Below are 288,358 nucleotides of genomic sequence, written 5' to 3'. Positions count from 1 at the left end.
CAGCAGATCCTGAAACAATGCAGTGACCTCTGGATGGTGCATTTTCACCACCGGTGTCAGCACTTCTGCTTGGGCAGCAATCGTCTTCCTGTCACCCTCACATTACTAAACCAGGCATAAAAGCAGTGTGGTTGTGGAGGGGTGCAACATGGCTCAGAGAGAACGGTGGGCAAGGGAAGGCGCTGCTTCAGTTAAACTCACATTCCCTTCGGAAGGTCAACGTAACAATAAAATCTTCAGGCTTCGCTACGTTTAACACCGTGCCCCACTCCTCATAAATGGAACATTTTGTCACTGTAATTACTGTTTAAATCTGGATTGCTTCTGAAAGGGTGGCAATTATTCAGGGAATGTTTGCTTAAGATTATTAGACAGAAAACAACAAGGAGCTAAAAGATAATGTAACACAGGACTGGAGCATTTTAATAATCCATTTTAAGAGTTTAAAGGCAGTCTAGTAGTGATCAAATCTGCAGTACAAGATTGCATTTTTAAGGTGGAATTGATTTTACCTACATATCTTTCACATTTGTGTCTTTGGGGTAAACCTCCTTCAGCAATACAATATACTTTGCTTTGTATATACAAATATAGTTCCTTTCATGTCGGGAGGAAGTCTCAAAGCACATCCACAGTGCTAGATGTGGGAAATGGGAAAGATGATGGAAAGTATGGTCAAAGAGGTATGTTTTGAGACTCTAAAGGGACTAGGTAACATGGACCATGACAAGCAGTTTCAACTTGTCCAGAACAGTAGAACCAGAGGACATAGTCTGCGCTTGAAGGGAGATAAATTGAAAACAAATCTGCGGAAACACTGTATCAGTGTACGAGTTCTATGGAACAGCCTCCCTAGCAAGACGTTGGAAGCAAAACGTGTTCATTTATTTAAATGCAAATTTGATAGATTTCTTTCAGAAAATAATATTTTTGGATATAGGATATGAGCAATTTGAGTCATGATATATGGCAGGTTTCGTATACTTGGGACAAACAGACAACTTTGGACCTATCGCCTGAAAGAGTGGTGGAAGCCGATTCGATAACAACTTTTAAGAGAGAAATAGATAATTATTTGGGGAGGACAAGTTTGCAAGAATATGGGGAGGGCTTGAGAGAGTGGGATTGATTTGGATAGCTCTTTTCCAAGAGCCAGAACAGACACGATAATAATAATAATAATCCTTGCATTTGATATAGCGCTTTTCATGTCTTCTAGATGTCTCAAAGCACTACACAGAATAGACTGTAAAGTAAATTGACTGTATATTTGTGGGCGAAATGCGGCAGCCAATTGAGCACAGCAGTGTCCCACAAATAGTCGTGGATTGAAATGAGCAATTTATTACTGTTTTTTTTGAGGGATTATTATCAAGCGTGTGGATTAAGGAAACTTGCCCAAGGTTTCGCCCCCTGCCGGGAATCAAACCCAGGTCTCTCACTTGCAAAGTGAGTGTTCTAACCACTGAGCTACAGGACTCCACGATGAGCTGAATGGCTTCCCTCTGTGCTGTATAATTCTATGATTCCCAAAGCTTTCCACTGCTGGTAGGTTTTCTGTTTGTAGATTTAATCGATAGAGATTGATTGCCTTGATTCATCAATATCGCCATTAATATATATGTGACGACCAGGATGATAGAGGGTGAACTAGATGGACCTTGGCCTTTCTTTTTTCTAGCAATTCCCATGCTCCTATGAGAGGGGAATAGAAGGGGTATGGGAGAGATCCAAAAATTGGTGGAGAATCATGTGGAGCATAAACATCAAAATTGATTGGTTGGGCCAAAAGCCATGCTATACATTCTATATAAATCTACATTAAAAAAAATTTCATATGGACAGAGGGGAGGGAATGAGTTTGCGCCAATCACCGTTAAGTCTTGAGTTGCAGATTCCTTAAGTAATCTCTCTGGCTTTATTTGCATCATCACAATGTTAATGTGATTAACACTTAATAAATCAGACTGCCCACTGTATCCAATGAAGTATAGACCTAATCATGTTAAGAGCTGACCTGTTTCCCTCTGGTTAGCACTTCATTATTTAAATAAGTCGGTTGTACTGAACACATGGAAGTGTTCTTAACATATCATAAGTGGGTAACAGCATCATTTCCATCTGAATATAACACACTAATTGTGCTCAGAGATTCTTATGCTGAATGGTGAACATTAGAAAGAGTCCTAATCCTGCAATGTCAATATTACACAGCCCTTTTAATCTCACCTTTACATTGACAGATGGATAGCATGAATGGATTGGCGGTGTTGGGGTGAGTGGGGTGGGAGTGAGGAAAGTAAGAGTATATCATTTCATTTAGATGTTAACATCTCAGATCAGAAGATGTTGGGACTTCAAAGTTCATAGGAAAAATCAGACAGTTTAGGCTGACACTACTGTGGCACAACATTATAGTTGAAACTCTGAGCCGCACAGATCTCAAATTCCCAAGAGGTGAGGAACAGATAGTTTCTGCTTCCTGGGAAGGTTGATTCCCAAGTTAGCTGATCTCAGCCAGGCTGACAGTCATGGGTATTGGATGAGAATAGTGCTTGGTTGTAGTAGCATGTACAGTGGAATAGTGTGTTAATATTCACTCTTCAGGCAAAAGCATTAACATTGGATAAAGTACCACAGGATACCTGGCACCTGTATAAATCATCCGGAAGAGTCAGTGCCTCCCTTAAGAGGCAAGTGAACTGCCAAAGGCATGGGGCCAGACCCCCAGCAAAGGCTTTGGAGCTGTCCAAGGTGATCATAAATGAATCACCAACATGTTCAACAATGCCATAGGCCAAAAAAAATCACAGTGGCAAAACCCCCAGCTCATGGAATAGGCCAGAACTTTCAAGGTAATTAAGTAGGTTCAAAGTTGGTGTATGTATGGATAATGATGAACAGAAGTAGTTTGGAGTGTAGATATTTTGATGAACTGGATAATATCAGCAATCTTAGGACCCGGATTCATAGGAGGAAATGTGTTGCTCTATCACACAAAGTGCACGCAGACTGTGTGTTTGTTGTGCTTGACATTAAGTGGTGTAACAAGATGTTGAATCCACGGCACAGTGAAGAGCGAGTGATAAGTTGAACAAAGGCCATTGGAGCCAGCAGGCTGTGGGTTCCAATGATCATGTAACATCTGCTCTGCCTGGATTCTACCCAAGCTAATTAAACTCCTCAGAAAAAGCTCTGCAAAAGTTCCTTTCAGCTCTCTCCCAAAGGTAATCACAGCGAAACTTCAGGGTTTAATCGTACATCACATCATCTACTTCTGGCTGTTTGCCTTTCTCTGTGTGATGTTTCCACAGTCCCATTAGCTCAGCAACAATCACTTTTCCACACAGCATTGATCCCCTTCATCTCTACCTCCCAATACAGTACAAACCCCATTACTGTTGCTAACCAGGCATTCATCAAGCTCTTTATCCAAGGTACTAATCAATATAGCCTTAACTGCTTTAGTTGGGACTCTGCTCCAGTTCTACATGACTCTGAAAATACTTTCTTCTAATTTCGAGTTTTGCTGCAGGTTAGTTAATTTTATACTTGTGTCCTACAGTCTTCTGCTCACATTCAAAGTCGAAGGATTGGGGTCCAGCTGCAAAAATGCATTCCTCAGCGTCTTAAAAATCCAGATCATATTTCTGCCCAAGAGCAAGTCTAATGTGTGAGTCGCCAACTCAAACACCTGCTTCCTCCATTAATATCATGCCATAAACAGCAAAGTACATTTATATATTGCCTTTTCACGTAGCTTGAAAGTCTCAAAGGCTCTTCACAAATCAATGCTGGGGATCAAAAAGCAGATCAGAAATGTCTTGCTTTGTGGCAGAAGGAGGTAGGAAATGCCTATATTGTCCGGTTCATTGCAATATTTTAGGTGGATGGTAAAGATCCCATGGCACGATTGAAAAATAGAAAACAGTTTCGCCTATTGCCGCAAATGCAATAATTATTACATACACAGTCACTGTACACTTTACAGTATATCCTGTGAGCGCTTTGAGGCGTTTTGACACAATAAAATGCACATATGGAGTCCTGTACCTCAGTGGTTATAGCACTTGCCTTGCTAGCAAGAGACCTGAGTTCAATTCCTGGCTGGTTGAAACCTTGGGCAAGTTTCCTTACTCCACACGCCTGATAATAATCCCTCAAGAAAAAAAACAAAGATAAATTGATCACTTCAATCCATGACTGTTTGTGGGACACTGCTGTGTGCAATTGGCTGCCGCATTTCCCCCACAAATACACAGTCAATTCACTTCACAGTATATACTGTGAAGCGCTTTGAGACGTCAAGAAAACATGAAAAGCACTATATCAAATGCAAGGATTATTATTATATTATTATATTATTATATATTGTTAATTTTCTCAGTCAATCCATGTTAAGTCCGTGGACTGAGTTGGCTACAATTATTGTCAAAGTTATTTAAAATAACAAGTTCGTTCTCAAATTATAGAATCATAGAATTATACAGCACAAAAGGAGGCCATTTGGCCCATCATGTCTGTGTCAGCTCTTTGAAAAGAGCTATCCAATTCAATCCCACACCAACTGCGCTCTCCCCATAGCCCTGCAAACTTGTCCTCCCCAAATAATTATCTACTTCTTTCTTAAAAGCTGTTATTGAATCGGCTTCCACCACCCTTACAGGCAATGCATTCCAGATCCGAACAACTTGCTGGGCAAAAAAAAATTCTCCTCACCTCCCTTCTGTTTCTTTTAACAACTATTTTAATTTGGTGTCCTTGGGTAACCGACCCACCCTCCAGTGGAAATAGTTTCTCCTTGTTGACCCTATCGAATCCCCTCATAATTTATTCTATTAAGTCTCCTCTTAACCTTCTCTGCTCCAAGGAGAATAATCCCAGCTTCCCTAGCCCCTCCGGATAACTGAAGTCCCTCATTTCTGGTACCATTCTAATAAACCTCCTTTGCACCCTTTCCAATGCCTTGACATCCTTCCTAAAGTGTGGTGCCCAGAAGTGAACACAGTCTCTCGCTGAGGCCTAACCAGTCTTACAAAGGTTTATCATAACTTCCTGACTTTTGTATTCTATGCCCCTACTTACAAAGCCTAGTAACCTGTATGTCTTTTTAACAGCTTTATCTCCCTGTCCTGCCACCTTTAAAGATTTACATATATGAACCCCCAGGTCCCTCTGTTCTTTAACCCCCTTTAAGATTGTACCATCAGCTTATATTGCCTCTCCTCATTCCTCCTCAAAATGTATCACTTTGCATTTCTCCGCATTAAACATAATCTGCCACGTGTCTGTCCATTTTACCAGTCTGTCTATGTCCTCTTGCAGTCTGCTACTATCCTCCTCACTGTTTACTACTTTTCCTAGCTTAGTATCATCTGCAAACTTGGAAATTGTACTCCCTATACCCAAGTCCACTATCTACTGTAGGATTGCAGATGCAATCATTATCTCTGTAGACTCTTGCAGCACCAACAGTTGAAATCAACAGTAATGTTCAATCACTGTTCACATCTCCACTGTCTTTCCCAGGAGAAAATCTCACTAAATCAACCTCCCAGTGAAGAGGTTCCTTTGCTGCATTCATTCCCCAAAGCCTTGAATCCTGCCGTTCGAACCCACCTGTGCAGCTGCCAAGATTGTGCATGCTTACTGAAAGAGGAAAGGCTTTCATTCTAACGTACAGGATGCCAGGAATGTCAGCCCAGATGCTTGTGTTCATTTAATAATAATAATAATCCTTGCATTTGATATAGCGCTTTTCACATCTTCTTGACGTCTCAAAGCGCTTCACAGAATAGACTGTAAAGTGAATTGACTGTATGTTTGTGGGCGAAATGCGGCAGCCAATTGCGCACAGCAGTGTCCCACAAAGTCGTGGATTGAAAATGACCAATTTATTATTGTTTTGGAGGGATTATGATTAGTCGTGTGGAGTAAGGAAACTTGCCCAAGGTTTCGCCCTGCCTGGAACTAAACCCAGGTGTCTCACGTGAAAGACGAGTGCTCTCACCACTGAGCTACAGGACTCTGGCAGGTCCCACTCATTTCCCCGTGCAGATGCAGGGGTAAGCAGGTGATTCATGGAAAGAGAATTGGCTGATGGATCTACAGATGTTAGTGTGTGTTGGGCATCTCTGTTGTTTATAAATTATGCCGTTCAACTTTTCATGGGCGACAGAGGCAATGGCCAGTGTTGAAGCCAACAAGCAGCACAGAATAAAGGATCAATGTGGCAGTACAAGAGTGAAAGAGCTTGCATTAGTCACTTCTTAACATGAAGTTTAGATCTCAAAGGAGAAACCAATGTCATCAATGGAAGCTCTGAGACTCTTTGTGGCCTCTGGTGCTCAGTGTAACAATGGCAGCACTGTGTTGCAGTGAAGTTCACCTGCAGAGAGCAAGTGTGACATTTCTGTCCTCCAGTCAACCTAACGTCTTGCCTGGTCCTTTTGCACAATTTTCTGCTGAACGAGCTGGTGATTGAGGTTGTTATCTGAGGAATCTCTGCAAGGATGCTAAAAGAATTGATGCTTTACTCTCTCTCTCTCTGCTTCTGGCCAATGCCTGTGCCCTTGTTTCATTGCAAAATGAACAAACGTAAAGGAAGCTTTGTTCAAGCACTGTCTGTAAGTAAATGTTTAAATAATCAGCACAGTTTGTGAGATTTGCACCTGTTTCAAAAATACTTCAAGAATAAGCTTATGCCGTCACTATCCTTTCCACGCAATCGTGGGTTAAACAGTGCGGTCTCTGGGAGAGACTGACCAACTTAAGTTTCTGGAATTCAAAGAATGTAGTGTCGATATTTTAATCACCGCTGAGGTGAGGTTGAGATTTGCTTATCTATCACATGGCACTTGACTGCACCTGACTGCAATGTTTCTGCATGTGGCAAGAGCCAAGGTTTGCAGATCCCAGAGTGAGCATTAACTGCTGGAGTGTTACCAGCTAAAACCTTGCCATTGAGAACACTGTCTGGCAAGCTTTCCTGCTGTTTGTCCAGTTAGGATCACCCTACAATTAGCACTTTGGTTTGCAAGATTAACAGTCGCTCAAAGCCCAAGCATCTTCCTACAGAGGGCATGGGTCTTGAGTCACTTTGATACAGTTGGGAGGCTTGAGTTACAGCTGCTGGAAGGCATTGGCTGCCAGAATGTGCCAACCCTGCCACAATCCAGATGTCAGACTGGCTCAGCTGGTAGCACTCTTTCCTCTGAGTCACAAGATTGTAGGTTCAGGCACCATGTCCAGACAACTGCTGGGGGTGGCCAGTATTGTTGGAGGTGCTGCCTTTCAGATGGGTCATAAAACCATGGCTTCATCTGTCAGATGGAAGTTATTCAAAAAGAGAAGGCAGTTCTCTTTTTGGTCCAGTGTCTCAGTCAACAATCCCCAGATAAAATCGGGAGTTCACTTCATGGCTGTTTGTGGGGCCATCGCCACTTGCAAGACTGTACTGTAGGTACATACTGTAGAGAGGAAGCTCAGTCAAAAACAGTGTGACTAAGAAGTGAGGCCGCACAACATGACAGCATGAGTAAGTCAGATTTATGTCTGAATCACAGCAAATCTTTGTTCATTCCAAACTTGCATTTGAAACAAATATAGACTAAGAGCTTGTTGCAATTACAACCTTTGAAGCAAAGCATTTTTCGCAAATTATTTACAAGGGAACGGGCGGTTTTGAATTGAGTTTTTGGAAAAGTATTATGATCCGTCTCTTTGTTAATTTGAGAACAGTGTTAGCTAATCCTCTATTTTGAAAGCTCAATTAGTTTGTTACCAGTGCAATTGCCTAACTGTAACAATGACCAACAGCTCTATTTGTGCCAGAGTCGTTTTGCTTCTGAGAGTGAAAGTTGCTGTAATGATGCCCAAGCTCCATTGCTCACGCTGCCGATGACAATTGATCCCCCCAGCACAGCACCGGAGTGTCAACCAGGACTGGGAGCAAAATGTTCCTACGTGGAGCCTGAACCCACAGTCTTCTGCCTTGGAGGCGGGTGAGAGTGCTACCAACTCAGCTAGGCTGACACCTGTAGTAATCATATGGCAAAGGCAATGATGCATTATGAGTGACCAGGAACAGTGCTGGAGCCACTCACTAAATGTTTGATTTGTGATGTTTGTCCTAGTTGAGTCCTGTAGCGCACAGGTTAGCGCTCTTGCCTCTCGCAAGCGAGAGGACCCGGGTCGAGGGAGGCTATAACACGACAATTCAAACAGGATTCCTGCGATACACTGACGAGGGAGAAACTCCGCTCTGTTGGACTTTCGGACTTCCCACCAGTCACATGACATGCTTCCCGTTACTGGGAGTCCCCGCTTGGGTTCCTCTCAATAAATGAATAAATCAATAAACAAACAAACTTTTGTACAGGAAATATTTTCTGCGTTGCAGCACGAGAAGGTCTATTATTCTGTGAGGGTTTTATAGGAACATAGGAATTAGGAGCAGGAGTAGGTCATTCGGCCCCTCGAGCCTGCCCTGCCGTTCAGTAAGATCATGGCTGACCTTCTAACCTAACTCCATTTGCCCACTTTATCCCCATATCCCTTAATCCCTCTATCCTTTAGAAACCTATCAATCTCAGTCTTGATCATGTTCAAGGACTGAGCATCCACAGCCTTCTGGGGTAGAGAATTTCATAAATTCATTATCCTCTGAGTGAAGCTCTTCAGGATTGCTGCATTCTTTATGAGGAATCTTCCTTCGAAGCAGTTAAACATCCAGATTTTGTTTTCTCAGATATCTCGCACGAAAATAAAATCTGCTTCCTAGTTATCTCATTAGTGCCGCCAACAATGCTTGTTCAGATGAAGAGTGTCTGAAACGCTCTTAACAAGAGAATAATACAGCATCGAGGTGGGGAACGGACAGCAAATTGCTTTTCAGCTCTTGGAGACTACCGCATATTGAATTCGGAATTTATGAACGTTCGTTTGTTCAAAGGCTGCATTTAAAGATGCATTTCTGTTGCCAACTGTCGTATTGCATGTGCCATCTGTATTTAAATTATAATTTGGGGCTATATTGTAGCGATATACAAATATCATGCACACTTATGCCAAGCTAATTCTTAAATTGGTGCTTTTCTTAAATGCCACTTCACAAAGCCGTTAACTGAAGGAATATAAGAACAAGCTTTGACTTCACAGTCTGACTCTAGGCTAATATTCCAATGCAGAGCTCAGGGTACACTGCATTGTCAGTGGTGCTGTACCTTCAGATGAGATGTTAAATTGAGTTCCCTTCTGCCTGTTCAGGTGGACGTTAAAAATCCTGGGGCACTATTCAAAAAGAGAAGGGAGTTTCTCCCAGTGTCCTGTCCAACAATTCCACAGATAAAATTAGTCACTCATTTAATGTCTGTTCGTGGGACATTGGTGTGGGCAATGGCTGTCATGTTCATTCACAAAGTACACAGCACTGCACTTGGCAGCACTGTGAAGTGAGATCGCCTTGAGATGACTGGCGAAATGATAACACAATACTATATCAAATACAAGGTTATTAGTATTCAGCTCCTCGAGCCTGCTCCATCAGATTATTAGGCAGATTTTTTAAAATTCTATTTCTGTGACTTTTCTCACCACCTTTGCTTCAAAAGTAACTGCAGAATTTATTTCCCTTTTAAACAATCCAACTGATAACGGTGTCTGCTGCCTTCTGGGGCAGAGCATTCTGTTTTCTCACAGCTTCTGTGCGAAGGGATGTGATGTTGAATTAATCCTATCAGTTAAAGAACTGTGTGTGTAGATATCTGTACGGCACAAGACGGCATCACTGAGCCTGAAACACCTATAAGTTGATCTGATGTATCCATTGGAGAAACAACAACGACCTACATTTATACAGGGCCCTTCGTGCAGGATAGCGCCTCGGAGCGCTGTGCAGTGGTGGGGGCTGGGCACTGAGCAAGGGAAAAGGGGGATGGGGAGATGACCATTGGCTCGACTGAAGGGGTCCATATTAGGCAAACGGCTTTTACTCCCGCTCTCACCCGGTTACCTGCGGGATACCCCAAGGATCCATCCTTGGCCCCCTCTTCTTCCTAATCTATATGCTCCCTCTTGGGGATGTCCTCCGCAGACATTGGGTACACTTCCACATATATGCAGACGACACCCAACTCTTTGCGACCCCAGTTCCCTAATGTTCTGTCAGCCTCCTTGTCAGACATCAGGAGCTGGATGAGCGCGAATTTCCTTCAGCTAAATGTTGACCAGACGGAAGCCATACTCTTTCGCTCTCATCAACGTCTAAAATCACATGGTTCTCACCTACCTGACCTCCCCCTAAAACTCTCCGAACCCATACGCAACCTAGGCATCAGGTTCAACCCCCAATTATCCTTCCTACCCCACATCCAGTACCTCACCAGCACTGCTTTCTTCCACCTCCGACACATCGCCCATCTCCGCCAATACCTCACTCCAAAAGCCGCTGAAACCCTCACGTCTCGGCTGGACTATTCAAATACCCTCCTCGCCGGTCTCCTCTCCACTACCATTCATAAAATCCAGAACTCTGCTGCCAGCATTCTCACCCACACCAAACTCCCCTCCCCGATTACCCCAGTCCTTACCAGACTGTACTGGCTGCCTGTCTTCATCATCCTTACTCTTGTCTTCAAATCTCTGCACCTCCCTACCTCTGACATCTTCTCTACTCACAACAGTGCCTGTTGCCTTCGCTCCACCGGATCTGGCATCCTCCTTGTCCCCCAAATCCTCCGCTCCTCCATCGGCGGCCGTGCCTTCAACCACTATGCCCCGAGGCTCTGGAACTCCCTTCCTCACTCCCTTTGCCTAGCCTCCTCTCTTCCTATTTTCAGGTCTCGGCTGCAGACCTTTCTTTTCGACTGCGCCTTTGGCCTCCTTCCTCCCCCTCCCCCAGCTCGGCCCCAGGATCCGTTACTGTGAAGCGCTCTGAGACGCCGTCCAGCGTGGAGGGCGCTATATAAATCCAAGTTGTTGTTGTTATTATTACACTTGGATAAACAATCTGCCAATTGACTAACAGCCGGGTTCCTACTTACTGCTCGGTAAACAGAGGTGTGTGGAGTAAGGAAACTTGCCTAACATTTCGTCCCGACAAGGAATCAAAACCAGGAACGTGAGTAGGCCATTCAGCCCCTCAAGCCTGTTCCAGAGATTCCAGAGATAGATTGTTGGAATGAAATGTGCACTCTCTCCCTGTAGGATGCCTTCTGCGTACCTAACTGCTGGCGGTTCGTGAGTTAGGACTCGAACCAGGCAAGTGCGGTCCCACTGAGGTGGCTGACGGAGGAAAGGCGGTGGAGGAGGACGACGTAATTGACTGTGTTGAGAGCGGCGGAGAGGTCCAGGAGGACAGGGAGGCAGATAGACAGGATGTCGTTTGAGATTTTCACAAGCGCAGTCTCTGTACTGTGGGCAGGGCGGACACCGGACTGGAGGGGTTCGAAGCGGGAGAGGGAGCACTGGTGTGCGCGGAGTTGATTGGCAACAATGCATTCTAGGACTTTGGCGAGGAAGGGTAAGTTTGAAATAGGGCACTAGTGGCTGGAGTTTGAGGGATCTAGGGAAGGATTTTTGAGGAGGGGGATGATGACAGCAGTTTTAAGAGGGCAGGGACTGATCCAGAGGAGAGGAACTAGTTGATGACATCAGCCAGTAGTGGGTAGAGGAGGGGGAGCTGGGTGACCAGCAAGTTGGTGGGGAGGGGCTCGCCTTTAAAAAAAAACCTTAAAAAGAAGATTTTTTTAAAAAAAATCACTCAATCGATTGGTCACTCAATCCATGACTGTTTGTGGGACACTGCTGTGCCCAATTAGCTGCCGCGTTTCACCCACAAAATATCCAGACACTTTATAGTGCATTCCGTGAAGTGCTTTGAGACGCCTTGAAGATGTAATAAGGCGCTATATCAAATGCAAGGATTATTATGTTCCTATGTTCCAATAATGCTCACAAAAAGGGCTCCAATAGCAAGCGCCATGTTATGATAATCCATTAATCCAGTTTGCTGCACATAACATGGTTTTAACATCAACTCAATGCCTGAATAACTGCGTTAATCAGTCATTGCAGTGCACACAGGGTTGCAAGACGAGCAGAGCTCGTCTTTTTCAGCATATAACAGAGAGAAATATGTTGAGCATTGATGTCTGCATTCCTGCTATAACCTTCATCAAAAAAACACCTTTCTAAGTTACAACCATCCAGAATCTATTGCCATTCTTTCACTGAAAACCAATGAAAACCAAAAAGATCCAAAAGTTCCTTTCAATTCCACCTCCTTTTTCAGGATTCTCCATCCTCTTTTTTTGTGATGATTTGAACAAAACCCTGCAAAACCCTGTTTTAATTGTTCCAGCAGCTCGGCGGACTTGTCAGTAACTAAACAACAGTGAGATTCAGTAACCGTGGCTTTGTCCTCACCAGACTCGCAATCAGAACTGCCACAAGTAAAACCTTCCCCAACCTACGCTTCCAACCTGACAACCTGCTACAAAAGCATTCCAACCTGACAAAAGATGTAGCCTTTGTGTAAAAGATAATTAATGTAAGAGTCGTTGCTTTCACTAAGCCATTGTAACGCCACTGAATTCTATCTGTGCATTGCTGAGAATTCGTACCTGCCCGTGCTAACATTGGTGTCTAGTATCATAGTGGTTAGTGTGCTCGCCTCGCAAGCAAGAGGACCCGACTTCGATTCCCCAGCTTGGTGAGACCTTAGGCAAGTTTTCTTACTCCATATGCCTCTATTTACATAGCAGTAAGTAGGAACTTGGTTGTTGGTGAATCGCTTGGTGGATCCAAGGTAATACTCCCTCAAAAAAAAATTGCTGACTCGATCCACTACTGTCTGTGGGACACTGCTGTACACAATTGGCTGGCACATTTCGCCCACAAAATATAAAGTCAATCCATTTTAGAATATGTTCTATGAAGCGCTTTCAGACGTCTCAATGGCGTGATAAGGATTATTATTGTTAAATTCCAGCTGTACCTGTTGCTGGAATAATGCACTTCATATTAACATACATGGAACTTTTTTTTTAATGAGTTTTTCTTTTTGGGTCCAGTATTAAGCACTCGATCCAACTCTCTACTGAGCTCCCCAACAGGCTAGACCTTAACCTCAGCCCCAGAAGACAAATCCTCATTGAATTATTGCTAGGAGCTCTGTTTCGCTCACAGTTGACATGCTTTGGCCTTAGCTGTTTAGTAGAGCGGTTTCCTGTCTACTAGGAACTGGGTTAAGATTGATTCAAAACTAGAGGCCTTTACAATCCAGAGAGAGAGGAGACTTTCATCCCATCGGTCAGGCAGGATTTGAACCCAAATCGAGAGGTGAAAGGTTTATATTTACTGCCAAGCTGGCAAACACAGGTACCTCAAGTTTCAGTTCCTGCACAGAATATAAAGAACAAACTTGACTTTTTGTAGCACCGTATCACATTGAAACACCTCAAAGCATTTCACAAACATTTACTGCCTAGATGTTTTGTAGACAAACTGCAGCTGCCTCTGGGTCCAAGACTCCATTTGCACCAGTAAAGTCCATAAATGGTCATGAGGTGAATGGCCAATTCATCTGGAGGACTGCTCACCAGGACGCTAGGACAAACTCACTTTTCTTTTCCAACACTCACTCCACGACTGACAAGTTTGTGGACATAGCAATGTGCAAACTGGCTCACAAAATACACAGTCACTGCACTTTATCCTGTGAAGTGCTTTGAGAGTCTCGGAGATGTGATAAGACGCTATATCAAATGCAAGGATTATTATTATTCCACACCATTATTCTATTCGTTTTACTGGGTGTGAGGCTTCATTTAAAAAAAGGCCAGGGTTGGAGTTCAGCTTATCCGTCGCAGACTAATGAAAGGCATTAACCCATTTCCTTGCATTTCCCTCTTCTCAGCTTTGTGTGCACCTACATGGAATAAATGAATATTTGTGTAGCAAGGGGAATTGAACAAAACAAACCACTTTACATCTGCACTACAAGTACTTTGTTCTCTCCAGTTCCACAAATACTTTAAGCAAGCATGTTCCTCTTAGAATCATTATCCACTATTCAGGATATGTTTTGCCACGATTGCAGCCGCAGTTACTAACATTCTCCATTATCTCCTACCTTTTTCAGAATTGGAGTTTTGGCTGCCAGCCATAAACCAGTGTTTAATGGATCCTTCAGACCTTTAGCAAGTTGCATCTTTCTGGTGAAGCAGTGACTGGGCTCCATTGTGCTGCTAGTGAGGATATCCAGGAGGGCGACATGGTTGGTTATGCCTTGCCAATATTTGCACAAGTTACGGCAAACATTAAACATCTCCAGGATGGGATTTCCAGGCACCGTCAGATGACGTACGTAACATGGGGTCTGCAGTACTCCAGGGTACTGTTGATGACATTATAGCCATCCTGGATTATTGGCAGGATTTGGGAGGGTAAACCAGTTATTTGGGGCAGGGAATCATCCCACTCAGCTCCTAGTAAACCTGCAAGCCAAAGCCCTGAAGGGTAGGGTGATGATCAAGTAGCGGGAAAGCATTCATAATATTTACACCATAATCAATAATGTCTCCTCTCTTCCATCTCAAAGATGCAGTCACTGGGAATGGCAGTGCAGTGGTGATGTTACTCAACCCAACAGTCATAAATCGGGTGATCTGAGCGAGCACCAGAAAAAAATACCACAAAAAGTTGCCGCACCTTGTGAAAACCTCACTGAAATTCACATTTTCTGGGAAAAGACATTTTCTGCCCTTAACCTGCCTGGTCTCGGCTTTACTCTTCGCAGCCTCTGAAATTGGCCTGGTAGGCCACACAGTTATAAAACAAATGCAGAAAAGTTAGGATGGCTGGAGGTGTCTCAGAAATAACCTCTCTGTTCATTGCACAGAGAGAGTAAATTATGTTAGTTAGACATCAGGCCCCATCAGGTGAATACACTCATAACACGAATCATATTTCAAGGCGTGGTGATCATCCTTTTAATCGGAATCAATGCTTCTCTTCTTGTCTGCAACATTTATTCGAAAGGAATTTTCCTAAATAAGATATGAGAAGTGGATACACTGAAATTTAACTTTTTTTTTCCTGTTTGTCTGATTTACCATTTTTCTGGCTACTTTAGGTTTGATAACTTGACTGTTTTTATTTCGATGAAAGAAATATCACTGTATGGTTTAGTCTCTTATGTCGTTGAAGCAAAGCGTGGGATCCAAATTAACCTGGCAACAATATAGTTCTGTCGCAATGCAGCACTTCCCACCAAATGTCTAGTCACACGCTTGCTGTGTCTGAATTTCCAAAATGCTCTAACACAACACAATCTCTTTGTGCTTCCAGGGTCAAATTCTTCAACTCTGTCTGTGTTTGCGCGATTCTATTTGGTAGAGGTGTGCAAGTTTATGAAAGCATTCAATAAAGTGGCAAGGTCTCAGAGCGAAGCATGGGCAAGAGGGGAGAGGGAGATGGTCGAAGTGTAATCTGAAGTGCGGCAAGGCAGAGGGATTGAGGCAGAGAGTCAGCAGATCTAATAATAATAAATTAATAATCCTTGCTTTTGGTATAGCACCTTATCACGTCTTTGAAACATCTTAAAGCGCTTTACAGAACATACTGTGAAGTGAGTTAACTGTATATTTTGTAGGCGAAACGCGGCAGCCATTTTTGCAGCGTCCCACAAACAATCGTGGATTGAGTGAACAATTTATTATTTTTTTAAAGGAATTATTGGCCAACATTTCGCCCTGCCGGGAATTGAACCCAGGTCTCTTGCTTGTGAGGAGAGTACTCTAACTGAGCTACAGGATAGGGAGTTTGGGAGGATCTTCTTCACACAGAGGATGGTGAGACTATGGAGTTCCCTGACGGAAGCTGAGATTGAGGCAAGGAAACATTAGATTTTAACAGAAAACATGATGCCTACATGAGGGAGAGGAATTTAGAGCCTGAGAAGAATAGGAGGGCTGGAGTTGGTGTGGCGTGTGTATGTGTGTGTGTGTATATATATATATATATAACCAGCATGAACTAGTGGGACGAATGGCCTGTTTTTATGCTGTATAGTTTGATGTAATTCTATTCACTTTCCAGTTCTGTTGCAAGCTGATCTGTGTTGTAACATTCATAGAATTATACAGCACAGAAGGAAGCCATTAGACCCATCGTGTCTATGCTGGCTCTTTGAAAAGAGCTATCCAAATCAATCCCACTCCCAGAAAAAAATTCTCCTCACCTCTGTTTCTTTTAACAACTATTTTAAATTGGTGCCCTCGGGTTACCGACCCACCCGCCAGTGGAAATAGTTTCTCCTTGCTCACCTTATCGAATCCCCTCATAATTTTGAAAATTTGTATGAATTCTCCTCTTAACCTTCTCTGCTCCAAGGAGAATAATCCCGGCTTCTCTCGCCTCTCCTAATAACTGAAGTCCCTCATTCCTGGTACCATCCTGGTCAATCTCCTTTGCACCCTCTCCAATGCCTTGACATCCTTCCTAAAGTGTGGTGCCCAGAACTGAACACAGTCTTTAGCTGAGACCTAACCAGTGTTTTATAAAGGTTCATCATAACTTCCTGACTTTTGTACTGTATGCCCTTATTTATAAAGCCTAGTATCCCGTATGCTTTTTTAACAGCTTTATCTACCGGTCTTGCCACCTTCAAAGATTTACTTATATGAATCCCCAGGTCTCTTTGTTCCTTCATCCCCTTTCACATTGTACCATCAGCTTATATTGCCTCTCCTCATTCTTCCTCACAAAGTGCATAATTTCGCATTTCTCCACATTAAACCATTCACCACCACTCTCTGCTTTCTGCCTCCCAGCCAGTTCTTATCCATGCTACCACTGTCCCTTTTCTCTGCATTTGCTGCACGTGGATTTCACGTAGTCCAAGCAAACCGCTTTAGACTATAAACTCCACGTTAAAGCTCATTCATTCCCTTTGAGTGCACAAAATACCAAAATGTCATCACTTCAGCGAGGATTTTAACCTCCAAGTTTGCTTTTAAACTTTAAAACTCTTGAGTGATTGTGTAACGAATGACCAATGGGGCTGCAGTCGCTCAGAAATTAAATGGGGAATCGAGAGGCAATCCAACGCATGAGCTATAGTTAAATGTTGAAGGAAGCTGTAAAACTCAGGTAATTCATTTGCAAAACGCTAATTGTTTCACTTCTACACACAATCTGGTAGCGCTTTTTGCCTCTGAGTCAAAAGGTTGTGGGTTCCAGCTCACAGTCTGTCCTGGTTCTCCAGTCCCATGCTGGAGGGTGGGTGGGGGCCAGGATGCACTGCATTGTCAGTGGTGACGTCCTTTGGATGAAACATTAAACTGCGTTCATGCTGCCTGTTCAGATGGACATTAAAGATTATTTATTATTATTTGTGGAGTCCTGTAGCTCAGTGTTTAGAGCATTCACCTTCAAGCGAGAGATCGAGGTTCAATTCCCGGCAGCGCGAAATGTTGGGCAAGTTTCCTTTCTCCACACGCCTCTGTTTACCTAGCAGTAAGTAGGAACTTGGTTGTTAGTCGATTGGTGGATCACTTTTCCGGGGGTAATGATGCCTTCAAAAAATAATAATAAATTGGTCTCTTCATTCCATGACTGTTTGTGGGACACTGCTGTGTGCAATTGGCTGCCGCGTTTCACCCAGAACAACAAAAACAAAATGACATTTGTGTAGCGTCTTTCACGTCAGTAGGACGTCCAAAGCCGCAGAAAATATACAGCCATAAAATATACAGTCAGTTCACTTTACAGTATATTCTGAGAAGTGCTTTGAGATGTCTCAAAGACTTGACAAGGCGCTATATCAAATGCAAGGATTATTATTATTATTATTGCACCCTTCCTGGTGTTCTGGCCAACAATTCCCCAGCTAAAATTATTTGGAAGCTCCAACAATGTAATAGTAGTAATAATTGTTGCGTTTTATATACTCAATTATCACGTCGTCGAGATGTCTCAAAATGCTTCATAGGATACACTACATAGATTGACTGTGTGTATTTTATAGCTCAAACACGCAGCCAGTTTATGCACAACAATGTCCCACAAACAGCCATGGAGTGCGTGAGCAGCACTCACAACCCCAGCACTGCACGATAGTGTCAACCCCTAGACTATGGGTTCAAAGTCCGATCCACAAGGACTTGAACTCACAATCTTCTCACTCAGAGACCCAAGTGCTGCCAAGTAGAGTCCTGTAGCTCAGTGGTTAGACCACTCGCTTTGCAAGCGAGAGACCTGAGTTCAATTCCAGGCAGAGGGCGAAACCTTGGGCAAGTTTCCTTACGCCACACAGAGCCTAATAATAATCCCTCCAAAAAAACAAAACAATAATAAATTGGTCATTTTCAATCTACGACTGTTTGTGGGACATTGCTGTGCGCAATTGGCTGCCGCGTTCGCCCACAAATGTACAGTCAATTCACTTTACAGTGTGTTCTGTGAAGCGCTTTGGGACGTCCTCCCAACGTGAAAAGCGCTATATCAAATGCAAGGATTATTATTATTATTAAGTGAGTCAGGCTGACAAAATACACACTAAAGACAAATCGGTCTCATGGACTTAAACTCGGTGAATGTTTGAACCTCACTGATTGAGGTAAGGGCTATCTACTGAAGAGAATAAAAGTGAGCATACCACCGAAACATAACAAGCCTTTCCGGACTGAGAAGCTTGAGTAAGGTTGGGGAGGACTTGTTTCCATTGTGAAATGGGGTCTATGATGCATCCTTTGGAGAGTGTTACAATCATCTGTCAGTGGTGTCTGAGCTGGAAGGATTCGTTCTTCACACAAGTGAGCACAAACAAAATGCTGCAGGAATGGCTACAATTCATCAGAGGATTGCACTTCCATGTGTCTTGTGTACAGGTGTTCAAATCAAATGATAGAAACAGCAGTTCAATCTTATGATTTTTTTATAACCAAGGCAACTGCAGTGAGCGTTAACAGAGCATCAACGCAACAACAAAATGACACTTGTATAGCACCTTTCACATCTGAGAGTTCAATGGGTGTTACCTTATTGAGCAAAGTATAGCTCCCGACTGGTTTTACTCTTTTTGAAGTTCATCAGTTGCAGTTAAAAAGACTGAGGACAGCGCACTAAACTCAACTACCCATTTCAGGGAGCTTGGACTCTAGCTTCCATTAGGAAACTGGCAGATCTCATCCTCAACTCTAACCCTGGGAACAGCAACGACCCCTTTTGGCGAGTTCCTCCTGGCGACCTGTTTGTGCAACATTGCTATGCACTCGTCCAGAAAGTACACAGACACCAGACTTCGCAATGAAATTCTGTGAAGCGCTTTCAGACATCTGGATGATGTGATAATGCGCTATATCTATTGCAAGGATTATTATTATATTTATAATATTAAACCTCTCCTCCCTACTAATGAATAGCTGTCAGAACTATACAAATGTAATTTGTTGCTGTTCATGTTGTTGTCAGATGAATGAACTGCAGCTTTCAAATGTGTATACAGATCTTGGAATGCAAACTGTGTAGCCAGTGAAGGTGTTGGGCCTTAGCTGATAGTCACTGACCACCTTCTATGACTTGAAGGTGAAATAAGTGTGGAGTCCTGTAGCTCAGTGGTTAGAGCACTCGCTTTGCAGGCGAGAGACCTGAGTTCAATTCCAGGCAGAGGGCGAAACCTTGGGCAAGTTTCCTTACTCCACACAGAGCCTAATAATAATCCCTCCAAAACCAAAAACAATAATAAATTGGTCATTTTCAATCTACGACTGTTTGTGGTACATTGCTGTGCGCAATTGGCTGCTGCGTTCGCCCACAAATATACAGTCAATTCACTTTACAGTATGTTCTGTGAAGCGCTTTGGGACGTCCTCCCGACGTAAAAAGCGCTACATCAAATGCAAGGATTATTATTATTATAAGAGCTGTTTTGTCCCTCAGTAGAGGTCAGTGGCTCATTGCATTAGCATTTTGTAGACTTTTTTTGGTGTCATTGATACAAACCTACAAGTTTTCACAAGACCCCAAAACAGCAATTAACTCTTTTGGCCAGTTGCTCCCGATATCTCGATAGCCAACAAATAAAGATAAAAATTGGTCATTCACCAGTTGGCTGTTTGTGGGATGACATTGTGTGCAAATTAACTGCTGCTTTTGCTTACAATCACTGCACTTTTCAGTAAATCCTATGAGGCATTTTGAGGTCTCCTCCCAATGTGAAAGGGGCCTTACATCAAATGTGAGGCTTTTTATTTTAACATTTACTTGAAGATGTTTCAACCTTGAGCTCTTGAGACACTTGATTTTGGAATCTAAAAATGGCTTCAATGCCACTGACTCAGTTGTAAATTTCAAGGGACTTATTTACAATTCCCTGGGTCGATTAATTGACATCAGTGCAACTTGGAATAGATTGGACAGGAATATTTAATGCAGTCAGGCTTGGTCACTATACTGATCGTACAGTGGTTTGGCATTAAACTGCGAGATTTATAACCAACAAGAAGCTAAAACCCGCCGAGAGTAAAATCTAGTCTTTAACGGTGCAGGCAATTGTAAATAAATCTGGTGTCCTACACCCATCACATCAGCCGTCACCAGGCTCCACTGGCTCCCTATCACAGAACTGATCGATTTCAAGATCCTCTCACTTGTTTGCAAATCCCTTTGCGCCCTTACACCTCTACCTCTCTGACCTGCTTTCTCCCCACTCCATTACCTGCTACCTCTGATCGGCTGACTCTGGCCTCCTGCTTGTTACTTGTCCCTTCCGATCAACCATAATAATAATCCCTCCAAAACCGAAAACAATAATAAATTGGTCATTTTCAATCTACGACTGTTTGTGGGACATTGCTGTGCGCAATTGGCTGCCGCGTTCGCCCACAAATATACAGTCAATTCACTTTACAGTGTGTTCTGTGAAGCGCTTTGGGACGTCCTCCCGACGTGAAAAACGCTATATCAAATGTAAGGATTATTATTATTGATATTATTATTATTATTATCTGTGGCCGTGCTTTCAGACACTATGCCCCAAAGCTTTTAAACTCTCTCCCTCAATCCCTCCACCTTGCGCCCTCTTTCCCCTCGTTTAGATCACAATTGAAAACCTTCCGCTTCGACTATGTTTACGGTCACCTCCTCCCTCCCCCAGCTTAGCATCAGGCTTGCATTTTACAGTAAATCCTGTGAGGTGCTTTGAGACATCCTCCTGATACGAAAGGGTAAGGGTTATTATTATATTATAGCTCTTACAGAGAACTGAGATAGGCAGGATGGCTTTGGCCATATTTACATACAGTGCATAACCCAAACGTGTGATACATGTACACTCATTGACTATAGGTAATTTTGTGAATGACCAAGTAGAGCCCTGAGACTGCCTATTTCAGATAGAGCCATAAGCAGGTACATGATGAACTATAGTCAAGGAATAAAGCATTACAATGGCCTGGGCCACACATTCTCAGGGCAAGCTGAATCGGCTTGAGGACCATTCATGGTGAGCTTGTTCTGCATACAGGGAACTTATCAAATAAGGGGCTTTGCAGTCAAACTTTAATCGCCTGAGCAATGTGTTAAACAGGTAAGTCCTCAGAATGAACAGAACCCCGGGTCAGCTGTGGGGACCAGTGTGGAGATAACAGAGCTGAGAAGCCTGGTTCTGAGCGTGAGATTTGGAATAGTGGAAAGCTGCGCGGTTAGTACACGGCTGATAGATCAAGGTGAGGAGGAAAGATAAATGCACTTAACTGATATGACTTTGTATTCTGCTGGAGTGTGCTCTGTAGGGAAGAAAGAAAATCTATGAGCTGCTCCCCACCACCAATCTGCTATCCGCCAGCCTCTAACCCATTGCTTTACCGAATTATTCAGAATTCAATGTGTGGCTTCTTTTTTCTCCAGGATGAATGCGAATGCTTAACCTTTTCTGCACTGAATTTCTACACAGTGCAGCTCATCAGGAAGTCCTGCACTGCTTATCACGGCGGAGGCTGCAGTGTGGAGGCATTGTTCCTCAGTGTAATAAACAACAGCCTCAAACACTGCAGAACCTCGTGAGTGGCAACACATAGCGGGGAGGGGTGGTCTCTGCAAAGGGGCCCTTTGCAAAAAAACAAATGATAACATTTACTTCCATTTCCAATCAGTTACAATTTGCAACCCGCGTCCTCTCATTTGATTTTACGTGAAAGGTGCTGTATAAATGAAACTTATTATTAATAATATAACAAAGACCCAGGATTACAAACAAATTTCTATCACTTATTTTAGGACTAAATTGCAATGTGATGTGATCACAGAATGGGATTGGGCGCAGGTTGCAAAATCGGCGAAATCTGGCTGCGGGTGTCATTCTCCCTCCCCAGACTCTGCCTCAACAACAACAACAACAACAACAACAAATAGCATTTACACAGAGCCTATCTCATCGGGAGCATGTGCCAAGGCACTGGAAAACGAGGGGTTTGCACCCGAGCTGGGGGTTGGGATCAGAGAGGGGCGGAGGCCATGGGAGGGTGGAGGAGGGAAGATGACCAAAGGCATGGTCGAAAAGGAAAGCCTCATTGGTTATGCACAAATTATTAGATGTGCCAGTCCACAACCTAACTCTCCTGCTTTTATTATATTAAACCATCATTCAGATCCACAGCCTGGCAAGTCCGAGGGCACCTATGTGCGGGGAAGAAATATACCATAAGGAATGTTTTTTGTATCGGGAGTAAAGGAAAATGTAACAGAAGATGTTGTGTTTGTTTGGGATTTCTGTTGTACCAAATATATTTATAAATAAATATATATTTTCAAAAAAAACGCTACTAGTGGTTTGGGACCAAACAAATGGGGCTTTACATGAGAAGTGATGATTTTCACATCACACCAGGGAAGAGTGTTTTCTGAATCACTAGTCATTATATCTCATGTCAATTTTCAACCCATCGCTTTTCAATGGCATTGAAAGCGATGGGTTGTAATTGTGACATGACAACAACCAGGTTCTTACTTATTGCTAATTAAATAGGGTGTGCGAAGTAAGGAAACTTGCCTAAGGTTTTGCCCCACCCAGGAAGTGGCTTGGAGGAGATTCTAAGTCCAATAGTACAGTGGAGGGAATTTGTTTTCTTGATCAGTTGGGTGTCTGGCACATGTGGAAACTCATCACCTGTGCTTCAGAGCATCCAAACCAGACACTGTGTATTCCACCTGTGCACAAGAATTTCTCTGAAACAGAATGTGCACTCTGTCCCTGGAGACCCTGCTCACCTAGTTCCAGAGAGTATAAGGCACAGGTTAGTGAGATCCAAGGATAGTGAACCCCCAGAGTGCATAATGGCTGCAGTCTAACCAACTGAAATCACATTGCTTTTTATTGAGAGCATTGCTAAAATGGGGGAAAGAATGGTAACATTAATTCTGAATACTTAACATGTGTAAGCCAGAAAGTACCTTGCTTATAATTTACAGTGTGATTTCCGCTGTCACTGTCATCAGAAACCTACAGAGAAAGGAAGGCACATCCTTTCCTCCACCTTACTGGAGGAAAAGATGTGTGGGAGCTTAATGTTGCAAGGGCAAAGGATCCATCTGTTTTTGTAAGATCAAACACATTAAAGCGAAAGCTCTGTGTTGTGCTTACCCCGGACGGTCATTTAGCCAGGTACAGTTGGGCAGGGAATGCAATTTATTTTAAACTTTAATTTATAACATAATATAATAATCCTTGCATATAGTGCTTTTCATATCTTGTCGACGTCTCAAAGCGCTTCACAGATTATACTGTAAAGTAAATTAGCGTATATTTTGCGGGCAAAACGCAGCAGCCAATTGCGCACAGCAGCGTCCCACAAACAGTTGTGGATTGAAGTGACCAATTTATTATTGTTTTTTTTCTTGAGGGATTATTATCAGGCGTGTGGAGCAAGGTTTCACCCTGCCGGGAATCAAATCCAGGTCTCTCGCTTGCAAGGTGAGTGCTCTAACCACTGAGCTGCAGGACTCACGGGACTTAATTTCCCCTTAAGACTTTCAAGTGTGAAAAGATTATAATTCTACAGTGTCACAAAGGAACAGTTGTCCCTTTCAAAGCCGTTGCTTCAATAAACCATTTTTACTAAACCGGGAGCAGCTTTAATTATCAAGCTCCTAAACAGAAGGGTGATGATTTGCGGCAAGCGAGTGAGTGAGGTGGAGATTTCTGGGATGGCCTCCCAGAGGGTGGGGGCACAAAAGCCTGACTGCCAATAGTGGGGCGGGCAGGGTGGGGACCTGAAGCAGGCCAGTACCTGCTGAGTGGAGCGAGCAGACAGGTTAATATATACATACCCGGTACTGACAGAAAATTAGGCTAGATGATGTAGCCAAGTGGACTTCCAATAAGCAGCAGAATGTGGTGCCAATATGGTGTAAGGCTCGGGCAGGGAGGCAGAGCAGGAGCAGTTCTCAAATTCCAATTAAGCTGGAGATTGATTTTGCAGAAAGGTTGGGATCTGGTTGGGAGATGACCACTTAGTGGAAGGTGGCTGGCTGGATCAGTCAATTAAACAATGCAATTTGCCAACAACTTCTCGTGAAGAATATTTGACGTGAATACTAATTTTAGCAGGAACACTTTCTCAGTTCGAACAATAAAAGACAAATTTACTTCCAATTAATTTTGGGCGAGATTGTTATAAATGAACTAAAACAAAGATTCGCCTTTTCTCCCCACCATTAGAAAAACTCAGAATATTCCGATTCAGAATGCACCTTCAAAAGGAAGAGGAAAATCTAACGACTGAGGGCGAAAGGTGAAAAATGTGCTTCTTTTTTTTAAAAAAAATTTATAATTGATGAAAGGGGTTGGAAATGTGGAGTATATGTGTGTGTGTGTGTGTGTGTGTGTGTGTGTGTGTGTAAGAGCAGTTGAGCTCTCTCACACTGCACTCCAGACAACTCTGATATAATAAAAACAGAGTACAAAATCGACGTAGCCTTCAACCAACTGACAAGATATACAGAGTGATCTTTTTAAATTAATAACATACACAATTTGTTTTTACTTGGCTTGTCTGGTAGATTTTATAAAAAGACCAGTTGCTTATTCCTGACATGTCCTCTTAACCCAGTTGCCACTCAGTCGTGCCAATCTACTGTGTTTTGAAATGACGGGATATTTTACTCTGCGTTTATTCTAAGGCTTCAAAATGTTATCATGTAATTTTATTTTAATTTCTTTTACAGTTGTCAGCCTGGCTCAGTTGGCAGGACTCTTTCCTCTGAATCAGAAGGTTGTGGGTTAAAGCCTCACATCGGGCACTTTGAACTCATATAATCCAAGCTGACACTCCAGTGCAGTGCTGGGAGATGAGATGTTAAACCAAAGTCTTCTCGACCTATTTAGGCGGAAAAGAGAAGGGGTGGAGATCCCAAGGCAATAACTGAAAGCCCTAATGTTCTGGCCAACAATAACCCAGATCAAATTGGTCATTTACTTCATGGCGGTTTGTGGGACATTGTTGCGCCCAAATTGGCTATCGTATTCACTACAAAACACAGAGTCACTGCACTTTACAATTAGTCCTATGAATCACTTTGAAATGTCCTGCTGATGATAATAATAATAATAATCCCTACATTTGATATTGGGGTCTTATCAAGTCGTTATTGCATCTCAAAGAGCTTCACAGAATATACTGTAAAGTGGATTGACTGTGTGTTTTGTGGGTGAAAAGTGGCAGACGGGCATTATATCAAATGCAAGGATGAATTTTTTTAATTTTTCCTGTTTTATTCTCTGTCTGAATTTTTTTCCTTGCGTCACTCAAGGTAGGGAAAAGGGGCAGGAGGGCTGGTGACAATTTAATTTTACATCAGTGTGTAAGAGTGAGCCTCCCCAGAATTAACCTGCCTGCATACAAAATTGTCATTTCCTAGCTGACAGCAAATCAGCATCAGAAAAATAATGAATTCCATTTGTTTGCCAACCATTCATGAAATGTTGCATTTCATTTGAACCTGTGCATTCAGAAAATACTGTGCTGTAAAATCGCAAGTACCCTCAGCCCTCAGCAATGGCTCAGTTGAAAGCATCTCTCACCTCGGGGCTGAAAGATCATGGGTTCAAGCCATTTGTTGGGACTTGAGCTCATAATTAATTCATTATCTAACCCACCTTTGACTTGCTAGCCTGTTTTGTAGTAGGCTCTGGGTGAGTCAATCACGTGGCATGGAACGCACACACATTCACAGGTCCCGGTTTAGAGTAGGTTATGTGCAACACAGATGGAGAAAGAGGAGTGAGCTGCATAACAAAAGCTAAAGCTTATATTCATACACTCGCATAGAGCGAACTTCTCAAAGCACGTTACAGATTGAGATTCATTCATGATGCATTGTCGGAGGTGCCGTCCTTCAGATGACACATTAAGCCAAGGTCCCATCTGTCTGTTCAGGTGGACGTTAAAGACCCTGGGGTGCTATTCGAAAAGAAAGGGAGTTTCTCTCTCCCGGTGTTCTCGCCAACAAATCCCACAAAATAAAATTGGTCACTCACTCCATGGCTGTTTGTGGGACATTGCTGTGCGCAACTGGTTGCCGCGTTTCGCCCACAAAATACAGTCAATTACAGTATATCCTGTGAAGCGCTTTGAGCCGACTCAATGAGGCACTGTATCAAATGCAAGGATTATTTTTTTATTACAAAGACGGCACCTCCAACAATTCAGGGCTCCCCCAGCGTTGGACAGGAGTGCTAGCCTAGACGGTGAACTCAAAGTCCCGTCACGGGGTTTGATCCCAGAATTGTTTGACTCACGAGGTGAGAGTGCTATCAACTGAGACAGGCTGGAACATCTTCATTCTTTGTGCTGAAAGCCAGACAGTGGGCAGGTCATCCATTCATCAAATACAGCACCCCCGTATGCTGCCTCGAGTCACAGCAGTTAAACTTCTCATTCTCCTCCCACCTGTAACTTGACCCATCAGCCAGCCCCTGTGGTATGGAATCCTGATTTTTTTTCCTACCTGGAAAAATGCCTGGGAATATAATCATTCCACTCTTAATAAAAACGACTTTCATCCATGATTGGAAAAAATGCTGCAGTTTTTTATTCCTAGTAGTTTGGTTGAATTAATTTCAATGGATAGCAAGTAGTCTATTTAATGTTTTATTTGCAAGTTCGCGAACTAAATAACATCCCCAGCATGGATCAATTATACATTAGAAGGGCTTTTTTCCTTTGACAAAGTGCTGTAAAAATTCTGGAAAATACATTACTTTTGATGGGAATAATAAATAAATAATCCTCACATTTCATATAACGCCTTAAGTCGAAACATCTCAAAGCGCTTCACAGAGGTTTCTGTGAAGTGTAGTGACTGTGTATTTGCAGGTGAATGCGGCTGCCAACTTGTTCACAACAACGTCCCACAAACAGCAAGAAAGTGCATGAGCAATTTTATCTGGGGATTGTTGGCCCAGACACTTGTCCACAGTCAGGACTTCTCTTTGCTTCACTCCTTCTCTCCCTGCATTCAAAACCCTTTTAAAACCCTCTTTCTTTGTTCGTACTTTTAGTTAAAACCCTTAAACTCTCCCTCTCCTCCCTGCACGAGCTTCTGATTCATCTCTGTGACGTTCACCTTACCTGAAAGGCAGTGTATAAGTGCAAGTTACTGTTGACATCAGACTAAAATATTTTTAGAATACGTTTTCTGAGGTTGTGCGTGTATTTCAGCACGCGTGCTGTGAATTACTCTCAGTGCCTTTGAGAACCCACCAAGAATCCATCTGTTTTGTCCATTCCTGCTCCATTTAGTCAGGGAACAAACATGCATGGTGATCCGGTACCTGTGCAAAGCAGAAGCCACACAGCTCAGCCACCGTGATACGATGGATTAGTTCCTGCCTGACATTGAAATTCACCAGAAACTGGGAAGGAGAGACCAGCTGTCATTTTCACTGTGCTCAGCATGGCCATGGTCTCTGACAAATCCTTTCCCGAAGCAAAGGTCAAGAACTGTTTGCTTTGACTTCGAAATTCTCAACAGAGTTTAGTTGGAATATATAATCGGTGCTGTTTCCCCCTGCAAGGAATTTCGCTGGCATTCTTTCCCCGTCCCCAACTCCCACATCTTGCTTCTCACCGTGGGGAAAGATCTGACGCGATGCGGAACTGATGAAACAACTTTTCAAGCGGAGGTTCCGGAAGTTAATGAGAATTCTAACAGGAAATTCCTTATTAGTACCTCATCCTGTGTCTCATCGATTGCAAGCAAATTCAGCGCTCGCAAGTGCTTTAAATCTACATGCTCGCAATTTGCATTCGCCTACAATATGCACCAGTCACTATACTTTACAATAAACCTGTGAAACACTTTGAGACATTTCCATGACATGCTAAGAGTTACACTAAATCCCAGTTTTACAAGGCTTCCGACAGGTTAAATATTGTGCAAGTGGCTTCCACGACCGTGATGATGAGATGTGATCGGATCAATATCTGCCAGGAATTGTTCATCTGCTTCAATGGAGAAGGTGCTTTATTGCACCTGACTTACCAGATAATGCATATCTGGGGTTTGCGGTTGTGGAAATCCCAAAAGTGTCAGTAAATCCTGCAAATTATATTATCCTTACACAGAGAGGTTGTAACATTGCATTTCCTATTCGCCTCTTGTGTCACTCGTCTTTTGATCGGGATCAGGTTTTGTGGGAAGCACTCTGTGCGAGGACTTGCTGGCTGCGTCCCTCTCACTGACTGTTTAGCGCTAGAGAGGTGCATTACTGCTCAGAATGGCTCATTAACCCCTGCTCTGTACTCCAGTGCAGTCTACCCACAAAACACACTGCGAGATGCACAAATCATGTCAAGCAGGACGAAGCAGGTCTCTCTTTAGTTGGTAGAAAGCTAAAGTAAATGGATTACATTACAATTTACATATATAAACAGCGCTTTTCACATCAAAGAGCTGACCGAGCTGAGGGGAAAGGCGAAAGCATGGTTGAAGAGCGTTTTAAGGCGGGTTTTGAAGGTGGCGAGGGTGGGGACAAGCGGAAGGACTCGGGGATGGAGTTCCAAAGAGCCGGGGCAGAATGGCTTAACAGTTAATAATTCTATGTACAGTAAGGAGCACTTCCTTCCTATGTACAAAGTCACAACATTCATTTACAAAATAGACCATATTGCTAACTGCCCTGCCTTGCAATACAGAAGTCATTGAAAATGTTTCAGCCCACGCTGATTCGCTGCTCTATTCTCTACCTGAATCCCAGGCTCCTGTTGCCTCGTCTCCGCTGCAGCCTCAAACTGCCCAAGGATTTCAATACAAATGAAGTGTCCCCTACAGAGTCTGGAGAACTCCAGCGAATGTGCAGGTTCCTGGAAATGTGCATTCAATAACAGGTGATTATCGCAGTCACTCTCTCTGCCTGACATGGTTAATGAGACCAGAACTATCACTCTCGATATTTCACTACCATTACCCACATGGATACCTATTAGTCTCTATGAGCACAGTAACTTGAAGGAGGTAATGATCCATCAGGGGGAGCAACGTCAAATCAAATGTGAACAGGACATGTTATTATCTAAACGGTCGATAGTAGATAGTGGCCATCATGACGTTAACTCCTTCATTGTTACTAAGTGAAATTCCAGAGACCTTTATTGAAATGCGCACTCTCTCCCTGAAGGTAGGCATCCTGCTTACCTAATTCCAGAGAGTAGTATCAGGCACAGGTTGGCAAGAGCCAAGGCTTGGAGACCCCAGACTGGGGCCAGGCTGATGATGGCTGAGCTATCAGATATCATCAGCAGTGCCCTAGAATGATTAAATATAGTCGGAGAGTTGACGTTGGGGAACCTAGGGCAATCTTCTCAGAACAGCAGATGGGGCAGATCTGATAGACCTGGTTGGCAATAAACAGCTTAACATTATATTGCCTGTACTTAGACAATAATACAGAGGATTCATACTGTATTGTACAGGTGGACCCAGCAATGTATACATCAGGTATCATCATTCGCCATGTGGCATTTTATGGGGCACAAATTGGCTGGGGTTTCGCCTACAAAATATACAGTCACTGTGTTTTAAGCTTAATACCGTGAAACACTTTAAGATGCAGTGAGAAGGCATTGTATCAGTTGTAAAGATTATTATTTGTTTCCTCATTCTTTTTAAAAAAACTAAATTTCTTTCAAAATTAGGATTCCCAGTCTTTGGTACTAACTGCCTCTTCCCTCTCCCAGTGGTTTGAAGTGTGCAGGTTGTGGGAGGATCATTGTGATTACTTTCTAGTACGCTCAAAGTGTGCTGATGTGAAAACTATAAAGAACAACAACAACAACAAGATTACATTTGTACAGCGTCTTTCACGTCGGGAGGACGTCCCAAGGCAATGGACAGAGTACAGCATTTCAGACCCGAGCTGGGGTTGGGGGGGTAAGGGAGGGGAGGGGAAGGGGGGTGGCCGATGGCATGATTGAAGAGGAGGGTCTTTAGGGACTTGAAGAAGGCTAAGGAGGGGTCGAGGCGGAGTGACTGGGGGATGGAATTCCAGAGGTTGGGGGCAGAGTGGCTGAAGACTCTCCCGCTATATGGTGGGGCGGGTCGGCCGGGGGACGTGGAGCAGGCCAGAGCAGGCTGAGTGGAGAGAATGTTTTTATACAACAGCAACTTGTATTTATGTAGCACCCTTCATGTGCGGTAGCGTCACTAAACTAAAAGCAAAAGTTTAGAATAAATATTTCAGAGTTTCCCGTACATTACACACAGGACTTGTCTTAAGAGTTTCCTTTCAAGTATTAGATAAAGTCCTTTTCTGCTTGGGACAAAGCTACGTTTTCTCATTATACATTTTCTGAAATAATCTTGTTTTCAGGCAAAGACGTGTTGGTCCACAATTTTACCAGTCCTATATCCATCCCTTCTGCATCTTATCTCTCCTGCTCTCTCTCTTTCTCTCTCTCCCCCCATCCCCTCTCTTTGCTGTTTCTTTTTCTCAAATTCTCCTTCGTGCAGCCTCACACAACCAGATATTCATACAAAGCCTGAGATCAAATGCTTCGACAACATCAACAAAGGCTAACCTCTGGGATGCCGCTGTTTGCTGTGTTCTTTCATTGTTGAGCCTCGACTCGCATTTAATCTCAAGTGTCCCTTTAAGGCATTACTGATCAAATCCTTCAGGCCTGCTTTCCTTGCCTTGATTGAGTCTGTACGTTCAATTCTTTCTTAATTGACCTATTCTTTGCAATAAGTGATTTGCTGAACTGTCCCAGGGCTTCCTCACCTACACTTGCATCAATATCATCTGCCAACTGCTTTACTGCTTGTATAACTTCTTTTTCTCCTCCGCTTATAATTAATCACCTCCCTGTAGCCTTGCTTATTGGCACAATCCATTACATTCTAGGATTCCCATGTAAAGTCCCACCAACATGATGTCATTTACTAGGTCCAGATTACACAGTTTCTAGCCAAGATGCCATCTGCTTCTCCCTCTGCCTATTGCATATGGATGTAGAAAACACCAACTGATGAGAAAGACAAGCAGTAAAGGGTCAAATCATAACACAATACAAATTCAGTAATCATTTACATTTATATAACGCCTTTCACGTCTGGAGGAAGTCCCAAGGCAATTAACAGTCCAGGCTTGGGATAGTTTTAAAAGGAAATTAGACAAATATTTGAGAAGGCAAGATATAAAAGAGCAAGTGTGAGGTGGGGGGCGGGGTGACAGTGAGTGGGATTAAACAGGTAGCTTTTACAAAGAGACGGCACACGCATGATGGGCCGAATGGCCTCTGTGTGTGCTGAAATATGATTGTATTTGTGACCTGATGGTTTAATGCACTTCTCAGACTGTGATTTCCATTAACAATGTATTTGAACAGGGTGTAATTTATAGGATAGCCACTTAAAGCGCTCTGGAAACCACAAATCTATCTTATCTGCCAAAAAACAAGCTGTCTGGCAGAGTGCACCTGCAACAGGGAAATAAAGTATACCACAGCAGTTTGTACAGCAATAGGTCAACGTATTGAACACTCTAAAGGATAGACATCTATACCACAATGTTAACACTGGGGACAAAGCCCAAGTGGGTTGGTGGTCCTCGCTGGACAAACAGCAGGAAAGCTCGCCAGGCAGTGCTCTCAATGGCAAGGTATGCGGTGTTAGCTGGTTAGACTCCAGCAGTTACCCCAATGAACACTCTTGGTCCCCCAAGCCTTGACTCTTGGCAACTTGCGCCCAATACACTCTGGAATTAGGTAAGCAGAGTGCATCCCCACAGGAACAGTTCATATTTCATTCCAAACACAGGGTAATTTCCATGTGTCGGAGGAGTATGTATGTGGAATTCTCAGTTTGGATCCTCTCAAGCACAGTGATGGGTTTCCACACAAGTCAAACACCCAGCAGATCAAAAAAAAAAGAATTCTCCCATTAAAGGCCTCGCCAGGAAAACATATATTAACAAACTCAATCCTGTGTGCCTGTGGCTATCGGCATATAACAGGTTAAACACACACAGTGATTTAGGCGGATCGAGATTGAATAACTAAAGCAGGTTGGTAATGAACCTTCAAGTTGCAGATTCCTTTACAATTGAACAAGTGCTGAGAAGTGCTGAAATGCGTTAATGCAGAAATACATCCCGATTCGGATTTTAATATAATAACAGTGCAGTCTATTTTTGGAAACTTGAAATTCCATCTGTGAACACAAAGAAATACTAATAATTCAGCTTGGAATTGTTTGTGCGATTACAAGCCCGCTTAATCGTTTTGCTCGGCTCTTTTCTGAAGGTTCCACCTGTGACGTGTCATTTCAGAAGGTGTGGGGCATTCTTTGCCCTGTGCTGTAATCCTCTCAATGTAAAATAAAACAATAATAATAATAATAATCCTTGCATTTGATATAGTGCATTATCACATCTTCTAGACGTCTCAAATCGCTTCACAGAACATAGTGCAAAGTAAATTGACTGTGTATTTTATGGGCGAAACGCAGTAGCCGATTGCACACAGCCTTGTCCCACAAAGATTTGTGGATTGAGTGAGCAAATTATTATTATTTTATTTATTTATTTATTTTTTGAAGGGATTTATTATCCCTGGAGAAGCGAGCTGCCAATTGACTAACAACCGGGTTCCTACTTTCTGCTAGATAAACAGAGCTGTATGGAGTAAGGAAACTTGCCTCGCATTTTACCCTTCCTGGGAATTGAACCCGGGTTCTATCACTTGCAAGACGAGTACCCCAACCAACATGCTACAGGACTCCATAAGACAATCCTAGAAAAACGTTGCTCATCAGTCACACTAGAGACAAACCTAAGGTACCAGCAATCATTTACAAATCTGTGGAAGAATATCACTGAAAAGGTCTGATCCTTCAAATCAGTTTGTAAATCAGTTTCCTATGAAAGCCCTAAGTGAACCTGCACCGGATGCCTCACTTCTCACTTCTCAAACGAGGCTTTAGCTCCAAAACTCCGCCAATATTTCAAGGAGAATGCACTATTTCAACACAAGCTTTCCGGGTTGATTTGCTGTTCTGAAAAGTTGGCCGAAGGCTGGAGTCCTCATTGATTGCTGCCCGCGGGAATAGAACTGAGTAATGTATGTCAGAATTCACAAAGGAGCCTTCCTAGAGTACAGTGCTGTGTGATGGGAATGTTCTCCATTCTTAGAAGTGATATGAGCTCAAATATAATGAGGCCTATAACTTCAGAACTATAATTGGTCAACTGTTATCCATTGAGTTAAGAGAACTGATCCCAAGTGGGTTGGAATATCCGGAGCTGAAGGACAACTCAAAGTCATTGATTTAGTCTGAAAGGTAATGGTGTGGGACTTGGCCACCTGCGTCGCTGATCTGAGCCTGCACACCCCTCCTCCACACACAAGCTAACAGACTCACACTTAACGCCCGACACTTCACCCCCGCACATACTTCATCCCCTACCCACATCATACCCCACTATGCTTCACCGCCCCCCCCCCCCACCAACCACCCCCACATTCACTTCCTCCCAAATCTAACCAGTTATCTTGATCATCTCTTTCTAAATGACAAATTGGGTCCTGCATTCACTTATTCATTGGCAATTTATTCCAGAAGTTCAGACAATTGCGTTGCGAAAACAATGCATTATTTTTTCTGTTGTCCTCTTACTGACATTCCCCTGATCTACCACGTTCAATCAACCAGTTATATACTGAACCGATTTCTTTCGTATCTAGCGCACATCTCTGCAGCGATTTGGTATGGTTGTTTTAAAAACTCCTGAAGAGGCTTGCTCGGTGTAGCCAAAGGAAAGCAATGAAAGAAAATATTAAATACGTCTTGGCATAAATGCTTTGGAAGTTTTTGGGGCCCTTCAGCTCGCATATTATTCCGTGTAGCGGATCAATACGGATTAATTCTTTGTTTCACGTTCTATTATTTTGCATGAGCTGATTGCGGCTTTTAAATTCGAAATGTGAGCGGCTACACACAAAACACCCATTGTCACAGTATCCCGGGAAAATCCCGGGCTACGTTGACGATGCGTGATCGATTGCAAGTTGTTGAGAGCCTTTTTAAGATAGCGGAGTAAAATTCTGGAAACCCAAAGACACACTGATTTTCTTTTCAACAGCAATAAAATAAAAGGACAAGCAGACTTGATTTTTAAGTGACGCATTAATTTCCATTCCATTCAGAACGTGGCTCGGAGGAGCAAGTTTCAGATCAGAGTGAGTCTGAGATGATATCTAGATTTTTAGTCGGCTATCTGTTTAATCCCAACGATAATAATATTTATAATAATAATCCTTGCATTCGATATAGCTCCTAGTCACTTCATTGAGACATCGCAAGACTCTTCACAGAATATACTGTAAAGGGAATTGACTGTATAATTTGTGAGCAACATTCGGCGGCCAATTGTACACAGCAGTGTCCCACAAACAGTCGTGGAGTGAGTGACCAAATTTTTTTTAAAGGAATTATTACCCCCAGCAAGCAATACGCCAACTGACTAACAACCGGGTTCCTACTTACTGCTAGGTGAATAGAGGTATGTGGAGGAAGGAAACTTGCCTAAAGTTTCATCCTGCCTGGGAATCAAACTGGGTTCCTTGTCGCCTGCAAGGCAAGTGCTCTAACCACTAGGCTACAGGACTGTTCATAGCCACTTAACATTTTTCCTCTTAGTCCCATTGAACTTCATGTTTCCAACAAGTACACTGTGTTTTCACCTCCCTTGCAGTGCTCCAAGTGATAGAACACAATATACATCCCTTCGTCCTCCTGACTGCAGCGTTAATCATTGATTAATAATTGATGATCACGCAGTAAAAGTACCAGAATCCATTTAAAGTCTTCAGGTTTCAAGGTCCTTGTTTCTCCCCCAGAATAAATCCAGATGGCAGCAATGCTCTTACTCGACTCCTCGTGAATAAAATTCTATCAGTGGGGTCGGTGTGTGATTTATAGCTATGCAGTGGGGCTCTTTATACAATATTACTTCATCAATAAAACACCAACAAAGCTGCTCATAGTGACACAGAAGTGGAGAGGATGTACTTCTCAGTTTCCAGTCCAGGGAGATAATACAATAATAATCCTTGCTTTTGATATTGCGCCTTAAAGCACTTCACAGAATATATTGTGAAGTGGATTGTGTATTTTGGTGGCAAAACACGGCAGTCAATTCCGCACAGCAATGTTCCACAAACGGTCGTGTTTTTTTTTGAGGGAATTATTAACCCCAGAAAGTAAATCTGCCAATCCGACTAATTCCAATTTACTGTTAGGTAAACAGAGGCACATGGAGTAAGGAGTAAGGAAACTCGCCTAAGGTTTCACCTCACCTGGGAATCGAACATGGGTTCTCTCACTAAGCACTATGCTACGGGACTCTATACATCTGTGGTGGTGGGGGAGCAGGAAGCGGGGAGGATGTTGTATCACTCATGTTGTCTGAGGTGTGTCCTGGGTTCCTGACCAACTCGCCCATTCTTACAATTGGAACATAAATTTAAGGTCATTTCAAGTATTATTCAGACAGAGGAATGCGATATTCATGAAGGAACATCACCTGAGGGGTCAGATGGTTGGTTGGTTGGTTGGTTAGTTGGTTAGTTAAAACACTTACATGTTTGACAGCTCTCACCTGAGGTCCACATGACCAGTTTTCGCAGAGAGAAGCACATTACTGTGGACATGTTACTCTGTTCTCTTCCTTAAACAGTACATGTTCCCTCTCCCTTCCTTTCCCATGAAACTCCTTTCTGCCCTTTGATAATAGATGAAGCCTCTTTAGCTTGACTTGAGGCTAAGCTAATGATATGATAAGCACTCTCTTTATAACACGCTTGGCTGCCACACTTGTGATGGGACTATTCAATACTGCTCGGTGACAAAATACATTCTGTATTTCGCTGTGAATGTGATACTTATACTTAGAAATACTTATAAGCTCTATTTTGTATTTAGTTCATTTATCGACTATATTTTTTGCAACTGCAATATTCCAGCTTTTAGACGCTACACGGGTACCAGCACTGTATTATTAATAAGAAGAATAAGACTTGCTTGTGATATAGCGCAGTATCACATAGTCTCATCTCAGGGTGCTTCATGTGGTTTCTGTGTTTTGTAGGCAAATCTGGCAGTCGATCTGTGCACAACAATGTCCCACAAACAGCCATGAAGTGAACAACAGATTTTAATTGGGGAATTGTTGACGAGGACACTGGGGAGAAACTTGTTTCTTTCTCAAGCAAACACACTGTAACTCAGCAGACGCCCTGTAACACAGCATTCACTGCAACACTGTGTCCGCTGAAACACATCAATCAGACTTATGATCATTGTTGTTCTAATAAATGATACTGACAGGTGAGGGAGATGTGAGGGTAAATGTGTTATTAATTACTGCAGCTCAAATATTCATGTTTATCGGGTACTGGCCCAGTAAATACGCTTGCTTAATTAAATTGAGTAGAAAATTGAGTCACAGTCCCGATCATGGATTAGGAAATCACAAAGCAACCAAGTGCTTCACTTTGCCATTAGACTCACCCCCAAACAAATCTTCAATGTATTCCCACCGAGAGTATAAAATGTTTAATTACCGGAAACAGCTACTGTTAAGCATGGTGATGGACAATAAAATGGTGATGTTAAGCATGGGGAGGACAAGTTTGCAGGGCTATGGGGAGAGCACGGGGGAGTGGGATTGATTTGGATAGCTCTTTTCAAAGATCCGGCACAGACACAATGGGCCATTAACCGTAAAATGAGTGATCAATTTGCCTGGAGATTGACCGGGACACCCGGAGAAACTCCCTTTTCTTTTTCGAATAAGTGCCATTATTCGCTTATATGTTTACCTGAACAGACAGACAAGATCTCAGTTTAACATCTCATTTGAAGTACGGCAGCTCCAACAATGCAGCATTGTCCTCAATACCACACTGGAGTGTCAGCCTGGAAAATCAGTAGACTTAGAAAAAACATTTGTGTAAAAATCAGGTGTCTGACATCAATCCAGACAAGAATAATATAACGCATCCTTCAAAGGCAATCTAAGGTCAACATTTGTCATTTTGCTTTTAACTAGCTTTTGGCTTTTCTCGTCACTTGTCTTGTGTAGATGCTTTCAGCTGCTGTGTAGTTAGTTTTGCTGGTATAGATTGTTCTTGTTGTAGCCTTTTGCCCTGTCAGTTCCATGAAAATAATGAATAGAAGTTAAATGGGAGCTTAAACTGTTAATTAATTTCCCAGCAGCTGTTACAAGGCACAGATAATGGTTTTGTCATCTTGAAATGACTCCTGTCATTTTGTATTTGAAATGTGCAAGGTACATTTCTGACACTTGGCTGAACTACAATGATGTTCCCCATCGCAAAGCTATATAGTTTTAGCTGCTTAGACTACAGCAGTTACACTACGCCAATGCACACTCTGACATCCTGAAGCCTTGGCTTGTGCCAACCTGGCTTAATACATTGTGGAATTAGGTAAGCAGGATGCATCCATCCCAGGAGAGAATTATCATTCCATTAGAAACACAGATAAATTTGCGTAGCAACTGGCTGCCGAGTTTCGCCCAAAAAATACATGGTTAATCCACTTTACAGTATATCAGCAACAATCAGTAAATGAGCAACAGAAGGTCAATCCAAATACGCCAGTGAGAATAATTCCATTGACGTCCACACCAAAGCTGTAACAGTGCTGCACTGGACTCTTTTAGGAAATAATTGCATTCTGATGCATTTGCAAGCTGGGCGAACTGGAGCAATGACTTTGAGCATGAACTGCAAAGGATGGAAAGCATATGGGTGCGGCAGATACCAAAACAAAGGTAAGCTAAGATCCAATGCTTGTTGATTGTTAACCATCAACTGCATGGATATCTATTGGATACAGATGATGGGTTAGTAATAATAATAATCCTAACAGTTGGTATATTTGCTTTTCGTGCTGGGAGGAAACACTATGAACATAAGAACATAAGAATTAGGAGCAGGAATAGGCCATTCGGCCCTCGAGCCTACCCTGCCATTCAATAAGATCATGGCTGATCTATTCTAACTCCACTTACCCGCCTTATCCCCATATCCCTTAATCCCTTTATCCACAAGCAATCTATCAATCTCAGTCTTGAATATGTTCAAGAACTGAGCATCTACAGCCCTTTTGGGTAGAGAATTCCATAAATTCACTACTCTCTGAGTGAAGAAGTTTTTCTTCAACTCAGTGCGAAAGGGCTTACCCCATTTTTAAGACTGTGACCCCTGGTTATAGTTTATTCAACCAGGGGAAAAAGTCTCCCACTATTATATTCTGTCGTGCCCCTTAATAATCTTATAGGTTTCTATAAGATAACCTCTCATTCTTCTATATTCTAGAGAATATAGGTCTAAATTGCTCAACCTATCCTCATAACTCATCCCCTTCATCCAAGGTACCAACCTAGTGAATCTGTGTTGTACCCACTCCAAGGTGAGTACATCCTTTCTTAAATAAGAAGACTAAAACTGCACACAATACCCTAGGTGCGGTCTCACCAGGGCCCTATACAGTTGCAGCAAGACTTCCCTACTCGTATATTCTAAACCTTTTTTTGTAACAAATGCCAACATACCGTTAGCCTTCCTAGTTGCTTGCTGAACCTGCAAATTAACTTTTTGTGAGTGGTGTACAAGGACACCCAAGTCCCTCTGAACGCTAACACTATCTAGTCTCTCCCCTTCTAAAAAATAATCTGCTCTACTGTTTTTGCTACCTAGGTGGATGACACTTCCCTACATTATACTTCATCTGCCACCTACTTGCCCACTCACCTAGCCTATCTATATCTCGTTGCATTTTTTTCATGTCATCCTCGGTGTTTACTCTTCCTCCTAGTTTAGTGTCATCCACAAATTTGGATATATTAAGTTCGATGTCCTCATCTAGATCCTTGATGTAGATTGTAAATAGTTAAGGCCCAAGCACTAATCCTTGTGGCACTCCACTCGTCACATCCCACCAATCTGAGAAGGACTCGTTTATCCCTACTCTTTGTTTTCTTCCCGTTAGCCATTCTTCAATCCATGCTATATATTTCCCTTAATTCCATGGGCCCTAATCTTGTGGATCAATCTTTAATGCGGCACCTTATCAAACGCCTTTTGAAAATCTAAATACACTACATCCACTGATTCCCCTCTATCTAATCTTTTTGATATGTCCTCAAAAAAATATGAAAGATTTGTTAAGCATGACTTCCCTTTTGTAAAGCCATGTTGACTCTGTCTAATCATATTGTGATCCTCTAAGTATTCCACTACGACATCCTTAATTAAGGATTCTAGAATTTTCCCTACCACCGATGTCAGACTAACTGGTCTATAGTTCCCCATCTTTTCTCTCCCACCCTTCTTAAATAGTGGTGTGATGTTTGCGATCTTCCAATCAATGGGAACCGTTCCAGAATCCAAAGAATTTTGGAAGATCAGACACAAGGCCTCCACTATCTCATGAGCTACGTCTTTTAAAATCCTAGGATGCAAACCATCAGGTCCAGGGGACTTGTCACTTTTTAATGCCAACAATTTCCCTAGCACCAATTCTTTGCTAATGTAAATTTCCCTAAGTTGCTCCCTATCATTAGCCCCTTGGTTCATCTCTATTTCTGGTAAACTTCTTGTGTCTTCTAATGTGAAGACAGAAGCAAAGTATTTATTTAGGGACTCTGCCATATCCTTATCCTCCATTATAATTCCTCGTAGCTCTGCCTGTAATGGACCCAGATTTACTTTTGCTAGCCTATTCCTCTTAATGTATTTATAAAAATTCTTACAATCTGTCTAATGTTCCTAGCGAGCTTGCCCTCATAATCCATTTTCTCACTCTTAATGAGCTTTTTGGTTTTCCTTTGTTGGTCCCTAAAACACTCCCAGTCCTCAGGTTTGCTACTCTTTTTGGCAGTTTTATAGGCCTTTTCTTTTAGTTTTATACTTTCTCTAACTGCTCTAGTTAGCCACGGATGAACTGCTTTCCCTGTGGTACTCTTATTCCTCAAGGGAATATGGGACCGCCGAGAATTTTGCACTACATCTTTAAACATTTGCAATTGTTGGTCTATTGGCATATCCATTAATCTAATTCCCCAGTCTATTTTAGCTAATTCTTGCCTCATACCTGCAAAGTTAGCTTTATTTAAATTTAAGATCCTTGCTTCGGATTTGACTACATCGCTCTCTAACTTAATACTAAATTCTATCATGTTATGATCACTCTGCCCTAGAGGAGCCTTAATATCTATATTACCGACTAGCCCTGTTTCGTTATACAAACTAAGATCTAGGGTGGCCTGTCCCCTTAGTTGGTTCCTCAGCATACTGCTCCAGAAAGCTATCTCTCACACATTCTATAAACTCCTCCTCTACCCTACTTTTGCCGATTTGGTTTTCCCAATCTATGTGAAGATTGAAAATCACCCACTATTACTGTATTACCTTTGCTACATGCTCCTCTAATTTCTTGATTAATACTCTGCGCTATGCTGTGATTACTGTTTGGGGGTCTATAAACTACTCCCACTAATGTTTTTCTGCCCCTTGTTATTTCGTAATTCCATCCATACCGTCTCTACATCCTGGTTATCTGATTTGAAATCATTCCTCTCTACTGTTTTTATTCCATCCTTTATTAACAAGGCTACCCCCCCACCTCGTTTTCCACATTGTCTATCCTTCCTATAAGCTGAAAACCCTGGAATATTTCATTCCCACCCTAGATCTCCCTGTAACCATGTCGCAGTAATGGTTACTAGATCATACCTGTTTGTATCTATCTGTGCCTTTAATTCATCTATCTTATTCCAAATGCTTCATGCATTCAGATATAGCGATTTTAATTTCTTACCATTTCCTCTACTCTCTGATGCCCTATCTTCTTTACTGAGCTTCTTACCCTTCTTTGACCTATTCTGTTTATCTCTCTCGCTATTCTGTTCTGCCACCGTGGCCCCAGGAAGGCAACAGAGCCTGGCTGTAGCTGCAGATAAGTGCATCTGTCCGCCTGATAGTCTCGTCCTCAATTACTACAGCTTTCTGTTTGTTTCCCTTAATATTGGAATCACGTTTTCCTTCCTCCTCACAGGCTTCCTCGTCCACACAGATTGCAAGGATCTCGTACCTGTCGGGCAAGGTTGAAGCCTGAGGCTTCACTACCACTCTCTCTGGTGTTCCCTTAACCTCCTGCGTGTCGGTCACCCTGTCCTGTCCTTGACTAATACTATTATCTATACATTCCCTGAGCCTCAGGGGAGTGACTGACTCCAGGATGAAACTATCCAGGAAGCACTCACTGTCCCTGATGTTGCGCAATGTCTGCACCTTGGATTCCAGCTCAGACACTATGAGCTGGAGCTGCCTCCGTTGCAGACATTTGCTGCAGATGTGGTCGCCCGGGCTCAGACCGCCCTCCGGCCAACTCCCACATGTTACAGTCCTCACACAACACTTGCCACGCCATTGTCCCCTCTCCCACCCCCACTGGGAATTAAAGTTTTATTTAATTAATTATTATTATTTTTTAAAAATTAAATTCTTAATAAATTTTTTTTTAATTATTTTGTTGTTAATGTTGTTAATTAGTAGCTAGTGTTAGCTGTTAGTTTACTATTAGTTAGTAGTTAGTGTTAGTTTACTGTTAGTTAGTAGTTAGTGTTGGCTGTTAGTTTACTCGCTCAGAATGTTTTGATTGTGACGTCGCTCTGGCGTTACTTTTTAATTTTCCCGCTGGTCACTTGGTTTTTTTTCTCTCTCTCCTGCCTCTGCTCCTGACTTGCTGACTGTTCTCCTCGCTGTGGCTTTTATTCCCACTGCTAGGTCTCGGCTCCACCCTTCCCTCTCCTGCCTCTGCTTCTGACTGAATTATAGTCACTGCGCATTTTGTAGGCAACCACAGCAGCTAATTTGCACACAGCAAGGTCTCACAAGCAGCCGTGAAGTGAATGATCAATTTTGTCTGGGTGATTATTGGCCAGGAGAGGGGAGAAATTCTCTTCACCTCTTCGGTGGTGCCATGAGATCTTTAACATCTACCTGAACAGGGAGATGGGACCTCTTCTTAATGTCAAATACAAAGGATGGCGCCAGCACTGCAGTGGCGTGTCAGACTAGAGTATATGAGTTCAAGAATTCCACTGTAGATGCAGATCCTTATTGCAAAAGGGATTAAAGGATACGGTTATTAGCTGGAGTTAGATTAGAAGATCAGCCATGATTGAATGGCGGGGCAGGCTCGAAGGGCCGAATGGCCTACTCCTGCTCCTACATGTTATGTTATGGAGATAAAGCTGAATGTGAGGAATATCTTAAAAGATAAGTATGTATTATTTTGTCACATAACAATAACTGGGACAGGTCTGGTATAATATACAGAGATACATATAGTCTCAATAGAAATAGGGTAGATGGAACTGTGTGGGAATTGGTCTGTAGTTTACGTCGCTATTGAATTCTAGCTCCCAAATCACAGGTGCCTGGATTCAAGAACCTCATTTGCAGTTTTGGGAGATGGTGATATCAGTTGCTGCCATAGTTAGACTGTATTTGACGTGGTGAATTGCTGTGATTTTGGTAGCATTAGAAATAGACGTCCTCCTGACGTGAAAGGCGCTTTATCAATGGAATCTTGTTGTTGTTGTTGTAGGTGTTAGGGCAGTGTGCATTGTGGTGGAGCCCAGCTCCTGACACTACCTGAGAATGCTCATGGCACTGTGCGAGTTCGAAGACTTGACATGAGGCTTGAACCCACAACCTTCTGACTCAGAGAAAAGGGAGTAGTACCAACAGAGCAGGCTGATATTCTATTGGAGACACCAGTAGGGCAAACAAATCGAACACATTCAGGAAAGGTGAAGAGAGGCGAGAATTAGTGGAGAAGAAATGGAAGAAAGGAGTCAATTGGCACAATATCAGTTGAAGAGGGTAAAACTCCACGTAATACTTAAACTTAGAACCATAGAAATTTGCCGCACAGGAGGAGACAATTCTGGCCAACAATCCCCCAAATAAAATTGGTCACTCATTCCATGGCTGTTTGTGGGACATTGGCGCAACTGGTTGCCATGTTTCGCCCACAAAACACACAGTAATATCCTGTGAAGTGCTCTGAGATGTCACAGCAGTGTGATAAGGCGCTATATCAAAAAAATGCAAGGATTACTAATTCACCGTGCAGGGCTCCTTCTGTCCATCTGTGCCCAGGGCTCCCTCTGCCTCCTCATCCTTCTTGATCTCTCTGCTGCCTTCAACACGGTCGACCATTCTATTCTCATCCACCACCTCTCCTCTCACCTCAACCTTCACGATTCTGTCCTTGACTTGTTCAGATCGTGCCTCTCACACCGCCTCCACTTCATCTTCACAAATAGTTTCTCCTCTAGCCCCGCACCATCTCGTGCAGCGTTCCTCAGGACTTTGTCCTTGATCCCCTCCTCTTCAATATCTATATGCTCCCTCTTGGTGACATCATTCATCGACATGGGGTCAACTTCCACATGTATGCGGATGACACTCAACTCTATCTCTCTGCCTCCACCCTTGACTCCAGGAACACTGCTGTCCTGACAGAATGTCTGTCAGATGAGAGCTAATTTTCTTCAGTTGAATGTCAACAAGACCGAGGCTCTCCTGATTGGCTCCCGTCAGTGCCTCCACACCTCAGGCACTGACAGTATCATCATCCATGGATGCACACTCCACCTTGCTAAGCCAGTCTGGAACCTTAGCATCTTGTTTGACCCTCAACTATCCTTTCTACCCCACATCTGTGCCATGACCCACTCTGCTTTCCTCCACCTCCGCAACATCGCCCAGCTCTGCCACTGTCTCACACCGCAGGCCGCCAAAACCCTCATACACACATCGAGGCTTGACTATGCAAACTCACTGCTTGTCGGTCTCCGCAACTCCTTCCTCCACAGGCTGCAGAACATCCAGAACTCTGCAACCCGTGTACTCCCCTGCACCAGGCTCCATGAACCTATCACCCGCATCCTCATCTGACTCCAATGGCTTTCCATCACACTGAGGATACAGTTCAAGATGCTGGTCCTCACCTTCAAAGCCCTCCATGGTGTTGCTCCCCCCTACCTCTGTGACCTCCTAACCCCCTACCATCCTGCTCGCTCCCTCCGCTCAGCGGGCTCCGGCCAGCTTCACATCTGTCGTCTCACTCACCCCATCATTGACGGGCGGGCCTCCTGCCACTCTGTCCCCACCCTCTGGAACTCCATTCCGCAGTCTCTCCGCCTCGCTCCCTCCCTTGCTTCCTTCAAGACCCATCTCAAAACCCTCCTCTTCGACCATGCTTTCAATTAACCTGCTTCCCCCCCGCCCTCCACCTTCCCTGATCCCAACCCCAGGCTCGGGTCCGAAACTCTGTCTGTCCAGCACCTTGGGACATGAATAGGCGCGTGAAAGGTGTTATACAAATGTAATTTTGTGGTTGTAGTTGTATTTGATATAGAGCCTTAATCGCTGGCGTCCCTTTAATTCACCGGCATTCCTTTAATTTTCCATTGCTACCATGAAGGAACAAACAGTACGGGGAAGATAAGTTGGTGTAGCTGTTCAATTGTAATTGGAGTCCTGATGGTCAGATTCATTTTTTACAAAACCTCTGTGGGATTTCGCACAGTTTTTCCAATTCAACTCTGTTCTCTTCTTTTCATCAAGCAAATAAAAACCATAGACGTGACTTGCGTTTACAAGCATGCCTTGTCAAGATAACCGTGTGTCGTGTGTTCTCTTGCATTGACTGATGTACGAAGAAGAGTTCATTTTCTGCCTTGCCTCCACTTGCACACACCCGTGCTTGACATCCTTATCTTCAAAGGGAGTTTGTGCAGCGTGGTGTGTGTTGAAAGATGCAAGCCTGCAGTGTACAGAAAGCAGCATCAGACTATTGCCAACCGCAGGTCATCCTCTACGCCTACTGGGTTTACACTCACTCAGAGTGGCCCACGTGTGAGTTGAACTGTGAATAGTGCTGGGCTCTGGACGCCACAGTCTTATCAACAACGGCAACTTGCACTTGCACACAGAACAGTGTCTCAAAGTGTTTTGGGAGAGGCGGCGGAAAGGAGTTGACTGAAAGGCACCATTGGAGAGGTAGGTTTTTCCCCAAAAAAAATTGGTGGTCACTCAATCCACGAATGTTTGTGAGATACTGCTGTGCGCAATTAGCTGTCGCATTTCGCTCACAAAATATACAGTCAATCCACTTTACAATTTATTCTGTAAAGCACTTTGAGGCATCTCAATGACATGACAAGGCACTATATCAAATGCAAGGATTATTACTATTAGGTTTCTAGAGGGGTATTGAGGGAGTGGGTGAAGTGGGAGGAAGAAAATGTAATTATGTAATGTAGGAGCTGGAGAGGATAATTTGCTAACTTTACCAGTAATGATGAGGTCAGATTTGACTTTGGAGTTCTCCAGGAGACATTGGGGTGGTGACCTCCATGATAGGTTGGGTTTCGTGTCGACTGCGGAAGGAACTTGCTTGATTGATGGGTCAAATGGCCTTTCCTTGTTCCTTGGTTTGTTCTCCTCTTATTGTCTCTCTGTGCCTGATGTGACTGCTAATTGTATGATGGCCGAGTGAGCCAGGGGTCCTGGCCTGTGGAGGAGAGCAGGGGGAGAGTGGAGTCGGCCTGGCAAAGTGCAATTGAGAAACAAGTTTCTTCCTCACTGCAGCTACGGGGGTTTAAGGGCCCTGGCTCAGTACACTTTGGCTTCAGTCAGGAGACAGAATGTGCTTTGTGGTGCTCACAAAAGCCATATTAGAGATTCCACACAGAAACAGCAGCATTTTCAGCTTCGGAATACACAGAATAAGCAATATTGGCCAATTGCTTATGATGGATACTGAATGATTACTGCATCTAGCAGTGCGTCATGTAGATGGCTGAACGCTGACAGTCACAGTGGTGGAGGAGTGAGGAGATGGTATTAACGAGCGCAAAGCCATTCTTGGAGACCAAGTCATTAGTGGAATATTGTCTACAAAATACTTACAATGTCCAAATGTATTATTATTATTATGATTATGTGTATCTCAGAGATGAACAGCAGAAAAATGTCCAGGTTCAGTGATGCACAGTTTATAATATACAGAGGAGTAATATAAAGGAAAGGGATAGCGCTACTCGAAAAGTAAGTTCAAGAGAACATATATAAGATTCTACCTCCGATGATCTTATGTCAAATGTGCTTCAGCTTCAAATAGTGCAGAAACACTGAGCAATGTAATGAACACATCTTTAAAATACATATGCTTAAAAAAGCAGAAGAAAGCTGTGCATTTTAATGGAAGCATCAATATTTTACATTAGCCCAAAGGGCCGTGAGTTTATACAATTACTCCATGGAGCTTGTACATCATAACAGCCAGTGAATTCATAGAATCATAGAATTATACAGCACAGAAAGAGGCCATTTGGCCCATCGTGTCCATGCCGGCTCTTTGAAAAGAGCTATCCAAATCAATGCCACTCCCACGCTCTCTCCCCATAGTCCTGCAAACTTGTCCTCCCCAAATAATTATAACAACTATTTTAAATCAGTGTCCTCGGGTTACCGACCCACCCGCCAGTGGAAATAGTTTCTCCTTCTTCACCCTATCGAATCCCCTCATAATTTAAAAAACTTCTATTAAGTCTCCTCTTAACCTTCTCTGTTCCAAGGAGAATAATCCCGGCTTCTCTCGCCTCTCCTGATAACTGAAGTTCCTAATTCCTGGTACCATCCTGGTAAATCTCTTTGCACCCTCTCTAATACCTTGATATCCTTCATAAAGTGTGGTGCCCAGAACTTCCCAGTATTTTAGAAAGGCTCATTATAATTTCCTGACTTCTGTATTCTATGTCTCTATTTATAAAGCCTAGTATCCCGTATGCTTTTTTAACAGTCTTGCCACCTTTGTCTCCCTGTCCTGCCACCTTCAAAAATTTACTTATATGAACCCCCAGGTCTCTCTGTTCCTTCACCCCCTTTAAGATTCAACCATCAGCTGATATTGCCTCTCCTCATTCTTCCTCCCAAAATGCATCAGAACAACAACAACAACAGCTTGGATTTATATAGCACCCTCCACGCCAGATGGCGTCTCAGAGCGCTTCACAGTAATGGATCCCGGGGCCCAGCCGAGGGGAGGGGGAGGAAGGTGACCAAAGGCGCGGTCGAAAAGAAAGGTCTTCAGCAGAGACCTGAAAATAGGAAGAGAGGAGCGAGGCAAAGGGAATAAGGAAGGGAGTTCCAGAGCCTCGGGGTGTATTGGCTGAAGGCACGGACGCCGAGAGTGGAGCGGAGTACTCGGGGGACAAGGAGGAGGCCAGACCCAGAGGAACGAAGGCAACGGGCACTGTTTTGAGGAGAGGAGGTCAGAGAGTAGGGGGTGCAGAGGAGTGGAGCAATTTGAAGATAAGGGTGAGGATCACTTCGGATTTCTTCACATTAAGCTTTATCTGCCACATATCTGCCCAGTTTACCAGTCTGTCTATGTTCTCTTGCAGTTTGTTAATATCCTCCTCATTGTTTACTACTTTTTACTACTGTCTCACACCACAGGCACCAAAACCCTCATATATGCATTCATTACATCGAGGCTTGACTATACAAACTCCTTGCTTGTCAGCCTCCCAACTTCTCCCTCCATAGGCTGCAGATCATCCAGAACTCTGCAGCCCGTGTCCTCTCTCGCACCAGGCTCCATATCCCTATTGCCCCCATCCTCACCCGACTCCACTGGCTTCCCATCACACACAGGATACAGTTCAAGATCCTGGTCCTCACTTTAAAAACCCTCCATGGTCTTGCTCCCCCCTACCCCTACCTCTGTGACCTACTAACCCCCTACCAGATCCCTCCACCCTGGTGCCTGATCCCTCCACTCAGCGGGCCCCGGCCTGCTTCACGTTCCCCACCTCACCCGCTCCACAATTGGCTGCCGGGCGGGCCCTCTGCCACTCTGCTCCCACTCTCTGGAACTCCATCCTGCAGTCCCTCCGCCTCACCCCCTCGCTTGCCTCCTTAAGACCCATCTCAATACCCTCTTCTTTGACTGTGCTTTCAATCATCCTGCTTTCCCCCTGCCCTCGTCCTTCCCCAATCCCAAACCCCAGCTCGGGTCTGAAACTCTGACTATCCAGCACCTTGGGACATCCTCCCGACGTGAAAGGCACTTTACAAATGTAATTTTGTTGTTGTTGTTGTTGATAGAGATACCCATAAATACCTGTGTGCTTCCACAATATAATTCAATACAAATATAAATTTATATAGCGCCTTTCAAATCAGGAGGTCGTCCCAAAGTGCTTCAAAGTCCTGGTTTGTAATATGTTTTCAGTGTTTTATGGATGACATGTTAGAGATCCAATATCTCCATTTTCGGAGATGCTGAATATAATGAATGATATACAACATCTATATTCCATTGCAGCTTTAGCCCTTAGCTCAGTCCCACAAATGATATACAATAGATATTTATCAATATCTCGGCGGGGTTTCTGTAGCTGAAACTAATTGATGATATGGTATATATATCTGCACAGTGTTATTCCTTTGTGGATTTAGCTTGTATCTGAGTGCAAGGGATAATTTGTAATAGATACCCATAATATCCCTTCAAAACTTGGCATGTATGTGAGACTAATGGATCATATGTTGGAGATATTTTTAATCCAACTCCGATGAATTAAACATAATGTAAAGGGATCCATATGTAATGGTAGTTTGGGTATCAAATCACATTCCCACAGGTACAGCAGTTAATGGTGAGCCACTAACAGACTGAATACAACGCTCCTTTAATTAATGCTTGATGGTTTAATGGCAAATGCTTATGTCTATATTTGCTCTATCTAATCCTTGTCATGTGTGTGTGCATGAATTTGTGTGCGCCTATATGTCTCAGTTTTGCTTAGCAAGTAAGGTGCTCCAGCACATTTCTGATTATAGCTGGACAACATTATGTCCAGCTATAATCTACTTCCCTGCTTCTAAGCACAAATTTTTTAACTAACTGGAAGATGACAGACATGGTTACATCAGGGCAATTTACCAGGAATGAAATCATAGTGACCAAACAAAGCACAGCCAATACAAATATACATTTATATAGCGCCTTTCAAGTCTGGAGCTGACACAATGAGAAGAGCAACCTCCTACTATTCTGAATTCTAAAATGGCAAAAGCAAACCCATTCCCTGGTTGTTACAGTTCTGAATGTCAGCTAGCTGCTCACCATGGCCTTCAGTGCTCGCTCACTTACAAAATGCACAGTCACTACCCTTACGCTATATCCTATGAAGTGTTTAGAGATGTCCTCCCAAGGTGAAAGGCGCTGTATCAAATGTAAGAATTAGTAATCCCTCATCTGTACGCTATTGAAAGATCTGGTAATTACCTCTTGAAGCTGTGCGTAAATTATTGTGTGCATATTTGATTATTACATTTGTCTACACACACACACACAGAGTAACTCCACTTTACAGTAAATCCTGTGAGGACATATTGACGATGTGATATCTATCAAATACCAGGATTATTATTATTATTATTAATAACATATTTATGCTACCCACTCCAACGGCCTTCACCAGCAATTTATTCCACAATTCTATCTTCCTCTGTGCGCAAACGTTCAACTTGACTTCCCTCCCTGTTCTGAGAGTCTTAAATGCTTAACTTGCGTCTGCGCTGATTTTTCAAACCTGTCTCGTACTGAGTAAGTTGCATGGAGTTCCAGAATTTTCTATTCCACAGCCTGTTGTTTTATCCTCCGGGTCCCCCCTTCATTGAATATATTCATAGAGAAGGTGGCTTGCTTTATCCCACTCGAAGCGTGTGTTATTTTCTCCATAAAAAATTTATAATGGCAAAGCCTCTCGCAGTCTTTATTTAGACACAGTGTTAACACAACTGAGGCACGCATTAAAGCTCAAAGAGACATGCTGAGGGGAAAAACTCATTTGAGTTCCTTTGTGTTGATTTATAATTCGACATAGGTTTAAACATAAGTTCCATATTGGAAATTGTGCTGCGTTTCAGCAGGTTATCAAGAGTCAATTCTGAACAGCCTTGTGTTTGATACAAAGCATTATCCCATCGTTGAGACGTTTCAAAACGCTTCACAGGATTTACTGTAAAATGTATTGACTATATTCATAGGCCAACACAGCAGCCAATTTGCACACAGCAATATCCCTCAAACAGCCACGAAAGAGTGACCAATTTTATTCACAGCATCGTTGTCTAGGATACTGGGAGAAACTCCTTTCTCTTATCGAGTAGTGCCTTGTGATCTTTAATGTCCACCTGAACAGGCAGATTGACCCTCAGTTTAATCACTCATCTGAAGGACCGCACCTCCGACAATGCAGTGATTTCCCCAGCGATCCACTAGGGCAAGTTTCCTTACTTCACATGACTCTGTTTACCTAACAGTAACTGGGAAACCGGCTATTAGTCAATTGGCGGATTTGCTTTTCTGGGGGTAATAATCCCTTTAAAAATAAATAAATAAAAATAACAATAATATTTTGGTCACTCAATGCACGACTGTTTGTGGGATGCTGCTGTGCCAATTGGCTGTTGCGTTTTGCCCACAAAATATACAGTCAATTCACTTTACAGTATATTCTGCGAAGCGCTATCTCGACGAAGTGATATCAAATGCAAGGATTAGCATTATTATCATCAAACAGCTCTTTTCACAAGATGACAGAAAAGATGAAGTAGGCTCTTCGGCCCATTTATTCATGAATGCCCAACCTACTCTCTTCCCATTGCAGCATCAAGCTGTTTCCTAAATGAGCCCAGTGCTAATCACCTTCCAATCCTCGTTAAGGAAGTGATGTCTGAAATCTGAAGTTCACTTTGTTTTCTGAAAACTTTTCTCATAGAGTTGAAAGTCTACATACTGCATTCATGTTACACACAAGCCAACACTGTCATAGTTTCATAGAAACATAGAAATCTACAGTGCAGAAAGAGGCCATTCTGCCCATCGAGTCTGCACTGGTTCACAGAGCACGGAGATCACTTCAGTCCCACCTATACAACAACAACAACTTGCATTTATATATCTCAGAGATCTTCACAGTGCCATAGCCTGACGCTGAGTAGTGGGAGGGAGGAGGTGGTACTAAACACAGTTGAAGAGGAAGGTCTTCGGTCATTACATAATACAATTTACATCTATAGTGTGCTTTTCATGTCCGGGGGACGTCTCAAATACTGACTAGGAACCCGAACCGAGGTTGGAGTTGAAAGGGGGTGGTGAAGGGAAAGATACCCGAAAGGGTAGTCAAAGAGTTACATCTTGACACAGAACTTGAATGTATTGAGGGAGAGAGGAGTTCCAGACAATGGGAACAGTTAGGTTGAAAGCTCACCAACCATAGGAGTAGGCCCTTCAGGCCCTCAAGCCTGTTTCGCCATTCTATTAGATCATGGCTGATCTGTACCTCAACTACAAATACACACCTTTGCCCCTTATCCCTTGATACCCTTACCTAACAACATTCTACCCAACTCAGTCTTGAAAATTTGAATGGATCCAGCATCCACAACCTTTTGGAGAAGAGTTCCAGATTTCTACTACCCTTTGTGTGAAAAAATGCCTCTTGATTTCACTCCTAAACAGCCTAATTTTAAGATGATTCATCTCTTGTTCTGAATTCCTCCATCAGAGGAAATAGTTTCTCTGCAATAATAATAATAATCCTTACATTTGATATAGCGCTTTTCACGTCTTCTAGACGTCCCAAAGCGCTTCACAGAATATACTGTAAAGTGAATTCACTGTATATTTGTGGGCGAAACGTGGCAGCCGATTGCGCACAGCAGTGTCCCACAAACAGTCATGGATTGAAAATGACCAATTTATTATTGTTTTTTGGTTTTGGAGGGATTATTATTAGGCTCTGTGTGGAGTAAGGAAACTTGCTCAAGGTTTGGCCCTCTGCCTGGAATTGAACTCAGGTCTCTCACTTGCAAAGCGAGTGCTCTAACCACTGAGCTACAGGACTCCACAGTTAGCCTATCACATTGCTTTATCATTTTAAACACATCAATCAGATCACCCTTTAACCTTCTAAACTCAGGGGAACATAGACCAACCATCATCAAAAGGTTCTAAAGCACTTCACAGGTAATTACTGTCAAGTGCAATGACTGTTTTTGTATGAAAACAGGGCAGCCACATGCACCAGTAATAACCCACAAAGAGCCATGAGGTGAGCGTAAGGAGGTGTTGGTAGGAGATGAGGAAGACTGCGCATGTCCTGCTCAGGTGGAGCAGAAGGAAGTTGAGCTTCAATAATATAATAGGTCAGCGCTATATCAATTTGGAATTAAAAAACAGAACGATTATTAATAACAGCATTATACTCTGAAAAGCAGTTCCGCGCAGATACGGTGGCAATTAGTTATTCCATGCTGGCCCACAAGATTGAAGGATGTTCTCATTTGGAGATTCATACTTCTGTTCTGAGAGTTCCCAGTGCGCAGCAAGTACAGGGAGCTAGAGTCGAAGACAACGGATAACGGGAATTAGTGATGAACTGGATTGATTAAAAATGGAATTCGGATCAAATTTCATAACAAGAATAGTAATAATAATCCTTGCATTTGATACAGCGCCCTTCACATTAGGAAGCTGTCTCCAGGTGGATTTACTGTAAAAGTTCAGTGACTGTATTAATAGGCGAATATGGCAGCCAATTTGTATACATGTCCAACAAACAGTGAATGACCAATATTATTTGGGGGATTGTTGTCCAGGAAACTGGGGAAGAACTCCCCTTTAATACTATTAGAGGAAACTATAGTAACTAGTACTAAGGATAACCAGAATGGGAAGAATAAAAGGAAAAAGACAAGCAGGTGAGTTGGAAAGAATTAATATTAATATAATAAAAATCCTTGCATTTGATATTGTGTCTTATCACGCAATAATAATAATATAATAAATAATAATATTGCTTGCATTTTACAGAGCGCATTCTCACATCATTCGAACTTCTCAATGTAACCATTGAGCGACAGGATTGAAGGTAATAAACTTTGTGAGTGCGAGTGATCCAAGTCAAGACAGTTTAAAATAAATCCAATTGAGCAAAGGCGATGGCTAGGAAATGAGAGGAGATAAGTGGATTCCCACCTTCGGATGACCTCCCAATGTGAAAGGCGCTATATATATGTCAATTTTTTGCTGTTATTATTGATTAGGAACTGGGGTGAGTGTAGCAAACAAAGATTAATGGTGAGCTTTTAGGAAGGGGCTGGTAGTGATGCTCAATATCTTCTCACAATTACCCACAGATTAAAAGAGATTTGAAACCAGATTTACGACTGGGACTATTTAACAGGAAGGTTGGTTGAGGCTTTGTTGCTGGAACTCATTCAAGAAGCAGCTTATGATGATAATAATAATAATAATCCTTGTATTTGATATAGCGCCTTATCCTGTCGCAAAGTGCTTCACAGGATTTTACTACAGTGACAGCAGATTCTGTAGGGAAACATAACAGCCAATTTGAGTACAGCAATGACTGACAAACACCTAAAGTGAAGGATTACAGGCCATGACATCAGGAGAAAAACCATTCTCTTTTTGAACAGTTCGATGAGATCTTTACCATCCACCTGGACAGACAGGTGGAATCTCAGTTTAACATTTCATGCTAAGGATAGCACCTCCAATAATGCACACATCTCCAGCACGGTATTGGAGTATGATTCTCGACTGGGAGTTCAAAGTTCCAACTTGTATGTTAAACTCACAACCTTCTAACTCGATGGCGAGAGTGCTACCAACTGAGCTACACTGACACAGAACATATTGTAAAGTGTGGTGACTGTGTATTTTGTGGACAAAATGCAACAGGTTAGACAGCACAACACACAAAGTTACATACATCGAGGAATTTCTGGATATCAGGGTTCTCGCTGTCATTTCTCGACTGAGAGTGTAGGTTTTGATAGCAAACTTGTCACTTTTTGCTAAACATAAATTAATTGGCGGAACACTGTGTCAATTTCAGTTCATCACAAGTGGGTGTTTGACTGATGCTCGAGAGTGATTGTAGTCTGTTGTTTGATTGAATAATCAGTCCTCTGAAACGACAGCTAAACTCCAAACACATTGCACACCACGTTGTTTGCCAACACGTCTCGGGTTGTGATGATTAATGATTAGCCTTTGCTAATTACGTTTTTTGGAATCTTTGACATGTTCCCCAGCAGATGTCTTCCCTTCACGCACTTGCTCCGAGACCCACTTTCTAAAACGCTAATCACATCTGACATCCGTGCCTGTTCTGAAGATCCTGAATTAACACGTACATACAGTGACAAAATGCTGTCAAATCGTGGTCCGACTGACTGTCATAGACTTTCAGTCAACTGCCCATTCTCACTTCAGAGGAGATTTTCTCAACCAACTCAGTAGGGAGCATTCTCCTGTACTAACCAAATACAGCGGGTGGTGAGAATGTGGATCAGAATAGCATATTCAATCCACCTCGTTAAAGATTCCGCACATAGCACCATTCAAAAAGAGGGAGTTCCTCCCGGTATCCTGAAACAACAATCATTCTCCTAATTCATCGGCTGTTTCTGGGACGTTGCTGTGGGAAAATTGGCTGTCACATTCACCTACAAATCACCCACTCACTCCACTTTTCAGGTAAACTTTGCGAAGCGCTTCGAGACGCGACAAGGCGCTGAATCAAATGGAAGAGCTATCCTGCACAGCGATGAAATGAAAAAAATGACATAATTTTATGCGATCCAAGAAGGGCAAAATATTCACATGACAAAGAGAGCAAAAAAAAATCTCTTTCCCAAACAATGAGTGAATTTTGTATTTGATATTTGTTCAGTTAGTTGACAGACGGGGACCTCCTACTCCCAAGAATATACGGCAACATTTATCTTTGCTTATTTATAAAAAAAAGCTTCATGTAAAAATGAAGATATATCACAACAATATAAATTACAATGTCACTCTCAGTTATGTGGAATATTCAAGTAATTCACGCTTGACTGTTGTCTTCTGTTGACAGAAAGCACTTCTTGACAGCTATCTAGAGAGATTTTGGCAGTCTTCTTTGTCAATCCACTAAATGTGGTGACTTTGATGAGGTGCGGAACTTTTTGATTGTTAATTTTACAGTCTGTGTATTTAGTGGCAGGACAAACATCTGGCTCAGTGATAGCCCGGGATTCCTTATGATCTAAGCCCGAATGACTGATTTGAGGACATAAGTTTAGATTTAGAGGAAGCTTTTCGTTACCCGGAGGGTAATTAATGACTGGAACAGGTTGCCAGGAAAGATGTTGAGGCCAGGTCACTGGACTCAATAAAAAAAACATCTTGATGCTGTGATGGGGAGATGCTAGGGTGGGTGTTCTGAAGGATGACATCAGATGGGCCAAAAGGCCTTCTTCATCCAAACTAATCTTATGATTTTGCACCCACATATAACTCTGGTCCATGTATAACCTGGGTGCACCTTATAGAGTCCAACTTTATAAAGTTAACAACTAAGTTGCAGTTCCTCCCCCCAACCCGAAGACGAGAAGGGTAATCAAGGTGAAATACAAGATACTATTTCAGTGAAGTTAAGCTTTTGACTCTTGCCTACTGCAAAATCCTAACCATTAAAATAGGGAAGGAGCAGAAGAGGTTCTTTGGGATGTAGTGACCCAGTGGACCTTGCACCTGATGGAAAGTACAGGGCAAGCTTCTGTTTAGCAGCACTGAATACTGATTATTGCATTTCCGAGCCATGTGGCCCTTCCCTCATAACCTCCATCTTAAACCCTCCCTCATAACCTGCTCTTTGCACTTCTTATGTTAATAATCACCCATTGACTGCATCCATTCAAAATGTGGAACGGATTATCCACAAAGTGCAGAGAGAATATGTCAGGGTTTCTTTGCCATGATTTCACTTAGGGCTTTCAAGTAGAGCCTGTCAGCCTAGACAAGTTCAAAGTCCCACAGTGTTCTGAGTCAGAAGTCAGAGTGGTACCAATTGAGCCCGATTAGCATTTTTGAACCAAGTCAGAAATAATCTTGCAAATCTCAAACCACAAAGCCTACACATGCCACCTGCTATTAGTCCTAATAGCAAACCTGACAAGACACCTGCAGGAGATTTCAAGTGGAGAATTCTTTTGGGTTTGCCAGCAGGGAAGGTTTAGCCTTTGTCGATGGTGCTAAACTCCTGATGTTCCAGTTTTCCTGACAAACCCTTGCACCTCGTCCTTTGTATTCATTGCAAAGTGTTGATTGTTCCAGTTCTCCAGTTGTGCCTGAAGTTCGTTTTCCATATAATCTGATTGATTTTTTTGAGAAAACAATTTTGCTGAAGATCACATTAATTCTCTAAAGCATTTCAGTCGCAGATTGTGGCATGAAACTCCCGTATTATCAATTTCTAGCAATGAAAGTACCAAAATAGCTTGAAAGAAAAGTCCTCATGGTTGTCTAAGTGGTAGCTTCCATTGTTTCTGATCACAAAAATATGTTTTGGCCAATAGGAATATCAATGGGGTGGGAGAGGGGGATATCAGTTTTTGGCTGGGACATTAAGTGAGATGAATCAAGGCCTTCTGCTACAGGATGTTCCACTCTGTTGCCACTCTCCAACTGATTATTGAATGAATACCAGTCCCATGAGTCCCGTTTCTGAGCCAGGTGGGTCCACAGTACTCCAGGACACTGTTAATTACAGACCAGACCTGGCTCTTTGGCATAGTTAGGGATTCAATCCCACTTAGCTTCTGTTAACCCTGTAAGACAAAGCCCTAAAAGGTTGGGTGGTCCGAGCCGGACAAGCAGCAGAGAGCCATGAAAGATGCCCTCTCTCCCCCTTTTCAAGTCACGCCTGAAAACCTTCCTCTTCAACCGTGCTTACGACCACCTCACCTCCTCCCCCCCTCAGAGTCAGGCTCCGCCACTGCTAATCACTCTGAGAGACCCAAATCTCTCTGAGTCTCTGAGTGTGTGTGCGTCTCTCTCTGGGTCTCTGTGTGCGGTGCCAGACCTGAAAGGCAGGAGGTGATGAGCTCCTGTAGCCTCTCTGGTGCCACCCCACAACCCCCCAAAAATGGCCACCTAGTTTTGGTTAAAGAAGCAATTAATAATTTTTTTGCAACAATCTAATGTGTGTTATTTCCTTATGTTTAGTTTTTATCAATAAAGTGAAAAAATGGAGCAGTAAAATGTACCTCAACAGCACCAATCAACCTCCGCAATTTCCCACAAGATTTGTAAAGCGCTCCACAATTTTTTTTGCAAAAATGTACGCACTTTTCTATTGGTACAGCTTATTGGTTATTTTAACCTTTATCGTAGATTCCAATACCTTGCCCACCACAGCCATTAAGATAACTGGTCTTTCGTTTTCTGGATTAGTTTTATCTCCTTTCTTAAAAATATTACTTACATTTGCAAACCTCCAGTTCACAGGCATGATTCCCTCTTTACAGTTATTAAATTTTTATATATATATATATACCAATACCTCAGCTATTTCCTCCTAGTTTCTTTGAAGGGTTCTTGGGTGCAGTCCATATACACCTGATGTTGTGTCCTATTTAAGTTTGCCTAATGTATCTGGTATCTCCTTGCTCCTTATCTTAACTGATTAATAATAATCCTTATCACTTCATTGAGACCTCTTGAAGCTGTCCACGGGATATACTGTAAACTGATTTGACTGTGTATTTTGTGGGTGAAAATCTGCAGCCAGTTGCACACAGCAATGTCCCACAAATAGCCATGTAGCAAGTGACCAATTTTATTTGGGGGATTTGTTGGCCAGGAAACCGAGAAAACTCCCTTTTCTTTCCAATTAACAGCCACCCGAACAGGCAAAATGATTAGTTTAACATCTCATCCAAAGAACGGCACCTCCGACAATGCAGTAGCATTGCATTGGAGTCCCGAATTCAACCAACAACCTTCTGACTCAGAGGCGAGAGCGCTACTACTGGCTTTAAGTATGTGTCGTCTTATTCTGGCAGGAAAATAAAAAAGAAATGGATATGTAGCCTTGGTCACGCAAGGTGGCACACGGTCTCTCAGCAACCAGGATTTGGTCCAACAAATCACGCAAAGGAGACTGTATGGCAGTTACATCAGTGTTACACTGAGTATTCTCGGTCAAAATAAGTGCCACGGGATAAATGGATAGAGCACACGTCAGCAAACTGCAATAATACTTTGACTGGAACTCCTTCAGCTGTTTACTTTGCAGTTGTGCTTTTGTTTACAAAAGACGATTGTCAAACAAGAATGCAGAAAGGATGAACAAAAATTGTTTACATCTTAATTAATAATAATCATTTCCTCCAACCTTTCACGTTGGAGGATAGCTCAAAGCGCTTCACTAGATATACTGTAAAGTGGAGTCACTTTAAGTGACTTTAGTGTAAAGTATTTTGCACGTGAACGTGATAGCCAGTTTTCACATAGCAATGTTGCACTACCAGCCATGAAGTGAATGAACCAATATTATCTAGGAGATTTGAAACAAAAACAGAAGTCGCTGGGAACACTCAGCGGGTCAGGCAGCATCTATGGAGAAAGGAAAGTGAGTCAACTTTTCGCGTCCATGATCCTTCGTCAGAACGTTCTCACTTTCCTCTCTCCATAGATGCTGCCTGACCTGCTGAGTGTTCCCAGCGACTTCTGTTTTTGTTTCAGATTTCCAGCATCTGCAGTATTTTGCGTTTTATCTGGGAGATTGTTGGCCAAGGACACCAGGAGAAACACACTTCTCTTTTCAAGTAGCACGAAGGGATGAATTCCAACCCATAGTCCCTCCAACTTGCCCCATCTCTCACCTCGTTGAAAGTCCATCTCGAGAGTACCTCTTTAACTGCACTTTCAGCCACATTTCCCCCTTCCCACCCCTCAGCTCTCACCCCAGGTTGGATGCCAGACAACATTGTTAAGCACTTTCAGATGTTCTCTGGACGCGAAAAGCGTTGTACTAATGGAAACGTTTACTGTGTTGTGTGGGGTCGTTACCATACACCTGAACAGCCAGTCAGGATCTCGGTTTACGACTCATCTGATGGACGGGCACCTCCGACAATGCAGAACCCCCACCCGGTGCTGCACTGGAATGTCAGCCGAGTGAGTGTGAGCTCAAAGTCCCAATGAGTAGCTTGAAACCACAACCTTCTTACTCAGCCACAGTGCTGACAACTGAGCCAGGCTGACTCCTGCTTCAAGCTCCACTCATAACAATTCGCTGCAAAGAGAGAGAGAGAGAGCGTCGGTGCCTCTCTGATTCGATCCCTTAATTCTTTGACTCAAGCTTGAAAAGACAGAGCGTTGTCAGTCAGCTCACAGCACGCGAGTGTGTCTCCTGCATAGTGATCACACAGAAAGGCAAGAGCAGAGCGAGGATATGATATTCGACTGACGTTATGCCACTGCAACCTTGTCAGAGGAGAGCGACCTTGGAACAGCCATTACCGGGCTGATATACAGCAGCAGCTTTTAGATCTAATAACAGTTACGGAACAACTGAAAGAAACAGCCAACCCCAACTTGTAAGGACAGCATCTCGCACTAGCCACTTCCTTTTCTGCCTGTGGTTTGCCTCTCTCACCTTCGGCACACCAATCAGTTTCCCTGAACCCCACAACAATTTGCATTTCTATAGCTCCCTTCACTCAGATAACGTCTCGGAACGCTTAACAACAGCGTGGCTTGACACCGAGCCGGAAAGAGGGGGAGGGCAGGTGACTGAAGTCAGAGTCCAAGTGGAAAGTCTTCGGGAATGATTTGCAGATGGGCAGAGAAGAGACAAGCTGGAGGGGTTGAGGCAAGTAGTTCCCGAGATTCAGGGTGCAATGGCTGAAAGCACGGCTGCTAAGTTTGGAACGGAGGGACATCCAGCAGACCCGAGCCAGCAGAGCGAAGACTGAGTGAGTGAGTGAGTGAGTAGAGGAGTGGGGTATGAGCAGATCGGAGAGGAGGTTAGATGGCTGAAAGTGAGAGCAAGGCAGTGGAAGAAATGAGCAAACAAATCCCCTATTTAGCCACAGGTGAGAACACTGCAGGATGCAGAGAGAGAATAGCTGATCGTTGCTGGAAGTGATCGGAAAAGCGCGTGTTAAATTGATGGACAGTCACGTTCATTTCAAATGGTCATCGCTGACTCGAGTTCAAAGCAGTTCCAGCCACTGAGTTGTTATTTCTAATTCATTCAACACACACATTCTATAATGATGCCCCTTGGTGCATCCTGGCCTACATTCTGTCTGGACAGCTCATATAACCTTTGGCATCTGGCATATCTCTTCTGCTCGGGGTCAGCTATTCTGTGGGAGCCCTCCTTTTCCTCACGGTCACAGGAACATTAAGCCATTTGAGAGCTTTCTATCCACTCACCACAGTGCATTCTGATCACTCTTCTGCTTGCTATAAGAATTGAGCTGAGCTTGTTTAGAAAGCCAAGGATTTGACTGACTGGGATAATCATAATAATAATAATAATAATAATAATAATAATAATAATAATAATAATAATAATAATAATAATAACAGTCCTTGCATTTGATATAGCGCCTTATCATGGCATTGAGGCGCTTCACAGAATATATTGTAAAGTGTATTTTGTGGGTGAAATGCGGCAGCTAGTTGCGCACAGCAGTGTCCCACAAACAGTCATGCATTGAGTGAACAAATTATTATTCATATTTTTAAGATATCTTTTTTTGAAGGGAATATTACCCCCAGAAAAGCGATCTGCTAATCGACTAACAACCGGGTTCCTACTTACTGCTCGGTAAAGTGGGGAAAGGAAACTTGCCTAAGGTTTCGCCCCACCCACGAATCGAACGCGAGTCCTCTCACTAGCAATGGCGAGTGCGCTAACCACTACACTACAGGACTCAGACTTCACCTCACAAAAACAATAATAAGCTTTACATTTGATACAGCGTCTTTCACATGTGGATGAGGTCTCATCTGAAGGATAGGTAGCACAACACCAACAACAAGCATTTATACAGTGCCCTTCAGGTAGGATTACACCTCAAACTGTTCACAAAGAGAGTGACAGTCACTGAGCAAGGGCAAAGGAACTGTAAGTGCGGTAGGAGAAATCAATTTTTAGTTGGGGATTAAGCAGATGGGGACAGGTGCTGGGGGGAATGGAAGGCTTGAGGAAGGATGTTCCACAGATTGGGAGCTTAGTTGCTGAAGCTTCAGTTAATTAATGCAGTACTTGAGATGCTAAAATAATTAACATACACTGCAGAGGTATAGAAACATCTAACCGTAAATGGACCTTTTATGAATGGAAAACAACAACAAGATTACATTTGTATAGTGCCTTTCACTTCGGGAGGACGTCCGAAGGCGCTGGACAGTGTACAGCATTTTAGACCCGAGCTGGGATCCGGTGGTGGGGGAGGAGGGGTGGAAGGGGGGTGGCTGATAACATGGTCGAAGAGGAGGGTCTTGAGGCAGAGTTGAAGAAGCCTAAGAAGGGAGCGAGGTGGAGTGACTGGGGGATGGAATTCCAAAGGTTGAGGGCAGAGTGGCTGAAGGCTCTCCCGCCAATGTTGGGGAGGGTGGGTCGGGGGACGTGGAGCAGGCCGGAGCCGGCTGAGCGGAGGGAACGGGCGGGTTGGTAGGGGGTTAGGAGGTCGCAGAGGTAGGGAGGGGCGAGGCCATGGAGGACTTTGTATGTGAGGACCAGGATCCTGAACTGGATCCTCTGAAGGACAAAACATGCTGAAAGCCTTTCCTTTGTGCCTGCAAGGCAGACCAGGGTTTCGCTGGTGTTGAAAGATGCACATTATTTATACAGTACATTATAAACCACTTCTTCCATGGGGAGGGAGTTCATACATGAATCATCAAACTCGATCTTGTCTTGGGTTGAACATCTATGTAATAGACTGAGATATGGTAGGAGGGAATATTACTTGGAAGTGACAGCGGGGCCAGATGATATTTACATTGTTAAGACCTGCCGCACTCACAGGGACCCGTGTAATTACACATTCGGTAATGGGGGTTACTGCTGCTGCAGTTTAGAGGAACGCGGGTAAAAACAAATGAATTAGTCATTGCCGGAATGTGGTCGTTCTCGCTGAGCAAAGTCGTGCATCATTCGGTCGAAGGAGCTGGTGTTATTCCATTTGTCATCTTTCTACATGACCGTCAAGCTTTGCTATTGAAATTTATCATAACCACAGTAACAAGGCTCTCAGCTCTTCTGGCAGCCGACATACCAAAGCTCAGTGCAATATCATTCAAACCTTTTGCTCTCTCTTCACAACCCACTGATCCCTTTCCATTGGAGATGGCGTTTACACGGAACCTCTTCTTTTCAGAAATATAGAAACCAAGGTAATAATAATCCTTACATTTGATATCGCACCTTATCACATCATTGAGATGTCTCAAAACGCTTCATAAGATATATTGTAAAACGGATTGACTGCATACAATTGCGCACACCAATATCCCACAAACAGTTGTGGATTGAGTGACTAAATATATATTTTTTTAATTGGGGCGGGGGGGATTATTATCCCGGAAAGTGTTCCCCCAATCGACTAATAACTGGGTTCCTACTTACTGAAGGATAAACAGCAGTTAGAGTAAGGAAACTTGCCGAAGGTTTCTCCCCACCCGGGAATCAAACCCGGATCCTCTGGCGTGTGAGGCGAGCACGCAACCACTACGGTCCAAGGGAATCATGATAAAAGCGTAATATGATCCTACACCAAAAAAATATTATTCACTTTCTAGGGCAATTTACTTTTAGAAAAATATATACTGGATTGTACCTTCAGCAGCCCCCCCACTACCCCCCCTCCCCCGCCTCCCCCCATCCCTCCGATATTCCTAATTACATGTCAAGCTACAGCTACCCACTACACTCTGCATGTTCTTACCGCTGTCATAATACAATCGAACCCTCTATTGAATCGCGAGTGGGCACTTTAGCAATGATCTGTCTCCGCCTCCCACCCAAACCAAGAACCTCCAATTTCTTTTGTTAACACTGAAAATGCAGTAGAACACTGCAGAGATAATGAAACTTTGCTTTAAAGCAGAATGTTATTATACAATCTACACATATATATATATAATAATACTTGCGTTTATTATATAGCACCTTTCACATCAGGAGGGCGTTTCAAAGTACCAAGCCGGGGATAGAGAGCTGAAGAGGGTGGGTGAGAGGAGGGTGGCGCTGGGGGGGAGGGTTTAAGGGAAGATGACTAAAAAGTGCGGTCAAAGAGGTAAGTCTTGAGGCAGCCTTTGAAAGTGGGCAGGAAGGCAGCAAGTCGGAGGGACTCCGAGATGGAGTTCCAGAGAGCTGGGCAGAATGGCTGAAAGCTTGCCTACTCAATGGAGGGGTAGGTCGAGCGGGGGACATAAAAGCAGGCTGCTGTTCACTGAGCAGGGAGAGCAGCAGGGCCGGTAGAGTTGTAATGATCAAATATTTGTTTCACTTTGCTATACCCAATTCAATAGACTCTATTCTCTCCCCTGAAATTACTCTTTATGAATGCAATTCACTCTCCTAATAAAGTACGGAACTGGAATAAACAACTGTAATAAACAACAAGCAGGTGACTGACTCATTGAGGAAACCATCATCCATACTCTATTAATAATAATCCTTCCATCACTATGTCGAGATGTCCCAATGTGTTTCATAGGCATTACGTAAAGTGTAGTGACTGTGTATTAGCTGCTTGGCAGCACTGCAATTCTTGACAAGGTGCAAAGGTGACAATAGGCAAAGGTTCTGCTGTGCAGCAGACCAAGAGTTAAAAGAAATATATCACCAAATGTCAAGCCTTGCATTAATAGCAACAGATGAATAGGGAGTATGTGTTTGCAACAAGAGTCAACATTTACTGAGCTTGATAAACTCCACATGTATCAATGTGAAAAACATGCATCAGTATTTAAAAGGTTAACAGCCTTCCAAATAGATATTTTATATATAAAATACATATATGTATATATATATATCAGAAAACTTGCTGCGAGGTAATTTCCTCTCCCCAACCAATCTGGAAAAGAACAACCAATCTGATAAAAATGAGAAGAGATTGTTTTGGAATTGATTTGGTCCTGAATTGGAGAGCATTTCTCTCCATTGGACTCCATTGGAGTCCTGTAGCTCAGTGGTTAGAGCACTCGCTTTGCGAGCGAGAGACCTGAGTTCAATTCCAGGCTGGTCAGGGCCAAACCTTGGGCAAGTTTCCTTACTCCACACAGAGCCTAATAATAATCCCTCCAAAACCAAAAACAATAATAAATTGGTCATTTTCAATCCACGACTGTTTGTGGGACATTGCTGTGCGCAATTGGCTGCCGCGTTCGCCCACAAATATACAGTCAATTCACTTTACAGTGTATTCTGTGAAGCGCTTTGGGACGTCCTCCCGACGTTAAAAACGCTATATCAAATGCAAGGATTATTATTATTATTATTAATTCCACTGCTTCCAATTCACTCACTAACACCTCTTGTTGACTTATTCGTGACTGGGGACCAGGTTCTGCCACAATGTTTAACACCAACTTTTCTAAACTTTTCTTAGTATGAATCTCATCCCAATTGTAAGGAAGAAATGAACCTGATTATTCTAGCTGTTGTAAAAATAAGAGATGAAAATTTACCAATCCTGATTACCTGGCGTATTTGCTTACAAATGTGCAGTTGTCACAGTTGACTGCCGCATTAGCCTGCAAAATACAGTCACCACACTTTACAGTAAATCGCTTTGACACATCCTCCAGACGTGAAAGGTAAGATACCAAATGCAAGGATTGCTTTGTTTATTATTTTTGACGAAGCGTGTCAAGACATTCCAGCATCGGGTGTTGTAGCAAGATTATTAATGATACAACTTACAGCCGATGTGGAATATTGTGGACCCACCTTGATCAGGAACTGAACTACTGAGACCACTACAGAGGATGGGGTCAATTCAAACATTCAGTTGCCAAAAATGTCGCCTTGGAGCTGGTTCACCTCCAAGGACTGCCTGTTTACCTCCTTCGCAAGTAGGGCACCACAGAAGTAGTGCAGGCCAGCAAAGTAACAAGGCTCATCATCACACTGACCATGTCACAAGATCAGTCCGGATAAAGAAGGTCCTTTGGCTCATCCAATTTCTTCCCTCCTGAACACCCACCGTAAAGCAAATCTTCCTGGGATACGTCTTGAAATTACCCTTTGCAAATCTTGCACCGTGTCTTTTAGTTCTATTGTCTTGTGGAGTCCTGTAGCTCAGTGGTTAGAGCATTTGCCTTGGAAATGAGAGGACCTGGGTTTCAGTTCCTGGGTAGGGTGAAATGTTAGGCAAGTTTCCTTATTCCACACACCTCTGTTTACCTTAGCAGTAAGTAGGAACCCGGTTGTTAGTCTATTGGCGGATTGCTTTCGGGGGTAATAATTCCTTAAAAAAATAATAAATTTGTCACTCAATCCACAACTGTTTGTGGGACACCGCTGAGCACAATTGGCTGCCGAGTTTCACTCACAAATATACAGTCAATTCACTTTACAGTATATTCTATGAAGCACTTTGAGACGTCTCGAAGACATGATAAGGCGCTATATCAAATGCAAGAATTATTATTATTATTATTATTATTGGTGCATCCTAAAGATTTGATCTGGGTTTGTTTTTTCAATTCCATTTAAAATTTCATATGCCTCTACGACATCCTCTCTGAATCATCCTCTCTCAAGTCTTGAGAACTTGTCTGGTCGTTGCTCAAAACACCAATTCAAGGTCGTGTCCGAACAACCCTCATTGATCACTGTTTTGACGTGGACAAATCTGGTTTTTAACCTTTAGACAGAATCAGATCAACGGCGAATAAAAAAAAGAAACAGGAAGAGACCGAAAGCTGAATTCATAGCTCGCTCAGATAACTCAGATGTCAGTACACCTTTAATTTCCTTCACACATGGGCTCGGACACGCAACTTTGACAGTTATTGGAAACTTCTTTGGGGTCTGCTAACAGGCAAATGATTCCAGTTCACAGAACTTTTTAGAGTTCTTCTGGAATGTGTGCCCAGGGAGAGGAACTGAAATAATTTATTCTACGAAGGGATCACTGGGTTACAAGTCATCCAAAAGATTTAGTGTTTCAGCCATCACGTCAATTGCTGATTGGGGGATGAAATCGCTTTCTGTATGTCCCAGTTTGCCATACTGGGAACGGAGGCTGCATACCCATGTTTAGTCACTTGTTGGCTATGTTTAAATACTTCGATTATCTTTTCCAGAAGTTGATATGCAGGAGAGACTCAGGGTCAGTGACAAATGCCAAGTAGATGCCAGTCTCTTTAATCTTTTTGTCGTGGTTATTTCATTCCTTGTTCCGGACGCTTTCACAAAACGTCAATTCGGCGCTGGATTCGCTCGGGTGTTTCTGCAAATAGAATCACTTGGTGAAATATCTTCAGATGTTCGTCAGTCGTCGAGGATTAAGTTTTGCTCGCTCCGCTCCCTTCGCTGCTCGTGCAGCTCGCTGTGTCATTGCTAGCCTTCTCCACACTTGCACAGAGAATGATTAGCTGGTCAGTGGAACTCTTGTGTCAAGTGTCAGCCTAGCTTAGTTGGCAGCACTCTCGCCTCTGAATCAGAGGTTAATAATAATAATCCTTGCATTTAATATAACGCCTTATCACGTCATTGAGATGACTCAAAGCGCTTCACAGAATATACTGTAAAGTGAATTGACTGTATACTTTGTGGGCGAAACAAGGCAGCCAATTACAGCACAGCAGTGTCCCACAAACAGTCGTGGATTTAGCGACCAAATTACTAGTTATTTTTTTCAAGGGATTATTATTCCCAGAATGTGAGCCTCCAATCGACTAATAACAGCATTCCTACTTACAACTAGGTTAAACAGAGTCATGTGGAGTAAGGGAACTTACCTAAGGTTTTGCCCCACCCGGGAATCGAACCTGAGTCCTCTTGCTCGAGAGGCAAGTGTTCTAACAAATAAGCTACAGGACTCCACGAGTTGCCTACAAATACAGTTACTACACTTGCCAGCAAAATCCTGTGAAGCGATTTAAGACATCTCGACGACATAGGGAGCTATATCAAATGCAACAAATACAATATTACAATTCTTAAGGCTATGCTCAACTGGAAATGGTGAATTTTATCCCAGTGTTCAAACTGAGCCAAGATGTACACAAAGCTGGGAATTATAGACTAATTATACTGTTGCCGAAAAGCAACCCTGGAGAAATACTCTCAACCATTTAAATGGACTGTTTTCAGTGCTCATCCGGAAAGCACCAAAGCTGTAAGGAATATTCAGCCTGGATTTAGAACCAAATAGTTCACGCTTTAGAACTCGACTAGAAGGCTTTGAGGGGGTAATTAAAACAACAATGTGAACAGCAGCTCTGTGGTGGATGTAGAGCACTGGGGATTTTCAGCATATGGTCAATAATGTTACGCATGTGGGGGCTTTAATGGGTTTTAAAGGCTCACGGAATTAGTGAAAAATCAGCTATTGAAACGATTTGGCAATTGAAGAAAACTGCGCTGCTAAGCTCTGCCTAAGGAACAAAGCTAACTGAGTTCCACAGGAGACTGCTCTGCTGCTCTGCTGTCTGCAGGGTCAATGAATTATTCCTCGCTGATAAAGGGATGTAACTTGTGATTGTTCCGAACTGTGAGGGAAGAGCTAATTGTGATTTCCGAAAACAGAGCCCTCGGGCAAAAATGACCTCACTCGCTCGCTCTTCGGACGTTGACAGCTTTTGGACGTCACAGAAGTGATCCGGCCACTCAGGCCAAACCAACGTTACTGTTACAATCACAGAAATTCAGCCTGGGTGACAAAGGCGCTGATAGCACCAAGTCTAGCAAGCCTTCCCGTTACTGATCCAGCTAGGACCACCCTACCAAATAGAGCTTTGGCTTGAGGGTTAAGAGGAGCTGAGTGGGATGATTCTCTGCCCCCAGTGACTGGGCATTAGGGCGATTGATGGCACCAAGGTACACAGACGTGAGGGAGGTTGGAAGACTTCAAAGAGAATGGTAGCAATCAAAGCTCTTCAAAAGGACATCAAAGCGTTGGACAGGACTTTAAGTAAGATGATAGGAATTACTTCAAAGTTAAGGACTACAAGTTACAAAGGAAGAGTTGAAAAATTCATGGGAGTCTTGAGTAACAAGCTTTGGGTGATGCCAGAGCTTCGGGTTATTTCCATAGAATAATAAATAAAGTCAAACTTGCTTTCAGCAACCACTCAGGGGACTGGACCAAAGTGGCCTTTATGTAAGGCTGGCCTCTGAGCAAAGGGTCATTGTTTCGATGCCAGGGTCTGAAAATGTTTGTGCAGGCCAAAAATTAATCATCCCTTAGAACAAAAAAGGGGGTCTCAATCCATGATTGTTTGTAGGACACTGCTGTGTGCAATTGGCTGCCACGTTTTTCCCACAAAATATACAGTCAATCCACTTTACAGTATATTCTGTGAAGCGCTTTAAGACGTCTCAATGACACGAAAAGGCGCTATATCAAATGCAAGGATCATAATTATTATTATTAGAGACTTATAGATGATCTCAGTGGACTAAGCTGTGCTGCTGAGAGGATGAATGAGTTGTCTTGCAAATACAGCAAGGTAATATTGTGGTAATATTAATGGTTAATTACCTTATCTTCTTGGAAGATTTAGCTACAGTCAGATGCCTCTCTCTTGAGACCTGAGACAAGTAGGATCCCTAAAACACCAAATTGCACACAATCTGTAGAGGGAGAGAGAGAGAGAGAGAGAGAGAACAGCCCACTGAAATCTACAGGGCTGCATTCGCTTTCACAGCTTCTGTAGTCTAACAAATTGGCAACTGCATTCCACAGTCTTCACATTCCGAACCATGTTCAGCTGTTGTAAGATCCCAAGGGCCACGAATGGAGTCTGAAAGGTTTACTGATGTTTCGCAGATAGAGTTTTCCCTCAGCTTAGGGCAGCACATGTCATGTCGGCGTTTAACACAGTCCCATTTCACAAGGTGTGATGCAATTTTGAAACAATGAGTTTGGGGCATCGGGCCACAAACCTGCTTCTTAATGATAATAATAAGAATAATCACAGAGCATTTGACACAGCGCCTTGTCAGTTATCGAGCCATCTCAAAGACTTCACAGGATATACTGTAAAGTGGATTGAATGTATATTTTGTGGATTAATGCAGTAGCCAGTCTGCACACAGCAACTTCCACAAACAGCAATGAAGTGAATTAGCTTTTTTACCTGGGGGATTGTTGGCCAGGACACCAGGAAAGAGAAAATCTTTTCGAACAGTGCCATGGAATCTTTAATGCCCAACTGGACAGACAGACAGGATGCTTGGTTTAACATTTCACGTGACGGACCGAACCTCCGCCAATGTAGCGCTCACCAGTTTTGCCTACAAAATACACAGTCAATTCACTTCGTAGAATATTCGGTGAAGTGCTTTGGGAGTAACTGTTGACAGCAGCGAAATGCTTCCCTTCTGCAATTGTAAGTCTCTATAAAGCATTACTCTTCATAAACTCAGAATTCTAATACCATATTCACAGGAATATGGCAATTGCCACTGCCACAGCAATGAGCCACGAGCAAGGAGATCAGAACAGGAGAACTCGCGGCTTCAAGGCTCTTTAAAAGGACGACTATGAATCTGGTCAAAGCTGTGACCCGGACTGTTCTCAGGATTCAAATGATTGTGCAAATGGTTTCAAGTCATATTCTGGTGTAATAGACACAATCAGAGGCCATTCAGCCTATTATTGTGCATCAGTGTTAGCAACTCCAAGAAGCTATCCATCCTGATCCCAATTTGTTGCCCTTTCTCCAGCCCCTTCCTCTACATGTGCTCATCTAATTCTTTGATGAATGTCTCAAATCACCTCAGCTCTCACAGACGCCCCGGCAATCGGGAGGGAGGGGAGGAGGGAGGGGGAGAGAGAGAGAGGATGGCCTTGGGGCAGAAAAATGAGGATTTCAAGAGAAATGCAATAGAAATCATAGAGAACAAACAGCACCAAAGTCAGTGAGGTGTAAGCACACAGGACAATAAAAACCCAAAGTCAACAAGACGTTATATCTTGGCAATAAAGGGGAAGCTTGAAAAAGATCAGATTAAACTAATCTAACTTCAACTGCACAAATATGAGTATACCATCCAGCCGGTCTAAGTGTAGGTACAGGAGAGGATGACTTGCACGTACCATACAAACTACTCGCAATGTAAGCTCAGCCACCATCCAGTTATCCCCTCTAATTCTCTCACCGAACACTTATGCTGTAAAACATACAGCTCAGTCCGCACTTTGTGATGAGACATGATAAAAACGCCAGCTCTTTCTGTCTGTGTGCATAACCTTTGCCTCCAAGTGCTTCAGATTTCACTCGTGCTCTCTTGTAAAGTATTGAAAAGTCACACGTTTGATTTAGCGGCCGTCAACATTTCTAAATGTACTTTCAATAACTTGTTTTTTCATTCTCCTACCTGCATTGGTGATGAACACTGGTTCCCTGTTGCGCTCAGGTGTGTAATGTCCATGTCCAGTAAAACACTATAGTTTTGCAAAGCTCTCTGAGATGCTGTCTGGCGTGAAGGGCACTATATAAATGCAAGTTGTTGTTGTCCAGGACTGTCTGGAGCCCTATCCCACCTCTAGCAGTGCAGACCTGTGATGGGAGGAAATGCATTACATTCTTTTGCTCTTAACAGATTCAGTTCAAAAGGGATAATCCTTACATTTGATACAACACCTAATCAAGTCGTCAACACGTCTCAAAGCGCTTCACGGGATTTTACTGTGAAGTGTCGTGACTGTGTATTTGTGGGTGATTGCCCCACATCGGGACTTTGAACTTCAGTGTCAGTGATGCTGTCATTCAGCCTCTGCCTATTTCCACATTCAACCGTCAGCTTTTGTGTTAAAAGCTTAAAACCCATAGACTGCGAAGGGGAAGTTGTAGTTAATCTAACGGACGTGGTTTGCGAAAATTGCATTTGCAGTTCAGAGCCCAGTTCCACAACTAAGCCATTAACAACAGCGGAGACACACTTAGTTACAGACTGGTCATAGCAATGACAGGTCAGTACCCTCCCAGCTCCTTTGGACACAAGTACAAACACTGACCAGATGTTCCTTGTTGTTGTATCATAAGGAATTCTCATCAGCTATTAATATCTATTTATACAAGACCAGGAACACTACCACATCCTTCTGGTGGCACATCTGCTCTCTGATTAAAATCTCTATCATAAACATCCTGGTTTTTTTACAATAGAATTTATCTGGGGGCGATTTGTGAAATGATACAAAATGCTGCGTCTGGTGGTTTTGCCTACTGGTAGTGTGAGAGTGAATGTGAACTTGTGTGCGTACAGTGTATGTGTGTGTGTGTATATATATATATAATGTGTATGTGTAGGGGGGAGGAGGTTAATGTACCTTGTACTTTATAACTCTGCCAGATTTTATTTTCATTGTGAATCAATCCATTACCAGCCAAGTAGAAAATGACTAATTAAACCAATAATTAAGAGGCAGATCAAACCAAAACAAGCCTTGCTGATGCCTTGGCATAGTTTCTTTTGAATGCTAAACAATGCTAAACAAAGCTGCTTCAATTACTCCTTTTTGCATGAGGAAATATGCTCAGTCACAGAACGGTCATATCCCCACTGTCGTAAGTGAAAGAGATTGCTGGGATTAATACAAGCCTTGGGGCTTGCTTTATACTCGCTGCTCAGCAAAGAGCTTTGAGACATTTTCCAACCCAAAAGACGCTATATTAGTGCACGCTGTTCTGGTCGTTGATTTGTAAGCAATGGATGACATTGCAAAATGCTTCCACTGAATACAGAACGCTGCTCAACCTTACACTGCTAAATGTTCGTGGTTAGGTGAGCACAGTGCATCTTGCAGGGAGAGAGTCCACATTCTGTTCCCCACCAACACAAATAGGTCCCAATGCAGGTCACTCTTGCGGCCCATTGGTGCGGATTATTATTATTTTTAAAAATGACCGATTATCAAATTAATGGTTATTAGATTTTTAGGTTAATTTTTATTGTTGTCAATGGCTGCCACATTTGCCTACATAATAGTCATTAGGCTTAATAATTACGTGAATAATTATCAGATTCATGATCATTATTATTATTATTATTAAAAATGAACATTTTTCACCCAGAATGCCTGTTTAACACCAATAAATGAAGTGACAAAAACAGGGACTTCTTGAACATGTTGAATGATAAGCCAATAACCATTGTCCTAATGCACTGACACACCCACACACTGTTACACTGAGCACCAGAGGCAACAAAGAGCCTCTCAGAGCTTGATGACATTGGTTTCTCTTTCGAGATCTAAACTTCATGCTACAAAATGGCTAATGCAAGCTCTTTCACTACCGTATCGCCACACTGAACCTCTATTGTGTGCTATTTGTTGGATTCGACACTGACCATTTGACTCCATTGCCTCCGTCGCCCATGAACAAGTGAGCGGCGTAATTTATAAACAACAAAGATGCCCAACACACGCTAACATATGTAGATCCATCAGCCAATTCTCTTTCCATCAATCACCTCCTCAGCCCTGTATCTGCATAGGGAAATGAGTGGGGCCTGGCAGAGAAATGAACACAAGCATCTGTGCTGACATTCCTGGAGACATGCACTACAATGAAAGCTTTTCCCCTTCCAGTAAACATGCACCATCTTGGCAGCTGCACAGATGGGCCCTGACACTGAATTCCAAGGCGTTGAAGAATGAATGCAGCAAAGAAAAGACACCTCTTCAGTTCTCAGTTATGCCTCGGTTGGTAGCACTCTCGCCTCTGGGTCAGGAGGTTGTGGGTTCAAGTCCTATGTTGGAACGGAAACTCCAATGCAATGCTGGGGGTGCGTTGCATTATCCTGGGTCCCTTTATTCAAAGGCTCCATTACAACACTGGAAAAGAGAAGGGAGTTTCTCCCCAACTCCCTGGCCAACAATCCTCCAGATACATTGCCATTCTTGGTTGTTGGAGGAACTTGCTGGTGGAAATAGCTGCTATGTTTACCTGCTTAAAGTCATTTCATTCACTGTAATTACTGTATAGAGCTTTGAGACATTCCATCGTGGTAAAGTGCTACAAAAATCTAAATTATTTCCCTTTTTTTTCGTAACTCAAGAACAAAATGACAAATCGGACTCTTTGAGGTTACTCTTAGCATTTAAGCACCACTCCATAGAACCATAGCAAACACAGAAGACCATTTGGCCCATTGTGTCTGTGCTGCATAACATCCTCGCAACAAAAACAACAGAGCAAGAGGACATAGATTTAAAGTTGCAAAGGGCAGTTACAGGACAGACACAAGGAAGATAATCAATAACTGGAACAGGTTGCCAGGGAAGGTGGTTGAGGCCAGGACACTGGACTCATTTTTGAAAAAACAACTTTGATGTCATTGAGACATCTCAAAACATTTCACGAGATTAACTGTAAAGCGTTGTGACTGTGTGTATTTTGGAGATTTTGTGCCAGCGGCTGTTTCAAAGGCTGACGGAGTACACATTTTGATTTTTGGGGAAGTAAATTTCAGGGTACCTCCCCCACCCATCTATAAAGATATACACTGTCCCACTGTCAGAGATGTTTAATTGTGAAGCATTTGATTGTTTTATTGTTAATGCCAGCCTGGTCGGCCTGCGGGGTATTTATTTTAAATGTAATTTGGTTGCGATTAAACGGCAGGAAAGCTAGCGTGCTTTAATGAGTTCTCAAGTCTATATTGACTCATTTGGGAATATCCATTTACCCAACTACTCAAAGGCGACAGCCTAATTATAATAATAATAATTATAATCCTTGTATTTGATATAGTGCCTTATCAGTCTTCAAGATGTCTCAAAGTGCTTCATAGAACATACTGTAAAGTGAATTGACTGTATATTTTATGGGTGAAATGCGGCAGTCAATTGCGCACAGCAGCGACCCACAAACAGTCATCCATTGAGTGACTAAATTGTTATTTTTTTTGATAATAATAATCCTTGCAATTGATATAGCGCTTTTCTAGACGACTCAAAGCGCTTCGCAGAATATACTGTAAAGTGAATTGAGTGTATATTTGTGGGCGAAACCCGGCAGTCAATTGCGCACAGCAGTGTCTCACAAACAGTCGTGGATTATTACCCCCGGAAAAGTGATCTGCCAATCGACTAACAACCAAGGACCAAGTGGCTGAAAGCTCGCCCTTTCCTGGTGGCATGGGGCATAGGCCAGGGTGTGAAAATTGCTATAGCAAATGCAAGGATGTACCTGTATCCGTATAAGGTATAAAATTATCGGGAATTTAGAACTAGTTTAGACTAAATCTCACTTGGAAAAGTCCTGTGGTGCCTGGTGTGTGAGAGGAGTATGTCGCCAGCAGGAGCATTTATTGGAACAGAACAGAAGCACTTTCCTCTGCATCTGACTGTGCTGATACCAACACTGGGTGCTGGAAATCAGAAAGTACTCCACTGGTTCAGCAACCAACATCCATTATTGATTATCAGCTCTCCTCTGCGCCCACCTGCCACTGTCCACGCCTTGCGCTGATTATACCACGTGAGTTGGTGACTGACATTCATGGCTGACGTCGCTGAATTTAAAAACCTTACATCGTAGTCAAGAATGTGAGAACATTACAGCACAGAGAGAGAGAGAGAGAGAGAGAGAGAGGCCATTCAGTTGAAACTCGACCGGTCATGATAAAATGTCAGAATGTCGTTCCGGTCGGTTGGTGTTACATTACAAGAAAGAGCGGCCATTTAAATACCTCAAATAAAGAATCCCATTAAACCCTGGACTTTCACTGCCGGGCGCTTCCTGCTTTAGCCCTATACGAACTTCCTGTCAAGTTTATTATTCGGTAAAAAAGGGTGAATTTTGTCCATTATGTTTTCATCCCCCGTTGGGTATGAAATTAGTTCAGCACTTAAGCCAAACTAGCGGATGTTATTAGCCACTTTAGTAAGTGTTTAGTACTAATCCCATATCGCACAGTAGTCCTTCTCCCTCAATACTTGAATCAATAACCACGCATAACATTAGGCTAAATCAATGACATACTTTTCGCTGCCTAATTACCATATTTATAATGGAAACTTTCCAGTGATGTATTCATTCACCGAGCCTATTATGTGACAACCACTGACTTGCTAAACTTCAGAGCAATTTAATACATTCCCAAAAATGAACTTTCACCTGCACCTCATTAGTACAAAGCTAATTCGAACATTACACTGTCAGATCATTCAAACCAGTGCAAGGTCATTGTGTAATGTGCTTACACTGGTGGGAGTGTGATTTCCGGCTCAGTCGTGTGCTGTGTTGCACTATTGATTACGTACACATTTTATAGATTTGCATGAGGGAATATCACAATATACATCTGCACATGCTTGTGTGTGCTTAAAAGTGGATATACACATCTGTTATGTACGTGTATGTGATCTCTATTTAGTTGTGTGTATGTATGTTTGTCTGCATGTGTGCATGAAAGTGTTTGTATATGTTTGCGAATGAATGTGTGCATGTACAAGCATGTATATATGTATATATATGTATTTATGTGCGTGTGTGTATGTTTGTGTGTATTTATCTGTACGAGTATATATGTGTAGGTATATATATATATTTTGGTGTGCAGGTGTGTGTATTACATGGGGATGAGTAAATGTGTCTGTGTGTATATGAGTATAGGTGTGCATATGAGTATAAGTGTATGTATGAGTATAGGTGTGTATATGTGTATAGGTGTGTATATGAGTATAGGTGTGTATATGGGTATAGGTGTGTATATGTGTATAGGTGTGTATATGAGTATAGGTGTATATATGTGTATAGGTGTGAAGAGGAAAAAATTTATATCGGATTTGGGGTGAAGAGGAAAAGTTCTCACTTTGCATTTAGTGGCACTGCTGAGCTCTGTCAGGTCAAGTGTAGCAAGACTCAGATACGGTGTAGAGCTCCCTCTACATCACATGCTCAGATATCCACTATCCCAAGCTGAGCAAAACACCCAACCCAGCAGCTTGCCTGACATATTCAATCATTCCCACATCTCAGCCTCAGCCTCTCTCCGTCCCTCCCACTTTCCGTTACAGAGATTAGCAAATCAGTTTTAATTAGCGGCAGATCAAGTCAGTTTTGTTTTGTGGTTTTAAGACGAGTGCGAAGAGAGCAGAGAGAGTTTTAATTCAATTAAAAGCTTTACAATAGTGGTCAGGGGCTGGCAAACTGTTGAGCTCGCCCTCTCTGGTCTGGTCTGGACCCCAGGTTTCAGAAGTAAAGAGGCAGTTTGCTCACACAGTCAAAGGAGACTATTATTTTCAGTGTCCACAGAGGGTTGTGTGTGTTGTTTCTACATTGTGCTGTTCAGGATTCGAGACCTGTCAGATCACTGTCAGAGCACATCTCACTTGAGAAGAGGTAAGACAGGCAGATTTGTGGAGTTCCGCAGCATAGTGGTTCGATTCCCAGGCGGGGCGAAACCTTAGACAAGTTTCCTTACTCCACACGCCTGTTTACCTGGTAGTAAGTAGGAACTCAGTTGTTTGTCGACTCGATTTCCGGGAGTAATAATCCCTCCAAAATTGGTTTTAAAATTGGTCACTCAATCCACAACTGTTTGTTAGACCCTGCTGTGCACAATTGGCTGCTGCATTTCGCCCACAAAATATACAGTTAATATACATTCTGTGAAGTGCTATGAGACGTCTCAACGTCTGATAAGTCGCTATATCAAATACAAAGGTTATTATTATTATCCATCACTTGAGGGCTTAACATGGAACCTGACAGCTCCCGGGTCAAAATTCCTGCGGATCAAATGAATTGTGTCAGTCCGATAAAGGCAACCCAATTACCCAGCACGTGCATAATTTATCAGCTCACTGTCAATAAACAAATGTAGGTACAGCTAAAGTCTGTTAAGGAAATGATGTGTCAGCCACATCATTCACTTACGAGGAATTCACACTGAATACTTGGTTGTATCTCGTTGCAAAATAAAAATATTGTGGCATCCTCTCCGTTTGCAAGGCAAGGTGCATCAAATATAAATTATGTTATGCGCTTGACTTCAGTTTACAAGTGCAGTGTAACTGAGCAAAAGAGATGCTACTTTTTTCCCCAACAAAGTGTTCACTTCTTGCCTGCCGCAAGCTTTCTTTTATCTTTGCCAAATTTTTCGTCCACCACCCTCCCTTCCTCCTTCTCTCCCGAAGGCATTTGTCAGCTCATTCCTTCAGCCCATCAGGTTTGTAGGATCAAGCCCTGCACTGATTAATGTTAAACCTAATTGCTGTTCAGGTGGCATTTAATCTCTGGAACTCCCTTTCACTCCCTCTTTATCTAACTTTAAATCCCACTTTAAGACCTACTCCTTCAACCTACAGTCATCTCCACCTCTCTCTCTTGCTCTGCCTCCAACCGCACCGTTACGCAGTGCTCTCAGTTGCTATCCTGTGAGAAGGGCGCTAGGTAAACACAAATTGCTTCGAAAAAATCCTGTGAAACTCCTCGAAAAGAGAAGGAGTTTCTGTGTCCTGGCCAACAATTTGCTGCAATAATTGTTTGTTTGGGAAAGCATGCTGTGCACAAAATGGCCCACACATTTACCTACCAAAATAAATGTCATTACACTTGACGGTAACACATGTGAAGTGCTTCAAGATATTCCTGCCTTGTCCTTCTGGGCTAACTTTGTCAATGTGGTTTCTTATACACCTCTCTGTGGTCCAGTGTGAGTTGTCTATTTGTTTCAAGGCTGAAGAGACCTAGCTTCAGCTCTGGGATGCTACCCTGTGTGAGGGCCACTATATAAATGCAAGTTGTTGTGGCTTGGGTCAATATACCTCTGAACATCTCAGCAAAAGCAGATCCTGAGCTCCACGAGAGGTTCAGGGAGATTAATCAATGGGTTCCTGGGCCACAGAGGCCAGACAGCCTCAGGGTCGATCTGCAACCTGGGCTGAGATGTCTCATCTCTGTTGGGTCTCCACAACTTTAGGTCAATGGAATGAGAAGGTGAATGAGTTCCTCTGGGATTTCGTTTTTAAATGTGAACTAGATAAATACCTCAACAGAAGTCAACTACAGGGGTATGAGGAAAGGGTAGGTAAATGAAAGGATCATTCTTAAAAGAGCTGGCATAGACACAATGGGCTGAATGGCCTTCTTCTGTGCTGTAAATATCTATGGATCAGATTGCTTGTCTGACACACATCAAAGCCTGGATGAGTGCAAACTTCTTGCAGTTAAACGTCAACAAGACGGAATCCATACTCTTTGGCTCCAGTCGATGTCTTCTGTCCTTATGTTCTCCCCCACATCCGGTCCCTAGCCAGGACCGCTTTCCTCCGCCTCCACCACATTGCCCATCTACCACAATCCCTCAATCCACAAGCTGCCGAAACCCTTGTCCACACCTTCATCACCTCTCAGCTGGACTACTCAAATGCCCTCCTTGCCGGTCTCTTCTCCTCCACTACTCACAAAATTCAACTCATCCAAAACTCCGCCGCCTACATTCTCACCTGCACTAAACCAAGGATTACCCCAGCCCTTGCCAAACTCCATTGGCTCGCTGTCATAGAGCGGATCGACTTCAAGATCTTCACTCTAGCATTTAAATCCCTCCACACCTTGGCACCCCCTATTCCCTCCAACCTCCTCTCTCCTCACAGCACCACCTTCTGCCTCTATTCTACTTGCTCCAGCCTCCTCGTTGTCCCTCGAATCCTCCACTCCACTATCGCTGGCCCTGCCTTCAGCTACTGCGCCCCGAAGCTATGGAACTCCCTCCCTCAATCCTTTTGCCTTGCCCCCTCTTTCCCTGTTTTCAGGGTTGCGCCTCAAGACCTTCTTCTTTGACCGTGCCTCCCCCAGGCTCGGGATTGGGCTCCGCTATTGCTAAACGCTCTGGGACGCCACCCAACGTGTTGTTGTTGCTATCCAGTGCCTCCTTCTGGCAAGTGGATGCATATGGTCATTGAGCATATGGACACGTTCGGCTTTGGATGTGATGCCCCCTTGTGGGTGTTATTCATTGTGGCGATTCCAAACACAGAGAGCGACCACTGGCAACAACAACAACAATTACATTTATAGAGTGCCTTTCATGTCGGGAGGATGTCCCATGGTGCTGGACAGTCAGGGTCAGGACCCGAGCATGGGGGAGGGGTGGGAGCGCGACTGAAGGCACGATCGAAGAGGGTCTTGTGCCCGCCCTTGAAAGGAGGCAAGGGAGGAAGCAAGGCGAAGGGACTGTGGGATGGAGTTCCAGAGTGTGTGGCAGGAGGTATCAGAGAGTGGCCAATGCAACTTAGGAGTTAGGAAAGGGGAGAAAATAATGGCAAAACAAATCAAAGAAAGCATGAACATTTTAACAGTGAAACCGAAAGGAAAGTGTATTCTTTGAAATCACTGTTCGTTTGTTGAGGGGATTGTCAGTTCTTCCCTCGTTCCTTTGTATAAATCTGGCATCTTCCAGCCCAGGAGAATCACACTGCACAAATTTGGTCATATAGTCATTTAGCTATTTTGAGCATTCGAAATATCCGATACTGAATAGAGAGATTTGTTGGAGTTTGTCTGTTTGTGAGGTAAAGGGATACATTCACCACCCAAAAACAGTCACTCATGACTTAACACTCCATCTTAACAGTAGACATGACCTTGGCTGAGCTATATTACATATATATATGATTGTAGCTCAGTGGTTAGAGCACTCGCTTTGCAAGCGAGAGACCTGAGTTCAATTCCAGGCAGAGGGCCAAACCTTGGGCAAGTTTCCTTACTCCACACAGAGCCTAATAATAATCCCTCCAAAACCAAAAACAATAATAAATTGGTCATTTTCAATCTACGACTGTTTGTGGGACATTGCTGTGCGCAATTGGCTGCCGCGTTCGCCCACAAATATACAGTCAATTCACTTTACAGTGTCTTCTGTGAAGCGCTTTGGGACGTCCTCCCGACGTGAAAAGCGCTATATCAAATGCAAGGATTATTATTGTTATTATTATAAAAAGTTGACTTCATCTCAGACAGTGCAATGGTTGTGGCTGCGATGGTCCTCATTGCCTCTAACTAAATAGAAAATAGACATGAAATAATCCTGAATCATCTTCACATTTGGTATAGCGCCTTTCACGTCGACAGGATGTCTCAAAGCGCTTCACAAGATACGTTGCCAAGTGTAGTGACTGTGTATTTTGTAGGCCAAATTAAGACCAAAGTAAAGGATTTCCCAAGGTGAAACCTAATTTTAAATTTGGTTTAGGCTAGGTGGGAATTGGACCTCTGTTCATAATCAAGGAGGGAGAGAAAGAGACGGTGGAAGAGAGAAAGAGAAAGACGGAGGAGGGGAAGAGAGAGGGCGAGATATGGGGAAGAGAGAAAGAGAGATGGGAAAGGGGGGGAAGAGAGAGAGAGAGACATGAGAGTCAGACTGAGAATTGTCACCAAAGGGAAGGTTAGCGACAGGGGTTTGTTAGGACGGGGAGTGTTTCATTGTGAACTGCTGATGAAGAGTCAAATCCATAACAGCATTTAAAATTGGATAAATACTGGAAGGAAGATATTATCAAAGAATCTCCTTTCTCTTTCTCTCCCCCCACTCTTGTTCTCCTTTTCCCTTTCTCTCTCCCTTTACGCGCTCTCTCCCCCTCTCGCCTCTTTCCCTTCCCTTCTCTCTCTCCCCCTCCTTCCTTTCCTCTCGCTCCTCTCTCCTACGCTGTAAACTTTCTATTCTTCTGTGATGTATGCTATGCCATTCCAATCACCTTAAAGCAGCCTCACTGGCAAGGCACCGAATACCGCAGCATGTTGTGGTTATTGAATCTCACTCTTTGCTACAAATGGGAATAAATCATAAACAAGAGTCAAACTCACTTGCACCGCAGGCTGACAATCCCTGCCCTACACAAATAAGGTTTCAAGATTCCAAAAGACAGTCTCTTATCTGTGATTCATTCTGAGCAAAGGCCACAGTTCTGAGAAATAAATTAAGACATTACGTTTTGGGAATTATTGTTTTCATTCCACAAGATTACGCTTTACATTGAGAGTCAATTCTTCTGCGTTTGTCCTAACATGGGATTCTGTGCCTACAAAAACAATACAGTCACTACACTTTGTAGTGAATCCAAAGGAGGGTTTTGAGCCGTCCTCCCAATGTGAAAGGCACTGTATTGAAAGCAAGGAGGATTATGTATTGGTGAACACAAAAATAAGTTGTACATGATGGTGTTTCTGGGGGATTTAGAGTTATCCCCTGAAGCCTTGAAGGTCTGGTTATTTATTGATTGAGCAACACTTAGACAAGATCAGACTCTAAAATCTTGTGAGAAGAGAACCCGGAGGGGACCTTGTAGAGCAGTGTAACATTGTAAATGGCAATTGAAAAGTAAACCCTGAACAATAGTTCAGGATGCACCAAGACAGAGGAGCAAAAGGACAGAGGTTTACAGACAGCAACTTTTTTTTCATTTTTCTTTACTCAGGGAGTAATCAATGACTGGAACAGGTTGACAACCAAGAACACTTGTCTCATTGAAGCACCAACTTGATGCAGTGATGGGGAATTAGTAGGGTGGGGTGTTCTGGAGGATAAGTAAAATGGGCAAAGGGCAATCTTCACCCAAACAATCTTGTGATAGAAAAGTACATCATTGCCTTTGCAACAGCTCTTCTGTCTACAAGAGAGGTTCAGATAGAGAAATGTTCTTTGACCCAGTTAAAAGGTAAAATGACTTGTTCAGCATCCTTCAGAGTGTCATACAAATCCAGCTGGTCACCTGAATCACCGTTATCTGAAACATGTTTGGCACAGTCTGAATCTATACAATATAATAATAATAAATTCTTGCATTTGATACAGCATTTTATCAAGTCATCGAGGCAACTCAGAGCGCTTCACAGGATACACTGCGGCAGCCAGTTGCGTATAACAATTTCCCACAAACAGCCATGGAGTCTGGCCGTGTGAAACACTGCCCTTGTGATGGTAAGGACTCGGAGCATTGAACAGTTGAATAGGGGAGGTAACCTTAGGCACAATCGAAGAGGAAAATCTTCAAGTGTGATCTGATCTGAAGATGGGCAAAGAAGAGGGATTGAGGCAGGGAGTTCCAGAGCTTCTGGATATAGTGGCTGAAAGGACGGCCACTGTTGGTGGAGCAGAGGAGTGCAGGGACCCGCAGAAGACCTCAGCCAGCTGAGCAGCAAGATTGGAGAGAACAGTGGGGTGTAAGCAGTGATTGCTGTGAGATGCCATAAAATAATATGAAAAAGAAATTCTTTCTTTTGCTTCCCAGAAAAACTTTCAACAAAATTACATTTCACGCTATAATTTTGTGGTTGTTCAAATGCCTGACATCAGGATTTGGGATCTTTCGCTAAGAGAAAATCAGGATATGCAAATTCCTGTTATAGCCTTGCCACCTCCTTCCCCATCGTCAGGCTGTGCCTGAAGATCTCCTTCTTCGACCATGGCTTACTCAGTGTCATGCTCCGTCACTGACAAGCGCTCTGGGATGCTATCCTGTGTGACGGGTGCTATATCACAACTAGCAAGTTGTTGTCGCGGTTATAAGGAATGGTGTTATACTATACATTGAGTAGCTATGGTAACAACATTAAGCATCGAGTTCACGGCTGAAACCACCGTGAGTGCCACCGTTTCCTGTTCCAAAACCAGAAGAGTCCTGCAGCTCAGTGGTTAGAGCGCTCGCCTCGCAAGCGAGAGACCTGAGTTCAATTCCAGGCAGATCAGGGCCAAACCTTGGGCGAGTTTCCTTACTCCACACACCTAATAATAATCCCTCCAAAAACCAAAAACAATAATAAATTGGTCATTTTCAATCTACGACTGTTTGTGGGACATTGCTGTGCGCAATTGGCTGCCGCGTTCGCCCACAAATATACAGTCAATTCACTTTACAGTGTGTTCTGTGAAGCGCTTTGGGACGTCCTCCTGACGTGAAAAGCGCTATATCAAATGCAAGGATTATTATTATTATTATAATAATCCCTCAAGAGCAAAAAACAATAATAAATTGGTCACTTCAATCCAGGACTTTGTGGGACACTGCTGTGCGCAATTGGCTGCCGCGTTTAGCCCACAAATATACGGTCAATTCACTGTACAGTACATTCTGTGAAGCGCTTTGAGACGTCTAGTAGACGTGAAAAGCGCTGTATGAAAATGCAAGGATCATTATTATAAGATTTGAGAAACTGAACAATACGGGTGCACTGTTTTTAAATATAAAAAAAAGAAATTGGGTGCGAAGGGGTTAACTCGCCTGGTTGCTAACTAGTGCCCTGCCTGAACACTGACTGGCTCATCCCTTGTATTCCTTAAGCATTTCATTAAAGGGAGATCCCTGGCTCTTTCATTCCTTGAATGGCCACCAGGGGATGAAATGAAAGCATTGAAGATCTATGTACCAGCACAGAACTCCTGTCAGAGCCTGACTGGACTCAATCGCTCTCCAGCTCTCGCTCCCTCTCTCTCTCTCTCTCGCTCTCTCTCTTTCTCGCTCTCTTTCCTCAGCACAGGATACTGAGGCTGCTGGCTAGAGGACTGTGCTGCATTCATTTATATGGTCCACAGCAAATAGAAAATTTGGGATTATTTTAACCACATCGCCAGACAGTGGAGAGGAAAATTGAAAGCAAAAAGTGTGGATATTTTCTCGACAGGAATACTAAGGTAAATTGCAACATACCTGCTAATACAGGGATTAACTGGGAGGCTTTAACGTACCGAACTGTTGGGAATGAGGCTTCGCTGCTTTGAGCCGCATCTCGTGCCTGAAAAAATATGGAGATTGAGTGTCAGACTTAGAGCTACCAAACTGTCTTGAACAGGCGGATTTCAGATTGTGTTTTGAGTCGTTCGGATAATACGGAGATGAACAGCGAGGCTTGATTCTGAGGCAGCCAGCCAGGTAGCAGGTTGTTTTAGCGTCTGCTGGAGCCAGAGAGAGAAATAAACTGCGTTGCTTTCTTGTGTCAGCATCTGTGGCTACCTCTTAACTTAAGAAGGAACCCGTGCATGTGTTAGTTGTCTCGATGAAAGTTAAGGCTGGCTTATTCGCAGCTGCAGCTGGTGTGCAATTGCAGTGAAGTACGTGGCGAAAGGGTGGAATTGGGAAAAAGCACTGACTTAAGGCAGTCTCATCTCCAGGCTTTGCTATCCAGTCACACTTTGCACTGTTCCCTGTCTCGACAGTTCCAGCGGTTACTTTCTGGGAAAGATTCTGGTAAAGAATCAGACTGCGATGGTGACAGCGCCCACTCCTCCAGTCTGATTCTCCAGCTTTCCAGGTTTCCGAGGAGCGACTCGCCAGCTCGGGTGCCCTCGCGATAGACCTACACAACACAGGAACATTCCCCCACATGCACACACTTGCGAATGAGGTTGGATGTTCTTACTAACCCTCCCCGCGAGCTGGGTTTGGTATTTGTGTCTGTGTGTCTATGTGACCTGTGTGTACGCGCGAAGGGCAGATGTACTTTTTTTTCATATAAAAATGAGACTGCGTGCTATCCCTGCAATCCGATTTCAGAGCACTGACTGACTCCGACCAGCCAGGAATTTGCAAAATGCCCGGCAAATTGGCAAAAAATATCTCCGACTGAACATCTGGCAAATTGTGCTCTTAAAAAATAGAGACGTGTGCGAGTATATGTATATGATGTGGTAACCATGTGCATTTCGATATAGCATGTTGCAATAAGAAAACCAGTAATGAATTGATCAATACGTCACAGCCCAATTTGATTCCTGCTTCTTGTACATTGCATTTCTGCAGATAGACATTTGGTCCCATTATATCACAGGCTATAGTTCATAGCTATATAATGGGGCCGTACTGTGGACATAAAACTTGGTTTACCCAGTATTTTTTTCTTTATCTGTGGGAGATTAATGCTCCAAGATACTGTAAGTTCAGCAAGGCAAAGGCAGGTGCTTGGTTATGTTTCATTAGGGCAAGGCTGTTTCCTGATCCATTTACAAAGCAGCTACAGATTTGCTGCCTGGAATCGCATTCCTCTGCTTTTACTGTTTGCAAATCTTCACAGTTTCCTTTTCATTTGAAAGAAGCAACTCTTTTGGGTGACAAAAAAACCTGAGGAAAAGCAATCGTCCTAAGATTGTATCTTAGTATCGCGGAAGCCAAGCTAGGGTTTTTTTAGAACGAAAAGTTTCTTTCGGAGAATATTACTATAAATATTTTCCATCATGGGTTCTCATCCTCGGTTAATTCTGCCTTTATTAACTTGCCGATATCAAGGGCTGGTAAGCCTCTCTGGCTCTACCACCCTCTTGCTGCTAAAAAGCCTGGTTCAGTCAGTAACAGAAGGTTGTGTGGGTTCAAGCCCCACGTCTAGGCTGACGCTCTAATGCAGTGCTGGGGGAGCGTGCTGCATTATCGGAGGTGCTATCCTTCAGATAAGACGTTAAGCCAAGGTCATGTCTCCTTGTTCAGATCCCGTGGAACCATTCGAAAAGAGGAGGGAATTTCTCCCGCTGTCCTGGCCAACAATCCCCCAGATAAAATCAACCATTTACTTCATGGCTGTTTGTGGGACGTTCCTGTTCACAAACTGGCTGCTGCGTTTTTGGATCCTGTGACCTGCTGTGATATATCCTGATATTCGTATTAAAGCAGTGGTTTTGTCCAGTTTGCCACCACCTGCAATGATAGAGTGGTGCACTTTAGAGTGCAAAAATAGAGTTCGAAAAACAGTGTCAATGGATGTGATTGTGTGTGTGTGTGTGTGTTTGAGAGAGAGTGAGTGAGAAAGAGTGTGTGTGCATGTGAAAGTGTCTGTGCGTGATTGAGTGAGAGATTGTGTGTGTGAGAGAGAGCAGAATTTCCACAATATTTCCCTGCAGGGTGAAGCTTTGGTATTGATTCTCTGTGGGCTGCTCACAGAATCTCAATCCCAGTCTCCTGATTAAGAGCACAAGGGGAATCACTGTTGTGTAATGGGGGTGCGGGCGAGATTGGAGAACAAATGAATTAAGGATCAGGATCAAAAACTTTATCACTTTCTCTCCCGATGCAGCCTTTTACTGGGGAAACATGACTGAGAGAATTCTGAACTGGTTGAGTGAATAGTAACAACCACAACTTGCATTTATATCGTGCCCCTCACTCACATAGCATCCCAGAGCGCTTGAATGGTACTCACAGGTCGGTTGGTGAAATAACAATCCTTACATTAAATATAACGTCTTTCGCACCATGAGGACATCTCAAAGTGTTTCGCAGGATTGAAGTGTTGATTCTTTCAAACACACATTCGTTTTCTTTTAGGAAATAACATTATGGGATATAGTACAGAGGTAGTTTGGGGCACATGTGCATGCGACCGCCAGGAAGGTGGAAGGCAAACGAGATGAGCCTTGGTCTTTCTTCATCTAGCATTTCTTATGTTCTTATTTACTGTAAAGTCCAGTGACTGTATTTTTGGAGGTGAATATGGCAACCAATTTGCAAAGAACCACAAAGTGAGTGACCCTTTTTCTCTGGGAATTGTTGGCCAGGAAGAAGTTCCCTTCTCTTTTCGAGTATTGCAGTGGGATCTTTATCAACCTGAACAAGCAGAAGAAATCTTCAGCTGAAGTCTCATCCGAAGGATGTCACCTCTGACAGTACCGGGCTCCTCCCCGCAACACCCCAGCACTGTACATGAGTTCATAGTCCTGTCGTGAGGCTTGAACTCACAACCTCAGGCGAGAATGCAATCAACTGAATCAGGCTGATACTGTGTAATGTGCAGTTGAAGCTGGGTTACGCTGAGCTGGGAGAGCTGGAGTCCGCTGTATTCTCAACACTGATCGTACGCACTAATCCAGCATCTGGTTTTATGTTTGGAGCTAAGTGGCTGAACTGAAACTGATAATGCACTGTTTAAACAGAAGGGCAAATAATAATAGTAATAATTCTTGCATTTGATATTGCGCTTTTCACTTCTTCTACACGTCTCAAAGCGCTTCACAGAATATACTGTAAAGTGGTGCGACTGTATATTTGTGAGTGAAACACAGCAGCCAATTGCGCATTGCAGTGTCCCGCAAACAGTCGTGGATTGAAGTGACCAATTTATTATTGCTTTTTCTCTTGAGGGATTATTATCAGGCGTGTGGAGTAAGGAAACTAGCCCAACATTTTGCCCTGCCGGAAATCTAACCCAGGTCTCTCGTTTGCAAGGCGAGTGCACTAACCACTGATCTACAAGACTCCACAGTCACTACAGTTTACAGTGAAATCCTCATGAAGCATCTTGAGATATCAAAACATAAGATCAGATGCAATTATAATAATAATCCTTGCATTTCACATAGTGCCTTATCATGTGTTCTAGATGTAACAAAGCGCTTCACAGAATATACTATAAAGTGAATTGAATGTGTATTTTGTGGGCGAAAGATGCGAGGAATATTATAACTATTTTATTTTACAATTAACAATTATTTTATTATTATTATTTATTATACTTCCCAATCCCGAGGCTGCCCATTTCAAGTATCTGAACTGAAATCAATGCTTTTAAACCGATCCACAAAGGACTCAGTCAGTGTATGGTTTAGAAGGTTTGAGGTTGAAATAGAAGCTCGTGTGTTATTAACCCATCAAATGAGGCTTTGCCTCAATGACTTTCTCAGTGGTGATATCTGGGAGGCTACCCCCACATGGTTGGGCTTCTGAGACCCGAAATTCAACCTCATCTTTAAGATCATTTTATCTTAAAATCTTATGACTGAGACGAATTGTGGAAAATGTTTAAATGTCCTCTTAATTTGTCATGTCAGCTTAGTGTCAGTGGCTTGCACTCTCGCTTCTGAGTCAGAAGGTTGTGGGTTGAGCCAGAAAGCAGGGGACAAGAGAGAGGGGGGGGGGGGGGAACGGGAGGGAGAGGGCTGATGGGCGGTTAGAAAAGAAAGGTGATGTGAGCCATACTCCAACCCATTCGATGGGGAAACAAGGACGAGGCAAGGCAGAGAAATTGAGAGAGAATGCATTCATATCTAAAGGAAAGGTATGATCCTTGCAGTTGACATGGCACCTGAAAGGTTGATCATGCCTCAAAGCGTCTCATGGGGAAAATCGCTCTCAAGTGCACGTGTCGGCAAAGGAACAGAGGGCAGGTGCCAGTGGTTGTCAGAGGTCCATCATCTGACTTGGCACGGCTGAGAATGAGCTGATTCGCTCCCATTTCGAAAGGCAGCTGTCCCAAGACAAGGAAAACAGCTGTAGCCCTACGTGCTTGTGAGCAGAAGCATGGTGGCTCTTACCAAGCTGTGCTGCATTGTCTGCAAGGTTGATTCCTTACCGACGTTCACCGTATGCTGATAATAATTATAATAATAATCCTTGCATTTGATGTGCACGAGCCATTCAGCCAAGAAACAAACTTTTCAGGGTTGGCGTAATGAATGTTCCAACCGCTCGTGAGGGTTAATATCAATCTGTTCTGCCCATGGTGAAGAAAATAGGATGTCTGACTTATTAGTATCACTGCCTGACTGAGCCCTATCTGGTGCTGGAACCTTTCTTTTGTTTTTCTCTGCTGGGCTTCCTGCAATCTCGAGCTAGGACCAGGCAAAGACTGGACTGAGTTATTCAGACCTAAGGTACCCGCTATATCCAGACAACAGGAGAGGCAATGTATTGAGGTCAAAGCTCATCGGAATCCTGTAGCTCAGTGGTTAGAGCACTCGCCTCACAAGCGAGAGACCTGGGTTCGATTCCCGGCAGGGCGAAACCTTGGGCAAGTTTCCTTACTCCACACGCCTGATAATAATCCTTCAAAAAAAAATTGATTGGTCACTTCCATCCATGACTGTTTGTGGGACACTGCTGTGTGCAATTGGCTGCCGCATTTCGTCCACAAATATACAGTCAATTCACTTTACTGTCTATTCTGTAAAGCGCTTTGAGCCGTCTAGAAGACGTGAAAAAGCGCTATATCAAATGCAAGAATTATTATTATCATAACAGCATCTCTCCTCTCCCCCCATACAAACCAAGAGTTTTTAAGGTCTGAACTCCTGGGTCGTGGTGTAATAAACTGCAGATGTCTGATGCCTTGTGTCAGTGCCCAGTAATTAGCAACACCCGTTAGTCCAGAACATGCTATCACTGGGTCTTGTTCCTGACAAAGGTGAGGAAATGGCTCACATCGATCGGCCTCTGAAGGAGGTTAACAATAAAAACAATAAAAATCTTTGCATTGATAAGACGCCTGTCAGGTTGAAACATCTCCAAGCCAAGATAGGGAACTGATATCACACCAATGATATTACCACCATGATAATGATCACATCTACCAAAGGTACAGTCATCTTCTGGCCTTGGGAGAAACTTTACCCCCCAATGCTCCCACCATAGCCCCATGCATTTTGGAGTACATTAGGACATGGAATCCTTCACCATGTCATGCTTACTGTGGCCTCTTCCTGTGCTGAAAAATACTCAGAATCTCCAGATGGAAATAACTATATAATAGGTGTAAAGCAAACCTACAAAATACTGGATATCTGAAAAAAAACAACCAGTGACTCAATTAGGTTCTGAGTGAAGATCAAAAAGATGGAGAGCGACAAGTGTAAGGGATTGTAACCAAGTCACAAGGTTCAGGAGGAGACTGTGTGACTCAAGTTCAAAGTGTCTGCCTAAACCTAAGATTACATCATAAATTGCTCTTTTTTCTTTTCTCATTTGCAGCTCAGAAGCTTTCAGGCTCTTGCTGGCTTTGACCTTGGTCTTGCGGCTGAAAGCTATGAATGTGTTTCAGTTTAATGACCAATTTCGCCCACAAAATACACAGTCAATTCACTGTGAAGCGCTTTGAGATGTCTCGAAGATGTGATAAGGCGCTATATCAAATGCAAGGATTATTATTATTATAATTTACCTCTGCCCCTTCCTCCCCACCCCCTAACCCCCAACCCAATTTGCCAGCCATCTTCTGGGACCTCATCCGATTGGCTTCTCTGCTGACACGGACAGTTTCCTGGTTAACGTCCACACTAACACAAGATCTCTGGACAACAAATTGGAACCATGGCTGATATTTCACCTCCCTATCCTTAGGGGAACCAATATCAATTGAAGGGCCTTTCCTCCACCCCTTGGAATCTACTCAGTGTCTCAATCTCACCTCTGAGTCAGAAGGTCGTGGGTTCAGGTCAGGACTTGGAATCACATTGTCTAAACTAACACTCCAATGTTGTGCTGGGAATATGTTGCATTGTCAGATAATATATGAGACGTTAAACCAGACGTTAGTCCCGTCTGCCTATTCAGGTGGATGTTAAAGATCCCATGGCACTATTCGAAAAGAGAAGGGAGTTTCTCCCGGTGTCTTGGCCAACAATCCTCCAAATAAAAATTCATCACTCACTCCGTTGCTGTTTGTGGGATGCTGCTGTGCACAAACTGGCTGCCACATTTTGCCCGCAAAATACACAGTCAAACCACTTTACTGTATATCCCGTGAAGCGCTTTGAGACGTCTTGGCGATGTGATAGGGCGCTATAATTCAGATTGTAGCTCTTTGTGGGACCTTGTTGCACGCAATATGTCTGCCACACTTGCAGCATCCGCTGCATTTGTCAATAATTACTGTAAAGCATTTGGAGATGTTTTAACGTGATGACGGAACACGAAAACTCAAGCCCCTCCTTTCTAGCCATACAATGTTTTGTGGAAGAAGATTAAAACTTAACCTCATTGTTTGAGGGACATTGGTGTGCGCAAATGACAGCCGCATTTCTCCCAGTCAATTCACTTTACAGTATATTCTGTGAAGCTCTTTGAGACGTCTCAAAGATAAAGGGACATCCTCCCGACGTGAAAAGCGCTATATCAAATGCAAGGATTATAAAAGCGCTATATCAAATGCAAGGATTATTATTATTATTTAAGCAATGATTTTTGTTTCTCCATTCCCGTTGCATCGTTGGGACATTTGCACTCTGTTTCCGGACAGACATCATCAAAATGCTGCTCGGTCAAAATTTTATCGGGAGGGAGAGGAGGATAAAAAGAATGTGACTATAAAGAGCAATGTTCAAGTTGATCGAAGGCTTCCCTCCCCTCCTTTTCCCATTGTTCCCTCCACCTCCTCACTCACAACGCCCCAAAATAAACAGCACCAAATGACTGTAATGAGTAATCACAAAAAAATCAACAATCACTGGTGCATTTCGCAACCGGCATCCGAAGTGCTCAAAAGTCTGTGAATGTCAGATATTTTTAATCATCATTACAAAACCCAATTTGCTCCCTTGCAGCTGATCAATAATTGAATGCGGAGTAAGAAATGAATAATTTCGAAAGCCAGCGTCAAATCTATCAGTTTCTATCTTAAGGCTCCGGAATGTAATGAGAAAGTGCGAGGCAGGGTTATCATCTGAAGACACTAGATGGTGCAGCAGGTTCAGACAGCAATCTCAAAGGCAGCGTCCTCCATGTCTGGGTCTCTTAGTTCGCCCCAGGTCACAGTAATAGGAACAAAGACTGTTCAGGTATTTAGTGCCCAATTCATTCACTTTCGAAGTATCTTTCGGTGTTCATATTGTAATGCAGAAACGTGTTGAATTTTGCAATTCATTCATCTAAACCGTGAGCAGTGGTGAGCGCAGAGGGAATTTTTTTTTAATGTCTTCACACTGTAAATGCCAGATAGACAAATATTTTGCTGAAGGCCTCCCTTCGCATTCACGGGCATCACAGCCTCCGTTTAAAACAGACTCGGAACAAATAGTTCTTAGACTATTAATTCTGTCTCTATGTTATTTGATTCATTTTCATTTCCCCTCTAATTTTTGTACCTCTTTCTTCTTACCAGATACTGTGCCTCTTCTGCCCTTTCCTTTCAAAAAAACTCCAACTTTCGTCATTTAATCACTCAAAATATGATAATAATAATAATAAATAAGAATCCTTTCACATCAAGAGCGCTTCATGGGATTTACTGTACAGTGTAGTAAAGTAACTGTATTTTGTAGGAAAATGCAGCAATTTCACGCATAGCAATGTCCTACAGTAATGCAGTCCACCCGCAACTCTGAACTGGAGTGTCAGCTGAGACTAGACACGTTCAAAGTCCCAACGTTCTGAATCAGAGGCGAAAATGCTACCAACTAAGCCAGGCTGACGCACAAATTAGGGAGAGCAGCAGGTCCTTTTCAGCACCTGTCAGGTTAAATCAAACATCTCAAAGCACTTGACAACAACGATAACAAAATTACATGTGTATTGCGCCTTTCACGTTGGGAGGACGTCGCAAAGCGCTGGATAGACAGAGTTTCGGAATGTGATTCATTCGAAATATAAGCATATGATATATTGGGAAACATAGCAGCCAATCTGCAAAGGCAACATCACACAAACAATAAGAACAACCAATTTTTTTGCAGGGAGGGATTTAGATTAGGAGGCGAACTGTGAGGCTACATGATAAGAGAGCCATTTTTCAGTCTTTGCACAGCAATGCAGCACTCCAGTGATTGATAAGCTATGCCATGCTTGACCAGCCACTGCTTAGACCTGTCACCCAGTCTAGGAATAAATTAAGGGCTTCAAAGTACTGAACTGCACCAAAGCAGGAATACAATAATGTTGGACAAGTAAATGTTTAGTGGTACGAACGGTTTATCACTCCCTGGTATAGCTGGTGCGTCCGTCACCAAACCCGCTTTGAATCCTGCTGAAAGAGTGAGACAATATTTCTTTCAGAGCCAGAATGCGTCTCAACAACATCAACTTGTATTTATATAGCGCCTCTCATGCAGGGTAGCATCCCAGAGTGCTTGACAGTGGCGGAGCACACCGCCGAGCCGGGGAAGGGGACCATAGGCACAGTCAAATAGGAAGGTCTTCAGACGCGACCTAAAGATGCAAAAGGAAGGGGCAAGGCAGAGGATAGAGAAGAAAAGTGTTCCAGAGTTTCAGGGCATAGTGGCTGAAAGTGCTGCCACCGATGGTGGAAAGGAAGGCACGAAGGATATGCAGGAGACCGGAACTGGTCGCGCTGAGGCAGCGGGTTGTGGGATGGGGGGTTCGGAGAGGGCATGAAAGGATTTGAAAAGGATGTGAGGATCTTGAAATCGATCTGCTCGGTAATTGGAAGCCTGCAGAGCCTGGCTGGAACTGGTGTAATAGGGTTACGGAATTTAGACTCAGGAGAGGATGGTGGTTTGTGACAAACACTTGTTTTCTGCATTGCAGAGGGTGAGAAATTGGGACATTCTTTGATGTTGGTACTGTGCCCTTCTGCACTGCAGTGGGGTGTCGAAGAGGGAATACTGTCTGCTGGTGCTCTGAGCTGTGAGGAGGAGTCGTGTGTGTTTACCTCCTCACTTGATGGTCTGAATGACACATTTCTATGCTGTAAGAGTTATAAATATAAGTTAGCCAGTGGTCCATCTGATACAAGTTTGGGAGGAACTTCTTCATGTAGAGGGTGGTGAAGATGTGAACTCAATGCTGGTAGCTATGGTTGAAGCAAAAAGCATCAAAGTATTTAAGAGTAAACTTGATTAATACATTAGGGAAAATGGAACGGAAGGAAAAAGGAGAAGGGAATATGGGGACGGAGGGGGTGAAGGCTTGTGTGGAGCATAAACACCGGCACAGACTGGTTAGGACAAATGGCCTGTATCAGTCACTCTGTGTAACTCCATGTAACAGTCTGTGATGCTATGAACACATTAGTGATAATTATAATCATACTTTCACTTGATCCAGAGCCTTACAACATCGCACCGTCTCCGAGTGCTTCACCAGGGATCGCTGTAAGTGTAGTGACTGTGCCTTATCTAAGGAATTCTGATATATTAACCTTCACGTCCTGTATTGTATTGAACCTACGAGCTTCTCTTCAACCGTGTGAAAGGCGCTCTATAAATGCAATCTTGTTGTTGTTGTACTAGCTCACTCACCAGACTCGTCTCCAAAACCCCTTAATTGATATTTCGGAAATCTACAAATCTGACAATGTATCACTAACTCTTTCAGAGAAGCTGCCAAGCCTTGGACAAAAACATCTCCCCCCCGCTCTTCCCGAAGCATTTTAATATAAAAGCAAAATATAAAAATATGAACTTTGTGCCTGTATAAAATCTAATCTCTAGGAGCTTGCACATGCACCAGATGTCAGGAGATGATAATAACTGGGACTAACAGCTGATCCTCCTCAAAGCAGACTATCAACTTGTGCTGTGTGAGGAGCTTCCTACATTTCATCAGCAGGGAGAAAGAACATTCAATTTCCGCATATCACTTACACCATGGAATGATATCAATGTTGTTTTGAGAGCTCGTGCATGGTTTACAAAATACCTATTCCAGACAGGAACTTTAGCTGAAGGACCACTTTAATCTACTGATCGAACCCTTTCCTCGCCCAAATTTATCCTGAATCTCAGTTTGGTGGCAGCTGATCGAGCTCATTGCATTCTGGGACCCATCCCTGCCTGAGGAGTGCTATATAAATGCAAGTTGTTGTTGTTAAGGGGTGCTGGGGTGCATATTACCTACCTTTTTTTTTCGTACATAAGTGCCAGCCTAGCTCAGTTGGTAGCACTTTCACCTCCGAGTTGGAAAGTGTCAAATTCAACTTTGAGGTCAATAGTCAGGCTGGTAACTCCCAACACAGTGGTGGGGACCATTGCATTTTCGAAGGTGGTGTCCATGTGGATATTAAAGATCCCGTGGCATTACTTGAAAAGAGAAGATGCATTCTCCTGGTGTCCTAGTGCTGTTTACAACTTGGCTACTGCGTTCACCTGCAAAATACACGAGTGAAGGGCTTATTATTATTACAATTTTCCCTTTTACTACCATCCTCCAATCCAGCTTCAACTTAAAATATTACCAACATTGAACTTCTGTCTATCCATCAAATCTCAGTTTTTCAACGCGAGATAGGTCATCGTGTCATCTCTCTGAGGACAGTGATAATTGTTGTGTATGTGTGTGTAAAATCAAACACACACTGCGTTCTCTCTGCTGTGGTTCCCTACCTACCCACTGGATGATTGTAATACAGGATCAGTTACAGCCATGAAAGTCTCCGCTGGGACCTAGAACAACAGATTCAATTAATGGTCCTCATGAAGATGTCCATTGGGTTGTTGAGCTTCCTGTTTGTGGGACCTTGGTGTGCACAGATTGGCTGCCGCATTCGCCTGCCAAAGGCACAGTCAATTATCACATGATTATAATCTTTACAATTATAAAAATTACAGTGAGTGTTAAATCAACCCATCTTCAAATCAGTGCTGACTGCTGCATCACCATCAGCAGTGAGGTAGGCCTCTGCTGGATGAGGTCCCAGTGGACTTGTGCGTGTATCACACAGATGTCTCATGAGTCCTGGAGAACCAGGTCATGGTTTCCTTGGTCAGTTGGTTCACAGACACCCACTGGGCCCAAGGTGACTGACTGGTGGAGAAGCTTCCAAGTGGGATGAAATAGCAACAGTGTCCCCCTGGCACAGGGGGTAGTACTGTCACCTCCAGCTTTAGAAGGTTGTGGGTTCAAGCCCCATATAGGACTTTGAACGTAGTCTAGGTTGAAATTCCAATGCGGTGCTGGAGGTGTGTTGAAGGTGCTGTCCTTCCGATGAGACGGTAAACCAAGGTTCCATCTGCCGGTGGACATTAAAATTTCCATGGTCCTCCTCAAAACGTGGTGTCCCTGGCTAATAATCCTCCCCCACCCCGATGAAATTAATCATTCGCTTTGTGGCTATTTGTGAGATGTTGCTATGCCACAAATTGGCTGCCACACTCGCCTACCAAATGCACGGTCACTACACTATATGGCTCTTCCTGTGACACATTTCAAGACATCTCGACAACTTGATGAGGTGCCATATCAAATACAAGAAATATTATTATTAATACTAAAAGGCCTTTTCCTTATACCGTTTAATATTTTTTCCATTTCCGATATTTATCGAATTCCCTTTTGAGAACTATTTTGCTTTCTGCGTCAACCACGTTTTTGGTCAGGCATTCAATGTCCTAATAACCTTCTGTACAAAAAACATTCTCCGAGATCACTTGCATCTACACCCGAGTTACTGCCTTACTAAAACCCTGATTCATTTTTAGTAATAACAACAACCAATTGCATTTGTATAGCACCTTTCAAGTCAGGGGAGTGTCCTTTCACCCTCCACGATCCCGACCCCCAGCTCGGGTCTGAAACAGTGCCTTCCTTGGGATGTAGCACTATACAAATGTCATTTTGTTGTTGTTGTACAGTCAGAACACCGCACCCGAGCTGGGGGTTGGGATCGGGGAGGATGGAGGGCAGAGAGGGTAGAGGTAGGAGGGTGACCAAAGGCAAGTTAATAATAATAATAATGATAATAATCTTTGCATTTGATATAGCGTCTTATCACGTCTTCGAGACGTCTCAAAGCGCTTCATAGAATATACTGTAAAGTGAATTGACTGTATATTTTGTGGGTGAAACACGGCAGCCGACTGCACACAGCAGTGTCCCACAAACAGTCGTGGATTGAAGTAACCAATTTATTATTATTATTATTTTTTGAAGGAATTATTACCCCCGGAAAAGCGATCCACCAATCAACTAACAACTGGGTTCCTACTTATTGCTAGATAGACATAGGCATGTGGAGTAAGGAAACTTGCCCAACATTTCGCCCTGCCAGGAACTGAACCCTGGTCTCTCATTTGCAAGAGGAGTGCTCTAACCACTGAGCTACAGGACTTCACAATATTTGAAAACTCCACACGGTCGAAGAGGAGAGCCTTGAGACAGGTCTTGAATAAAACAAGGGAGGGGGAAAGGCAGAGGGACTGTGGGATGGAGTTCCATAGGGTGGGGGCAGAGAGGAGCAAGCCGAAATCCACTAAGGGGAGGGAGAGGACGGGTTGGTAGGGTGTTACGAGGTCACAGAGGTAGGGGGGAGCAAGGCCATGGAGGGCTTTGAAGGTGAGGACCAAGATCTTGAAATGTATCCTCTGTGGAGTCGGGCGAGGATGGGGGCGATAGGGTTGCGGAGCCTGGTGAGGGAGAGAACACTGGATGATCTGCAGCCTGTGGAGGGAGGAGTAACGATATCACATTGAAAATTTACAAATAATGGGAGTGGACAGGAGGCCACAGAGTGGGGGAGGGGTTGGATGAGCGGGAGGGTGGGGGGGCTACAGAACGGGATCAAAATCATACGAAGCACCAAAACCTGATCAATATTGGCTGCAACATGAACCACATACAAGCCGTGGATGTGGACCAGAGGATGGAGATGGGGGAGGAGGGCGGCGAGACTGTCCAGTGGCCTCCACTTACCATGCCCTGCCACCAATTTATTAGCTCCTCCTCTGTGACAGGAGTAAAGTATTTACGGTATGCAGAGGTGGAGAGTGAAGCATACATGGGCCAAGCAATGGATCCCAGAAATGAGCCATTTCTGTCAGTTTCAACCCAGAGAATGCTGCTGAAATGGCAGAACTGACTTGTTGGTGACAATCAACATAACTTATCGGATTCCGAGGCGGTGCATCAGTTAACGGTCCTCTTCGGTGTATCTAGCTGAAGTGAGGGGGATGATTAACGGTCCTACTGGCGTGCAAACTTTGAGTTATGTTTCTTTGCAATGCTGATACTGCAATATACTCGATGAGCCCACTGAGTGCAATAAAGGTGAACAGTCCCATCTCCTCTTTCAATCATCTATACAGCCTTTTTTTATGGGAAGATGCATCTTCCCCGCTGTGCGGATGTGACACTCTTTAGAAATCTGGATTTTCTTCCGGCTGCAAGTGTATTCCTCAGTGTGACTCCCCCCCCCACATCCCACCCACCCCTCCTCCAGCACCACACAGTGGGACAAAGCTGTTAAACTTTAGCAGCAGTGGTCTTATGCAACCTGGCAAAATATTAATCTTACTAATAATAATCCATGATAGACCGCCGATAAAGTCACAATGTCTCAAAGCGCTAAACAGCTCCCTCCTGCCAAGTGTAGTGACTGTGCATTTTCTAGACAAGCGGGCAGCCAATTTACAATAATAATCCTTGCATTTGATACAGCGCCTTATCACGTTGTTGAGACGTCTTAAAAGTGCTTCACAGAATATCCTGTAAAGTGGAGTGACTGTGTATTTTGTGGGCGAAACGGGGCGGCTAATTGTGCACAGCAGTGTTTCACAAACAGCAGTGAATTGAGTGACCACATTTTTCTAGGGGGGTTGGGGGGGAAGGGTACAACCAGGTTCCTGACAACCAGGTTCCTATTTACTGCTAGGTGAACAGAGGCGTGTGGAGTAAGGAAACTTGCCTAAGGTTTCGCCCTGACCGTGAATCACTTGTAAGGCAAGCGTGCTAACCACTACGCTACGAGACGCAACAATTTGCCCACAGTAGCTTCACAAAAACACCCACAAAGTGAGTGACCAATTTTATTTGTTGGCCAGGACACCGGGAGAAACGCTTCTCTTTTTGGATAGTGCCTTTGCACTGTAGCATCTTTGACGTCCACCTGAACAGACAGGGCCTTAGTTTGACGTCTCATCCGAGGTACTGGGCCTCTGGCAATGTGACACTTCCCTTAGTGCTGGATCGCCCAGCCTCGCCCGTGAGCTCAAAGTCCTCGATATTCCTAATAAATGAGCTTTCGCTTTTAATTACACTGCAATTGAAGGCTGCTCCGTGTCTGTAGGCAACCAATGAGAATGAGTCACTATTTATAAGAGCTGTTTATTAGCAGCCGCTGACATTTAGCACAGTGACTCACCTAAGGATCTGCTCTGCCAGCCAGACATTTAAATAGAGGACAAAACCCTTTTATTCCATATCTTTACCTTAGACTAAACCACAACTAGCAGTGCTGTTGCCCTAACCTTTGCGCAATCGACTCTCCTCAGCATATTTCCAAACTTGCTCTTAATTATTTTCCTATCGTCTCAATATTCTATTCCTAAAAATATGCAACTGGGAAAAGGGTTGGACATAGCTTTCTGACCTCAGGGATGGTCTGAATTAAAATTAAAGTCATGAGGGGCAATCCAGCTCGGGACTTCATATGGTTAAAAATTGAAGTATTAAAATGCCAAACTGCACAGAACTAAATATAAAATGTTGTTTTGCTCTGTCCCGTTTAGAAAAAAAAACCCTCATTAATTCCTCGCTGAAGCTCTCTGGATGGATGGCACTTGTTGACATTTTCTGGATCGAAGCCTGTTTTAATTGTACATTCAAAGCTTGTGTAAGTTGTCACTTTTGCCCCGTCACTCGGCTAGACAGGAGTCAGAAACCATCAGGACGCAGACAGAACGGAATGCCAGCCCAATTAATCAATTTCAGTGCCAGTAAAGCCATGAGTACTGGCCGGACGATGCCAATAATCACGGCTCCTCCCCTCTTCTGCAGTCACATTCACGTTGAAGGTCTCGTAATCTGCCGGTTGCTGTAGCGTAGTGGTTAGCTAGCGCTTTCGCCTCGCGAGCGAGAGGACCTCGGTTCGATCCCCGGGTGGGGCAAAACCTTAGGCAAGTTTCCACACACCTCTTTACCAGCCGATAAGTAGGAAGCTGGATGTGAGTCGAATGGCGGATTGCTTTCTAGGGGTAATAACCTCTCAAAAAAAANGTGTGGTCACTTCAATCCATGAATGTTTGTGGGACACTGCTGTGCGCAATTGGCTTCTGCATTTCACCCACAAAATACAGTCAATCTACTTCACACTATATTCTGTGAAGTACTTTGAGACGGCTGAATGATGTGATGACGCACTATACTAAATGCAAGGATTATTATTATAAGTATTTGCTCTCCTGGGCAGGGTGAAGGGGAATGAACATTGAGACAGATAAACTTTGAGTCATTTTTCGGTGCTTTGCAAACCTCAGGGCACCTCACCGCACCACAAGAGGTGCAAAAGTCTTTTACCTCCTCTCACGCCACAAATTATTGGCTGCGGAGAATTCCCTGCATGAACCTTTAACACTCTTTCGTAATGCTGCAGGGCATCGGGTCGCAGCAAATTCCAGTATTTCGAGCAGGTTCTAAAAAAAAAGAATTCTTGTATTTTGACAGAGAGCCTACAACATCCACAAAGTCTCAACGGGATTCGCAGTTTTTTCTGTGTATTTGTGCAAAAAAAAAACATGCAGTCACTGGACTTCACGCTATAGCCCGTGAAGTACTTTGGCAAACCTTTCTGTCGTGAACAGATGTGAAAATTATAATTATTATTCTTAAATGTGGTGACCATTTTGCGCACAGCAAGGTCCCACAAACGTCCATGACTGAACAATTAATCTGACGGGCTGCTGGCCACAACATCGGGAGAAAGTCCCCTCTTGCCTCGAACCAAGCACATTTGGTAATTGTTATATAAATGTAAATTTGCATTGTACTGAATGGATCTTTAACATCCACCTAGTAGGCAGAAAGCGGCCTAGGTTTACATCTTATCCAAAGGCGCATCTCCAACAACGCAGCACTCTTCCTGCACAGCACTGGAGTGTGAGTTCAAAGTCCTAAGTTGTTTGAAGTTTTCTGGGAGTGGACACGTTGCGAGAATCAATCACCATGCTTAAGGGTTAAGGGTATTTAACCAGACTGAGAGTTCCCCACACACCATCTACACATGGAAACTCCCATGTCTGGAATGATGCACACTCTCTCCCTGCACCTTGCACTCAGAGAGTATCAGGCACAGGTTGGAGAGAAAATGTTAGGAACCAATGTGCATTGGGGTAAGTGCTGGAGTTGAAATAACTAAAACTACATAGCTTACCATTGACATCACTGCCTGCCAAGCTTTCCCACTGTTCTTCCAACTAGGACAACTCTAGCCTTAAGGCTTTAGCTTGCAGGGTCAACGGAAGCTGAGTGGGAAGAATCCCTCTGCTTAAAGTACCAGGTTGACTCCTATCACTAACCTAAGTCCTGCGGATGAGCCAGGCAGACAGTGCTGTCATCAGGACTGCCCTGAAATACTGCGGGCCTTCTTGGCTCAGAGACCAGCACAGAGGGTTGAATCGATTCCAACATCCGTTGCTAAGCAGGTCAGCTTGAAGCCAGTTCAGCTCTAGGGAGATCTCGCTAATCTCCCCCAACACCCAAGAGAATAGTAACTAGTTGGCCCTTTGACATCTGACAAGCAAAGGTTTGAGTCCTCGCTCGGTGGTTGACAGGTACATCCGATTGCAAATCAAAAGTGCTTGACTGACAGCCAAGGCTAATCCAATGTGCTGTGCTGTCAGGTCTTGAGTTGTACACTCCTCATATTATTGTCATAAAAACCGTGCCTTTCTAATGTTTACCAGGAAGATCCCGCCATCTCAACAATTCAACTATGGTAACAAAGGGGGGAACCAGGTTCACTCAGGTCCTCGGCTATGAGATCCGTCATGTCACAGTAGAAGTGACTATGTTGTGCTATTAGAAATCAGCTGCTGGACACAGCTGGCTCCATCTGCACCTGATGTACTTGCAGATGTCATAGCCTCTGGAACAAGCCTGAGTTTGACTCTTCTCTGCAACATGAAAAGAAGCCCAGCAAATGGAAACAGAGACTTGAGATAGCAATATAACAATTGTGAGACGTTTTTTTGGGAGAGACATAAATTCCCTGAATCGATCTGAAGGCAACATCTTAACCACCGACTGGTCCTCCAGGTCAAACACACAGTAATTCATTTCTGATCGGGAGTGCACTTTGTCTCAGCTCGTTCTCTGCCTCTATCTTCAAAGCCTGTCTTGAGATTTCAAGGTCCCAAAATGAGTATCAGCAATAATAATAATAATAATAATCCTTGCATTTGATATAGTGCTTTTCACGTCGGGAGGACGTCCCAAAGCGCTTCACAGAAGACACTGTAAAGTGAATTGACTGTATATTTGTGGGCGAACGCAGCAGTCAATTGCGCACAGCAATGTCCCACAAACAGTCGTAGATTGAAAATGACCAATTTCTTATTGTTTTTGGTTTTGGAGGGATTATTATTAGGCTCTGTGTGGAGTAAGGAAACTTGCCCAAGGTTTCGCCCTGATCTGCCTGGAATTGAACTCAGGTCTCTCGCTTGCAAAGCGAGTGCTCTAACCACTGAGCTACAGGACTCCACAATCTCAACGTGACTGATAACAGTATAAGTCCACAGCCTGTGTTTGGGGCACCAAAGTGCTCAGTAATGTCCTCAAAACCTCCACCCAAATCAGCTCAAGAATGGTTTCAGGTCCTCAACAGTGGGTCAGAGAGCTGTCCGCTCAGAAGCTGAACCATCAGGACTGGGGAGATCTCAGGTTCCTGAATTGAGTTCACTGATCTTATTTGGGCACTTGTAGGAGGCACCACAATTGGCTTCAACAGTTCACAATGGAGAGGTGGAGTGGGGAAGAGGAAGATATCAGCCAGAGACCATGTTCTTTATCGCCATCCAGTGGTCCTGTAAGAAGGTACAGGTATGCGGCAGGATTCAGCACAGATGTGAGCCTCACCACCTGCTGGCGTGATATTCGACTGATGCCATTCAGTCAAAGCTCGCAGATGAAGCATTGCCCCTTGGGCAAATTACCAGGGAGTCAATACAGTTCCTTCAGGCTTTGACGCAGCAGGTTGACAATTGGATGGATTGCGGTTCGAGGCCTGCAATGTGCTACAACACGAGCACTGAAGCTTCTCCATCGGAGCCACTTTTCCAATTCAAAATCTCAAAGGCTCAGTGGTAACACTCTCACCTCTGGATCCGTAGATTGTGGGTTTAAAGCTAAAACTCCAAAGCAGTGCTGAGAGTGTGTTGCATTGTCGAATGAGACATGAAACCAAGGTCTAGTCTGCCTGTTTAGGTGGACATTAAAGATCTCATGGCATTGTTCAATAAGAGAACAGAGTTTCTCCTGATATCCTGGCTAACAACCCTCAAATAAAATTGGTCATTTATGTCATGACTGTTAGTGGAACATTGCTGTGTGTAAAATGGCTGCCACGTTCACCCACAAAATAGTTATTACAGTGTACAGCAAATCCTGTGATATTCTGTGAGACATTATGCCAATGTGAAAGGCGCTATATCAAATGCAAGGATTATTATTAATTTCAACAGAAACTTCTAATTTATTGACGAATCTTGTTAAGAAATGCTTCAAATTAGATCCCTAGAAATGCTGTGCAATTTTCCTAGCATTTGGGTTCCAAAGCTGAAGTCTTTGTATATGCAGGTGATACTTATTGTTCAGTGCTCTGTTTGCAACTGTTTACGAATAAATGAAATGTCCTCTTGTTGAAGTGACTTTAATCTCAACAAACAAAAAAGGAACTCGCTTCTAACTACCTCGAAAATGGCCCCCTCTCTTTCTAGTGCAACCTTGGGTTTGATGTATTACTCATGTCCCAGTTCGATGATATGTCAACATCAATCGTGGATCTTCTGCTGGACACTGGCACGTGACAGATTTTCAGATTATTGAAACGCAAAACTATTTCTGGTAAAGTTTGTTAACATTTCTCACTCCTTTCCCCCCACGCCTCACCGGGACACACTGCCTTTACATCACGTCAGCGAACCGAAAGGCCTCCCTCTGAGAACAGATGTAGCACTTTCCCTGAGGGACGGAAAAGACAATCGGGGGCTCTTTAATATTCAGCCTCTGAAGCCGTGGGAGCAGGGAGTCTGTGTTGATGAAATGTGGTGCCAGTCGTTGGCTGATATCCACATGAATCTCCCTCGCTTCCCAGCGGACTCAGCTCGGTGAAATGTGCGGGATGCGGGAGCTACTGTGTACAGGCAGCTAAGCAGCACCACCATGACTAACCAACACACCTATCGTAGTAGACTACCTGCTAGCGAACTCAGATATTCTAGTATTGCTGGGGGGGTGGGGGGCTATCTCTGTGACCAGGGAAGGTGGAGTTACAAGCGCATAAAGAAAGATGTAACTTTGAAATAGTTGGAGTTGTGTAGAGAGTGAGCGCACTTCCCAGTGGAATCAATATTGATTCTACTGTATCTATGTATATGTACAGAGATGAGGGAATTTACCTCCAGTAAGAAAGTGACCATGAAAAGTGAAAGAGGAGGAGTGGTCGGCAGCACGAGTCAGGTGCTGGGCGAAGAGCTGGTTGTTTCTGTTGGGTTTCCAGGAGCCACTCTCTGATTGTGTGTGATGGTTCTGTGATCTCTCCAGTGTATGTCAAGGTGTGATCCCAGGCCTACTGTTTGGTCTGCAGTACGAAACAGTGCCTCGATACGAATTGTCGTCCCTGTTTTTGTCAGTACTACTGTTGTTGTGTATGACTGGTTGGGTCCGAGGGTTTACCAGACGCCAGTCCCTGTTTAGTGTTGATATTGCGATTGTCGGTTGTCTCTGAGGGGTAATTCCAGAGGCTGATCTCTCGGAGGTTCGTCAAAGTGCAGTCTCGGGTACCAATCGGCTGGAGTACAAAATGAAGCCCAGACATGCACTGTCAGTCTGAAGTACTGGGCAGCCTTAAGATTGCGAGAATCAGTTGTCCCTGAGAGATTTCCAGGGACTGACCTCTGCTGTGTATTTTGAGGTGTGTTGATTGTCAGGAGTACTGAGTAACCCCTGACTGCATGATGTTTTGCTCACATAGATGTGTTGTACTGTTATTTTGTTGTTATGTGTAGTATAATTTGATTGTTTGATTGTTAAACCTTATGTTTCCACTTATGCAATAAACTCTATACTCTTACCACCGGCTATCGAATTAGTAACGGGGGAAGAGTAGAAAAAAGCCCAGGGAAGCCAAGAATAAAATTGCACGTTTCAAATTTAGCCGAGCACGAAATTGGAAGTAGCGCGTATAGATTGGAATCTGGCTTCTAATAATAATCCTTGCATTTGATAGAGCTCCTTATCACATCATTAAGACGTCTCAAAGCGCATTACAGAACTTCCTGTAAAGTGGAGTGACTGTGTGCTTTGTGAGAGAATTCTACCAAGATTTTTTCCAATGATCCGATGTGAGAATCAGTTTGTAGAGATGCCTCCACGCGAAGGAATGCCAGTGATGCCCACCCACCTTGGGTCCCTCGGTGTGATTTCCTCCAATCTCATGAGGTCATCTCCAGGCAGGTATGGGGAACCCCTCTTGCAAGCCATGGCTGAGCGAGGAGATTGGTATCGACAATAGTCAAGAAGATGGAAGTAGGGAGTCTGGAAGAGATTCTGGAGATAACCTGAATGGTGATGTATTGAGCCTCCCCCACAAAAAAAAGAAAAAATTTGCATTTGTAATAGGGCCTTAGATGTTGAAACATGTTGAAACAAACTCCACATGTTGATGTGGAGTCCTGTAGCTCAGTGGTTAGAGCACTCGCTTTGCAAGTGAGAGACCTGAGTTCAATTCCAGGCAGAGGGCGAAACCTTGGGCAAGTTTCCTTACTCCACACAGAGCCTAATAATAATCCCTCCAAAAACAAAAAACAATAATAAATTGGTCATTTTCAATCTACGACTGTTTGTGGGACATTGCTGTGCGCAATTGGCTGCCGCGTTCGCCCACAAATATACAGTCAATTCACTTTACAGTGTGTTCTGTGAAGCGCTTTGGGACGTCCTCCCGACGTGAAAAGCGCTATATCAAATGCAAGGATTATTATTATTATTATTATTATGTCAACGAGCTAAACAGCGATTTCTGTCAAGTGCAGTGACTGTATTTGTAGGCAAACGAAACAAACCTTTTGCATACAGCTAGGTCCACTAACCCGCACGGAGGCTAACTTATCTGGAGGACTGTTGGCTGGGACATTGGGAGAAATTCCCTTCTCTTTCCAAACCTTGTTGGGTCTTTAAAGGCTCGACTCATGCAGGGACATCTTAAAGCGCTTTAGAGGATATACTGTAAAGTGTAGTGGCTGTGTATTATGCTGCATCCAGAGAGAGCTCGATAAGAACTCAGAGCTAACCTTACTGCAGATTAACTGCAGCGAGTGTGAAATTCACTCACTTATTGAGCTCTGCACAATACCCTCCAAATCACACCGCCTATTTATTCACTGTGATTTCTTTGTAACCTTATACACATCGGGCTGTTTCTAATCATCAGCTATAAATGGCGAATAGGAGAGGGCAGAGAGGCACCAGTACGTGTACAAATGCCTCTGGTTATGATGTTTAAAAGCATTTACTGTAACACACTTACTGTAAAGATTCGTTGGTAGATGCTATGTGTGGCTACATTTTGCCTTATTTCATTATCGTTTGCTCTCTTTTGCTGCGTGCAAGTATCGACAGTTACTGAGTGAATTTCTGTTGCATCCATTGAAACAAGGGACATATAACTTGTGTTCAGTATTACTCACATTGGCCACAGTTCCAAGGCTTTGCTCCTCTCAAAGCACCCCTGTGAGATTGGATAGTTTCAGTCACTCTTCACCCCAATCAAGGGTTTCAAAGCATTGCTGATGGTAGAGCAACCAGCCTGGCTCATCGGCAGGATTTGGAAGGGCAGAATAGATGGCTGGGATTCTTCCCACAAAATATGTTAAGATTACAAAAATGATAATCTGTTATCATTAATTAATAATAATCCTTGCATTTGGTATGGAGCCTTTCCTGTCAAGAGAATGCCTCAAAGCTCTCGACAGGAAACAGAATACTGGAAAGTGGAGTGACTGTGTTTTGTGGGAGAATGCTTCGAGCGATGGCAATGTCTGGAGAGACCACCTCATGCCGTCTGCATCCAAGACCATGTGAAAGCGGGTCAGGCTACTCCCTGGTGATATGGAGCCACCACTGTGGTGTCAGAAGGCCCGAATAGCGGCATTTGTGGAAGAAAGGGTTAACTTTTTGTTGCCCCGGCAACAAGAGAAATGTAAAAACCGGGGCAATCGTTGGCACATCCATGTGCTTGTTCTGTTGCTATGCGATGAGAGTCTTACTGTCCAATGCTATTCACAATCTCCTCATCAGTATTCCAACTGACAGTTAGTTGCCTTTCATCACTCGCAGGTCTAACCTAAGCTACCACTGCTCACCATCCGCGCCTTCCTTAACCCTGCTTCTTCTCGACAGTAGACTTGGCTTTACTACCTGCTCTGATCCCATGTGGAACTCAGAGTTGCTAAACTAATCAACCGCCGACTCATGTTCCTCTATGGTTCCCAGTATCCATCTACTCATAAAACCTAAATCTGTCCAAGACTTCCATGCTGCTCCTATAGTCGGGGAGGGTTCTCCAGCAACCCTCCAATACTGAGTTATGCAATTGTTACACCCATTCACAACAATAAAGTTAAACCAGAGTATGGTGCTATTGAAAAGAGAAGGGAGTTTTTTTCCCAGTGTCCCTGGGATCTTTAACATCCACCTGAAAAGGCGGCCGGGAACTCAGTTAACATCTGAAGCTCTGCAGGTGCAATGCTCCACTAGCACTGTACTGCAGTGGCAGCCTGGACTAACTCAGCTCAAAGTCCTGATGTGGACCTTGATCCCACAACCTACTGTACCAGAAGCGAGAGTGTTGCTGACTGAGTCAGGCTAAACAAAATAACATAGGCAACCAAATAGGCAGATAGGTTTGGTTTAACAACTCAACCGAAGAACAATACATCCAACAATGTAGCACACCTCCAGCGCTGTTCTGGAGGGTCAAAGTGAACTGTGACTCAAATCGCAAATTAGCTTGACACAGAGGTGAGAACATTACCAAGTGAGCAAAGCCAACAATGTGAAATCCAAGCTTGACATCACCTAAACCAGGTTTTACTTTTCAGTTACTCGTCTACAACCTTCAAGCTTCTGCATTGGAAGGCATTGAAGCTTGATCTGGATTTTTCAGTGTAAAGAAAATGTACACACAAATCCTGAGCCCTTACAGTTGAGACTTGCCTATAATCTTGTCTGTACGGACTTGGGCTGGCAATCCATTGCACGCCATTAATTATTTTGTCACACGCATCTCCCATGGAATATTGCATGGTAACTGCCTTATGCTTTGTTCAGCGACATTAATAAACTACTCTTTGAGATCTATCAGCGCTTCAATAGCATTTTGTTGTCAGGACCTAAAATTGATCTCATCAGCCAAAAGCTTTGAGATAAACAGGGATAACAGCTTTGTTGGTTCCTGCGAGAGACCTTTACTTCCACTGCACATTTCCCATTGAGCAGAACAGCAAGCGTTGCAAATCTAAGGCTCGTCCAAATGTTTTCCCCTTAAAAACATCAACGTTTGTGGGATTAACACCATTTATTAAAAAGGTCACTTCACCATTTTCATTAAGTAGGGGAGGACAATGATGGAAAATTCTGGTTCGAAGGACTTCTCGAATCAACACTAAAGGAGTTTGTTTTTTAATCGATGGAGAAGCACTCATTAATCTGGAGCTTTTCTGTGCTTGACTGCATTAATTCCCCTCCCGCTCACTGTCCAGCAGTGCTCCAACACACTTGGTAGTAAAGCAGGGAACAAGTCAAGGTTATCTGTGTTAGATATCAAAAAGGTCTGTAACCTAATATCTGGTTGTGTTCTCCTGATGGTGATACCATTATTCGCCAGTTAAAGTTTAAAAAAATAATTGATCAAAACAACTTGCTGGGCTGCTCTGATGGCCCAATGGGTTGAGGATTAAACCAGACAAGATCAGAAAGTCACAGATTTGCCTCCTGGTCCACACTGTGGTAACTGGACTGAACTCAATGTCCTTCAGCAAAGAGGAGGGACAATGAGCACAGAAAATCCACATAATGACATCTGGAGACCTTTGCTGGAAATGAGGCCAATAGATGTGGACAAGGTGATGACATTAGGTGTGGACATTAGATGTGAACATGAACAGCTCAAAAGCCAACAAGCACTCGCCACCTCGGCTCGCACAGGCAGAATGAGAACTCGGGGCAAGGTATCAGAAAGAAGCTGGCACTGTAAGACACCCCAGAAATGGGTAGTGCCCAGAGAAGAGCAGAGGGAAGGAGTGTTTTATATTAATAAAATTATGTTTTAAAAAAAAAACTTCTTGAAAGTGAAATGATTTTGATTGCTGGTCAAGGAGATCACCAGAATCCTTGAGACTCTGGCTTTCTTTGTGACGTTAGCAACACAAATTTTAGCATCACTTCCTGCACCTCTGCAGTGTACATGAAGTGGTGATCTGATGACCCAAGAGGCGGCTGTATTTAAACGCGGGAAGAGCCCAGAGAGCCAGGCGTACCGTGTTTCCAGTGCAGCTTAGGTCTAGAGAACGCGTAAAACAGGTCTTCACTAAACTACATGCGAGTGAAAGGGGGAAGGGGAAAGGGAGGTTGTTCTGTAATTACTGTAAAGCACTTTGAGATGTTTTGACGTTGTAGGCTCTATATCAAATGCAAGGATTATTATTATATTATCCTCACCTGCTGGGCTAAATCCAGTCGAGATAAGTTTTCCATGGTTATGAGGAAAAGAGCAATTAAGGTTGGAACTTTTCAAATCAAAGAGTTCATCAGTTCAGATGACTCCCCTCCCTCCCCCTAACACACAAACACATTCCATCTTTTCTTTGCTGCGAAGCAGAGGGGTAGTGACTGAAGTTACATTAAATGATACTAACTCTTGCATTTGATACAGTATTCTGTAATGACATCAAGATATCTCAAAGCATTTCACATGATTTTTCCGCCAACTGCAGTGACTCTAGATTTTATGGGTGAAATGCAGCGGCCAAATTGTACACAGCAATCTCCCACAAACAGCCATGAAGTGAGGGACCAATTTTATTCGGGGATTGTTGACCAGGATACCGGAAAAGAACTCCCTTCTCTTTTTAAGTACTGCCTTGGGATTTTTAACATCCACCTGAACAGGCAGACGGGACCTTGGTGTTAACCAAGGACAGCACCTCTGTCAATACAGCAGCCGCCCCCCAGCACGGCATCACAGTGTCAGTTTAGACAATGTGAGGTCAAAATCCTGACATGGAGCTTGAGAACATGACCTTGACTCAGAGACAAGAGTGCTACCAACTGAGCCCGGCTGGGACCTAAATAAACAAATATAACCTGAACGCCTGAAGATGATTGAATCCCGTTTTTTTAAGGAGATCTTGATGTACTGCATAATGACTAGGAAACAGAATAGGCAGCATCTTTGGAGACTAGAATAGTTAACTGCATATCTACTGTGTGTTATCCAAGGTGTGTCATACTTGCAGTTGGAATTTGGCGAATATACATGAGCAAGACATTAGTTTGCAGAAAGCTGTTATTAATATTCACATTGTAGACTTGGGTTGTAAGGTTCAGTTTATTGTACTCACTAATGGCCTTTTGATTGCTTTTGATTGCTCCTCACCCTAGAATTGGTTGTGAAGAGCAGCGACGAGGAGGGACCTGGGCTCAGAGGCAGGCAGTCAGCCAGCCAACAAATTGGCCACTTGCGATGCTTCACACACAAATAAAACCCCAGAAAGAAACCCAGTGCACATAAAAGTCCAATTATTAAAAAACAAAATCTGCTTCAAATTAAATAGGAAACATGAATTGCTAGTTAGCTGTGATTTTCAGCTTTGAATTTCATTTTCAAAACCCCACCCCATGCTGCCTTTATGAATGTGTCTAGGACACCTCCTTCAGATGCTTAACTGCAGCCAAATTAAGGGCAATTTTGTGCTGCAAGCTCAAATCCACTGGATGACTGCACTGCACATTCCTAGTTCACTCAGAGCCCACAATAACCATCGTACAGAGGATAATGTTTCCTTCTTGCGCAGCGAGGCTGGAGATATGCTCAAGGAACCAGAGCAGCAAGTGAAGACCTCTGAACCCCTGAGACGTGCGTTCCCAAAATTGGAGTACTGTAGCATAGTGGTTAGCGCGCTCGCCTCACAAGCGAGAGGACCCGAATTTGATTCCTGGGCAGGGCAAAACTTTACTCTAGTTTCCTTACTCCACACATCTCAGTTTGCCTAGCAGTAAGCAGGAACCTGGTTGTTAGTCAATTGGCGGTGGTAACAATCCCTCAAAAATATTTTTTTTCTTTAAATAATAATTTCACCCCTCAAGGGAAAGCGGTGCATAATTATAAAATATATAATATTTATATGAAAATATATTAAAAATGACTGGGAATATGGCAGGGCAGCTGAGACCGGTTGCATGCACAATGTGTGCCGTGTGGGAACTCCAGGATGCTTTGTGTGCCCTGACAAACACATGTATAGGAAGTGCCTCCGGCTGCTCAAGCCTGAGCTCAGGGTTACTGAGCTCGAGGAGAGGCTGGTGTCACTACATAGCATATGGGAGGCTGAAGAGTTCGTGGATCGAATGTTTCAGGAGTGGTCACCCCACAGCCACAGAGGGTTCAGAAGGAGAGTGAGTGGGTGACCACCCGACATGTTAGGAAGAGGGGCCGAGCAGTGCAGAAATCCCCTGAGAGTGTGGCACTCACAAACTAGTTCTCTGTACTGGATACAGGTGAGGGTGATGACACCTCTGAGGAGAGGAGGCAAAAGTACATGGATGCACAGGGACACACAGGGAAGAGTGTCAAAGCAGTTGTCATTGGGGACACAACAGTGAAAGGCATTTCTGACTGGAGACAGACATTTCTGCTGGAGAAATGATGCTGAAAAGAGGGCTTCAGGTTCCTGGAACATTGGGTCCAGCTCTGGGGCAGATGGGACCTGTACAAGGTGGATGGGTTACATCTGAACAGGGCTGGGACCAACGTTCTCGCAGGGAGGTTAACTTGTGCTGTGGGGAAGGGTTTAAAGTAATTTCGAGGGGGGAAGGGAATCAGGAGGTAGCATCAGGGAGGAGAAACAAGTTACATAGAGGGCTGGAAGAGACGAATAGTAATGCAATAAGGAGTAGTCCAGAAAAAGGAGGGATAAGATGGGGGAGAAATGCAGAGCAGACAAAGTCGGTCTTGGAGTGCATGTGCGTAAATGCACAGAGTGTGACAAATAAGATTGGTGAGCTGCAGGCTCAAGTTGCCAAATGGGGTTATGACGGATAAACAGAGTAATAAACGGAGCAATAACGGAGACTTGGCTCAAACAAAGGCAGGAATGGGAGCTGAATATTCTTGGCTACAATGTATTCAGGAAGGATAGGGAAGAAAAAAAAAGTAGTGGGGTGTGGGTGGTAATATTGATTAAAAAAACGGTTATGACCCTGGAAAGGGACAATGTGCTCGAGGGTCCTAAACCAGAATCTATTTGGACAGAGTTAAAGAGCAGAAAAGGAGCTGTTACTCTGTTAAGTGTATACTATAGACCACCAAACAGTGGGAAGGAGATAGACGAGCAAATCTGCAAGCAAATTTCAGAAAGATGCAAAACCATAGACTAGTGATAATGGGGAATTTAATTATCCTAACATAGACTGGCAAAATAACAGTGTAAAGGGCAAGGAGGGGGAAGGATTTCTGAAATGTTGACAGGATAACTTTCCAGATCTGTATGTTTCCAGCCCAACGAGGAAGGAAGCAGTGCTGGATTTAGTTCTGGGGAATGAAATGGGGCAAGTGGAGCAGGTTTCAGTGGGAGAGCATCTGGACAACAGTGATCATAACATCATAAGGTTCAGAGTACTTATGGAAAGGGACAAGGAAAAATCAAAGGTGAACATACTCAACAGGAAGAGGGCTAATTTCAGTGAGTTAAAAAGGGACCTAGCCAAGGTGGACTGGAAAGATAGACTGGCAGTAAAAATAGCTAACAAGTGATGGGAAGCCTTCAAGGAGGAGATAGTTCATGGACAGAACAAATACATTCCTACAAAGGGGAAAAGTAGGGCATCTAAACCTCCCTGGATGACTAATGAAATTGGGATTAAAATAAAACAGAAAAAGCAGGTTTATGATAATGTCAAATCCCAAAAGAGAAGATAATCAAATAGAATATAGAAAGTACAGAACTGAAAAAGGAAATAAGATGGGCAAAGAGATTGTATGAGAAAAGATTAGCGGGTAACATAAAAGGGAAACCTAAGGTAATTTATAAGCATATAAAGAATAAAAGTTAGTCAAAGGTAGGGTGGGTCCAATTCTTGCGGAGGCAGATGGCATGGCTGACATACTGAATGACTACTTTGCATCTGAGTTCACAAAAGAGGAGGATGCAGCCAATGCCACAATATCGGAGGAGAGGGTAGAGAAATTGGATAGGATAAGAATAAACAGAGAGGAAGTGCTAAAAGGTTGTCGGTGCTCAAGGTAGATAAGTCACCCGGTCTGGACGGGATGCATCCTAGGTTACTGAAGGAAGTAAGGGTGGAAATAGCGGAGGATCTGGCCACAATCTTTCAATCCTCCTTGGATACCGGGATGTTTCCAGAGGACTGGAGGGTTGCAAATGTTACTCCCCTGTACAAAAACGAACAGAAGGATAAACATGGGAACTACAGGCCAGTCAAACTTACATCAGTATTGGGGAAACTTGTAGAGACTATAATCCAGGACAAAATAAATTTTCACTTAGAAAAATATGGGATAATAAAGGACAGCCAACATGGTTTAGTTAAAGGAAAATCATGTCTAACAAACCTGTTTTTTGATGAAGTAACGGAAAGGGTGAATGAAGGTAATGCAGTTGATGTAGTTTATGTGGATTTTCAAAAGGCGTTTGATAAAGTGTCACATAAGAGACTTGTAAGCAAAATAAAGCCCACGGTGCTAAAGAGACAGTGGCAGCATGGATAAAGAACTGGCTGGGAGACAGAAAGCAGGGAGTAGTGGTGAACAGTTGTTTTTCTGACTGGAGGGAAGTGTGCTGTGGTGTCCCCCAGGGGTCGGTATTGGGACCGTTGCTGTTTTTGATCTATATAAATGACCTGGACTTGGGTACAGGGAGTACAACTTCCAAGTTTGCAGATGATGTTAAGCTTGGAAGAGTAGTAAACGGAAAGGAGGATAGTAGCAGACTGCAAATGGACACAGACAGACTGGTAAAGTGGGCAGACACGGGGCAGATGAAATTTAATGTGGAGAAATGTGAAATGATGCATTTTGGGAGGAAGAATGAGGAGAGGCGATATAAGTTGATGGTACAATCTTAAAGGGGGTGAAAGAACAGAGAGACCTGAGGGTTCATATAAGTAAATTTTTGAAGGTGGCAGGACAGGGAGATAAAACTGTTAAAAAAGCATTCGAGATACACGGCTTTATAAATAGAGGCATAAAATACAAAAGTCAGGAAGTTATGATGAACCTTTATAAAACACTGGTTAGGCCTCAGCGAGAGACTGTGTTCAGTTCTGGGCCCCACACTTTAGGAAGGATGTCAAGGCATTGGAGAGGGTGCAAAGGAGATTGACCAGGATGGTACCAGGAATGAGGGACTTCAGTTATCAGGAGAGGCGAGAGAAGCCGGGATTATTCTCCTTGGAGCAGAGAAGATTAAGAGGAGACTTAATAGAAATTTTCAAAATTATGAGGGGAATCAATAGAGTTATTAAGGAGAAACTACTTCCACTGGTGGGTCTGTAAAACAAATAATATGAAATATCAAATCCATCTTTCTCTATAACAAACTGACACAAGAGAAAGAGTGGTGCTGATTTGACACTCGAGGCTTAAACCCAGTATCAAATTAGTACCACTCTGATGAAACTGGTGGTAGAGAATCATCCCACTCAGTTCCTGTTAACCCTACAACCCAAAGCCTCAACAGGTAGGGCGGACCTAGCTGGACAAGCAGCAGGAAAGCTTGCTCGACAGTGATATCAATGTGGTTTTAGTTGATTAGGTTCCTGCAGTTACCCTAATGCACATTCTGGAATCCCCAAGCCATGGCTCTTGCCAACCAGTGCCTAATTCTTTCCGGAATTAGGTAAGCAGAATGCGTTCCTCCAGGGAGACAGTGTGCATTTGAGAGCCCTGGGTTCGATTTCCGGGAGGGTGAAGCCTTTGGCAAGTTTCCTTACTCCACACGCCTGATAATCCCTCAAGAAAAAAACAATAATGATTTGGTCACTCAATCCATGATTGTTTGTGGGACACTGCTGTGCGCAATTGTCTGCTGCGTTTCGCTCACAAATATACCGTCAATTCATGTTACGTATATTCTGTGAAGCACTTTGAGATGTCTAGAAGATGTGAAAAGCACTATATCAAATGCAAGTATTATTATTCCATTCCAACAATCTATCTCTGGAATTTCCATGTGTAGGTTAGATGAAGTCTCTGTTTGGTTTGGATAGTCTTTAGCATAGTGATGGATTTCCGAATGTGTCAGACACCCAGCTGAATAACAAAACAAACTGTAAGCCTCTATGTTTGGCAAATGTTAACACTTATGTAGAGCGACCCCTATTGGTTAGGTGATGTTAGCATTTTCCACAAAAGTCTCCCTTTTGCTTATTGTCTGCTTTCCCAACAAACCCGGTGACCCCAGACTCACTCCCCTCACGACCACATTTGCTCACAAATAACACATACAAAGTCACTACACTCAACAGAAATAACTCACAAAGCACTTTGAGACTGACATTATGGGAGCAAAATCAAATGTATGGATAACGATTTGATATTACAAAGTGGATCCAGGTGCGAGCTTGGTTCGAAATGAGGCAGACGGCTCTATCCCTATCCCTACTGTTTAGAGCAGCCCCTAATTATACAGTAAAATGTGTCTAAAAAGCAGGGAGGAGGAGCCTCCAACCTTGGCTGTTTACCCTAGAATCCATCACTACTGGGCTGACGAGGGATTAATTATCTGCTTAGTACTTGCAGAAGAAGCTAGATTTCACATTAACCTGTTCCTTTGTGACTTGAATGCACACTTCTCTAGGAAGGAAACAGCTGACTTGAACCCTCTGATGTGCATTAAGGTGTACACACAAAAGTCAGCAAGGGGTCCCGCTGAATTTGCAGACTATTCCATTTCCTGCAGTCCTTTTTCCCTTACGGACCAAATAATTAACCAGCCAACCAAGCAACTGTGCGTGGCACTAAACTAGTCAAGACTAGAGGGAATCGCCTTCTACTTTTCAATTAGTCATCATTGAGCTAAACTGAGGATAAGTTGATGTCATATTGATGTTAATTTCACGAGTCAATTGACAGGGCCACCAGAGTGGCTCAGCCTTTATCGTGAGCAGAGTTTTGAGAAAAAGATCTCTGCAATGAATAGCCTCAAATGGTTTCAAGGAGAGTGCCGAGGTAGAGAGGGATAGCAACAGAGCACTTCGCGAGTTGTATCTTGCCAAACGGAGAATAGATTAGAAATGTAATTGCTCAACCTTTAGCCTTGCGTTTCAATCATTCCAGTCTGCGCTCCAATTGGCAAGACAGAATGTACATGCATTTGCTGTATCTTAATTGGTGATCGCCATAATGTACATCAAAGCCAAGAGGAATCAATGATGGAGGTTCACAGTGCCTGGATTTGAAATCCAAGAGACTTGTTTCCACTGTGATACATTAACAAATCTACTTGACAAACATCATTAAAGTCATATAGTGTCCTGGCTAGGAATTCTCCAAATAAAATTGATCATTTACTTCACAGCTGTTCGTGGGACATTGCCGTGTGCAAATTTGCTGTCTTATTGATCCATAAAACACACAGTCATTCCACTTGAGAGTGAAACGGTTTGAGACGTTCTCCTGGTATAAAGGCACTATACCAAATGTAAGGATTATTATGATTATTTTTATGTTACAGACCCAATGGCCATTGAACAAGCCACATCATGCGAGGTGCTGAGTCAGTTTCCAAGGCCCTGACACCAACCGCTCCTCATTTTCTTAATTCTTTAAGGTCATTGTCATAAAATGCTATATTGTGCAGAATTCTGGAGATTTTGTGAATTCAGTCTTCCTGTGGAAGCTGCTTTTCAGCACCTCTTGGAAAAAAACTTATTGAAATTAGCCACTTTACCGTACCAATGCCTTACACATGGGCAAGCAAAACATGCTGATGGGGTTGGGGTTGAGAGAGGATGACTCGGATTACTATCATGACTCATATTCTGGTATGGACGTCTAGCTGAGAACTCAAAATAATCCTTACATTTGATCCAGGGCTTTTTACATCAGGACTTCTCAAAGCGCTTCACAGGATTCACTGTAATATGTAGTGACTGTGTACTTTACTGAGTACAAAATGGTTGCTTTGTTTGCCTACAATGTCCCACAAAATGCCCATGAAGTGAACGACCAATATTTTCTGGGGAATTGTTGGCCAGGGACACCAAGAGAAGCTTCCTTCTCTTTTCAAATAGCACCATGGGGCAGGAAAAAATGTTGGGCAAGTTTCCTTACTCCACACGCTTCTGTTTACCTAGCAGTAAGTAGGATCCTGCTTGTTAGTCGATTGGTGGATCGCTTTTCCAAGGGTAATAATTCCTTCAAAAAAAAATTGGTCACTTCAATCCATAACTGTTTGTGGGACACTGCTGTTGTGGAACAATTGGCTGCCACGTTTTGCCCACAAAATATAGAGTAATTCACTTAACTGTATATTCTATGAAGCGCTTTGAAACATCTCGAAGACATGATAATTATTATTATTACTTGAGCAGAGAGCCCAGCAGAGCGAGGACGTATCTGAGTGAGAACGAAACAGAGTGGGAATTGTGTGCAGAAATTTGGTGAGAGTGGGAATACGGTACAGAGGAGGAAAGAGATGCCTCAGCAAAAGTACGATGTTCAGTTTTTGGGACCACATTTTAGGAAGGGTATCACGGCATTGGAGAGGGTGTAAAGGAGATTTACCAGGATGGTACCAGGAATGAGTCACTTCAGTTATGAGGGGAGACTGGAGAAGCTGGGATTATTCTCCTTGGAGCAGCGAAAGTTAAGAGACCTAATAGAAGTTTTCAAAATTATGAGGGGATTCAACAGGGTGAACCTGAGGACACTGATTTAAAATAATTGTTAAAAGAAACAGAGGGGAGGTGAGGAGAAATGTTTTCACACAGTGAGTTGTTCGGATCTGGAATGCATTGCCTGAAAGGCTGGTGGAAGACAAGTTTGCAAGGCTGTGGGGAGAGAGGAATGGGATTGATTTGGATAGCTTTTTCCAACCAGGCACAGACATGATGGGCCAAATGGCCTCCTTCTGTGCTGTTTAATTCTTTGATCTATGATTTAACCTCATTGTTTTCAGCCAAGATGTGACTGTATCAGCCCAGTCCTGATGCAGAACTTAAACCCACAAACTTCTGATTCAAAGGTAAGAGGACAAGCAATTGAGCCAGGCTGATAGTAATATTGTGTGTTGAGGTCAACTCTGCAAGTCTATATCTGATTCAAGAATAGAATTGCAATGCACTTCCCATTCATTCCAAAAATACAGAATTCCTTTCTAGGAATCAACAGTACAAATCCCCAACCAGCTATGTATTTCTGAACACTCGAGGTACTTGGTGCAATTAATTAGCTGCTCAATTTCCGTCAGAAACAACAGTATATTTTGGAGGTCAGATTTGTTTTCTGCCAAATAAATCTTTATCCAAGAGTTTCTGGATATTTGTGTTAAGATTTAATTGCTGAATGAGGAGAATAAAAGAATGAATGAATCAGTGGGTCTTTAGCACACAGATCTGTAAATTAGTCATGTTGTCTGCTGTCTAGAGAACCCTCAATACAATCTTCACTGCTCTTGGCATGCAAGTTCAAGCTCAATGCGTATTCAGATCCAAAGTAGAAATGGTTGACCGAGCTTCACTGAAGGGACTACCTTCATGGTTGGAATCAACAAGTTAGTTGCCAGACCAAACTTGAATGTTATTTTTGCTAGGCTTAAAACAGCATTGGGTGAGAAAAGTTTACAGCACATACTGTGAAATGCTTTGGGACTTCCTCCTGACCTGAAAGGTCAATGTCAAATGTAAGTATTATTAATTTATTATTATTAAATAGTTACCATCAGAAGAATATAACAGCATTGAATGCAACACAGCCACAATCAATCAATCAATCAAACATAATCTAATTCCCTTCTTCCACAAACCCCCGGGCAATCCATATAATCATAGGTTCCAAATATAAGATTTAACTTCTTGGGAATGAGTTGTGCATATCTACATGGTCCTAGTATAGCATTAGGTTAGTTCTGAATTAGTTCCAGTGTCCTGACCTCTAAGAACCCTTCTGGGTAACCTGTGCCAGCTTGGATTACATGTTGCGCAGAGAAATATTTGCTGACATCAAGTTTGCTTTTGCTATCTGATTTGGCATCTTATACAGCATTATAAGGTCCTTTCTGAGCCATATCTGTGAACCATAGTTTACCTGGTTGTTTCTCAAAGCTTTTCATGAAAACAGATTATTCGATCCATTGAGTCTGTGCTTGTGTTTATATGCTACATAAGCCTCCATCCCTTTGATTCCTCTCTCCTATATCTTCCTCATGTAGGCACCAACTTCCCTCTAAATACCTTGATGCTTTCTGCTTCAACCACAGCTTCTGGTAGTGAGTTCCACAATCTTACCATCCTCTGTATAAAGAAGTTCCTCCTGAAGTTCCTCTTATCACAACACTGGGTGTACCTGAAATATATCACTTTTCAACTACATTAACTGCTATCCTTTTAGCCCACAAAATATAGTCAATTCACTTTACACTTTCTGTGAGGCGGGGGTTGATAAGACTTGATAAGGCACAATATCAAATGTAAGGATTATTATTATTATCCTTTAGCACTTTTGATCAATTGGTCTAAATTCCCTGGAAGTTTTCTTCACTGACTCTCGTCTTCTGATCATGTAATTTGGTGATCAGTATACCTTGTACATCAAGGGTTTCTTTCCTCCAGACACTCACAAACCCTGTCGTCCTCGAGCTTTGGGTAACGTCCCCAGTCATTTCTACTCAGCCAAAGCACTTTCCATTTATCTGCTTCCTGTTAGTAAAGCAGTTTAATTGAGCTGGCTGATTTGCCATCGATTCCACAAGCCTTAACCTTCATCTTTTGAAGCATCCACAGTATTAATTCATTAACGTCTATCAGAATTATGCAATGGAAAGAGTGTTTGGCTTTGGGTAATTCAGCTCCTGCCTTTTTAATATTTAATTCATTTAGGACACTGCACTCGCATTCATCTTCATTTGGAAAGGATGGACATTATATAATTTAATTTGCTTTTCAGCTGCCATCATTTTTTTCAATAGTCTTTGATAATTTGAGCATGAATTTTCTATTGAAAGCCTGAACCCTAGCTATTTCTCCAACACGCCCAATTAAGATAATAATACTTGCATTTGGTGCAGAGCCTTATGTCTCAAAGCACTTAACAGGCTGTAAAGTGTAGTAACTCTGTATATTTTGCAGTTGAACATGGCAGTCAGTTTGCACACAGCAATGTCTCACAAACAGTCGTGGAGTGAGTGACCAATTTTATTTAGGGGTATTGATGGCCAGGACATCAGGAGTGAGAAACACCTTTTTCTTTTCAAATGGTGCTACGAGGCCTTAAACGTCCAACTGAACAGGCAGACGAGACCTCGGCTTAACATCTTTTTTCATATGCAAATCACTTGGAATGATTCTCACAGATTTTTTACTTGGCTGAATATTAACAAATTCTACATTCAAAGGCAATAGACTGAACTTTGTTTGAAGGAAGATTTGAAGAATCGAATATCGAAGAATGTGATGAACTTATCCAATTCAAAACTTTGCAGTTCCCCTCAATGATATCTTGGAAGGTGGCGGGAGGGTGACAAAAATAATCCTTGTACAGTCCAGACTAGTAGGGCCAAATGCCTCATTTACATTTTGTAAATCTATGTAATCCTCTGTAATGCACTTAAGCAGTCTTTCTTAACCGAATTTGTGCCAAAATACAATCCTAGCCCGTTTTTAATAATAATAATCCTTGCATTTGATATAGCGCCTTATCACACCATTGAGACGTCTCAAAGTGTTTCACAGAATATGCTGTAAAGTGAATTGACTGTATATTTTGTGGGAGAAACATGACAGCCAATTGCGAACAGCAGTGTCCCACAAATAGTCGTGGATTTAGATACCAAATTATTTATTCTTTTAAGGGAATTATTACCCCTGGAAAGCGATCCGCCAATCGACCTCAACTGGATTCCTACATACTGCTAGGTAAACAGAAGAACATGGAGTAAGAAAACTTGCCTAAGGTTTTGCTCTGCCCAAAAATTGAACCCGGGTCCTCTTGCTTGCGAGCAAGCATGCTAACCAGTACACTACAGGACTCCATCTTGTCCAGTTCTTTCATTCCCTCTACTTTTCTCCCACCTCACCCAGTGTGTCTGGAATGGAATGCACACTCTTTCACTGGGGTGGTCCTTCCCCTCTCATTCCGGAGGGTAGTAGATGCTGGTGGATAAAATGCCGTGGCTTGGGCACCTCAGACTGTGTGTTGGGGTACTGTTGGATTTTAACCAGTTAAAACCACATAGCTTACTATTGCCAGCACTGTCTGGCAAGCTTCTTGCTGCTTGTCCAGCTAGGACCACCCTACCCATTGCAACTTTGACTTGCTGGATTAACGGGAGCGGGGTGGTTGATGCGATTCCAAAATTCTGTTGCTAAGCACATCAACTTGGAGCCATTTCAGCTCCAAGATCCCAGTTACTGTAGGAATTTGTGAGGAACTGCATTTTGGGATGGAGAAAGGAAATTCATTCCATCCTTCCAGAATGTCAACCCTAGGGTCCACCTTATGTTACACATTCAAGCCGTTTCTTAACTGGGTCCAATAACTTTGCTCAACCTCTCTCTGTGGCAAACTATGAGAAATACTCAGACCCTCCAGGTCCAACCATTCATACCAACAGACAAAGGGCATGTAGAGTAAGGAAACTTACTAAGTGCCTTCACACATCATTGAGACGTCTCAAAGTGCTTCACAGAATATATTGTAAACTGGATTGACTGGATATTTTGTAGGCGAAACGTGGCAGCCAATTGCGCACAGCAGTTTCCCACAAACAGTCAACAGTCAACCATGGATTGAGTGACCACATTTTTTTAATTTAAGAGTTATTTGCTTCCATTTTCCCTCCCCGCCAATTCCTCCTCTTATTATTACTTTCCATTCAAACTGCTCGGTCCTGTGCTCTTTGATGGATTGCTCCCATTTATATTTCCATTCCTGCCTTACTTGCACTGCCCATGTTCTGCTATTAGTTTGATTCTCTGCAATTTTTCGTTCTATATTTTCCTTCTTCGCTGTGAATTGCTTTTTATTTCGATTTGCTTTTTATTTTGTGTATCCCCCAATCATCAAGAACCGGTCACTTTGAAAAGGGTCCGAGAAAGAGAGAGAGGAGGGATCCGGGAAACAGATGGCAGAGCACATCACAAATACCAGAGTACAAATCCACCATTGATCACATTTCATTATTGTACTGCATGGTTTGTGGAACAATAGTGAAAAAGAAAGAACTTTTTTTTGGAGACTCCATCACATCAAAACGTTTCAAAGCACTTCACAGTTAAACATATTGTCAAGTGTAGTCAATGTTATTGTAAGCAGATGCAGCGGCTGATTTGCATCTGCAAAATCCCCAAACAGTCATGAAGAGAAGGGTCAATTTATCTGTGGGATTCTGGCCCAGAGAAACTCTTTCCTTTTCCGTATACTGTACCATCAGGGGCTCCTTTGTGCCCATTCTGAACAGGCAAACAGAACCTTATCTTAAATGGTATAGAGTAAAACTCTAGTTTAATAACAAACAAAAACAGAAGTCGCTGGGAATACTCAGCAGGTGAGGCAGCATCTATGGAGAAAGAAAGTGAGTCAAAGTTTCCGGTCCACAGCCCTTCATCATAACTGGGGCATGTTGGGATGGAGAGGCTTTTAAGGGCTAACAGAGAGGGGGGAGGCAGGGCAAGGAAGACAAAGGAGAAAATGGGGCAGAGGACAGGGGATGATGGGTTGAAGAGGTATTAATGATGCAAAAGAAAGGGGGGGGAATTGCAACAAAATAGGCAGATCAGAGAGAAAAGGAGTGTCTGGGACCCAGATGATGTGGTAATGGTCACAGAAGAGGGGCAGGGGGAAGGTGAAATGATTGAAACCAACATTGAGACCAGAGGGCTGTAAGGTCTCTGGCAGATACATGAGGTGCTGTTCCTCGAGCTTGCATTGTGGCTCATTGGAACAGCGTAGGAGACTGTGGATGGAGAGGTCAGAGTGCGAGTGGGAGAGAGAGTTGAAATGGCAAGCAAAAGGAAGCTCAGGGTTGTGCTCGCGGACAGAGCAGAGATGTTCGCAAATTGGTCGCCCAATCTGAGTTTGGTCTCCTCAGTGTAGAGACGACCACATCGTGAGCAGCAAATACAGTAAACTACATTGGTGGCAGTCCATATAAATCACTGTCTCACTTGAAAACTGTGTTTGTGGCCCTGGACAGTGGTATGGGAGGAGGTGAAAGTGCAGGTATTGCATCTCCTGCGCTGGCATGGGAAGGTGCCAGGGGGAGGAGAGCAACTGTTGGTGGTGATGGAGGAATGAACCACGGAGTTACGGAGGGAACAGTCCCTTCGTAATGCTGAGAGGGGAGGGGAAGGAAAGATATGTTTGGTGGTTACATCACGCTGGAGGTACCATAAATGGCGGAGAATTATTTGTTGGATGTTGAGGGTAGTGGGGTTTAATCATCGTTACATTTGAAGTAGTGGGAAAGGGAACTAATTTCCACCAACTCAAAAGTGATGTGGCCAATTCCTTCTGCCTCGGAGACGAGTGCCACCAACTGAGCCAGGCTGACACCCAATCGAGGCCAGAATTGACCTGGGCTTTGAGCTCACAGTCTAGACTGACACTCAAACTGGGGGAGTGCTGTACGACAGAGATGCCATCCTTTGGATGAGACGTTAAACTGAGGTTTCGATCTGTTGCTGTTCCTACGGCACTATTCGAAAAGAGAAGAGTTTCTCCAGATGTCTTGGCCAACAATTTTCCAGATAAAAACTGGTCCTTCACTAGATGGCTGTTTGTGGGATGTTGCTGTGTGCAGATTGGTTGCCTCATTAGCTTACATAGTTAAATGCAGTTACCGAACTTCAAAGTAAATACTGTGAAGTGCTTTGAAATGTCAACAACGTGATAAGGCGCTGTATCAAATACAAGGATTATTATAACCGGAGCCGGGCTGAGTGAAGCACAGTGGAGTCTGAGTTTTATAAGAAAACCAATACAGGAAGAAAGAAGGTTGGTTAAGTAATGTCTGCGGGAGTTAAGATTTGCACACCGGCGACATTCTAATTAATCTAGTTGCTCTGTTGCACCAACGAGAAGCAGAATATAATGTAACATGAGATGATATGTTGTGCCTCTGAGGGGAAAAATAAAGATTCTCTGCCAAATATTACTGCACAAAATGAAAAGTCAGAAAATGTTGGAGATTCACAGCAGGTCAACCTACCGCTGAGAAAGAACAGAAAAAGATTGTCTCAGTGGAAACCTTTATTAACACACTGGGGAAAAAAAAGAGTATTATGATTTTTCGCTTTCAGGCCCTGAATGCCCCCCACCCACTCCCCCCCTCCACTTCTGTTCATTTCCAGGATCTTAGGGTTTATTTCTGACTTCCAACTAGTTATTTTTTAACGTTGAGACAAAGACACCAACACAAATAAGTAAGCGCTCAGTGCTCAACGAGAGAAAATGAAGCCGTACTAGTAAAATTAAAAGGCCATTTGAGAATTGGTAGCAATAGCCATTCGACAAGGATTCCAGTGCTACAGACGTCATTAATTTTCCCTGTTTCCTGCTTCAAATCTATCAGTTTCCTATTATTTGGCATACCATAACCCCGATGTGCACATTACAGCTTTTACATCGGAGATGTCTCATATCGAGTTCCAGATATCTTCGGGTATGGAGAACAGGTTGGGAAGTGAAATTGATCTAATACACTGGTGGAACAGGCTCGGTGGGCTGAATGGCCTCCTCTTGTTTCTAGAGTACCAAATGTGGGCATCACTGTCACTCCGCCTTTTGCAGAAACAAAATCACACCCTTTTGGGCTGTGAAACAAGTCTGACCTGACTGTGAAGTGGTGTTAGTTAACGTGTTGGTCAAGTAAGTACAAAATGAATGTTAGTTTTTACTGATGAGGTTAATAAGTAGCAGTACAACCCACAGCAGCTCCATTCTCCTGGGAAAATGATGGAGAATTCAGATTACCCACAGTGTCGGGTTAGAGGGAGTTGCAGCAGCTTAATAAGAATTCAATATCACAGGAAGCTTCACAGAATTTCCTTTATAGTGTAGTGACTGTGGATTTTGTAGGTGAAGGCAGCAGCCAATTTGCACACAACATGGCATGGAGTGAGTGACCATAGAATCATAGAATTATATAGCACAGAAGGAGGCCATTCAGCCCATCGTGTCTGTATCGGCTCTTTGAAAAGACCTCTCCAAATCAATCCCACTCTCCCGCTCTCTCCCCAAAGCCCTGTAAACTTGTCCTCCCAAAATAATTATCTAGACCAATTTTATTTGGAGGATTGTCAGGCAGGACACTGGGAGTGAGAAACTGACAGGGGGCTTAAACTCTCAAAATTCTGACTCAGAGGTGAGAGTACAACTAAATGAACCAGACTGACACCCCAAAGCTCGCACTTATACAGCGCATTTCATATAAGGTGCTTCAACAACAACAATTTATATAAGCGCCCTCCTCGTCGGACGGTATCTCAGAGCGCTTTACAGTAACAGGTCCCGGGACCGAGCCAGGGGGAGGGGGAGAAAGGTGACCAAAGGCGCGGTCGAAAGGAAAGGAGCTTCATAGAGGAGTGGAAACCAGCCCAGCGTGAAAGAGGGGAATGTAAACAAAGGCCACAATCAAATAGGTAGTTTTAAGAACTGTTTCAACTAAGTATAAACCAAACACTCTCTTAAATAGTAGTTGTCAGTAATGTAAACCCGAGCTACTGGAGAATCATTATTTTTTCACCTCAGTAAATATTTCTCACTCTCCTTCCCTCCCAGAGGGTTCGACTGTAAAAGTTGCGAGTAAAATGTTTGTGATTTTCTAAGTGCAGTTGGCTAGGGAATCTGCGAGATAGAGAAGAGATGAGATAGGAGAAGGAGCCAGGAATTAAGCCCATGTGTAATAAAGTGAACTGGACGCTCAATGATTTTATCTGCACTTACCCAGGTTGGAGATTATTGCTGGAAGCATTGAATATTTCATCACTTTGCACCCATGGGTTTGTACATTGCAAAGCTCAAAAAAGTGGGATTCAACCTCATTCTCAAGCCCTTTTCTCCCTGCGTGTTATTTCCGCCAAGGCTCCAAGTTTGAAAAAAAGTGTGAGAGGCAATAAGGATCCCAAGGGGTAATCATGCGGCCAGGAGGAGGCCATTCAGCCCCTTGATCCTGTTCCACTATCGTACAACAGCAAGATTCGGAAGTGTTATGCCAGTAAATAGGCTTTCTTCCTGCTGACGGGCAGTGGCACATACATTTAAAGTGATCACACAAAGGAAATAAAGGGAATGTGTGATTTATGGACAGGGTGGCTGGGATGTGGAATTCTCTGCCACAATCTAATTGAGGCAGAGTCCACCAAGTCATCTGAATGGGAATTAACACGGGAGACACGAGAAAGAGTAGAATATTAAAGGGTTTTGGGAGCTCAACATGGTGCTGGGGGAAGGGCTGATTTGCCAGAGGTGCTGACCTCCGGATGTGACGTTAACCCTAGGTACTGTTCAGGTCTGCCTGTTCAGGTGGATGTTAAAGATCCACGGCACCTTCTGAAAAGAGAAGGGAGTTTCTCCCGTGTTCTGCCGACAATTTTCCCAATAATATTAGTCATGGTTGTATGTGGGTCATTGCTTTGGACAAATTGGCCTCAGGGTTTTCCTACCAAGTGCACAGTCAGTACAGAAACAACTTGCATTCATACAGCGCCCCTCATACAAAGTAGCGCTTGACCACTGAATGCTCAGAGGGCTGGAGTTTAAATAGAAGCTGGGAAGCTTGCGGAAATATCTTTCTGACGTGAAAGGTGCTAAATCAAATAGGACCACATGTTCGATTGAGTCAAGAAAGAAAGCTTCCATTGACTTCACAATAAGCATTTGTGCCTCCCAGTCACTAGACCCTCAGAGCTGAGCATAGACACCTGATAGGTTGAAGTTAAATGTCTATTTGGTTGCTGTGGTAAGAGTTAAAAAATCAAATCAGAATAAGTAGCTGACTTTTTCCATCGATCGCTCACACCTCAAGGATTGCACAGTGTTTGAAGGCGGACTGCAATTATTGACCGGTGTGAAAGGCAGCTGCGAGCTGTGCTGCCGCAAACTGTTCTCAGTCTCGTTAAGTAATTACCTTAATGAGATAACAAGGCTATTACGTCCAACAAAAGGAGAGCGCCGAGCAATGTGTGACAGCCACAGGCAGAGAGAGCACTCATTCCCTTTCCTCACTGGGACATTCTGCTGTGAATATAAAAAGCCCCTCTTTTGTATGTGTGATGCTTTCACGTTGCCTGGCAATGTCCCCACCTGGGAGGAGGAAATGTGGGCTTCAAGCTTGGAAAGGCCGGGTCAATGGTAATTAAGCGTGGCCGAACGAGGCACATTCCTGGGACTCTTTGTCTCTCCTCTCCCCCTCCATTCCCATACACCACCTCCGTGGTAACTCGCTGGGACTGCTGATAGATAGGGACATTGGATTGAGATTGTGCAATGTCGTAAGCAGTTCAGACTCAGAGACACCTGTCTGAACTCCCCTCGTCTCTCATCCCCTGTGCCCCCTCCACCGTTCAGTCCAAATCTGATAAACATTGCCAGCACAGGTTTTTGCATCCACCTTTTATTATATTGGCTGGTGTCCTGGTCAACAATCCCCCAGATAAAAATTGGTCATTCACTTCATGGCTGTTTGTGGGATATTGCTGTGAGAAAATTGTTAACTTACAAATACACAGTACTTTGAAACATGCTCTCAAACAAAAAACGCCCTATATCAAATGCAGGAATTATTTTTAATATATATATATATTATGTGGAGTCCTGTAGCTCAGTAGTTAGAGCACTCACCTGTCAAGCAAGAGACCTGGGTTCAATTTCCGGCAGGGCGAAACTTACTCCACACGCCTGATAATAATCCCTCAAAAAAAACAATAATAATTTGGTCACTCAATCCACAACTGTTTGTGGGACACTGCCACGTTTCACCCACAAATATACAATCAATTCACATTACAGTATATTCTGTGAAGCGCTTTGAGATGCCTCGAAGACGTGAATAGCACTATATCAAATGCAAGGATTATTATTATTATTGTTATATGTGAGCAGAAAACAAGAGGATTTGCTGAGCCTGACAAATGTGAGGGAACTGAGTAGCACTGAAGAGATACAGCGAATAACACGGAGCTTGTGAGGAGCTAGAACCCGATAATGCATTCCACCATCAGTAGAGATAATCACAGCTGGAGTAACATCAATAGAGGTATTAGAGCTATCAATAGCTATTTAGAGTGAAATCCCGTAGCGTAGTGGTAAGTGCGCTCACCTCGCAAACGACAGAATCCGGGTTCGATTCCCGGCCAGGGTAAAGCCTTAAGCAAGTTTCCTTACTTCATATGCCTGTTTACCTTTCAGTAAGTAAAAACCCAGTTGCTAGTCAGATTGTGGATCGCTTTCCGGGATTAAAAATCCCTAAAAAAAAATTGATCACTCAATCCACATCTGTGGGTCTCTGCTGTACGTAATTGGCTGCCACGTTTTACCTCCAAAATACAGTCAATCCACTTTACAATATATTCTGTGAAATGCTTTGAGACTTCTCAAGGACGTGATAAGGCGCTATATCAAATGCAAGAATTGTTATTATTTAGAGCTGGAGTAACCTCAATCGAGATAGTCAGAGCTGTAGTAACATCAGAAGAGATGGTTAGAGCTGAAATATATTACTCATTGGATACAGTAATTAACCCGCCTGTACTGTGCCTGGGAGATGAACTCAGCAGTTATCACAACAAGAATTGGTAGCTGCTTCCCCCAGTTACATCAGCAAGTCATTCAACCGAGATTGTTTAATAAATCTGCAAAACGCAGCCAGAAAAGGCTGAATCTTAAATCGTAATTCTTGCAACTGTGACAGTGACATTTGAGCTTTGAATAGAATGCAGACAAACAGCTGATCCCAATGCACTAATGCACCAAACACACTGCTGGAGGATAGAGACAGGACCTTGATCTTGTGCGCACAGATTTATTGCTCGGTCTCCAAATCTCATCGGCAGACAATCCTGAAATGGTGCTATCGATCTATCTCAGTCATTTTGAAAGCAGATGTCTCGCTTTCTAGGATACAAATTCTGCAAGTGTGGGGTCCAAATGACACTAATCACCGAAAAGAATGACTGAGATGCAGCGGAACTATTAAGATGGTTTTATATACTATAATAATCCTTCTGTTTGATAGAGTGTCTATAATATTTCAAAGTGCTTTGTGGGTAGTTCCTGTATTTGTAGGCAAACGCGAGAGCCAATTTTGCAGACAGAAAGTTCCAGAAAGCAGCCATGAAGTGAACAATCAGTTCATCTGGAGGATTGGAGGCTAGGATGCAACAAACAACAACTTGCATTTATACACCAAAAATATAAGGGCTGTATAGGCTCTTCATGTAGGAAAACATCTCTGAGCACTTAGCTTGGTACGTCAATAGGCAGGCATGACCGCCAGTTGACATTCATCCAAAGGACAATACCTACGAAATGCAGCCCTCCCCCAACACTGCACTGGAGAGTCAGCCTACACTGTCAGTTGATAGCTCCAACATTTGGGTTGTCTTCTTCCCCCTTCCCAAACCCCGCCCCCTCCCCTGCCCCCCCACAACCTTTTTGACCCAGAGTGCTAGTAACTGATCCAAGATGACAGCAACGAAAGGATTAACAACATCAACAAATTGCATTTATGTAGCGTCTTTCATGTCAGGAGGACGTCCCAAGGCACCAACTTTAAGAGTCATCAAGAACGATCAACAACAAATTACATTTGTATAAACAACAACTTTTAACATCAAGATGAAGAATTACGACCCAAATCTTTCCGCCTACAGAATTACACAGTCACTACACTTGACAGTAAATCCTGCAGAGCGTTTTGAGACGTTTGCAACAATGTGATAAGACGTGATATCAAATACAAGGATTATTATTTTCAGCATGGAACGAGCCTAGGAGTTTCTGAACTGGATTTACAGGAAAGAAAACAGCTTTCCCTCCGAGAGGACTCAGTGGACAACAGTGCACTGAGCATTCTGATAGCGATGTGGAATGGGGTGTGCGATCACTGCCAGAGTTTGACACCGGGAGCACCATTTGCCTCAGGTGAAGGATTGCACTTAAGCTTCAAGTGCACTGCCCTCCGCAAAGAAAACGGCCCCGAGCTCAACCCCATCCTATGTTTTCATGAGGAACTGGAAGACATCAAACTCAATAGACTCTTTAAATGACGAAAAAAGAACTTGCATTTCGTATAGCACCCTATCAAATCAGACCAAATGTCAGCCTGGCCCAGTCAGTTGCACGGTCTTTGAACTCACAGTCTAAAGGCTGACAAGCCAACACAATACCAGGGTGTGCTGCATTGTCAGAGGTGCCCTTCTTTGGATGAGATATTAAAGTGAGGTCCCATCTGCCCTGTTCAGGTGGTTGTTGAAGACCCCGTGGTGCTATTCAAAAGATCCCACAAACAACCATGGAGTGAGTGACCAATTTTATTCGGGGGGATTTTTAGCCAAGACTGGCTGCCGCGTTTTGCCTCAAAACACAGTCAATCCACTTTGCAGTGTATCCTGTGAGGGCTCGATTAGGTGATGAGGTGCTATATCAAACGGAAGGATTATTATTATTATTATTGATCGTTACCCCTGCACAGAGTGATTTTGTGCATTGGCTCCGCACCTCCTTCCTCAGCCTGTCCTCACAGTCTGGAGAATTAAGCTGCAGCGCAGATTACTCGATCACACTCACAATGATGACCCGCTCGCCACTGATCAATAACGTTTCTCTCGATTCAGGCGTGACCAATCAATCACACCCTGAAATAACCTGAACCAAGTACAAGCGATCAATCTTTGGCAACAAGGCTTTGTGTGAGTGAGCGATGGGACGGTCAGAGATTGAAATAGCTCTCTGAGGTGTGCATCCAGGACCAATATCGCGTATTTCTAGGTCAAACCTCACATTGGATGGATTGCAATCTGCGTCAGAGCCACTTTTCCGATTCGCAATCTCAATGGCTCAGTTGGTAGCACTCTCACCTCTGAGTCAGCAGGTTGTGGGTTTAAAGCTGACACTCCATTGCAGTGCTGGGAGTGTGTTTCATTGTTGGAGGTGCCGTCCTTCGAAACAGACATTAAACCGAGGTCCCATCTGCCTTTTGAGATGGATATTATATACAGTATATTATATACAGAGACAGACTAATTCACTTCATTACTCATATCACCATTTCTCCTGCACCCAAATCATGAATATTACACCTACATGAATAGAAATTGAAAACCCAAGCTCATTTCCTATCTGCACCTTTGTAATTTGATTTGGTTAAAGCAATACTGCGTGGGAGGATTGCAGAATAGCTGAAACACAACCGCTGAAGATTTCCTTTAAGTTAAAGGTCTGGAAACTTATGATTGCCAGGCTTTTAAAGTTGTATTTCCTTTCCCATATCTGCTGCTCTGTGTTCCATGAGATTGTGGCCACAGGTTTTTCCTTGCCCATATTTTCAGAGTTTCCAGTTTTCCAAATTATGCAGGATACCCCATCAGTTTTTAAGTTAGATTACCATCTCCCCGAACCTCTCGCTGTGCCTGGCGGGCTCATAGCAGTACGGTTAAAGTTTACTGGTGCACCGATCTCCCTGCTCACAAAGATTCACACAGAATGTACAGCACGGAAGCAGGCCACTCGACCCAACCAGTACGTGCTGATGTTTACGCCCCACAAAAGTCTCCAACCATTCCTTACTCCTCCCATACTCTTCTATTCCCCTCTCCCTCATATGAAGGTCTGGCTTCCTCTTGAATGCATCACAAGCCAGTTGCCTTTCCCACAAGATAAGGTGTTATGTTCAGCACCTGTTTGTTACCTGCGAGTAGTCCACATTACTTACAGACTAAGAATTGTGACCATTCGAAAGGGCTTTCAGAACTTTCTCTGTATTAAGGAGTGAGCGGAACTCACATACACAAAGTCTCTTCTAGTCATAACGCACCTTTCTCGCACTCACCTTTTTGATACGATAACTTTCCAGAACTACATAACAGATCCTTTATAGTGAAACCATTTAACATTTGCAGCTGCAGATGTAATTTACTTTAGAATTAGGTCACTGCCATCTTACAGGAGAAGGAGGTTCCCAGCTCCGAGACCTGTCAATGTCTCTTCGTCTGCTAGTCTGGCTCAGTGGCGGCACTCTCATCTCTAAATTGGAGATTATTCACGTCTACATTATCCTTCAGAGTCTGTCTGCTTGGTGGATGTTACAAATCCAATGGCGCTATTCGAAAATAGAAGAGAGTTTCTCCCGGGGTCTTGGCCAGCAAGATACCAAAGGCATACGATATGACTTGATCATTCTCCTCATGGCAGCTTCTGGAATCTTGCTGGAGCAAACGTCTGCTGTGTTCGCACTTTGAGACATTTGAACATAAGGCACTAAGCTCCTTCGAGTTCTTTAACTGTGCAGCACTTTTATATAATGGAAACACTGATGTTAAAAAGGCATAAAAATGGCACATACAAAAAAAAAATCCCACTGTGCAGTGGGATTGACTTTCTATGTAAATTATACGCATGTAAATACATTACACGTAGAAAATGAACAGGAGTCCACTGCAGTAATTCATTTTCAAAATTTGCCCTCATTTCCCGGCTTCTATCAGTTTCAGTGATATCTTATGATACTTAGTATCACCCAATAAAATATTTATTGGAAGATTAAAATGTTCAGCCTTTAGCTGGTTGGCGTGACAGGCTTGTCAAACACTTTCGATTCTATCAATTTCTACAAAAACATGATTGGGGAACGTTCTCTCTGGAATTGCACCTGCCTCATTCCCTCCCTCGCTTCCTTCAAGACCTGCCTTCAGACCTTCTTCCTCGACTGCACCTTCGGCCATGTTCCCACCACCAGACCCCTTGCCCTCCACCACTCTCGGCTCCAGCCCATAGTTCGGGTGCAAACCTTCGACTGTCCAGTGGCTTGGGACGTCCTCCCGCTGTGGCAGGTGCTATATAAATGAAACCTGTTGCTGTTGCTGTTGTTGGGTGGTGCTGAGTGAGAGAATTTATTTCTTCTCTGAATCTTCCAATGCTTCGTTTTGAGGTTAATAGTGCATACGATTTCGCAAGCAGATCTGGCAAACCTGTGCACCCAACTGGATCAGGCTCACATGAAAAGCGCTATATCAAATGCAAGGATTATTATTATGTGTGTGCGAGACACATTGGGATTCAACTTCTAGTGCTCTTGCTATCTCCCCAATCTCCTTACTCCAAACGCCTGATAATAATCCCTCAAGAAAAAAACAATAATAAATTGGTCACTTCAATCCACGACTGTTTGTTAGAACCCTGCTGTGCGCAATTTGCTACCACATTTCGCCCACAAAATATGCAGTCAATTCACTTTACAGTCTATTCTGTGAAACGCTTTGAGACGTCTAGAAGATGTGAAAAGCGCTATATCAAATGCAAGGATTATTTATTATTTATCAATGTATGCAAGTCGATAATAACCGCTTCTATTAGTAAAATATTCATACAAAGGAAATACTGGCTGAGGTGTTTGTTCATTCTCTACTCACTTACTTGCCAGAAATAACAGGATAAATGGAACCTCTGCTGGGTACGGAGTCCAGTTCAGAGACAGATGCGGATTCAAGGTGGATTATAGCAGGACAGCTCTCACTCTCCTTATAAATCTCCTTATAAAAAAAGCTGGAAAAGAAAAGAAATTGCAAAATCAATTCCTTGTCCCTGGGAATTGGTGTGCTTCACGTGTCGCTGTTGAGATAATGGGATTGGGACAGGTTGTGGTTGCAGTATTTGCTTAAACCTGCTGAATATTTCCACTCACAAATCTGCAGCATTTACCCCCCCAACTTCCCCCGTCCCTTGACGATAATGAGGTGATCCGAGGCTATGCTCATTCCACCCCAACCAAAGATTAATGGGATGCTTAGCACTTCATCCACTGCTGCTGTGATTTTTCTTCACAAGCTTGTGTGAAAAGCATTCAGCACCATTGTTTTCCAAAGTGAATAAGATTCATCAAGACCCATTTTTCCCAGTGTTTTTTTCCCCAGTAAGGGATGGGCTGCAAATGAACCACGGCCAACTGCAAGCCCATTTATATGTGAGGCAACAACATTAATTCAATTTTGACATCAATAATGAATATTATCGCTGGGGTTTTTGGCCCCAATTTGAATTTGGATTATTTTACACAGATTTACAAAGAATATACAGATCGGAACCAGGCCATTTGAGGGTGTTTTTGCCCATATTTTGATTTCTGCTCTACCCTCATCTCGCACTCTCACTCCGTACACATCAAGTTTCTTCCCTCCTCCCCTTTCCATGTTGGTCTAAATTCTCTGTTGCAGCCCTAGTTGTTTTCCCAGTAAGGTTAAGAAAGTGTTGGATTTTAAATTTAATTTAGACAATTCCCCACCATCTCTACAGCTCTTAAAACCTGACTTCCAAATTAAGAACTCTGCAGAACTTTGATCGGTCTTATGACTCAGACTTTGGTTCCATCTGCTGTTCTGTAGACTTGAAGATTTCCTGTGATTTTCTAGGTATAGGAACATGGAAAAAGTGTTCTAACAGCTGAGATCCTGTTATTGCATGTCGATAATATGGCAACCCATGTCACATATCTAACTGATATGATCTTACGCCCTTACCTCTGGAACTCCACCCCACCATTGGAGGTGACATTTTCAGCCACTACACCCCGAAACTCTGGAACACTCTCCCTCACTCCCTCTGCCTTGCCACCTCTGCCCCCTTTTTCAAGTCCCACCTGAAAATCTTTCTCTTCGACCATGCTTACGGCCACCTGCTGAAGGAAGGAAGCAGACGGGTTGATAGGGGGTCAGCAGGTCAGAGATATAGAAGGCGGTATGGCTGTGGAGGGCCTTGAAAGTGAGGATGAGGATTTTGAATTCTATCCTCTGAGGGATGGGGAGCCAGTGGAGCCGGGCGAGGGTGGGGGAGATGGGGTCGCGGAGCCTGGTGTGGGAGAGGACACGAGCTGCAGAGGTCTGGATGATCTGCAGCTTGTGGAGGAAAACGTTGGGGAGACCAACAAGGAGGGAATTTCCGTAGTTGCGCTTGAGGTGACCAATGCGTGTCTGTCAGGACATCAGTTGTCCTGGAATCGAGGGTGGAGGCAGAGAGATAGAGTTGTGTGTCATCCGCGTACACATGGAAGTTGACCCCATGTCTGCGGATGATGTCACCAAGTGAGAGCATGTAGAGGTTGAAGAGAGGGGACCAAGGAGAGAGAGCCCTGAGGAACACTGCACGAGACTGTGCAGGGGCTGGAAGATAAACCGTTGGCGGAGACATAGTGGAGACGGTATGAGAGATAAGAGTTAAACCATTCAAGGACAGAACTTTGAAAATTGAGATGAGAGGAGAGGCAGTGGAGGAAGATGCAGTGGTCCATGGTGTCGAAGGCAGCAGAGAGGTCGAGGAGGATGAGGAGGCAGAGGGAGCCCTTTTCACAGATGGACAGGATGTCAATTGTGACCTTGACTAGAGCAGTTTCCGTGCTGCTCGCAGCACAGAAACACGATTGGAGGGGCTCATGAAGGGAATGGTAGGACAGGAAGGAACAAAGCTGGGAACCAACAACTCTTTCAAGGACCTTGGAAAGAAAAGGGATGTTGGAAATAGGGCAGAAGTTAGAAAAGAGGGATGGGTCCAGGGAAGGTATCATTTTTGATGGAGAATGTGAGACAAGCTGTTTGGAAATCTCTGCCCGTGAATGCATACTTGAATGCTGCTCTCGGTGTAAATAGAGCAGCAGTGGAGCCTCCTGACATGAAAGACGCAATAACAAAACAGAAGGATTATTATTGTTATTATCATCGTGTAGCCGTGCGCTGGATTCCACTAACCAGTCTGTTGTACGTTTCTCTCTTCTGTGCATGCCTTTGGAGCCATGGCTGAACACACAGATAGCGTGTAAACAGAAAAGGGAACTGCATGTCACACTTAAGATTTTCGGAAACTCAGAAAATCGTGAAAGAAAACGCTCCGTTTAATCCCAACCGCTGGATTCAGTGTTGACATTTGGAGACATCCGTGGCCAATTGAGTGAAGCCGTATTTTTGAAGAAACTATCAAAAGCAGCAGCTTTTATCAAATCGTTGTTGGAACCATTGCATTGGCTGCCGTGTTTCAAAGATAATCCTCCAATACACTTTGAACTGCGTTCGCTTTGAAAATATTTGAGTTCAGGATACTGGCCCGTGTAATTTAAATTTTTTTTAAAAAAGACAACAAAGCAAAATGGTGCACTTCAGATAAATGTTGCCCTCGAGCGGGAAACGGAGACAATGAAACAGCGTGTGATTGGGGATGAGCACAAGGATCATTGCGTTCAGGTTAATCTGAAGCCTATTGACAGGACACAGAGAGCTGCAGCAATGATCATTTTCTCTTGCACCGAGTACAATGGCATGTGTTTTTTCCGCTCAAGCGTCACTACTTTGCACAACTTTGTTAACTTCTCTTTGATCTGATCTGGGCACTTTAACGTTGAGATCCAGAACGGATTACCTTTGCAACGTACAGGCTGGATAGTTAAATGCACAATCCCTGGAATCACATGTCAATTGGTTGCATGGCTATAGGGGCTGCTATCTAAATCCTCCTTCTAATCCCCATCACACTGGCCTTAGTCTCAGTGTACAAATCAGGTTATGGCAAGAAGCATGACCAGAGACCATTAGATACGGAGGGCTATCAGGACATGAAGCACTATACCAAAACAGTGTGTGAGGCAGAATCTGTTGCTTTTTAAACAGAATTGGAAAAATATTTGAAAAGAAAAAATATTTTTAAAAAGCTATGGTGGAGGGGAGGGGGAGGAAGATGAAGGCAGTGAGGCGGGAGAGACTTAGATAATAATAAATAATCCTTGCATTTGATATATTGCCTTATCACGCCTTTGAGACATCTCAAAATGCTTCACAGGATACATTGTAATGTGGATTGCCTGTGTATTTTGTGGGCGAAACACAGCAGCATAACAATGTTCCACAAACAGTCGTGGTTGAGTGACCAATTTTTATTGAGGATTATTACTCCTGGAAAGCGATCCATCAATTGACTGACAACCGGATTGCTACTTACTGCTCGGTAAAGAGAGGTGTGTGGAGTAAGGAGACTTGGCTAAGGTTTAGCGCCGCCCGGGAATCAAACCCATGTTCTCTCGTTTGCAAAGCAAGCATGCTGACCACTCCCTGTATTGTAGTGTAAGATAGCTTTTACAGAGCACTAGAATGGGAAGGTCATTCTGACTATACACAATGTGGACTTAACCCACTATCTTTTGGGGTAAATGCTCCCAATCCCAAAGTTCCTTTCCCTCTGATACCCCACCCAAGGTGCCCATTGTTCATGTGTGAGGCTGGGCAGAGATTGTTGGCAGAGAACGTCACTGCCAAGCTTAACCTCTCCCCACCCAGCTGCCACATGAGGGTGCTGCTGAGGGTCCAGGAGCAGGAACCCTGGCTGGCTTTTCCCTCCCTAACCCTGGGAATGCCAGGGCCAATTTTCCCTCTCCACAGAGACCTGTCCAAGACCAGCAAACTCAGCATGGACCAGAATTTCAACCTGTAAGTTTCACCCATTAAACCACGGGGACTACTCTGAGCATTTGTATTGGTCAGGTGGGAATCCTAGCCAACAAAACCCCAGATAAATTGCTCATTTATTTTGGTCTGTTTTTTGAACCTTGCAGTAATGTCAACTGGCTGCCGTATTTGCCTAGAAATGCAGAGTCTCCGCAATTGACAGCAATTACACCTGAATTGCTTTTAAACCCTGTGTCACATGCTAGTGTTATTACCACGATTAGTCATGGGCCAGGGCTGCAAGGCAAAAGCTACATCATAAAAATCGAAGGACATAGACACGACAACACTGTTCAGGTTTTCAAACAGCTTATCCCCTCTGCACTGTTCAGTGCTTTCCACAGGCATAGACAGCAACATTTGGGATGTAAATGGAGTCCCAAGTGACACAAGCCATTAGTGTACTTACTTAAGCCACAGGACTGTGGGGACTTACAGGCAAAAAGCATTAAAATCAAGCTCCCAATCTCACCTGTCAGCTGGAGAAGCCATGAACTAAAGCTGGCCCTTCCCTTGAGAAGCAGAAGGGAACCATGGGGAGAAAATCACCCCCTAAACACCTTGAGCATAATAATAATAATCCTTGCATTTGATATAGCGCTTCTCACATCTTCTAGCGTCTCAAAGCGCTTCACAGAATATGCTGTAAAGTGAATTGACCGTATATTTTGTGGGCGAAACACGGCAGCCAATTGCGCACAGCAGTGTCCCACAAACAATCGTGAATTGAAAATGACCAATTGCCAAAGGCGCGGTCAAAAAGACCTTTGTTTTCGACCGCGCTTTGGTCACCTTCCTCCCCCTGGCTCGGTCCCGGGATCCGTTACTGTAAAGCGCTCTGAGACGCCGTCCGGAGAGGAGGGCGCTATATAAATCCAAGGTGCTGTTGTTGTTTTGGAGGGATTATTATAAGGAGTGTGGAGTAAGGAAACTTGCCCGAGGTTTTGCCCTGCCGGGAATCGAACCCAGGTCTCTCGTTTGCGAGGCGAGTGCTACAGGACCCAGGGTGACAGAGCAACATCAAGCAGGGGAAACTAACACTGAATCAGCTATGTGTTTGTGTCAACAGGAAAGAACACAGCGTTAAGTAGTTAAACAAATAACATTTGTTTTAAAAAAGTACCAAATTAGCAAGAAAGAGCCTCAGCATCTTGCTGTGGATGTTCTACCTCACAGCAGTAAGACAGTAGCGACCGTTACATATATTAAAAAAAAGTTATGTTTTCTTGAGTTACAATTCCATTCAGTGCTGGGGTGGGGGGGGATTTATAAGGGCGTTTGCTTTGATCCTGAGATTAGATGGGTGGGATTGGTGGAGTCGCTGGAATATTATTAAAAGGATTGTAGCACGGGGTTCAGCCTCATTGCTTTTAATACCAGTGAGCGTAGATAGAATTGACACTTGTCTTGGAACTGTATTTGATACTGTAATAAGCCTCAGCAGGGAATCATAAATGAGAACATCTCTGTGTGAATGTCACAAATCACTTTGAGGAGGAAGGAAAAATCATCCTCACAAGAACCTCCCATCAAGTCGTTACTTAAATGAGTCCAGTGTCCTGGCCTCAACCACCCTTCCTGGCAACCTGTTCCAGTCATTAAATGCCGTCTGGGTAAAGACATGCTTCCCGGTGTCTGCCTGGAAATTGCCCTTTGCAACTCTAATTCTCTGATCTTGTTCTGCTGTCTTGTGTATACCAGAAATTGGTATTGTTCTAGGATTACTTTTTCAATCCCATTGTCGGGTCACCTCTAAGACTTATTTTTAGACTGAAAACTGCTGGCCACTTAATGTAGCTCAGCGGTTAGAGCACTCGCTTTGCAAGTGAGAGACCTGAGTTCAATTCCTGTCAGGGCAAAACCTTGGGCAAGTTTCCTTACTCCACACACCTAACAATGATCCCTCCAAAACCAAAAACAATAATAAAAATTGGTCATTTTCAATCTACGACTGTTTGTGGGACATTGCTGTGCACAATTGGCTGCCGCATTCGCCCACAAAACATATACAGTCAATTCACTTTACAGTGTGTTCTGTGAAGCGCTTTGGGACGTCCTCCCGACGTGAGAAGCGCTATATCAAATGCAAGGATATTATTATTATTAACTGTGCTTACGGTCACCTCCCCCCTCCCCCACCAGCTTAGAGTCAGGCTCTGCCACTGCTCTGCCACTGTTACGCTACCCTGCATGGAGGGTGCTATATAAATGCAAGTTGTTGTTGTTGTACCCTTTGCATGAAAGAAAGCTACCTAATTTCACTCCTGAATAGCCCAGCTCTAACGTTAAGATGATGCCTTCATGTTATGGATTCCCTCACCAGAGGAAAAAGTTTCTCTGTAGCTATCCTATCGAATTCCTTTATGATTTTGAACAGCTCAATTATATCATCCTTTAGCCTTCTAAACTCCAGGGAATACAAGCCAATTTTATGCAACCTGTTCTCATAATTTAATTTTTAAGCCCTTGTATTAAGTGGGGAGGGCACCTGCAGGATTCAGCACTTACAAATTATCTCCCAATGAGGTATTGGGATACCGATCTCCCGTCAACAAACATTTGTGCGTTCTCACGCAGTTCTCTCATTGCCCTGATGTTTTGCTATCTCCTCAGGTGCCTGTGGGTAAATCGCCTCAGAAGTCAAAGCGCTATTTGGCCAAAGGAGAGGATTAATGGGCCTTTTATTGATCACTGCGGTTATGGGCACCACACCCCAGTCTACATACACCTGAACTGGCCAATGCCTCAATGCATCTGGGTAAGATGCTAAATCACACCTCCCTTTGGCTCACGCTGGTGGTTTTGTTGCTGAGGCTTTGTGGGACGGATCATACGCCGGACAGTTTGCAACTTCAGAAATGGCGGACTGGGCGACCGGAAGAGAGCTTCCTGGCACATCGGCGAGTGAAGCGAGGCTGGGTTTGGAACCAGTTCTTTGTTGTGGAAGAGTACACTGGCACAGAACCACTCTACGTTGGAAAGGTGAGCCCTTTATAGAGATCATTGCATTTGTAGATGGTCACATTGTGTCAAGTGTAATGTAATTCCTAGAGTGACTATTCAGAATGATGAAGCTATGTTCAAACATTCATTGCAATAGACGGACAACAAGGATAACTAAAACTGTGTCAGCCTGGTTCAGTGGTAGCACTCTTATCTCTGAGTCAGAAGGTTGAGGGTTCAAGTTCCAATGTGGTCTAAGCTGACACTCTAGTGAAGCGCTGGGTGTATGCTGCATTGTCACAGGTGCCGACTTTTGGATGAGGTCCTGTCTGCCTGTTATAAGTATTTGTAAAGATCCCATGATCTTTACTGACTTGTAGGGTGGGGCAGTGGTGGGAGGGTGAGCTGACATGCCCGCCAGCCCCCCCCCCCCCCACCCACACAATTCCATAGTCATAGCCGTTAACAACATTTTGCTTTAAAATGTAAGCTCGAGGCAGAATTGTAGAAATTTCAATCTAAATTTTGAAACCAGCTTCCAACTTAAAACCGAAATTTTAAATTTCACACAATTAATATTTTAAGACAAAACCGGTCTTACGGGCTAAGACTAGGCAGAATTTGGTGCCGCATTGACCCCCACAGGATTGTATACACGACAACACACATACTGCATACAAAATGCATCTATTCTAAGCGTTCGCCTACAAAATACAGTCGCTAGAGTGAATCCTGTAAAGAGCCTTGAGACAACCGGATGGATACCTTTAACCCATCAATAGAAAATGTCAGGAGAGTTTCTGCAGTAGGTATCTTGTAAGTGTAATCCCTCAGTGGAGGGACTGCTGATCTCGGGCCAGTCACAGTGATTGAAGATTAGCCTGCAGGATTTAATGCGAGATACTTGATGAAAGGAAGGCATTTCGATTAGGAGGGCCACATTCAAGGAGAAAAGCCTACAGACGGTTGAGTGGGCAAGTCTATCTGGGAACAAAAAACATTGAAAACTCATCCAGTTGCACTCTGATGTTTCATTTATCAAAGGGCACAATGGAAGATGGACAATGAAAGAGATAATTTGCAGGGCAAAAGATGGAATAGGTGCGGTGCGCAATCCTTCACTGCCTAATGCTGGGTTCTGCAGGATCTGAAACAACGACATCACACCTAGACTATAAGGTGTTCAAATTGAAAATACTTATAAATGCAAAACCAGTAAGGCAATGGCACAAAGAGGCAATTTATTTTATTGACAGCTTTCTTTCTTAGGATTCTTCTACATTGTAGCATAGTGGTTAGAGCACTCGCCTCACAAGCGAGAGGACTAGGGTTTGATTCCTGGGCGGGGCGAAACCTTAGACAATTTTCCTTTCTCCACACGCCTGTTTATCTAGTAAGTAGGAACCCGGTTGTCAGTCGTTTGGCGGAATGCTTTCTGGGGGTAATAATTCCTTAAAAAAATTATAATTTGGTCATTCAACTCCGCGACTGCTTGTGGGACACTGCTGTGTGCAATTGGCTGCTGCGTTTCGCCCACAAAACATACAGTCAATTCACTTTACAGTATATTATGTAAAGCGCTTTGAGACAACTGGAAGACACTATATCAAATGGAACGATTATTATTATTTTGCTGTAGGAGGGAGAGAGGTAAAAAAAGTGCAAATACTGTCATTTCGACCCGGAAATCTGGGCTCAAGTCAAACTCAGACAGAAGTAATGATGATTTTCTTTCTGTGATGGATATAGAGGATTGCAAAATAAGCACGTGCAGCTCCCAAAAGATATGAGCACACAGCGTAAAGCAGCCTTGAGTTTGACACTTATTGGTTCTAATGGATGACTCTCACAGCTTGGAAATGGAACGTGGGGATAATGAAAAGTGCTCTCAAAGGTCATGGACTACTTTTCCCAAAGGAGAAAAGTTCCTGCAAGTTTATAAAACACTCAACACAGCGCAAGCCAACCCGACCTGCCAACCGGGACAGACAGACACTTTGTCTCACATTCCCAGGGTGTGCAAAACTCAATGGATTTACTTATAAAGAAAAGCTTATGTACATTTACATACACACTCACAAACACACAGTGCATAAGCTTCTATTAGATAACCATTGCATTTATTTGTTTATATTTAAATTTAAAGAGTATCATAACGTGACTCAATTATTATTTTAACCTTTAAAATGCCAATAGGTCCAGGGAAATTCCAGCCTGTCAAGTTTTCATTCACACTTGAGACTAATACAAACCCTAACGTTTCAATAGAACTACAATACTCAGACCACGGGAAGTGCCATTGCATTAATATTAAGCCAACAAAACACACAGAAGTAAATTGTTTTGATTAACATTTAATTTCTGCTTTTCTTTCCACTTGTCTTGTATCTATTTCTCCCCCAACTTAGCACCACATTATTTACCTGAGCCCTGCCTTATTACAGCATTAAGTCTATGAGCAAATGATTTTTAATGTACTTGGCAGCGAATCATATTTAATCTGCATTAGTTAGTCACCAGCGCAGCCTTTGCTGTGGATGACTTGGTAACATCCATCAATGTAAGACTTTGTAGCGTATATTAGATAGTGGGAGATCAATATTGATGTTCGTGGTTGGCACAGTAATGTAAACTCCTCACCACTCTGCAGCATTTGGAAACGGTAGATGTGTGCTCATACATTCTGCAGCAATCAACATTAAATTCCTAGACCTATGCAGGATTTCACTCTGAACTACACTGAAAAGGTGTTTAAGATGAAATGCATTGAATCAGTGAGATTATGAACCCTCTTCTTCCACATGCTCCACATATCTCAAAGATGTGATAAGACGCTATATCAAATGCAAGGATTATTATTATTATTATTAACTGTTAAAAAATGAACTAAAGGCAAGACTGTTGCTGGCATTTCCCTGAATTCCACTGAGTGATTGCAAGAGGCTGTTTGTCAGTAGGAAGGAATGCCGTCTTCTGGGTTTTCAAGAGGAAAGAGATGTACCTCTACCAGTTTTGGTAAAGTTTCTTGTCAATATTGAGCGGAATACAACAATAACAACAACAAATTATATCTGTATAGTATCTTCCTGTTTGGGAGGACGTCCCAAGATGTTGGACTGTCAGGTATCGGTCAATAGTTGCCAGGAGTGTAATGTGTTTGTTCATATGAAAACACAAGCATGACGCAAGTCACACTGGCCACCTGTCCGTCAAACAAAGACAGGTGAACTAAGGCCAACCTGTGTTCATTGTTCAGAGAGCTCCGAATGTGAGGTGTCGGAGATCCCGCACAATTGGTATTCATTCGAACCATTGTGTCTGAGGAGTAATAGCTTCCCCAGTGCATTCTTTGCTCTTTCCCCAAAGTGCTTGAGATGAAGCTACCTACTCTATTCGCTTTCCCTGTTCTCTTCGTCTGTGTTGGGTGTTCCCTCACCCACCGGAGCTCTCTTCTCCAATTCTATTCCCTTCAGGTATTTATTCAATTCCTCAGACACCCACTGATCCTCTTATCAATCAATTATTAAACTCTTATCAACTGCTCCTGATCGCATCCCACAGCACGGGTGCAAATCTTTGCCAGTCCAGCGCCTTGGGACATTCTCCCGGCGTGAAAGATGAAATACAAAATATTTAGCAACAAAATAGTCAATCCACTTTACAGTATATCCTCTGAAGCATTTTGAGATGTGTAGAAAAGGTGATAAGGCGCTATATCAAATGCAAGGACTATTATTATCATATATATATATACACACACACACTAGCTGTACCCGACGCAGCTTTGCTTACAACCAAAGGATCCAATGTGGAATGTAGATTGACGCACAAACAGACACACAGACAGACATTTCGGTTCGACATTATACTCAGCTGGCAGGACTCCTGCAGGTGAACTCCTTTTGCGAGGACTCAGACTGAGAGTGTAAATATATTAAAGGAGTCCTCCCACTCTCTGTCTCTCTCTCTCTCTCTCTCCCAATCTCTGTCAGTCTCTCTCAATATCTCAGTCTATCTCTCTCTGTTTCTCGTTCTCTCTCAGTCTCTCTCTCTCTCTCTCTGACTGGCTGTTTGTCTCACTATCTCAGTCTTTCTCACTATCTCAGTCTCTCTCTCTGTCTCTCTGTTTGACTCACTCTCTCTCTCTCTCTCTCAGTCTCTCTCTCTCTCAGTCTCTCTCTCTGTCTGTCCCACATGGGAGGACTCTAGTTCCTGCGACAACCAGAAAAAAATGTGACATACATTTGTTACAAAATATAGATGTATCTCTCTGAACCGTATATGCTTTCCTCTGTTCGCTATGTAGTTGCAGAATAGGCATAGGCTGCAATACCCCATATTTTGAGGTTTCATTAAAGCATTTTTTTTTAATATAGCTCATCAACAATAGGAGATACCTCCCTAAAAAAAATATGCCCATGACACTGCCAGTTGCAAGACCTTTCCGATGAGGTATAAATCATGTCTCTACGTCAATCAGTTATTGTCATATACATGATTGTCATATACACTGACACGCAGAAAGACAGATACTTTGTCTTTAGTATTGAAGATAGATTCGCTCTCTCAGTCTCGCAGATTATTTGTCTTCAAGCAATTAGTATATATTGTATATCACAATGGACATGATGTCACAACCGATTCATATAGAGACATGACCTCATATTTTGGGGCTTAATTTTTAATATAGTATTATAATATATAATGATAGGAGATGCCCCCCTCAAAAAATATGCCCATGACTTGCCAGATGCAAGACCTTTCCAATGAGGTATATTTCATGCCTCTAAATCAATCGGTTATTGCGTGATTGTCAGATACACTGACGCAAGATAAACAGACGTTGTCATTTTATTGGTATAGAAGATATTCTGTATGCCCGTAGTTCTCCACACAATGAGCTTCCTGATCTCAGCCATGCTATATTGGGGATATATAGCAGTTTCATCTCAAAATAGAATGGCATTAACAGATCTTGCGACCATAAAAATTTATAGCACAGAGAAGGTCATTGTGTCTGAATTAGCTATTTGAAAGATCAATTCATTCAGCCCCATTTATCTGCCTTTTCCCCATACCCTTGTAAATTGCTCCTTTTTAGATATCTATTCATAGTAGTTCCGTCTTTAAAGATAATCTGGATTTTGCCTCAACCACCACACCCAGAAAAGCAATCTATCCCCAACGAATCTGTGCAAAAGGAAATTCCCTGTAATCTTTCCCCTTTGCTGCCTTGTTAGCTCGCTTACCTATCTATTCACCGGACAGTCTCCTTTCCTTTTTATGGATCACTAGCTGTACCCGTTGCAGCTTTGCTTACAATCAGAGGATCCGATGTGCAATGTAGATTGCCACACAGACAGACACTTCATCTTTATCTATACTCATCTGGGAGGACTCCTGTGGGAGGACTCAGTGGGAGCACTTGGGGATTAAAGATGTAATTTTGTTGCTGTTGCCGTGGCTTAGCTTTGTTTGTGTTCTTAGTTTTGTTCCCGTCACCGTTTGGCTGCGTGCGAGCTCTGTGTCGCAGGATACCAAGCGCCAGGCTCAGGTGGCGCGGCCACCAGGTGTAACTGCAGTGCGTGCGTACATACACAGGTGCTCTGTGATGTACAATGCCACAGCTCCACTTTGACTTGGCGTCCACCAAGTTTAACTCCAGCGAAAACCGCATAACTGAAAATAACTCACGAGTGATAGGAGAGACCCGAAAACATATGCCCATGTCGCTTCCAGTTGCAAAATTTTCCAATGAGGTAAGAGAGAGAGACTGAAAGAGAGAGAGGAGAGACAGACAAAGAGAGAAACAGAATGAGAGAGGGAGAGAGAAACAGAGAGCGAGAGAGACTGAGATAATGAGAGACTGAGATTGAGAGGGAGAGTGGGGTAGACTGAGACAGAGAGAGAGACAGAGACAAAGAGAGATTGAGAGAGAAACAGAGACTAGAGAGAGAGAGAGAGATGGAGAGAGAGAGAGAAAATATATTAAAGGATTCCATGCACTGAGTCCTCCCGAAAGGAGTTCTCCCACAGGAGTGCTCCCAGCTGAGTATAATGTCTAAACAAGTGTCTGTCTGTGTGTCAATCTACATTCCATATTGGATCCTTTGGTTTCAAGTGTAGCTGCAACGGATCCAGCGAGTAATATATACATGTAATTTGTTGTTGTTGACCAATCTGATCTCAGCCACAGAAACAAACATGAGATAGGTCAATCACCTTCTCTTAAAAGAATAGACTCAGTCACCTCAGCGTGCAGTATACCGTGAAGCGGTTAAACCATCGCATGAGGTTTCTAACCATGTCATGGCAAATATAAGCGGGTTTTGTGGGCATTTGGCAGATGTGAAATAGTAATTGGTGCTGCACCAAAGGCTCAGTGATGGACAAGGTTTGCTTGAGCTCTGCTATAGGCGGCTGACTGGCCAGCCGACCTCTCATCCAATAAGGAACACAAGCAGTTGGCTGCTTTCCTTGGAGAATTCTGCAGCTGCAGGGAACATGAATTGAAATGGATTAAACTATTACAGAACAAGTGAGCAGTGTGAATAATTTATTCACACTGTATTTAAGTTTTACATTAACAATAGTTTAATGGAGTTAATCAGGGAGCCACGGAAAGCTCCCGAGAGTAGCCACATCTATAAAACGCTCGCCGGAAGCAAGTGCTATATGGCTGGGATTTCTGGCAGCGACAGAAAGCTCTTGATTGAAACAATAAAGAGTAATTTAATCTAAGACTGATGACTACAATGGGCTAAACAATGAACTCGCTCTGACTTAATATGTTCATACAAGGAGGTTTCAGGTACAGGGCACATGCTGACATTGGAGGAATCAGAAGTTTATAGGGCTCCATTAATTAAAGATGTCAGTTTTGCTCAGTTAGTAGCCCTTTCACGACCACATCACTCCCACCCTCGCTCGCCTCTACTGGCTCCCCATCCCCCAGAGGATCGAATTCAAGATCCTCATCCTCACCTACAAAGGCATTCACGGCCTCGCTCCCTCCTACCTCTCCGACCTACTATCCCCCTACTTACCTGCCTGTACCCTCCGTTCCTCTGGCTCCGGTCTGCTCCACATCCCCCGCCGCAACCACCCTACCATCGGTGGCCGGGCCTTCAGCCTCTCAGCCCCGAGGCTATGGAACTCTATCCCCCAGTGCCTTCGCCGCCTCCTCCCTTTCCTCCTTCAAGGCCGGTCTCAAAACCATTCTCTTTGACCGTACCTTCAGCTCCGCTCTCGACTCTCTACACCCTCCTCGCTCCCTCCCTTCCCTCCCCTCCCCCTGACCATTTCCCCCCCGCTCGGGTCCTGACCCAACTGTCCAGCGCCTTGGGACGTCCTCCCGACGTGAAAGGCACTCTATAAATGGAATCTTGTTGTTGATAACATTGGTCACTCACTTCATGGTTATATGTAGCAGATTGTAGTGTACAAATTGCCCGCAAAATAATAATAATCCTTGCATTTGATATAGCGCTTTTCATGTCTTCGAGGCGTCTCAAAGCCCTTCACAGAATATACTGTAAAGTGAATTGACTGTATATTTGTGGGCAAAATGCAGCAGCCAATTGCACACAGCAGTGTCCCACAAACAGTCGTGGATTGAAGTGACCAATTTATTATTTTTTGTTTTGAGGGATTATTATTAGGCATGTGGCGTAAGGAAACTTGCCCAAGGTTTTGCCCAAGGCTTTGCCCAAGGTTTTGCCCTGCTGGGAGTCGAACCTCAGTCTCTCGCTTGAGAGGCGAATACTCCAACCACTGAGCTACAGGACTCCACAAAATATACAGTCACTGTACTTTACAATATATCCAGTAAAGCTCTTCAAGTCATTCCGTTGATGTGTTAAGTCACAATATCGATCTGTGTAACACAGCTCGTGTTAGCCTGGCTCAGTCGGTAGCACTCTCGACTCCAAGTCAGAAGGTTGTGGGTTCAAGTCCCATGTTGGTACTTTGAGCTCATAGTCTAGGCTCAGTCCAGTATTGGGGGGGTGGGGGTATTGCATATTTTGGAGGTGTGTTTGTGGGACATTGCTGCCGCATTCACCAACAATATAGTCACTACCCATTAGAATGCATCCCGTGAAAGGTGCTAAGTGTAAGGAATGCAGTTCTTCCCAGTACTGCACTGGAGTGCCAGTTTAGACTGTCAGTTCACTCCTCAAAACACACAGTCACTGTGTTTTATAATGAATCCTGTGAAACACTTGGAGACATCTCGAATTATGTGATAAGGTGTTATATCAAATGCAAGTGACGTTACCATCACACACAGGAAACGGCCAGTCAATGCTGGGAGCAGAAAGTGTATTGAACACTTTCTACTCCCAGTACACATGGAGCTACATTGCATCTAGAACCTGCGCCATAACAACGAGATGGGTGGTTGGGGGGGGGGGGGGGAGGGGTTGTATTTGATCAGCATCAACAATAAAACCTGCATTTATATAGTGTCCTTCATGAAGGACAGAGTCTGAGCATGTAACAGTGACATATTATTAGAACAAAGAATTGAGATTATTTTACCACTCTGCACATCTAACACTCTAATTTCCATTGTCTGCATTACTGCTCAATGGCATCCGGTGACAAAACCTTGAAGGAAACTCAGCTCCATAACTGGTTTGTTTCAAGCCCACAAAGAGAGAGTCTAATAACAATGGTCATTATAAGCAGCTACATTTCATTAGGCAGTTAATGGTCTGCACATTGTGTGCCTGCCAGAAATGTGATGGCAAAATACCTCCAAGTGAGTAAAGACATGAGAACAGCTTAACAAAAAATACATCTGCATTCCAGACAGCACTCTCGCGTACGAGTCAAAAGGTTGTGCGTTCAAACCCCACATCAGGACTTGGAATTCACAGTCTAAGATGGTGCTCCAGTGCAGTGCTGGGGGTGACATGCTTCAGATGACTCATTAAACTGAGGTCCTGCCTGCCTGTTCAGGTCAAAGATCCCATGGCACTGTTCAAATAGAGAAGGGAGTTTCTCTCTCTCGGTGGCCAGACCAACAATTGACCAAATAAAATTGATCACTCACTCCATGGCTGTTTGAGGGATATAAACTACATAGTCTATATAGTCACTCCACTTTACAGTACATGTTGTGAAGCACTTTGAGACATCCCCCAACGTGAATCGCGCTGTATCAAATACCATATCAAATTATAATAATCTCACCAGTAGAAAGCTCAGTTACAATGTGGCCAGAACAGCAGTTGGCATCACCCTCCCCTCAGCTTCACAGGGAACGGCAACACAGAGGAACATTCACTGGATTTACAGCCCATTTCACAGTTAATCTCTCATTTGAAATGGAAAACCAAGTGTGGAATCTGCAATATTTCACGCCTTAATGCTGAGTCCCATGTAAAATTCAACAATAGTTTCAGCGTGTGCCTCTCTACAAGAAAACTGGAATGCTACTGATGCCATCCAATCATGTACCGAGCCTTGCAACGCTGTCAGAGACACCTCAGGCCGAGGCGAAAAAAATTATAATCAGCGCTCCGAGATGTTATCCTATGTGAAGGGAGCAATACAAGAGCAAGTTGTCATTAGAATCCTTATACAACCACAGCATTCTTCACGCGGAGTGGTGTCCTGGAGCGCTTAACAGTGGCAGAGTCTGATGCTGAGCCGGGGGGAAGGGAGAGGTGTCTGTAAGCACCGTCGAAGAGGAAGATCTTCAGGCGCGACCTGAAAATGGGGAAGGAGGGGGCGAGCGGAGGGATTGAGGGAGAGACAGTGCCTTTCACACCAGGAGGACTGCTCAAAGCGTTTCACAGGATTTTACTGTAAATTACAGGGACTCTTTTTTTTGATGAACTGGGAAGCCAATTTATGCCCAGCGATGGACCGCAAATGTTCTTACGCATGTGCTGTGTGCCCTGACTGTGTCGACCTGATGATGCGGAAGTCGGACATTTTTGTTTGCAGTGGATAAAAACAGTAAATTAGAAATAAACTAATTGATCAGCAAATACAAATCCCACCCCCCCCCCAAACATTTCTACCGAACCCGAATACAATGCAACTCGAAGCAATCAAAGGTCAGTGTTACTTGGCCGCTATCAAGGTAACCTCAGTAATAATAACTTGGTCACTCAATCCATGACTGTTTGTGGGACACCACTGTGCGAAATTGGCTGCCGTGTTTTGCCCACAAAATGTACAGTTAATTCCCTTTACAGTATATTCTCTAAAGCCCTTTGAGACGTCTTGAAGACGGGACAAGGCGCTATATCAAATGCAACGATAATATTATAAATCCAAGTTGCTGTAACTGTTTTATACTGGTCGCCCGACTCCAAGGTTAGAGCAAGCGCCTCAGACTCGTTCCCTGGAAAATGTTTTATGAAATCCAAACTATTTTCAAGTACAATATTTGCTCTCTCTCAGGGTAATAAATAAGTTAGCGGCCTGACTTTGCTCAGAGTTTCAGATGCAGGCTGTAAAAAAAAACATTAGGGGATTACAGGGAGAGATGGGATTAATAAAAAAAATCATTTAGTGACAGAATCACTGGGGTGGAATGGCATCCTTCTGTACTGTTTTAGTCAATCCACTTTACAGTACATCCTGTGAAGCTCATTGAGATGTCTCAACTATGTGATAAGGTGCAAGGATTATTATTATCCAGATTTCTCTGGTAGCAGCAGTAATGAGGCCCTCAAGCCTTGGGCAATAGGGCAGAAAGTCACTGGATAAAATACAGTGTACATTTATCTCACGCCTTTCACGTCAGGTGAACGTCTCAAAAGACTTCACACCGCCTGCTGGCTGGGCACTCGAGCCTGTAGGGAGGGGAAAGTGCGGTGAAACATGCAAGTCTTCAGGCGGGCTTTGAACATGGGGAGGGAGGGAGGCGGAGGGACTCTAGGATGGAATTCCGCTGAGTGGCGAGCAGAATGGCCAAAAGCTCATATGCCAGCCTGGTGATATGGGGCAGAGAGAGTGAGGGGAGAGACCAAAAGGAAATGTTCACTGGGGAGATTCTAATGAAAACTCAAGCTCGCCATCGCTCTTTGTGCTGTTACAAGGGATGCCTGGAACAGAAAAGGGAAAAAAATCCGTGCTCTCCACAGAACAAAGCACTGCATTGGTGTCCAGTCAGGGAGGGTCATGAGGGGCCAACACAGGAACGCGAAACCCAACCTCCACTTACCATTTCAGTCCCTTTTCACCGCCAGAGTAGAACAATTCACTTGACAGTATATTCTGTGAAGCGCTTAGAGACGTCTCGACGATGTGATAAGGCACTATATCAAACGTAAGGATTATTAGATTATTATTTTTATTATCATCCTCTTCTAGATTCACTCGGATTCGGACAAGGGCGACGGCTCCATCAAGTACACCATCTCGGGGGAGGGGGCCGGCACCGTGTTCATCATCGACGAGATCACAGGCGACATCCATGCCACCGAGAAGCTGGACCGGGAGGAGAAGATCTACTACACACTACGTGCTCAGGCCCGCGACAAGCAGACAGACAGGCCTCTGGAGCCAGAGTCTGAATTCATCATCAAAGTCCAGGACATCAATGACAGCGAGCCCAAGTTCCTGGGCGGGCCCTACACAGGCAGCGTACCCGAACTCTCGCCTGTAGGTAAGGAGACACTTTGGTTCTTTCTGAGACCCCCCCTACTCTCCACACCTCCCTCCCCCCCACAAACGACTGGAGTCAGGCAACATTATACATTTATTTTGAATTTTGGGTAAGTCTCGTCAGCGTCCACAGCCCAATCGTGCTATGAAGAAACCCCAAGTTGTAATGGGGGAAGTCAGGGGGTTCAACTCACACACACCCTTACGCCCCCAGGAAACTGGTCGATAAAAGCAGTAAAGGCAGTCTTTACACGTGGAACTGTTCGCAGTCAAGGTTTCACAGCAAACAGCTGTCAGGGAATTAAATTCACAGACAATACTACAGCTAATCAATTTTTATAGATTGCAGCCAATGGCGCAGAGAGTATTTAATCACATATTTGCAAAAAATAGGCGAATATACCAGAAGTAATCTTTCATTGCAAATGGCAATTTGGAAACAAAACAATTTTCCAGGCCAAAGCATCTTTGCTTCCTCTTTGTACAATCTTTGAAATGAATGGCCATAATAATAAATAATCCTTGCATTTGATATGGTGCCTTATCACGCCATTGCGATGTCTCAAAGCGCTTCACAGAATATACTGGAAAGTGGAGCGACTGTATTTTGTGGGTGAAACGTGTCAGCCAATTGCGCACAGCAGTAGGCAATCCCTTGATAAGAGTAAGATTGTTCCTCATCTTGATGGTGTGGTCATGGCAGACTGACGCTCCTTCCTCTGTCGACATTCTCTTCTTCCTCGGCAACCCACTGAATAGCCACCTTCTTTCGTGCTAATACATATTCTCTCTCCAGCTGGGTTGTACGTGTTACACAGTGACCATCTCTGTGGGGTACTGTACAAACCAATGGCAAGAATGCACTCCATTACCACACAAGCCAGCATCACACATCACAATCCCCAGGAGTACATTACCCAGGCAAACTCCCAAAGAATCGATTAAAAAAAAAAACAACTGCGAGAGATACACAGTGACAGAGGAAGAAGAACATTTCGGAATGACAAATACACCATTCAAAATATATTAGATATTGTAAAACCAGGATGAAGTACCTTGCAGGGCTGTAATTCACTTCCGAGATGCCCCTGTATAATATACTGCATAATATTTTGTGCATCAACAGATTGCTCCTGCCAACATGTTTTTACTGCTATGTAAATATTACTTTGTGATTCATTGCAGTGTAAATGGATCTCAGCAGTGGAAAGGCTCCATTAGCGGAGTCTGAGGTACACAAGCACGCGTCAATTTGTTTACAGCATGGTAATAGGTTTAGATGGACTCGATGAATCCATGTTAACTGGCTAAACGGACTTGTGGCTACAATAATGTTTCACAGTGAATGGTTAACATGATCTGTGGCAAGGATTCCGAGCCAGGAAGGTTAAAGTAATAAATCCAAGTGGAGTTGGAAACTTTCCTTTAGTTCCCTTTCTTTCCTCTCCCACCTCCACCTCCCCCGACTTTATCCCTTTGACCCAAAGACAAAGCGAGGCTCTGCAGACATGTTTTGTGGGTGTGTCTGTATATATATATATATATATATATATGTGTGTATAAAAATATATATGCACTCTCAGTTCTGAGTCAGAAGGTTGTGAATTGAAATCCCCAAGTCACGACTTTCAGCTTAGTCAAGGCTGATCCCATGGTATGATTAAAAGAGAAGGTACATTCTCCCAGTGTCCAGGCCAACAATGCCTCAGATTAAATTGGTCACTCACTTTGTAGCTGTTAGTGAGAAATTGGCTGTTGTGTTTGTTTAGAAAATACATTGTCCCTGCACTTTACAATAAATCCTGTGACGTACTTGAGACGTTTCCGCAACATAAAACGTGCTGTAGTCAAAGGTGAGGATTATTAGGAGTTTGTGATGAAGGCTTGACTTAAAGATTCATCTGTGAGATGATTTAAGAAAGAGCAGGGATGTGACACCAAGGACAGGAAGGGATGACAGAGAGCTCAAGATTTCTAGGGTCCAAATATTGAATAGCAACAAAAATAATCTGCACCCAATTTACCTTCTCCCCCCAGCTCAGGGGCCCAGCCAACTGTATGAAACACTTTGTGAGACATCCTCCCAATGTGACAGGCGCTATGGAAATGGAAATTGCATTATCAATATCTGAGGGATCGTCAGCCAAAAATGTAGTTACGCTGTCCTAATTCAGACTTCTTTTTAAAAAAAGGAATCTGTTTAATTGTTCTTTTTAATCTGACGGACAGCCGCATAAAATTCAGTCCAAATCCTTCAGGCAATCTGAAGCTTGCCAATTACACTTGCAAAACTGCATCTTTAACAAAACAAATTAGGTTTTGCAAAGCGAGATTCCTCATATCTGCTCTAACTACATGCTGCACTACTGATCAGACTCAAATGAATTGTGCAATTAAGTGCAGTACTTCCTTTTGTTATATTACACCAATCACAGGATCAAACTGTCACTCTTTCGTATCTCGCACCATTACATCTTCCCTTCTCTGCTGTTTCACTTTTTGGTTTTCTTCTACACTTCTAAGGGTACCTATGTGCAGTCCCGTAGCATATTGGTTAGAGCACTCGCCTCACAAACAAGAAGACTTGAGTTCAATTCCCAGTCATGTCGAAACCTTAGGCAAGTTTACTTACTGCACTCGGCTCCGTTTACCTAGCAGTAAGTAGGAACCCAGTTGATAGTTGATTGGTGAATTGCTCTCCGTGAGTAATAATCTCTTCAAAAAAAATATTAAAAATACAAAAAATAAATTGGTCAATCAATCCATAACTGAGAGACACTGCAGTGTGCAATTTGCTGCCATGTTTCGCCCACAAAATATATAGTCAATTCACTTAACAGTATATTCTGTGAAGCGCTTTGAGGCATCTGAACAATGTGATGAAGCGCTATATCAAATGCAAGGATTATTATTAATGCAGCAGCAAAGAACAGCCGTATGTCATGTGCTGTGAGCTGCGAGTCAGGACACAGAGGTCCTTCGGCATTGCAGGCAGTAAATGCACATGACGGGTCGGGACTTGCCAGGTTGCCGCGATTGTTTCCCATGGAGCTGTGTGTGTGGAGCTTCAAAGCCGGTAAGTGCATAGGAGATGAGGGTCCTCTTCACTCTCCAGGCATTCCTCGCCCCCTGACTCGCCACGTGACTCAGACCAGCGTGCTGCCAACTGCCAAGCAGGCTGACAAAATGGTTCTTATCCTTAAATGTCATCTGCACGTTAGTAAATTTTCAGTTCATTGACAGATTAACAACAACTTGTATTTTTTATATAGTGCCCTTCCTGACAGGTAGCGTCCTGAAGATCAGTCAAGCCAGGACAGAGAATTGCATAGTGAGGGTGGGGTGGTTGGTGGGGGGGGAGGGGGGGGGCGGTGTGAGATGGGGGGATGAGTTCAGCATCTTTTGAATTCTGCCTTGGAACCCAGTACAGCAGTAACTTGGTGCTCACCACAGAAGGAAACCTGTTCTCTTCAGAATATTCTGCCGACAGGCCTCGGTGCGGGGGGAGGGGAGAGGGGCTTTGATGCTTTAATAAAACAAGAGGACTGTGCGAGGAGGGGATTGGCATCTGTGATAAATCACAGGAAGCTGGTTTTGTCATGTTTACGACCGCTCAGCTGGAGGTTGGCAGATTTCAGTGTGTGCCAGGCAGCTCTCCCCAATGCCCAGCACTGGGAGACGCAGGCGAAACTCTCTCCCAGACAGTGAGCACGTGTGAAGTCTTTAGAGAAACACAAAGCCGTACAGCTGAGCCACACGGCCCAGGTATAATCAAAGCCAAGAAGCAATCAAAGTCGAGTCTTAAATAGATTTGTTTAAAGCGTAGCCGTCAACCCTTCAATTAAAGGTGGTTCCTCATTATAAAACATGTCCTCTTCCTCACAGTCATTCTAACCAAGGCAGTAGAAAGGAAACAGTGATCTGGACAGACACACTCGTGGGTTTTAGAAAGAGGAAAAAAAACTCACTCAACAAATAATAATAAGACTTGCGTTTGATATAGTGCCTTTCATATCAGGAGGGTGTCTCCAACCGGATTTACTCCAAAGTGTAATGACTATTTTGTAGGCTACCATGGCAACCAGTTTGCACACAGCAATGTCCCACAAACAGCCATAATGTGAATGACCAATTTTATCTGGGAGATTGTTGACTAAGACCGCGGGAGAAACCCCCTTCTCTTTTTTTTAAAAAAAGTGCAATGGGATCTTTACCGGCCCTAAACAGGCAAACAGAAACTCGGTTCAATACATTATCCAAAGAACAGCAATGGAGCATTCCCCCAGGATTCTACTTAAGTGTTAACCTCCACTAAGAGATCCAAATCCCTTTGTGGGGCTTGAGCCCACCACCTTCTGAACCAGAGAAGAGGAGATAGGGGGAAGGAAATTCAAAGGAGGGGGGAAAAAAAGGCCTTTGAAACCCTCCAGATCTGAAAAATAAAATCAATTGCTATAAAGTGAATAACCCATCTTCAGCAACTTGTGCTCACTGGGAGGACAGCAATGTGCACCCTACACAATACCAGCAAATGTTATTAATTACAATGGAAGATAGAAAAAGTGAAGCATGGTAGACAGTTCTGAACTGTAGCCGTCAATCGGTGCATTGTTATCGAAAACACGATGTGTAATCTGAGCAAAAATAGACCCCTCAAACAGGAGGAAACAACTTAATCTGCTTCAATTAACAGGAGGGAATGTCAGGAAAACGGTTTAACATTCAACTACCCAACGAACACACAGATTCAATTCATCAAAAATTCACTCAACTGGAGGCAACTGGATAATGCAATATCGTCATGTTGATAGACTAATAGAAAACACTTAGAGCTCACTGTCTCTTTGTTTCCTTTTTGCAGTCACAAAAGCATCCTGTCCTTCATTAAGATAATTGTTCTGTTCTCCCTCTGGTGATAGAGCGCGTGGAAATCTTGATTTTCAAGTAACCTTGAAGTCTCGGAAACAAAAATCAACAAGCCTGCTCAGCACTCCCACATCAATAAAGAGAATTTACAAGGTTTGGTTTTCATTTTGACAACGGCACATTTGACAACCATCAATGCCGTTTGTGCATTCAGTGAGAGAGAGAAAGAGAGATAGGGAAAAAGAGAGAAAGGTGGTGGTAGAAATGAGACCACTGGAGGCCACAAGGTTCATCTTGACGAGTGTGCCCGCTCTACCGTTTCAATTTCCTCCTACCCCATTCTCTCCATTCTTTTTTGGTCAGCCGGACATCTGACAGCTGCCGAAACCCATCACCATGTTTAAGAGTCTCCAAACGAGACCGAGTTCCATGCATGGCACCTACACATGGAAATTCCTGGCTTTGGAATGGAATTCAAACTCTCTCTCTGTGTGCAGGGACATAGCATGCCACAAAGTAAAATTACCAATTTCATTTCAGGGATTGTTGGCCTGGACATCGGGAGAAACTCCCTTCTCTTTTTGAATTATGCCATGGGATCTTTAATGTCCACCTGAACAGGTGGATAGGGCCTCAGTTTTATGTCTCACCTGAAGCACGGCACCTCCAACAATGTACTAGAGCATCACCCTACAAGTCCCAACGTGGGGCTTGAACCCACAACCTTCTGACTCAGAGGCAAGAGCGCTACCAACTGAGCCATCCTGACCCATTAGATCCTCTTTTTGGTCACACTCAAATTCCACCTCCTCTGTAAATGCCAATGTCTTTATGAAGCGCTTCATCCTACATACAAGAAATGATGATCCTGTTGTGCTGAGCTGGAGCCGTGCCCCACACTCCCTTTATTTCCTTTAATATAAAGCGTTTAAAACGTGTATGTGATATTACCACTGAGTAGTTTTGTTTACAGAGGTCAGAAAAGCAAATGGTAGGATACACTGCGGTTTTATGTCAAAGCACAATAAAAACCACATCAAAATAATTAATACTTAGACCGTGTACACTTGCAGGAGGCAGTGTGGGCACTTCGCTTAATGTAACATTTGTGTCAATAGTCTGAAGCCAGAATTCTTTCTGCCTCAGCCACTTGTCAGCATTTTGCTGGAAACCGTTTATTGTTACAGTGGCCTGTTTCATGTCCCCTGTCCTATCTACCCCACCATCAGCGGGCTGGGGGGGATCTTAGCCATTCTGCTCCCACTCTGACTCACTCCCCTTGTTCAAGGCCCATCTTGAACCATCTCTTTGTCCATCAAACCACAGGTTCAGGCCACTGGAGGGAGTAGAGGCGTGGCAGGGCTTTGGAGGTCACAGAGGTAAAGGGAAGCAAGACTGTGGAGGGCTTTAAACGTGAAGTTAGGGGCGTTGCAGCTCATCTTGTACAATAAGACTGATTTGGTGCTGGTGATTTGAGTATGGGGGATGTGACGGTACGGGGGGACGGGAGGCATAGATTTATCTACGATCAGCGAACAGAAACCTTGTATCTATTGACCAACAATCAATAGATATATTTTCCACAATAATGGTAGCAATGAAAGATATTAATAATAATTCTTGCATTTGATATGCCTTTCCTGTCAGGAGTATGTCTCAAAGAGCTTCACAGTATATACCGTAAAGTATGATGGCTGTGTATTCTGTACGTGATCACAGCAGCCAATTTGCGCACAGCAACACCCTACCCTACAAACTGATCTGGATAGAGACATTAAGACAGGAATTGTGCTCTTGGATGCATCAAGGTGATAGGACAAGAGGACACAGGCTCGGGATTGTGAAGGGGAAACAGCAAGACTTTTTTCATATATAAACACAGTGGGTGAAGAATGCTGGAACAGGGGGATTGAGGTGAATATTTCAGAGCTCAATGCTGGAATGGGAAGATAATGAACTGTTTTCTGGAAAGACAAAATGAGCCAGAGAGTCTTCATGGAACCTCCACATGAATGCTTCTGTCCGGTTTCATTTTGCAATCAATACGAGTGAACTGAATGGAGTTCTGTTGATTCCCTGTTAAAGCAGAGGGTGCAGTATTCTGGGAAGGGAGGGGGAAGAGGAGTGTGTTGTCCCAGGGCTGTTACGAACAGAAAATTATCTCAGTTGACTGGTCAAGCCATTGCAATGAAATGTCAATTAGTTGACCCATAAAGGGCAGTTTTTAATGAGAAGCCAAAGGCATCCCTGTGGATTTTTATTACTCTCATTCTCTTGTACAGACAGCAAAGCGCAGTTTGTAGTAATTTATGTGTACTCAGGATTTTGATCATCGTGTGGAGCTTGGGGAATGCCCTAATACACCCCAATGGTTAAGTCAACATCACAAACACCTCATTTCAAACCCTTCAGTAAACTTCAGACAGGACTAGCAGATTGGCTCGGCCCGTGGCTGAACTTCAAATCAGGCTGATTTCAGGGACAGACTTGTAAGTGACCTGGTAGAGATTTTGCCCTCGTCCTCGCCTTACACCAGGGCTCTTCGTCTCCGTCCTTAATTAAATATTTCACGGTACACTATCATCCAGCTATCGGCAGCAACCTCCCCCCTACCCACCCCAAGGAGACATTCCTGCCAGCGAACGTTTTTTTAAAAAAATAAAAGTGCCATCGCTATACTTGAAAAGAAAAAAAATTCCAAGACTATAGGGAAAGAGCAGGGGAATGGGACTTATTGGAAAGAATTTTCAAAGATCCAGTATGCTCACGAAGGGGTGAATGGCCTCCTTCTGTGCTGAAGGATTCTATAATTCTCTTGTTAACTTAGCAAATTGGACAAGGAAAGAGAGCACCAAACGAGCAGCCTGGGAATAAATCCCACACGCGCTCAGTAAAACAAATTATACTTCGCTTGCGCAAGACTCAGAACTCATCAATGCTTCAGCTGGCAATGAACAGTTGAGTTTCACTACCCTGTGGTCTCACAGTTTTGAATTAAACTCGATCCCAGGGTTTTCGACTCTCCCAAGACAACAAGACTGTGGAGCTGCTTCCCTCCCTCAGTCCACAGGCTTTTTAATTGATACTACCTACCCCACTGTTGTTTTATACATTTATTTTGTCTTCTCCCCTCCCGCTCGTTCAATGAGTACCAGCCATAGTACAGTCATTGCCCAACAGGCTGACCTTTCATAATACAGTTGTGTTCAAGAGAGAATTTATTACAAGTGCAAAAACCAGTGAGGAAAATAGACTCAGCAACTTTGTGAGGTGTGAAAAGCTGGAAATTCAAGTGCTCATAAGATGAAGATACTGACAATAGCTTTTTTGAATCCAATGCACATTGCCCAAGTCTGTTTAGTGGAAAATGACACATTTCAAAGCACGTAATGTCTTGTCTTAATGTTATACTTCTGGAAATCAACCTAATTGAAACCACGTCAAAAAGAGGCTTTTAATTCATTCAACGTCGGTTTCACACTCCACTACAATTTTGCAAATGTGTTATATTTCATTAGGAGTGCTGCGTTTAGTTAAGATCTCACTCTTTTACAGGGCTGTAAAATTGTCTGAATTAATGCAAGCAGCGTTCATTACAGAGGTGATTTAGCGCGAGATTGATCTGACTTGTGATAGTGGAGTCCTGCAGCTCAGTGGTTAGAGCACTCACTTTGCAAGCGAGACACCCGGGTTCAATTCCAGGCAGGACAGGGCAAAACCTTGGGCAAGTTTCCTTACTCCACACACCTAATAACAATCCCTCCCCACCACAAAAATAGAAACAATTTGACCACTCAATCCATGACTGCTGTATGCAATTGGCTGCCGCGTTTCGCCCACAAAATACACCATCAATCCACTTAACAGTGTATCTCGCTGACGTGAAAAGGTGCTATATCAAATGCAAGGATTAATTATTATTAACTGTGGACATTTAAACCTCATTTCTGTTGCAGATCTTAGTTTCACCACATTCCAGGTCGGAGACTTGCACTATGAGTTTTGCGTAATAATAATGAAACACATAATAACATTCTGTTTGCCAACAGAACTATACATAAGACAATCGTTCTCGGTGGAAGGCAGAGTGAACATAAACACAGCCAATTTAAATATTTATAAAAGAACAATGCAACTCTTAAACAACCAAATTGGACTGTGATTGAATCAATATGAATAGCAGTTGATCTTAATGTTGAGTCCTGTACTAATTGATTGGGGCTGATCATAAAATCACAGCAAGAGCCCTGGAGAGTGGCAATTAGGAGGGCAACAGAAAAAAAAATCCCTGTCATACCCCTGCTCACTGTATTCTAGTGACAAGTAATAATAATAAAAATAAATTATACTACTAACATTTGATATAGATAGTTCCTCATCACATCATCAAGAGATCTCAAAACACTTCACACAATTATAATAATAATCCTCACATTTTGTACAGTGCTGTTCACATTCAGAGAGCATCTCAAAGTGTGGTGTGGAGCGACTGTGTGTTTTGTAAGCAAACGCGACAGCCAATTTGAGGCACAGTAATGTTGCAGAAACATCCATGGAGTGAGTGATTATCTTTGATGCTGTATGTAATTCTGTCAGGGTTTAATGCCAGCCATATATGTAAATCTCTCATCCTCCACATTGATAAGATATCCTATTGTAAGACTGAACATACCACACCAGGGCTCAGACACTGTTTGTTTCATTTCTGTGGGACGGGAAGAGGTGAAGCTTATCTATCAGTCATGATAACTCCAAAGATCAATAATCTCTCCAGTTAGAAACACAGGAAGGTTCAGCATTAGAAAAGCTATCTACCGTTCACCTTGGCTGTCCAAAATACGACCTCACAATCCCACTCTACCAGGCCACCAATATTTCATCCATTCCTGTCTCCAAACATGTAATCTACCTTCACTGGCAAATGCTTCCCTTTATCAGATCGCGAGCACTCACTGTTTGAGCAAAGATATTCCAATCTTTAAAAAAAAATCCCAAGATAAATATTATTTCCTTGAGCACCTTGGTTGAAGGTAACACACGCATGTACACATGCACACACATACAGCACCGCAATAAGCTTTAATCACACAGACACATAAAAAAAAACTCTTACAACCATCCAGGAGAAATGACATTACACGCAGGATGGAGAGCACTAGAAGTAGATTGAAATGACATTAAATAAAAGCTATAAAAAGGATGTCATATGAACAACAATGGTTTTTGAGGCTGTGGTAGCTCCTGAGACAACAAGTTACATTTGTATAGTGCCTTTCACATGGGGACAAAATAACTTGCATTTGAGTCACCCTCCTACCCTACCCTCCCTCCACCCCTCCTGATCCCAACCCCTAGCTCCGGTCCAAATCCCTGACTGTCCAGCACCTTCGGATGTCCTCCCGACGTGAAAGGCACTATACAAATGTAATTTGTTGTTCTTGTTGGGATACTCCTGGAGTCTAACCAGTGAAAACTCTATAGCTTGCTGTTGACAGCGAGAGACCTGGGTTTGATTCCCGGCAGGGCGACACGTTGGGCAAGTTTCCTTACTCCACATGCCTCTGTTTATCTAGCAGTAAGTAGGAACCTGTTTGTTAGTCGATTGGTGGATCGCTTTTCCGGGGATAAAAATTCCTTAAAAAATGTTTTTTTGAAATAATAATAATTTGGTCACTCAAACCACGACTGTTTGTGGGACACTGCTATGTGCAATTAGCTGTCGCGTTTCGCCCACAAAATGTATAGTCAATTCACTTCATAATATGTTCTGTGAAGCGCTTTGAGACGTCCAAAAGGCGTGATAAGGCGCAAAATCAAATGTAAGGCTTATTATTGCAGGGCTTTAAGACATCCTCTGCTGGACACCCCAATGTGGGGCTTCAACCCAGAACCCTCTGATTCAGAGAGTGCTACCCACTGTGCCGGACTGACACCTAACGGAATTGACTGCTAACATTCACTTTCAAGGTCTGAATACTTGGTGAGGAACTGCCTCCATGGAAGAAAAAAAGGGAGTCAATGCCTCCAAGGGTGGGGAGAACATTGATGGAGTCAATGAAGTCAGCAGGAGCAGACAGATGTATTCTGAGCACAACAGACTGTTACTGTAGCACTGTCTGTGGGAGGCAAACAGCATGTTGTTGAAAGAAAGGCAATTTTTAAATATACATTATCTATTCAAGTGAAAGCCCTAAACATTGAATATTCTCATCAGCCAGTGTTGAATTCTCAATGAAAGGAATGAACGCAAGATTCATTGAAGCAAGTGACCTGCTGGGCTTTACAATTGAATGGCACACTCATTGCGCTTGCTGAAATCTCAACGGTTCTTTACACTCATTGATTGGAACAGCCTCTCCCAGGGAGCTGAGGAGCAGTGATTTACAATGTACGCCACCTCCACCATACATCCCATGCCGCTACTCGAAAAGAGAAGAGAGTTTCTCCTTCGCGGTGTGCTGGCAGACAATTTCCCAAAATAAACTGGTCATTCGTCACTTCATAGTCTGTTTTGGGACATTGTTGCTGTGCGCAAAGAGCCTGCTCCATTTTTCTACAAATACACAGTCACTACACTTGACAGCAATTCCCTGTGAAGTGCGTTGCCACATTTTAAAGTCCTTGGCACTGTATCAAACATAAGGATTATTATTACTACAATGAGATAACTAGAGAATAATTGAAAATCACAGGAGAGGGGATCATATCCTTTGAATTGCTAACCTGAAAGCTCACGTGGTGAAGCTGTGATTGACTGATGTCAATGCCAAGTGTCAGATATCACAGGTTCTCTCAATCTATCATGTGCTATTTAATTAAAAGCTTCTGTAACGGATTAAAGCAATAATTGGACTGGTTTCAATAGACATAATTGGTTTATAGCCACTGTGAGAGAGATTGTAAGCAATTGAAAGTTTTTTTTTATATAAATACTGCTTCTGAGGAATGTTCCAAAGACGAGGATTGTTGCCAGGATTGTGATTGCAGCTTCTGTACCTTGCCCAGTGTAATCATTCTTTATGCGTGGGCTTAGGCACCTTGAGTTCACTATTGACGACGGACCAGCCAGCCTGCCTGCCTGTTGATGGACCATTCACTGCGGATAGGGATTTTTCCCTCTTAGCTCCCATTAATAACAACCTTCTAATAATAATTCCTGCATTTGATATAGCGCCTTATCACATCGCTGAGACATGTCAAAGCGTTTCACAGAATATGCTGCAAACTGGGTTGACTGTGTGTTTTGTGGGCATACACGGCAGCCAATAACGTACAGCAGTGTATCCCACAAACACTTGTGGATCAAGTCTGTGAGCCAAATTCCTAATGATTAGGGTAGGTAGGGTGGTCCTAGCTGCATAAGCAGCAGGAAGCTTGCCGAACAGTGCTCTCAATGGCAACCTATGTGGTTTTATCTGGTTAAACCCTCGTTGTAGCTCCAGAAGTTAATGGTGGGGTTATGTTAAGGTGGGCAGACTGTCACAAATCAGCCTTGATTTGCAGGTATCCAACACCTCAGAGGTGAAAGGTCAGTGAGCAACTTTATTGTGCCACCCCAATTTTTCCCCCAAATTATTTTTCGTGGAGCAAAACTGCAATGCTCTCGTGGACACAGCAGTTAGCACTAATTGTTTGAAACCTCATTACTTAATTTCCTTGCCCTCCACTTGCCAGAGAACACTTAAATGCCAATGTTGCTTGGCAACAACCAATTAATGAGGCTTGAACAGAGTGATTAAAATGGACCTTGTTTTTACAGCCACAGCAGTACAAGTGTGATGATTCCATTTTACTCCTCCAGAGCTGGCATTGTGTAATGCTGTCTCTGTTGCCTGCTTTAGTCACCGCTCTTCAGTCTGGCTGAGCGGAGGATTGTTCAAGGTTTGAATGACGGAGCTCACAAATCAGGAGGCGTTTTGGTCAGGAAACAATTGAAAGGGCATGCATTTTTTTTCTCTGCTGCCCCCTTTATCACGTCAAAGCATCTCCAAGTGCTTGCAGTAATTCTCGTATAGTTTAGGGAAGGTTTTTTGTAGCTACACCGAGACCGGAGAACAGAAAGACCATAATAATAATAATCCTTGCATGTGATATAGCGCTTTTCACGTCAGGAGGACGTCCCAAAGCGCTTCACAGAACACACTGTAAAGTGAATTGACTGTATATTTGTGGGCGAACACGGCAGCCAATTGCGCACAGCGATGTCCCACAAACAGTCGTAGATTGAAAATGACCAATTTATTATTGTTTTTGGTTTTGGAGGGATTATTATTAGGTGTGTGGAGTAAGGAAACTTGCCCAAGGTTTCGCCCTGACCTGCCTGGAATTGAACTCAGGTCTCTCGCTTGCAAAGCGAGTTCTCTAACCACTGAGCTACAGGATTCCACATAGCACAGAGTTGCAAAGGGCAATTTCAGGACAAACACCAGGAGGCAGCCATTTTGTGCCCAGCAAGGTCCCCTCAAAACAGCCGTGAGGTGAACAACCTATTTATGCAGACGGGTGCCAGCGAGAACACCAGGAGAAACTTCCCTTCTTTGTTGTCATATAGAGCCATGGGGTCTTTTCTCTTTTCGAATAGTGCCATGGGAACTTTAACGTCCACCTCAACAGACAAACACAATCTCGGTTTAACATCTCACATGATGGACAAGCTGTCCTGAGGAGAGCAAAGGAAATCGTACTTAAAAAGCAAGAGAGGAGAAGGTACCTGCTAGATACTCTCTACCATGTCTGGACTACAAGTTGTGAACCATTTAAAATCGCCCTCAAGAATTCTGTAAAATTGCTGTAACATCTTTAATTACAATAATTGCTATGTCTGTGGCTCGTTCTGTAACAGGCCTCGCATACGTAGAGTTCTCCTGGGAATGGAGTGTGCCTGATGGGTTAAGAACGCAGGCAGTGCTCACTGGGTGGGGAAGAAACTCGGAGATGCACTGCTCTTCACATGCTGCTGTGAAATTTTAAAGTCAGGGCAGGCAAGCAGCAAGGACTAGTGTCCCAACCCTGACACGGGTTCATAGAAATAGGCCAACGGGGGTGAAAATACCATAATCACTTGCTTGGATCTGCTAAAGTGATAAGATTCTATATCAAATGGAAGGATTATTACAAAATGCATTTAAGAAGAAGCTGGATATACACACAAACATGAGGAAGGAGGGAATAGGAGGGTATGGGAGGGAGTAAGGCGCAGGTTGGAGACTCATTGAGTATAAACCCTAGCATGGACTGTACAATCTATGTAAATCTAGGGAAATTATGTCAAATATAAATTGTGTAGGCATTCAGTGCCCACGAGGCAGAGTTACACCCATCTGATTAACAGCTCAGAGTTCCTTGTTAGACAATCCAGGTAATTAACTCCGTATTTCAACTATGATTTGCGCTTGTGAGCTATGAGCAAAGAACCAAACAATTTAGTTGTCGAGTTTAAAGTGATGGTAAACCTTGGGAGAATCTGGGTCCAGATTTCCTCTATATTCTTTGTATTTCAAAGCATTCAGAATTTGGCAAATTGTTGAATTAACTCTCAGTTTTCAAGCCAGTTTACTATAAGTTTTTTTTTGAAGGATAAACTTAATACTTTGCCAAATTTAGGTATTCTATCATGCAACATCAACGGAGCAAAACTCAACCTAGGTGCAATTTCTTCCAACGAGTGAGAAAACAGGCTGGCTCAGGTGGGAGCGCTCTTGTCTCAGAGTCAGAGGTTGTAGGTTCCACCACGTGGTGACTTGGAAACAAAATACTCTATGTTGACACTCCAGTATGGTGCCGGGTGAGTGCACATTGTCAGAGGTGACGTCCTTTGGATGAGACGTGAAACTGTGGTCCCATCTGGCTGCCAGATCAGTTGGATGTTAAAAATCCCAAGGCACTATTCAAAAAGAGAAGGGAGTTTTTCCTTTCCAGTGTCGTGGCCAACAATCCCACAAATAAAATTGTACATTTACTTTGTGGCTATTTGTGGGACATTGCTGTGCATAAAGTGGCTCTTCGAGCTTGCTCCATCAAATCATTAGACCTTTTAATTCCAATGCCCCATGCTTTTGCCTCAATTACCCAAGTCCCTATCTATCTCTCTTTTGAACATCCCTATTAATTCCATCTCTACAGTTTTCTGGGACGGAAGATTTCACATCCTCACCATCCTCTGCGTGCAGAAATGCTTCCTCAACTCAGACTTTCAGTCTTCAACAACAACTGGCATTTATATAGCGCACCTCACACAGGGTAGTGTCCCGGAGCGCTTGACAGTGGTGGAGTACGATACCAAGCCGGCGCGAGTGGGGAGGTGACCGAAGGCATGATTGAAGAGGAAGGCGCAGGAATACAGGAAGAGATTTTCAGAGTTCCAGGGCTCAGTGGCTGAAACAAAACAAAAGCTTTCAGGCAGGGTGCTGGCCCTTTAAAGAAAAAAAACACTGAATGAGAAGAACGATATGGGAGCGGCCGGGTAAAAATAGGCGCGCCAATTCTAATTTTAATAATTAATAACACTAATTATTCATGCAATCTATCAACTGACAGGATAAAATTAATGCATCCTGCTCAACGTCTATTTCAAAAAAATGATAGATAGGTATCAGATCTGGCAAAGCTGCCAGAAACCTACTTGCAGTGGGACCAACAGAAAATTTATGGTACATGAAAAAAAAATGCCTACTTTGACAACTCTTTTGTGGGCTTTACTTCCACGTGGTAAAATGACTTTGTCGTCCTGCAGTGCCAACACTGCTGCTCATTAAACATTTAAACACCGAAATTAGAGCATTAAGCAAACTCTTGAGATGTCGTCCTGTGCAAGAGAGGAAACGGCAAAAAAGATGTGCATGAGAAAATTTAATGGGAAATAAAACTAATAATCCTTACATTTGATGGAGCGCTTTTCTTGTCGGGAGGTCGTCTCAAATCGATTCACAAGATTAACTATAAAGTGTAATACCAGTGTATTTTGTGGGCGGACACCGCAGCCAATTTGTACACAGACATGTCCCACAAACAGCCATGAAGAGAGTGACCAATTTTATCCAAGGGTCTGGCGAAAGGACCTCGACATGGTAGAGGCTGAACACCAACTCTCTGACAACTCCTCTTACCTCGACCCGGACCATGACCCCACAACTGAAGCCACCATCACCGGTACAGTCAATGACCTCATCTCCTCTGGGGAGCTTTCTCCCACAGCCTCCAACTTCATAGTCTCTACCTCCTCCCCAAGATACACAAACAGGACTGTCCCTGGAGACCTATTGTTTCAGCCTGTTCCTGCCCTACCAAACTTAGCTCCTTATATCTGGACTCCATTTTTGCTCCTCTTGTCCAGGCCCTACCAATCTACATCCTGATTCTTCTGACACCCTCCACCACTTCAATAATTTCCAGTTCCCTGGTCCTGACCATCTCCTATTTACAATGGACGTTCAGTCCCTCTATACCTCCATCCCCCAAGGACAGCCTGCAGGCCCTCCACTTCCATCTCAAACATGGGCCCAACCAGTCTCCATCCACCGCCACCCTCCTCTGTCTGGCTGAACTTGTTCTGACATTGAACAACTTCACCTTCAACTCCAACCACTTCCTCCACGTAAAAAGTATCGCTATGGGAATCCACATGGGTTCGAGCTACACCTGCCTGTTTGTTGGCCACCTGGGACATTCTTTGTTCTGGGCCACTCAGGTCCACTCCCTGACCTGTTCCTCAGATACATTGACGACGTGTTGGGGCTGATTCTTACTCACACAGTGAGCTGGAATAATTCATCAATTTCGCATCCACCTTCCACCCCTCCATAATATTCACAAAGTACATCTCCAAATCTTCACTTCCTTGACTTCACCATTTCCATCTCGGGGCATAGATTATCTACAGATATTTTTTACAAGCCCAACAACTCCTACAGTTACCTGGACTACACCTCCTCCCACCCCACCTCCTGTAAAGACTCCATTCCCTTTTCCCAGTTCTTCTGCCGCATCTGCTCAGATGATGCCACCTTTCACACCAGAGCAACTGAAATGTCTTCCTTTTTCTTCAACTGAGGATTGCCATCCACTGTAGTAGGCAGGGCCCTTGACCGTGTCTGCCTATTTCCCACGCCTCTGCCCTCACCCCTTCCCCCTCTTCCCAGAACCATGATAGGGTCCCCCTAGTCCTCACCTTCCACCTCACCAGCCTCAACATCCAACAAATAATTCTCCGCCTTTTCCAGCACTTCCAGCGTGATCCAACCACCAAAATTATCTTTCCCTCCCATCAGCATTACAAAGGGACTGTTCCCTCCATGACTCCATGGTTCATTCCTCCATCACCACCACCAGTTGCTCTCCTCCCCCCGGCACCTTCCCATGCCAGCGCAAGAGATGCAATACCTGCACTTTCACCTCCTCCCATACCACTGTCCAGAGCCACAAACACAGTTTTCAAGTGAAACAGTGATTTACGTATACTGCCACCAATGTAGTTTATTGTATTTGCTGCTCACGATGTGGTCGCCTCTACATTGAGAAGACCAAACTCAGCTTGGGTGACCGATTTGCCGAACATCTCCACTCTGTCCGCGAGCACAACCCTGAGCTTCCTTTTTCTTGCCATTTCAACTCTCCCTCCCACTTGCACTCTGACCTCTCCATCCAGTCTCCTACGCTGTTCCAATGAGCCACAATGCAAGCTCGAGGAACAGCACCTCATGTATCTGCCAAAGACCTTACAGCCCTCTGGCCCTTCAAATTGATTTCAACAATTTCAGAACACAACAGTTCACATTCCCCCTCCCCCTCTTCTGTGACCATTACCACATCATCTGGGTCCCAGACACACCTTTTCTCTCTCTCTGGTCTGTCTGTTTTGTTGCAATTCTCCCCCCACACTTTATTTTGCATCATTAACACCCCCTTAACCCATCATCCGCTGTCCCCCACCCCAGTTTCTCCTTTGTCTTCCTTGCCCTGCCTCCCCCCTCTCTGTTAGTCCTTAAAAGCCTCTCCGTCCCAACATGCCCCAGTTCTGACGAAGGGTTGTGGACCCGAAACATTGACTCACTTTCTTTTCTTTATAGATACTGCCTGACCTGCTGAGGGTTCCCAGTGACTTCAGATTTCTAGCATCTGCAGTATTTTGCATTTTGCTTATCTGAGGGTTTGTTAGCTAGGACACTTCTCTTTTTGAGCGCCATGAGATCTTTAACATCCACCTGAACATGCAGACGTGGCCTTTGCTTTTACTTCTCATCTTTATTTACCCACAGTTTCAAAGTACTGTCTCTCTATGAGGGTTGCAAACCTTTCCCCTCCCAAGTCAAAGCATCATGACATGCAAGAGCGGCCATTTGCCTTCACTTGGAGTCACGTTACTGATGTATGTTAATTGAGGGGCATTGGGGAATGTTCATAAATCGTACCTATATTTTTGCCTTTTTCATGCTGGGCTAAAAACATCACAAACACAGCTTTGCAAAGGTTTGTGGCAGAATAACAACTTACAATTAATTTTAGAGCCTTTCACATTGGGTTGGTGTCTCGGAGAGCCTCACAATGATGAAGTCTGATGTCGAGGGAGGGAGACAGGGGAGGTGACTGCAGCCACAGTCAATGACAGTCACAGTAGGTTTTAAGGCAGGATTTAAAGGGAGTTCCAGAGATCAGGTGCGCAGTTACTCACCGCAATGAGCCATCTACAAATCACAGTCTGTGCCACGCACAGACAGCTGCAATATATGAAATGATTAAGAGTCTTATCAGCTTATTCAGACTCTATAACGGGAATGAACCAGGGTGGAAACCTAATAATGGAGCAATCATATAGAAGTCCCAATGCCACTCACCTGTAGCCTGACAAGCATCGCATTTACATTGTAAACACCTCTGTGGACACCAGCAGCAGGCAGGAATTCGACCTCGTCTTAGCCTCCAGGACAGCAATACCAAATTACATTTGTATAGCACGTTTCATGTCTGGAGGGGGGTCCCAAGACCTTATCTCTTAAAATATGACTGTGCAGGCAATGCCAGCCTAATTTGGAAGCCAATTGCCATGCAGTGCTTAACAAGAACCAGGTCAGAGTTGAACAATTTTGCAGCAAACTTTAATTCTGAGGGCAAAAGGTCTCACGTGCTAAGAGCGGGTGGAATTTCAGGCCTGCTCTGCTCGGCACATCGCAACACTGCATGTCATAAGGATGATGACATCATTAGCAGCCCGGGCCATATTGACGAAAGTCATTAAGCAGAGAGCCTGCTGGGCAGGGTAATTCACCATCTCATTAATCTCCACTTGACACCGTGTTGCCTCGGAGTTTGCGGTTCAGTGAAATCAATTGAGAACACAATGTCTGCCATGGGCTCAGAGTACTTGCCCTGGGTCCAATCCAGGCTCTGTGCAAACATTTATCAGACACCTAGCAGAGCGCTACGTAATCTCATCCAGGTCTTGTCAAATGAAGTTCTGGGTTACTGCCCACAAGACGCTGAACTGTTTTCTTTTCAACAATAACTTATATTTATATCATATCTCAAGATCATAATTTCAAGATTGGTTTGGATGACGAAGTCCCTTCGGCACATTCCATTCTCATCCATCATCCCCTCAAGATGCTTTTTAAATGCTTCCAGTCTCCTGGCCTCAATCACCCTTCCTAATAACCTGTTCCAGTAATTGATTACCTGGGGATAAAGAAAAAACTTTCTGGTGCCTATCGTGAAATTGTCCTCTTGTTCTACTGTCTCTGTGCGTGCTGGAATGTTGTTCTGGGTTTATGTTTTCAATGTCATTTGGAATGTTATATATCTATGAGGTCTTCTCTCAAGACGGAAGAGCCGTAGCTTGTCTAACTGGGTTTGTTTGCATATTAGTTCTAAGTTTCTGTTGTTAGGAAGAGTTCTTATTTATAAGTTGTGGGTTTGAGCCCCATGTCATGACTTTAGTTCACAGTTGAGGCCACATTTCAATGCAATTCTAGAGAGTGGGTGAGCTTTGTTCATTTCTTCAGAGGAGACTTTGAACTGGGTTCCCTTCTGCCTGTATGTGAAAGATCCTGTGACATTGTTTGAAGAGAGAAGGGAAGTTGTTCCCAGTGCCCTCGTCAATTGCTCATTCGCGTCATCACTGTGCACAAACTGGCAGATGCGTTTGGCAATAAATACAGTCACTACATTCGACAGCAAATACCCATGCAGATCTTCGGATGAAACGTTAAACCGAGATCCCATCTGCCTGCTCAGATGGGCGTTAAAGATCCCAAGGAACAATTCGAAAAGAGAAGGGGATTTCTCTCGGTGTCCTGACCAGATAAAATTGGTCATTCGTTTCATGTCTGTTTGTGGGAATTGCTGTGCGTAACTGGCTGCCGTGTTTCGCCCACAGAATACACAGTCAATCCATTTTACAATACATCCTGTGAAGCGCTCTGAAGTGATAAGGCACTGTATGAAATTCAAGGATTAATATTATTAATACCCGCCCCACCGTTGGCGGGAGAGCCTTCAGCCACTCTGCCCCCAATCACTGGAATTCCATCCCCCAATCACTCTGCCTCGCCCCCTCCTTAGCCTCCTTCAAGTCCCGCCTCAAGACCCTCCTCTTTGACCATGCCATCGGCTGCCCCACTTTCCCTTCCCCTCCTTTTTCCCCTTCCCCCACCCGACCCCAGCTCGTGTCTGAACTGCTGTACTCTGTGCAGCGCCTTGGGACATCCTCCCAACGTGAAAGGCGTTGAAAGATGCATGTGCTGATGTCAGGTGAGAACAAAATAGGGTTAGGAGTCATCCTCGCTCCCTTTCCCTCCCACCACCCCCCCACCCCCCAACAAACAGTCGTGGATTGAGTGACCAAAATTTTTGTTTTGAGGAATTATTGCCCCTGGAAAGCGATTTGCCAATCAAACACTGCCTCTATACTCTGGCCTTAAAACCAGGTTCTTACGTACTGCTCGGTAAACAGGCATATGGAGTGAGGAAATGTGCCAAAGGTTTCGCCATGCCAGGGAATCGACCCCATATCCTCCCGCTTACGAGGCGAGTGCTCTAACCGCTACGCTGCACAAATGGAAGGGGAACACAGGAACGCAAGGGGAGTTGTTGGGCTTTGCGGTGAGGGCTTTGGGCTCTACCAGTAAAATGCTGGCCCCGGCCTGTGTCTTTGCCACTGAGTCTGATAACAGCTGTAATATCTCACCTACTGAGATGAGATCTGCTGAAGTGTGAAATTAATAAAAATGAAAAGTCCAACATCCAATTTCAGGATTTGTGACTAGGGAAAGAGTCAGAATAAAATGTTGCCACTCACCGACAAGAATAGACTCCGCTGAGATGGCCCGTCTTTCCCTCCCCCTCCCTCGTAGATTAAAAGAACCTCTTGAGACTCTGTGCTCACACATCAGTAACAGCCCCATAGGAGGGTACTGGAGGACAGACTGTCCCTGTGAGTGAAACACTGCCCTCAGCAGCACACTGTGCTTTCCAGAGAGAAGGGAGGAACCTGGTGACAGAGGCAAACACTAAGCAGGATATTTCTTCTAAACTTGCCCCATTTTTTGGTAGATAATTCCGAACGTAAAGCCCCTTTGTTGCTGACTTGCCGATAGGTGGCATTGTCAGATGTGCAGGATTTCAACTCAACTCAAGAGATGCCTTGCTCATGACAAAGCCTCTGAGAGGACGGAGTTTAGTGTTGGGGAATTACTGGAAGCAGAGAAGGGGCTCAAAATACATATTGTTACATAATACTTTTAGCATGTGGGATATTGACACTCTGGCATCCCCAAGCCTTGGCTCTCGCCAATCTCCGAAAATAGGAATGCAGGGTGTGTCCTTCCACGGAGACATTGCACATTCCTTTCAGGACAGGGACATTTCCATGTGTTGGTCGACAAATATATGGAACTCAGTCCAGTTTGGATTCTCTTAAGCATGGTGATGGGTTTTTGTATGTGTCAGACACCTTGCTGACCAAAAATAAATGAGGAACAAAAACAGAGAGAGCTGGGAAAACTCGGCAGGTCAGGCAGCATCTGCGGAGAAAGGAAAGTGAGTCAACATTTCGGGTCCACGACCCTTCTGGGGTGATGATTGTAATCATCAATCATCTGCAATCATCACCCCAGACACTCTTTGTCTCTCTCTGGTGTGTGGCCTATTCTGCACTAGTAACACCTCTTCTCCCCAGTTTTGTTTTAACCCACCCGGCTTTTGTTTTACGCCACTATCACTTCTTTAACCCATCAACTAACACATTCTCTCCTTTGTCTTTTTTTTGTCTTCCTTGTTCTGCCTCCCCCTCTCAACTTGTCCTTAAAAATCTCTTCCTCCCAACATGCCCCAATTCTGACGAAGGGTCGTGGACCTGAAACATTGACTCACTTTCCTTTCTCCATAGATGCTGTCTGACCTGCTGAGTTTTCCCAGCTCTCTCTGATTTTGTTTTAGATTTGCAGCATCTGCAGTATTTTGTGTTTTGAAAAATAAATGAGGGATGAGTTATCACAAGTGGCTGTTTAAGCCTAGTCAATTACAGCAGTAAAAAGGGAATTGGATAAACACTTGAAGAATGCAGGTACGAAAGGGAAAGAGCAGAGGAATAAGATTAGAGAACAGAGCTCCAGCGGAGGAACTATTACCAGCATAGACACAATGCTGGGAAAGAGCAGAGAAACAGGAGCAGAGTAGAGAACTCCATTGGGGCAGCCATCGTCGACATGATAAGGAAAGAGTAGAGGAATAAGGTCAGAGAGTACAGCGCTGAAGTGGGGGAATGAGCACCAGCACAGACACAATGGGGAGAGAGCAGAGTGAAGCATTTCAGTGGTAAGGTAGCATGGGAAAGACCTTCTATGTTGTGATGAACTAAGAGAGGGTAAAAGATAAAGAATAAAACAGAGGTGGACTGTGATTTACTAGCAACAGCTCTGAGCATGGAACAATTCCCAATTGATTACCAAACACGGCATCAGTTAACATCAGTACAAAAGTGAGCTCCCAGCATGAGCAATTTCTTTGTCAGGCAACTCTTCAGAGGAAGGAGGTTTCTCTGGACCCAGCAGTCCCATGCGGCAAGTAAATCAACCGCTAACTCAATCGCTGAGCTCTGACTCTGTAACACTGGCAAGTCTCCCAGTGCAGAGTCTGTGCTTGCCAGCACTGGTCGAGATCATTAGCACAGGTCTGTGGAGTGGAAGGGAGCTGTGGCAGCTGACACCACAGCACAGCAATAGGTTGACTGAGTTGAAGCCCCCCTGTTGAGGGAAGACCTGGCATTACATCGCACCAGCCGCAAACATATGTTAGATGAGCACATGTAGTGGAAGGGTATTAGAGGATACGCAGAATTGGAATTAAGGCAGAAGGAACATGCATATGCACGAATACAGTGATTCTGTGTAGCAGATTTTTATCCAAGACCCTAGCAACTTGAATGAAGTCACGTAACCTGCATTTCCCCTTTACTCAAGAAAACATTTTTGAATCTTGGCGAATTCTGTTCAAATAAATTGCAAACAAAAAGAAATACAAATAAGACAGCATTCCAAATAATTGGTGTGGGACAGCAGCTCTCAAACCAATTTCTATTCCCAGTCAACTGATCTTAGCTTGGTTTGCTGTAAAGGGGTGCAATGACTGATCGTAGCACCACTTGTAAGGGAAGGAAAGGGGTAAATGCTCTGTCAGGGCGTCTGCTGCAAATGGCAATCGCCTGCTGGATAATTGGGACATAGGCACGATGGGTTTCGGTCGCAATACACACCTGCTGTTCAGCTGGACGTTCAAAAAGAGAAGGCAATATCTCCTGGTGTCCTGGCCAACAATCCTCCAGATAAAATTGATCACTCACTTCATGGCTGTTTGCGAGATAGTACTGTGTGCAAATAGGCTGCCGTGTTTGTCAATAAGTACAATAATTACACTTTGTTGCAATTCCCTGTGAAGCACTTTAAGATGGACTGACATTATGGATGCTGTACAGAAACAAGGAATATTATAACAAAATTAGTTCCGCCACCAGGTCATCAATTAGGAGCAGGGAAATGGAACGCACATTCAAAGACTCTTGGCTTGATTCTTTGACGGGATTTGAGCCGTACACTGACATTTCCATTGATCTCTTAATGTCAGAACACATATTATTGTCAAAATGCAGCAGGTGTGGCATAAATAGTACAGAAGAGCGATTTTCTCCACAGCCCATATGGCGGGGATTCTATAAGTGAATTACAGAGAAGGCTTGCAGATGTAGAGCAGGCTTATTATCAATTGCAATGCTTGGTAATGAGCTGTCAAGTGAACCTTGAAAGAATTTGCATTCCAGTTAATTTCTGCTGAACATCCCTCACTCTCTTTGTCCCGACTAGTGTTTCACTCTAGCCTTAACATTAGCAGCGTTGGACTTCACTCCTGAAATAATTTTAGGGGGACACCAGCGAATATTACTTTATGCAAAGGGTAATCAACAGATGGAACGGACAATTAGGCTAAAGGTTGCTTGTGGGACCTCACTGTGCACAACTGTCTGGTGTATTTACATACCACAAACAGTTACTCACACTTGATTAGAATTACTTATGGCTCAACATATGAATGCCATATACACAAGTTCTTTCTTCCTTTCTCCAATTCAATATCCAACTCGGGGTCTTTAAGTGACTGAACTTCTAAGACCTGCTCATTTCTATCTGTTCCCAGCTCCATCATTAATCCATGTATAGATTGCAGGTCAGCACCAATTCTGAATAGATGCTGAATCTCCCTGGCTTTCCTGATAACGTACCCACAGCATTGCCAGTTACCTCAATGACAGCCAATAAACCAAACTAATGGCCGAAAAATTGATTGCCAATTGCTTAACCTCAAAATCCTTCCAGAACTCGAAATCTGAAAATCCATCAGGTCTTCCTTTGACATCCACACATCATACAATTAACCTGAATCACTTCTAGCACATTCATCACATTTTAACATTTAAATTATTGTCACACCCATACAAACACTTCACCTCTTACTTCCTGGTGTCTGTAAGAGTGTGACAGCACAGGATAACCATGGCAGTGCGGTGTGTGCATGCATGAGGGGGGCGGGTGGGGGGGGGTTTAGAGAGGGAGGTCAGGTGAGAAGAGAAAAAGAGAGTCAGAATTTATGGCTTGAAATGAAACAATTGATTTGATTCCGAGCCGATTCAGATGGCTGGAGGAGTGAGGGATGAGGGTTAATTCATTAACCTTTCTTCCAATCCTTTAATCTGATGAATAATTCAATGCATCAGAATCTGTCCCATCAAACGGCCCAGTTAGAGGCACCTCAGAGAGAGAGAGAGAGTGAGAGAGACGGCAAAATTGCCTGGATGAATTAACTTTAAAGCACCGCAGTTAAAATGCCAGTTGGAAATTGTCATCGAGCTTCGTAAAGAGAGTTTGCTCTTCTTGTAGTTTGACATCTGATTTCTGCTGGATTTATTGCAAAAACAAACCTGGCATTTAGCATTGTGCCCTATGTCGTCAAAACATCTCAAACCTTTGCAAGATTCACTGCAGAGTGTAGTGGCTGTACTTTGTGCTGAATTGCTCAGCAATGTCCCCCAAACAGCCATCAAGTGAATGATCAATTGTCGGCCAGGACAACTCACTTCTCCTGAAGAAGCTGGATCCATCTGTACCTAGTTAAGAATAGAATTGAAGACACAGATAATCAAATCTGCTGTGAACTACAATGACTCCTGGGTAGCTGGAACTACGAAAATGTCATCTGCAGAACCCAATTGATCAGGATTGAATAATGTAGGTTACCGTTTTAAGATTAATATCCTACCATTTTGCTAGATTACCTAAGGGAATATTGGAGAAATGATAGAGCTTTATCTTCTTGAGTTCTGCTTGTAGTTATTCACCCATCTCAGCAGATTAAATACTCTGTGAAGAGCGCATTGTGGCAGGCCAGTGAAGGAATGGTTCTCATGGTGTGAATGGATTTATATTTACGTTTGTCTGTTCTTACGTATGTTGATTACAGAGTCTCGTGAGCCCTCGAGCAGCAACTCAGCTGTATAGCCCCACGAAAAAGCAACAATGAAATAGTGGGCATCTCCCCTATAGGATAAAAGAGTTCCTTCGGATGAGACGTTAACCCGAGCCCCTGTCTACCTGTTCAGGTGGATGTTAAAGAGCCCACGGCACCATATGAAAAGAGAGGGGAGCTTCTCTCCCAAATCAAATTGGTCACTCACTCTGTGGATGTTTGTGGGACATTGCTGCGCACAAACTGGCCATCATATTCGCCTACAAATGGAGTCACTACACTTACCAGTAATTATTGTGATGTGCTTTGAGATGTTTCCACACAATAAGATGTTACATCAGATACAAGGATTTAGTAGGAACAAGTATTTAGATTTAGGCCCTGATCAGACCTCATGGCGCTACCAAAGTCTGGTGTTTGGAGATGTGGAGGGAGAGGGTGTGATTACATTGGGGAGGTCCTATCCGGGGCTACACATAATGTGGTGTTTTTTTCAGGTACCAATGCCTTCTGCTGTCAGGAATGCCTCACAGTGCTGGTGCTTTATCACCTCACATGCAGTGCTTCTGACTGTGCCAATGACACTGAATAAATTTAGGTTCAACTTTCAATGAAACAAGTTTCAAAACCTATTAAGATCCTCGATTCTGAGAAACTCTCCTTCCAACCCCACTACCATACTATTAAATACAGTAAGGTATTCAGAAACGTACAACCTTATTTCAGTTGGAACACTCCGGTTTCTCAGTCAGATGGTTGTGGGCTCAAACCCCATGTCGGGACTTTCCGCTCACATAATCTAGGCTGACACTTCAAGTGAAGCGCTGGGGGGGAAGCACTGCACTGTCATTGGTGGCTTCCTTCAGAGGAGACATTAAACCAAGAGCTTGTTTGCCTGTTCAGGTGGACGTTAAACCCATGACAATATTCAAAAAGTGAAGTGAGTTTCTCCTGGCAAACAATCTCCCAGATTTAAAACAAAGTCATTCACTTCACGACTGTTTTGGGACATTGTATTATGTAAAGGAGCTGCAGGGTTCATCTATAAAATACGCTACACTTCATAATCATTACTTTGAAATGCTTTGATCTTATAGGTACTAAATCAAATGTAAGATTTATTATTATTTATAATTACAAGTTAATTTGGATTTGCTAAACTCAGAATTTGTGTCCTTCAAATCACAGTGCCAATGCTTAAGGTGAGTCGGAATGTTTGGGTGGTGCAGTTTATTGACAAGTTAACATGTAAATGTTTTCACCCGATGACATTTCAAGTGTCGCAACAAAATAGAAAGAAAAAGTCATAATGGACTTGGCAATTCCTCAGCAGTACAGTGTGGCCAGCAATTCTCTCCAAAATACTCTGCTCAGTGGGCTCCAACCTGCTCCACGTCTCCACCCTGACCGCACACCATCGACGACCGGCTATTCAGCCTATCTGCCCCACCTTTTGAAACTTCATCCCACAGTCCCTTCACCTCAACCCTTCCCTTACCTCCTTTGAGGCCTGTCTCATCATCCTCCTCTTTAACTGCACCTTTGGTCCTAACCCTATCCTCCCTACTCTCCACCCCATCTGATCCCACCCCCAGCTCGGGTGCACAATCGTCCCAGCACCTTGGGACATCCTCCTGACATGAAAGGTACTATACAAATGTAATTTTTTGTTTTTGTTGATGATGATGATGACTGTAAATACAAATGTTGGAAAAATGCCAAATTTCATATTTATGAAGCAAACTCATTTTGATTCAGTCAATCAGATGAGTATTTTTGCTCATTTTTAATCGCAGTAATATCGAGAACACGCAGTCATTTCGAGAATAATATCAGTTTTAAGACTCAAAATCCTTAATTCGCAATAATCCTTGCATTTGATATCACAATTTAACAAGTCAGGGGGAAGTCTCAAAGCGGGACACTGGATTCACTATGACTGTAAAAGCAGCAATCAATTTATAATAATAATAAGATTATACGATTACATTTGTATAGCGCCTTTCACGTCGGGAGGATGTCCCAAGGCACTGGAAATTTACACACAGCAATGTCACACAATCAGGAGGAATAACTAATTTATTTGGAAGTTGGTGGCCAGGGTGCTGGGAGAAACTCTTCTCTTTTTGAATAGTCTCACGGGTTCATTAACTTCTACCTGAGAAACGACATAGGAGCTCAGTTTAACGACTCTTAATAATAATCCTTGTATTGGATATAGTGCCTGATCACGTCATTGAGATGTCTCAAAGCGCTTTACAGAATATAATGTAAAGTGGATTCATTGTGTAATTTGTGGGCAAAGTGTAGCAGCCAATTGAGCACAGTAGTGTCCCACAAACAGCCGTGGATTGAGTGATCAATTTTTTTTTGAGGGGTTACTACTCTGCAAAGCAATCTGCCAATTGACTAACAACCGGGTTCGTACTTACTGCTAGGTAAACAGAGGCGTGCGGAGTAAGGAAACTTGCCTAAGGTTTCACTCTTCTGAAGGATGGCACCTCCAACAATGCTGCATTCCCCCAGCACTGCTCGCGAGTGTCAGCCTAGACATTGAGCTCAAAAGTCCACAACATGAGAGTTTAACCCGTAACCTTGACGCAGAGGTGAAAGCTACCATCTGAATAGGTATATTTTGTACTAAAAAGAAGTGGTCCATGCAGTTTGATTGGATCTGAGTTCTCTCATTTTGCAAAACGTTTCAAATCAAGAGATAATGTAACATGGAACAAATACTCAGAGGAGTACTGATGGTAGATTCAGCAAAGCGTGCTGTAAATTACAGCATTTAGGAGCTTTTACACGATGGGTGGTTCAAAAGGCTGATCTATGATCAGCACAAAAGCACTACACAAAAAGATGACTCTTTCAACATCCATCAACATCACTATTTACTTTACATCACGCAGGATATCAGAGAGGAGCAGGAGAAAAGGTTAGAGAGCCACACCACACCGACAATAAGCAGCAACAAAAAATGGATTTGAAGCACTGGTACAATGGAAACAACAATTATTTGCGTTTACGGAGAGTTTGAGATTTATACGAGCTCCACGTATTATGTCATTTTACTGATTGGCTAATGAATGGCCTGACATCTCAATTCTTTGAATTGTTTTAAAAAGGCACCTCAGGTGTCTTTACGGGAGTGAACGAACTCCCTTTCACTTGTCATGATGAAACGGAGGGAACGTGATCACGTGCACAAAGACACACACACACACACAATTATTGTATGAACAGTGCCAAGAAGCGTGGAGAAGCACAGAAATATATGACCACAACAAAGAACCATAGAAATGTATGGCACAGTAGGAGCCCTTTCAACCTATTCTTTGTTTGGGAGGGGTTGCTCCACCAAGAAGCCACCTTTCCAACGAAGCCTTAAGAGGGACCAGCCTGCGGATTGCTCTTCGCAGTCTCTGGTGAAGCGGATAAAGCAAGCAAAGGCTGAGGTTATCCAGCCAAGCTTTCTTGTTCCTTCCCCCACACCGTGGGAACGTGATTGACCTGTGCTTGGCAGCTTCTCATTATGTCTGGGCCAAGATCAATACATCTGACTATGTGGGGAAATTGCGGGCCTGAGTTCACATTCTGCATCTCGGAGCTCCTACACACAGGCATGTCATTGCAGGCGACCTTTTCAAAATGATTTCAACTTCACGCCGTAAATTAAAATGTAGCGTGGTGAGCTTTTATCTTGCTTACATCTCCGACATTCATTACTGCCTGCTTGTAATTGCTGGTTGTCAGTAATTAATTAGTAACAGTTTGATAATAGAAGAATTCATTACTGCTTCAGGTCCAGTATATCCTTTCTGCTTAATTTTATACTGCTCCAACTTAGTGCAAATTACAGTAAGATTGATGATTGCATCTTTGTCTAAGAACGTCGCCTTCAATCAAAAGCGATCATCCCATCCAATTGCTTTTCTGGTATTAATCTTAGTTTCATAATTAGGTTGAGACAGTATCTCATTTGGATCTCAACGTTCCTGAATTTCCCAGGAGTTTCCCTGGTGAGGCTATAAAAGGATCCCATTGTAGCCAACCGAGTGGATGTGCACAAATGCAAGAATTATTATTATTATTACTGCTAGCCAAATATTTAGGAGTTTGAGTGTATCACTCCAGTACTCTTGCCTTAGCATCAATGGTTCCCAAGCCTATCACAAGATTAAGCACGCAAACGGGAAGAGGCAGCCTATAAATCCAATCTCTTGGAAGAAAATTTACAGTACAGTAATGAATAGATTTCAGCAGCTCCAGTAATAAACAGGTGTTATTTATGTGACCGCTATTTGCTGCTGTCTCACCACTCAGAGAGTAGAGGTTTATTGCACCACTGCTCAGAATAGGGAATTTTTTTTCGATATTTTTCAAACTCCCTGTTCGCGTATTAAAGATGGTTCACAAAACTATATTTAGGTTGTTTAATTGTTTTTTTGCGCTGGATGAAAAATGCTGCTTTGCTGCTGTCGGCCACTAACGAGATTCTCCCCATTTTCAAGCATCGCCGAAGGCGCTGTGTGTCACAATAATCCTTCATGTACGTTCCTTGTGTCAATACAAACTGTATCCCACTATTAGATCAGTAAAACTCACATAAGTCGTATCAACTGGGACCATAATATGTAATGACTTATGCGAATTGCAGGCAAACTGTATAAGTCGTATAAAATACGATTTAATCAATAATCTACACTGCGCCGGCATAACTCAATGCAGCCAGTTACTGCGCGTGCAGTAATTCGTCACTGTACTGTGGGTAGTGCACAAGTGGAGACGGGTCATGACTCCGTTTCCAGTGATTTAATACGTCCAGTTCTGTCGCCGCACGCGCACTTATCGGCAAGTGTAGGATCACACAGAATCACAGGAAATGTTCTTCTGCCCAAGCGCTGATGAATCAAGACGACAATTCCAGCGATTCAATGCAGCTGGTAAGTGCGGGAGTATTGTGAGAGAGGGGTGCAGTGTTACGAGTTAACAGATGGTTAATACAACTAATGCAAAGAAATCTAATGGTTTTGATAGGAAACTGAATGGGACTCAGGAGCATGCAGGCAATTACCTATACTAATAAAATGACAATGTCTGTGTGTGTGTCTGTGTAACTGCCAATAACGCAATAACCAATTGATGTAGAGACATGATTTATTCCTCATCAGAAAGGTCTTGCATGCACACGTGTAATGAGCATATTTTTTTGGGAGAGATCCCCTATCGTTGATGAGCTATATTTAAAAAATGCTTTAATTAAGCCCCAAAGTATGAGGTATGCATTGGTATTCTGCCACAAAGTAGTCTCAGAGGAAATCACACACCCTTCGAGAGAGGTACATCTATACTATTAAATTCTGCAACAATGTAGTGACAGAAAATCATGGGCATATTTTTGGGGGGAATTTGCTATCATGACAAAGGATCCAATATAAAATGTAACTTTCAGTATTATTTGATATTACATTATTATACTTTATATTATATTTATATTAGATTATTATACTTTATAAGATGGCACTCTTCTCAGAAAATTTCTATGTCTCTCTTTGCGTCAAAATATCTTGAAGTGCTTCCCACGTAATGACTGTTATGTGCAGCGACTGTTCTTGTGGGCTAATAATAATAATCCTTGCATTTGATATAGTGCCTCATCAGGTATTCGAAACCTCTCAAAGCGCTTCACTGAATATACTGTAAAGTGAATTGACTGTATGTTTTGTGGGCGAAACGCGAAACAGCCAACAGGTGAACACAGCAGTTCCACAATATTCCACGGGAGTGTCGAGTGGATGTCTGACACGCGTGGGAACCCATAAACCATGCTTATGATTATTGACCTGGAATTCCATGTATGCCACCTCCACATAGAAATTCCCAAGTCTGGAACAGAATACGCACTCTCTCCTACTCAGCCTGATTGTCAACCTGAACTATGTTTCTACCAATGTATTCAGGAACTGACACTGATCTGCAAACAATACAATAGCTGTGGATTTATTTAAAAAAAACAAGAATAGAATACAACTTCAGAAGTGTTCTGCAATTCTCTCCAACATTACAACACCGAGAAACTGCTCTCCTGAATCACCCGATAAGCAGGCCAAGCCGTGGTTTGGCCCAATTTAGGCTATCTACCATATTCCCATTCCTCTTCGACTGTGCTTCCGGCCACCTCACCCCCGGTTTGGAGTCAGGCTCTCCCACTGTTAAGCGCTCTGAGATGCTACCCTGCGTGGAGGGCGCTATATAAGTGAAAGTTATTGTTATTGTATATGTAGAACTGTGACCTGCTATATCATACTGAAGATTGTCAAGTTAATTCTGTTATGCAACAAAGCAAAGACCTTAATTGGAGAACGATTGACTGAAATCAATAATCTATTTACACCCTCTTTAGAAAGCCTGTTTAGTCAATTTTAAAGTTAGTACCTAATTACCACTTTAGAGATTTCATGTGCCCAATATGTTAAGGGACATGAGAACTTTCAACTGTGGCGGAATGAATTTGTCTGGATAGGGCAACTCTTGTCATCACTTGTCATCAAGTGACAAATTACATTCTGTTCATCTGTAACCAGGGCTCCCTCTGCCTCATCTTCCTTGACCTCTCTGCTGCCTTCAATACTGTTGACCGCTCTATCCTCATCCACTGTTTCTCATCTCACTTCAACCTTCATGGTTCTGTCCTTGAATGGTTTAGATCGTACCTCTCACATCCCCTCCATTTCATCTCCACAAACGGTTTCTCCTCTAGCCCCCGCACCATCTCGTGCAGCGTTCCTCAGGGCTCTGTCCTTGGTCCCCTCCCCTTCAATATCTATATTTTCCATCTTGGTGGGGTCAACTTCTACACGTGTGCAGATGACACCCAACTATATGTCTGTCAGACATCAAGTCCTGGATGAGAGCTAACTTTCTTCAGACCAAGGCTTTCCTGATTGGCTCCCGTCAGCACCTCCTCACCTCAGGCACTGATAGCATCACCATCCAAGGATGCACACTCCACCTTAATAAGTCAGTCCGGAACCTTGGCATCTTGTTTGACCCTGAACTATCTTTTCTACTCCACATGCCATGACCTGCTCTGCCTTTCCCCACATCCGCAACATTACCTGGCTCTGCCACTGTCTCACACCACAGGCTGCCAAACCCTCATGCATGCATTCATAACATTCAGACTTGACTATGAAAACTCCTTGTTTGTCGACCTCCCCAACTCCTCCCTCCATAGGCTGCAGATCATCCAGAACTCTGCAGCCCATGTCCTCTCCCACACCAGGCTCCGTGACCCTATCACCCCCATCCTCACCCGACTCCACTGATTTCCCATCACACAGAGGATGCAGTTCAAGATCCTGGTCCTCATCTTCAAAGCCCTGCATAACCTCATTCCCCCCTACCTCTGCAACCTCCTAACCCCCTACCAACCTGCCCACTCCCTCCGCTCAGTGGCCTCCGGCCTGCTTCATGTCCCCCGCCTTGCCCGCCCCATCATTGCCGGCAGACCTTCAGCCATTCTGCCCCCACCCTCTGGAACTCCATCCCACAGTCCCTCTACCTTGCCCCCTCCCTTGCCTCTTTCAAGACCCATCTCAAGACCCTCATCTTCAACCATGCTTTGAATCACCCTCCATCCCCCCCTGCCCTCCACCCACCTCAATCCCGACCCCAGCTCGGGTCTGGAATACTGACTGTCCAGCACCTTAGGACGTCCTCCCGACGTGAAAGGCGCTATACAAATGTACTTTAGCTGCTGCTGTTGTTGTCACCACAAACATAAAAGTTATTTTGGTTCATCTTACAAACAAACTTGTACTGTAAGTGTTACATGAATATTATTAAAGCAGTTAGCCTGGTTCAGGTGGGAGCACTCTGAGTCAGAAAGTTGTGGGTTCAAGACCCACGTCAGGACTTTGAACTCACAGTCTAGGCTGACATTCCAGCGCAGTGCTTGGGGTGCGCTGTATTGTTGGAGGTGCCGTCCTTTGGATGAGACAATAAACTGAGCATCACACAAAACTCAATTCAATCCCGAGTGTTGGATTGAAGAGTTGGCCTAAGGATGTGAACCTTTCATCACAATAGTCAATGAGGAAGGGCTGGAAGAAAGGTCAGGCATTTTGATCGTACTTTGTCATGTCAAAATATGTTAAAGGATTTCACAGGTAATTAGTGTTAAGTGCTCCGAAACACTATTGGCATGAAAGGTGCTCTATAAATGCAAGATGAAGTGTAATCTTGTAATGTAGGCAAATACAGCAGCCATGAGGTGAACACTAATATTGCACTGGAGTTTCTGCCTGAATTGTGCGCTCAGGTCTCAATGTGGGTCTTCCAACCTGTTGGCGAGAGTGCCACCAAGTATCTGAGCCAATGTGGATAGGAGAGATTTGCTCCCTTACCTGGTCAACTGAGGTTCCCGTGATGATTTTATTTCTCACCCACAGCAAAACGTGCAGTATTTACAGCAAATTCAGAAATAGCGACACTCCAGCTATGATAAAGACCCCAATTCGTTTATTACCTTATTGAAAGGAATGACACTCTTATTCCAACAAAATTGCCACCCACTCATACTGAAACTCTAAGCACTAATCTCCCTGGAGAATACAAGGAACAATGGGATGCGTCTTACAGATCAGTGCAAATAAGTAATTTTTGTGAATACTGTTCAATTTATGTCTGCTCACTGACAAAATTCCTTTATTTTTTTTAAAAAAAGGTTTAACTTGGGTCAGTGATAGTAAATAGTTTACCTTAAGATTATAGATTTTTTCCGCAATGTACGCAGTGAGTTTCAGGTCAAACTGGTAGCGCAAGGCAATGGGAATCCAAGCCGGACTTCTTCTCGAGACTTGTTTAATCAGTGTCAAAGAGAGCTGGCTGCTCACTGGAACTCAATCCTAATCTCTGATCCATGAATTATCAATTACTAACACACAGGCAGCTAATACGCAGTAAACCAATTTTCACTGCATTCCACCAATAATAAAAGTAATAATAATCCTTGCATTTGATATGGCGCCATATCATGTCTTCGAGTTGTCTCAATGCGCTTCACAGAATATACTGTAAAGTGGATTGACTGTATATTTTGGGGGGCGAAAAGTGGCAGCCAATTGCACACAGCAGTGTCCCACAAACAGTCGTGGATTGAGTGACCAAATTATTATTTTTTCGAAGGGGTTATTACCCCCAGAAAGTGATCCATCAATCGATTAACAACCAGGTTTCTACTTCTGCTAGGTAAACAGAGTCGTATGTAGTAAGGAAACTTGCCTAAGATTTCACCCTGCCAGGGAATCTAACCTGGGTCCTCTCGCTTGCGAGATGAGCAACAACAACAACAACAAATTACACTTGTATAGCGCCCTTCAGAAAAACGGCCCAGGGCGCTGGACAATCAGGGGTTTTGGTCCCCAGCTGGGAGCTGGGGTCAGAAGGGAAGGAAGGCAGGGGGAGTTGGGGGTGTCCGAAGGCATGATCGAAGAGGAAGGTCTTCAGATGGGACTTGAAGGAGGCTAAGAGAGGGGCTGAGGCGGAGGGATTGCGGGATAGAGTTCCAGAGTGTGGGGGCAGAGATGCTGAATGCCCGACCGTCAATGGTGGGGCAGGAAGTGCGCTAACCACTACACTTCAGGACTCCAGAAATTAGAAATAAGATCTCAGACAGCAAGTGAGGGTTTCATCCACACAAATGTTTTCCCTTAATGTGGCAGCGGGCCTTCAGTAACCATTCACGGGGATCAGTGAGCGTCAGCCTGTCAGATCCCTATAAGCAGCACTTAATGCTCATGTGCTATTGATTTTCCAATCGTTTTTGTATTTTTTTTCTTCTCGAAGAGAAACAGACATTCATCTTGGTACATTGGTCTGAACGAATACAATTACTGCCGGAAGCTGATAGTTCCAGCCCAGCAAGGCTTGCAAGATGTGAACTCTAAGATCATTTATGTGACCTAACCAGTCAAATGGCTTATTAATGGAGTCAGGAAATGACGGACAACATTTGGATTAAAATAGCCGCGCACAATCTTTTTTTAAACAAGAGTGGCTCAATTTATCTCCATCAGATTTGACACCAGACTGTAAATAATGGGTTGTTTTCTTCTCCGCCCTTTGACATTCCTCGAAGACGAGCAGTTTTGCAATCGGTGGCGACAGCTCAGTCCCACAATCACATTAGGGTTTTCAATCGGGTTTTGGGAGGACATCCTCCTGACGTGAAAGGCGCTTTTTAAATGCAATTTGTTGTTGTTGGGTGTCAGTCTGGCTCAGCTAATAGCACTACTGGCTCAGAGTGAATTCAAGCGCCACTTTAGGACTTGAACACATAGACCAGACTGGTACTCCAATGCAGTGCTGTGGGGGTTGCATTGTTGGAGGTGCTATCCTTGGGCTGAGATGTTATACCAAAATCTTGTCTGCCTATTCAGGTGGATGTTAAGGTCCCGTGGCACTATACGAAAAGAGAAGGAAGTTTCGTCCAGTGTTCTTGGCCATCAATCCTCCAATAAAATTGGTAAAATTATCTTCATAGCTATTTATGGAATGTTGCTGTGCATAAATTGGTTACAAAAACAGTCACTGCACTTTACCATAAATCGTGTGAAGCGCTTTGAGACGTGAAAAGGACGTGAAAGGGACTGTATCAAATGCAAGTTATTAATATGCATGATCCAAGAAGCTGAATCGCATTATATATAAGAGGAAAACAGAGCACACAGAAGTTAGAAGTTGATCCACGGGGTGGCAGAACAATTCCGTACGTACTTATAATAATAATCCTTACATTTGATATAGCATCTCATCACACCGTCAAAACTGTATTTGCAGTACATTCTCACAGCGCTCGACAGGCACACTTTCTAGATTTACCTTGATCGCTGTCAGCTTGTATATGAAGGTGACATCCCCTTGTTCTGGACTCCCCTAGGAGAGGAATGCCATTGGCATCTATTCCTTCAATTGGTAAACAAACAAAGCCTATCTACTCCTTTGTGATGAATCTTTGACTGGCCATTATTCTAGATCAGCCCAATCTAGTCCCTCACTCTTGAAGATATCTAGATCTTTCCTCCGTCACTTACCCCAACTAAGCTAAACCTCCCTTGTACCTCTTCAAGCTTACGTTCAGACACAAAGATTTTGTACAAGAAAAATAACATCTGAGAAGAAACGGATGACACTACCTGACAGCAAGTTATATAAATTCTATTAATGATCTGACATTGTATTCAAGACCAACTCAGCCTCAAAAAGCTGATAGCAACTCAGGAAAGATATGCATTCTCTTTATATATATATATATATATATATACACATGTCAGACAATCATCATGAGTGTAAGCCCAAGAATTAGAAGGGGGGAGAGGAGAGGGGGAAGGAAAGAAGAAGATCTATTCAAAACTACACTCCATTTAAATCACATCCAGAAGCTGCCTGAAGCAAGCGAGAGAGAGTTAACATTGCATTGCCAATGAGATTCATCTGCAATCGCAAGGCTCCACTTAAATCATGTCAGAGGAAATGGAACGCTCTCTCTGTAAACCCAGCGCACGCTGCAGGTTGATAATAATGGTACAGTACATAGAATCTGTCGCATTGACTTGTCAACAGTGAAAAGCAGATACCGCGACCCAAGGGGTCACCAGTGTATTATTCTGCAAGATGCTTCCTACAGAAGTAAGAGGATGCAGCGCCGATTGGTTCTGACACATCGGTGCTCTGTTGCGACACTGAACAAATGTTTTAGGGCAGCTCAGTGGCTGCGGTCTAATTGTGTTTGCATGTATACGTGTGTTTCCTCTCCCACACTGGCTTGTGTAGCTGTGTTGGAGCCGGGTCTGGTTACCGGCAAAGGGAAAGTTTGAGTGTTCAGAGCAGGTGGTTCCCCAGGCAGAGCGAGCTGGATGTTTCAGACGCTCACAGACCATTACAGCACAGCCAATTCTACTCAGCAACTGTGTTCTGAAGCTTTGTTCAACACTCCACTCATACCCTTTAAGACTTCCCCTTTTCACTCACCAATCTATGATAACCCTCTTTGCCAGGACTTTTGATTATCTTTCCCCTCCCCACCCCCTTGGCTCCTACTCCCACCTCGGGTGCGAAGTCCAAACTGTTAAACTCCTCGATAAATCATAATAATAATCCTTGCATTTGATATAGCGCCTTATCACGTCTTCAATATAGAATATACTGTAAAGTGAATTGACTGTATACTTTGTGGGCGAAACACAGCAGCCAATTGCACACAGCAGTATCCTACAATCAGTCGTGGATTGAAGTGAGCAATTTATTATTTTTTTAATGGAATTATTACCCTTGGAAAAGCGATCACCAATTCAATAACAACCGGGTTCTTACTTACTGCTAGGTAAACAGAGGCGTGGGGAGTAAGGAAACTTGCCCAACATTTCGCCCTGCCGGGAATCAAACCCAGGTCTCTCGTATGCGAGGCAAGTGCTCTAACCACAGGACTCCAAAGACCCAAAGCACTGGGCACTCAAGGATGTGCACCCGAGCTGGGTGGATGGCATTAATCGTGACCAAAGACGTGATAAACAACAACAAAATTATATTTGTATAACGCCTTTCACATCGGAAGGATATCCCAAGGCATTGGACAATCAATGTTTCAGACCTGAGTTGGGGGTTAGGATCAGGGAAGGTTGAGGGCGGGGGAGGAAGGATGGTGACCGAACGCACCATCGGAGAGGAGAGTCTTGAGACGGTTCTTGAAGGAGGCAAGGGAGGGGGTGAGGTGGAGGGATGCAAGGTGGAATTCCAGAGGGTGGGGTCAGAGTGACAGAAGGCCCACCCGCCAATGGTGAGGTGGGCGAGGGACATAAAGCAGGCCAGAGTCCACTGGGCGGAGAGAGCGGGCAGGTTGGTAGGGGATTAGGAGGTCGCAGAGGTAGGGGGAAGCAAGGCCATGGAGGGCTTTGAAGGTGAGGACCAGGATCTTGAACCATATTCTCTGTGTGATGGGAAGCCAGTGGAGTTGGGCGAGGATGGGAGTGATAGGGTCGTGGAGCCTACTGCAGGAGAGGACATGGGCTGCAGAGTTCTGGATGATCTGCAGCCTGTGGAGGGAGGAGTTAGGGAGGCCGACAAGCAAGGAGTTTGCATAGTCAAGCCTGGTTGTTATGAATGCGTGAATGAAGGTCTCAGTAGCCTGCAGTCTGAGACAGTGGCAGAGCCGGGCGATGTTGCAAAGGTGGAGGAAGGCAGAGCAGGTCATGGCACGGATGTGGGGTAGAAAGGATAGTTGAGGGTCAAACAAGACCCTAAGGTTCCGAACTGGCTTAGTAAGATGGAGTGTGATTCCTTGGATGGTGATGCTGTCAGCGCCTGAGGTGCTGACGGGAACCAATCATGAGGGCCTCGGATTTGTTGACATTCAACTGTAGAAACGTAGCTCGCATCCAGGGCTTAATGTCTGACAGACATTCTGTGATAAAGTGGAGTAATTGTGTGTTTTGTGGGTCTGACTCCCTTTCAAAAGAACTGGTAGACTCTGTTTCAACCATGCTGCGGTAGAGTTTGTGGCAGAGAATTCCAACCAGCCTCTACATCGAGACATTATTTCCTAACCTCCCCATTAATTCCCTTTGTGATGACCTTACATTTGTGCCATTTCATTGCTGACTCGCTGACGTTAATATTATTATAATATAATAATAATCCTTGCATTTGATATAGTGCCTCATCAGGTATTCGAAACCTCTCAAAGCGCTTCACAGAATAGACTGTAAAGTGAATTGACTGTATATTTGTGGGCGAAACGCGGCAGCCAATTGCGCACAGCAGTGTCCCATAATAATAATAATAATAATAATAATCCTTGCATTTGATATAGCGCTTTTCACGTCGGGAGGACGTCCCAAAGCGCTTCACAGAATAGACTGTAAAGTGAATTGACTGTATATTTGTGGGCGAACGCGGCAGCCAATTGCGCACAGCAATGTCCCACAAACAGTCGTAGATTGAAAATGACCAATTTATTATTGTTTTTGTTTTGGAGGGATTATTATTAGGCGTGTGGAGTAAGGAAACTTGCCCAAGGTTTCGCCCTCTGCCTGGAATTGAACTCAGGTCTCTCACTTGCAAAGCGAGTGCTCTAACCACTGAGCTACAGGACTCCAGCCCATAACAGTAATGGATTGAAGTCACCAAATTATTATATTTTTTTCTTGAGGGATTATTATCAGGCGTGTGGAGTAAGGAAACTTGCTTTCCTTACTGACACATTACATTGTTCAGAATAAATAAATGGTTATGCCATGACTATTTCATAACATATTGTGTAATGGTTGGAATAATAAGACACTGACATTATGTAGTACAAAATCCAAGGTTTCACCCTGCCAGGAATCAAACCCAGGTCTCTCACTTGCAAGGCGAGTGCTCTAATCACTGAGCTAGAGGACTTATCTCTTATTTTAATGTCTTATCTGAAGGACGACATCTCCGATAATGCAGCGCACCCCCAGCACTGCATTGGAGTGTCAGCATACACTGTGAGCTCAAATTAATTTGATGACAAGGCAGACAGGACATTAGTTTAACCCCTTGGCCCTCTAATGGACGTTAAGGGTTCCATGTTGCTGTTTGGGAGAGAAGGGAGTTTATCGCAGTGTCCTGGCCAACAATCCTACACCCAAAACTAATTGACTGCAGCCCTCATCATTTCCAAGAACTGACACGTTACATTGTTCAGAATAAATAAATGATTATGCCATGACTATTTCATAACATATTGTGTAATGGTTGGAGTCATAAGACATACATTGACCGTGTGTAGTACAAAAATTAACATTTAACAGTTACCAAGGCTAAACCATAAGCACGATCTGTTTCTCCTTCCAGGGACAGGAGCTTTCAGTATCTTTGCATTGATAACCAGTTTCATGAGATATTATAGGAACACTCCAGGGGAGGCTGACAAGAGACATTATGAGCAATGACAGGGAAACGGAAGCAAACAGAACCCATTCAGCCGTAACACAACAGGGCAGCTCCACTAACCTACCGCTACAAACCCTTCCTTATGGCTTCGAATTATTATTGTGCTCTATCAAAGCAATCAAATTGCATAGTAATAATAATCCTTGCATTTGATATAGCGCTTTTCATGTCGGGAGGACGTCCCAAAGCGCTTCACAGAATATACTGTAGAGTGAATTGACTATATTTGTGGGCGAACTCGGCAGCCAATTGCACGCAGCGATGTCCCACAAACAGTCGTGGATTGAAAATGACCAATTTATTATTGGTTTTTTTTGGAGGAATTATTATTAGGAGTGTGGAGTAAGGAAACTTGCCCACGGTTTTGCCCTGATCTGCCTGGAATTGAACTCAGGTCTCTCGCTTGCAAAGCGAGTGCTCTAACCACTGAGCTACAGGACTCCACTTGTAACAATCTATGAATTATAATCCCCGTTTTTATCTTTACAGGGCTTTTCTTCCCTCAATTTAGATTCACATAATATTCCACAAACAATTGTGGATTGAGAGAGGGAGGGAGGGATTATCAGTCCCAGGAAGCAATCTGCCAATCGACTAATAACCGAGTTCCTACTTAGCGCTAGGTAAACAGAGGCATGTGGAGTAAGGAAACTTGCCTAAGGTTTCGTCCCCACCCGGGAATCGAACCCGAGTCTTCTCGCTTGCACCACGGGATTCCGCTATGCTTGATCATGCATCTCAGTCAGAATAAATCACGAGCTTGTTGTGGCTATATGAGGCAATATTACTAAGGACACAATATTACTAAGAATGAGGATCCTCATTCCTCAACGGTTGTCCTTGACGGGTTAAGCTGCAATGAGGTTCACTCTACAATAATCACCCTGCTGACCTCACTGCAAGGTTTAACATTCAATAATTTCCCTCGCTTATTCTAATTCATTGACCAAATGTTGTTGGATTTATGAATGCCTCAGTCCAGACCTTGCTGCTCAATTAGATATGGAAATTAATCGCAACGCCCTGTTATGTAACAATTACGCAATGCGATCACTTTGGGACTTGCTGAACATTTGATAATAAGATTATATATTATGCTTATTATGTTATCAAATAATAATAATTATAAAGTAATAATAAATAATTTGATTAATTCAAAGTGTGTGGAATCTGTATGACTGCATATTTTTTGCGTTTACAAAACAGAAATCCTGAAACCCAAAGCCTTGAAAAGATATTGCAGAATAGAGAAAATAGTTGATAAAAATCCATTGGCAAAGGTTGGAATCTCTGAAGCAGACCACCCTGCTTACCACACTGGCAGCTTGTGATCAATGATTTCCATTGCCTACTCCATCTGATACATTGACCAAATGTCATATTCATCTCTCCATCTCACTGAAAACGCATAAGAAGCTTAACTTCAGATCGTCTCAGCTCAGAAAAGGCTTTGGGATCCATTCCCAAAGTAAAAATTTAAATAATCCACACACAACTCTCTCTCTCATACCATTCAATCAATTTCTACTTACTCATCGCTCTCTGTGAAATAATTCAATACGGAAAATCTGTTCATCTTCCTTCACCTGAGCTCAGTTCATTGTTGTTGAGACTGTGACCATGTGAAACAGCAACAACCACCACCACTTTTATATAGCGTTCATATAGCACTCTTCATGCAGCATAACATCTCGGAGCACTTCACAAAGACAGGGTCTTTTAAGCTCGCCTAAGTGGAAGTGGAAAAATAGATTCGGGCGTCACATTTGGAATTTGTTCACATCGCCAAAAGGCAAGATGTAGACGAGGAAAAGGAGGGAACCAAAAATAGAATCCTGAGCTACTCCATTTTAATGGAGCTCTGGTCTCCTTTCAACCCACTCTAAACATTCCCAGATTCTGTTGTTTGACCACATGTGAAGAAAGAAATTGTCTCTTCATTCCCCCATCTATCTCTTCAGGATAAGGTTACTGGGAATCCTCACTACGGTGAGAAAACAATTGTAAATAATCAATCTTGTATTTGATATGAGCACCTTTCACATCAAGAGGACATCTCAAAGCGCTTCTCAAGATTTTTACGATGAAGTGTAGTGACTGTATATTCAGCCAATTGAGCATTGCATTGGAGCGTCAGCCTGGAATATGTTCAAAGTGTCGATGTAGATTGTGGCTTAAACTCACATCCTTCTGACTCGGAAGTGAGAGCGCTACTGACTGAGGCAGGCTGATGATTTGATATAAAAAAGAAGGGCAAAGTAGATGGGCACTGAAGATGCTGGAAATCTGGTATAAACACAGAAGTCGCTGGGAATACGCAGCAGGTCAGGCAGCATCCAATGGAGAGAGGAAAATTAGTTAACGTTTCAGGTCTATGACCTTTTGTCAGAACTGGGGGATGTTGGAAGTGAGCAGATTATATGAACAAGCAGAGAAGGGGACGGGGAAAGAAAGACAAAGGAAACATTTTTAAATGGAGGACAGAAGATGATGAGATTAGAAGTGTTGATATTGCAAGACAAAAGGTAATTGTCTGATCTTGTTCTTGGAAAATCTGAATAACTCAGAGGGAAGCATTTTACTCTCCGAGCGCGGGGTCTGTCAATCAGAAAGGGATTTACTCCTGTAACTTTCCCCTGCAGGAACCTCGGTCATGCAGGTGACGGCATCAGATGCAGATGATCCGACCTATGGGAGCAGCGCGAGGCTTCTGTACAGTCTGCTGCAGGAGCAAGAGCAGTTCACAGTGGACACCAAGACGGGTAGGAACTGAATCTTGTCCTGTTGTTTCAGGAGGGGAAAAACCCTTTGTCAGCCAGGCTGTGCATCAAGCAAGCATCAGCAAACAGATTCATGTTCAAACATAAAAAACAGATTGTGAGTCACCAGGGCTCAAAATTGGTCCAAATGCCTCATTGGGGGTCGATCATACCTCGACTGCCAAGGCGAGCAATCTTTCTGCTATCAATGTGTTACAAAGAGGCTGGGAGCGGGTGGGCGTTAACCCTTTATTGTCTCCATGTTACATAGAAATCTATTTATCGTCCTTTACAGCTCAGTTTTCATTAACTCACCTCCCCACTCCCCCCCCCCCCCCCCACCCCCCCCAACCCCACTCCTCTCTCTGTCCCTCTTGTGCCTGTTTCACTTTTTTAATCATTCTCTACACATTCCCCTTTCTCCCACCTCACTCCACAGGTTTCTCACATTCTCTTTTGCTCTCTATCAACACCCGCCCCCACACCCCCACCCCTACTCCCCACTTTCTCTGGCATATGAAAGATGTAAAGCCGTGACATTTAAAAAGGGTAATGATTTGAAGAAGAAAAATGTAGCAGTAATAATAAGAATCCTTGCATTTGATATAACACCTCATCACGTCGTCCAAACATCTCAAAGCATCCAAAGGATTTTAATTATTACATGCTGTCAATGTATCTCTAGGCAAATGCTGCAAAGGGATATGGGAAACGTGCAGGGATTTGGGATTAGGATAGTTAGCTCTGGTGGAGTTTCTGGCATCCATCTGGCAGGGGAATGTTGGCCAGGACACAGGGAGAAACTCCCTTCTCTTCAATTCGTGCCACGAGATCTTTAACGTCCACCTGAACAGGCAGACAGGATCTTGGTTTAACGTCTCATCTGAAGGACAGCACCTCCAACAATGCAGCACACCCCTAGCACTGCATTGGGGTGTCAGCCTAGACTGTGAGCTCAAAGGACTAATGTCGGGATTGGAACTCACAACCTTCTAACTCAGAGACCTACCAACTGAGTGCTACCAACTGAGCCAGGCTGACATCCATGAGTTGAATGGCCTCCTTATAGAGTAATTTCTATTATCCTCCATCTTCTTTCTATACTAATAAAGACAAAATTTCTGTGTGTGTCCACCAAGAACGCAATAACCGATTGACATAGATATGATTTATACATCAATAGGAAGGTCTTGCATGGGGGAGCGTCATGGGCACATTGTTGTTCGGGGATTTCGTAACGTGACCTAAACAAGCTCATCACACATGTATGGATTCCAAGAAGGAGTCCTCCCAACACAAGTCCTCCCACAGGAGTCCTACCACAGGAGTCCTCCTAACAAGGAGTCCTCCCAACCAGTAGTCCTCTCAACCAGTAGTCCTCCCAACCAGGAGTCCTCACATAGGAGCCCTCCCAACAGGATTCTTCTCACTGAGTCCTCCCAACAGGAGTCCTCCCATAGGAGTCCTCCCAAAAGGATATGTGTGAAATTTGTGAACAAGGGATGCTAACAAGTTCAATAGCACATTTTCTTAATCTTAAGGGATAAGGATGCCTAAGAACCAAAGACCAAGCCTTTCAAGGACAAATAAAAATGCCAGAGGAAAGAGAGAAGGCCAATTAAATGAAACTGGTTGCAAGCATAGCTGTAACAGATAAAACTGGTCCTGTATACTTTTCTCAAAACTTGGCTTTATAACAGGCACCAAAGTTCAATCAACCTTGCTAAAAATTAAGACAGGAGCATAATCGTTCAGCTGAAAACTAACCTGAACAATGACACCACATAGCAACTAATCTTATTGCTAAGAGAATTAGTATGGAATAATGGAGGAATTGACATAGCTACATCTCAGTATATCGGAAGTAATTAACCCACTTTATTTCAACAGATCATTATCAATGCAATTCACAACCTCCTTGGTATCCAATTGACAAAGGAAATCAATCAATCCATGAAAATTATTACTTATTTCTGGCAAAAGTTTGAAAAGCTGCCCTGAATTAATGTCCTTCTTTAACCCTGCTGATGTGTATGTAGACACGTCATCTTGTAATAATAATAATCCTTGTATTTGATGTGTGACTTCAACGACAAACCATCTCAAAGCATATACAGGGAATTGCTGTAAAGTGGAATGATTATGTATTTGTAGGCAAACACAGCAGCCAATTTGCACCCAGCAATGCCCTGCAAGCAGCCATGAATGAATGACCAATTTGATTGCTTAGTTTGGTCAGGACACTTGGAGAAATTATTTTCTCTTTTCAAACAGTGCCATGTTTATTAGTCAGTTGGTGGATCACTCTATGGGGGTAATAATCCCTCCAGAAAAATAATAATGTGGTCACTTAATCCAATGTCGGTGGAACACTTGTTTTTTGGACACTGCTGTGCACAATTGGCTGCCACCATTCGCCCACAAAATACAGTCACTCCACTTTATAGAATATTCTGTGAAGCGCTTTGAGACGTCGCAATGACATGATAAGGCACTATATCAAATGTAAGAATTATTATTGTTATTAATATTAGATCTTTAGTGTTCACAGAACGAGGCAGACAGAACCAGGTTTAATGTTTCATCCAAAGGATGACACCTCTAGCAATGCAGTGCTCTCCCAGCACTGTGTTAGAGCATCAGCCTGGAAGACTTTGAGTTCAAAGTCCTAAAATGAACACCCAACCTTCTGTCTCAGAGGTCAGAGTGTTGCAAACTGAGCTCAGCTGCCACCAGGTGTGGCTCAGTTGGTAACAGTGCCGTGGTAATCCCAACACCTTGGGACGTCCTCCCGACGTGAAAGGCGCTATTCAAATGTAATTTTGTATTGTACTACTCTCGCCTCTGGGTCACAGGTGATGCGGTAAGCTCTATGTTGGGACTTGAGCTCACAGTCCAGGCTAATACTTAAGCGCTGATGCTTAAACTGCCAACAATGGTCCAGATAAATAAATAGGTCACTCACTGCATGTCTGTTGGGGGGGATCTCACTGTGCTTAAAATGGTTGTCACTCATAAAACTATAAAACTGCAAGTTCTTTCTCTCTATTTAGATTTTCCATTCTGGGGTAGAATATCTATTCAATGGCAATTCCTTCCAACGTGCCAGTTTGTAAAACATTAAACTGACGGACAATAATTCGGAGTTTAAGCAAAATGAATATCGAGCTGCAGGTTCATGCCGTCCCCAGGGTGAGATTTTCAAATAGAATCATTTAGATCCGCACCGGAATTGATGGAGATCTGGCTTCATTGACCTGCGTTCCATAGCTATAGCGTAAGAGTGGCCTTTTAACAATGTGTCGGTCTTGCCAAAATGTCACTCATTAGGCGTGGCAAGGCATTCCTGTGCGGATGAAAAATGGGGCCAATTTCAACAACCAGCACTGTTGGAAACGAACATAGTTCATCATGATTAATTGCTTCGCAAATTAGTTGATCCTCACATTCCTCCCCCCCACCACCACCTCACTCCCCCCTAATTAATGTGATCTTGTTCTACGCTAAGAACGATAACTCCCAAATCCATCTGGGTGGGCATTGCTTGCAATTGACCACAGTGCAGAATTGCCCAACTTGTTAATGGCAAGGACAGTGACGCATTGGAACGTACAGGGCAAAAAAAATGTCATGTGATCTGTCCCAATGTGAAACTACAGTAAGTGTAAGCAGATAATAAATAATCCTACGCTCCTCTCCAACAATCCTCTGTTGAATTCTTCCCTAAATAGCTATCTGATTCCCTGTTGATTTTGCTGACACGTTGTATCTCTTCCACCTCCCTTAGTAGGATTGCCCACATATCATTATTATTATCATAATCTTTGCATTTGATGTAGGGCCTTTCATGTTGGGAGGACATCTCAAAACAATTCACAGGATATACTGTAGAACACAGTGCTTGGAATTTTGTAGTTGAACGCAACAGCCAATTTGCACACAGCAATGGCCCACAAACAGCCATGAGGTGAATGATCAATTTTATCTGGAGGATTGTTGACCAAGACAATGGGAGAAACTCCCTTATATTTTTGAAAGGTGCCATGAGGTCTTCAATGTCAACAGCAGCAAAATTACATTTATATAGCACCTTTAAAGTCAGAAAGACTTCGCAAGGCGCTGATACCAGAGTCCATCTGAAAAGGTAGATGGGATTTCGGTTTAACGAGTCAGCCCAACTTGCAACAGTGCAGAGCACCCCCAGCCCTGTATTGGATGGAGTGTTCAAAGTCCCAACATAGGGATTTGAACCCACAACCTTCTAACTTTGAGGCAAGAATGCTACCAATTGAGCCAGGCTGACACTATTTTGGGCTATTTCCAAGTTCGCCACCTGGGTGCCTCTCACTACCATATCGAATACTGCTTAGCAGATGATTGATATTGGAATTATTGATTTGCAAGCCACAAATTTCTGGCCATTCCTATTTAAAAGTACAGTGCTCCCCAACTCCTCTCCACTGTCCTTCGAATGAGACTTTAAACTAAGGTCCCACTTGCTTGTTCATGGGACGTGAAAGATCCCATGGTACTATTCAAAAAGAGATTGGAGTGTCTCTCTCCCGATGCCTTGGCCAACAATCCCCCAAATAAAATTGATCATTCCTTCCATGCCTGTGTGTGGGACATTGCTGTGTGCAAATCAGCTGCCATGAAATCACAACAGTTCCCAGTAAATCCTGTGAAGCACTTTGAGACATCCTCCCAACGTGGATACACACTATACCAAGGTGAAGGATTACAATTACAAACTTACACAGTGAGAAGCATCGGGCGTAATGGGGAGGACAGTCCAAGTTCGACAAGTACAGTACTGTGCAGTTACCCATATAAGGGCAATGGCAGACAACGTCTGAAACACCTAACCCAGATATGAATGTGTTTGCGCTGTCGTCTTCACTCTGTGAATAACAGAAATGGATGATAAATGAACTTTGTTCATCCACTGAATGCAATCGCTGGCTCCAGGGGACAGGACCGCTGGTTACATTCCGGGCAGAGATGCTCGAGTAGAAATGGAATGAAATGTCACTTGCTGCAAAAGTGTGGATTTATCATTAACTGTTTAACCTCCACTGACAGGAAAATAGCAGTATATAATTGCATTTGAAACGGAGCCGATAATGTCAAAACACCTAAAAGAGCTTCACAGGAAATTGCTTGAAAGTGTAATGACTGTGTGGGGAGGCAACCCCTTATTAGGCAGATGTGTTTATAGGCGGGTGTCCTGCGGACATCTCCTATTGTCTTCTGGCATGGATTGGACAGTTTTCAGCGAGCTAAAATGTGGCATGGGCTGGGCATGTGCATTATGCTCAGGAAATGACATCAGGCAGCGACCTGACAGCCCGGAAGCTGGACGTTTTTGCTGCGCTTTGTAACTTAGGGCTGGGGACATTGGGCTCAGACTACTGATGCATAATGGGGCAGTGTGTGTATATTGGTGGGCAAAAATAAAGCACAGGAAACTTTACTTGACTCTGCCTCAAACCGGAGGATAGTGGGGTGGACACATCTTGGAGGGATGGTACCAAATAGCGACAAAGAGCCTTCTTCATCCGAGCCAGACTCATGATCTGTTGCTGCCTGCTTTGATGCTGCGATCGGGATCCTGCCGAGGGATAAGGTGCCCCAATGAGGTTACCTTCAGCTCGTGAACCTCCTTCAAAGTCATTTTTCATCTGAATGGGAAAATGCCACATTTAAATAATCTGACCTTCATCAAAGCTCCCAATCTGCACCGGTTCAGCTCAGGAGACAAAGCACCTCCCCTTATGCAGATTTGTAACTGTCACACAATTCCCTTGTGTTGCTGTAAAACCCATAATTACCAAAACTTTTATCTGCAATAAAAAAAAGTTCAACTGCAACTAATTAGTGGTTCATTGGTACCTGCGGGCTGTCCAACAAATGGCCCACTGTCCATATGTGAGAGATGGTCCCCTCCGTTCCTAGGTGTAATGCCAAATGTGACCTATCCTCTGGAGGGCTGGGGGAGTTAAGCTGGATCTCCCAGCAACTGAACTGGCAGTTGAATATCAGAACTGAGTTGAATGTCAGAATTGAACACAGAATCCTCTGTGGCTGTCTCTGCAGTCCGGTTCCTGAGCCAGATGGGTCTGCAGTTGGCTCATCAGCACGAATTGGAGCAGTAGAATGGAGGCAGGGGTTCTTCCCACTCAGCTCTTTTTAACCCTACAATCCAAAGCCTTAGGGTGGTCTTAGCAGGACAAGGAAGCTTGCCAGACAATGCTCTCAATAGCAAACCATGCAGTTTCAGCTGCTTGAATTCCAGCAGTACCCAAACACACTCTGGGGTCCCCCAAACCTACGATCCTGCCAGCCTGTGGTTATTGCTTTCTGGATTTAGTTAAGCAGAGTGCGTATCCCATTCCAGGCAAAGGGAAATTTCCAGATGTAGGGGGCATACATAGACCTCAGTCTGGTTTGGATACTTACAGATCATGCTGGATTTCCACATGAGACACCCATTTGACTGTAACACAACACCAACAAATTACATTTATGCAGCGCCTTTCACGTCGGAAAGGATGTCACTTGGTGCTCGACAGTTAAGAGTTTGCACTTGAGCTGGGATTGGAATCAAGGTTGATACCAAGCTATTGAAGGTAGGGCGAGTGGGGGTGGCAGTGTGTCCAAGATCATGGTTAAAGTGTGCTATTCTTGAAGGTCTTGAGATGGGCCATGAAGAAGGTGAGAGAGGGGGCGAGGCGGAGGGATTCTGGGATGGAGTTCGAGAGGTTGGGGACAGAAAAGCTGAAGGCCCATCCGCCAATGTTGGAGCGGGCAGGGCGAGGGGCATGGAGTAAGCCAGTGCCTGTCGAACAGAGGGAGAGGACAGGTTGGTATGATGTTAAGAGATCACAGAGGTAGGGAGGAGCACGATCATGGAAGGCTTTAAAAGTGAGGATGAGGAATACAAAACAAAAGTGACAGTATCATGCTCAGTTGATTGCAAATAAATGTATGCCTGCGTAAGCCTTCCAACGCAACCCTCTGTTGGTGACTGCCATTCACTGGAGCTCAGTAAGGCAATTGATCTTGTAAAGTGTGGGAATTGAATGTTTGCACCAACAGTTTCTGGTCGGTGCCGAACTAAACACCAGTGGCTTTCTGCAGCATTCAGTGTGCTACAGAGAAAATCGTTATCTGTTTACAACCACAATGCTAAATACACAGCCTCAGAGGCACAGAACTGTACAGCTGATAAATGAATTTGTCGTTCAAGTAACAGGAGTGCTGGAAACAAAAGCCACTGCTCCTACACTCTGCAATAATTCTTTATTGAGCAGAACCTCCAATCCCTGGTCAGTGCAGAAACCAACATAAAAACCTTTATCTGCCACTGTGCTCAGAATACAAGAAAGATTGAATGCAGCTTACTGTAATACAAGGTCAGCAAACACATCACTGCCGTTAACCCTAATTCTGCTTATCTGTGGTCTTCCTATTGGTGAATTTGCAATGATAATATTTTAAACTGAGGTCTCATCTGCCTGTTCAGCTGGACGTTAAAGATCGCACAACACAATTCGAAAAGAGAAAGGAGTTTCTCCCAGTGTCCTGTCTGACAATCACTGAAATAAGTCATTCACTTCATAGCTGTTTGTGGGACAGTGCCGTGTTTGCCTCCAAATTCAAAGTCACTACACTTGTATCAGAAAGATCACAGAAGAGTTTTGGCTGAAGAAGGCCCCTGGGCCCGTTCAATCTCATCCTTTCAGGTTATTTTCCCAATGGCAGCAGTGACACTTTTTCCACTTATGTTCTGCTGCTGACAACAAACCATGGGTGTGCTGTGCGACAAGGCCGCTTCCTGAGTGTTTTCCCTTGTTAATTGTGGAGAATGATTGCCCGATTTATTCTTCAAATCCCCAAGGGCCTGTCGAGCTGCATCTGGTTGGTGTGAATTTCATTCACAGAATGTTACTCAGGTGTGAAATTGCATTGTTTAAGCCAAAAAAAATCGAACCCAGCCAGTGCAAACAGAAATCTAGGTTAATGCTATCAGCAGCGCACGGTTATTCCAATCTAAATATAGGGATGTACCCATTAGAGGAATCTTTTAAAAGGAGAAAGTTGTAAATTTAAGTCTGTTCACTTTCTATTACACTCCATGGTCTTATAATTAAATACCATGCTCTGGTGAGGCTGCCCCTATAGTGCTGCATCTAGTTTTGATCAACACGACATTAAAGGGCCACCAAGGCCCTAAATAATAATAAAAATCCTTGCATTTGATACAAAGCTTTATCACGTCTCAATTATACAGTCAATTCACTTTACAGAATATACTGCAATATATATTGACTGTATATTTTGTGGGCGAAATGCAGTGCAAGGGAAAGCAACAAGACTATTTCCTTAAGCAAGCAACTAGGAAGGCTAATGCCAGGGTTAGAGTACAAGAATAGGGAAGTCTTACTGCAGTTCTATAAAGCCTCGGTGAGATCAAACCCAGAATATTGTGTGCAGTTTTGGTCTCCTTATTTAAAAAACGACATACTCACCTTAGAGGGGGTGCTGCGTAGATTCACTAGGTTGGTTCCTGGGATGAGGGGGTTGACCTATGAGGATAAATTGAGTAGACTAGCCCTATATTTTCTAGAACATAGAATTAGAGGTGATCTTATAGAAACCTATAAGATTCTTAAGGGTCTTGACAGGGTAGATGCCATGAGACTGTTTCCCCTGGTTGAAGAATCTAAAACTCAGGGTCATAGTCTCAAGATTAAGGGTCAGCCTTTTCAAACTGAGTTGAGGAAACATTTCTTCGCTTGTGGAATTCTCTACCCCAGATTGCTGTGGATACTCAGTCCTTGAACATATTCAAGACTGAGGTTAATATATTTCTAAAGGATAGAGGGATTAAGGGATATGGGGATAGGGCAGGTAAATGGAATTAGATTAGAAGATCAGCCATGATCTTATTAAATGGCAGGGCAGGCTCGAGGAGCCGAATGGCCTAATCCTGCTCCTACTACGTCTCTAGGTCTTATGGCCTTATGGTCTTATGTTAGAGGCATCACAAGATCGGTTTGGATAAAGAAGATCAATTTGATCTCATCCTTCTCGAGCGCCCACCCCAACTATCTTCTCATTAGAACATCAAGTTGCTTCTCAAATGAATCCAGCCCCTGTCCTCAACCACCCTTCCTGACAACCTATTCTAGACCGACATTACCTTCTCAGCAAAAAAAAAGTTCCACTTGTCCGTCCTGGAACTGACCTTTAGAATCCTGAGCCAGTGTCCTCTTGTCTTGCTGCCCTGGAATATGTGAAAGCATCCTTCCGAGTTTACTTTCTCAATCCAATTCAGAATCTCTTGGGACTTTCTTTCTCACGATTCGCTCTTTCAGTTTTCCTGTTACTGATGTCAGGCTGATGGGACTATAGTTGCCAGGTAAGGTCCTGTCATCTTTCTTGAATATGAGAACAACACTGTTGGAACTTTAGCATTGGTAATTGCCTTCCTTATAACATCTGTCAGTGTTTCACAAATTTCCTGCCTTGTTGCCCGCAATACCCTGGGGTACACTTCATCCGTGCTGGGGGATTTGTTGGCCCCTTAAACCTATCTGGAACTTCAGCCTCAGTTGTGTTCTAGTCCTGGGGTTCAAACAATGCTTTGCTGGCTGTTAGGGGGACATGGTCTTCATGTCCTCCATGGTAAAATCTTCCAGAAAGTCATCATTTAATATGTCTGCTCTCTTCTGCTCATTCCCTTTTTCAGATGTCATTGAATCCCTGAGGGTTTTAATTTCTTCCCCAATTCTCCTCTCACTGTTGTAATAAACGAGTGAGCAACTTAATCTGAGGAATTGTTGGTCAGTACACCAGAAAACTGCATTTCTCATTTTGTTTTTAAGAAAATTCACAAATTCTGGCCTCCAAATAAAATTCTTACATTAAGATGATGGTCTTGGGGGTAAAACAATGAGATTTGTGGGTTCGCTGGCTCCCATAAATTGGGTAGCAATGTCATCGCAGATAGTAACAGGGCTCCCACTCGCCGTAAGTACAAATAATGCCAGCCATATCCATTGTAGCTGAAGGGCTGTGGAGCGCAGCATGCTAATCAGGGCTGGCACCTGAACATATGTCTCTGCAGTCTAAGATGCCATCAGGTGTTCTCACACTGCACATCTGCAAAGCACACTCAATGAAGTCCAAACCCATTTAAAATCAAGTCCATCAATTGTAATGTTCAAAACTCAAATAGGCTGGTTCCATCATGCAGGGTTTCACTCCAACCCTCTCACAGAATTATTCATTGAGCAAGTCATCACCCAAGTCCCACACTGACAAGTCTGCATCACCTTCACTTAAAGCAAATACTCCACAGCTCCCTGCATAGCTGCCTTCTCTCGTCAGCCAGCTATAATCTTGTGACTGTTTCTGTACTGTAATCTGTCAATTCTGCATCACTCATGGTAAGAGACATCAATCCAGACGTTCACACATTTCTCTCTTCATTTCCGAACTGACATTGCCCTACCTGCCACGGCTGAGCTTTATAAGTACAGTATAACTATTAAGCTGAGCTCCCCTGATGGTTTCATCAGTGATTGGCTCGAGCTGTACAGCCTGAGCGATTGTGCTGAGTTAACTGGTCTCAACTTGGAGGGCACTAATTACACCCTAATTGACCTCAGCTCCCTGGGTTAGGAAAGGGGGCACATTCCACTGTTCACTGACCCTCTACAAGGTGAGAGTGAGTGAGCACTGGTTGAAGTCGGGAAGGAGGTTCTCCATCGAATACCCAGACATCAATAAGTATCAAGTTTCACAAAACCTTAGACAAGTTTCCTTACTTCACACATCTCTGCTTACCTAGCAGTGATAGGAACCCAGTTGTTAATCGATTGGCGGATCACTTTCCAGTGGTAATAATCCCTCATAAACAAATTGGTCCCTCAATCCATGACTGTTTGTGGGATACTGTTGTGAGCAATTGGCTGCCACGTTTCACCCTCAAAATACAGTCAGTACATTTACAATATATTCTGTGAAGCGCTTTGAGACGTCTTAATGTCCTGATAAGGCAATATATCAAATGCAAAGATCATTATTATTACTTACCCAGGTTTGACACTCATGAACCATACCCTAGAGAATGGGAAAATAGGAGACAAATGCCTCTAGGATAGAAGGGGGAAATTAACAGCTGAAAGAAAGATGTTAAATTGAAGGGGGCAGCCTTTAACTTTCTTTTTCTTCTTTTCATTTGAACTAGTTGTTTTTTTCTCCACCCCCATCAGATCCATCACCTTGATACATTGAATCTTATCCATCAACCTATTCCAGCACCTTTCATCGAATAGTTGCTTGAAACACTTTGAGAGAACCTGGACTTCTCATCTCCATGGTGTCTAATAGCTTCTCTTTAGGTCAATCTCTCCTGTCAAACATGGGAGCAGAGCAGGGCAGGTGTGTCAGCCATGTCTCAGAGCCTGCATTATTCCAGACCTTTTAAGGGCTCTTTACCTTACCTTCACTCACTTGCACTAACCAGCACTGTATCAAGTTAGCGATTATTCTTACATAATGCTGGAAAAATGGTGTACGTTCTGAATCCATCTTTGAAATTCAGGATTTTGCTAGCGCCTACTGTGCTGTAGAATGTCCATGGTGCGATCTCTTTTTTAAAAATGGGGTAAAAAAACATTTAACCATGATTTAAGTTAGTTACTGAAGGAGCGAAGGGAGTGGTTCATAGAATCAGAAATTTACAGCGCAGACAGAGGCCATTCGACCCAATGAACCCACACAGACCCTCAGAGCAAGCCATTCATTGAGCCCTCTCTGTCCCCATAGGTTATTAGAGTAACAATTTTTAAACACAGCAGGTTGTTAGGACATGCAATGCCATTGGTTGAGGCAGCATCCATATTAATTTTTTAAAAGGGAATTAGATAAATATCTAACAAGGAGACGTCTAGAAGCGTAGTTTGGGGAAAAGCAGAAAAAAGGATAAAATGAACAGCTTTTTCAGAGAGTCCCTACAGTCATGGTGGCCTCTTTCTGTGCTGTAAATCTCTACGGTTCTTAGGATAAAGGGACACAATTGTAGACACACGAGGGGGAATAAGCAAGGAATAGAAGTAAAAAGCAACTTGCCAACGGGGAAGCTCAAAGAGACCTCAGGGGGTTAGTTAACTCATCGCTCAGCATGTCCAAACAGTGAGGCAGCGATAACCAATAAAACACAATCCTGGGCGAGATTGTCAAATCAGCTAAGTTCGGAAGTTCTCTTCCTGCTGAGTAGTGCACTGGTCACGCTGCACTACCACAAGGGGACAACAGCAGGTCTGGATGTTCTGAGAACCTTTTGTTATTTCAGCTTTTATCCTTCCTCCATCATTTCTATTTCTATCTGTGTTGCAGAATGTCTTTTCAGTGCCTTGGGCTGCCCTTCGTTGTTAAAGGCATTATACAAATGTAATTTGTTGTTGTTGTTGTTTCTCTCACCCTGTTTTATTCCGTAAAACTAACAGACATACAGCAAATTGCTCTCCTGATCTCAGGCTTGGCAAGACAGTGACATGTGTGCCAGTTTGATTGATTAAATAAGTACATCACCTACAGCCAACTCGGAGTGACCTTTACCAGTTGGAGAATTAATTTACGAATCCTTAATAATGGCCTGGAACCTGCACAATCCAACAGTCCAGCATAGAAAACAATTCAGACTAATCTGAGGCATTCTGCAATCATTACTTGTGGGGGGGGAGGGGAAGGGAAAACTCTTGAGGCCTCATCCGAAAATGGGGATGGAGGAGGGAGGTAAGGCGGAGGAATTGAAGGAGAGAGTTCCAGTGTTTTGGGACGTTGGGGCTGATAGCACGGCTGTGGACGGTGAAAGTTAGCACATGGCGCATGTTAGACCCCCTTACCCGACACTTACCAGGGTTTAGTTGGGGTTATCCTAGTTTTACGTTACTCAATGTAACATATGTAATATAACTTTAACAATGTGAATCGATTTCATCTTGCTTACTTACTACAGTGGAGACCTATAGCTCAGTGGTTAGAGCACTCGCTTGGCAAGCGGGAGACCTGCGTTCAATTCCAGGCAGGTCAGGGCGAAACCTTGGGCAAGTTTCCTTACTCCACACAGAGCCTAATAATAATCCCTCCAAAACAAAACAATAATAAATTGGTCATTTTTAATCCACGACTGTTTGTGGGATACTGCTTTGCGCAATTGGCTGCCGCGTTCGCCCACAAATATACAGTCAATTCACTTTACAGTGTGTTCTGTGAAGCGCTTTGAGATGTCGAGAAGACGTGAAAAGCGCTATATCAAATGCAAGGATTATTATTATTATTATTATTATTATGCAGCTCTGAGCCATCAGCTCCCCCAATGTATTAAAATGTAAAGAGCGTGCAGAAATCCTGAGCTCAGGTTTAATCAGCCTGTCACCTCTATGTCACGTTAAAACTGGCTGTGACCTTGCCCACGTATCAGCAAAAAAGACAGAGGAAAACATTCCCACTGACCCCCACTCGGCCCAGAGGGTTGCCGAGGGGTCCGGCTGCTATAAAAATGTTGTCACACGTGTTCCTGAAAGGATTCGAGACATACCTTTTAATCTTCTTTTGACGGACGCTTAAATTAGTTTTCATTTCTTGAGCTTTTGTTCCTCGCTTCTCCACTGGCTGCCGCCTCGTTTGAAGTGAAGAGTTAATTTCCCCGAGTGCTGTGTGAGCGCCGCGGTGCGCGACAGGTAATCCACAGCACTGGGCTGCTCAAACGAGCAATTTCGAAGTCAATTCACATTGTTCGTGTTAAAGTCAGTCTATTACCTGGAAAATAACATTAAACTAGGACGGTCTTCACCACACACTGAAAACAGGATCTATTGTGCGCTATGGGGGTTAATCTTTGATACAATATACAGATGTGTTATATCCCATGGGTTAACTGGAGTCACATAGTGGTTAGCGCACTCGCCTTGCAAGCAAGAGGATCCGGGTTCGGAAACCAGGTGAAGGAGTTGTTAGGCCCTTAACATCCACAGTCGTTCACACTGGTGCTCAGGGTGACTACTCTTGCTCATCTCGCTCATCACCCTGTCATGCACACAGCCCAGAGGAATTTATAGTATCGCAACTCCCACCCTGGCCGAGAACTCCCATCTCAGCAGAAAGCCAAAAATCAAACCCTGGGGGACAAATTCAACACTTTGCTTTTTTTTAAAAAAAACTCTTCGAGAAATATCGCAGAAGCACAAGACTAACAATAACATCCACACATCACATGCCTCAGCATTCAGGTCACTGAAACCCTCAGCCATGCATCCATCACATCTACATAAGTACGTAAGAATTAGGAGCAGGAGTAGGCCATTCGGCCCCTCGAGCCTGCCCCACCATTCAATAAGATCATGGCTGATCTATTCTAACTCCACCTACCCGCCTTATTCCTATATCCCTTAATCCCTTTAAGGGATCTAGGCTCGACTATGCCAACTTCCTGCTTGTCGGTCTTCCCAACTCTTCCCTCCACAAGCTGCAGATCATCCAGAACTCTGCAGCTCATGTCATCTTCCGCACCAGGCCCCGTGACTCCATCACCCCCACCGGGCTCCATTGGCTCCCCATCTCCTGGAGGATACAGTTCAAAATCCTCATCCTCACCTTCAAGGCCCTCCATGGCCTTGCCACATCCTACCTCTGCAAAACTGCTGGCCTCGCATCAACCTGTCCGTTCCCTCCGCTCAGCAGGCTCTGGCCTGCTCCATGACCCCACCCGGCCTGCCCCATCATCGGTGTCGGGACTTCAGCCTTTCTGCCCCACTCTAAGAATCTCCATCCCACATTCCCTTCACCTCGCTTCCCCCCTTGCCTTCTTCAAGGAGCATCTCAAAACCCTCCTCTTCGACCGAGCCTTCGGTGAAGGAAACTATTTTATCTGGGGTATTGTTGGCCAGGACTTCAGGATAAATTCCCTTCTCTTGTTGAGTAGTGCAATGGGATCCCTAAAGTCCACCTGTTTATCTGAAATATAAGTATTTGTGTTGCTTTGCAAGTTTACAGCCATATAAAATAGATTTCTCCTCATCCGTATTTCCATAAGTGATGATGACAGCGGAGACAAAGGGGATGAGAATAAGAAGCAGACTTCACTGTGGTGCAGATGAGGCAGATTAACAGAACCGCTCATTAATAAATTGTCCCAGCCCTTGTTTGAGGTTGTGGTTACAGATGGGATCAAACCGTCAGTACACTTTCCAGTAACACTGAACTCCATAGGGATGAATACATGATGATTGGCTCAGCGCTGGCTGACCAGATGCAATCACCATCACTCAAGCAGGAAGAGACTCCAAATGCACCCCCAAGGGCTTGCTATGCCTGGATTGTTTAATTAACAAGGCATTCATTTGCAGGAATTAGACCGCAGGTGATCTGATCCTTATCAGCGGTGACACGAGTTACCATTTTAGCTTCAGAAAGGTAGGCGAGTCATTCGGGAATCCAAGATCTGCACTTCAAAGCCAGGGAGCAAGCCAGCCACAACCGAGCATCAAACAACCAGATTGAAGTAAAAGATTCATTCGTTTTCAATTGGCATGCCAGCTCGCTGAAGTCTCTGGGTCTGGGGTGTATCGTGGTCCTATGGTCCCTGATTCATGTGAATAATTTGGGTTTAAAAATGAAATACCCTAATGTGCCTGGATGCTAAGAGAAGGGAATTTCTCATAGTGCCCTGGCCATCAAGATAAGTGTATCTGAATGTGAGCGAGTGTGTGTGTGTATGTGTGAAAAAAAAGAGGGAGGCAATGTATGTGTGTGTTGTGCGTGTCTGTGAGTGAGGCAGTGTGTGTATGTGTGTGTGAGAGACAGTGTATGTGTGAGTGTGCATGTGTGTATGACAGACTGTGTATGCCGTGTGTGTGTGAGAGAGAGAGAGAGAGAGAGAGATGGAAAAGCAGAGTATGTGTGAGAGAGATGGAGCGGTACAGTGTGTATGTTTGAGAGACAGGTGTGGGGGAGTTGACAGTAGCAGCTGCGGGTTATCCACTGCACTGGCTTTGTATCAGCGCTGACCTGAAGAAGACAATTACAGTTCACACTGACACCATCCTTCCCGCAAAACAATTCACAAATGAAGGTTACAAAACATTCCAGTAAAGACATCCCGGCATTTACAGCCTCGAGAAAAAAAATCCAGTTAACCTCAAGCCTCTGGAGCTGTGCTGCTGCGATGTCCTGGTATTTGAGCTTTCTGTCAAAGAAGTGTTCTCTTTAAGTGACATATAAAAGCCCGTACAATCCCCAAGACTCTCGAAGGTTACATTTCCCACCCAGCTCCATCAGGGGAGGTTTAAGACATTGGGTTACGTTTAACAAAGCATTGGATACTGATCCATTTCAAACTCTTCGTGCTCAAATACAAGTCCCTTCACACCTAAGCACCTCTCTGATCTGCTCATACCCCACTCCTCTACCCAACCTTTTCACTCAACTGACTCAGGCCTGCTGCATACCCCTAACCCCTACTCACCGTCGCTGGGGGCCGAGCCATTAAACCCCTAACATCTGAAACTCCCTGCCTCAATGCCTCTACCTCTTTAAATCCATAAAACCTTCCCCTACCCCATATCTCTCCGCCCCCCACCCCCCGCTTAGCATCCAACCCTACCACTGCAGCGCTCCAAGAAGCTTTCCAGCCTGAAGGCCGCTGTTTAAATGCAAGTTATTGCTGTTGTTGATCAAATTCTCAGGACATGTTTCAGCAACATGCCAAAGACTTGTCAGCTGGGTTGTTCACTAACAAGACATTTGTGGCAGGAATTAGACTGCAAGTGATCTGAGCAGTGACATCATTTAATAATAATCATAATAATCCTTACATTTGGTATAGGACCTTTCATGGCAGGGGGACAGCTCAAAGCGCTTCACAAAATATAAATGTACAGGACTGAATTTACCAATTAAACTTCAGTTAAACCAAGTTGGTGTTCTCAGCCTTGATAAATGCTGAAAATTTAATGTAACATTTTAGGGAAAGTAATCTCTCTCTGTGTTCCTTCTCCTATTTCTATTTCTCTTTCCCCAACTCTCCGTCTTCTCTCTCTCTATTTGTTTTTACGACTGTTTGTGGGCTGTTTGACTGCTGTGCGCCATTGCCTGTTGCCTTTCGCCTAAAAAATACAGTCACTCCACTTTGTGCTATATTCTGTGAAGTGCTTTGGGACGTCTCAACAACGTTATAAGGCACTACATCAAATGCAAGGATTATCAGTATTATTATTATAAGAGCTGGCAAGATGGTTAATAATAATTATAATCATGCATTTGATATAGCTTCTGTAAAGTCAAAACATCTCAAAGTGCTTAACAAGTAATTACAATGTTGTGACTAACTCTAGGCAAATGTGGCAGTCAATTTGCACACAGCAACGACCCACAAATAGCCATGAAATGTATGATTAATTTTCCTGGAGGATTGGTAGCCAGGACACGGGGAGAAATGTCTTTTTATGTCTTCTATTTCAAATGATGTTAGGGAATCTTTTTGAACGTTATCATTAAATTGTGTGTCAGCCCGGCGTAGTGGTAGTATTCTTGTCTCTGAGTTAGAAGGTTGTGGGTTCAAGCCCCTGTCGAGATTTGGAATCAAATAATCTAAGGTGACACACCAGTGCAGTGCTGGGAGGGGATGTTGTATTGTTGGAGGTGCCGTCCTTCAGATGAGACAATAAACCTTTTCAGGCAGATGTTAAAAGATCCCATGGCACTATTCAAAAAGAGAAGGGAGTTTCACCCGGTGTTCTGCTAACAATACTTACTACATGGCTCTTAGTGAGAATTGCTGTGTGAAAATTGGCTGCTGTGTTTCACCCTCAAAATACAGATTGCACTTTACAGTATATCCTGTGAAGCGCTTTGAGACGTCTTGACAAAGTGATAAGGTGATATATCAAATGCAAAGTTTATTATTAGCAGTACCAGTATTATTATTATTAAATTGCTACCCAATATCAGAGAAAGGAGCTTTGAAACTTTGATCTGTCTTCTCTCTGCTGTGTGCAGGAATAATCCGAACGGCTGTGGCAAACCTGGACCGGGAGAAACGGGACCATTACGTGTTAGTGATTCAGGCCAAAGACATGGCGGGTCAGATGGGCGGCCTGTCTGGATCCACCACCGTCACCATCACCATCACCGACATCAACGACAACCCTCCGCGGTTCACTCAGAGTAAGTATCTCCGATGACCCGGGCTGGGTAAAGGCACTGCCATGTGATGGGCATCACTGACCGCACAGGAGGTTACTCACTCACATCTGGGGCGAGTTAGGAGATTTCAGCTACAGGCTGTGGGTGGGTAAAGGAGGTAAGAATCAGCCAAGTTTCTCTGAGCCCTATCCAGAAGGTGTGCATGTCACATTAGACCATGGTCTCGCTGTGTGCAAATAACTTGCCAACTCTCACTGTTAACGCATCGCAACAACAGCCTCTCGGGCAATGTATCAGAACAGTGCCCCAGTGAAAGTATTCGAGAGAGAAGGTGAAAAAGTGGGAGAGAAAAGTCAAAGAGGGAATTTATACATCAATAGAGGTAAAAATAAGGGTAAAGATTCAACACAATATTTCACACAGAATTTTTGACAAAGTGGAATTATAATGGGAAACCCCTTGGGGGAGAACCTGAGCAAAGCAAAGGAAATCGTTACAAAGAGCTTAGTGGGTGAAGACACTGGTTATTGATCCACTGGGTGACCAAAAGGATGTAGGTTTGAATTGCGACACATGCTGAGTTAGTTGATCTCCAACAGGAGGTTGGGGGGGAGGGGGGGGCGTGGTGGTTGGAGGAGTAAAGGAGATACAAGCACCAGAGTCTGAGCTACATTGCCCTAAAAATGGTCCTCACCATCCCTAACCTCTGGGTCTCCCTGCCTTAATCCCTCCATCTCTTTCTCTCTCTTTCAGAGCTGTACCAGCTGACCATGCTGGAGTCAGCGGCTGTGGGCTCCACTGTGGGCAGGGTGAGAGCGGAGGACGTGGATCTGGGTCTGAACTCGGAGATGGTCTATGTTCTTAAGGAGGAGGATGGCTCGGACACCTTCAGGGTCATCACAGACACAGAAGCACAAGAAGGCATTATCATTCTCAAAAAGGTAAGGCTGACCTCGCTGGGAGGGTGCATTGTGCCTATTGAGCATTGTGAGGGAGGCTTTCAGTCTGAGCCTGACTGGAAGCAGGGTGTGGTAGGGAGATAAAAGAGAGGAAGAAAAAGGAAAACCAAAAGAAAATGTCTGCCCACCCCCCTCCCATTTTGTTTCTTCACATTATGGGTCCTAAGTGTGATATTCATGGCAGGGAAACACAACATCATCGCTGTATCTCTCACAGAGCCACCCCTCACCACATGCAAAGCCATTGCCCACTGCCAGATAGAACATGGCTTAAAAAAATGCTTCAGCTTGCTGGAATTTGGTTCAGTCACAGGTTAGATTTCCAGAAGACAAGACTCCATCTAATTTCTGGGGAGTTCTGTTCCCAGACATGCCTCTTGCTATCTCCCCGCAATATGGCGTAGCTCTTCCTGGTGGTTTGCTGATCGAAGGCTGAGACCTTTCATTTTCGCTCCGATGTGATAGCGACTGCTGCGATCCTGGACGGTGTCAGAAACTGACCTCTTTCGAAGGCTGCTCTATGCCTGAGCATCAGCGAAGCTAATCCTGGAGGATGCATGCACCTCTTGGGCATAGAAAACAGGAAGAACTAAGATGTGAGCAAGAGGCATCCTAATTACCAGTCACGCCTTTAAGCATTGAGCCCCTTTGATGTCGCCATTGGGAGTTTGGGCCATTACTGTGAAAGCCCAATGGAATGCTATTCTTAGTGTGTTCCTCCGAGCTTCCCCTGACTCATCTACCTGAGCCATACTACGCGAGGTCCTGATGCAGACAAATAATAAGCTCTTGCTCCTGTGAGTTCTGAAAAGTTGCCTCAGCCAGGATAGTACAAAATATTAATATTAATAATAATCATCCTTCCAATTGATACAGCGCCGTATCAAGCCTTTGAGACATCTCAAAGAGCTTCACAGGATAATAAAATAATAATTATAATCCTTGCATAATATCACGTCTTCAAGACATCTCAAAACACTTCATAGAATATGCTGCAAACTGAATTTGACTGTATATTTTGTGGGCAAAACGTGGCAGTCAATTGCACTCAGCAGTGTGCCAAAAACAGTTGTGGATTAATTGAACAAATTATTATATATTATTTATTTATACTGTGAAGTTGTTGACTGTGAATTTTGTGGATGAAAATAACATTTAATCTCAACTTTGGCAGTTTCAGCCACTTGGTTCATTGAAATACAACTCTTTTTAAGCCACGTTCTAGACAGTGGGTGATGGCTCTGCATGGGGTGGGCTGGCTCTGAGAGGGATACAGCGATGATGTTGTGTTTCATTACCGACTGTGCCCCTCACAAAAGAGCAGTTTCATCACAAGGCTGAAGTTAATTAATTAATGTTAATAAACAAACAAACAAATAAATAATCCTTGCATTTGATATAGTTGTGGATCGAGTGAACAATCCAAGTCATTTGAGTGAACAATTTTGAGTGAACAATCCGAGTCGTTATCACGTCGTTTCACACTTCACAGAATATATTGTGCTGGATTGACTCTATATTTTTTGGGGGAGAAACACGGCAGTCAGTGGTGCACAGCAGTTTGAGGGGACTGTCGGCCAGGGCCATCAGGAGAAACTCCCTTCTCTTTTCAACTGCTCTTTCTAATATAAATTAATGATCTGGACTTGGGCATAGAGAACACTATTTCCAAGTTTGCAGATGTTACAAAGTTGGGTAGGGTAGTAAATAGTGAGGAGGACTGTAACCAACTGCAAGCAGACATACACAGAATGGTGGAATGGGCTGACATGTGGCAGATGGATTTCAATGTGGATAAGTGTGAGGTGATACACTTAGATAGGAAAAATGATAGGAGGCAATATAGACTTGGTAGCTCAATCTTAAGGGGGGTGTTCAAGTAAGCGAATCATTAAAGGTAGTGGGGCAGGTAGATAAGGCAGTAAAAAGGGCATTTGGTGTACTGAGCTTTATTAGTAGGGGCATAGAGTATAAGAGTAGGGAGTTTATGGTTAATCTATACAAAACACTGGTTAGGCCTCAGCTGGAGTACTGTGTCCAGTTCTGGGCACCTTACTTCAGGAAGGACATTAAGGCACTGGAAAGGATGCAGAGGAGATTCACGAGAATGATAGCAGGAATGGGGAACCTTAGCTATGAGGACAGGCTGGAGAAGTTAGGACTTTTCCCATTAGAGCAGAGAAGGTTACGCGGGGACCTGATAGAGGTCTTCAAGATCATGAAAGGTTTCGACAGGCGAGATAGGGAAAAGCTGTTTCCGCTGGTAGGTGTGTCTGTGACCCGTGGTCACAGTTTTAAGATATCTACCAAAGGAAGCAGAGGGGAGGTTAGAAGAAATTTTTTCACTCAGCGAGTTGTTCGAATTTGGAATGATCTGCCTGAAAGGGCAGTGAAGTCCGATTCGATAACAGCTTTTAAGAGAGAACTGGACAGGTATCTGGGGAAGACGGGTTTGCAGAGTTATGGGGAGAAAGCTGGTGATTGGGGTTAGTGAAAGTGACTTGCTCTGTCAAAGAGCCGGCACAGACTCGATGGGCCGAATGTCCTCCTTCTGTGCCGTAGCATTCTATGAATCTATAAAACAACAACTTGCATTTATATAGCACCCAATTCCATGGGATCTTTAAAGTCCACCTGTACAGGAAGCAAGGATGTGCCACCTGAGCATGCGCATAAAGTTGGGCTCCATTATAACAAGGTGGACAGGGGCACCGTCAAATGATATCTTGCGATACAATGGGTCATGCTATAGTGCAGCGTGAGGGAGATATGGTTTCACCAGCACAGACACTGTGGGGAAAGAGCAAAGAATGGGATCAGAGGAGAGAGCTCCAGTGGGTGAGCAAATACCAGCACAGACACGAAGGGGAAAGATCACAGGTGGGATTAGAGGAGAGAGCTTCAGTTAGCAGACAGAACAGCTCATACTGATACTGCAGTATAGAAAAGTTGGCACATTTCAGAAAACGTATAACTCTCCTTAAGTGGTTGAAATCAACACGAGAGAGAGCGATTCTCATCTGGTTCAGCGGGGATATCTTGCGGTTGCAGTGAGTGAGTGAGTGAGAGAGTGAGAGAGAGTGTGAGAGTCTCTGTCATTCCCATGTGGAGAGTTGTTGGTAACTCGCAGCTACGGGGGCATAAATAAATCAATGATCTTGGGGCTGAGGAAGGAAGGAGGGAAGCAAAGAGGAAAACAATAAAAGGAAGACGCGAGCTGTGTCACCACGGCTACAGCTGTATACCCTGAAGGCTATTCCCAGTCTCACTGCAGCAATCAGCTCATTAGTCAGGACCATGCTGTAACTGTACATCTTCCCTTCTGACACACTTTGTGTTTGCCAACATCTCCCATCAACTCTTCACTGTATTAAAAGCTGACTGCATAGAGCACATTGCTCCCATTGTCCAGAAAGCCCGAGGCAACAATAAACATGGCAAACAGACCGGCCGCCTGCTGACACTGCTAAATCAGCCAGATTTCAATCCTGACAACAGGAATAACAACAAACAACAACAAAATTGCATTTATACTTTCATATCGGGAGTTCGTCCCAAGGTGCAGGACACTGAGGGGTTTACACCCGAGCTGGGAGTTGGGGTCAGAGAGGGGGTGAGGGCAATGGCGTGGAGGAGGGATGATGATTGAAGGAAATTCTTGAAGGAGGTGGCCGAAGGGGCGACACGGAGGGTCTCCTGCATGGAGTTCCAGAGGGTGGGGGCGGAAAGGCTGAAGGCCTGACCGCCGACAGTGAAGCAGGTAGGGCAGGGGACGGGGAGCAGGCCAGTGCCTGACGAACAGAGGGAGCAGACAACTTGGTGAAGTTTTAATAGGTCACAGAGGTAGGATGGAGCAAGACCATGGAGGGCTTTAAAGCTGAAATACAAACAGAAATCGCTGCTCAAACTGTCCCATGCTCTAGCCAGCCCATACCTGGAATAGTGCCCCCAGTGCAGAGGGGCTACTCAGGCTTGAGAGGCAGGGTCACAAAAGCCACCTTCATTGTGAGTCTGAGGCCAATTCATGGTGAATTTGATCCAATGGCCTGCATCCCAACCTCTACTTTTACTTCCTACAGGCAATACTAGTGAAGCACTTCAAGATGTTTTGAACATTATAGGCGCAGTATCAAAAGTAAGGTTCGATACCCTCCTATTATACCTGATTAGGAGAGACTTCAAGGTGGCATTATGTGTCTGAAACAGTACGTGCCTGATTTCCCAGCCCTAACCTTGACGGTAAAAATGACCATTCCCCCCCACCACCCCCCCCACCCAAATAAACCAGCTTCATTCACTTGTAACCATCTCAGCTGTAAGTTTAACATTACGTGCCTTTGCTTATAACTATATTCACTCACCCACTTTATCTAAAGATAAATGCTCAACTACTTCCTACAGTGTTGTGCAGACATCAGTTGTTGACTAGAACTTGAATTTAATACTTGATTCCTCACAGAAAGAGAGCCCGAATCGCAGATTTAATACTGATTGAAGAGGGTCCCATGATATTGCACTTAAATTTTAAGGCAAAATTGGTCATTCACTCCATGGCTGTCTGTGGCTCATTGCTATGCACAAACTGGCACAAAATACAGTCAATCCATAGTACATCCTGTGGAGAGTTTTGAGACATCCCGAAGATGACGTGAGACGTGATAGGATGCTATATCAAATGCAAGGAGTTTTATTATTAATAATAAAATAGTCTTATAGGCTTAGAGCAGGTGAATGTTTTGCCCTTGTGCTCTCTGTTGCTATAATGTTTGGGAGAAATTCCACCGAATGACTGAGCCGAGTAACTCTGGCAAAGGCTGTATGTCAGTTTCTAGCACGGATGAATATCAATTATCTTCAAAGCCTAAAGTCCTAACATTCAAATAACCCAAATCAGAGCTCTGTCAACCAGGTTAGATGCTCCCCAGAGTGCCAGATCCATCAAGCACATTTGACATACCAGATACCAGGAGCTCAGACAGACAGATACACCGCCATCAGTCCTCCAAGGGGAATGGACAGATGGATGGTTGCAAAGCTGGAGCATCGACTGAGGACAATAGAGAGGGAATCTATTTAAAGCAAAACGATGATGCATCTAATCTATCAAAACTCACCCTTTTCCAGGGACACATGTGCAGCACAAAGTGAAACTGAAGCAAAAGAAGTCAAGCAAACTGCAGGTCAAAATAATAGAAATAACAATTATCCTTGCATGTGATACAACACCTCATCACGTCATCGAGACACCTCAAAGCACTTTACAGGACACCAGGAGAAACTCCCTTCTCTTTTCAAATATCAAGTTCCTTGTCCTCATGTTCAAATGGCTCCATGACTTTGCCCAACTATCTCTGCGACCTGTGACCTGATTTTAACGTCTCACCTGAAGGACAGCACCTCTAAAAATGCAGCACACCTCCAGCATTGTACTGGAGTGTTGAACCGGACTTGAGCCCGGACCTTTCTAACCCTCCCTGCCATCCAATCCCCTATTGCAGTTTGTCGCCCAAAGACGCATGTAGCAGAAATTGCCTAAGCTCCTCTGTTGCTCGATAGTTTTATTGTTAAGCATGGACTGTCCGGTCTCTACAGTAACAGTGGCCCTTTTAGCATTTACTTTCAGATCACCAAGACATCACTTCCAATGTTTTAACTTAGCATTCTTCTCAAAACCCAAAGATAATGCTGTGGTAAAATGAGACAGCCCTGGCGAGTGCAAAACATCAAACCTCTCCTGTTTATTCAAAGCTTACTGGTGGTAATGAAACCTTCAGCAGCAGAGATAGTTAATGCAAAGACAAGGAGAACAGAAACCATCAGTCCTGGATGCTTAAGAAATATCTAAATCAGAGGACACTTTCAAGATAAGACAATTTCCAATTACTTTTCAGTGCAAATGAGGGTCCACTCTGGTTAAGTGTATAAAAGCCTAAATCTGTCCTTAGCCACCCTGTGCCAATCTGTTGGTGTTAGTGCACAGAGACATGTGTTTGAATAGCTGTTGCTAACATTTGCACAAGGATTAATGCTCCACCATGTAATGTTCCTTTGCTTATTTTCATTACACAATTTCAATCTGCAAATAAAAGACTTGGGTAAATCATCACTGACCATTATCGGGTATGAAACGACAGGCTTTTCTTCAGATTAGTCATCCCATTTCATCGATAAATACATTTTCCAGGTGACATATGAAAAGCACTGATGAGATTATGGCAGAGCCTTAGCTATGTACAGGGAGGAAGAAGCCGGGCTGATTCTTTTAAGAATTGGAGCAAACGTCACCCAAAGAGCCAATTCCTATTATTGATACTGTCCTTATACACGCATTGACCCAACCTTTCTCTGGACAAACTGAACCTTCCCTCTCCACATCACATTGGAAAGCGCTTCACAGGATTTACTATGAACTGAAGTGACTGTGGCAAATGTGGCTGCACAATTGCTCACAGCAATGTCCTACAAACAATCATAAAACAAATGACCAATTTTATTTGGGGGATTGGTGGCCAGAACACCGAGAGAGAGAAACTCCTTTCTTTTTTTGAATACTGTAGTACCATAGGACCTTTAACATCCACCTGAACAGGCAGACGGGACATTGGCTTAACATCTCATCTGAATGCCAAATCCAAACGTGATGACTATCACTTCATCATCTAGAATAACGAGCAGTTCTGGACTAGGTTACAGTATTAAATATATTCCCGTTGTCGCCTGCACTTGCCAAACACTCATTGTTCTCTGCCCACGTCGCCCCGACCTCTCAGTTTCACTCTGTGTGCAGCTGCTCCATACTCTTCAATTTCATGTGACAGCACTGACATTTCCAGCCAATGTAGTGGCACAAATATGCCTGTCGCTGAGACCAAACACACACAAAATCAGTCACTGGAAAGAGTCTGACTCAAAATAATGGCACTGAAAGGCTTCAGTTGTTTGATCTGTTGAGTAAAAGAAGTAAAGACATCTTGGAATTAAACAGAACATCCAAGTGAAAATGTTACCTGAGCAGCAATCCAGTCACTGCATGAAATGGTACTGTAACTCACTGTGCTGTGCATTTTTCAAAATCCTTTAAAAGTTTGCTCTTTAACTCTGGGCGTTAAAATGCAGTAAATGTGGTAATTAGCACTGGTAATTATCTCGGGCTTTAATAATATCCAACAGCAAGTGTGTGTAGTTCAGTATGCTCCAGAAACCACTCCCCAATATCAATAGGACTGACTGGCATTTTGATCTGTATTCAGATCTACACCCAATTTCATGAAATAATTACAATATATAATAATAATGTTTGTATTTGACATAGCACCTTATTACATAATTGAGACATCTCAAAGGACTTCACAGAATATACCATAAAGTGTTTTTGTGGGTGAAATGTAGCAGCCCATTACACACAGCAATGTTCCACAAACAGTCATGGATCGAACGACCATCACATCCAGGTTATTACTTACTGCTTGGTAAACAGAGGCATGTGGAGTAAGGAAACTTACATGTGGTTTCGCCCCACCAGGGAATCGAATTCAGGTCCTCTTGCTTGCAAGGCAAATGCACTAACCACTACACTATGGGACTCCACACACTCCAATAAAATTATTTCAAATAACCATCTGATTGAACAAAGGATCAGCAGGTTATGGGTGTGAATCCCAGTTAGCTCTTAATGAGCACAGGCACTAACTTAGCTGAATGGCCTCCATCTGTGCTTGTAAATCTCTGCCGTTCTGAGGGTCTAAGCAGGTGCTGTTGTTCTTTCAGCCACTGGACTTTGAGAGCAAGAGGACTCATAGCCTGCTGCTAGAAGCAGTAAACAAGCACATGGCTCCTCAGTTCGAGAACGTCAGCTCGTTCAAGGACTGGACCAGCGTCAGGGTCATGGTGAAGGATGTCGACGAGCCACCCGTCTTTACCTCGCGGACAAACGTGATCGAGGTGCAAGAGGACGCCCGCGTTGGGAGCAGCATTGGCGCTATAACAGCGCGGGACCCTGACCTCAAGCACAGCCCCATCAGGTAAGAGAACATGAATAATAATAATCCTTGCATTTGATATAGCACTGTATCACGTCGTCGAGACGTCTCAAAGCCCTTTACAGAATATGTAACAGACTGTATATTTTGTAGGCTAAACACGGCAGCCAATTGCACACAGCAGTGTCCCACAAACAGTCAACAGTGGATTGAGTGACCAAATGTTATTTTATTTATTATTGCAATTTCCCTTTCGTCCTTTTTTTGTAAAAAGCAGCCACCTGGTCAATTCGGGCTTGAGGGCTTGCTTGAAATCTGACGGTGATAATTATTCTATCGTAGTTACTCATTACAGTCACTGACACCAGCTCTGCTGGGATGTGTTCTGTAGAATGAGAGCGTGGCCACACAGCAGACATGTTAGCCTCTGATAGTACGTTACTCATTTACCTTACCCACTGCCAACCTAGTCATCGGCAGCAGAGGTGGCCAACATTTTGTTTTCAGGTCACTGCCCGGCTCAGTCTTCCACAATGCAGTTTTCCCATCTCCAACAGCCATCAGCTTAAGCCTAAAGCAACGCTATCAGATGCCCAAGCAGCAGGGCAAGCAGATATAGGTTCTCGGTTGTGAGAGGCCAATTTCAGGGTGGAAACCAGGAATTATTTCTACACACAGAAGAAAAATCAGCTGATCAGTAGGCTGGTTGAGGCCAGAACGCTAAGCTCATATCAGAAACAGCTTAAGGTAAGTGTAAGGAATTAACAGTAAAATAAAATTTATAAAAAATACAGCGCCTTTAACTTTTGCATTTGATACAGTGCCTTTAATGCTGGAAGGACGTCTCAAAGCGCTTCACAGAAATGACTGCAAAATGCAGGCAGTGCCTATGTATATTGTCATTGAATTCTTGGAGGATAAGATGAAATGAGCTGTCTTATGATAGTCTCTGCAATCCTGCCATGCTGACCCAAAGGTCCAGTTTAATACCGTTCAAATTAGGTTTGGAATAATTGTTCCTTCAAGGTAGGCACACTGGCACAGATGCTGAGCAAAATTCTGCCTTTTTTTGAGCAAATTGGTTAACAACTCCTCCTGCACGGCCTTTTATTAAGATTTACTTTGATTTAAATTGAAATGTTACTCCAGTAAATACAGGTACTTGATTAACAGTCACTTGCAGTAAGTGTTAACATATTAGATGCAAAATTTATTCAAGCGTATATTCCAATCACAGTGTGTACCTCTGCAGTCAAAGTGATGTACTTTCTTGGTTTTGACGTGGTTTTCAGCAGACTCAGCTCACGCTGTCCCTATGTGTTTGTCCGCCTCCTACACTACGAGATGGGCAAATGTGACACATTTGCATACTGCTGCACTCTCCGTCATAAGTGTCAGCCTGGTGCATTGGTAGCGCTCTCGCCTCTGAGTCAGGAGGTTGTGGGTTTAAGCCCCACATAGTCTAGGATGACTCTCCAATACTGTACCAGGGAAGAGCTACATTGTCAGAGTAACCGTCAAAGTGCTTAACAGTGGTGGAAGCTCGATTCCAAGCCGGGGGGGGGGGGACGTGAAGTGACTATAGGCACGGACAAAGAGAAAGGTCTTCCGGGTGTGATCTAAAGACGAGGAAGGAAAGGGCCAAGGGGGAGGGATTGCGGGTTAAATAGTTAAATGGTGGTCTAGTGGCTGAAAGGATGGCCATCCATGGTGGAATGGAGGAGACTAGGGATGTGTACAGGAGGCCAGAGCCAGCAGGTAGCTAAGGCCTTTTCCAGTGCTGTACATCCATGAGTCCCAACAGAAGTCGGTGAAAACCTAGCAATTGACTTACGTTTTGGTTTAAACTCTTCTAAATGAAGGGATGTGATCACAGTTGATTGTGTTTGGGTGGGAGAGGTGGGGGGGAGGGGAGATATGCCACCGATGTATTCTCAGTGTCACTCAGCGTTCAATGGTGATCTTTCAGGTATTCCATCGACCGCAACACTGATCTGGAGAGAATATTTGATGTGGACGCCAACAGTGGAGCCATCACTGTGGCCAAGCGGCTGGACCGGGAGACGGCGGGCTGGCACAATATCACCATGGTGGCAATGGAGGCAGGTACGTGTATCCCGAAGGGTGAAGCCCTTCCGGACACATCTGAAGTCATTTCACCCGGCAGAAAGACAACGGAAAGAATCTCTCTGGTAAAGTAGGGGTTACCTTGCTGGATCTTAAAAACTTTTTGTACTGTGGAATAAATGAGGATGAAAGATTCAGGTGAGGTTATTAAAAGAGAAAGAGTCAGTGACTATTGGCAGAGCACACAGAGCGTGGTGACTTTGAACGTAGGAAAACATTTAACTTCACAGGGATCAGAGACAAAAGGTGGAGACAGAAGGAAAGCAAAGATCAGCCACTGGAAGATGAAGGATTTAGCATTGGATAACTTAATGCAAGGGATCGGTCCTTGCTCATGCATGAGATGAGTTTGTGGGTGGAGACGGTTTGGGTCACAGACACAGGCTGATCAATTCACATTCCCAGTGGGAGGCAAGGCCTGGGAATTGATCCAGCTTCAACCTCAAACCAATCTGGCCACAAACACCCTTAATCCCAATTCTTGTTAGGAATCACCATGCTCTCCGTCAAGCTCGGGTGTGCAGCTTATCTGGTAACTTTGTAGTTTCAACGCTGATGTTGTACAATGAAAGTGCAGTGCGAAACGATGATGTTTCTAACAGCTCTGTCCCAAGGTGACCCCTTAGCCAGGTAAATAGAGCCAGTTGTGGCCTAGGCTTGACGCTTCCGCTCAGTAATTTGGTACTCAGATGTTCGATGATGTGGTATTGAGACACTTGATGTTGTGGTGTTGAGACACTCGGTATTGTGGGGCCGGACAGATCAGGTAAAAGACAGGAGCGCATTGCCATAAGTTAAGTTATTGTTAAGCCTCTGGAACGCTGCTTCACGCTCCGTATTGCTGAGGCTAAGTCTGTTTATGTTGCTCCTGCGTGAGCAAGAGCAGAGGTCGGCTATGTGAGAACGTGCTCTGGTTTAGCAGGAGGTTGACTTACAGTGCACCCAACTCCGGAGATGATTCGCCGGCTTCCTGCCTTCCGGTCATGAGGCTGCGGGTGACATCATGTCCTGCGTATAACATTCTGATGTCACTTCCCGTGTACTACACGTAGAAGCCACTTTGACAAAGTTCTTTATTGGAAATTTTGCGTGAACCTTGTCAGCCTGTATTCAGTATTTGCTTTTGAGCGTTGTAACTGTACAATCCTTTTCAAATCCGACTGGAGTCACAGGTGAAGGACAACTAACATACATATCCCCACCATCTCTCTCTCTCTCGCTCTGTAAAACTGCTAACTAGAAACATAGAGTAAAGAATCTATGATGATTCCAAGGTTTTGTAGATATATGTAGGAGTTTCGCCCAGTATCCAAGCCAACAATCCTCAGATAAAAGGCTGTTTGTGTACAAATTAGTTGCCTACAAAATACACAGTCATTGTACTTTGAGACATCCCCTGATGTTAAAGGCCAGGATTATTATTCGTAGTATTATTATATATTTATAATGTAACACTCCCTGTGAAAAGGGAACATAGGGAAAAAATCTACAGCAGGCTTGTTGAATATGGGTTGAATTGTCTGAGACAGCTGCTGATACAGAGAAAACATTTAATAGGGAATTAGGTAAGTCCATGCAGAGGAATATTATGAGGGGACACAGCCTTCGGTTTTCATCAAAAAAAACTTCCATTAATCTGAAGCCCCCCGAACTCCACAGGTTTCTGCCTGTTTGATTCAATGGAACAGATCTCAGGATCTATGCATAAAATAATCCTCTGGCTTCCCATTACCCAGAAAAAAAATTCTCAGACAGAAATAATAAGCACTGGGGAAAGAAGAAAAGTTTAAATTTCCAACACAAAACTAATGAGCTCAGCAGGAAGTAATTATTATCCTCCAGTGTCTATTTCTCTTTACTTGGTTTAGAGCTGCAATTAAATCCCAGGCAGTCGCTCTCTTATTCAATACCTTTTCTGCTTCGTTGGGTGTCATTAGTCATAAAAACGAGGCGATAATGAAGTCTACTCTTCTAAATTGGTTGCAAGAGGAATCTCAAATTAGAAGGGAGTTCAAATATAATCATGAAGGAAAATACAGCTATTGCCTACCCACTCCCTTCTTCTCCTCCCACCCCACACCCAGCCTGTGGATTTGGTTAAGTTATGCTTGCTCACCTTTGAGAGAATTTTCACTGGAAAACCTTGTGTACTATTCTGGTGAAAAGTAAGGCGACTACGACGGGCAATTTGCTGAAGTTCCATCTGCTTGGCCCCCATAATAACTCTAACTGTAAAGTCAACTAGTGCTAACTTACTAATAACCCTTACATTTGATACAGTGCCTTACCGCGTTGTTGCGATGTCTCAAACAGTTTCACATAACATATTGTAAAGTGAATCGATTGTGCAATTGTGGGTGAAACATGGCAGTCAATTGTGCAGCAGCAGTACTTCGCAAACAGTCATGGATTGAGTGACCAATTTTTTTTTTTTGAGGGCTTATTACCCCCGGAAAATGATCCGCCAATCAACTGACAACCGGGCTCCTGCTCACTGCTTGGTAAATTGTGTGGAGTAAGGAAATTTGCCTAAGGTTTTGCCCCGTCCGGGAATCGAATCCGGATCCTCTCACTTGTGAGGTGAGTGCTCTAACCACTAAGCTCCAGGACTCCATGATAATCATAATCCTTGCATTTGATATAGCACTTTTCACGTCGGGAGGACGTCCCAAAGCGCTTCACAGAACACACTGTAAAGTGAATTGACTGTATTTTTTGTGGGCGAACGCGGCAGCCAATTGCGCACAGCAATGTCCCACAAACAGTCGTGGATTGAAAATGACCAATTTATTATTGTTTTTGGAGGGATTATTATTAGGCTCTGTGTGGAGTAAGGAAACTTGCCCAAGGTTTCGCCCTCTGCCTGGAATTGAACTCAGGTCTCTCGCTTGCAAAGCGAGTGCTCTAACCACTGAGCTACAGGACTCCACACCTCAGAGATGGCAGTGGGCGCCTCAAAGCCAATTACAAGACAGTAGCCTACGTCTGGCGGCTGACCCATAAAATTGGATTACGGCCACCGAGAGGCATCCAGAGTTATTTATAATATTGAGCGCTGAGGGGATTCTCCTTGCAGAGTGGGCTTATTTGCACTAAGATGCAAGCGGAGTGTGGCTCTGATTGATGCCGGACCCCACAAGCTCAGAATTCCGAGCAGTGGTTGTGCAGTTATTTTGGGCGATGAATTGCAAAAAGCAGCCTTATTAACAATTCAGACATCAGAACTTTCTCTCTCTCTCTCTCTCTCTCTCTCACGCAGTTTTAATTACTCCAGAATATTTTGTTATATTGCAAATGGTTTAACCTTCAGACTGTCGGCAGATCCAGGGAAGCTTCGGTCTGCCTGGACTGTCCGGTTTTGTGTGTTTCATCTCTTAGACATACACACACATACGCTCATACACGCACAATGAAGCACATAATGGTTGACTGTGTTAAACTTACCAAGACATCAGGAGTAGTTCCACAATTAGCCCTGCTAAATACTATATAATTTTAGTTAAACTTAAAAAAGTTCAAAATGGTTCACTCACTTCATGGCTGTTTGTAGAACATTGCTGTGCACAAATTTGCCTTCAAAACACACAGTCACTACAATTGACAGTAAAATCCTGTGACATGTTTTGAAATGTCTCGTCAATGTGATAAGGTGCTATATCAAACTATAAGGATTATGTTTATCATTATAGCTCTCCTCTTTCACCTTCTCTCCATGGCCTTGCTCCCCCCATCGCTGCAGTCTCCTAACCCCCTTCCATCCTGACCGCTCCCCCCGCTCAGCGGGCTCCGGCCTGCTTCACGTAACCCCACCTCGCCCGCCCCAACATTAGTGGGCAGGCCTTCTGCCCCCACCCTTTGGAACTCCATCCCGCAGTCCCTCCGCCTCGTCCCCTCCCTTGCCTCCTTCAAGACCCATCTCAAGATCCTCCTCTTCAACCGTGCTTTCAATCACGCTGCTTCCCCCACTGCCCTCCACCCTCCCGGATCCTGACCCCCATCTCGGGTCTGAAACACTGACTGTCCAACGCATTGGGAAGTCCTCCAGACGTGAAAGACACTATACAAATGTAACTTTGTTGTTGTTCTTGTGCTGTTCTCGCTCTCCGTTTCATTTTACCATCATAACAGAGATTTGCAGCTAAAAACAAATTTAAGTGTATTTGTCAAAAAAATGAACACTGTAGATGATGTAAAATGATGCTTGATTGCTTTGAACCATTCTAGGTCTCGTATTAATATCTCAACAGCAGCAGAGGTCTGCCAATCTTGGTAACCACTATGATGGAGCTCTTGGTGATTCAGAGCAAGTGTTGTATAAGTGACGGAATCTCTGCTCAATCATTCTGCCCTGTCTCAGCCTGTGAGACCAAAATGTCTTGAATTCAGTTTTTCTTTTTAAGAACTCTGGGAAAACAGCTTTCAAATTAAGCGAAATGTAAGAATTTTTAACAATTCTGACTTTTGTCTTTCAAAAGGAAATTAAATAGAATTATTTTAGGAAATAATATCATGATACAGCATGAGGTTTGGGACATGACATGTGCATGCGACTGCCAGGAGGGTGGAAGGCGAACCAGATGGATCTTGGTCTTCTTTCGTCTAGCAAATTCTTATGTTCTTATGTAGCTCGAAGTTTGACCTGTGGGAACGCCCCACTGTTGTCGTAACCTCAGAACATCACAGCAGGAAGCAACTCAAACCTTCTAGCTTCTTGGCTACTTTAATAGATCATGGCATGTGTTTTAGTCTCCTTTTCTCTGCCTTTTCTCCACATTCTTTAACACTCTCACATCCCCACAAAATACACTTTTTCTTTGCTCATGAAAGACAGTCAATTCACTTCACAGTATATTCTGTGAAGTGGTTTGAAACTCCTCAACAATGTAAATAAGGCACTGTATCAAATGCAAAATTATTCTTATTCCCCAGTCCCTACTGTTCCCACAGCAGACAAGAAATGCACTGACTCGGGATGAAATTATCTCACTGCAATAAGCAGGTTCCATTGGCTTGATAGGAGACACAAAACCATTTACTAAATAAAAGTAGCTTTGAACCCTTACAATGTCAGAATACATTTAATAATGACCCCCGCTGACCTTCTATAATTGCTTTCCACCACATTACCCTGCCGAAAATCAGCCGCCTCCTGCAAGTGATGGATTGGAATCAATTAAGAAACTGCATTAAAGGCATTTGTTTTAATAGATGTACCAGTTTAAACCTGGCAATCATCGATACCTATATCTGTGCTTTGTATGGTTTTGTATGGGAAGTCAGAAGAAACGTCTTTACCCAGAGAGAGGTGGGAATGTGGAACTGCTACCACAAGGAGTATTTGAGGAAATAGCACTTAAACGGAAACTAGATAAGTACATGGGGGAGAAAGGAATAGAAGGTTATCCTGATAGGCTTAGTTGAGGAAGAGCAGGAGGAGGCTCATATGGAGCATAAACACCAGCATAAACCAGTTGGGCCAAATGGCCTGTTTCTGTGCTGTATATTCTATGTATGCTTTAATCTCGTAGGCAGAAGTTTGATCTTTCTCCCCGACCCTGATCTCATTTTTGTGAGACATGCACTGCTGCTACATTGGGATCTCACGTTTTGAATCAGTGAGTGCAGATAAGCTGTTCGAGACTGATACTCAGTCACAAACAACAACAACCACAATAACTTGCACTTATATAGCACCCTCCACGCACGGTAGCATCTCACAGCACTTAACAGTGGCGGAGCCTGACTCCGAGCTGGTGGGGGTGGCGGGAGGTGGCTGTAGGCACGGCAGAAGAGGAAGGTTTTCAGGCGGGTCTTGAAAAAGGGGGGAAAAGGCTGAGGGATTGAGGGAGAGTGTTCCAGAGTTTTGGGGCATAATGGCTGAAAGCGCGACCTCTGATGGTAACTAGCCACTTTGCGGAGTGGCTGGTTTCTCTCTTCCCGAACCCAGGAACACTCAGAGAGACAGTGCGGCACACAGAGAGTCAATGGCTCAGTCAGTAGCACTCTCACCTTGCATTTAATATAGAGCCTCATCACGTCGCTGAGATGTCTCAAATATATTCACAGAATATATTATCGAGTGTATTGACTGTTTTGTGGGCGAACACTGCAAACAATTGCACAAAGTATTTTTTTTGGAGGGATTATTAAAACAATGTGCCAATCGACTAACAACCAGCTTCCTACTTGTTGCTAGGTAAACAGAGGCACATGGAAAAAGGAAACTTGGTCATTCAACTCCTGGCTGTTTGTGGGACATTGATTGTGCACAAAATGGATGGTATGTTTGCCTGCAAAATGCACACTCACTGCACCTTGCAAGGAAAAGCACTGAGAATTGCTTGAAGATGTTTCGATGTGATAAGGCGCAACAACAAATGCAAAGGGTTATTATTAAAAAAAAACATTTCTTGCACATCGATCGGCAAAATAAATCTTGTGTTGGAAAGTTGGTGTTTACTTTTCGTAGTCTAATATTTGTAATTCTGCTTTTTCCTGTGCTGAATTAGAGTGATGGAGAGCCTCAGAGTTTCTTCTGCTCCAGCTAATCGATAGTATAAATCTTCCTGCCTCACTTGTCTAATGAGCGCTTGTGGAATGCGAGCTGATCTGGTTAGCCACAGTCTCAGGCTGCTGCTAAATCATCCCCATGAGGGATGAGACAGCTTTTTAGAGGAACTTTTCCCGTCCTGTTAAGGCTTTGCCCCGCTCCCGAAGTACGGAACGCTGTTCAAATATTCCAACCCATTTCACAGGCGCTTCTAAGCATACTCCAGCCAGAAACTGACAAGTAACAGAATGTCACAACCCTCTCTCTCTCTTCCACCTTTAATAATAATAAAAATCCTTGCATTTCATATAGCGCCTTATCACATCGTCGAGGCATCACAAAGCCCTTAACAGGATATGCTGTAATACATTATAATATATTGCAATATACTGTAAAGAGTAGCAACTGCATTTTGTGGACAAATTTAGACCGAATGTAAGCATTTTCACAATTCTGAAAATTTTTTAAATGTTTGAAAGAACTGGCCAAAACTGGGTGGAATTTCAGGCCTTGGGTTGATTGTATCAATTGCGATTTCTAGCCGTGAGCATCTGTGAAAGCTGTCCGTTTTAGTTGATGATTGATGGGAATTAGGCTCAACTCCAGGAAAGATCTGAGGTCTGGGTTGAACCTCTCCTCTTATCTGTGGGAGGTCACAAAATAATAATAATCCTTGCATTTGATATAGCGCCTTATCACGTCTTCAAGACGTCTCAAAGTGCTTCATAGGTTATGCTATAAAGTGAATTGGCTGTATATTTTGTGAGCGAAATGCAGCAGCCCACAAACAGTTGGGGATTGAGTGACCAATTTATTATTATTTTTTTGGAAGGAATTATTACGCCTGGAAAAACAATCTGCCAATCGACTAACAACCGGGTTCCTACTCACTGCTAGGTAAACAGAGGCGTGTGGAGTAAGGAAACTTGCCCAACGTTTCACCCTGCCGGGAATCAAACCCAGATTTCTCGCTTGCGAAGCGAGTGCTCTAACAACTGAAATGGCTGATTTACAAGCTTCACTTGCTGCCGTTTAGTAGCTGGTCTTTTATGAATCTCGGAACTCAAAACCAGAAATTACATTTAACTCAATAAACAGTAATAATAATAATAATGATCCTTACATTTGATACAGCGCCTATCACGTAGGGGAGACTTTCCATAGCAGTGTATTTTGTACACATATTAATTTGGAAGTACGCAAGTTAGACACATACACACCCCGGGCAATATAGTGGGGAAAAAACCTCTCGACATATCTCCCACAATTGTGCCAATCAATGCATGGGGTTTCTGTCACTGACAAAGTTATAGACCAGCGGAGAGAGCAATGGCCTCACACTGTAAGGTATGTACATATACCGCCAGCCTGTGGTGGCTTTACTTCATTTCCATTTAGGAGTCGTACAGCCCACAAACAGAGGAGACGTCAGTGCAGACCTCAGATCTCTTTTGGAGTTGAGCCCAGTTCCCATAAACCATCAATCCTTCCCTCCCTAAAGCGAACAGCTTTCACACGCGCTCAGGCCAAACATTAGAATGCTCCTCCAACACACATCTTGGACAAAGTCACACCGAGAGAGCTCTCTGCCTGGGCGATTTAAAACATCATCCCACAAACAGACATGAAATGAATAATCAATTATACTTGAGGGGATTGCAAGCCATGAGACCAGGAGAGAGAAACTCTCTTCTATTTTCGAATAGTGGCACAGGATCTTCAACATCCACCTGAACAGGCGCAGATGGGACCTCGCTTTCCCCCAGCAGTCCAGGCACGATTTGAAAAAAGGGAGTTTCTCCTGGGGTCTTGCCCAACAGCCCTCCTGATAAAATTGGCCATTCACTTCATGGCTGTTTGTGGGTCATTATTGCTGTGCACAAACTGGCTCTCGTATTCGCCTACAAAATACAATCCTATGAAGCACATTGAGATGTCTAACAGACATGAAAGGTGCAAATGCAAGGATTTTTAAAAAATGTTTTGGTTCTGAATGACACAAAGACAAAGCAGTCGAGTGGATTATATGCGCTCTATTATCGGAAGAACAAATGTCATCCTTCTTTGCTCGAATGCCTCACAATCTGGATGAAATGAGAGCATCTTCTCTCTGGCTGGGTAGTTTTGGTTAGACACAGGTCAGGAAGCAGGAGATTACAGAAGGCTGAAACAGCCACAGCTCTGCCAGCCATGTCACAATTGATTTATTTTCTGTAAGAAACAGCGACCTGATGTGCATCCGTTCTAACTAAATGTCACTTGAAGATCTATTTGTTATCTTCCTGCAGTCAGGAATGCTTTAAAATTAATTGTTCCGGTCATTTTCCTTCTGGACTTCTGATGGGAGCAAAACATAATGCTTTTTTGGGGCTTCCAGGGATGTTGGGATGCTTTCTCTCCCACACCACCATCACATACTTACACCCCCACCCACCAACTCACCCATTAGTGAGCAGTTGTGGCAAAGAGTCAAGTCGCAACTAAGAGAGAGAGAGAGTGAAAGAGAGAGGGAATGGTTGAAGTCAGAGCAAAACAGAATGGGAGAGAAGGAAAATTAAGTCAGTTTGTTGATGGGAACAGGCAGAATATTTCTACCTTTCTATGCAAAGAGAGTCACTGAAGCATAAAGGGAAGGATGGGAAGGTTGGCACTCAGTGTCACGAGCAGCTCAACAGCATTCATCTACACAAAAATATAGTCACAATACTTTACAGTAAATCCCTTGAAGCGCTTTGAGACATCCTCCCAACATGAAAGGCACTGTGTAATAACAATAATCCTCGATGAGATGTCCAAAGCACTTCACAGAACACACTGTAAAGTAAATCAATTGTATATTTAGTCGGCGAAACATGGCAACTAATTGCGCACAGCAGTGTCCCACAAACAGTCATGCAAGGCGGCTAATGGTCTAAAACAATCTCATTAATCCCGAGAGCTCCACTTGTCCGGACTCGAGTTTAGACAAACAGATTAATGAATTAGGAGCGATGTGTTTCCGTGGGCCTGGCCTGTCATCAGCGGATGGTTTTGCTGGTGGCTGCTGGCATCAATCAGAGAGATATGGCCTTTAAAGGGCCCGCCCCATGGGAGGAATCTGAACCCAAGCCCCCGAAGATGAAGGAGTGTTGTCTGAGACAAGCACAACATACACGGTATAAAGAGATTAAACCTCTGCCGGAAACTGAAGGTTACAACTTCCACCCACATCCAAACACTGCCCTCAGCCACTGTCATCAGGAATGCTATTAATTAAAACCGAGGCATTAGCTTGTGAATGAAGGGCACGTATTCCTGTTTGAGAGACCTCAGTAATTTTGTAGCCAAAAAGATAATAATAATCCTTTCATTTCATATAGTGCCTTACCACGTGCGCAATTGGCTGCTGCGTTTCACCCACTAAATATACAGTCAATTCACTTCACAGTATATTCTGTGAAACGTTTTGCGACGTCTTGAATACGTGATTAGGCGCTACATCAGATGCAAGTATTATTATTGTTATTAATTACATATTTAAAGGAACCTGTAACTCCCTCTGTAAGGAAGGTTTGCACTTTCTTTACACCTGGCACATAATACACCATTCAGCCTGGTGCAGTGTTAGCACTCTTGCGTCTGAGGCAGAAGGCTGTGGGTTCAAGCCCCACGTCGGAATCACATAGTCTAAGATGACACTCCAATGTAGTTGCATTGTTAAAGGTGCTGTCCTTCAGATGAGACTTTAAACCAAGGTCCCATCTTGCCTGTTCAGATGGACGTTAAAGGTCCTATCGCAATATTTGATAAGAGAAGGCAGTTTCTCCCAGTGTCCTGGCCAACAATCCCCCAAATAAAATTGGTCACTCACTCCATGGCTGTTTGTGGGACATTGGCTGTGCCCAACTGGCTGCCGTGTTTCACCCACAAAATACACAGTCAATTCACCTTACAGTATATTCTGTGAAGTGCTTTGAGATGTCGCAATGACGTGATAAAGATTATATCAACTGCAAGGATTATTATTATTATTCAGTCAGATGAAAACATAAGGGACACTTATGAGGGAATTATTTATTTAATAGATATATATTATAAAGTCAAAGGGGAATTTATTCTCCTCTTCTGCCCCCTTTTTATCTTGATGGGTTTATCGTCCCCCCTGACCCACACCTTCCCCATTCAAGGCTCTTGCAGTGTTTTCCTGGCTGTGCTAAGGTAGCCCGAAGCTGACTGTTCCTCACAGTTTCCTTCCCTTCATAAACACACACATTATTTGTTGTGAGCAATTTGGCTGCCATATTTGCCTACAAAATATTTACAAAGATTTACACAGAATATACAGCGCAGAAAGAGTCCACTCAGCCCCACCAGTCCATGCCGGTGTTCACACTCCACATGAGTCTTTACCCATTCCTTACTCCCTTCTATTCTCCTCTCCCTCATGTGAAGGTCGAATTTCGTCTTGAATGCATCTACACTATCTGATTCAATCAGCCTTCATGCAGTGAGTTCCACAATCTCACTACCTTCTGTATGAAGTAGTTCCTCCTTGATTCTTTTTTTGATCCCCTAGTCTCTATCTTATATTTGTGTTTCCTGGTTACCGACTCCCCAACCTAATGGAAATAATAATAATAATAAATACAGTTGTTACACTACAGTGAATCCTGCAAAGTGCTTTGACTTTGGGCTGTTCTCCCAATGGGAATTATCAAATACAAAAATTGTTATTATCCCAGTTATTACCTCCACTCGTAAATACCTTTCGTGCGATGGGCAATGTCAACAACAGCTCTCGAGCTCACTGAGAGGGTTGAGCAGACAGTTCAGATTTAATTGCTTCACACAGAGAGCGATGAGTGCATCCAATGGACAGCCCAAGGGAGGCAATGGAGGCAGATTGTGTCAGCAAATTCAAGATGGAATTAAACAGCTATTTTAGGGTGGAAATCGATCAGATGGTACGAGAGGAGAGAACAGTGTAGAACTATTTGAGGCCAGCCGGATGGATTGTTCAGATCTTTTCCTATGAGAGGCTGGGTAGACTGGGGAGCATATTCCTTAGAGCAGGAGACATTAAAGCAGAGATTAGTTTGACATATTGAAAATAATAATGGGTTAAATAGTCTATGACTGTGTCCTCTTGGAGAGGTATTGATTAAAATCAGAACCTAAACAGCTAGAGCTCAGGTTAGGAAGCATTTCCTCACACAGAGCATTGTGAAAATGCAATATCCCCTGACCCAGATACCTGTACAGCCGAAATCAATAGGGATGTTTTAAAAGAGACAGACAGAGACTCAGGTAGTACAGGTATCACAGGAAATGGCAAAAGAACAAGGCATTTGAATTAAAAGATCTGCGGAAACCTGAAGCTTAACTCATAACAACCCTGAAAACATAGAGTCTGTCATTGCCCATTTAAATTAGCATTCAATGGAGTCCTGTAGGATATGATTAGAGCAGTCACCTTGCAAGCGACAGTACCCAAGTTTGATTCCTAGGTAGAGTAACACCTTGGGCAAGTTCTCTTGCCTCCACATGCCTCTGTTTACCTAGCAGTAAGTAGGAACCCGGTTGTTGGTCCAATTGGCGGATCGCTTTCCAGGGATAATAATACCTTATATAAAAAAATTGGGGTCACTCAATCCACGACTGTTCGTGGGACAATTCTGTGCCCAATTGTCTATGGTCGACCACAATATATACAGTCAATTCACTTTATAGTATACTCTGTGAAGCACTTTGAGACATCTCAACGACGCGATAAAGCGTTATATCAAATGTAAGAATTATTAATATTATTATTCTATCTGCTTGACTTTCTTTTTACAATTTCTTTCTCCTACTTTACCTCTTGCTTTGCCTTTGATAAAAGTAATAACAAAACCTAACAGTAGCTACCACCCAGGTACCCCTGCTTTGATGGATTAATTTGCTTCGGAGGCAGGGCTGTGAGTTACTGGCTTTGTGTGGTCGCTGGGTGTCAAAGTCACTCTCTTAACAGTGTGATATGTTAGTTATTCCATGAATGATTCATACCTGCATTTTTAATGTATTCCACAGGAAGACCATTAAGTGATAACTCACCGCTGTGCTCTCGGTACAAAGCCGGTGAGTTATCTTGTTGCTGCTGCCGGAAGTTATTCTTCCTGCTCTGCAAGACAAAGACCAGGGAGACTCACAAGTAATCACACAGCCAGACAAATACAAGGCAGGGTTACCATTATTTGTTGAGCTCTATTAGTTACGCTCTGCACTTTTGTACTCGAGGAAGTTGTGGCCCGCTTTATTGAACTAGCACTGAAAACAAATACAGTGAGTTATAAATGTCTACAAGATTCTTATTTTTCTGGCAAACTTGCAAGCAGTTTCGCTGGCCCTTAAGAGCTGCATCAGGCATATCGGTCCTCACTAATCCAAAGCTTCGCTGCTTCATTCAACATTACTCAGAGGTCTGAATTTATCTGGCTTAGTCGGTAGCGCTCTCGTCTCTCTGGACAGAAGGTTGTGGGTTCAATCCTCACGTCCATATATAATTATAGCACTTTGGGTCATCCTCCTGACATGAAAGGTGCTATATGAATGCAATTTGTTGTTGTTCTTGGTGTTATCCAATCTGGCTCTCCAGAGCAATGTTGGGGGATTGTTGCATTGTTGGTGACGCAGTCTTTTGAATGGGACATCAAAACCAAGGTCCTATCTGCCTATTCAGGCTGATGTTAAAGATCCAATGATGCAAACAGTGAGAAAGTGAATTACTAATTTTATCTGGATGATTGTCAATCAGGACACTGGGAGAAATTCCAGGGCAAATGCTTCTGGTAACCAAGACGAAGCAGAACTCTGTTCCAATACAATTCCTCTGGACATAATAATAATAGTACTTACACTTGATATAGCACCTTATCAAGTCTTCAAGATGTCTCAAAGCACTTCACGGAATATTCTGTAAAGTCAATTGACTGTATATTTTGTGAGCGAAACATTGTCAATCCAGTTGTGGTGTTAGTGTGTTCTGCTCCCAGTTACCTTGCTCCCAGTTGATGAAATCCTTGTGTGTGACTCGGGAGCTCTGCAGAAAGCCAAATTAAAACCTATGCATTTATCCTCCCTCAGCACATCTCTCTCCATGTCTGATACTCCCCCACTACTACTTTTTCCCCCTTCTGCTACCACACTCCCCACCCGACTATCCTCAGCCTCCGCTATTTAAATGATCGCGCAGCTGGAGCTCATTCCTCCCACTCTTCTGCCTGGCACTGTGTTACAGGTGCTGTCTGGTGCAGCCCTCCATTGGAGCAGAGACAGCAACAGGCTGCTCGTTAAAAGACAAGTAGAAATGGTACAAAGATATCAATATTAATATTCTGACGCTACCACCACACAAACTGCGAGCGAAGGTCATCTAAGTGGCGTGTACCCACTTTTCAATGGATTTCCCTGTGGGTTACATGGACAAATACTAAAGGACAGTATTTCCAACAATGCAGCGCTCTCCAATTGCACTGAAGATCACTGCCGAAAGAACTCACTACCAGCAGTTGGGTTGAAGCAGAAAGCATCAATGTATTTAAGAATAAACTCAATGCATAAGTGAAGGAAAAGGAAATAGAGGGGTGGGGGCTGGTGTGGACCACGCCACATCACAACATAATTTTGGGAGGAAGAATGAGGAGAGGCAATATAAGCTGATGGTACAATCTTAAAGGGGGTGAAGGAACAGAGAGACCTGAGGGTTCATATAAGTAAATCTTTGAAGGTGGCAGGACAGGGAGATTAAGCTGTTAAAAAAAGCATACGGGGTACTAGGCTTTATAACTAGGGGTATAGAATACAAAAGTCAGGAAGGTATGATAAACCTTTATAATACACTGGTTAGGCCTCAGCTAAAGTACTGTGTTCAGTTCTGGGCACCACACTTTAGGAAGGATGTCAAGGTGTGCAAAGGAGATTTATCAGGATGGTACCAGGAATGAGGGGCTTCAGTTATCAGGAGAGGCTAGAATTGGTCTTGGAGCAGAGAAGGTGAAGAGGTGACCTAATAGAAGTTTTCAAAATTATGAGGGGATTCGATAGGGTGAACCAAGAGAAACTATTTCCACTGGTGGATGAGTCGGTAATCCGAGGACGACGATTTAAAATAGTTGTTAAAAGAAACAGAAGGGACCTGAGGAGAATTTTTTCACAAAGTGAGTTGTTCGGATCTGGAATGCATTGCTTGAAAGGGTGGTGGAAGCCAATTCAATGACAACTTTTAAGAGAGTAGTAGATAATTATTTGGGGAGGACAAGTTTGCAGGGCTATGGTAGAGAGCGGGGGAGTGGGATAGATTTGGATAGGTCTTTTTAAAGAGGCAGCATAGACAAGATGGACCAAATGGCCTCCTTCTGTGCTGTTTAATTTTATGAATTCAGTGTAACTTTGAGACATCTCGATGACGTGATAAGGCACTATATCAAATGCAAAGATTAATATTATTAACCTGTGTAACCTCCGCACAGCTTTTCACCAGGAAATCTGTGTGCTGTACGGTCTACCTATTCCTGTACAACCAGGTTTCGATTATGCGCTCAAAGTTTTAATATTGGGCTTGAATCCTACAGTTCTGATGCAGAGGGAGGACGAGGAGGAGTCGAGAGATATCCACTGGCCTTAACTAGTCTCGACTTTGAATTGACAAAGCATTCTGTTACTTTTCACACCGTATAGGAAAGTTCAGGAAAAACTTTTTACTGACTGAACAAGGGGGTAACAATCTGCAGGTTGGCAGACAGCAGGTAATCCCCTCGCCCTATTTTGACCTGTGATTTTTCAGTGGCATTTGAATGAATCTCTCTACTGTGTCACAATGTCTTCTCCTTTCGCTGTAAAATCCATCGTATTCAGTCATCCGTCAGCGACATTCTAACCGGCATCAAGCCCAGTAATCCTAATCATAATAAGTAATGTAGCAAAGAAAGGTTATGGTTAAGCCACAGAGAGTTAATTATGAAATTCTTTCTAAGTTTGAAAAAAACACCTAGTCCCCTGTTATTCGGGACCACTTTGCGCTTGAAGCATTGAATCCATTGTGTGCATTGAGCCGCATGGTTAAAGATTTCATTTGCTTCCACTTGCTTCGTATAAAGAAATCTCAAAAGATTATCTTGTCACACACGTGGTTTAAGACCTACTTATTTCTTTCTGAATAGTGTGTGAAAATAGAAGCATCTACTCATGGCCTTTTGAACAACCCACCTAAAGCCTCCAAGTTTCCATTTGATTTAGATCACAATAGATGTCTGAAATTACTTCACCGCTGTATTCAAAACTAACAAAGCGGCGCTTGGCTTTATATGGGTTTCTTCTGGGAGTTTACACTCACCGAGCAAAATGGCAATAGTGATAGAAAATGGAATTTGTTTCTCCCTCAATGATACCATCAGGTGCTGACACAGCAAACGACAAACAAACACAGCAAACCGCTTAGCACACACCACACAAACCACTCACGCACACCATAAACAAACTACAAACCAGCCTGACTCAATGGTAACGCTCTCACAAGGTTGTAAGCTCAAGCCCCACTTCTAGACATAAAACTAACAGTCCAGGTTAACACTTGCATGCAGTGCTGGGGTTATGCTGTGCTGTTGGAGGTGCCGACCTTTGGAAGAGATGTTAAACTGAGCTCACGTCTACCTGTTAAGGTGGATGTTAAAGATCTCATGGCACTATTCAAAAAGCGAAGAGAGTTTCTCTCTCCCAGTGTCCTGGCCAACAATCCCCCAAATAAAATTGGTCACTCTGTTTGGCTGTTACTTCCTCTGGTGGGGAATCCACAAGGAGTATAATCTTAAAATGAGAGCTAAGTCATTTAGGAGTGAAATCAGGAAGCATTTTTTCACACAATGGGTAGTGGAAATCCGGAACTCTCTCCCCCAAAATGTGGATGTGAATGCTGGATCCATTTAAATTTTCAAGACTGAGGTGGATAGATTTTTGTTAGGTATTAAGGAATATGGGGCAAGGGAGGGTAATTGGAGTTGAAGTACAGATCAGCCGTGAACTCATAGAATGGCAGAACAGGCTCGAAGGGCTAAATGGCCTATTCCTGTTCCTATGTTTGTGGGACATTGTTATGCGCAATTGGCTGCTGTGTTTCACCCGCAAAATCCATTATCAATCTAATTTACAGCATATCCTGTGAAGCACTCTGAGACGTCTTGACGACATGTTAAGGCGCTATATCAAATGCACCATGCCCGGGAATCAAATTCGGGTCCCCTCGCTTGCAAGGTGAGTGCTCTAACCAATACGCTACAGGACTCCACAACTGCATTACGGGATCCTCCTGAACTGCACAAAGTCTTTAGGATCCCAGTTCTTAACTGCTATTTCTTGGGTTTCTACGCTTGAACATTGCCTCTCAGCTCTTGAAAGGTTTGTATCCAACAGCATGTCCCTCAGCGAATCTGATATCTGTAACTAATCCATCCAATTAACCAACTGACCTCCACCAGTAATCATAATATCACTTACACAGTCAAAATCTAAAGCTTCACAGCCCAGCATTTGTACAGCCTGGATAAACATCCATTGCCAACAGCCACTCGGTGGGTTAATGAGAGCGTTCTGCTAAGCTTTTTTTTCAGCACAGTGGTCGGTTTAACGCTTGATCAGCTAACAGATTACTCTGCAGTTCTAACTATCCTGCAGGTTACTACCTGAGTAGGTCACCGTAATACAGACATCAGTGGAAGGCTGTTTCAGTCAGGGTAGACCCACACTTCTGTCTTACTCTCTAGACTCAGGTCCACTCAGAATGAAGAGGTCAGGGCCCACTGATAGCATCACCTGGTAGCCTGTTAGAAACTAAGGTGATACACTAATAGCTCAGGTTTATAACACAAATTTCTGACTATATTAAAATACTTACATCGTAGACTGTTACTGGGCAATTGTAATAATCCTTACATTTGATATAACACCATTCACTTCGTTCTCAAACGCTTCATGGGATTTACTGTGAAGTGTAGTGATTGTTGATGTTGCAGAGAATGCAACAGCCAATTTGCACACACCAATGTCATCCCACAAACAGCCAAGAAGTGGGTGACCAATTTTATTTGGGGGATTGTTGACCGGGACACCAGGAGAGAGGAACTCCTTGTTCCTTTTGAACAATGCTACGGGATCTTTAACGTCCACAGAATAGACAGACAAGACCTCAATTTAAATCTCATCCAAAAGTTAGCACCTCCAACAGTGCAACACACGCCACAGTATTGGAGTGTCAGCCTAGACGATGTGAATTCAAAGTCCCAACTTGGGGCTTGAATCCACAACCACCTGAATCAAAGGCGAGAGTGCTACCAACTGAGGCCGACTGACAACAGTTACAGAAGCTCGCACACAAGTGGGCACCAGGCCAGTTCTAGTTGATCTTGTTGTCTGTGACTAATGTGGATTTATCAATCACACTCTAATGTGGCACTTCTGGATACACACGTTTAATTACCAGACAGCTTGTCCTGGACCGAGGTGAACTGGCCTTGGGTTTACACATCCCACATGAAGCATGAGACTAATTGGATGAGAACGTCACCAGTTGGAGGTAATGGGGAGTCACTTACGATCTTTGCAAACTGAACTGTAAATAGGAAATCCTTCACATGCCTTCACATTGAGAGAAGATAACAAAAGCTAATGGGAAAGAGAAGGGAATTGGGATTAAGGTAATAATACATTATATATCGGAGGATGTATCAAATGAGTAAAGGGACCCGGTCAACCAGGTCTCTGACACCTGCTGAAATCCTATCACCACAGTTAAAACTATACAATTCAAACTACTGAAAGTTCCACGTGTGTATGAAAACTTTCCCTGCATTTTGATTAGAGTGTGCCACTCTCTTCCAAGAGTCATGCATCCTATTCAACCAAACTGCTTCAAAGAGTTTTCTGTTAAGTGTAGTGACTTTATTTGCAGGTGAACTCGGCAAGAATAACAAAAGCAGCAAAGTATCCCTCACGTTTGGCTGTGACTCACAGCTGAACATCCGTGGGGTGCTTGTTTCATTAAGCTGCTCTATTAGATACACCAGTGTTCTGTGGGGAAATCTATTCAGAGGAAGATGTTTTGCCGTCTGTCTTTACATCTCTCCTGAGGTCCCAGCTGGTGGTCCAAGCAGCTGCTCGAGATCCCCAGCACGAGTTAGAATAAAGTAAACTGGCGGAGCAGCCTCCTGATCCCATCTATTCCCAAAAGCAGGAAGTTCTCCTGGAGCGCCAGCTGGACAATATTCCTCCCTCATCCGAAAACTCACCAAAACTCAATGCAGATTTTTTGGTCAGTCATCTCACTGCTGTTGTGTGTCTATGTAGTACATGCGCGTGTGTGTATGCGGTAAATGTATGTGTGCATGCATGTAGTGCACATGTGGGTGTTTGTTTGCAGTACATGTGTGTATGTGTATCTGTGGTATCTGTAATAATAATAAAAAATAAATAAATTGGTCACTCAATCCACTGTTTGTGGGACACTGCTCTGTGTAAATGGCTGCCGGGTTTCACCCACAAAATATACAGTCAATTCACTTTACACTGTATTCTGTGAAGCACTGTGAGACATCTTGAAGATGTGATAAAGCGCCGTAACAAATGCAAGGAATATTATTATTATGTGTGTGAGTGTATGCCCTGTGTGCTTGTGTGTATGCAGCATGTGCGTGTATGTCTATGTCTGTGTGTGTGGTGTATGCATGGAGTGTATGTCAGTTTTTAAGCGCTCTGAGACGCTAACCTGCATAGAGGGCGCTATATAAGTGCAAATTGTTGTTGCTGTTGATGTGCCTGTGAGGTATGGTGCTGGTGTGGATGAGAAGCTGTGTTTTGCCTGCACAACAGTCACAAAGCTTCGAAGTAACACATTGTGAGACAATGCGTTTGTGCTCTGGATCAAATATAACCTTTATATTGTGTATATATTGTTGAATCTCAGGTAAACTCACTGGAATCTAATCATTCTCAGTTTCTACATTGGATCCCTGAGTCAGGAGTATAAGTGGGATTTGAGGCACGGAGGTACCCCGTGTCGGACTGGAGCTTCTTTCTTGGTTTCTTTGTTGAAGAATTACATCAGAAATCAGATTTGACCCTCCTCTTACTGGGAGAAACCACTCTGCCTGACTGTGCTGCTCCTGAGGAGATCCAACATGTTCACAGTTCACAGGCTCAGGCAGACCTGGGGTTTGATTGACAGCTGTCAATCATGCCTCAGTGTCAGTCTGAGCGAGCCTGATCGCCATGCAATTCCTCAGCCCTGGGCTACAGTCACATACCCAATGCCAGTGGATTCACACAGAAGCCCATTTCTCTTCCTATTTAAAGTAATCACAGGTTAGCAAATTCCCACACAGTCACTAAAAAATAATCCTGAACCTTATTTGATTGGAATGGAACCATAAAGTGTCCAGTAAAAAGTGATCGTTAAAATAAGGAAAAATCTTTAAACGAACAAACTCCCAGCTATATTCTCCCTCTCTTCACCTGAACCATGTGAAGGTCCCTCAGATATGTTCATTCGAATTATGTGACAGCTGAATGGTGAAAACATACCATTGGCACGATTTATGGGGCTATAAAAAGTCTTTGTAGTGCTTTGAACAGACAGTGTAAGAATGTAGCATTGATCTTCCTGAAAAGGCTGGGGATTCTTGTTATGTAAGCTTTCATCGGAGGCTTCACTTACAAGTTAGTTATGGCAACAAAAGGATTAACTCGCTCATTCACCCAACCCCCACCCCATAAGTATTAGAAAACAAATTGATAATTCTTTCCTTTAAATTTTATCCAGGAGGGTTTGTGGCAGTTCTACTCCAGAACAAAGCCTTTACAACAACAAAATTACACTGGAATAGCGCCTGTCCCGTTGGGAGGATATCCAAAGGCGCTGGACAGACAGAGTTTCGGACCCGAGCTGGGGGTCGGGATCGTGGAGGGTGGAAGGCAGGGGAGAAGCAGGTTGATCAAAAGGAGGGTCATGAGATGGGTTTTGAAGGAGGCAAGGGAGGGGGAGAGGTGAAGGGACTGAGGGATGGAGTTCCAGAGGGTGGGGCCAGAGTGTCAGAAAGCCCGCCTGCCAATAGTGAGGCGAATAAGGCGGGGGACGTGAAGCTGGCCGGAGCCCGCTGAGCAGAGGGAGCGAGTAGCATTGTAGGGGGTTAGGAGGTGAGAACCAGCATCTTGAATTGTATCCTCTGTGAAATGGGAAGCCAGTGGAGTCGGGCGAGGGTGGGGTTGATAGGAGAGGCTGCAGGGTGCCGAGTTCTAGATGATCTGCAACCTGTGGAGGGAGAGTTGGGGAGGCAGACACGCAATGCGTTTGCATAGTCGGGCCTCAATGTAATGAAAGCATGTATGAGGGTCTCGGCGGTCTGTGGAGTGAGATGGTGGCGGAGCCCGGCAATGTTGCGGAGGTGGGGGAAGACAGACCGGCTCATGGCGCAGATTGGGGTAGAAAGGATAGTTGAGGGTCAAACAAGATGCCAAGGTTCTGGACTGGCTTAGTAATGGATGGTGATGCTATTAGCGCCTGAGGTGAGCAGGCGCTGACGGGAGCCAATCAGGAGGGCCTCAGTCTTGTTGACGTTCAACTGAAGAAAAGTAGCTCTCATCCAGTAATTGATATCTGACAGACATTCTGTCAGGACAGCAGTGGTCCTGGAGTCAAGGGTGGAGGCAGAGAGGTAGAGTTGGGTGTCATACACATATATGTGGAAGTTGACCCCATGTCTGCGGATGATGTCACCAAGAGGGAGAATATAGAGATTGTAGAGGAGGGAACCAAGGACAGAGCCCTGAGGAACGCTGCACAAGACAGTGTGGGGGCTAGAGGAGAAACCATTTGTGGAGATGAAGTGGAGGCGGTGTGAGAGGTACGATCTGAACCAGTCAAGGAACAGAGCCGTGAAGGTTGAGGTGAAAGGAGAGGCGGTGGATGAGGATAGAGCAGTCGACGGTGTTGAAGGCAACAGAGACGTCAAGGAGGAAGAGGAGACAGACAGAGCACTGCTCGCAGATGGACAGAATGTCATTTGTCACTTTGACCAGCGCTGTTTCTGTGCTGTGGGTGGCACGGAAATCCGATTGAAGGGTTTGAGAAGGGAATGACGGGAGAGGAAGGAGCGAAGCTGGGAAGGAACAAGTCATTTCAGGATTTTGGAGAGGAATGGGAGGTTGGAGATGGCACAGTAGTTTGGGAGTAGAGATGGATTCAGGGAGGGTTTTTTAAGGATAGGAGTGATGACAGCGATTTATAATGGGGTGGGAACAGTACCAATGGACAGGGAGAGATTTACGATGTCTGTGAACAGAGGGACAAGGAGGTGGAGCTGGGAGGTAAGGAGAGCGGTGGTGATTGGGTCGAGGGAGCAGGTGGTTGGTTTCATGTGAGCTATGGTGGTAATGAAAGAGGAGGGGGAGACAGATTCGAAATTGTGGAGGGAGGGATGAGTAAGGGCTGGGGTGGGAGGGAGAGATGGGGAGGGGGTAGCAGATGGAATGGCAAAGACAGCTGAGCGGATTCCCTCAACTTTGGATTCGAGGAAGTCCAGCATTGCCTCGCAGTTGACATTTGAGGTGAGGATAGGCAAGGCATGAGAGGGAGGGCGGAGGAGCTGGTTGGTGATGGAGAGAGGAGCCTGGGGTTGTACTTAGCCTCCAAGATTGTCTTGGATGACGATTTAGCGGAGGCGAGGGCGGAGCAGTAAGATTTGATAAGGTCCAACCAGATTTGCTGATGGACCATTAAGTTTGATTTAAGCCTCTCAGCGGCACGCATCTGTGTTTTAAGGGAGAGGAGGTAGCTGGTGTACCATGGTGACTTACATGAATAGGACACGGTTTGGGAAGAGAGAGCAAGGAAATCGAGAGTGGAGGGGAGGGAGCTGTGGAGAAGAGTGACCAAGGAGGATAGGTCATTAAGGGAGGAAGCCCAAAGGGGAAGGAGTTCAGATTACTCCAAAACAGCCAAGAGGGAGGGAGGGGATGTGGGTAGCGGAGTGGATGTGGAGGGAGAGGTTGAGGGAGTAGATAAGGGAGGGAAAGTCAGCAGAGGTAGAGCAGGAGGGGGTGAAGTAAGGATGAGGAGGCATTCGGAGCAGAGGGAGAGGGACGATATGAGGGTGGAGATGTCAGGGATGAAGGTGGGGTAGGGCCTGGTGGGGGAGGGCTTGGGGGGCCAATAGATGAGGAGAATTTTGAGGGAAAGGTTGGAAGTATGATAAAAGGTAAGGTGCTCAAAGGATGGGAAGTTTCCAGAGGAGTAAGGGGATAGGCCGAGCGGGGACCGGGAGATGAGAGCTACACCGCCACCATGGCGGTTAGGTTGTGGGGTATGATGGAAGGTGTAGCCAGGTGGTGTGGCCTCTGTCAGGGGAAGCTGCTGCCTGGAGTGATCCAGATTTCAGTGAGGGCAAGAATGTCAATGTTTTCATCGACAATGAGGTCTTGAATGGTGAGTGTTTTGTTGGAGAGGGAGCGGACATTTTGTAGGCTGATGCGGAGGGGACACTTGATAGCGAAATGTGGGGGGTGAGGAGGGGGAGGACTGACAGGGAGGATGGGGATGTGGATCAGGGAGAAGAGCTTGGCCCCCGGGGTCAGGGATTGATGAGCCTTGCGGCAAGAATGGGGTATAAGGCAATCAGAGTGCCTGTTGTTGGACAGACAGCGGCATCTCCCACGATGGGCCTGACGGGGGATTCGCAGGCTGGAGCAGAGGGATTGGCAGTGGGACGGTCGAGCAGGGATAGGAATCGGGGAGGGCGGTGGGAGAGGAGGACCGAGTGAGAGTAATGGAGGGTGGAGGACAGGGGTGGGAGCATTATGGAGAAGCAGCTCAGGTCGGTGGCAGCAGCCAAAATGCCCACGCCGAGACTAAGAGCAAACAGCGGGGGTGGTGGTGGGGGTCAGCGGGGCTGGGTTAGCCCACTGGTGAGAGTCATCATAGGGAGAGGGGACAATGCTGTAGTCCCAGTGAGTCCAGGCTGAGAGATTCAAAGGTGGCGGGCAGATGTGACGTTGGCTGCTGACCAGGAGAGTCAGCGATGGCCACGATGGCTGAGGCGGCGAAAGACAAGATAGGGATAAGCTAGTAAAGTCAACCAGTTACTAATCCCCCAATGTGTGGGTATAAGGCAGGGCAATGGACCTGAAGTGATCTCCTTGCTCTGTGAGCCGGTGAGGACTTGATGGGGTGACCTCGTTCTGCCCTGTAGATGTCTACGCTTCTAACTTATTTCTTTGCTATTTGTGAGGCACGGATGGCACGGGTTCACTAAAGCATATTTTCCACCTAACAGTGTTGACATTATAGGCTCTGTATCAAAATACAAGAAATAATAATATTAACAATTCTTGCATTTGATATGGCGAGTAATGTCATGGAGATATCTCAAAGTTCTTCACAGGATATACTGTAAAGTGCAGTGACTGTGTATTTTGTGGGTGAAAAGCCAGTTGCATACATCAATATTCTACAAACAGCTATGGAGTGAGTGACCAATTTTTTGTTAGGCAGATTGTCATGACCATAATATTATTATTGTCGTAACTAACTTGCAATCAAAGCTTCCACAAAGATTGTTAAGTAAAACTCCAGAATTGTTCTCACATTTCCAGGAGTTGAACTTAGCCACTCGTCTCCACAGACTCTCTCTCTTCCCCCAAAATGAACTTTCCCAGTCTCAGCCCAGGACTAAGAAGGTGCGAGACCACAGTCCAACCCTGGCTATAACTGGACTGGAAGGTGAAAAGCTCACTGTAATTATATAATTGCGAGTGCAATTTCAGACTTGGTCTCTATTACGTTGGCAGCTCAGTATGCTGTCTGTCTCTGTCTCTCTCACTACAATCGATGGCAAAAATCTGTTGCTTTGAATTGTGTTCCATGATCTGATAACTCTGAGAGAGCTCTGGTGATGGCTGGCAACAAGATAATAGAGGGTGAAATTAAGTTTTTGGTTTAAGTTGTGCTGCTCAGAAACAAGGAAGGAGTCACCTAAAAGTCTATTCTGTTCCAAACCTCTTCCTGTGTCTCAATAAGTCTGCTCCCCATGCCTCTGAAGTATTGAAGGTCAGCCTGGCTCAGTCAGTAATAATTGCACCTATGAGTCAGAAGATTGGGGGTTCAAACCCGATTTCGGGATTTGCAGCACATATAGTTGAGGTTGAAACTGCCATTTAGTGCTGGGGTTAGGGCTTGCAATCCTCAGATTTTAGGAGCACCATTACTATACAAGTAGCTGTTGGAGCAATCAGTTGGGGTATTTAAAGGGAATTAATCAGGTACATATGAAAAAAAGGTATTCGAGGGTTCGGGGAATGAGCAGGGGATTGGGATAGATAACACACTTTAGATAGTATAGTATAATAATACTTGCATTTGATATAGTGCCTTATCACGTCGTCGAGACGTCTCAGAGTGCTTCACCTGTCAAGTGGATTGACTATGTATTTGTGGGCAAAACACATAGAATCACAGCAGTCGCTTCTGTGGCAACAAAAGCGCTCAGCGATGTTCAGAAAAAAAAGTTGACCTACTGAGTCCTTGAAAAGATAAAAGCACTCGGTTGTGAGGCGAATGATCTTTGATTTTTGTTTGGACATTGAGCCGCTAAAGCAGAAGGAATTCTGATCCGACTACAATAAGAAGCCCGACTTTGGGTTGTCAGCATCAGAATCGGTTTCTGCTTTTGTTGTGGGTTATTTTCGTGAATAGATCACCGCTTCCAAATGGACAGAAAAAAAGATTCAAATCAAAAGGCTCAAGAAACGAAAGACGCATCAAAGAGGCCCTGATGACTAGAAACTGTGAGGATGAGCCAAATACTGTCGATTACTTTTACCCAGAGCCACTGAGGGAGGCAGAGAAGCAAGACAACCATTTGCCATTAAAGGTGTACTGTCCACTACAGGTTGTTTTCTGGTCTGCAAGACAGAAATTCCAAATGTTGACAAGCATCCCTTCAGTTCAACCAGATGTAGCTTTGTTAGCATATACACGCGGGAGATCTTATTTCCTTCTCTCGTTCATTTGGTAGGATGTGGGTTCGCACCCCACGTTAGGATTTTTAACTCATGTAGTCTGACGTTACAATGCAGGGCTGGGGGGGGTGTGCATTGGTGGAAGAGCCATCCTTCAGATGAGGCATTAAACTGAGGTCCTGTATGACTGTGTTGGTGCACATTAAAGATCCCATAGCACTATTCAAAAAAGAGAAGGGAGTTTCTCCCACAACATTAGTTTCTTAAACCCTCAAACTTCCAAGCTGATTATCAGCTTTCTTATTTTCCTTCGTGCGCACAGGCAACTTTCCTGTAAATGCAGCTCCTGTGGATACAGGTGTGAGAATTAACATGCCTTTGGTCAACCTCCTTCACCCTCCTCCCTCCCCAATCCCGACCCCCAGCTCAGGTCTGAAACATTGATTGTCCTGCGCCTTGGGACGTCCTCCTGACGTGAAAGGTGCTACACAGGTGTCATTTTGTTGTTGTTGTTGTAGTAACTATCGGGAGTTAAGCAAGGTCTCCTTGATGTTGAGGTGGTTTCAAGGTGCTTGGCAATGGAATTTTGGGATCGAGTCAACCCTCTGTGATGGTCGTGGTAAACAAGTTCCTGAGCCAGGAGGATCTGCATTACTCCAGGGCACTGCTGATGGCGGGTCATCTAGCCTCGCTCATTATCAGGTCCTCCCATTCAGTTCCCGTTAACCCTGGAAAGGCCCAATGGGTAGGATGTCCTAGCCAGACAAGCAATGGGAAAGTTTGCCAGGCAGTACTCTCAATGGCAAGCTATGAGTTTTTAGCTGGTTAAACCCCAGCAGTTACCCCAACGCACACTCTGGGGGCTCCAAGTCTTGGTTCTTGTCAACCTGCACCTAATACTATGTGGAATTAGGTAAGTGGGGGATGTCGCTCTCAGGAGAAAGTATCCATTCCATTCACACAGAAATTTCCACATCAAGGCAGCGTATGGAACTCTCAATCTTAAGCATTGTGTTGGGTTTCTGCCTGCGATTAAAACTAAAAATAGATATATGATTCCCTCCCCGCCCTCTTCTTACGATCACCATTGCTGGACTAGTGCTGGCTCGATACTTCGGAAAAAAAGTCTCATCCATATAGAGTTGAAGGATGGTAGAGACCAGATTCCTAGTTATTTGTCAGGATCAACCTTTAAATTGAATGCATGGAAATCAATATCCAATTTAAGTACTTGGCAAGTTCTAGGCTACATCTGAAGAAGCTCATTTTCAGTGCACTCATTAACAACTTGTGCTGCTTTTCATACCACTGGAAGCAAAGCCACGTCACTGCCAGCAACACAGTGATGTGGAGCTGGCCGGCCCATCGTAGTGTTACATCACATTAACTGTCCATTCTGTGGGTAATTTAATCCAACATCACTCTCCTGCTTATGTCCTTCAATATTCTTCTATTTCAAACATCTATGCAATTCAGTTATAAAATTAAGGATTCTGCTTCAATAGCTGTTTATGGCAGAAAATTGCACATTCTACATTTCCTCTCCTTACAGAAATATTAATAATAATAATCCTTTCATTTGATGTAGCGCTTTTCACGTCTTCTAGACGTCTCAAAGCACTTCACAGAACATACTGTAAAGTGAATTGACTGTATATTTGTGGGCGAAACACGGTAGCCAATTACGCACAGCAGTGTCCCACCAACAAACAATCGTGGAGTGAGTGACCAAATTATTATTTTTTTTAAATTTATTTATTCTTGAGGATTATTATCAGGGTGTGAAATAAAGAACCTTGCCCAAGGTTTCACCCTGCCAGGAATCAAACCCAGGTCTCTCAATTGCCAGGCGAGTGCTCTAACCACTGAGCTACAGGACTTCTGCATCATGGTTAAGAGCGACATCAGGGACGGGAACCGACTGTCGGGCGCTGTGGCCAGGGAAGGTTTGCTTGCAGGATCAGAGAGGGTGGACACTCAGTCAGTGAACGAGTTTGGGAAGACGGCAATCAATGCGCCTTATCACGTCATTGAGACATGACAGCCACTCGTGCATAGCAGTGTCCCACAAACAACTATGAATTGAGAGATTCTTGTCCAGGAAACCGGGAGAAACTCCCTTCTCAAATAACACCACAGGATCTTTGATGTCCACCTGAACTGGCAGACAGACCTCAGTTTAATGTCTCATCCGAAGGATGGCACCTCTGACAATGCTACCTACACACTCCCAGCACTGCATTGCAGTGTCATCTTAGATAATCTGATTCCAAGTCCCAACATGGGGTTTGAATCCACAGTATTCTGACCTGGAGCTGAGAGTTCTGACATGATTGAGGCACATGAAAGATGAATGGTATTCATTTGAATACCACCAAATAACAGTCCACTTAAAATGAATGGATAAAGTATTCCAAGGCTTTTCCAGAGCAAACACAGTATCTGAGGACGATAGCTCGCTGAATTGCTATAGTCAGTGAATAAAACTTACATAAGGTATCTGTGTGTTAGTTTACACCATCTTTTGTGTTCAAGAGGCTGACTAACTCCAATAGCTGCCGAGTTAAGCTGCATGCATGGAGGTGGCTGTTTGTAGGAGCAGGACATTGTGGCGTACATAGAAGGGCATTGACAATGGAAAGCAATGAGAAGCATTAGCATGGAGTCCTGTGGCTCAGTGGTTAGAGCACTCGCTTTGCAAGCGAGAGACCTGAGTTCATTTCCAGGCAGAGGGCGAAACCTTGGGCAAGTTTCCTTACTCCACACAGAGCCTAATAATAATCCCTCCAAAACCAAAAATAAATTGGTCATTTTCAATCTACGACTGTTTGTGGGACATTGCTGTGCGCAATTGGCTGCCGCGTTCGCCCACAAATATACAGTCAATTCACTTTACAGTGTGTTCTGTGAAGCGCTTTGGGACGTCCTCCCGACGTGAAAAGCGCTATATCAAATGCAAGGATTATTATTATTATTATTATTATTAAACCATCCAGAGTACTATACAGACACAGTTCAATTGTAACAAATGTATTTATGCCTTCCTTCAACCACCTCAAAGTCACAGCAGGACCCAGCCCACATCTGTGCACACTCTCACTCCAAGGAAACAATTTTACACTGGTTGACATGAGCAGACAGTATAAACCCTGTGAGCATAACCTATACCACATTGCCTCCAGCAGCCTCAACACTGCCTAACTTGTACATTCACTCCGGGAATCCCAAGTCTTTGACGCTCGCCTAGTACTCTTTGAATTCGGTAAGCAGGCTGCATCCCTCCAGAAAGAGAGTGCACATTCCACTCCAGGAACTCCAGGTGTAGGTGGCACACATATGTGGTACTGCATGGTAATTCTTCCAACCTCCACCATTACTCTACTAAGCAGGATGCTCGCTCGCTCAGCACGCCCTTGTTGCTTTACGTCCCACGCCTATCCGCTTCATTATCGGCGGGCTGGCTTTCAGCCACTCTGCCCCCCCATCCTCTGCAACTCCATGCCGCACTCCCTCCGTCGCCTCGTTCGAGGTGCGTCTTAACATCTACCTGTTTGACCGTGCTTTTGGTCATCTTTCCCCACCCATCCCCAGCTCGGGTGTCCAGCCAGCAGTGTCAAGTGCTTTGAGACGTTCTAGACAGAAGGCACGATGGCTTCACAGTGGGAGACAAACTCCCTCTGTTCGTTTCATGACAACGTCACAAGTGACGAGCAGGCATCCTGAGATTGAAACTCGTCAGGGGGAAAAAAATCATAACATTGTCTGTAATGGGGGAATGGTTTCAAGCAAGGAGCAGTCTTCTGTAATAATATGAAATATTGATGAGCTATTTAGTCTAAATGAACTTTTATTTTGCTTAATGTTTCCATAAGTGTGCCAAAGAGTATAACTGACGGCCGACTTTCACTTTACAAGGTGCTTTCTTGTTAATCTGCCATCTGAGCAGCTATTAGTGTCTTTAATCCTTGGTATTAATTAATTGAGATTCTACAGGGCATTACTGGGCACAAACAGTTCAGCATGAAGTGTGTACAGAATAGTACTGGAATTCTAAAGATACTCATGGTAATCACCAGTAACTGGTGCAACTGAAATCGCCAGATCTATTTAGACACATTGAATTATTTAACAGGATGGTGCTGCTCAGTGGTGGACGCTCAGGACGATTTATTCAGGATTTTGCAGGCAATTTAAGGTCTGAAATTCCACCTAGTCTTCGCTTGAGAAAGCATTTTGTCTTACAATCAAAGATTTGTGAATTGCTAATTTCTGAACTGCTGAATTTGGTACATGGCCCTCTCGCTTCTGAATCGGAAAGTTGTGGATTCAAATCCCACGTTGGGGACTTTGTACTCACAGTCCAGGCTGACACTCCAGCGTAGAACATTGCATTGCCAAAGATGCCTTGATTCAGAGGAGACATTAAACCAAGGTCTAATCTGCCTGGTCGGGTAAACTTTAAAGATCCTATGGCACTATTTGACAAAGAGAAGGGAGTTTCTCTCTGTTTCCTGGCCAAAAATCCCCTGCAAGCAAGAGGACTCCCAAAACCTTAGGCAAGTTTTCTTCCTCCCATACCTGTTTACCTAGAAGTAAGTAGGAATCCAGTTATTAGTCGATTGAACGATCACTTTCCGAGGATAATATCATAGAATTATACAACATAGAAGGATGCCATTCAGCCCATCGTGTCTGTGCTGGCACTTTTAGAAGAGCTATCCAAATCAATCCCACTCCACTGCTCTCTTCCCATAGCCCTGCAAACCTGTCCTCTCTAAATAATTTTCTACTTCTCTCTTAAAAGTTGTTATCAAATCGGCTTCCACCACCCTTTCAGGCAATGCATTCCAGATTCGAACAACTCGCTAAAGTTGAAAACATTTCTCCTCACTTCCCCTCTGTTTTTTTTGACAACTATTTTAAAACGATGCCCTCGGGTTACCGACCCACCCGCCAGTGGAAATAGCTTCTCCTTGTTCACCCTATCAAATCCCCTCAATTTTGAAAAGTTCTATTAAGTCTCCTCTTAACCTTCTCTGCTCCAAGGAGAGTAATCCCGGCTTCTCTCGCCTCTCCTGATAACTGAAATCCCTCATTCCTGGTACCATCCTGGTAAATCTCCTTTGCACCCTTTCCAATGCTTTGACATCCTATAGTGTGGGGCCCAGAACTGAATACAGTCTCTCGCTGAGGCCTAACCAGCGTTTTATAAAGGTTCATCATAACTTCCTGACTTTTGTATTCTATGCCCCTATTTATAAAGCCTAGTATCCCGTATGCTTTTTTAACAGCTTTATCTTCCTGTCCTGGCACCTTCAAAGATTTACTTACATAAATCCCCAGTTCCCCAGGGACCCCCAGGTCCCTTTACCGCCTTTAAGATTGTACCATCAGCTTATATTGCCTCTCCTGATTCTTCCTCCCGAAATCCATCACTTCAAATTTCTCCATGTTAAACTTCATCTGCCACACGTCTGCCCATTTTACCAGTCTGTCTATGTCCTCTTGCAGTCTGCTGCTATCCTCCTCACTGGTTACTACTTTTCCTAGCTTAGTATCATCTGCAAACTTGGAAGTTGTATTTCCTGTACCCAAGTCCAGGTCATTTATAATAATACCCTCAGAAAAAAAGTCACTAAATTCACAATTGTTTGTGGGACAATGCTGTGTGCAATTGGCTGCGTCATTTTGTCCACAAAATACACTGTCAATCCTTCAAAAAATATTTTGTGAAACCCTTTGAGACGGCTGAACGATATGATACTATATCAAATACAAGATTATTATTATTATATAAGGGTGGCCTCTCCATAAGGGTTTGTTGGTGCGTGTAGAATTGTATCCGGACTGTCCCATGGTGGTTGTTAACTGGGGGTGGTTGCTGAATGGAGGTGGTTGCTTGAATGGGTTTAACTACATCTGATACACTCATTGACCAGGATTGATAGAGCCTCCTGTTCCTGTGCTCCCATCAGTTCAGTAATTGAGTTCTCAGCTGGAAAACAGACAGAAAGAGATCCAGGGATGTTTGCCAATAGATATATTTTGCCTTGCTTGGTCAGGTTTCAGTTGTTTTGTACTGGGTCTTAAAATAAATGGCATTTCATGGAAATGTGAGGGAGAAAACAGAAATGTATATTTCACGCAAAGCCGTACAGAGGACTAATAACTCGTGACAAATATCTCAAAGTAAAACTCCACTTGTTTTTTTAAGAAAACAAAACAAAAAAAAGAACATTTTGAAAAATTACTGTCAGATAAAAACATCAAAGGCAAGAATTCTCTTCCCCGCCGTACAGTCTGAAAGACGACATGCTGTGCAGAGAGGCAGTTTGTTTCACACTGCATATTCCTGTATCCTCACTCACATCACCGCTGGGCAGAATGACAACTGGAAGCAAATAGCTTTCTGCTGCCTACACTGTAATTGCACCTTTTGATACGCTCATAAAATCACTTCGATTGAGAGGCCTGCTCTATTCGCTCACCATAATTTAACACACAAACACAGAGTCACATAACTTTACAATACACTATTGGAACCTGAATAATCTATCCGGGAGAGGGGGTGGCAGGTGCTGAGGTGCCATCATTCAGGTGAGACATTAACCGATGTCCCGTCAGTGCCTATTTATAAGAACATAAGAAAGGCTAGACGAAAAAAAGACCGCACGCACATGCCCCGAACTACCTATGTAGTATATCCTATAATGTTATTTCCTAAAAGAAAACTATCTATAAGAACATCAGATGGTCAAGTGGATGTTAAAGCTGTTAAACTCAAAAAGACAAACCCTGGACTGTCAGCACCTTGGGATGTCCTACTGATGTGAAAGGAGCTGTATAAATGTAAATATTTATGGTATTGTAAGGCGCTGTACAAGTACCCCTTGGTCTTGTCTCCCTGCTTTTGTTCAGTGGCCAGACATGTTCTGTGTAGTTCACATCAGTGACAATTCCCAGTGCTGCCCGACAACAAACACGATCACAAGGCTGTCTGCGAGCAACCCACAACCTCAATGTCAGACAGAGAGTACGAAAGGCAGCAGCAGAGAATAAAACAAACAACCCAATCCCACGTACACCATCAGCTTCGGCCAAACTTTTAAACAAATCCAATTTAGATGAGGAGCAAAAGGCAAAATACTGCATGTGCTGGAAATCTGAAACAAAAACAGAAGTCGCTGGGAACACTCAGCAGGTCAGGCAGCATCTATGGAGAGAGGAAAGTTTCGGGTCCACGACCCTTCGTCAGAACTGACGGGGGAGAGAGAGGCTTTTAAAGACTAATAGAGAGGGGGTTAGCAGGGCAAGGAAGACAAAGAAGAAAATGGGGTAGAGGACAGGGGATGAGGATTAAAGAGGTGTTAATAATGCAAAACAAACGGGGGAACTGCAACAAAATAGGCAGACCAGAGAGAGAAAAGGTGTGTCTGGGACCCAGATGATGTGGTAATGGTCACCAAAGAGGGGAAGGGGGTATGTGAGCTGTTGTGGTCTGAAATTGTTGAAATTAATTTGAGACCAGAGGGCTGTAATGTCCCTGGCAGATACATGAGGTGCTGTTCCTCGAGCTTGCGCTGCGGCTCATTGGAACAGCATAGGAGACCGTGGTTGGAGAGGTCAGAGTGGGAGGGAGAGTTGAAGTGGCAAGAAACCGGAAGTTCAGGGTTGTGCTTGCCGAGAGGAACACCTTAGATGAGGAACACGTACATTTAAAAGTCTGAAGATGCAGCACATTTCAAAGGTGCCTGGTATTGGAATATGCAGCTTTAACAATAATATTTTTTGCAGTTGATATAGTGTCTTATCACATTGTGAAGAGTTCTCAAAGTGCTTCACAGAATATACTGGAGTGACTGTATATTTTGTGGGTAAAACACAGCAACCAGCTAATTTTATTTGGGGAACTATTGGCCAGGACACCGTGTGAGAGAAACTCCTTTCTCTTTTCGAACCGCGCCGTGGAATCTTTGACATCCACCTGAATAGGCAGGTGGGATCTTGGTTTCAGGTTTCATCTGAAGGACAGACCTCCAAACAATGCAACACCCCCATCCTTCAGCACTGAATTGAAGTGTCAGCTTAGGCTATACTCGCTGTACCCGTTACAGCTTCTCTTGCAACCAAAGGATCCAACATGGAATGTAGATTGACACAGAGACAGACATCTCATCTATACTCATGTGGGAGGACTCCTGTGGGCGGACTTTGTTCTTCAGTTTCATTTAATGGGCCTTCTCTTTTTTGTCTTGCATTTTTACTGATCCTTGAAAGGTTTGATTTTCATTTAGGCATCTTTATAATGATAAATATAACAACAACAAAATTACATTTGTATTGCGCCTTTTACGTCGGGAGGACGTCCCAAGGTGCTGGACAGACAGACTTATAAATGTATAATTTATAATCACTGGGATGTCCTCCCGACGTGAAAGACGCTTTAAAAATGAGATCTCATTGTTGCCGCAGCTTAGCTTCGTCTGTGTTCTTTATTTTGTTCCCGCCGCTTGGCTGCGTGCGTTCTCTGTGATGCCACCGTGCCACGGTCAGCTGGTGCAGACACCAGGTGTAACTGCAGTGTATGCGTACATACACAGGGGCTCTGTGACACATGATGCCACAGCGCCAGTTTGACAAGGCGGCCACCAGGTTTAAGAGTAGCAAAACTGAAAACAACTCATGAACGATTGGAGATACCCAAAAACAAATATGCCCACACACAGACAGACAGACAGTCACCCACAGCCAGACAGAGTCATTTTATTAGTATAGAAGAAGATAGATGATCCCAAGTAACGCTGTGAGGCTTGAACCCACAACCTTCTGACTTGGAGGCGAGAGCGTTTCCACTGCGCCAGGCTGACATAAAATATCCCGGGAGTACTTTGTCTCAATAGCGCTTCCTTTAATGAAGCATCAGACTTTCTAAATCATCTGGACGCTTGAGATCTGTGAAATTTAACTGGACTTCGAAATTCTCAGAATAGCTTGAGCTGACGCTGACTCTTTGTGACCTTCTTTCTCCCCATGTGAAAGGCGCTGTACAATGTTAATTGTTGCTGCTCTTCTGAGCTTTCAGTCATCTTTCCCTTCCCCACCCTCCTGCACTCTTCTCTACCCCACAACTCATATGCCCATTCAGCACTGTCAAGCCGTTCCTCCAAGGTGAAAGGCACTCTATTTAAAAGTAAATTGTATTGTTGAGAAGCAGAGGAGAGAGGACATAAAAGGAAAGCCCTTAAATAATAAGGCTTACTGTCACATCGTCGAGATGTCTTAAAGCACTTCACAGGATTTATTGGGAGATGTAGTGACTGTGTATTTTGAAGGCGAACCCTGCAGCCAGTTGGCACACAGTAATGACTATAATCAGGTTGGAGTGAATGATCAGTTTTATCTGATAGAACACCAGGAAAAACTGTCCTTAACGTCCAACTGAACAGGCAGGCGGGATCTTAAGGCCTTATCCTCAGGTCTCCCACACACACACACAAACAAACAAACACACACAACCAACCACCACATTATTATCAAGAGATTTACCAAAATTTAACAAACTGATAGAACAGGTGCGATGGGCGGTATAGCCTCCAGTAACAGTGCTGCCCTGACTCCATGTTGACTTTGCATTGCTAACTTGCTTACAAACAATTGTTCCTTCAACAAGAGAACAAGAGAGTAGACCACACCACCTGTGGATTTGTTTTGTCAGCGAGACAATTCATTCTTCCAGAGTTTTGAGGCTCTATCTCATTACTGTAACCTTTCATTAGCAGTGAATGTTTTATATTGAATTCCATTTTTATGCATGCTCCACATGCGCCAGACAACCTTCAAAGAAAACCGTTGGGGAAATCTTCCTTTCTCTGGAAACTGTTCATTACACAATGTCAAGAGGTGCACTGAGCCAGCCAGTGTTCTTGCATCAGCATTAGTACACATTGTTCTCATTAAAGGGCTTCAGTGCTACACTGGCGTGTCCGACTAAAGGCTGCTGGGCTTGCCTTCACAACTCTCGGACACTCATTACTACTTGCAACCCGTTATATAATGCAAAAAGATGCTCTTCCCTGGGACTATGTTACAGCCTGGGTGGAATGTACTGGGGAAGGACTTGCATTGCCACCAGAATACAGATGCAGAACTTAAATTAAAATGCTGTTTTGTTTTTCGGAAGTGATTTTTGTATCTCGCCAACTCTCCTTCAGACCACAAGATGGGATTGGTCGCAGAAGGCCCTTTGACCCATTGACCTCATTCCTCCACAACATCTGTCCTACCATTCCCTCTGAAATACTCAGACACAAAAAGAATATGTGATTATATCCCGCATGGGTTACAATGAACACAGATAGGCAACTTGTATTGTGCCTTTCATGCAGGAAGAATGTTTCAAGGAGCTTCAGTTAGAACAGACAACATTGAGCAGGGAAAGGTGAGATTAATAAATACAAATATTAATCTTGCAGTTGATATAATGCTTTATCTTAACATCAAACTATCTGAAAGCCATTGTACAGGATTTGGCATAAAGTGTAGTCACTGTATTTTTTGTTTTATATTTGCACACAGCAATATCCCACACATAATAATAATCCTTGCATTTGATACAGTGCCTTATCATGTCCTTGATACGTCTCAAAGCGCTTCACAGAATATACTGTAAAGTGGATTGACCGTATATTTTGCGAGCAAAATGCGAAAACCAATTGCGCACAGCACTGTCCCACAGAAGGATCTTTAATATTGGAGATGCCATCCTTTTTAATACTGTATATGTGGGGTTTGAACCCACAACCCTTTAACTCAGAGGCAAGAATGCTGCCAACTCAAATAGGCTAACACTATTAAAGATGCTGCCCAAAAGCACAGCTCCCTCTGTTCGCTTTGAGTCACTGTGTCACCAAGCCTAGTAGCAGTATTCTTCCCAGATAGCACATGGACTTTGCATTGCCTGCCTGCTTACAAATAATGATTCATTTTGTAAGTTGCCAAAGATTATATACCATTCACAGTGGAAAAGTTTGGAAGCACAGAGAATGTTCGTTCATCCTTAGATTCACTCGGATAAAAATTTAAAAGTAAATCTGGTTAGATCTTTGAATGCATTAGAGAAATCTTATTTTGTTCCTGAAAGGGCAGCAAATATATCATACATAATCCTGGGAAAGCAGGATGTAATTACATGCCTCTCATTCATCTGTTGGCCTTCGATGAGTGAACAAGTGCGGGGCTGCAGGGAAACCTCCCAGGAGTGTATTGTAGAAGGTAATCACATCACATCATCAAGACATCTCAAAGCACTTCCAACATGGAAAAGGTGCTGTGTAAATGTTATGTTTCTGAAAGGGAAACACAAAATATTGCTCATGTGGCCCACGGACCTTTTTCAAATAGGGAATCCAGCCCGTGGCAGGCAAAATGTTGGACCACACTGGCATATACCATACATTTGACTTTTAAATAGCGCCTTTTAAGTTGGGAGGATGTCTCCAAAGACTTGACAATTCTGGTTGACTGTGTTGACCGAGCTTGAAGTGGGAGCCAAGGGGGAGCACGGTCAAAGAGATACATCTTGATATGGACCTTGAATGAGGTGAAGGAGTGAGTGAGTCAGAGATACTCTGGGATGCAGTCCCAGAGAGCTGGAGCAGAGTGTCTGACCACTGATTCTGGGGAGGATTGGGCAAGGGACATGAAGCAGGCTGGTACTTGACACCATATGAAAAGCCATGGAAACCCAGATGAGCGTGTACCAGGATTACTTTTGTCCTGGAGGTTCAAATCCATTCACTCCCTGGTACCTCCCTATCTCCTCATTCTCCAATCCACCACCTGGCACCTCTGCTCGACTGGTACAAGCCTTCTACTTGTCCCTTGCACCACTGGAGGTCACGCTTTCAGCCACTATGCCTCAAAAGTTTGGAACACTCTACCTCAATCCATCCGCCTTGCCCCCTCTCTCTCCCCTTTTTCAAGTTCTGCCTGAAAACCTTCCTTTTTGCCTGGGCTTACAGTCACCCCCCAGTTCGGATGCAGGATCTGCCACTGTTAAGCGCTCTGAGATGCTACCCTGCATGTAGGACGCAACAACAAGTACAAGTTGTTGTTGTTGTCAGTGGCTCGCAGTCTGACAGCATCCAGACCTTAACAGCTCCCTGTATTTGAAGAGACACTGAGCAGAAAAATCCAAAGAGGAAGCCAGTCGGTGTCTATTACATCAGGTTCCCGTGTGGTTTACCATGGTGTAGACTCCAGCCTGTACCCTTGCAAATGTGATCACAAGGAGACGTCATTTTAAATAAAGCCCGGGAAAGGTGCAATTAGGACTGTAAAGAGACACGGTATATTTAACAGACGCAGGCGGGCGTATTGTGCATCTGCGAGTGTCAATCGTCATCATCTACCTTGTGTAATGACGGCTGCTTCTTCCGAAACAGGGTCCCTTCAGTGTATTTCTACAATCGCACTGGTTAATTCATCACAAAGGGAATGCTGAGCAAGTTATCTGCTTGGCACAATAATATGTGGCATGAGCCTAATAATTCTGTGTTTTCACAGCGAGGCCAGGAGCTCTGTGGGGATCTCTATTGCTGGCTCCTAGCAGGGTTGTTTTGCCTGCTTGTTAACCTCCAATTAGTCTCGCACAGTTTCTAAGCGGATGTGCTTTATGCAGATAACCACGTTCAAGTCACGAAGGCTGCCTTCAGCATCAGGATCCTGGATGTTAACGACAACCCTCCTGAGCTCTCCATGCCATTCGAAGCCGCAATTTGTGAAGACTCCAAACCAGGGCAGGTAATACCAACGCACCACTGGCTGGGGGAGAACTGTCCTTATTCCTCCCAGCAACACAAACAAACAAACACTCACATGCACACACACACACACACACACACACACAAAGACCCTCATTCTAGCAGTGGTTACTCTAGTGGAACCTGGCATCCGTGGGATTCCCAGGGGCCAGTCAGATGGTCATTCTTCGAAAGCCACCAGCTCTTCAACCATACAACACAATAAAATGTATACGTACGATTGGGAAGGACATCCCAAGGCCCTGGACAGTGAAGTGTTTGCACCCACGTTGGAGGTTGGAATCAAGAGGGGTGGAGTGCAACGGCCTTCAAGGAGGCGAGGGAGGGAGCGAGGCGGAGGGATTCGGGGATGGAGTTCCAGAGGATGGGGGCAGGAAAGCTGAAGGTCCAATTGCCAATGGTGTTGTGGGCAGGGCAACTTGAGCCTTTCTGCCCTCACCCTCCATCCCTGAATCCCTTTGCCTCACCCTCTCCCTCGCCTCCTTCAAGGCCCGACTAAAGACTTTCCTCTTTGATCATGCCTTCGGCCACACTCCCACCCCTTCCCCTCCAACCCTCTCAATTCCAAACCCCAGCTCCAGTGCAAGCCCTTAATTGTCCAGCGCCTTAGGCCGTCCTTCCGACGTGAAAGACGATGTATAAATGGAATTTGTTGTTGTATAATGCCTTTCATATCCGGAGGTGAACCCAAAACAACAGGCACTGGAGGCAAGGTCCCAGCACCTGTGAGAGAACCACTTAACACATCAGCACTGCCTTGCACTTCACCAGTCCAACCCTCACCTGTGCCAGTAGCACAGAGGTGAAACCTTAGGCAAGTTTCCTTACTCCACACACCTGGTTACCAAACAGTAAGTAGTCATTAGTCGTTTGGGGAATCGTTTTTCCAGGGGTAATAATCCCTTCAAAATTAAAACTAATAATAATATGATCACTCAATCCAGGAATGTTTGTGGGACACCGCTGTGTGCAATTAGCTATCTTGTTCCGCCCACAAAATATACAGTCAATGCACTTTTCTGTGTGTCCTGTGAAGCGCTTTGAGGCATCTCAAAGACATGAAAAGACCTTATATCAAGTTCAAAGATTATTATTAGTCAGAGAAAACTATACAAGAGGTTAAGGGTCACCTCTTGTTTTTGCAGCTGATCCATACCATCAGTGTGGTCGACAAGGACGAACCACAAGGTGGACATCGTTTTTACTTCACTCTGGCTCCCGAAGCTGCCGACAGTCAGCACTTCACGCTCTGGGATATCAAAGGTAGGTCTGCTGGTGGGAACAGCCCTGGTACAATGCAGCACCAATGTTACTGTGCAGTGATAGGAGAACACACAGAAAAAGTGGAGCTGAGAGAGAAAGACGCGGTCAGTTGAGAGCACTCTCGCCTCTGAGCCAGAAGGCTGTGGGTTCAGGCCTTCAGCCTTTCTACCCCCACCCTCTGGAACTCCATCCTGGAGCCCCTCCAATCACCCACTCCTTTGCCTCCTTCAAGGCCCGTCTCAAGACCTTTCTTTCGACCGTGCCTTCTGTCATCTTTTCTCCTCCACCCCCCGCGCCCACGAACCCTCTCTGATCCCAATCCGCAGCTCAAAAGAAAAACCCTCATTGTCCAGTGCCTTGGGACATCCTCTTGACGTAAAAGGTGCTATATAAATTAAATTTGTTGTTGTTGCACACTGGGTCACATTGCAGCTGCAGGCCTCCAGGCAACAGCAGTGGCTGTTGCTGTGAACCAGCACTATTGACCCAGTTAGGGGGTAAGAGCTCAGTCATCAATACCTTTCAGCTTACACAGCACTCGCTGAACCAACAACTTCATCTCAAGAATTTAAACAGCAAAGATAATAGTCATCAGCAAGGCTCTGCCACAATGAAGGCTAGGCAGGAAAAGTGTGATAAAGCAAACCGCCTTGCACATGTCCTGGATCCTTTTGTCCCTGAATACTACAGTACAGAATGAGGAATCACTAAGCCGAATCCTGCTCTTTACTGAGGTTTCTAAACCTTGGATATATTCGTCAATCTGTGAATGTTGCAGAGCAGTTCAAAGCTTATGAGGCACAGATGTTATGTTGACCTTCCTTTATACGAGGCAAACAGCCGCAGCCTTTTATTTAATTCCAAACAATTGCTGAAGGAACAAAGACGTCACAATCCTCTCACCGATTCTTAGATAAGTGGACAATTAAGCAAGCGGATGCCTGACCACCTATTTGAGGCTAGACAGACACAAAGCACAGGAGTCTGATGCCAACCTCACTTAACATAAGAAATGCTAAACGAAAAAAGACCAAGGTCAATCTAGTTCGCCTTCCACCTTCCTGGCCGTCGCATGCACATGTGTCCCAAACTACCTTTGTACTATATCCCATAATGTTATTTTCTAAAAGAAAGCTGTCTAATCTGTGTTTGAAAGAATCAACACTTCCTACTTCAACCGTCTCCCCAGGGAGCCTGTTCCACAGGTTCACTATTCACTCATTGAAATAGTGTTTGGTAGATTTGTTCTGAATTTATCCCCATTCACTCGCAGGCCGTGTGCTCTGGTTTTACTATTCTGAACAAGTTAAAACAGCCTGTCATTATCTATATTGTCTTGCCCCTTTAGAATATCAAAGACAGCAATCATATCACCTCTCAATCTCTTTTCTAGCATGAACATGCCCAATTTACTTAGTTGCTCCTCATAGTCCTTTTTGTACTGGGGGCGACAGAACTGTACACAATATTCTAAGTATGATTCTCTGACACACCATTCCCAGCGCAGGATTTGCTTCTTCGACAATTCCCAAATCCCCACCCAATCAAAACTTCAGATGACTTTCTCTTTGTAAAAAAGTAAGAGAAGATTTAACCTTATGGTTAGAGCACTCACCTCACAAGCGAGAGACCTGGATTTGATTCCTGACAGGGCGAAACTCGAGCGAGTTTCCTTATTCCACACGCTTGATAATAATCCTTCAAGAAAAAGAAAAAACAATAATTATCTGGTCACTCAATCCACGACTGTTTGTGGGACACTGCTGTGCCCAATTGGCTGCCGCATTTCGCCCGCAAAATATACAGTCAATTCACTTTACAGTGTATTCTGTGAAGCGCTTTGAGACGTCGAGATGTGAAATGCGCTATATCAAATGCAAGGATTATTTATATTATTATTATTATAGTATTATCTGCCAAAACCTGCAATGTCTAGGCCACTTGGCTCAATTGAGATCCTTTTACCATTGAGACCTTTGTATCAAATATTTTATCCAGACAATGCAGCATTCCCCCATCACCATCCTTGAGTGTGAGCTCAGATGCTGAACTCAAGACTCAATGTGATATTTGAACCTACAACAACACTCAACTCCAGAGACTAGAGTGTTACCAACTGAGCCAAACTAACACCTGACTGAATAAAGCACCCTGCACAGCTGACTCATGCAGCTGAGTGTGATCCCAATGGTTTTATTTGATGGAGAAGGTCTGAGTGCAAGCTGGGCAATTAATTACTTTTCTCACCTATAGTGATTGTCTCACTTTCTTCACTTCCAAGCTCCAAAACCCAAACTACCATCACTTCAAAACATCGTATAATTAAACTCTCTGGATCATGCATCCCAATGCCTACTGAGCATCACTGATGACTGAACAGACTATTGCGTAGAGCAGGTAGATGAAGTGAAAAAAAGAGTTAGAGACATCAGTAGCTTCTGGTGAGACAAACACTGAATGAACTTGGGCATGGAGTATTCAGTTGCTGAATCATATCATTCATCTTTTTCCACAGAGCTGATGGGAACCGTCATTGAAATCAATAGATGATTCTCCTGAACTTGAGTATAACAAGTTAAAACACATTGTTTGCCACTGAGAGCACTGTCTGCAAGATTCCTGCTGTTTTTCCAGCTAGGACTACCCTAGCCGTTAGGATTTTGACTTGCAGGGTTAACAATAACAAATTGCATTTATATAATGCGCCTTTCGAGTTTCTCTCAGTGTTCTGGCCAACAATCCCACAGATAAAATTGATCATTCCCTTCTTGGTTCTCCGTGGGACATTGCTGTCAAATTAGATACCACGTTTGCCTACAAAATACAGTCACTGCGCTTTACAGTAAATCCTATGAGCACTTTGAGATGACCTCCAGACGTGAAATGCAAGGATTATTTCATTATTATTGTTGTTATAGATTATACTTTACAGTACTACCCAACAGGAGACTATTCTGCCCATTGAGTCTGGGCTGGTGCTTGATCCCACAATGGTTCCCTACAAATTACTAAGTGTGCTTCTTCTACTGGGGTGGGGATGGGGGGGGTCATTACATGGCAAACGTTGCTGGAATCCATGAATACAATAGAGCTCATGCAGATCATTACCAACAAGTAGAGACGCTTTGGAGGTTTAATTACTGTAGAAAAGTAGATGTCAATATATCAAAAGGAAGGATATAACTAATTAGCAGCAAGATGACTTGTCCTGGAAATATACAATGAGGTTGTGAAGCATTGCCGATGAACTGTCAGACTTAATTGGCAGAGACTTGGATTGCGTCACTTCAGACTTCGAGGAAGAGCCAAAACTTTTCAGCAGAAAGGAGGTGACAAGTGTATGGTTAGAGTAGCCTGAGCCTTAGAGCCCAAGTTACCTTTGCCTGCGATGGGATAGAGACCAACGGGGTTAGGTGCCGGAGCGAGGTTAGTTGCCAGAGCAAAAGTGGCAGCCAGTTTGCACACAGCAAGTCCCCACGAACAGCGATGAAATGAATGACAATTTTATACTTGGGGAGTAGGAGCATTAAAGGCAACCAGGGGTATAGGTAAATGGGCCTGAAAGGATAGCTCTTTTAAGGAGCCAGTATAGACATGATGGGTCGAATGGCCTTCTTCTGTGCTGTAAATTTCTCAGGATAGGTTGAACAGGCAGGCACATGAGCTGATAGCCGAGGGGAACACACTCAATGGGTTGAATGATCCAGATTCCTGTCTAACAGATTGTGCATGGGACCAAGGAATCCAAATTGTAGATAAAGTCAGGAACAGGGTTAATTATTTTAATACCAGGAATTGGTTAAAACTCTTCATAAAACCGAGGCTCAGAACTTTATTCCAGGCTCCATCATTAAAATGAAATCAGTTGAAGTGACCTTAAATGATCGTTCCTTTACATGTGCAGGCAGTGGCAGTGAGGACAATCAGAACACATTCAGTATAAATTGGCTGAAATGACTCATTGCTGCAAATAGCCAATCATTTAGGATTTGTCGGGCTAATTGTCGGAGTCAAATGTTCACTTGAAAATGCCCTTGTTCAGAAAGCGTTTGCTCCATCTTGTGCCTCTGTGTTCAGACTATACTTATACAGTTTACCGTTTGTAAAATGTCCCCAAACCCAACATTTTCCTTTTATCCACAAAATGTTTAGTCAATGCATTTTTTAGTATATCCTGTGACGCGCTTTGAGGCGTATCGATGACGTGATGAAATACTGCATCAAATGCAAGGATTCTTATATATTATTTTCCTCCGATGTTTTTGCCTTATTTAGGCTCAAACACACAGGCAGCAGTGTAAAGCATTTTAAAAACATCCCCGTGACATGAAAGGAGCTATATAAATGTAAATTGTATTGTGTTGTATTTGGCATATTTAGCATTGTGCTTACTTCAGCATCGCTTCCCTCAGTACAATACAATTTACACGTTGGGAAGATGTGAAAATGATTTTCAATGCTGGCTAGGCACTGGAGCTAGGGGATGGGAGTCAACGAGGGCAAGAAGGGAAAGATAACTAAAAGCGTGGTTAGAGAGGTATGCCATGAGAGGTGACCTTGAACGAAATGAGCAAGTAGGAGAGACTCCGGGAGTTCCAGGGAGTGGAAGGTGAACTGGATGGACCTTGGTCTTCTTTCATCTAACAATTTGTACGTTCTTTTGTAACTCCCACAGCTGATGCTGGCTTGAGAGCCAGGCTAACTCAACCACTGGGATTCGAGCAGTTTATCCAGCGTTACTGATCTTCACATTTGCTCTGATAAGATCCCTTCCCTTCCAAATAGGCTTTCTTTCTGCTAGATGTTTCAATGTCCTTTTCTGCTGTTACTTTTTCTTAATCGTAAGATCACACACCTGGGTTTGCAAGATGATTCATCTCCTCACCTTACACCGGGATCTGAGCTCTCAGTAGGAGTTGCTCCTTTTAGGGCTCATTTTAACTGCCTCCAGCTGCAAAGAGAAGTCACCTGCACTGTTATTGGCACTCTGAGTCACCCCCTATTCCTGGAGCTTGTGCTTTGTGACTTCTTCTCAGAAGCACATGAGGAAGATGTATATTGTAAGAATACTCCCTCCCCTAATCGCATAACATAATATGATTTCACTGGAGGAGAAGTAAGGATAAGCGTTATCTGATTATCAAGTGTCAGCCTAATAAATCAGTTTGGGACATCTAAATTTAATTTGTTGTTGTTGGCTCAGTTGACAGCACTCTCACCTGCGTTCAAGACCCAAGGTCGGGTTTTGATCTCACATAGACTGACACTCAAGCACAGTGTAGGGGGAGCGCTACTAATCCCCCCCCCAAAAAGCAATAATAAATTGGTCATTTTCAATCCACGACTGTTGGGACGCTGCTGTGCGCAATTGGCTGCCACGTTTCGCCCACAAATATACACTTTACAGCATATTCTGAGACGTTGAGACGTGAAAAGCACGATATCAAATTCAAGGATTATTATTATTATTACATTGTCAAAGGTGCCATCCTTTAGATGAGACATTAAACCAAGTTTCCATATCATCTCCCTGTTCAGGTGGCCAACAATCCCCCAGATAAAACTGGTCACTCACTCCATGGCTGTTTGTGGGACATTGCTGTGGCTGCTGTGTTTGCTTACGCACACTTTATAATATTAATAATAATAATCCTTGCATTTGATGCAGTGCCATATTACATCTTTGAGACGTCTCAAAGCCCTTCACAGAATATACTGAAAAGTGAATTGACTGTATATTTTGTGGGCGAAACGAGGCAGCCAATTGTGCACAGCAGTGTCTCACAAGCAGTCGTAGATTGAATGACCAATTTATTATTATTTTTACGATAACTGCAATGACGTGATAAGGCACTGTATCAAAAGCAAGGATTATTAATACTGTATATCATCAATGAGGAAATTGGCAACATTTCCCAATCATAAACTTCACCAATGCAAATCATGGAAAACTTAATCTCATAGAACCACAGAAATCTACAACACAGTCGGAGGCCATTTAACCCACTGGATTAGAAATCATGTATCGCTACTCTCTGCCTCTTCTTTCTGTGAACTCTAATACGCTTTTCTCCACATTCACTTATCTAATTCCCTCTTAAATGCCCCTTAAATTGTACTGCTCAGCCGAGGGATATTCTGCTGTAAATATCTGTTCCAGACCCTTTCGAATCAGTATTTTGCAGGAATAAAATCAGACGGGAGATAATTAATGTAAATGCATCGCCCTCCGATATTTAGGATTATTAAGGAATTTAGAATGACTTAATCTTTAGTAAAAGGTTTCTGCAACGATCCAAGGAAAGAGCATGTCATCCCTCCATGTAAAGTTTGACAGATGGGAACCTGTTCTGGTTAGTAACTGGTTGTTCAGATGGTTATAATGGGAACTTAGTGGGTTTTAGGCTGAAAAAAGGGAAACAAACGTAACTGAAAGCAAGAAGTGCAGACCAATGCCTTGTTTAACTCAATGACCCTCAGTTAGAGAACAGAATATGCTGCGGTGTTAATTATTATCATTATCAAAGAACTGTCAATTAGGAATGCACAAATTAATGGCTCACCAAGATTATTCCTTCACTTATGCCAGGCACCTGCCATGTCAGTCGCAGGCTTTACAAATGCTCAGCCACCTATTGACACATTCCTGATTTATTGTGGCAGGAATCTCACTCAAAGTAACCCGCAAAGTCTGAAAGTCAATACGCTTTTTTTAAAAAAAAATACGTTTCTCCGGGCTACCGTGACCCAGCAGAGCTGACAATTCATTGTGTTTTTATTCACCAAACCCGGAGTCCAGATTAACCTGTAAAGTAACAGAGTGTCCTTGTTACATAATAATAAAAATTAAAATAATCCTTGCATTTGATATAAAGTCTAGCACGCCATTGAGATGTCTCAAAGCACTTCACAGGATATACTGTAAAGTGGATTGACTGTATTTTTGTAGGCAAAACACGGCAGCCAGTTGCGCTCAGCAATTTCCCACGGGCATGACAATATTTATTTGGGGGGGTGGGGGGATTGTTGGCCAGGACACTGGGAGAGAGAAACGCCCTTCTTTTTTTGACTATAATACTTATATATGAGGCAGGGGATGAGCAGCAGGTCTGAGTTAGCTGAGTGGATCGAGCACATACGAGAAGATCAGAGAGATAGGGAGCTGGTAGCATGCAAAGGAATTGATACGCAAGGGTGAGGATCTGGAAATCAATCCATCGGATGGAAACCGGGGAGCCAGTGCAGTCTGATGAGTTAGGATTAGCCGGACCTTGTGGATGGAACAAATTATTATTAAGTGTACGGCTGGAGTTTAAACAGCGAAAAGGTTTAAACAGCTGAAACATGCCACTGCGGTAAAAAAAACCACTGCTGAAAATCAGCACTGAACCAGGGCCCATTAGAACTTCAGTCTAACCATCTCCCAAAGGGGCTGCTTTGGTTCCTCAAAGTGAAGAATTACAAAACGAGTCTCCGAAAGTTTCCGTTGCAACAAGAGTTTGAGAAAAGTTTCGTCCTCTTGTGATTCAGTATCAGACTTTTACAGTGGGGGAGGGTGAGGGCTCGGTAATTTTATTCAGCTCAAGTAGCAGGTGCAAAAGTGAACAAGCACGATAGAATTATTTGGCTTATTTAAAAGAATATGGTAATGTTCCTCTCCTTCCACTCCCGTTCTCTCACCATCTGTCATGTGTGAAGTGCTGTTGGCAGCAGTCTTGCTATTTGTTCAGACAAACACAATGCATTTGCTCAAAACATAATGAATATTTCTTGCTTTTGCAGCCAGGAAGTCATGACACTGATGTATGCCATTGCAGATGGCATCTATTTCTATTAATAAAGACATATCTTGAGCAAAGCCCAAATGCTACATTCAGAAAAGAATGCCATTTATCATTTCTTTCACTTGACTTAGAAAGGCAGCGGGCATTGTTAACTACCTCAACTTTCTATAAAATTAGTGTTGAGAAGCAGCATGAGGAATGTTCGCAGAGGATTTACAGCCAAGATGATCAAATGCAAACTGAAATCGCGATCTAGCTCCAGAGTTCACCCATTCATTCCTGGCTTGCTCGACCATTGTGAGTTATAATAAAAATCATCATTATCATCCCTTGCATTAGGTGCTGTGCCTTTCACGTTAAGAAGATGCCTCAAAGCACAGGATACAATAGCGATCCTTGCATTTGATATAGTGCTTTATCATGTCATCAAGATGTCACAAAGCTCTTCACAGAATATACTGTGAAGTGAATTGACTATATTTTGTGGGCAAAACATATAGTGTGAAATGGAGTGACTATAACTTTGTAGGCAAACGCGGGAGCCCATTTTCACGCGGCAATGCCCCACAAACAACCATGAAGTGAATGACTAATTTTATCTGGGGGATTGTTGGCCAGGATCCCAGGAGAAACTCTCTTCCATTTTTGTACAGTGCAATGGGATCTTTAACGTCCACCAGAACAAGCGCAAATAGGACCTCAGTTCAATATCTCATCCGAATGATAATGCAGCACACCCTCAGTACAGGACATATAACACTGATTGTTATAAAAAGTCTCAACAACAACTTGCATTTATATATCGCCTCTCACACAGGCTAGCGTCCCAGAGCGATTGACTGTGGTGGAGCACGACACCGAACCAGGGGGAATGGGGAGTTGACCGCAGGATAGCATCTCGGAGTACCAAAATGCCTTAAATATCCTCTGCTCACCTCACACCTGAGGAAAAAAAACCTACGGGTTGACAATGGGAAGACCACAATTTTAGAATGGCAACTCAAACCGGTGATTGTTGCCCCATCAGTTGTGTTTCCCCGGCAACTTTTCTTATGTTTTCACCATTAGTTTATCGACTCAGCGAAAAATAGATCCCACAGCTGAAGAATGCCAAGACTGAGTATTGTAGCAATCCCTTCAATTAAAACATGCCTCGGGCTAGTTTGCACAGAGCTTATTTAAAGTCCTAGGAGTTTGTTTCCTTCCAGGCCTGCACACGAAAAGGCTAAAGGTAGATTAAAAAGTCAATTTGAAAAGAACTCTATCCGCCTCACACTGGAAGATGTCTCTCTTCAGTGTTCCTGGGGCGAATGGCAGGAGACAGCTGATGTGCAGAGTACTTTTCTGTTGGTGAGATCCCAAACTGATTGCCTTGTAGCGACACAGAAACCAATCAGTGGTGGGGGAGAAAGAAATGGAGTAAAAATATGCAGGGGGGTAGGATTAAGAGAGGTAATGGTAAACAGGGCATGCTATAGTTTTTTTGAGTCAACCACATGTCCGACACATGCAGAAACCCGATCTCTAACAATGGCATCCTTATATTCCACAGAGCAATACTAATGGGACAAAAAAATGCTCCTTGTGATTATTAAATCCAGCTCGATTAAAGTAATGAAAGAGAGAGAGAGAGAAACAGAGAGAGAGTGGTGCGATGGGGTGGGGGGGGATGGATTTCCCTCACTCGAGTAAATGAGCAGTGACTTTGATTGTTAATACATTGGGAAATAACAGATGAGAACAAGTGAATTACCAGCTGGTCATAAATCACAGGGCTCCGCAGATATAAATCATTTCATTTCTCAGCTCCCGTGATCCTGTACCTAGCCAGTTCCTTCCAGTGTACTGGTAGACGCAGGCCTTTGCTGCAAAATATACAATTGATGTGTTCGGCTGGGGGTGGAGGGATGGGGGGGGCTATATTCATCTGTTGGAAGGAGGACAGCAGATGAAGTAAGTTGTTGGTGCTGTCTGAATTCCTTTTAGAGCAGCTTGCCGTTTAGATTGACTGGAGTCTCCTAACTACCATAGTTATTGAATGGCATGTTGCTATTCTGGCACATTTATGTTGGTGCGCTTATGGACCCTGGTACAATGCAGGTTGGCACCACGCCATCTCGCCCACGCTGCCAAGCTTACATCCACCCATGATGCTATAATTTCAGTTCCATCTGAAAAACCAATGCACACGTACAGACGTTATCCTGATCCTCCAATCGCTTCATGATCTTGCTTCTTCCTAACTTTACATCCTCCCCATCTCTGTCCTTCCGCCCTTGTCCCTCTGCTGACATCCTTCCTAAGGTGGGGTGTAGTGGAAAGGCTTGAACAACTGGGTGTGTTTTGAATAGACTACAATTTACATAGCACCTTTCACATTGGCAGGACATCTCAAAGTGCACAGTGAGGAATGGGGAGGTAAGAGGGAGAAAATAACTGAAAGTGCGGGAATTGTTGGAGGTGAAGTCCTTCAGATGAGACGTTAAACCAAAGTCCGATCTGCCTGTTCTAGTGAATGTTAAGAACCCCAGGATTATTTGAAAGGAGAAGGCAGTTTGTCCTGGTGTCCTGGCCAAGAATCCCCCAGATAAAATTTGTCATTCTCTATTTATAGGACATTGCTGTACGTACGTTGAGACTGTGGAAGGATGGGGGAGGGCGAGACTAAAAGGAGGAATGTACTGGTTTTACAAAAGATAAAGTATATAAAAATACTGACTGTCCAGCACTTTGGGACTTCCTCCCTACGTGAAAGGTGCTCTATAAATGTAATGTTGTTGTTGTTGTATAGGAAGAGACTATTCCCACTGGTGTAAAAACTGTAACAGGACTGCAACACACTAAAAGCAGACATTAGATGTTTTTTTGGCACAGGGTTGTTTGAATGCTGAAGTTGTTAATAGCATTAAAGTAAAATCCATAACAGCATTTAAAAGGGAAGTGAATACATACTTGTGGAAATATAAGATGAAAGGATGCAGAGAAAGCGTAGGGGGTTAGAATTGGAGTGGTTAGTTGCAGTGGCACAGTTTGCACCAGTACTGAATGTCTCCTTCTGCGCTGTGAACCTTGTATAATTGTGTAGGCCATAACCCACCATCCCTGCACTGTGCGATGAGGTCATATGTTTTAATGGGCATCAGTCCATATCACCCACAAAGTAAATGCACTCTGGCTGGTAAGTCAATTAATGACTTGCCAACTACCACCTGTCAATTTCTTGGGCAATTTGCAAGCTCAACCAATTATGTGAAAAAAAACAATGCAGACCTGTTATAAAGCACCTATTTTTAGCACCCATTCAGTTAAAACAGGGTTACAGGGTACCCTGAACACTTCCTCCTCTCCCGCTAAAATGGCTGACAGCCAGATCATTAGGTCACAATTGACAAAATAAAATCATAATAATCTTTGCATCTGATATAGCGCCTTATCACATCTTCAAGAGCCTCGCAGAATATACTATAAAGTAAATTGATTATATTTTGTGAGCAAAACGCGCACAGCCAACTGCGCACAGCAGCGACCCACAAACAGTCACGGATTGAGTGAGAAAATTATTATTTTTTTTCTTTCTGAAGAGATCACCTCCGGAAAGCAATCCGACAATCGATTAGCAACCGGGTTTCTGTTTACTGCGAGGTAAACAGAGGCATGTGGAGTAAAGAAGCTTGTCCAACATTTCGCCCATCACTTCCTGGTGCAGTGTACAGATAGCTGATGACTCTGAAGTCAGCCATTTTAGCTTCCCACCAATAAAATAATATGTATTCAGGTCATCAGTTTGCAGCTGTCATCACTTCCTGTTTTATGTAGATAACATCACAGGTGAACCCCATCGTGTCTCTTTACCATGTGGATCGAGACCTTATGAATCCCAACCACTGTGTTATAAGAGGGTTCCACTGTACTTACTTTTAATATCACGTGCCTTATCATGTAGAAATATCTCAATAAGTGCTTCACTACCACAAGTTGTTCTCAAGGTATTCTCTTTTTGGGAATAGTTTGCAATTGCTGTTATACAGGCGAATGTGGTGACTAACCCACATTAGAACCATCCCACAAACAGTGGTCAAATGATACAGGGGAGAATCAGGCTGCTGAACAACCAATGACACTCAACAAATGCCACAAAAATACATTACGCCTCAATACACTGCACTACAATCCTGTGAGGAGCACCAACCTATTTCCTTACAATCGTACAATTGGATAAGCAAAGCAGATCAAGTGATACACTACAACGGAATTTGCAGCAAAAAGCAGGAAGGGAACTAACACAAGGCTGGGAATGAAGGAAGTATTACAGACTGGGAGATACATTTGAAGAGAGGAAGGCTTAAACATGTCAAAACAGAGTGGAATAAGGACTAGAGATAAACTGGAAATATACACGGGCAAAGTAGGTAGAGAGAAGATTAATTCAAGGCAACTTTGTTTGAATCCCTAGTGTTTAGAGTATGTGTCTAATCACGAATTACAGGTTATTTAATGGGGGTTGGAACCTATAAAACAAGTGCTTTATATGTCACAAAAGATTTAGTCATTAATGAAAGATTGGATTCATCTAATGGCTGTAAATTGATTGAATCAAATTGGTTAGGGATTTGTGAACATGGTAGGATAACGGTTATAGAAATTTGCTGTAGACAACTGGACCAGAAAGAACAAGTTGAATTTGGAATACTTTGAACAATCAAAGAAGACAAATAGGAAGGACAGAAAGTAGATATGAGCGATTTCAACTGTCCAGAACGGTTTAGGTTTGGGAGGTGGGCCACATGAATCAATTGATGTACATTACTTTACCCGGCACATCTTGTTTCCAACTTGACTTGATGCTTGATGATCCATTAACTCCTCTGAGCCATCTGCAGGATGTTTCCTCTCCTCACACTGTGTTATCTCACAGCTATTTATCACTTTGTGTCAACTGCATCATTCCGGCTCAGTGGTAGCAATCTTGCCTGTGAGCCAAAATGTTATGGGGTCAAGCCAGCATGTCAGGACTTTGAACTCACTCCAATACAGTGCTGAGGAAGCATCCGACAGATGAAACGTTAAACCAAAGTCCTGTCTGCTTCTTCAACAACAGCAACTTGCACTTATATAGCACCCTCCATGCATACAGCATCACTAACCAAGATTGCACGGGTGAGCAAATTATTCAAGTGGATGTCAAAAATCTCCTGGCTTTATTGAACAACAGAAGGGAGTTTCTCCTGGTGTCATGGCCAACAATCCCCCAGATAAAACTGTTCATTAACTTCATCGCTGTTTCTGGGACTTGCTGCGCACACAATGCCTGCCAACTTTGCTTACAAAATGTACAGTCACGACACTTTTAAGAAAATACTGTGAAGCACTTTGGAACGGTCTCTCCCGAAATGAGAGATGCAATATCAAATGCAAAGGTTATTCTGATTGGACAACAACAAGTGCAACAACAAAATTACATGTGTATAGCACCTTTCACGTCGGGAGGACCGGCCAAGGCGCTGGACAATCAGTGTTTCTGACCCGAGCTTGGGGTCGGTGATCAGGGAGAGTGAATGGAAGTGGGGGAAGGAGGATGATCGATGGCACGATCGAAAAGGATGGTCTTGAGATGGGTATTGAAGAAGGCAAGGGAGGGGGTGAGGTGGAGGGCCTGCAGGATGGAGTTCCAGAGGGTGGGATTAGAGTGGCTGAAGACCCACCCGGTGGGCCAGATGAGATGGAGGACATGAAGCAGGCCGTAGCCCACTGAGCGGAGAGAAGTTGGTAGGGAGAGGAGGTCGCAGAGGTAGTGGGGAGCAAGGCCATGGAGGACTTTGAAGGATCTTGAACTGTATCCTCTGTGTGATGGAAAGCCAGTGGAGTCGGGCGTGGATAGGGCTGATAGGGTCACGGAGCCTGTTGCGGGAGAGGACACGAGCTGCAGTGTTCTGGATGATTTGCAGCTTGTGGAGGGAGTAGTTGGGGAGACCGACAAGAGGGAGTTTCCGTAGTCAAGCCTAGATATTACGAGTGCGTGTATGAGGGTTTCGGCGGACTGCGGTGTGAAACAGTGACGGAGCAGGGTGATGTTGTGGAGGTGGGGGAGTCAAAGCAGGTCATGGCATGGATGTGGGATAAAAAGGATAATTGAGGGCCAAAGAAGATATCAAGGTTCTGGACTGGCTTAATAAGGTGGTGAATGCATCCTTGGATGGTGATACTGTCAGTGCCTGAGGTGTGGAGGCGCTGACGGGAGCTAAGCAGGAGAGCCTCGGTCTTGTTGACATTCAATTGAAGAAAGTTAGCTCTCATCCAAGATTTGATGTCTGACAGATATTCTGACAGTGGTCCTGGAGTCAAGGGTGGAGGCAGAGAGGTAGAGTTGGGTGTCATCCACATACATGTGGAAGTTGACCCCATGTTTGCGGATGATGTCACCAAGAGGGAACTTATCGATACTGAAGAGGAGGGGACCAAGGAGAGGAACATTGCACTAGATGGTGCGGGGGCTAGAGGGGAAACCGTTCACGGAGATGGTGGAGACGGTCTGAAAGTTAGGATATGAACCATTCAAGGACAGAACCATGAAGGCTGAGATCAGAGGACAGGCGGTGGAGGACAATAGACTGGTCAACGGTATTGAAGACAACAGAGAGGTCAAGGAGGACGCGACAAGGGGATAGAAATTGCGGCTTTTGATGCAATCACTCTCACCGCTGATAATTATCACGTCCCACACTTGTACCATTCACACCCTCAAAGTGTGAAGGAAAAATTCAAGTAAGGAAACAACAACAACAACAAAATTACATTTGTATAGCGCCTTTCACGTCGGGAGGACGTCCCAAACAACTTATAACAGGCAAACCACTGCATTAAGTAGTTACCGCAATACGCATAGAATGATTTAAAAGAGCTTGAAAATATATTTTATTACAAGAGAAAACAAGTTACGAACCGCTGGACAGGTATATTAAAGGATAACATATTTCAGGGAAATAAAACACACGGAGAGAAGATGGGAATCAGGGCAGGTAGATTGCAACAAGCCAGCCATAAGCTTTCCAATTCTCCAGTGTTTTCTAAATTGATAACTAAAGCTAAGATTACATTTCAGTGAGTAAATCCAGAGAAATACATAACTTGTCAAGAAATGTTATACTCAAATCAAAATTTCTCCACACTCCGATAAATCTGTAATATTTGGAGTGTCAGCCGTTTAATGGTTATTCCACAACTACATTACAGCTCAAAACAATTTGCATTTTATAACCCAGCAACAAAGATATCCTATCAAAGCTAATATCAAGGATAGCTAAAATACAGTCAATGTTAAAAAAAGACAATTGGGAAATTAATTGACCATTTTTCAATGTTATTGTTATTGAATTTTGTAACTGGAAACCTGTGTCCTCTTGTCCCGCTGTCTTGCTGCATCTGCAGGGGCTGTTCTCAGTTTAACAACAAGAAATTACATTTGTATAGCACCTTTAGTTTACATTCTCAATCGCAGTTCCAAGTTTACATTCTCAGTACCTTGTGGTCAGAGTACTGACTAGCTCGTCCTGACCACACAGGTACATGGAAAGAAAGAACCTTTATAGCATCTTATGACATTGAAACGTCTCGTAGTGCTTCACAAGATATGATGTAGTGATCGTTCTGCTAGGACTCTGTGCCAGAAAACTGTCTTAGTCGGCGTGAATGATCAATTAAAATCTTATATGATGTTGGTGAGGTTTGAATGCACATTGGTACACAGCCTGATTGAGAATTAACTCTGTTGGTGAATCCCATCTCTCCTGTGTAAGTATCTCCCCGACCAGAGGAGAGACTCAGACTCCAGTCGGAAGACTTCGATTTCAAACCTCACGTCGGGACTTGAGCTCAGGGACTCCAGTGTGCAATAATAATAATAATTCTTGCATTTGATATAGCGCCTTATCACATCTTCGAGACGTCTAAAGCACTTCACAGAATGTACTGTAAAGTGAATTGGCTGCATATGTTGTGAGCGAAATACGGCAGAAAATTGCGAACAGCAGTGTCCAACAAACAGTCGTGGATTGAAGTGACCAATTTATTATTATTAGTTTTAATTTAATTTATTTGTGAAGGGATTATTACCCCCAGAAAAGCGATCTGCCAATCAACTAACAACCGGGTTCCTACATACCGCTAGGTGAACAGAGGTGTGTGGAGTAAGGAAACTTGGCTAAAGTTTTGCCCTGCCGGGAATCGAACCCAGGTCCTCTCGTTTGCGAGGCAAGTGCTCTAACCACTACTGTTACAGGATTCCACATGCAATTCTTGTTGCATCAGAGTTCTGGCCAAACTGAGTAGAGGTGACCGTGAGATAGGTTCAGCACAAAGCTCAGTAGAATGGTCGTTAAAAGTCATATGAGCATAACAATAAAGGACACGACAATATTTAAACAACTCAGGGGGAGGAAACTGAGGCGGACTAACTAATGAATGAGCAGCCCACTGGGGACCTCAGCCTTCGAACCATGTTATTAGAAGTGAAGGGATCATGAGACTAATTTCAATTATTATTTCAAACTCAGTGTTAGAAGCAAAGTCAATCCAAAGCAACAAAATCAATGAGTTGAAACGTATTTCAGATGTGAGGTGCTTCAGGCTCTCCAAAAGCATAAAAATCAAACCTTATTTCAAGACAGAGGAACAGCCACAAGCACTTCTCCTTCACACAGGGTTACATAACAGAGCACTGGACACGGCAGTTAGAATCCTTATACAAGCGCCGGTCAGGCCAACTATTGGTGCAAATCTCTCTGATATAAACATATTCACAGGAAGGGTTCGATGACTCCTATCTCAGTGTTAGCTCAGATCAATTGGTAGGCCAGAAGGTTGCGGGTTCAAGCCTCAAGTTGGGACTTGATGTCACAGTGTGTCTAGACTGACAGTGCGGCTCTGGGGAGCACTGGCTTGTCGCTTTTGCTGTCTTTCATGTGAAACATTAAGTGGTGAGATCCTGTCCGCCTGGTCTAGAGGATATTCTATTCAGAAAGGAAAGGAACTTTCTCTAGGTGTCCTGGCCAACAATCTTCCAGATTAACTGGTCATTTACCCCATGACTGAGAGAGCTTCCTGGCATAGAGGCCCAGTAGAACAATCACTACACAATAACATATGAAGCACTGCAGCACTGTGAGACATTTCAATGTCACAATAAAAGTTCTTTCTTTCCATGTATCTATGTGATCAGGACGTGCTGGTCAGTACTCTGACCACAAGGCATGTAACGTAAAGGTTGGTGCGAGTGCAGGCGAGGTGTGTATATTCAGAACAACAACTACAACTTGCATTTATACAAAGCACTTCATGCAGGGCAGCGTCTCGGAAGGTTTAACAGTCACGAAGCCTGATGGCTTTCCAACCACGTGTTAAGAAAGAGCAGTTGGGAAGCCACAGGAGCCTAACAACAACAACAACAACTTGGATTTTCATAATGTACTCCACACAGGATCCAACCCCCTGAATCCAACCCCCTGATGAATCTAACCCATTCCAACAGTCCATCAGTTCTGAGCAAACAGCTTCCGACATTTCACTGAGGAGCCTAAGATGTCGGTTGTAACTAGGGCGGTTCACTTTTCATTCTATTTTTGTAGAAAACACAGCTGGAATCCTAACGCAGAGGAATGGCTTCAACCGGCGAGAGCAGGATATCTACTTTCTCCCGATCTTGGTGGTGGACAGCGGCCCCCCGGCCCTGAGCAGCACAGGGACCCTCACCATCCGAGTGTGCGGCTGTGACAGCCACGGCACCATCCAGTCATGCACTGCGGCCGCCTACGTTGTTTCACCCGTCCTGAGTCCTGGGGCGCTCATCGCTCTGCTCGTCTGTATCCTCATACTAATCGGTAAGCGACTCAGCCGGACACAAAAGCCTCATCGTATATTACCATCCGTTCGCCTACAAATACGATGCAAAATTCGATTTGTGTAGCAGCGTTCACATCAGGAGGATGTTCCAAGCCGCTGGTCCTCCCGACATGAAAGGCACTATACAAATGTAACATTGTATTGCATTTTGTAAATACACAGTCACCACACGTCGCACCCCCTGACACTCCATCCCTGAATGCTGAATCCCTCTGCTTAGCCCCCCCCCACTTTCCTTGCCTTCTTCGAGGCCCACCTCAAGACCTCCATCGTTGGCCATGCCTTTGGCCACCTTCCCATCCCCACTCAAATCGGCTGCGGATTTCGCCCGCAAAACACACAGTGAATCCACTTCACAGTATATCTGCGAAGCGCTTTGAGACACCCTGACAATGTGGTAAGGCGCTCTATTAAACCCAAGGATCGTTATCAATATTATTATTAGCCTGCGAGGGCTTTGACACGTGTTCCTGATGTGTAAAAGCAGAGCTATGAAACGCCAGCATTATTAGTATAATTACAATACAAATAAAACAGAGACGGCTGGAGGGCAGGTTGCTGACAGCCTCTGTTTCCTTCCGTTCCAGTGTTGGTTCTCCTCATTCTAACCCTGAAGAGACACAGAAAGGGTCACATCATCCCCGAGGACGAGGAAGACATGAGAGACAACGTCATCAAGTACAACGACGAGGGCGGAGGGGAGGAGGACACGGAGGCCTACGACATGACCACGTTAAGGAGCCTGTATGATTTCACCGAGGTGAAGGCAGAGGCCGGCTTGACGCCAGAGCTCCACTCTCTGCCGCAGTGGTTTCAGAATCCCAATGCGGATTTCTCAGTTTTTAGGAGTTTTGTGTGTAAAAAGCTGGAGGAGGCTGACGCGGATCTCTCCGTCCCTCCATACGACTCTTTTCAAACGTACGCATACGAAGGCACTGACTCTGTGGCCCAGTCTCTCAGCTCCATTCACTCTCTGTCCAGTGACTCGGAGCAGGACTATAACTATCTCAGTGACTGGGGACCGCGGTTCAGACAGCTGGCCGGACTTTACTCAGGAAATCAGGAAGACGATGGATCCTAGCATTACCATTTGACGTTCCTTTTTCCCCCTTTTATCGCAGAACAATACAAAATCCTTCCCCGGTTCGAGTTGTGTCGCTTAAAAAACAAAACCCTTGTTAGCCAGTATTTGGGAAAGATCGCAAACAATCTGTTTTGCAAAAGCAAGAGCGAATCCCGACCTGGGAATCGACCGTTTCTTTCCTTATTGTGGTCACACGATGCCAATAAAAAGGAAAGATTATGCACAAGTTATTGGCAATTATCCCAGTTCAAATGTTTCGAAAACCCTCCCCTCCCTCATATTCCTGTTAAGGTTGGGTAATTGTTGTACAAGGGCATCACGCTGGCACTCTGGTCACACAAATTACAGGCGAGGTCACTCCTGAGTAATGGTACGACGAGAGAGAGACGGCAACTCAGAGTTAAGAGCGAGACTGCAGTGCGGAGGGTTCTGAGGGCTATTGGTTCGTCATATCTGAAGTTCAACTTAATTTATTTGCAACCAATCACTCGAAAAAAGACTTTTTAACAATTGTCATCTCTAAAGCTTTTTTTTCATTTGTATAGACGGCTGGAAATTTGCACAGACTCAGGTGGACGTGTACTCACCTTGCCCCCACATGGTGAATTTGAACTCACAGTCTAGGCTGATGCTCCAGTGCAGTACTGGGGAAAGTGGCAGCCCTACATTGCCAGACAAGATGTTAACCCGAGGTCCCGTCTGTACCTGTTCAGGTGGACATTGAAGATCCCATGGCGTTATTCGAAAAGAGAAGGGATTTCTCCCCATTGTCCTGACTAGCAATCCCCCCAGAAAAGATTAGTCGTTCAGTTCAGGGCTTTTTGTGGGACATTGCTGTGTGCAAATTAACTTGCCATGTTCATCTACAAATACACATTTTACAGAAAACCCACTGAAGCATTTTGAGACAAGTTAGCATGATAAGACACTATATCAAATACAGGAATTATTAGTACGGTATTGCCAACCTCAACGGTGTGTGGTCAAGTGGTTAAGCAGCCATGAACAGCTGCCCGAACCAGAAAACTAGGAATTAAATTGCACAGGCCCAGGTAGATGAGTGGACGTACCAGAATTGTACTGATTTAAAGCACACAGTCAGGGTAAAATTAGTCATTGAAAAAGTAATGTAGGAGCAAAACAAATTACACCAGTTCCTTCCAACATCACTTATTAGAATAAAATCCAGATTAAGAGTCTGTGAAGTCCGTTTTAAACATCTGAGGATTCCCCCATTGAGGTGCACACTCACTGCTGGGCATTGCAAACCAGCGAAAGGTGGATATTGCTATTGGCCTCTGATCCAATGACTATTTCTAAGGTGGAAATAGCAACTCCTGCTAGTGACTCCCACGGGATTGTCACTCCACAGGCCGATTGTGTCGGAGACGAGTTCCCGCTGGTCAGCCCGATGCTCCTCTGGTGATGAGACTCCTGTGTCACACTGAATCCACATGTATCTGCGCTAGTGGGTTGCTGTGTTTGGGATACAGATTGGAGCCAAGGCAAGTTACCAACACTCCTTTGGGTGGCGAGACATCGACAGGTGTTGATACCGTTCAGTCCATCAATTGAAAAAAAAATCCTCTTTTTTTCGTCTCGATCAGTTTGAGACATTGCTCACATCCATGAACTATCAGACCCTCTGGGACCAGCTCACAATCTTCTCTTGGCCTCTGTATTGTGAGCCTTGGATTCTCGGATGCACCCGCTAGTGTTTCAATTCATTTGCTGAAGTTTACTTGTTGTACGGTTTTTAATGACAAAATTCGAAGCACTCATCCAAGCTCCCGGGACACAATCTACAGGAGCGGATGTTTAAACTGGTTCCGCTCTTCTGGACTCTTCCTTTGCCTGAGTGAGACACACACCTAGAGAGTTGACATTCAGTGATTTACAGACACTCTCTTGGCAGGACATTTTGAGGCGTGATGTCAAACACTGCTCCCAACGACGTGTGCTGCTTTCAAGTTATTAAAAGAAACCCTTTGATCACTTCACAACAGGACAAAAGTTGTGAAGGTGTTGATTGAAGACTGGAGACAGACTTCCCCCAGCTAAGACACCCACTCCCGCCACCTACGAAGACACGACTCCCATTGCTTCCCCTCATAAACGTCACAAGTCATGAGCAAGAGAGAGAGAGAGAGCGAACATTTTGGACGGTGTCGACTCTTAAAAAGTTCACAGAGCATGGCTTTTTGTACAGAACAATGCTGTCATGAGGTCTTGTGTGTGTAAGTGTGTGGGGTGTGAGTGTGTGTGTTGAGTGTGTGTATGAGTGTGTGAAATGCAAGTATCTGCATCCATCTCCCCCTTTCGGTGTAAAATACAACAGAATTGGTACTTTTTTAACCCTCTTCCATCACGCACCCCAGCCCCGACTCTCTCCTCTTCCCCCGTAATAATGACAAATGGGAACAAAAAATAGTAAAAAGTAAAATATTTCTGGTGCTAGGTTCAAGGTTTTGAAACTGGGGTAATCCGAAAATAAAAAAAAATTTCAATATTCATCTTTATGTGACTTATGACGTTGGTTTGTGTCTTGGTCCGAGGTTCCAACATATGAAATCGAGAATCTTTACTGTAACCAACCCAATAGAGTCAGTCAAAAGCCAGTGCTGGGCTGGACTTATTGCACGTTTATTGCACACAAAATCAAAGTGGTTTATGGCAGTCCCTCAGAAGGATGTTTGAGTGAGAGCAGGAGAATGAAACAGATACTCAACCTTTATGCTTAGTTTTCGTTACACTGTATAATAACTGCTATGAATTGTTTGTTTCCTTCAAGTGAATTCAACCTGTTTTGCCCATCAACAAAATCATTGCAAACCAGCCTTCATCTCTCAGGATTTGAGGGGCTGCATTGGGGGAGGTGCCATCGTTCAGATGAGACCAGGATTAAACCCTGTTCAGGTGGACGCTTTCGATATAGTGGCAGTACTCATAAAAGGAAACAAGTTTCTCTCTCCCAGTGTTCTGGCCAACAATCCCCAAGATGAAATTGTTCATTCTCTTCATGGCTGTTTGTGGGACATTGCCATGTGCAAAATGACTGCCGCAAACGCCCACAAAACACACAGTCACTGCACTTTGCAGTAAATCCGGTTAAGCGCTTTCAGATGTCCACCTGAGGGGCAAGGCGCTATGACAATTATAAGAACGTGTTATTTGCCATTATCGATTTTGGTTGGTAACAAAAAAATGAACACTAAATCGTTTCAATTGTATAGATTTTGTTAAAAAAATCAATTTAGAAATCAAATTATTTCAATTGTACAGATTCTGTTGAAACAATTCTATTAAAAAGTCAAAATCATTTCGATCTGAAATCAAATCATTTCAATTATTTAAACGAAAGACAACTGAAGCAAACTACATTGCTTCTTTAACAGTAAAATTAATCTCCACGCGGGTGGGGGTGAGGGTGAAAAGGAGAGGGGGTTATATATTAAGGTAAACCTTACTAAAAAAAATATTTTATTTTGATATATTAAGGATGTTAAGGAGCTCAGTTGAGGCATGGGGAAAGAGCAAGAAGTTGGGATTAGGGCAAACGGCTTCACAGAAATAACAACAACAAATTATGCAGTGGTTTCACGCAGGGAGGACTTCCCAACGTGCTGGACAATAAGGGGTTTGCACCCGAGCTGCGGGTCTGACCGTAGGTACTTTATGCTATATTCTGTGAAGTGTTTGAGATGCTAATTCAAATGCAAGGATTATTATTATTATTATGAGGATAGTCACTGGTTGGTAATTTGACAAGCATCAGTTTGAGCCCTCACTAGGTGGATGGCACAGAGAGGAGTAGACAGCGAGGGGGGTGGTGGTGGGGGGTGGGGGGGGGAGAATACTGCGAGGGGAGAGGACTGTGAGAAGGGTTCAGAGAGGAGATGTGATCAGTCCATGAATAAACGCCAAATCTAAATATGTGTCACTTTGTGGAATTGTAAGAACAAGATGTTCACAGGAAGATTGGCGACTGAAAGCTGCATCGCTCTGTG

At 43.7% G+C, this 288,358-nt stretch overlaps 1 protein-coding gene across 2 annotated transcripts; it reads left to right on the top strand.

Annotated features, from left to right (window-relative positions):
- The first annotated feature begins 141,180 nt into the window (after positions 1-141,180).
- Positions 141,181-284,622, top strand: LOC103172959 (cadherin-22). 2 transcript variants are annotated; one of them, XM_007885645.2, is made up of 11 exons: positions 141,181-141,464; positions 152,760-153,054; positions 196,544-196,663; positions 214,730-214,897; positions 215,630-215,817; positions 223,603-223,856; positions 225,784-225,920; positions 264,185-264,306; positions 265,472-265,589; positions 282,994-283,245; positions 283,855-284,622. In XM_007885645.2, exons 1-11 carry the CDS (start codon positions 141,231-141,233, stop codon positions 284,346-284,348), a joined length of 2,382 nt encoding a protein of 793 aa, XP_007883836.1. In that variant the 5' UTR covers positions 141,181-141,230; the 3' UTR covers positions 284,349-284,622. The 2 variants fall into 2 exon arrangements, with proteins under 2 accessions (XP_007883836.1, XP_042197699.1); XM_042341765.1 differs by lacking the exon at positions 196,544-196,663.
- Positions 284,623-288,358: the final 3,736 nt, after the last annotated feature.

The sequence above is a fragment of the Callorhinchus milii genome, unplaced genomic scaffold, assembly GCF_018977255.1.
Source record: "Callorhinchus milii isolate IMCB2004 unplaced genomic scaffold, IMCB_Cmil_1.0 Scaffold18, whole genome shotgun sequence".
NCBI classification, from domain to species: Eukaryota; Metazoa; Chordata; class Chondrichthyes; order Chimaeriformes; family Callorhinchidae; genus Callorhinchus; species Callorhinchus milii.
Note: the sequence above shows the minus strand (reverse complement) of the source record. Positions and strands in the feature narration are given on the sequence as shown.

Bases quoted from the DNA above. Each gene is read 5' to 3' on its own strand.
- LOC103172959 (XM_007885645.2), top strand. From the start codon at position 141,231: ATGCATCTGGGTAAGATGCTAAATCACACCTCCCTTTGGCTCACGCTG. The intron at 223,857-225,783 runs GTAAGAGAACAT...GTGATCTTTCAG, and splicing joins CTCAAGCACAGCCCCATCAG to GTATTCCATCGACCGCAACA. The intron at 225,921-264,184 runs GTACGTGTATCC...TGCTTTATGCAG, and splicing joins CATGGTGGCAATGGAGGCAG to ATAACCACGTTCAAGTCACG.